A 288358-nucleotide genomic window follows, 5' to 3' on the forward strand; every position below is an offset into this window, starting at 1 on the left:
CCGCCTTGGGTCCTAGACTTGGACGCCTGCGAAATCGAATTCGATGACTTTTCTACAGGAGGGGGAAATCTACTCAGTTCCAGGAATCCATGTCTCCTAGGGCTGTGGTTGCCTCCAAGGCTGTGGAACTATGAGAGCCCAGATCTGCCCTCGGCTCTGCCCTTTGCAGGTGCATGGATTTTCTGGGACCGCCCCCCCACCCCCACCCCATGGAACTGAGCACCTGTCTGTGGGGGAGATTTCCCATGGTTAGTCATTGGGTTTTTGTTTTGTTCCTTTGTAAGTTGCCCAGACCTTTGTAAAGACTGCTTGGGAAATGGCACATTTAGATTGAAGCCAGACCCAACAGGCACTTTTTTTTTAACAGTTGATAAGGTGGGTTCCCCACCCCAATCATTCTGTCCCAAGAATGGCTAAACTGGCTAAAACTGAGCAGCTAACATCTTCCTACCAGTGTCAGCATTAAAGAAGAGCTCTTTGTGGGGGTGAGGGGTGTCAAACTCTGAAATTCTTCTCTCCTGCTATAGACTGATTTTGTCACCTCTCTTGCTCCTTCATTTTATTGGAACTAGTTAACATTCCTCCAGTTCTTCTACAAATACACTTTTCATCTTCATTCCAGCCTGTAGATCTTTCTGGCTCTAACCAGCAGCTCTCCGGCTTCTCCTCCTTTCCCAAATGGCTTGGATATCATGACCAATCATTTCAGTTCTCACTTCAGTGAGTTTTTACTTTGCCCTTTTGGCCAATCTCCATCCCTTGTGAAATCAGACTGTGTCTTTTCTCCAGCCTGGCTGTAGAGATTCTAAATATTGCTAGTGAAAAACAAAGAACTGTGCCATCACTCCTCCATAAATGCATGCTTTCTAGTGGCACTGTGCTCATACTGCAGACTGGAAGTTCTTTTCACCATCCTGTGACCTTGCTGTCATATTAACTACAGCATTTCCCCAAAAACTTCCTAAAGTCAGCCACAAACTTGCCACTCAGTCCCATTCTTCTAGTAAATGATTTCATCTACATCTACTTGCTTTGGATCAAGTGAAGTATGCCAGCTGTCCCTTCGTGGTTGCCAGAAACTGTGGAGGAGGAAAGGGTATTTTTCCCTCTACACTCCTATGTTCTTAGTTAGGGCCCCTGTAACTGAAGACAGATTAACAAGAGAAAAATGTACAACTTTATTTAATTCAGTTTTACATGATGTGGGAATGAGGACCTAAAGAAGCATTTAAACTTGAGTGTTTTTATTATTATTTATTTGAGAGAGAGAGAGAGAGAGAGAGAGAGAGAGAGCATGAGTAGGGGGTGGAGCAGAGGGAAAGGAACAAGTAGACTCTGTGCTGAGCACAGAGCCTGACTCAGAGCTCAATCCCATGACCCTGAGATCATGACCTGATCCTTTTTTTTTCTTTAAAGATTTTTTTAAATTTTTATTTATTTATGATAGTCACACACAGAGAGAGAGTGAGAGAGGCAGAGACACAGGCAGAGGGAGAAGCAGGCATCATACAAAAAGCCTGACATGGGACTCGATCCAGAGTCTCCAGGATCACACCCTGGGCTGCAGGCAGCGCTAAACCGCTGCACCACTGGGGCTGCCCTCATGACCTGATCCTAAACCAAGAATCAGATGCTTAACTGACTGATCCACCCAGGGAACCCAAACCTGAGTGTTTTTATGCTAGGCTTGATGATGAGTGGAGAATTATGGAAAAATGTGACAGGACGAAGAAAAGTGTGAGCTGGGTGCAGTAAACTTGGGGAAACAGTGGGGATGGTCTGTTCAGATTCTTCTGAGCATCTCTCACATGGAGATAAAGATGTTCCTTTTTTCCAGGATAAGAAGGGTACCTCTCACATGACCTGCTTCAGAGGAAGGTTAGAAAGTCCTTCCTGTACATGCCATTTTGCAGTTTCCTTCAGCTTCAAATATTCAATATGCCAAAGTGCTATTGAATATCAGCATGTCCCAATCCCTGTCAAGAGAAGACAGTCCGGATAAAAATGAAATTTCCTTTGTTCCCTGTCTCTGTGGCACCCCCTCCCGCTTCTCCTAGAAGCAACTACAACCATAAATTTTCTTTCTGCATACACCTGGGTATATATGTATCCATAGAATTTAACATTTTGAGTGTTTAGATATCTCATAATTTCCTCCCTGGCTTATAACACCATCTGGCATACCTGTTGCATAGAGACAGAAACAGATTTGAGAGTCTGGGGAGAAGGGTGAGTAGGGCACTAGTGACCGCGAATGAGAGGTTTTCTTTTGGGGAGATGGAAATGTTTGGGAACCAGATGGTGGTGCTGGTTTCATGACAGTGTGAATGTCCAAAATGTACTAAATGGTGAATTTTATGTGAATTTCACCTCAATTTAACAAAAGCCATTGAAAGGTTTTAAGAAGGGAGGGTGGCAAAAGCAGATGTAACTTTAGGAATGTTGGTTACTCTAGCTACAGAATGAGAATGGTTTGGCAGGGGGCAGAGCTGCATAGGTAGGAGATTTGGAAGTCTATTGAGGCTACTTAGATGGGAGATGATAGCTGGTGTCACATCACAGCCCTACTGACAATTCCCACCATAAAGCCTCCAATCCTCCCAATGGCACTCAAGACCTCCTACAATTTGGCACTTTGTCCATGTTCTGTCCACACAGGCATCTGTCATGATCAGTGTTTCAACCACTGTTAGCTTTGCCTGGAGTATTCCCCCCACCCCCGCCACCTTTTATTCTTCATGTTTCAGCTTAAATGTCATTTGTTCACGGGAGTGTTCCCTGACCTCCTTGAATGTACTAGCTCCCTTGCTGTGTCCTCTTTTTCATGTACTTTTGGGTCCTGCATGACACTGGCTCCGTGCCAGCTGCCCCACCAGTTCACAGGCTCCCAGAGGGCAGACCGGTCCCTGGCACCGCATCCCTCGTGCCTTCGACACAGTGGACATTGAATAAGAACTTGTGGGAGGAATGAATAAATTTGCATCTCAAGGAATGTGCTATAGCTTTCCTCCTTTTTTGGCCATACTTCTTTTTTTAAATAATAAATTTATTTTTTATTGGTGTTCAATTTGCCAACATACAGAATAACACCCAGTGCTCATTCCATCAAGCGCCCCCGCCAGTGTCCGTCACCCAGTCACCCCATGCCCCCCCCACCTCCCTTTCCACTTTGCCTTGTTTACTAGAGTTAGGTGTTTTTCATGGTCTGTCTCCCTCACTGATATTTTCACTCATTTTCTCTTCTTTGCCCTTTATTCCCTTTCACTATTTTTTATATTCCCCAAATGAATTAGACCATATAATGTTTGTCCTCCGATTGACTTATTTCACTCAGCATAATACCCTCAAGTTCCATCCACGTCGAAGCAAATGGTGGGTATTTGTCATTTCTAACGGCTGAGTAACACTTCAGTCTCTACCTCCTCTGACTTTGTTTTAGGTTTGAAGCATGCTTCCATCTTCTTAAAAACATTTTTTCTTTAAAGATTTTATTTATTCATGAGAGGCGGAGGGAGAAGCTGGCTCCCGGTGGGGAGCCTGATGTGGAACTCGATCCCAGGACCCCAGGATCATGACCTGGGCCAAAAGCAGATGTTCAACCATTGAGCCACCCAGACACCCTTAAAAACATTTTTCCTGATGCCATTACCTCAAGTTATCGACTCATCCCTCCCTTTCCTTTGACTACCGCTGGATTTCTTGACTGTTTCATCTCTTTCACATTATACTTCAGTTTCTAATGTATGCGTCTATCTTCCTTCCAAGTTTGGAAGGTCCTTGAGAAAGGGACCAGTTCTTGCTTATTTTTCTCCCTCCTACAGTGTCTAGCATGTGATGGGAACTCAGCAGTGCTCGCAGAGGCAACACAATTCGAGAGGACATGCCTTTTGTAATATTAGTTGTTTTTGACCATATAGGAATTGAATACAATTTAGTCTTCAACATTTATTTCAAATGTTGGTCTTGCAGAAAGAAAATATAATTAGAAGAGATGTGGAGATTTCAGGAGAAATTTTGAAGGACAGTCCCAGAGGCTTCCTACTCATTTACTAGAAACTTACCTAGAAACTTACACGTTCTCCAGGAACAGGGCTGCCATGCTAGCAGTCACAGCTAGGCTCAGTTTTGGCTCAGAGAAGATGCTCAGGGCACACATGGAACGAGGTGCCTGTGGGATTGCCTGGTGCAGGCTCACGGAATTGTGAGAGGTGTAAGGCAGAGTGGAAAGGGGACTCAGGAGGAAGTGTCGGGCAGGAGGCACCTGGCTGGCTCAGTCGGAAGAGCACGTGACTCTTGATCTTGTGGTCATGAGTTCAAGTCCCACATTGGGTGTAGAGATTATGTAAAAATAAGTAAACGAGGGAATGTGGACCATGTTATGGAATGTCAAAAAAAGTACTTTCAGTTGGCCAGTCTGACCAGATCAACCCAGAAGGTGAGGATAAGAGATGGGCTCACTAGGGAACAAAATGGAAACTTCTCAGCCTGGGAGTCAAATTTTTCTTTAACTCGGCCACAACTTACCTTTTCAGCTGTATCTCCCATCTCTTTGCTTACACCAAACCAGAGTATAGCTTTGGCTTTAACCAAACCAGAGTATAGCTGTTTTCCTAACCTTGCTTCCTCACATTTATATCTTTTGTGGCATCTTCCTGCACCTGCTATAACCTTGTCCCTAATTTCTACCCATTGATATCTGATCTATCCTTTATGGATTAGTTACAGTCCAAATGTAACCTTTCCCGGTCTTCCCATTTGGGAGTGATCTCAATCAACAGATCCTACAGCATCTGCTTGTAACTTGCACTCAGAACAGCAGTAGTTGGCAGTCTCATGTCACTCCTTGAAACACTGTCCCCCCTTCATTTTCAAGTGTCAATTCATCAGATTTGCCTCCTACCTCTCAAGCTGGTCTTTCAAAGGTCCTTGACCAGCTCCTTGACCAGCTCAGCCTGCTGTACTATTTTGAACATGAAAATGCCTCAATGCTGGACTCTTTTTTCCTCATGCTCTTCTTTGGCCACTTCAGCTATGGTTCCAGTTACCATGAAATTCCCATCTCCTCCGACCTCTCTGAGCTCCAGGGCCCACCCTACATCTTCACCTGGATGCTCAGAGGCATCTCAGCTAAGGACCTAATATCTGCGCCAAGCGTAGCCTCTTTTTGTGTTCTCTCTCTCTTGAGTGGATGGCACCCCACACCAGTTCTACAAGTCAGAAACCTGAGACTCCCTCTCCTGTACCCTCTATGGAAACTAAAGCCCAAATATTTTGCCTTTTACATGTGCTTCTGGCTTGTCACTTCTCCCAGTGTCCAATGCCACTGTCAACCTCCCACCACACTCTGCCTGCACTGCTGCAGGAACTTCCTCACTGAATTTGTGCATCCATTCTTGCTGCCTGCCCTCTGGTCTGTTATCCACTCAGCAATTGGAATGGTCTGTTTGGAATGCATATATGGTTTGAGGCTCTTTTGCCTAAAGCCCATCAACTGCTTTCCATTGTCTGTATGATCTGCTCCTGCTTCTCTGCCCAGACTTCTCTTTTTTAAAAAGATTTTATTGTTTGTTTGTTTGTTTATTTATTTGAGAGAGTATGCACGTGAGTGCATAAGGAGGGCAGGCGGAGGGAGAGGAAGAGGGGAAAGAATCCCAAGCAGATTCCACACTAAGCACAGAGCCCCATGTGGGGCTTGACCCCACAACCCCAAGATCACGACCTTGCTCTGGCTATAATGGTCTTTCAATTCCTTCAATGGCCCACAGCGCCTTTGCATACACAGCTCCTGCTGAGAATGGGCTTTCCCTCCCTTGTTGCCTAGTCAATACCTCCTCATATTCTGTATACCTTTGTTCAGTTTTCATTTTTTCAAGGAAACTTCCCTATAACTGTCCTCCTGTGCTCTCAGAGCATTCTGAGACTGTGCTACTCTAGATGTAGAGTTGACCTTTGAACAATGTGGGGATTTGGGGCACAGACCTCCCACACGGTTGAAAAACCATAGTTAAAAATCCATGTATAACTTTTGACTCTCCCAAAACTTAATAGCCTACTATTGACCAGAAGCATTAAAAATAACATAAGACAGTCGGTGAACACATATTTTGCATATGTGTTACATCCTGTATCCTCACAATAAAGTAGCTAAAGAAAATGTTAAGAGACTCCTAAAACACATTTATAGTACTGTACCGTATTTATATATAAAAAAAACCCCACGTATAAGTGGACTCCCCACAGCTCAAACGTGTTGTTCAAGGTCAAGTGGAGTTATACATTTTTCTGACTATTTGATTATCCTACTTGTTTCCCTGATTATCCTACTTGTTTCCCTGAATAGCCTGTGAGCTCCAGAGGGTGGGTGTGTTTCTGCCCTCTGCTGCATCCCCAGAGCCCCACAGAGCAGACGTGGTAACACATAATGTGTGAGGGTGAAGAACAGAAAATCTTCATCTTTGAAAATTTCAGTGCTCACACAATAAATGGATGCATCACATGTGTGTATAACTAAGAATGCAGTGTAAAAAGAGAAATCATTCATATTCACCCCCAAATGCTGGAAGGCCTACTGTATGTTTGGGAATGCATTAGAGACTGGGGACAACATGGTGGGCAAGATGAACTCACTTCAGACGACAGACAGTACAGAACATCTCAGCTGCATGCCTTCAGCACAGATTTCTGCTGTGCTATCCTCCCTCTTGGCCAGTCCACCCCTTTGTTCCTTTTTACTTTGGCAGGGTCACCCCTAGGCCCCAAACAAATTTCATCTGTCCAAAAAACCCTAACTCCCACCTCTCAATGCCCCTTTTTAATGGCATGTTAGTATCACTCTAGGGGGCTAATCTCATGATTCCTTACAATGCTCTGCTGGCCAGAGTGACCAGCCAGCCAAGTTGCCTTTCTAGAACTGGGGCCCAGCCACAGGATGCTGGGAAGACCCCTTAGGCTGAGTACCAAGAGCCTCTGGGGCATCTGGTCAAGGTCATGTACAGGTTGGGGAGGGCTGAGGGCTGGAGTACACCTGGAAGAGAAGAGACACCCTGCCTGGAGAGCACAGCTGGCCCGGGCCAGATCTGAGCCCTGGAAGACACTTCAGAACTCAAGGAAGTCCTCTGCCTGGCTTTCTGGATGCAACTTCACACTTGAGCCCTGGAACAATCTGTAAGAGAGCTGTGACCAGGGTGCTGGGGTGGCTCAGTTGGTTAAGCGTGTGACTTCAGCTCAGGTCATGATCTCAGTGTCCTGGGATCAAGCCCTGTATTCAGCTTCCCGCTCAGTGGGGAGTCTGCTTGTCCCTCTCCTTCTCCCCCTGCTTGTACTCCATCTCTCTCAAACAAATAAATAAAGTCTTAAAAAGAGAGCTGTGACCAAGGTCTGTCCACTCAATGGTGCTTCAGATGGAACAGGTTCACACTTGCATTCTGCTGCAGGGGGCAGAAAATCCCAGGTGTAGGCAACCATTTCCCATTTCTGTATTCATCCAAATCATCTTACCACTGGGCAGTCCTTCTCTTATTGGAGGAATCATTTGGGCAGTTCTCCTGCTTATCATCCCTGGGCCTTCCCCATCTCCCTCCCTTGGATGTCCCCTTGGGTTAATGCACCAGCAGCATGAGGTTGCAGATAATGAAAAGTCACCATACAACCAGCCCTACCCATTCATCAGCTCCTTCTGCAGGTCCTCTGGCAGACGGACTGGCTTGCTCTGAATCCCCTTGTAACTGGCAGCTTCAGTCCCTGAGCAGCAACCGTCTCATCCAATTTTAAGGTGACAGGTTACTTTTGCATCTTGAGGGTGGAGAAAGGCATATCCATAGCCTGAGATGCCAGACTTTATGCACAGACCTGGCTGTCAAGATCAGTTACAGTACCGATGATTTTGGCATGTTCTGTTTGATCATTCCCAAGGACAGGAGAGTGTATAGGGGATGGAGCATGACTACCTTGTGCAAACCCGTTTCTCTACAGCAGTTGTATTCCTCAGAAGTATTCCTGTCTTTAAGACCTACTCTAAGAGGTGCAGAGGTTAAGTGGGATTCAGTGGACCCCAGGATAGAAGTGTAGGCTTTTCACTGGGACCCCGACCCCAAAACCACTTTGGATGGTCAGTTAACACCACTACTCTCCATTGCCAGGTTGAAATATTTATTTGAAAAATTGAAAACACAGATGCAATGTATTATACAAAGAAAGGTCTTAATACCATAATAAAAGTATTGTTGGAAGGGAACAAAAGCCAGTGGCTACCTGCCCTGGGAAGGTAGGCACTCAGTGAAAGAATGAAATTCATTTATAGGAACTATTCTAATGGAAAATTGGGGGGAAAGGTTAAAAACAAGAAAAACAAACCCAACCTATCCCTGTGAACCTAAATGTGAGAGTTTGTTATAAGTTATCAGCAAGATTTATCTGAACCCCCTCGGTTTGTCCCTAGGAGTAGTAATCAGCTTCGTTTAGGGCCTTCAAACTGAGGTAGTTGAGGGTCACCTGAAAGACATGTCTGGAAATGATCTACTCTCAGAATCGGACCCAACGGCATCTAACCAATTATTTTCCGTTGCTTTGGCTCCTGGGGGTGAGAGGCTGTGCCACCACTGTGGGTTGTGATCGTGCATTTGGTCTGACCCTGGGAGACAAAGGGGACGTGAGCAGCAGAGAGCTGGCTCAGTTTGCTGTGGTGGAGGCTGGCAGGCCCATGGTGGTGGTGGTGGTCGTCTATGCTACAGACAGTGTGGTCTCTGGGGGACCGAGGATGGCAGAGACAGGGCAGAGCCGGTCGAGTTGAAAGGCCAATGCGAGGATCGAAGGCTTTCACTGGCAGGAAGGATTTCCAGAGACTGGCAAAGGTGGTAGAAGGTAGCAAGAACTTTACCGGTTTTAAAGACCCGGGTGAGTAGAACCGGGAGACCCCTCCGGACCAAGGAGCTGGCCACGAAGTGAGCATTTCCCAGGTAGCAGCTCAGAATCAGCTCCTCACCAGTGAGGGGCCGAAGCAAACCAACCTGCCTGAACAAACGACATGCACTGTGACCCCCATGGTACCTGGTAAACCCTGGTGTTGACTTGGCAGCTCAAACACTTCCAAGAAAGGATGCTCTGGACAATGTTTGGTTCTTCCAGCCACTGGATTAGGGACTCAGATTCAGGAAGGATCCTAGGGTTCCTGCTGTAAGCAGCAGAATCAGCCAACAATCTACACTTACAGTCTAATTTCAACTCCTGACTCAGATGTAAAATAACCCCACAAAGGTAGGTCTTTTCTATTTTGTTTCCTTATTATGTACACACATATCCTTATTCTAGAGATATTAGAGCAACCATAATTAAATCAGAGACACTGATTTTTGTTCGACTCAGTGTCGAAATCAGAGGCTATATTTTGACCTCTTTTCAGTCCTAAGCCATTATTTTGTTGTCCTGCCTTACTATGACCTATGTACCCTGGCCCATGGGACTTCAGCCACTAATGATGCTGGGAGACTACCTTAAGAGGCTGTGAGGTTCATTTTTAGCCTCAGTATGTGATTCCTGTTTTAATCAGGTATTTCGCACCAAGTAGAAACACATTCATTTTTAGAAAAGCCAAGATGGGACAATTTGATTTTGGCCAGAGGATGGGCTAGCTTCTAAGGCAAGCGATGACAGACGTAATCACACTACATCTGACAGATACTTCTCGTGCCAGATGGGATTAGCCTGTGTTCCCGTTTAACTGCTTTCCTCACTGTTTCATAACTCATGTGAAGTCCGCAAAGGTTTTTAAAAATGACCGTGGCTTCTTTTTAGAGGGAGTGTCATTCTGAGAATCCCAGTGTGGTCCGATATACTAGATTTTTTTCCACCCCTGGTAATTTGGAGCACAACAGTTTGGCTGAGACTCTGGAAGTGAGAACTAGTCTGCTGCGGAAATGGTAACCAATTCTGAGAACATATCGACTGGCTTAATTGGTGTTAACTGGGCCAGGGTGCCATACACCACTCCTTCTGAGCCTCAGATGGAAAAATGCTGAGCCCAAAGACGTGTTAAACATTAAGACTGCTCATCTTCTACTGCTGAGCCCTCTTTAGCCCAATGTGGAGATTGCGTGTCTGAGTCTTGGAATCTGAGCTAATGGGAGACTGTTTTTTGAGTGCCTTACCTAGAAAATGCACAGAGAAGGAGGGCAATGGTAGGGAGAGGGGGGCTGATTCACAGTGATCAAACAGGAGCCTTGCCACCTGTCATGTAGCAACACTTAGCAACATTCCTTTGGGACAGGTCCTGGAAGTACTTGTTGGCTTCTACCTAGGAGTTGCTACAGATAAGGAAGGAAGACACTGTTTGTCCAAGATCGGAAGGTCACTTAAATGCTGGGGTTCATCTGGAGGTGGACAAGGGGTGTCAGGCTGCCCGCCTCTAGGAAGCTATCAATGAGCCCTCTGTCCTCATCCGGTCCAGGCAGCCAGGGCCTGGAACGTGTGGCTGCAAGGGCTCAGAGCCAATGGTCCCCCTCTCTCAGTCTCCTGACTCAGAGGCTCTGAGGAACCTACTTGTCTCAGCGTCTAGGCTGGTTGTTTGGGAAGCATGTTGGCCGTGTGTCTGATTCTTTAAGACTTATGACCTGGGGCAGCAATGCGGCCCTGCCATCGGCACACCTCAAATCCTGATTGCTCAAAGCATCTTTCTGTAGGCCGCTGCCAAATGGAGGTTAGTGATAAATATTAAAGATACCAAACCAAGCACACAGTTCTTTCCTGCTGGGAGCAAGTTGGCCTGATCTTCTGGGTCTGTCACTTAGGTAGAACATGGAACTATCTTCTTCAGGTTCAAGAGGATGCCAAGGCGGACATTTGGAGAGAGGAATTGGAAAGCCCTCACACACTCCCTCTCAGGGCCCTGCCTGGGTCTGAAGGGAGGTGGCATGGAAAATTCATGCCAGTGGGAAGAAGTGTGGCTATTCTCACCAGCACACTCAAGCATGTGATAAGGTTTCTCAGCCTGGTCACAAGAAGTGCCCAAGTGCTCCTGAGACCTGGGCCGCATGCACCCCTCCTTTCCCGCTTTCTCTGCCCCTGTCACTTGTGAAGGTGGACAGAGGCCTCCGGCCGGGCTCTCACTTTGGGAAGGAAAGGCACTCGCTCTGCTTCTGCCTTTGGAGGGAAGTGTGGCCGAGAAGTGGTGCCTGCCCCTGGGGAGTGGCCTCGGCTGACCCCTACTCGCTCAGCAGGACACTCAGCATGGAGGCTGGCTTGGAGCACCAAGGTGAAGCCTGAGCAGCACCATTGCTGTTAACTGCTGTTTTAGGGGCCCCTGGTGGCTCAGAGCTCCAGGGGTACTCCCTTTGGGAGAGGTGGTTCTATGAGGGAACGCTGAAAGAAGAAAATCGAAAAAAAAACAAAAAACAAAAAACAAAAAAAACAAAACCCAACCAACCACCATAAGAAGCAGTAGGAATCCATGGAACTGCCAAGAGAGGGGAGAGCTGCCTTGGCGTGCTTGGCGAGGACGCTCGTGCTGCTCTGACGGCAAAGATTCAGGCCCTGCGTCCTGGTGTGCAGCCCACCAGCCCTCTGACGCTCACGAGTTGGTGCAGATGGTGAAACAGAAAAGGCTGAGGGGAAAACAGAGAAGAAAAGGTATGAGATGGCCCCTCACCAGGCTCTTGGAAACAGCAAGCCCCTCAGACAAGGTCACTGAGCATCTAGGGGTCAAGCAGCAGGCGGGACTGGGAGGGAGGTCCCCCTCTTCCATGGAAGGCCACTGGGGTCCCCGGCACTGGGGTCCCTGGCACAGTGGGAGTGGTGTGGCTGCTACCGGGGACCCTCCAGGGTTTGGGCTATGGCTGGAAAATAACACACACACAGACGGGCCACAAGATTTACACTCGGAGGTGTGGGGTGTCAGCATGGCTCTATTCTTTCTCGGTGACCACTTCATGCAGCGCAGGTGGAGAGGCTTCTGTTCCTGAAAAGCAACGATGATTTTTGTTTCCTAGCACTTCATGTATGCATGCATTTGTTTCCCCAACAAAAACAGCCACTGCGTTGGGCTCTCAAATACCTCATGCTCATAACCCTCTACCTTCCTGAGTTACACATCCAGGAGTGGCTGGTATGCGTCTGTGGTTGGCTCCCAGAGTTGATCAAGACCATGAGAGTCAGCAGTCCTGGTTGTGATGAAGTTGGCCGCTTTGGGCACATGGGAAAGCAGAAGACTCCAGGCAAGAAAGCCTCTCTGGGCTGGTGGGCCCAACATCCCCCACTCAACTCCATTTCTAGCCCCTGACCCCTTCTATAGCATGGCCATTGCTCCCCATTGCTGGCTCTAGTTAGTCAGGGGCTTGTGGTCCCCTTGCTGGCTCTTCACTGGCTGCCGTTCATTCATTCACTACTCTGCTGTCTGCGTGCCAGGCTCACTGGGAATGGTGGCTAGTGAGTGAGGAGCTCGCTGGTCAGCATTCAGATCTTGAGGGGTGACAACAAAAGCTTTCAATTCACCCCAATTTATGCCAGTTTTGGGCTTTAAGATTATCTACAATTGAAGAGAAAACACGCTCTAGGAGTGAAGAGGGGGGAAGTCGGTGACTTGAAGGGCACCTCGTTCTGTCATGTCTGAGGGGAAAGCCCTCCTCACACGCACCCTGCCCTCATGGTGTCCAAGCGGGGCCCTTAAAGAGGCCTACCTTCTTCCCAGCCCTCAGCAACACCAGCGAGCTCGTAGTGCTTTTTTCGAAGCTCTCCCAGTTTCTGACGTTCCTTCTGCAGGTCATTCTCCAGCTCTAGCACCCGGACCTGCAGGAGGAGCAGAAGGTTTTTGGAGCAGCCATCTGACAATGGTCTCACTTTGACTTAATCCATCTCCTCCTCTGCTGATTTCCTCCATCCTCTCCCATTTACCCATCTACCCTAGTGGCTCCTCTGTTTCCTCCCTGGGAGCCTCTACCGGAGGGGATGCTTTATAGCCCCAATGCCTGAATGGGAGGAGGGCTTATCTCATGCTCCTCTGAAATCTGTCTGAAAACAACTCTAACATCCTGCCTATTTGTGTGGTGTGTTCCAATCCAGTTCCCCTTCTGCTTCAATCCTGCTTTCCTGGAAATCCAGGCAAGAGCCAGCTCAGCTGTTTCTGGTATCTCTGAGGGGCTGGTTCAACTTAGGGTTTTTATCATACAGGCAAAAGCACAATCTTACCAAGGAAAGGCTGGTACCTGGCTATCCCTACTGCTCATTCATTCTAGTTATTTCTGTACTAATTCAAGAAATGTTTGCTGAGGGATGCCTGGGTGGCTCAGTAGTTGAGTGTCTGCCTTCAGCTTGGGGTATGATCCCAGGTTCCTGCGATTGAGTCCCACATCAGGGACTTCCCCACAGGGATCCTGCTTCTCCCTCAGCCTAAGTCTCTGCCTCTCATGAATAAATAAATAAAATCTTAAAAAAAAGAAATGTTTGCTGAGCACCCATCATGAACCTGGGGCTTTGCTGCAGGTGCTGGAGACACAGTGGTGCACAAGGCCCCTGCTTACCCTGCAGGGTGAACACACAAACTCATGAACAAGAACAGATCAGACCGTAATGAAGATGACACAGGGTCATATGATGAAGGCCAAGGGTGATCAGCAAAGGCTACTCAGGCAGGCAGGAACTTGGGGTATCAGAAGAACAGAAAGGAGCCTTGTGTGGTTGACGCATGAGCGAGGGAGAGGGACACGAGAGGAGGATGGAGAAACAGGCCAGGATCATTTCACCCAGGGCCCTGAGCTGGGGCAGGAGTTTGGATATTTTAAGTGTGAAAGGGAAGTGAGTGGAAGATTTTAAGCAGAGATGTGATATGCTGTCATTTATGCTTTTCAAAATACGTAGAACCTGAACAAACTGTAAAGAGGGCAAGAGTGGAAGCAACTAGATGCAGTTAGGTGGTTCCTTTTTTTTTTTTTTTCCAATTTTTTTATTGTAGAAAATGTAAAATGTACCGAAAGATGGAGACAATCTGGTGAATCCCATCGTGTGCCTTTCACAGAGTTCCAACAACTATCAACCTAAGGCTGGATCTGTTCCAGCAATGCTCTTTGCAATTCTCTGCTCCAACTGCCCTGCCACCCTGGCCCTGCCACAGAACTACTTGGAAACAAATACTCACATGTGTTGCAGTTAAGCTGCTTTTGCAGTAGTTTAGGAGTTAAACAACCGTGGCTTAGGCTATGTTAGGGAGATGGAAAAGGGGGAAGGTTCAAGCTTGGAGTGTCAGAATTGACAGGACCTGCTAGGGGACTGGATGTAGAAGAGAAAATGGAAGGAGGACCCAAGGACAACTCCTAGGTCTTAGCACCCAGGTGTGGGTCGGGGGGTTCCAGTTACGGAGGTGGAAAAAACAAGGAGAGGGACAGATCTGGATGGGAAGGAAACCAAGGGCCCTGGTTTGGATCCATTTCGCAGGAGATGTATTTGGTATCAAGTGGAGAGATCAAGTAGGCAGTTGGACAAGCACATAGCTCAAGGAGAAGATGGAGGCTGGGGAGAAGAATTTGGTACTTATCAGCATATAGATGGAATCTGTAGTCAGGAGGAACTGGATGAGACCAGTAAGCAAGACAACGTAGATGACAAGGACTCGAGCCTGACTTCGGGTCTTTCAGTATTTGGCCACGTGATTTTTCCTAAAGATATGAGTGACCCATCTAGGGATTTTAACAGTCTCAATCTGGACTTTACCCCAAGACTGGGACCAGTAACTCTAGAACAAGGATGTCAAGATTTTTCCAGGATCCCACTGAGTCCTAGTTCTCCTCTACATGCCACAACTTTACTAAATAGCTAGGAGAAATGGCATTGTCCTCGATGGGTCCTCAGTGAATCGATTTTTCTTTTTTAAACCAAGGTCATGCACAAATAATTCATATCAGAGTTTTAAAAAATTGCCAAAAAACTGGGGTACCTGGGTGGCTCAGTCAGTTAAGCATCAGACTTGTGATTTCAGCTCAGGTCATGATCTCAGGGTCTTGGGATCGAGTCCTGGCATCAGGCTCCCCACTGAGCAGGGAGTCTGCTTCTCCCTCTCCCTCTGCTCCTTCCCCTGTCATGCTTTCTCTTTCTCTCTCAAATAAATAAAATTTAAAAAAATCCTGAAAAACCAAAACCAAAACCAAAAAACAAAACACCACCCAGAAACAGACTTATAAATACAGCAAACTGGTGGATGCTAGAGGGGAAATGGGTGGAGGAATGGGTGAAATAAGTGAAGGGGATTAAGAGGTATAGGCTTCTGGTTATAAGGTAAGTAAGTCAGGGGGATGAAAAGTACTGCACAGGGAATATAGTCAACAATACTGTCATGATGTTGCATGGTGACAGATGGTGACTATACTTATCATGGTGAGCACCAAGTAATATACAGAATTGTCAAATCACTACGTGTGTACCTGAAAGTAACGTAACGTTGTTTGTCAACTACACTTAAAAAACAAAAACAAAAACAAAAACAAAAACAGGGATCCCTGGGTGGCGCAGCGGTTTGGCGCCTGCCTTTGGCCCAGGGCGCGATCCTGGAGACCCGGGATCGAATCCCACGTCGGACTCCCGGTGCATGGAGCCTGCTTCTCCCTCTGCCTGTGTCTCTGCCTCTCTCTTTCTCTCTGTGTGACTATCATAAAAAAAAAGAAAAAAAAAAAACCCGTCTATCATTAAGATATTTAATGCTAGTTGATGTCGGCTAGGAGACCCATGGTGGTCACGGTGAGGGGGAAACCAGTCCCGAGACTAGTGAGCAAGAGTTAAGATTCTATTTTTAACCTATCTGTCTCCACCTGTCTCCACTCCAGTGTCCCTTCCAGCATCATTTACGTTCATTCCTGGGCTATTGGGTCCATCTCTGTTTGTTTCTTCCCCAAGTCTTTCCCCTACATGCTTCTCTCGATGGGGATAATATTTGGGGTCAGTATCCCTGGCAACAGACAGAGCAGACTGAGAAGTGGGGATCCTACCTGGGAATCCATCTCTTGGCGTTTGATCTGGGTCAGTGTCATGCTGGAGAAATCCATATTATCTGGAAGAGTGGAGGGAAGGTCTTGTCAGGTGACACTCCTGGCTGACTCTCACCTGAGAGGCAGCTGATGCCAGCGCTCTGCTGAAACGCTTGGTTTGCTAGCTTCTAAAATGCGTGTGAACGTCACTGACGGAGAGATGGGGAGGAAGTGCCAACCCCCCATACCCCCACCACCTGCCAGAGACAACCAGGCCTGGAGAGTCATGTCTTTGAATCCAGAGAAATCACTAAATGGAAAATCTACCTTAAGGCCTGTTGCCATGGTGACACAAATAGCATGCTTTCGTGGTGTCCCAGTTTATGAGAAAGTAAGTAGGCATGTAGAAAAGATGACAACAGGGAATGTGGACACAGAGTTGTGGGAAACTGGGATCGTGAGGAAGAATAGCTGAATGGGATGGAAAAGAAAAGCATTGCTTCTGGGAGGCTACCTGTCTCCTCAATCTGTGATTTGCCCGAAATGGTGGAGGCCACAACTGTGGCGGTGGCCTGGTTCACCCCCCGGGAGGCCTGCTGCAGCTGGGCCAGGTTTGGGCTGTCCTTATCAGCTTTTACCTGCCAGGACCAAGCAGAGTTAGGGTCATACAGTGGCAAGAATTGAATCAAATAGTTGGTCCGATGGCTCTTGACAAACATACAGGATCCGCTGTGGTCACTAGTCGACTTCTTAAAGATTGCTGCCTATAGAGGGCACCTGGATAGCTCAGTCGGGTGAGTGTCCACTCTTGATTTTGGCTCAGGTTCTGATCTCAGGATTAAGATCGAGCCTGGTGTTGGGTTCCATGTTCAGTGAGGAGTCTGCTCTGGAGATTCTCTCCTCTCCCTCTGCCCATTCCCTGCTTGTGTGCATGCTCGTGCTCTCTCATTCTCTCAAATAAACAAATCTTTTTAAAAAAATTGCTGCCTACAGGGTCAACTCCCAACATATCTCTAACATCAAAAATGACTCCTGGCTTATTTGTTTGGTAGCCTCAGATTCTAGCTCTACCCTTTCTTGTGATAACTGTTCCAGTTGTAGAAACAAATCTTGAGATAGTAATAAACAAGGATGATAAGAAGGCTCCCTGGGGTACTATAAAACTCACAGTTTTTGGTAACAAGCTTTGTATTACAATTAGTCAGGGCAATAGTTCAAATATGGAGATTCTTAAAAAAAAAAAAAATATGGAGATTCTTAAGAAGCAGCAGCCATTGGCTATGGAACCTTGGAGCCAAGCCAGGGAACCAGCTCACTGCATTGACATATTCCTTATTTGAGTGTTCCTTGAATGCCCTGAGAGTTCATCAGAGATCAGCATGGCTGGAATCCTTAAAGGCCACTTTTCACAAAAGCAATGAGAGCTAAGAGTCCGTGTGGCCAGCCGGGCAGAAGAGCTCCTTGCTGACAGATGACAGGCTCTCAGAAGAGGGTAGTATAGGACCCTGGATAAAGGGTCCTATAGGATATAGGATCTGTTCTTGGGGCAGGCTCCACAGTCCAAGTATTCTCCAACCTAGCCGGACCTTACAGTGCTCTAGGGAGTCCTGCTCAGGTCCTACCTTAGATGCAGCCACAAGCTGGGCTGTGCTAGCAGCAATTTCATGCGAACACACCATTAGTTCCTCAAATTTCCCTCTGCCTTGCACCACCAGATCAGCTGCATCCCTGGTTGTCAGGAAGAGACAAGATAAATTATGTCATGGACAGCTGCAACCCCTGATGAGCCCACCTCCAGACCGCACCCATCACCCTGGCTATTTAGAAAGCACAGCCTGCCTACCTGTGAGGCCCAAGGAGACCCAGGTTCCCTTTTAAACTTTGAGTTAACTTCCCTATCAACAGTTTGTTTCTAAGGGGCAGACTTTTTTCCCCTCAGCTGTTCTCTGAGATGGATCCATGGAATTGGAGGAGTGACAGACACTTACACCATGATAGTGGCTCCCCAGCCAACGGCTTTGGAGGCTGAGATGAGTCCTTCTGTCCATCGAGAATTCTTGGCATAAAACTCTTTAGGTGATGCTGTGCCCTGAGGAAGTGAAAATAATGACTAGCTTTTATTGGGTGCCAGGTGCTTTTATGTCTATTACTCTCATACCTCACACTAACCCCAGGACCTAAGCATTATCACCCCATTTTACAGATGAGAGAATGAAGATTCAGAAAAGCAAAAATCCTTTTCCCAAATTCATGCAGGGAATAGTGGAAGTAAATCCTAGGCTGTTCTGACTCCAAAACTTACATAGCATTTTTATTATATCACATTTCCAAGTTGTAGACAAGAATATATACATATTCACGTGCACATATGAACAACATGATCTGAGAGAAGTCTAACTGCTCGCTCCAATTTTTTTTTTATTTTTTTTTATTTATGATAGTCACACAGAGAGAAAGAGAGAGGCAGAGACATAGGCAGAGGGAGAAGCAGGCTCCATGCACCGGGAGCCCGACGTGGGATTCGATCCCGGGTCTCCAGGATCGCGCCCTGGGCCAAAGGCAGGCGCCAAACCACTGTGCCACCCAGGGATCCCAACTCGCTCCAATTTTGAAAGAGGAGAGTACACAGTGAATAACTGAAACAAATGATTTCTCCTCGGAATTTTAAAATGAGTTCATGCTTTGGAAGTGTCTGATAGTCTCAGAATCCACAGGTGCTCCTTGCTCAGACTCTCTATTTTGGAGATAGAAAACACCCTGTCTTGGACTGAGAAAAAGCACCACCACCAAGACAGAGATGGCTTCCTTCTTTGAAGGAATAGTTTTCAGGCTCAGGAATCCCTCCCTGGGCCTCTGGTCTCCTGAGTGGCGGCTGCATACAGGGTGTGTGAAGAACATGATGATAGTATGGCCAGCAGAGGATGGAGAAAACCCAGTGAGGACATGGACCAGAGACTGGAGCAGGGTTGGCCTGTGAATAACTGCCAGCTGACTCTGCCACAGGAAGGAGACATGGCCACGCCCATGAAAGGTCAGCAGCCAGGCTGGCCCTTCTGTTTGCCCAGTTTCCAAAAGCTCTCCTTTATTCCTCCAAGGGCCCAGACTTGCAATGCACAGGGTCTCCAGAGCAGGTTCTGATGATGTCGCCTAGGTTAATGACCCTGCAGCTGGAGACTCAGGCTGACTGTCCCCCTGGGGACCTGGCAGTTGCCCCCCACTTCTTCCCCAGGGCATCTGCACTCAGCCATGAGTGGTGGATGTGCCCTCAGATGGATACACGGGACAAGATGACAGCCCCTGTGGATTTCGCTGAATGTAGATGAGTGTACTGAGCAGATGTAGCCCTTCTGTGAATGGGGAGTCTGTGAATGATGTCCAGGGGCCCTCATCCATGCTTACCCGGCCACTCTCCACTATTTCTCTCTGGAGATCCTTAGAGGCCACAATCAGGACCTGAATGGCTTGCATTAGGCTCGTACAGGAACCAAGGATCCTGGGTGGGGGAAAAAAAGTCAGGGACCAAGAACAGTGAAGGAGTCTGTTCTCTTTCTCATGTCTAAACACAGGCAAACTTCGGATCAGAAGGGCGGTGGGGGAATACATCTCCATACAAAGGCATGTGAGGAAGGAGACTTGGCTGGGGACAGTTATGTGATGCTTCTTGGGGTTTCTTTTCCCCTAAAATGCAATGGCAATATTACCATCAAGATAATATTGACAACTACACAGACTTAGATGTTGCCTGTGGTTGCTAATGTTCTATTCTAGTTGGTATAATCCACTGCAGGAGAGACTCAACCTAATCACCTAAGTGCCATCATGCTGCTCAGACTAACCTTTCATTCACCTCCAATTTGACTCCTGTGTCTCCAGCTCGGGATTTGCTGAGCATCTCCTGTTAAAAAGAAGCAGGTTTTCTCAGTGCATCATGGCTACTGAGGGCTCACGGGCATCCTGATATACTCTGTGTCCAGCTTCCTGTTGTAGCTGAGAAACCCAAACCCAGAAGGGCCAATCCACAACCTGGTGAGTTGAGAAACGAATCCAGGCTTCTGATCCCTTCAGTGGGAAGCAGCCCCTGCAGACTGGCTCTACTGTCCACTGAGGGTCTGTCTCAACATGCTGGCTCCCAGGCTGATGAGTGCAGAACTGTTAGAGCTATGGCACCCCACTAACAGGGGGCAGCTGCTACCAGTGAGTACCTGATCAGCAGGTACTCATGCCAAGATGGGCAGCCAGAGTCTTCCACCAAAGGAGCCATATGTGACTTTCCCAATGCCACTCCCTCAACTCAGCTTTTCCCTGAGACCATCATGTCTGTTGATTTTACGGGTACCTGGCACTAAGTAAGATAAATGTGCATTATCTCTTACAACATCCCTCTGAGGCAAGTACTATTACTCCTGCCATCATGTAGAAATGGAAACTTGGTGAGCTTAATGGAATGGCCTACCCAAGTCATAGGACCAGCAAGCAGTCAGTCTGGAACTGTGACAGAGGATGGCCTGACACTAAAGGAGGTGAGAGGCTTCTCATCTTCTATTCCTCAGGGACCCTGGTGAGTCTGGGTTTTGGCTGGTCTTACAGGGGGCCTCTGTAGCCTTAATGAACAATTTAGATACATCCAGGGGGGCAATGTCACTATTGACAAAGTCAAGAAGCTATAAGAAGCTATAAGAGCCTTGCCCTAAGAAACATGGCAAATACCTCCATACCTCGATTCTGGCCGTAGCAGTTTCAATGGCAGCCGAAGTGGCAGCCATCTCCTTGTCCACCAGGTCCCCCAGCTCCTCCTGTTTGATGTCTAGGCCTCTGGGCCGGAGCTCCTGTGAACAGCATCATCACAAAGGCTGCAATGACTCTTTGATCTCTTCTCTATTCTCCTGTGGCAGAGGTAGGAGAAGAGGGCCCTGCCACATAACACACTTCTGGAACCCATAGAGGGGTCTCCTGTGCAGGCCTTGTCTAGAACTTGCTACTGCGTGAACCCCAGAACCTCATGCTCCAGCCTCCTCTGACTCTCACTGAGAAACCCTTTCCTTCTAGAAAGCCATCCCTGCCTTCTAGAAAGCCCCCACAAGGCCATTCAGTTGCAGCTGCTTAGACTTTGACCCCACAGCTGCAATATATTGTATTTGTGGCTTAGGAGGTATTTTATTTTATTTTATTATTTTATTTTATTTATTTTATGATGTATTTATTTATTTGAATATTTGAGAGAGAGCAAGAGTGGGAGGGGCATAGGGAGAGGGAGAGAGATCCTGAAGTAGACCCCATGTTGAGTGCAGAGTCTGATGCAGGGCTTGAGGTCATGACCTTGAGATCACGACCTGAGCCAAAACTAAGAGTTAGAAGCTCAACTGACTGTGTCACCCAGGTGACCCTTGGGAGGTTTTTAAAAAAAATCTTCAAATGTGGGTGATGTCTTCCAACTAGACATTCTGCCTCTTACTTAACTTTGCATCCACAGTGATCATATGAGGCAGTTACTGGTCCTGTTCTACAGATGGGAAGCCAAGGTTCAGAGAGGTCAAATGTCTTGACCCTAGACACTCTGCTAATGAATGGCAGAGCAGGGATTTGAACTCAGGGCTGACAGCAAAGCCTGTGAATTCTGAAAATATTATCTGTTATATCTACAAAGTATAAAACAGATTTGATTTAAAGAATAAGAACAATGGCCCATGGATCTACCACCTGACTTCAGGAATAGCTTAAGAAACATTATCAGTACCTTTAAAATCTCCTTTGTATTCCACCCTAATGCCATCTCCTCCCTGCTCCCCACCTCAAGATAAACACAGAATTCAGGAGAATGCTTACTGTGTCTTTTTAAAAAACTCCATACAAATACATCCTTAAACAGTATAACATTATGTACATATGTTTTGACCTTTATTTACTTATTTTAAAGATCTTTTATTTATTTTACCAAAAGAGTCTTAAGCAGACTCCACACTGAGCGCAGAGCCTGATGCAGGACTTGATTTATGACCTGAGCTGAAACCAAGAGTTGGATGCTTAACCCACTGAACCACCCAGGCGCCTGTTTTGATTTTTATTTAAAAGGGAACCTAGGGGCAGCCCCAGTGGCGCAGCGGTTTAGTGCTGCCTGCAGCCCAGGGTGTGATCCTGGAGACCCTGGATTGAGTCCCATGTCAGGCTCTCTGTATGGTGCCTGCTTCTCCCTCTGCCTGTGTCTCTGCCTCTCTCTCTCTCTCTCTCTCTCTCTCTCTCGGTCTCTATGAATAAATAAATAAAATCTTTAAAAAAAAAATAAAAGGGAACCTAGAGCTATGGCACCCCACCAACAGCGGGTGCCTGGGTGGCTCAGTGAGTTGAGCATTTGCCTTTGACTCAGGTCATGATTCTGGGGTCCTGGGATCTCCCCACATTGGGCTCTCTGCTCAGCAGGAGCCTGCTTCTCCCTCTCTTCCCCACTTGTGCTCTCTATCTCTGTCTCTTTCTCTCAAATAAAGAAATAAAATCTTAAAAAAGATAAAAAATAAAAATAAAAGGAGTCCTAACTGTATACACTTTTCCTAGGACTTGCTTGTTTACTCAGCAGTCCATGTGTGAGATTCATCCTGGAACGTGGTTCAGTGGTTGTTTTTCAAATATATCTAGTTACTTTTGGAAATATCTTAGTCCTTTGTCACACTTATAAAATACCTTTTAAAAAGTTCTTTAACATGTCAAATACATTTATGGCGAACTTATGTGTCTTATCTGTGAAAGTTCTTTGGGGTTTAGATACAAAGTATATCCTTTCAGAGACCACTTGGATCTGCTTCTACTAAGGTACCTGGGCCCCTAACAACCTGACTACTGTAATTTTCTGTTTGGGTTTTTTCAGGCCACACAGATAGTAGATATAGATTTTGAACCCATGGACAGGTGGCTTGTAGTTAGAAATTCCCTAGCCAGCCGTGTTTCCTCCTTTCTTCCCCTATAACCAAGGTTGAGACAAGATCTTTCCAACAGAGTAGGCTTTTCCCCCATTCACTAGGGGTGTGACCTTTTGGAATTGTGTTTTGGGGAGGAAATCTCTGTATTCCAAACTTCTATGCTACTTGGGCCTAGGTTTTGTTTCTTAATTCTCTTCTATGTGTACGGCCAATTAAAATCCAAGCTCTAGGCCAAGAGATGAACAAACACTGGCTCCTGCACCCTTTTGGTGTCTGATTCTGAGAATTTCCTTTAGTTTTCTGCCAGTGCAGATTCAATTAACATTTTTTCCCCCAAATTTTATTTGGCATTTTCTATGTCCTGTCTTGGGAAGAGCTTCTAAACATCTGGTCAGTCCTATTGATAGAAAGGAAATGCACCAGGATCTTCCTCTCACACTTTGCTTTTTAAAATTAATTTGATTCTTTTGTTTATTATTATTTAAAGATTTTTATTTATTTATTCATGACAGAGAGAGAGAGAGAGGCAGGGACACAGGCAGAGGGAGAAGCAGGCTCCATGTAGGGAGCCTGACGTGGGACTTGATCCCAGGTCTCCAGGATCATACCCCAGGCTGAAGGCGGCGCCAAACCACTGGGCCATCGGGGCTGCCCAATTAATTTGATTCTTATTTCCTCATCTCATGGCGTCCTACATACTATGTGTGCGTACTGAGACTTGGTTCTGCATGTCCCTGGAGAAGATGCTCTATCTCCAGCAAAAGGCAGACTGTGGTAACACTGCCTAGGCCCCCATCAGCAATTTAATAACACTAAAATATCACCAGGATCATGTCATTCTATTGAAAGAAAGGTTACCAATTCACCATTACCCAAAGTCTTCCTTTATTCAGACATTGACGATTCCCTACCTCATTGCCCTCTTCTCCCCAGTATGAACCTTCCTCCCCTTCTGATTTTTTTTTATCTGCTTTGCTCTCTATGTGCATATTCTATTAATTAAACATCTGCTGGGTGTTAACCACCTGCCAGATACCACACCAGGGACAGAGGGAACAACGTGAATAAGGTATGGGCTCTGTCTTTGAGGACTCACAAGGGAGAGAGACAGGCAGGCAGCTATACTGCAGTGCTAGCCACCAACATCACAAGGTGAAGGTGGTGGGTGGGAGGGATCTAGATGAATAAGGGCCAGACTGTGACGGTCCTTGGCTATCACATTACATAATTTGATTTTTGTTATCAAATGAGAAATCCTAATCAGATCTGTTTTTGGAAGAGATCAGAAGAAAAAGAGGCCAAAGGCAGAAAAACTAATCAGAAAGTTGTTTTAAGAGTTCAGATGAGGGATGATGAAAATCTGAACTATGGCCCTGATCCCTTCCTTCCTTGGACTTAATATTATTTATGACCCATTTTTGGAATTAAGTAAATATTGCCTTGTACTTAACTCTTCAAACAGAGCTGATTACTACTCTCATCCTACTATATAGAAATGAGTGATTTCCTTATTTTCCTTTCCCATAGAGACAATGTCTTGTTGGTCTCTGTCCAACCACATCTGGCACATTGCCCATCATGTACGACATACTCACTGCATCTTTATTAAATCAATAAATACACTGTTACCTCCACATGAGATGTTAACCTGTTCAATCAGATACAAATCCTGGAAAAACAGGGAAACTATGCTTACTCTTCTTTGATACTGCTTAGCCTAGTAACGAACACACAGTAGGTCCTCTATGCATGGCCAATGCATGAGCTACAACTGGAAAGTTGTTCAGGGGATCAGATTTTTCATTGCCAGCTCTCACTTTCTTGAGCCAAGTGGAAAGCGCAGAAAGAACTGGCTTAGGCCATCTAAGAGATCACCAGCACTCATCCCCAAGAACCACTGTAACTTCTACCCCCCCGCCCCCTCCCCCGCTAGTAACATAGCTCCTACCTCGGCAATAGTGGATATCTTGTTAAGGCAGCTCTTCACGGCTGTACTGTCATTCTCCTGCGTTCCTTCTTCCTCCAGGAAAGCCAGATAGAGGAGGATTTCCTTGCCAAACTGCTTGCAGGCCTCGGCCAGTGCTGGAGATGCAAGGTAACCAAGGACTTTTGAAGGCCCTCTGCTCCCCCTACTTTCCAGACCAGTCCCCCAGCCATGGTACTCACAGTCGGCAGGCTCCGGCGGGGCTCGAAGGCAGGTGGTGCTCACGTGAGCCATGGTGTCACTGGTCAAGTGAGCAAGGAGGGTTACCGAGTGGAGAAGCCCACTGACATCTGCCAGGAGTTTAAAGGAGGTTGCTCAGGGCTGTTGAGGGGTGTTCTCTTTCTCTCCCTACCTCCTTCCCTGCTTTACGGATTACACACACCTCTTTTCTTTTTCTTTCTTTCTTTCTTTCTTTCTTTCTTTCTTTCTTTCTTTCTTTCTTTCTTTCTTTCTTTCTTTCTTTCTCTTTCTTTCTTTCTTTTCTTTTCTTTTTTCTTTTTTTTTTAAGATTTTATTTATTTAATCATGAGACAGAGAGAGAGAGAGAGAGAGACAGAGACATAGGCAGAGGGAGAAGCAGTTTCCTTGCAGGGAGCCCGATGCGGGACTTGATCCCAGGACCCCAGGATCATGCCCTGAGCCAAAGGCAGATGCTCAACCACTGAGCCACCCAGGCGTCCCACACATACCCCTTTCTTCGTGCACAGGAACCCGTTGTTACCTCCACATGCAAGCATTTCTGAATGCTGCCCAGCTGTCACTAAGCGAAAGACCCTATCCTGCACCTTTCTTACCTTCTGGGCAGGCCAGATAGCGGCTCCAGCTTTCTTCCAGTTGCTCGATGCAGCTGGAAACAGACTTGACCTTGGAGAGAAGATGATCTGTGAGAGGGGAGATAGGGCAAAGTCAGAGCCAGAGTTGTCAAACTCATTTTATTCCTATGAGGTTAAGCCATGTGATGGATGAGCCTACCTAGTGAGTGGCCTCAGCTCTGCAGGAGCTGCCCTAAGATGGGGGGGTGGAGGAAAGAGGGTTGACTATGCTTGTACAGGACTCTCCTACTGTAGCTTCAAAAGCTGAGCTTCTGAACCCAATAAGTCCCTTAGCCAAGAAATAGGGCAAACCACATCAGCAGCCTTAGAGTCAGCCTCTCCTTTCTCCTGTCTGCTTGCCCAATCAAATCCAGGCCTTCCTGGTAAGACTTTCAAGGACCTTGAAAGTCTCATTAATCTTGAACCCAGACCCTTGGCTCCATGGGCCAATCTGTGCTCATGCTGTGCATACCACATAGCCATTCCCACTCTGTGCCTCTGGATGCAGGTCCACAGAGATTGTTGCATAAGAGTTAAAGTATGAGTGCTCATGTCACACTGCATAGGTGTGGCTCCTGGCTCCCCCCTTACTGGTTATGATCTCAGGCCATCCATGCCTGCTTCCTCATCTGAAAACAGAGGGGCAGTACCACCTCACAGCACTATTGTGAGAATTAGCTGGGTGGAGGTGTGTGGAGCACTTAAAATGGTGGCTGGCACACTGCGAGCCACTCAGTTAGGTGAGCAGTTTGTGTATTATCCCCTGCGGTTCTTTCCCTCCACTGGCTCATGTCCATCATCTTCCTTCAAAGCCCAGCTTTGGGAGAAAGTCTCTCCTCAGAATCCACCCACAGTTGCCCCATTTCCTGGCATTCCCTCAGTAACTGGGTACTTAGTGTACTCCTTCTCTAACTGCTGGGTTTCCTTACAGACGGGTTCCCTCCTGAATAAGATAGAACAGTCCTTGCTGTAGACGTCACCAAATGGAGACATTTCTTTCTTTTCTTTTCTTTTTAAGATTTATTTATTTGAGAGAAAGAGAGAGACAGCGTGCATGAATGTGGAAGGAGCAGTGGGGGAGAGAGAGAGAATATCTCAAGCAGACTCCATGCTGAGTGCAGAGCAGAGCCTGATGCAGGGCTTGATCCCAGGACCCTGAGATCATGACCTGAGCTGAAATCAAGAGTCAGATGCTCAACTGATTGAGCCACCCAGGCATCCCATAGACATTTTTATTTGATTATGAAGACTGACTCTTGGTTGTTTCCTTGCATCTGCCTTGTCCTCAGTGGCCCTCTTGTAGCTACACCCATGATTTCACCAATGCCCTGGGCCTGGATGCTTTGCCACCTCTGAAGTCCCTCCTCATCCACAGGGCTTCTCTGGCTCCAGCCACTGCCCCACCTTAGGCCTCTGGAACATGCAGACTGGGCCCTGTTCATGCCTGAGACTGCATGGGTATTCTCAATGTTTCTGCCCCGCCACATTTCATGATGCTCCCCGTGTGGGCCTGAAGCTCCTGTGCAACCATCTCTTCATTCAGATATTTTCCTGTTCAGAGAGACACAGGGCCGTCTGCTCCTCCTCCCCCTGATGCTTGGAGTTGTTATCAGGGCTCTGCTCCCAGTGAGTTTCATCAGCATAACCTGCTGCATGGAGCAGTGGTATCACATCCACTTCAGAAAGTACTATTGCCCAGCCCCTGGGCCACAGAGCTACCGGCTGAACTGATCTTAGGGTGGAGCCTGGGTATTGCCAGGCAACCCTGACCTGCTCAGGCTGAGGACACCTGAGCTCAGTGTCACTTGGGATTCCATGTCAACACTGAACACTGAATTCGCACCTGTGAGCAGACCGGGGTGGGGAGGGTACCTGCAGATCCGGCACAGCTGATTAGAGTAGGTTCCTCGAGCTTCCGCAGGGCCTCCCGTACCACCTGTTCTGCAGCCTTCCTCGACTCCGCCAAAAGCATTCTTCGTTGGTCTTTGGCAAGCTGGCACTCTGATTCCTAGAAATGGTCCAGGGAGGTGAGAATCTGACACGGACCCCATCAGGAGCCTTTGGGAAGCATCCACTTTGATGTAGCTGGGATTCCTGGCATCTTAACTCAAGCTATTGCTAATGAAGCCTAAGCCGGTCCACCTGACACAGAAAACAACTCCTTTACTTTGTGGATGTGCACAAGTGTGTGACACTGGAAGCTACAGGGACAGATGTGCTGTAACCCGTTCTCTGTGCTCATAGACAATGTCAGGCATAGCTCTTCTCATGTGAAAAAGAGGCAGCTTTGCTCTGTGGCTGACACGGAGCATGCTGGCGTTTGGAGCTATGGTTACAGAATGCCTTCACCATCGGCCAGTGGCCCCACCTGCTTTCACGGACTGTCCCTGCCCCACCCCATCTCCATGAATACATCATTGAGGCCCATGGCTGTGAGCCCAGAACTGGTCATCTGGAGCGGGCATCCGTCACTTACCTTTGCACTGGTCAGTTCCCGCCGGGTGTGTTCTAGCTGTTCCTGAAGAGCTGCTAATTCCTCCTCCCGACGAGCCACGGCATGTGCCAAGCTGCCCCTTTCCTTCTCTAGTTCAGCGATCTGGGCTGCCCACTTTGCCTCTGACTGCAGTGTCAACCATGTTATAGAGGGAGAATTAAACGATCTACTTCCCAGGAGTCTAGACCCACCAGCAGGCCACTTGGACAGAATAGGAGGTGGTACCTCTAAGCTGCCACCTTTATTCCCCCAAGCACACTCTAAGCACAGATAGGACCAGGTTGGGGCTGGATGCCAGGTGATAGCAGGACCAAAAGCTAGAGGGGAAAAAACAAGGACGAGGGGTTATGCTAACCTGGGCAGAAGTTTCCAGGCTGCCTTGGACAATCTGGAGTTCCTGTTTGCTGGTGGCAAGTTCTTGCTTCAAGCTCTCTAGTACTTCCGTCTGTTCTTGAGTCTGAAAAAGAGGAAAAACAGGAGCACTCTGATTTGGGTGGTGGCTGCAATGGATAAGCACATATAAAAATCCCCTGGGTGGCTCAGTGGTTGAGCGTCTGCCTTTGGCTCAGGTCATGATTCCGGGGGTCCTGGGATTGAGTCCTGCAAAGGGAGCCTGCTTCTCCCTCTGCCTATGTCTCTGCCTCTCTGTGTGTGTCTCTTGTGAATAAATGAATTTTAAAAATCTTTAAAAAATCCCCAAGCTATAGGGGGCGCCCAGCTGGCTCAGTCGGTAGGGCATGCAACACTTGATCTTGGGAGTCATGAGTTCGAGCCCCATGTTGGCTGCAAGGATTACTTAAAAATAAAATCTTAAAAAAAAAAAATCCCCAACCTATCAATGGGAGATTTGTGTACTTTCTTGTATGCAAGGTTGGATGCACCCAGCAAAAAGTGGGTGGGAGTAGGTGAGAGCCCAAAGTATTCCAGAAAGTGGCTAAGTGGAATGTCAAGGAGAAAATTTTAGGGACATTTCCTAAATGTCATGTTTCAGCTTATAATACTAACTAAAATAGAACTAAACCTCTTTTCTTATAGAAAATGTTTTTTATTTTTTAAATTAAAGTATAATTAACACAGAACTGGATCTTTTTTTTTTCCTTTTCAGAACTGGATCTTTAATTCAGACACCAAAACCTGGTATATTGCTGAATCTAATCATCTTGAAACAATTCTCTTTCTTGGATTTCTTTAGTATGTGGTATTTTTCAAAAAGCAGGTTGCAATCCACTAAAATTCACAGCTAGGGGGATCCCTGGGTGGCTCGGCGGTTTGGTGCCTGCCTTCGGCCCAGGGCGTGATCCTGGAGTCCCGGGATCGTGTCCCACATCGGGTTCCCTGCATGGAGCCTGCTTCTCCCTCTGCCTGTGTCTCTCCCTCTCTCTCTCTGTGTATCTCTCATGAATAAATAAATAAAATCTTAAAAAAAATAAAATTCACAGCTAATATTTTGAAAAAATGAAATAAACAGGGGTGTGTCAGGGTGGCAAAGTAGGTTGAGCATCCCACTCTTGGTTTGGGCTCAAGTCATGATCTCAGGATTGTGAGAAGGAGCCCTGCGTCGGGTTCCATACTCAGCTCAGAGTCTGCTGAAGACTCTCTCCCTCTGCCCCTGCCCTCACCTCTGTAAAATAAGTAAATCTTTAAAAAATATATAAATATAAAAATTTTTAAAAATGAAATAAAAAGCAAAAAAAAAAAAAAGTATCCAAAAGCATCCACATAGTAGGGATGAGTATTGCTGCTGTGTGAAACTTTTTATTTCCATTAAATAGACTGTATTTCTTCCTCTGAGTCAAAGAAAAGCATGAAAGCCACTATCCTTAAGTGTAATGCATTCAGTTTTCTCCATCTGACTGTCTTACTGCAACAGGACCTGTCTGCCAATCCCACTCCAATTTTGGGGGGTTCTCTTGGCCACAAGTCCTCATAAATGTTAGCATCTCTCTCTGATATCCAGAGCCAAAACTACTTCCCTCAACTGTCCTAGACTCACCCTTGGCAAGCCTCTCCTGATGCACCTGCTCAGCTGGAGCCCCGTTATCACACCATGCCTCTAACCCTTTTTGTATCGGGCACCATGTCCTGTGCCTCATGCTTCACATAGCACGCTCACAGAGCTCTAATCCACAAGGCTGCCCATGGATGAAAGACAAGATCTTTCCACCTGGGCAGTGCCCCAGGCCCACCTCCAACTTGGGCATACCCCTTCCTCATTCCCCACACACTTCTTCCCCTCACCTTCCGCTGTGCCTGGTCACTTATGCGCTGGAAAGAGTCTTCTAGTTCTTTTTTCTCTCGTTCCAAATCCGCCTGGGCTTGCCTGGCCACGGACACCTGTTTGGTCACCTCTGCATTCTATAAGGGAAAAACAGTGTCTTGAACTGGCTTATCTCAGGATTAACAGCTCAGGGACATCTCTCTTCTAGAACAAATGACAGCATTCAGATAGCTGAACACAGAAATCACTTTTATACCCAGAGAGAAGCCAGAATAAAGCTGTCATCCTCAGGTACTCGGCACTCAAGTATTTAGAAAATAGGGGCAATTGGGTGGGGCAGACCATTAAGCATCTGACTCTTGATTTTGACTCAGTTCATGATTTCAACATCGTGGGATCAAGCCCCACATTGGGCTCTGCACTGGGCGTGGCACCTGCCTGGGATTCTATCCCTCTCCCTCTTCCCCTCCCCCCCCCACTCGATGTCTCTCTAAAAATACATAGATAAATACATAAATAAAAGAATAATAAAGACGGGGATAATCCAATCAGGGCTGGCATCGAAAGTAGAGTTCAAGACATGGAAGGCAAGCGAGCCTGAAGAGCAGTGGTTTCTGTGAAGGGATGGTGACCCATGCAGAACTGGTGGGGAACGGAGTAGCTGTCTCACTGGCATGGGGATGGTGCAGGGTGCAGGGCAGGAGGTGGGTGGAGGGGCCTACCTTCCGCAGCAGGTCAGCATGGTTCTGTACCAGCTCACTATACTTTTCCTTTAGCTTGCTGTACCTCTGTTCGTTGGCTTGGGCTCTCCCTGTATTGTCAAGAGCCAAGATGAGCAGTCTACCCTCCACTGGGACCCCATGCCTGCCTTTCCACAAGCCAGAGTCCCTAGAACATCCTTCTTGCTTTTCACAAATGCATACACGTTCTTCTCCCTGGAAAGTCCTACTGAAATAAACTCCTCTGGGAAGCTGTCTTAAAAAAAAAAAAAAAAAAAAGGAAAAAAGAAAAAGAAGGGCACCTGGGTGGCTCAGTGATTGCACGTCTGCCTTTAGCTCAGGGTGTGATCCCAGGGTCTTGGGATCTAGTCCTGCATCGAGCTCCCTGTGAGGAACCTGCTCCTCCTTCTGCCTATGCCTCTGCCTCTCACAAATAAAGAAATAAAATCTTTAAAAAATTTTTAAAAATTTAAAAAATAAAAAGAATCCACTGAATTCAGATCACTGCATTGATTTGCACCTCCTGAGTGTGAGTGTGTGCACGTGGCATTTGCTTCATCAGTGTTTTTGGATTCTATGTCGAGTTTCTCTTAGGCTGTCTCTCCTTCGGACACCCCGTCCCCCAGGCAGGCACCCCACTGCCACCTCCCAGTTCCTGTCCCCATATCCTGAGTAGTGCTGCTCCTGGGGCTCTCCACCTGCTGGGCTCTCACCTCTGGGGCCCAGCTGCATCCTTCGCCCGACTCTAACATTCCCACCCTCAGCCCCAGCCCCACGGACTCACTTTCTATCTCTGTCAGGCTCCGCTGGGCCTTCTCCGTGTCTTCCCGCTTCTTCTTGAGCTCGTCTAGCTCGGCCCGGAGAAACTCGCTGTCATCAGCTGCCTGCTGCCGCAGATGCCTGCTGCTCTGCCAACTCGGCCTCCAGCTCACTGACCCGGCCCTTCAACTGCAGCACAGCCCGCTGGCTCTGTGGGACGGACTCACCAGTGAGCCCCAGTGCTGTGCCTCTGGGCTTGGCTGGGCTGGGCAGGAGAAGCACGTCCTCCCAGGCTTCCAGCCCTGACCTAATAAACACCTGTGCTTGCCTAACAAACCACTCCCACGGCTTATGAGAGTTGAAGCGCCTGGTCATTCTAAGCCACCTGGCTCACAACAGGGTGACAGCAGGGGAATGCTGGTCCTGTTACAGCGGCCTGCAAGCAGTCCTGGGCGAGCTGGCATGAGGGAGGTGACATTCGCCTGTCCTAGTGAGTGAAGCCTCTGGCCAGCTGCAGGCCCGAGGTGCAGGCCTATGTACCACCCCAGACACGGCAAACCGCCTTGAGTTACACATCAAACCTTCCAATCACCATGGGAGGAGGATAGGCCTTTCTCACCATTCATCGGCTTCACGGCCAGCTGGAAATGATGGTTATCTCCAAGTACCACAGGGACACGGGGCTTGGCTTAAAAGTTATTCTCACGGTAGGAACAATGGAAATGCAGACCACAGGAGGACCAGGACTACTAATGAGCCCCCACCTTAAAATGTGGTCCAACAAGTGTTGGGAAGCCAATTTAATATGAATATGTCATATCGTGGCGAAGCCCAGAACCAGATTAGCCCTTGCCTCATACCTCAGTCTTCATGCTCCCCAGCTGTGCCTTCAGCTCAGTGACATCCCTGTACAGTTGACCAATTAAGTGATCCCTGGGGACAGAAGAACAAGGCTGCTTTCACCAGGCTTCCAGCTCTTTCCTTCTAAAGGCGAGCTGGGAGATCAGGGGAGGAAGTTAAAAGCTGGTGTTCATTTGGGGAAAGTTCTTTGAAATTCCATAAATTATATGCTAAGACCCTCCGTGTTACCAGATTATCACATCCCCAGATTATCTTGGCCTCATCTGATCTCCCTCTGGGATTACAGACACCCATATTTGGGGATCAAGACACTTCTCTTCCTCAGGGCCCAAGTGTCACGGAGCATCTCGCCAGGTGAGACCAGCCGGACCCTGGCATCATGTAATTTCTGTACCACCTGCCTGCACCCAGCATAGACTCACTTCTCATCCTTGTTCACACCGTTTTGACTGTTGAAATTGAAGGGGTCACTGCTGAACGAGCTGCCAAAGATGTCATCAAACTTGTTGTCAAATAAATTCTGTGTTGACCAAAAAGGAGTGAGGACAAAGTTAGAGATCCAGAGGCTTCTGTGTGGGGGTCAGAGGAGTGACTTTTAATAAGAGGACCCTCTCTTAACTGGGTACAAGTCCATCTCAGGTCCCTCATAGGGATTGTAGCCCAGGGGTTGCTCAGTCTGGGTTAGAAGGTGGTCAAGCTTGGTTACAACCCAAGGGTGTAGGCCAGATGCTCTCCCATTCTGCGTGTATGGGGCAGCACAACGGGAGGCACGTGGGGCTCGCCACCTGCTGTGACACCTAATCCTCAGGTTCGGGGTTTTCCTCACCTGCTGGGAGGCATCCATGTCCACGAGGTCATCCTTCTCCAATACCGGCTCACTGTCTGGGGATGAGGCCTCAGCTGGGATGACCACCACAGGGCTGATGTGTTCTGATAGCGCAGAGGCCCGTAGGAAGTTGGGTGGGTTCTAAAGACGGAAGGACACACCCTCACACTGTGTCACGCCAGGCTTGCAGATCTCTGAGAGCACCCTGGCCCCAGCAGCTCCTATAGTGGAGCCTGGCACGCTTACCTCTGGCAGCTGTGGGATCTGGATGAGCCGCTTGAAATATTGGAGGTTGCTGGAGCGGTAGAACAGATCTTTCAGCCTGAGGGTGGAAAAGAGCCTGAGGGGTGCTGGGCACCACCCGGCTGTCCTGCTGCCTGCCCAGCCCAAGGCGTGGGCTGTCAAGGAGATGACCTCCATGGTGCTGGGCTTCAATTGTGACACTGCAGGGGAGGTTATCTGTAGCCAGTCCTCACTTACTGCAGCGATCAGGAAGGGAGGATTCAAAGGACAGAATCCTCTAGAAGAGTAGATCACTCCATAACAAATTTCTGTATCACTGTAGAATCTACGCTGTTGCCTGGTGGATGTCTCTTCCCAGGAATGTTTGGGTTAGAAGAACGTGAAAATAAATTTACTATGAGGATAAACCACCTAACCGTAGGAATGGGGAGGGGAACTTCATTATGAAAGTAGATCCCTTTTTAATTAATTCACTTTGTTCTGGAGCTACGTGCTAGCTCCCCAGTTGGACTAGAAGCTTCTAGAAGGCACAGACCAGGCCCTGCTGATCTAGGTTTGCCAGAGTACCATGCACAGAGGAATTAACTCATCAAGACTTTGTTGAAGAAAAGCAATCTATTCATACTATGTCCTAATCTTGGGTGGATATGGGAGTGAGGAAACCAAATTTTTTCCTCTTCTTTGGGTCTCCATTTTGAATCAAAACATGGAAGGCTGAGAAAGCGGAGAGCATCAGACAGATTTCCTGAGAGGAAAGAGGATTGTGTGTCTCAGCACCCACTCCCTGCAACACAAAATCTCCTCCAGCTCAGCCCAACAAACTAAACCCCTGGGGTCTCATGACAACCCTCCGACCCCAACGTTGGGACTACCCCTGTGAGGTCACTGGTGCTCCTCCCAAATTCCACGACACTGAGGCCTCAGGTAACTGCCAGATCTATGCAGACGAAAAGTGAGGCGGCTGCTCACTCATAGGAGAGATTTTTATAAGCTAGAAAAAAATTAAAGGAAATAAAATCACCTGACCACACATCCCCCTCTTTCTGGGCTGGAGCCAACAGTAATAGGCTGCATTGCTTTCATAAGCTACTGGAATTTACCATTCCAGGAAATCAGCCCCAGGGCCTGTCTCCTAGGATTTAATAAGTCATTTATTATGGAATAAACATATAAAGGTTTTCAAATGGAATAAGGAACCCGGGAGGCTGGCACAACCCTAAACCTGTTCTCTGACTGCTGTTCAGGAAACAGCAAGAGAAGACTGGGCTTGGGATTTGGCAGCTATGCTTTTTCTCTGTTGTCAGGGATGAAGAAATTAACAGACAAGAGTCAGAACACCTGGGTTCTCCACATCTGCGTTCTCTCACGCCATTCCTTCCTTTCCTATTTTTAAAGACTTTATTTACTTATTTATTCATTCATTCATTCATTCATGAGACACACAGAGAGAGGCAGAGACATAGGCAGAGGGAGAAGCAAGCTCCCTGTGGGGAGCCTGATGAGGGACTCGATCCCAGGACCCTGGGATTGCAACCTGAGCCGAAGGTCAACCACTGAGCCACCCAGGTGTCCCCTCCTTCCCTTCTTCTTGGGCACAAGTCATGAAAGATGAGGTATACTTCTCTTCTTACCCACGATCTTCTTTCCCAAATGCACAGAGTAATTTGCCCCTTAGTCAGATGAGCACTTCTTCTAGACAAGACAGCTAGCTTACTAGCTTAGTGATTTCTCCAAATATTTATGCATAATTGGCTGCTACATATCAGGGGTTAGGGATGAAATAATGGATAGTTAAGCAGAAATGAAGCTGTTCTAAGAACTATGAAAAAAATAAATGAGGTGCGGGGCTACAGGATATGTGGTGGGAGGAGGCAAAGGTGGGGTTGGAGGAACAGGAAATGAAGAAGACCCAACATTTAAATAATAGATTTAAGACTTAAGGCCAGGGCGCCTGGGCGGCTCAGGGGGTGTGTCTGCCTTTGGCTCAGTGCGTGATCCCGGAGTCCTGGGATCGAGTCCTGCATCGGGCTCCCCATAGGGAGCCTGTTTCTTCCTCTGCCTATGTCTCTGCTTCTCTCTCTCATGAATAAATAAATAAAATCTAAAAAAAAAAAAAAAAAGATGCCTTTGTGAGGAGGGAACCAAAGATGACCTGGAGCTGGCTAGGCTGGGAGAAGAGCATTCCAAGCAGAGGAAACAGCAAGCACTAAAGGCTCTGACAGAGAAATGAGCTGGGTATGTTCTAGGAACTGGAAAAGGACTCAGTGTGGCAGAAACACTGTAAGCCCTAAAGATGAGATCAGAGATGGCAAGCAGGGTCTTGTAGACCACGGAGAAGAGCTTGGATTTGATTCCTGGTGTAATGAGAAGCTGCTGAAAGGCTCTGAGCAAGGGACTGACGTCTTTACGAGGTTGTTCTATCCCCGGGGAGGGATAGGAGTGCAGGGGGTGAGAGTGGAAGCCCGGCACACCCGCCATATTGGAGGGTCCTGGCGCACAACAATAGTAGCCCGAGAGATGGCAGCTACAATCGGAGCCAAGATATATTTGCAGAACATCTGGGGGAGGACAATGGTGAGTTCTAGATCTCTGGCCTAAATGGAGCATTTACAGAGATGGAAAAGGCCAGGGAGGAAAAAAATTGTTTTGTTGTTGTTGTTGTTGTCGTTTGTTTATTTATTTAGAGAGCAAGCTAGCACATGAGTGGGATGGGGAGAGGGAGAGAGAATCTGAAGCAGACTCTGTGTGTGCTCAGCATGGAGCCCAACATGGGTCTCAATCCCACAATGCCATGATTATAATCCAAGTGGAAACCAAGAGTCGGATGCTCGACCAACTGCACCACCCAGGTGCCCTGGGAGAAAACCCTAGAGCTCAGTTTGAGATGTAAGAGACAACTGAGTATGTGAGACTGGTATTCAGAGGCAAGACGTAGCCAGAGGTACAAATCTGGGTGTTCCTTTTTATGCACACAGTATAAGACTATACATGGTGTGAGAATGTAGGGAGAAGAAATGGAGGATGAAGCCCTGGGCATATAGCAGGTGATGAATGAATGCATGGAATCTCCTTCTTCGACATGCTCATGTGGGTTGTTTTTTTTTTTTTAAGATTTTATTTATTTATGAGAGACACAGAGAGAGAGAGGCAGAGACACAGGCAGAGGGAGCTTGCAGGGAGTCCAATGTGGGACCTGATCCTGGGACTCCAGGATCACACCCTCAGCCAAAGGCAGATGCTCAACTGATGAGCCACCTGGGTATCCCACTCATGTGGGTTTTATGAGAGAACTGATAGCTTAGAACTGATAGCTTCACCAGCCAGTGGTAGGTTTGCTGCCGTACTAGTTATTTTCCTTTGTTGTAGTGCTTTATCATGAAGATACTCTCATTCCTTGATTATTTTATTTTTAAGATTTATTTATTTATTAGAGACACAGAAAGAGAGAGAGACACACACACACACACAGGCAGAGGTTAGAGCAGGCTCCAAGCAGGGAGCCCAACGTGGGACTCAATCCCGGGTCTCTAGGATCATGCCCTGGGCTGAAGGCGGCGCTAAACTGCTAAGCCACTAGGGCTGCCCTCGATTATTTTATTTATTTATTTATTTATTTATTTATTTATTTATTTATTTATTTATTTATTTATTTATGAGAGACATAGAGAGAGAGGCAGAGACACAGGTAGAGGGAGAAGCAGACTCCACTCCATGCAGGGAGCCTGACATGGGACTCAATCCCGGGTCTCCAGAATTCCACCCTGGGCTGAAGTTGGTGTTAAACCGCTGAGCCACCAGGGCTGCCCCCTCCTCAATTATTTTAAAGCAAGTGCTCTTGCAAGAATTAATCAAGTTTATACAATTTTTTGGTTTGCCTTCGTTTCTCTCACTTAAGCCACTTACTTCGTGAACTGTTCCATGAAGCGGTCCCGGTGGCCTTGCAAGGTGTCAGCTGGGAGACCTGGGAGAAATTGGGAAAGAGTGAGAGGGAAGAAGATGACCACAGGAGGACCAGGCAAGCCACAGTGGGGCTCCAGAGGGCCAGGACCATCTACCCTGAGGCTTGTGGCCAGCCCAGCCTCAAGCTGCCCCAGAGACAGGTCACCAAGGAGGTCCAGAAAGACCAGCGGTGAGTCTAGGGGCGCTTTCCCTCCAAATCTGTCCTGTTTGTTTCTGGAATGTGAGCCATTCTGGGCACGGTGGGCTGGAAGTTGCATCCCTGACCACAGAAGAAGCCATGGTGACCTGACCAAGCTGCAACACAGACCCCCAGCAGGGGTGGAGGTGTGGCTCTCCCAGAGAGGTATGTTGGATAGGTCCAGCACACATGTTAGTTTGGAAGGGATCCGGAGAGCCTGCCTGAGAGAATGCTTGTCAGAAGGCAAAGACTATAGGGCCACACTCAGGATCTTGGTCCGGGCTCACTCAGTCACGGCCAACGGCATGATGTTGGACAAGCAGCAGCTTCTTAGACCAGCCTCCTCCGCTCTAGAGTAGGTTCCCTGAGGTCCTTTCTCCTCTAAGACTGTATGACTCTGCATACCTCAACAATAGATCACAACTCAGTGATCCTTTTATTTCTTGTTTTATTCCTTAAATGTACATTTTAGTAATTTTTGCATACGTGGTACATTTATTTGGTATACATGGGGAGTATGTATATAACATATGATAATTAAAAATGCCAAGTATACAGTGGATGGCAGTGGCACGTTACCTTGGTGGCCTCTCTCCCAAGAACCCTTAACCCCAGTCCATTCATAAGAAAAGCATCAGACAGACTTATTTGAGGGACACTGTACAAGTGTCCGACCAATTCTTGAAACTGTCAGGGTTGTCAAAAACAAGGAACGTCCAAGAAGCTGTCATAGCCAAGTGGAGCCTAGGGAGACACAATGATGTAATGTGACGCGCCTGTCCTGGATGGGACGTTAGGTAAAAGCCATGGAAATCTGGATAAGGTATGGATTTCAGTTGATAATAACATATCAATACTGGTCCATTCACTGTGACAAGTGTATTGCATTAATGTAAGATATTAATAAAGGGAACAAGGTTCAGGGTATGTGGGCACTTTCTGAATGATCTTTACAACTTTCCTGTAGATTTAAAACTATTCTAAAGTCAAACATTCATTTTTAAACAAGCATATACGGCGTAGGGCAACCACCTTTCTTCTCTTGGGATTCAGTCCTCCCCCTGCTCCTCCCGGTGTGCCCACTTGCTCCAAAAGCCTTCCTAAGGCTTAAACAACCGATCCCCACCTCCCTTCCACCAGATGCTCCTGGATTAACCTGAGTGATGCTGCTTCTTCTTTCCTGCCTAAATAATCAAACCCACTTTTCATCAATGACCACAGTTCTAGAGTATGCCTTTTGCCTCGGTCTCCCAAAATGCATCCTTGTCTCTTTGTCAGGGCCATAAAACCTTGCTAGTATCCATTCATTTATTCATTCATATAATGAATGAATTTATTCATTCATATATTCATTTATAATCCATTCATTATCCATTCTTTGCTCTCCATCATTTGTACGTTCTGCATGTGTATATCCCTCATGGTGAACACCTCTGAGTGTGGCCCAGATACCACCCACATTAGCTTCGCCTGGGGTATAAGGCTTAACAACGCAGACCGGAACCTACCCGACCCACCAACGCAGACTCTGCAGGAGCAGGACCCACACACATTGTTTTAAACAAAGAGGCGCAAAGAAGTCTAAGAACTCTCCAAGATCAGTAGTTTCCAAAATAGAATCTGCAAAAGCATCCCAGGGATTTGAGGCCGGAGAGGGGATGGCCCACTGTGTGCTAAAACAGCTCTGCTTTAGGTTTTCTATTTCCCCAAACCTCCACTTGTACAGAGAAGCTGTGTGGATGAACACTTTGGAAACTACTGCCTTTGTGCCTGGACAGGCCAGGTCTGGTATCATTCGTGTGGGTCCCTAGAACACATGACATGTACGGACAGATATGTGGTGAAGCCAGAAGTAGAGGGAAAGGGCCATCCCAGGACACCACTGTGGCAAGCCAGGTGCTTCCCTGGGCACACCAAAGCTTGTGTTCTGCAGTTCTCTACTCCCAAGAGGGTTGGGAGCTCTAGGGCCTTTGGGAGGTGTGGCAGAAAAGACACTCGAGGCTGCATTTCAGGGACACCCTCAGGCTGTAATCCTTCTGGCAGGAAGCATACTCACAGGAGTGGAGTTTGAAGAGGAGCTTGACGGTGTAATCATACAGATGGCTGCAGTCCAAGATGACCTGGATCAGCGGGGCAAGGCGGCACTGCCCAGCTGTCGTCACTGACACAGAGCGAGACATGTCCAGGGAATTGAACACTAGAGAATAAAAAGGGGATACAGGCAGTAGGGACAGGAAATTGCAGGTGACCTTCTCAGAGGGGCAGGAAGCAGGGGTCTGACCCATGCCAAGGACCTGCACTGTGTCATCTGATGTAGTTACCCCCTTACAACACTCCTGTGGGACAGGGAAACAGGTGAGGAGACAGAGTGAGCCCCTGAAGGCAATCATGTGTGGGGGGAAATAGCAAACATTGATCATAACGCGAAGGAGGGAATAATTCAGCCCTAGCTTCCTGGTGGCTTGCCACAGGGTCTTGGGACACCAGAAGGGGGCATGTGCAGGAGCCCTGGGTGGACAGTGGGGGGACCTATGGGGAGGATGAACCATCAGGATCAAAGGCTGCCTTTGGTCCTTGGGGGGCAGGTCAGCAGAATTACTGCCCTCTGCAGACAGCACATCACTCCCTCAGTGTCTTGTTCTACAGACCCCTCCACATTACCCTCTGCCTCCTACCCCTTGTTCTTTATAAAATTTATTAATTTAAGGAGAAAGAGGGAGAGAGAGAGAGAGAGACAGAGAAAGGACATGAGCAGAAAGGGCAGAGTGAGAGGGAGAGAGAATCTGTAGCAGACTTCATGCAAAATGTGGAGCCTGACGTGGGGCTCGATCCCACGACTCTGAGATCTCAAGCAGAGTGGAAACCGAGAGTTGGATGCTCAGTCAACTGCACCACCCAGGTGCCCCGTAACCCTTGTTCTTTTTTTTTTTTAAATTTTAAAAAAGATTTTATTTATTTATCTGAGAGAGAAAGAGTGAAAGAGAATGAGACAGAGAGAGCACAAGCAGGAGGAAGGGCAGGGGGAGAAGCAGGCTCCTCCATGCGGGGCTCGATCCCAGGACCTCAGGATCATGACCTGAATGGAAGGCAGATGCTTAAGTGACTGAGCCCCACAGGCACCCCATACCCCTTGTTCTTAAACCAAGCAACCAGATGCCTGGCTGTGGACCCTCAGCGCACACCACTGGCCAGGGCTGAACTCCTTCCTGTAGCGGCTGCCCAACACCTGCAGACTCCACTGTGGCCAGCATTGAAAAAAAAAAATCAGTGGGCCGGACTGCCCAGGAGGAGAGCCCAGAGCTGCTGTGCTCAGTCTTTCCTGATTACACTAATCCCTGTTAACTGGCTTACTCTGGCAGTTGAAAGAAAAAAAGAAAAAAAAAAAATCCCAAACAGTTCTAATTAAAAGGCAGCTTTTCTTTTTGACACAAATTAAAAGCAGCTGTCACTGCAAGGCAGCCATCTTCAAGTTTACTGGCTTCCTTGGACTCCACTCTGGCAAGGAATCACAGACTGCTCCATCTTCCAGCCTGCCCGCCGCTTTCCAGGAATGCCCCTTGGCATCCGGTAAGGTCTAGAGCAGTGTGACCTTGGACAAGTTACCCAACCTCTCTGTGCCTCCAGGTGCTTTCATGTAAAATGCAGGTGATTCTAATAGCCCGTACCTCAAAAAGGTCTTGTAGGTACTCAAGGACAATGTCGAGTCAAGTGCAGAGCAAGGCAGTGGTTCTCAGTGTTGGCTTTGTGATTGATTGGAATCCCCTGGGGATATTTAAAATCTAATGTTTGCCTGTAACTCCCCTATCTCCCATTCTGTTTTAATTGGTCTGGGGTAGGCCTGGGACAGCAGTAGGTTTCAAAAGCCCCCCAGGTGATTCTATTAGGCAGCCAGGGTTGAAAACTGGATTTCCTAGCTGAGTGGTTGGTTCTCTTGCCGCAGAATCACCCAGTAGCAATTGTGCAAAAGAATTCTGTGTACCTATGCTTGCCACATGTGGCTACTGGGTGCCTGAAATATGGCTAGTGCACCCGAGGACCTGACCTTTTAATGCCGTTTAATTATAATTAATTTAAATAGGCGCTCATGGCTAGTGGCTACTATATTGGACAGTGTAGACCTGGCTGGGGGCTGGTGGTGGTGGGAGTGCTGTGAAAACACAGATGGCTGGGCCCTACCCTCAGAGATTCAGATTCATTAGGTCTAGGGTGGCACCTGGGGGGTGGCATTTCTAACAAGTTCTCAGGAGCTGCTGCTGGTCCAGGGACCACACTTTAAAAACGGTTGCAAGTGCTGGAAATTTTTTTTTTTTAATTTATTTATGATAGTCACAGAGAGAGAGAGAGAGAGAGAGAGAGAGAGAGAGAGGCAGAGACACAGGCAGAGGGAGAAGCAGGCTCCATGCACTGGGAGCCCGACGTGGGATTCGATCCTGGGTCTCCAGGATCGCGCCCTGGGCCAAAGGCAGGCGCCAAACCGCTGCGCCACCCAGGGATCCCTAGTGCTGGAAATTAATGTTAACTGGAACTGGCCCGTGTTTCCCACAGTTGAAAACCAGAGGGACCTGAGGGTACAGGTCGGAACCTTGCAGGGTCACAGACTAAGACTCAGAAACTGGGGAGGCTTCTTCCAATACCAGTTCCCTTGGTTTTTGTGGCACTCAGTAGGGAACTGGGGATGGGATGGGAAATGGGGGAGATGAGTAGTAGAGGGCTCTTGATTCCAAGTCAGTGCTCATTCACAGGCAAGAAAGCCACCACCATTTAACCATTGAGGGGTTTGTGCCAAGACTTGGGGTAGCTCCCTCCACTAGAAAGCTCTAAGTGGCTGATTTAATCCCAATAACCCCACAGCATTGGGCTAGATATTGACACTGTTTTATGAACACTGTTCCCCTGTCCTTTCCTCATTGCTGTTTATCTGAAGCAATTCTTGAATTTCATGGAGCGCTTGCTATTATATCAGGTACTAGGCTAGAACAGAGGGAGATAATTCAAAGATGAGTTCCTGATTCTGGGAAGGAGCTCAGCATCCAGTGGTAATGATACAAGTGATCAACATATAAAAACAGCCAGGTAGGGGCACCTGGGTGGCTCAGTGGTCGAGCGTCTGTCTGTGGCTCAGGTCATGATCCTGAGGTCCTGGGATCAAGTCCTGCATCAGGCTCCACATAGGGAGCCTGCCTCTCCCTCTGCCTATGTCTCTGCTTCTCTCAATGTGTCTTTCATGAATAAATAAATAAACTCTTAAAACAAAACAAAAACAGCCAGGTAGGAGCACCTGGGTGGCTCAGTTGGTTAAGTATCCAACTCTTGGTTTTGGCTCAGATCATGATCTCATGGTTTGTAGGATCCAGCCCCAAGTTGGGTTCAAAGCTCAGCAGGAAGTCTGCTTGAGATTCTCTCTTTTCCTCTGTCCCTCCTGTTTGTGTGCACTCTCTCTATAAAATAAATAAATAAATCTTTAAAAAATAAAAAAGATTAAAAAAAAATGCATCCATACCATTTCTCCTACTTGGCTGGGGACCATCTCAGGGCAGGGACTCTCTTTTGTGTTTCATTTTTACTTGTCTATTGACTTTTGTAGAAGAAGGTTGCTAGCAAGCCAAGTACCTTCTTATTTCTCCTACAAATCATGGTTTCCAACTGTTCGTGGTGTTCCTCTCATACATCCTGCACTGAACTGATTGGTTCAAGTATAAAGGCATTTGACTCCCTGGCACAGGCCTGGCACAGCACTAGCTGGTAACAGGCCAGTTGTAAGTATTGGTTGCACAGATGAACATGCCAAAGGAAGGTGCAATTCAGGGTGAGAACGTGTCTGTTTTTTCCTGAGAAAATCAGAGCCCCAAGAGTGGGTCCCACATGTCCAAACGCTGAGAAGGTCACCAAGCTTGTGCACGAATATTCCCAGCTTGGAATCCTTTCTTTCATGGAGCTGAACACTTGTCATGGAGCATCTTGAATCTTAGAAAATGGGCTCTTCTGTTCCCCGGGAGAGAAGGGGGAGCCATGCTGACAGGTGTGGGGAAGAGGGGACCCCAGAGAGAAGGGAACGGACTGCTTCCTTCCTGGTTCTTGTCAAGGAAGTGTTAGGGGCTGACAGCTGGAAGGCACCAGAACTCTCAGTGAAGGGAGCCTGAAGTGTGGCCAACTCCCCTTTCTGGTGAAAAGGGGCTTCATGGGCTTCTCACGTGGATTTGGTCAACAACTCAATTCGACCAGCTGGTCAACCCTGGCTGCCAACCAAACAGCACATGACAGCCCCTCCTCCTGCGCAGAAATCCGCCCCCAGTGCCAGCCTAGCTGAGTAGTTGACAAAGCACCAGTCAGCACTGGGGCTGCAGATTGAAGGTTATCAAAGAAGTCAGACCTATCTTTGGGCTCTTGGAGGCCTGGGCTCTCAGAGGAAGGCCGGCAGGATGGGAGGCATGGCCCTTCTGCTCAGAATGTAATCACCAACTCTGAAAACACCCAAGAGCTCCAGCCCCTCCCTGCACCAGGGACAAGAGAGTAGAGATTGGGTGTGGATATTCCCATTTCCTGCACAACGCTATAGGGAGAAGGGGGCTGGAACCGCTGGTCCAAATGGGGAACAAAGCTTGGACTTAGGCAATTCTCCTGAGAGCCTGGGCCAGATGGGAGGGAAAGACTCACCAGTTTGGAAGAGGTTAAGTTCACACTCCAGGTAGTCAAACATCTCCACTGTCAACTGGAAACTTGGACCCAAGAGGAGAGAGAGCTTATATTCTAGAGCCCAAGGCCAGTACTTTACCTGTCCCCTCCCCCTGCTCTGTGTTGCTGTCCCTGTCCTCAGTACACAGATGCAAGCACGCACACATGGGCATATGCTCATGCATGTGCGTGCGCGCGCACACACACACACACACACACACTAGCTCCAATCCTTAGCCCCCACCTATGTGGGTCTTAAGGCCATTTGAAGATCAAGGAGGGTAAACTCCACAGTGATGGTGACAGAGGGGAGGGCAGAGGGTGACACCAAGAAGTGAACCCGGGCAGCCTAGAAGGGTTCTGAATGAGGCACCAGCAGTATGAGGCCTCACCCCAGCCACCGCCCTGGCCATCAGGCCCTGTGTGACCCTAGCTATAGACTGGCAACATCGAGCTTTCTTCCCTGTTGGGTCCACAGCACAAGGATGGCCACTCACAAGTTGTTAACGTCACTCTCTCCAGCCTCATCCAGCTGCCGGTCGCTCATCTGAAGGTTGCCTGGGAACCTGGGATTCTGGAAAGGGAGGCAAAGGAATGAAGTCAGGACAGAGCCCCTCAACTAAGCCAACACCAGGCAAACTATCTACACAGAGCTTGGGCAGCAGCAGGCTTGATTCTGCTTGTGTATCACCCACATGCTTCGAGGGGGTTGGTGTCAGTGCACAAAACCTCCCGTACATACAGACCACTGACAGACTCACAGCAGAGAACATCTACTACCCATCATCAGAGGGGAAGGCTCCATCCCACCCCTGGGAACTGGGACAGGGCTCTGCTCTAACAATTGGTGTCCTGGGACATTCTTCTAGAGATGCTCTCTGGAGGCTTAGCGTGATAGCAGCTGGCTCTCCACCATCCATGAGGCGCAGTCCGTCCCGCATCTGCATAGCCCCAGTACATTCTGAGCCCCACCCACACTTCCCTCTGTTCTTCTGCCCCTTCCAGAGGCTGCAGTGGTGAGTTCAGGGAAGGCAAACCTGTTTTCATATTGGCTTTAGGGAAACATAATAAAATAAACCTGAAGGTAGGAAAACATTACATCATGAGCCCCCAAAGTCAGGAGAAATTATTATGCATCATCAATCTTGTCAAATATCCATATCACGGTCTCTTCCCAGTGTGGCCTGCCTGGAGTGGGTGGAAGGCACTACAAAGGGAAAGGTACAGATGGGCAAGGACAGACGGGTGGCCAGTCGAGAGGATCTCAATTCCACGGAGCACACGTTGGGCTCTGAAGACAGAAACCCTCCACGGCACACCTCCTGGCTATCCCCTCTGCCCTGGAGGCCCCTCCCCCCCTTAGACTCGCCACCCCTGCTCCTTGGTCTCAAGGTGGGCCAGTTCCTTGAGCGCCCCCTTCTGGCCGTATTTAATCTCCTGACTGTCTGGACACTGCAGAAATCTGTCCTCTCATCCCTCACCTTTCTTGCTGCCTGTCCTTCCACCACAGTCCTGTCAGAACCCAGTAAGCCTGGGTCTTTGGGCGAAGATTAGCTGCCAACATCTCTGGAGGAGGACTCACAGCTGGAGTCCCCTTTAATCGTGTTCTCCAGCCTTAGTGCCCCTTCCTGGTCATTGCTACTAGCCCTGACGGGCTCCCCTTTCTGTACGTAACTGTTCCCCCCTCAGACTGGGTGCCTGGCTCCCATGCCACCACCCTTGGTATGTGCCTTCCTCCTCACATCACTGGGACTCCCTTGGCACTCTGCTTCCCACTCCCTTCCCCGTTCTGAACATGTTAGCTGTCCTGATCCGCTGGCTTCAAAAGAAGGACCAGCCTCTCCAGCCTTCCTTGTGTCCTATTTGTTCTGGTTCATTTGGTCCATTGTTCAAGGAGTCCTGACTGAAGCACCTGTTCTGGGCTAGATGCTGGGCAGGACACAGGACACAAGGGGACACTCATACCTGTACTCTGTCCTCCCGGAGCCCAGAGCCCAGAGTGCCAGGGGCCTCACTCTGCCTCCCCAGGCTCCTGCACTTCTTCTGATCACCCAAGTCCTTCCCATGAGCCCCACATCTTCCTAGCTGTTGCCCTCCACCCGTCCTACCAGCCTTCAGAGTCTCCACCACTCTTGCCTGTCCCAGTGACCAGCATCCTAACCCAACTCTCAGTCTTCCACTCTGAGTGGGATGGTCCCACACAGCTGCCCGGCTACCCTTCACTCTCCACCTGCCTGTTCCTCACACTGTGGATCTGCGGCTGTAGCTGACTCTCTGCCTGGAACTGCCACCTTGCCTTCTTCATTGGCTCCTCTCTTCCCGCAATGTGACAGACAAGGACCTGGGGGTCTGGGGAAAGTGTGAGTGTGATCCTTGGGAGAGAGAAAGAGAGGCAGGGGAGTGCACCATGGGGCCAGAGGGTATTGGCAGACTGTATGGCTACCCCTCCGATACAGTCAATGGCTACCCCTCCGATTCAACACACTGTCTTTACAATGTGACTTTGACATTCTGCCTTGGCCAGTGTGGTCCCTGTCCTATCCTCTCCAATCTAGTGACCTCTGTAATGGCCTCAGCCAATATAGGACAGTGGAAGGGTTGCTTTATGACTTGGAGGCTGGCTCATATAAATGCCATGCACTTCTACCTTTTTCTCTTGGGAAACTGGCCAGACTGGAAGGAAGTCCTCACTAGCATTGAGACCTCACGAGGAGAGAGACCCTGGGCCAGCTCCCCGTTATCCCAGCTCCAGCCAAGACCAATGGTGACCACATGGTGGAGCTGCAGCCATAACTGCCCAGCCCTTCTGGAACTCCCAACCAACAGGTGTGAGAGATGATAAAGGGCTGCTGGTGTTTCAGCCACTGAGCTGGAGGTCAGCTCAAGTGTCCTGCCTCTGAGAAGCCTACCTGGGTCGCTGGAGTTTGGGCGCAACGCCCCAGTATAAGCGCTGGTACCACCTGCTGCATCTCTCAGATCTGGTCCTCACTGTACTTGCCTGCCCTGTCTCCCAAGCAAATACGACTCCTGGGGGCAGGGCCAAAGTCTATTTACCTTTCTCTCTTTAGAACCTAACCCAGGTCTGGCCTGCGTGAGCACCCAGAGGTATGTAAGCCAAGGAAAGGGTGGCCACTGAGCAGCACTGGCTTTAGCATCCTACAGGTTAGGGTTCAAATCCCACCTAACCACTGGGGAGCTGTGTGATGAGGCACACACTTAACATGCTCCCAGTTTCATTTCCCTAGGCTATCTGAATACCTCCTCTCTACAGCTGAGGAGAGAATTAAACAGTACAGGAATACAGGAATGCCTAGTATACTAGGGTGGATTCCATGAATCAGAGCCACCCCTCAAGTCCTTAAGAGGTAAATCTCCACTCCTCCCTATTTCCAATGCCAGCTCGCTGATGGAGGCTAGTTCCTCCTCTACTGCCAGGCCATTCCTCCCGACGCCTTGCTCCATCCATGGTCTGCCTCGGGCCCACTTCCTTCATCTTCCCCATCGATGCCACAGCCCTGCATCATTTCAGAATGCCTCTGGCTCGGGTTATAGGCTTGCGGGACCACTTTGCACTGTGACACAAGGCCACAGGTATATAAGCTTCCTCCCCGTGGCTGATCAGGGCACTCTTGACGAGCAGACCCTTACTGAGTATCCTTATGTGCCACTTTGTACCCAGCACAATGGTTTTGCCTGCATTAGGTGCATTAGAAATACTGTCTAAGGCCACAGATGGACGAAAAGAAGGTTCTGTGTGGGAACTCACTACATAAAAGGATTGTTCTTATTAAGTCAAGTCAGTGCTTCTGAAATGTTCTCCTAAGGCAACCTAGTGGATAGGGCTCCTCTCTGCAAAATGGGGAATAAAGAAAGAGTGTGGAAGATGTGAGCCAGAATCTCAGTCCCATGTCCCATTATGGGGGCCTGACTGCAACAGGCTGGTAAAATATTCTCTCACTGGATATGATATAACATTCTTTGAGAGGCTGGAGCTGCCTTATTCCCAGAAAGACCTAAGAGTTTGGCCCACAGGAATACCAGTGGGGTTGTGGGGCAGGAGCTGGGACAACTGTTGGCAAACTCACTTTGGTGTGATATTCCATCTTCGTTCTTAGCAGTCTGAGGTAGATGCTGCAGAGCTGTCCATACCCCTCACTCAGGTGGCCCTTCCGGGAAAAGATAAGAAAGTAGTACATCAATACTAACATTTGGGGAAGAGATTGACAGCCAGGACTTCTGTTTTCAACGATGTATTTTTTTTCTGATTCTGAAAAGAACAAATGGCCATTGTGAAAAATTTTAGAAAATACAGATAAGCACCAATACAAAAAAATCACCCTTAATCTAAACACCAGATAGAATCATGGCTGACATTCTGAAGGACAAAATGTTATTTAAAAATTTTTTTAATTTCCATTTAAATAGATATATTTTTTAAAGTTTTATTATCTAAGTAATCTCTACAACTGATATGGGGCTCAAACTCACAACCCTGAGATTAAGAGTCATATGCTTGGGGTGCCTGGGTGACTCAGTCAGTTGAGTGTCCAACTCTTGATTTTGGCTCGGAACACGATCTCTGGGTTGTGGGATCAGGAATCGCCAATTGATCAATACAGACTGTGCTGGAGATTCTCTCTCTCCCTCTGCCCCTCCTCCTGCTCACACACTCTAAATAAATAAATAAATAAATAAATCTCAAAAAAAAAAAAAAACCCACAAAAAGTCATATGCTCTTCTGACTGAGCCAGCCAGGTGCTCCTAAAATAATGTAGATGTTATTTTTTCGAGCTGTTTTAGGTTCTCAGGAAAATTGAGCAGAAAGTACAGGGATTTCCTACTCCCTACTCCCACATGTACAAAATCTCCCCCACTCTCAACATCAGCACCCAAGTGGGACATTTGTTCCAACTAGTGAACCTTCACCGATACATCCTTATTGTCCAAAGTGAAGTTTACATTAGGAATTGCTCTCGGTGTGGTACATTCTATGGGTTTTGACAAATGTATAATGTCCCATACCTGTCATTATGGTATCATACACAATAGTTTCACTGCCTTAAAAACCTTCTGTGTTCTACTTTTATTTTAAAATATAAAATAGAGGGGCACCTGGGTGGCTCATTGGTTAAGCATCTGCCTTGGGTTCTGGTCATGATCTGCGGATCCAGCCCCACATCAGACTCTCTGCTCAGTGAAGAGGTCTGCTTCTTCCTCTCCCTCTGTCCCTCCCTCTGCTCATGCTCTCTCTCTCTCCCCCACATATATAAATTAAATCTTTAAAAAAATATTATATAAGATGGAATCCATTTTTTAACTTTGTGCGTCAGTTTTTTTCCTATCTTCTCAAATTTGTTTCATTATTTCTAGTGATATTTTTAATGATATTATAAGCGTATGCTGTAACTTATCAAACAAACTCCTTACTGTTGTATGTTTTAGTTGTAGGCATGTTTCTCTACTATAAGCTGTATTCCAATGAACGTTCGTTCTTACGGTATAATCTTATGTACAAACAGGAGAACTTCCTTTGCATAAATTTTAGACAAGGCTTCTGACTTAAGAATTTGAAGTCTCCCATCCTAGGTAATCACAGTCTGGTCATAGGCTGTTTCCTTCCTTCCATCTCTCTTATCTAAGTGCTGGAGAGGAAACACCTCCAGATGGACTCCGGCAGACTAAGAGTGTCTAGAGCATTTTACATGGGATGGGGATTGAAATGGGACAGATCTCAGCTGGGGACAAATAGGCCTTCCCAAAGAGTCTGCCCAGAAGCTGGAATTAGCAGAGTGACACTTCCAACTCCCAGTTGCACACAAAAAAGAAGAGGGGTAGAGGCAAAAAGAACTCTTCCATTGAACAGCTGTGTTTCCCACATGAGTTCTAATTTCTAAATTTTCTTCTGGGTGCATCTACATCCTCTAGAGTACAGGAACCCCACTGAAGTATGCCTTGAAGGTCACCAAAGGGACGGGGGTCATCACAGTAGGTTAAAAATATCAATGCCAAAAATGACACTATTTCCTCATGTATTAGTTTCCTATGAAAAATCATATTTTATGAATTGTATGTTATACTTGTTCATTATGGAAAAATTAGAAACTAGTGGAAAGCAGACAAAGCGAAACTATGCTCATCACTGAAGATAACTATATTTCACATGAAAATGCACCAGGACCAAAAAACAAAAGACGAATGGATTGTAGACTTCAATGTACAACGTAAAACTATAAAAACCATAGGAGGATAACACAGATGACCTTCTGTATGAATATGATTTTTTTTTAAAAGGATTTTTATTTATTTATTATGATAGTCACACAGTGAGAGAGAGAGAGAGAGAGAGAGGCAGAGACACAGGCAGAGGGAGAAGCAGGCTCCATGCACCGGGAGCCCGACGTGGGATTCGATCCCGGGTCTCCAGGATCGCGCCCTGGGCCAAAGGCAGGCGCCAACCCACTGCGCCACCCAGGGATCCCTGATTTTTTAGACAGAACACCAGAATTGTGATCTATGAAGGAGATAATTGATCATCAAGCTGGACTTCATTAAAATTAAAAAACATCTGGAAGAGTCACTGTCATTAGAATGAGTACCCACAGACTGTGACACATCTGGTAAAAGATTGTTATCCAAAACATACAAAATATTCTTAAAACTCAACAATAATGGGCAGCCCAGGTGGCTCAGCAGTTTAGCGCTGCCTTCAGCCCAGGGTGTGATCCCAGAGACCCGGGATCGAGTCCCATGTCAGGCTCCCTGCATGGAGCCTGCTTCTCCCTCTGCCTGTGTCTCTGCCTGTCTCTCTCTGTGTGTCTCTCATTAATAAATAAATAAAAAAACTTTAAAAAAAAAAAAAACCTCAACAATAAGATGACAAGAAACTTGATTTTAAAAAATGGACCAAAGACCTTAACAGACACCTCTCCAAAGAAGATATACAAAGAAGATAGCAAGAGAGATGGAGAGATGCTCCACATCGTCTGTCACCAGAAAACGCAAATTAAAACAACACTGAGATACCAGTACACATTTAGTTAGAAGAACAGCCAAAATCCAGAATGCTGAGAATACCAAATCCAGTGAGGGTGTGGAGCAATAGGAGCTCTCACTCATTGCTTGGTGGCAGTGCAGAGTGGTGTGGCCACTCTTGAAGACAGTTTGGCAGTTTCTTATAAAACTGAACTTACTCTTACCACATAATTCAGCAATAGCACTCCTTGGTTTTTACCCAAAGGAAATGAAAGCTTACGTTCAAACAAAACCTGCACATGGATGTTTATGGACGCCTTATTTATAACTGCAAAACGTGGAAGCAACCAACACCTTAATTGGTGAATGGATAAACTGTGGTACATTCAGACAATGGGGTATTACTGAGCACCAGAAGTGAAATGAACTATCAAGCCCTGAAAAAACATGGAGGAACCTAACTGAATGTTATTAAGGGAAAGAAGCTAATCTGAAAAGGTCACATACTATATGATTCCAATCCTATGACATTCTGGAAAGGGCAAAACTGTGGAGACAGTAAAAAGACAAGTGGTTGGGGGTGCCTGGGTAGCTCAGTCAGTTGAGTGTCTGCCTTCAGCTCACATCATGATCTCAGGGTATGGGATGAGCCATGTGTCGGGCTCCCTGCTCAATGGAGAGGCTGCTTCTCCCTCTCCCTTTGCTCCTCCCCTGCTCATGCTCTCTCTCAAATAAATAAAATAAAAATCTTACAAAAAAAAAAAAAAAAAAGACTAGTGGTTGCCAGGGGCCAGGGGAGGTAGAGGGGGACAAATAGGTGGAGCACGGAGGATTTCGAAGTCAGTAAAAGGATTCTGTATGATACTACAGTAATGGCTACATGTCCTGATACATTTGTCCAAAGTCACAGAATATATGTCACAATACATACCACAGGTGAACTATAGTGTAAACTACAGATTTCAGGTGATGTATCAGTGAAGATGTGTTATTTGTTACAAATATACCACGCTGGCAGGGGATGTTCCTAATGGGAATGCTACACCTGTTTGGGGGCAGGGGGTATAGGGGGAATCTCCATACTTTCTGCTCAATTTTGCTGTGAACCTAAAACTTGCTCTAAAAAAAAAAGTGGGGGGTGGTGCCTCCTGGGTGGCTCAGTTAGTTAAGTGGCCAACTCTTGATTTTAGCTCAGGTCCTGATCTTGGGGTCCTGGGATCAAGCCCCAGGTCAGGCTTCATGCTCAGCAGGGAGTCTGCTTGAGATTCTTTCCCTCTCCCTCGGCCTCTCCCCACACTGGGGTGCGTGCTCTCTCTCAAGTAAATAAACCTTAAAAAATGTCTTAATTGAAAAAAAAAAAAGTAAAAAGGTTCCTAATATCCAGAAACTCTCAGCCAAATGGAAGAGACAACTACATAGGAAAAAAGGCCAAAAGGAATACCAGTTTGGGTAACAAGTCAGGCTAGGTATCTGGGCTGACTTTCCTACTGAAAACTACTAAAATATTGAGTAAAATATTTAAAACTTCTTTTTGAAGGCATTAATGAGCTAACAGGAGTGTAAGGAATCCTCAGGCTAAGGACTGAATCCATATAGGTAGTAGAAGAATAAGTGGAATAAGTGATGGAGTTGGTGGGGAGGGGACAGGGGTTTTGCCACACCAGGTGAACTAAACTTTGGTTCTCTGGATCTCAGGAGCTAGGTGGTGGATAGGAGGCAGGGCTCTGGCCTGCCCATGTTTAAAAGTCTGGTGGAAGAGCAAAGATTGCTTCCCTGATATAGGGGAACTAAGAGTGAACTGGAAATAAAACAGATCCCAGCACTCCAGCACCTAAGGAGTTCTCCCTGAGGGCCTCAAACCACTGTTGTAGATCAGAGGGAGGGAAAAACAACTCCTGGGAATTGGACCTAGGAGCCAGAGCTCAAGGGAATCCGCCTGGAATTCACAAAACCTTAAGCTGAGAATTTAATTTAGAGTGATTTCAATGGAAGCAAATGCCCATTCTCTCTGGAGGAACCTGATGTGAAAGAGTTCCCACAAATAAGATTCTTCTTTTTTTTTTTAAATTTTTATTTATTTATGATAGTCACACGAGAGAGAGAGAGAGGCAGAGACATAGGCAGAGGGAGAAGCAGGCTCCATGCACCGGGAGCCCGACGTGGGATTCGATCCCGGGTCTCCGGGATCGCGCCCTGGGCCAAAGGCAGGCGCTAAACCGCTGTGCAACCCAGGTTTCCCTTTTTTTTTTTTTTTAATTTTTATTTATCACAAATAAGATTCTTAGGAAAATGAGCAACTCACAGTGAAAAATAACTAAGGACAAGAAGATACTCCATAGCATGAACAACATTCATCAAAAACAATGGATGACAGGAATAGATCTTGAAGGACTTTAGATAATGGAAGTATAAGAAGTGATATATGAAATCACTGTTTAATTTGTCTTAATAAATAAAAGGCTGTCTCAAAATATATGCAGGATACAAGAAATCATTAAAAAATGACAAACAGATTTGGGGGGAAAAAAGAACTCCAAGAAATGAAAGCTAGACTAAAATTATATATCTTATGAAGAGGTTTAACAACAGATTAGGCCCAGATGAAACAAATGAACGAAAAGTTGGATTTACTGGAATTATGCAGAATGCAGGAAAGAGGAAAACAGGTAGAAAACCATGAAGCAGGAGTTTAAAGACATGGGGTGGGGGTGGGGGGGCACCTGGCTGGCTTATTTGGTGTAGCATGAAATTCTTGATCTCAGGGTCATGAGCTAAAGCCCCATATTGGGCATAGAGCTTGCTTAAAAAAACAGACACTGGGGGATAGAGTAGGAAAAAAATAACATAACCAAAGTCTCAGAGGTAAATATAGAATGGAGCAAAGGCAATAGCTGAAGAGACAAAGAGAATTTTTCATGACTAATAAAAGATATTACACTGAAGATTTAAGAAATTTAAGGAATTCCAAATAAATCTGTATCTACTCTTAGATCTTTTGTTTTTTAAGATTTTATTTATTTATTCATGAAAGACAGAGAGAGAGAGAGAGAGAGAGGCAGAGACATAGGCAAAAGAAGAAGCAGGCTCCCTTTGGGGAGCCTGACATGGGACTCGATCCCAGGACCCTGGGATCAAGACCTGAGCCAAAGGCAGATGCTCAACCACTGAGCCACCCCTGGTAAGAACTTAAAAATGGCCAGAGGAAAACCAGATTTGCTTCAAAGAAGGGATAATGAGTCTGACAGCCGACTTCATGGAAATGATAGAATCCAGAAGTTAGTGGAAGGATATTCTTGAAAAATATCGTCTATGTGCTGAGAGAAAATAACTGTGCTGAGAGTGCTGAGAGAAAATAACCCCAGAGAATCCTAAACCCAGAGAGAATATTTTGCATGTAGGAGGGTGAAATAAAGACATTCCCAAACAAGTAAAATCGGTTATTTGCCACCATGAGATTCTCACCAAGGAAAATAATTCAGGAAGCAAAAAAGGGATCTCAGATGTTAGAATGGAGATATAAAGAAAGAGCACAGAATAAAACAATTAAATTAAAATATCTTGTATAGAGTCTAAAAAAACCAAAATAAAACCAAAATTAAAATACATGACAACAATAACAGACAAGTTTAGAGGGAGGGCATGGATGAAAATATTCTAAGGTCTTTGTGTCATAGAGGAAATAGTTAAAGATAAGAATTTTAGCTTTTCATAAACTAAATATACATTTTGTAATTACTGGATAACATATAAAAGTAAAAAATCAGAGTTTTAAAAAAAACCTCCTAACTAGTAATAAGGGGAGAATGGAATGAAAAAAAAAAAATACCCAGTCAATCCAAAGAAGACAAGAAATGAATAGAAAGAAAGAAGGGGCAAATAGAAAGCACAAACTAAGATGGAAAATATAAATCTAAAATATTCTCGCATTACAATAAATATAAATGGGGTAAATGTGCAGCTAAAAGACCAAGATTGTCATCTTGAAAAAGCAACAACAAAATCCAACTAAATGCTATTTATAAGGGACTTTTCTAGGACACAGAATATAGAAAAGTCAAAAGTAAAAGAGTGGAAAAATATACAAATTCCAACAAAAAAGAACACCCAAGCTTTCCATGTTTAGAGATATAATAGAAAGCTCTCCAGCATGCACCTGGGAGGTTTGGGGGAGCATGTTTGGTCTCAGCTTTGTTCAGACCAACCAGCCTGTGATGTAGGAAAACCTGCTTCCCTCTCAGGGCCTGTATTCTCATTACCAATGGGTGGACTGGATGACATAATTGCTGACATTCTGTGAGTGCAGACATATACAGGGAAGAATTTGAAGGAAAGGGCCAGAACTCTCAATCAGTAGGGGCAAAGAGACGTATCACAATCAACACAGGATAGTCTTCAAAATGTAAATTATGTGCCATCCATACACATACTCTTTGGACAATAGAATCTAGTGGAGTTCTGGCATGTGTATAAAAACCTTCTTTTCCAGTTTATTCTGAAGCCACCACCTACCTTCTCCCCCCAGCCTAAGGCACTGAGAATCCCTAAATTCTCAGGAAAGAAGGGGAAGAAAAGGTACTGGCATTAAGAATCAGGAATGTTAGTTCTCAAGGTACTGTGACCCACATGGGACTGCAGAAGGAGAGACAGACGCAGGAACTGTGGCAAAGTCACTGCTGAGGGATCCCAATGCCTGGAGAATGTTACAATGTGAGGGTCCATTGGCAGGAGAAATTCCCAGGCCCTAGAACTTCCCTCTAGCTGCAGGGACCCCAGGTAAGACTGTGGATATCATGGTACTACTGGGGAACATCGTTGACCCCTCCCTGATGCTCATGAGATAGAGAAATCCTAAGAAAGTTGAAAGAGATGAATTCATTCCGTTCCACAGTCCTTGTTCTGTGGCTTCTGGAGAAGGAGAAGCAGGTACAGGAGGCCCCCGGGTGCATCTCCAAACTCACCCACATCCTGCTCATGTCACTCAATTCATTTTTGTATCTCAGGGAGTCCTTCAGGACCTGGAGAAGGAAGAGAACAGCTGATGAGAGAAGAGAAGGCAAGGAGACAGAGGATGGTGTGAGATGGGGCTAGGTTTGGCAGACAGGCTAGCCAGAGACAAGCCCGCCTCTAACCAGTAATCAAAAGGACATGAGAAGGAGGCACTTACCCCCCTCTATGTGGGAGTGAGTAGCGCCCCTTTCACCCCAGGCAATTCCACTTTCCCCACATGGATCCCTGGATCCCTGGCTATCCCCAGTAGCCCCAGGAACTCACGTTCGGGTGTCCATCTCGGAGAAGTTTGTGAAACACGTGGCAGAACTTCCAGCAGAGGACAGCGTTGCTAGAGAGGGGCAGCCGGTTGACAACAGACCAAAAGGTCTGTGCCCCTTTCTCATGGTGGGTGCCCAGGATGCATGGTGAGGGAGGGTCATGGAAAACATAGGCACAGGTGTTTTCCAATTTTTTTTTTAAAGATTTTATCCATTTATTCATGAGAGATACAGAGAGAGAGAGAGAGAGAGAGAGAGAGAGAGGCAGGCACAGACACAGGCAGAGGGAGAAGCAGGCTCCATGCAAGGAGTCCGACGTGGGACTCGATCCTGGGTCTCCAGGATCAGGTCCTGGGCCGAAGATGGCACTAAACTGCTGTGCCACCAGAGCTGCCCCGTTTTCCAATTTATACAAGTGTGCTCTGGGCTAGCGGTGGTCCTGGTTTGCCTTTACCGGGGAGATGCTTTGGTTGATACCAGAGCTTTGCTGTGGGAGGCAGACTCTGTCCTACCCCTGGGTTTGCTGCGGGTGTGAGGGGGCCTTCAGGTGAAGAATGACAGCTCACATTTTTAACAACACATAAATGTGTCTCAAAGTTCTTTCTTATCCAATATTAAGAAGTGAGGGCATGCTTTAGCTCCTCATCAGGGGCCCTGACCTTCGTGGGGCACCTTGGCTCCTCTTCCAGGGAGCCTCTGACTCCTCTCCATGTAGGGATTCTGCTCTTTTCCATGATTTATTTTTTTTATTCAAGTATAGTTGGCACCCAATGTACATTCATTTCAGGTGTCCGACAGTGCTTTGACAACCCCACATAGCTATGGTCTGTCACCAGATGACACTATTTCAATACCACTGGCTATATTTCTGATGTTGTACTTTTCACCCCCACGACTAGTCATTCCATAATTGGAAGCATTTTCCCAAAATGTAAAATGACTCTTACACCCCACCCCTTCTATAAGACTTCCTGGTCTCATTCAGGGTGAAGTTCAACTTTCTCCCTACACCTTGCACTGGCTGTATGTGGAATCCTGGGGCCACTTCAACCTGAGATCTGATTCCAAACACACCCACGGACTCTCTGCCATGATCTGCATGTAATAAAACTCCATCTGGTCTCGCGTGATTTTAAGTTAGTGCCTCTGTAATTAGTGAATTCCTTTGGGCTGTGTAGAGGATGTCCACATTTCCTTTGTAACTGTTTGCTTATACCCAGTAACTGGGCATCATCAACTTGAAGGATAGGTCTTTCCCAGAATGACGGGCTTCTTTGTCAAGGCTTAGGTAAGATGCAGGGTGCCATGTAGGACAGAAAGACTTGCCTTGGGTCAGAAACTCTATGACTCATCCAGAACACATGTTGTTTTGCTTCTGAGCTGGAAGGTATCATCAAGTTCCTTCCCAGAGTGATATTTGCATTTCGAGGCGGGTGAGCTAGAATAGAACACAGACTTCTGGGTCTGGAAGCTGATGTCAGCTTTGGTCTTAGAGGGGTTTCTGAAATAACTACAGTCTCCCCTGAAGCACTAGCCTCCTTGGGCTAGATGAAAGCCAAAAGGAGAAATGGACAGCTCCTGACCCATCCCATGGGCTGACCTCGCACGGCAGACTGTGGTTACTCTACTGAGAGCAGTGTACTGAAACAGAAGCTGGAGCAGGTGCAAAGCTAGCCTGGCACCCTGACTTTGAAAGAGGCAAGGGGACCTATCTGTCCTTTGATTTCCTAAGCATTTTAAGGCACCCATTGTGTGTCTGGCACTATAAAAGGTACTCAGGGATATTAAAAATAAATAAATAAATAAATAAATAAATAAATAAATAAATAAGACTCAGTCCCTAGTCCTCTGGGAGTAGACACATGGCGGGGGCGGTGGGGGAAGTTAGACATCCAGGGTAAATGGTTGTGTGAACAGCAATTCTGATGTCAGACTTCCAAACGCTTCAGCTGGCATTGAGGGTAGTTGATGGTCTCCAAAAAAGAAATCAATAAAGAGTAAATGTTTTGGGATATCTTTAGGCTTTAAAACTCTACTTTTGGAGTTAAGCTTTTCAACATTTATCTGCCTCTTCAATTGGTGAGGCAGAGAAACTCACAGTCGGTTAGAACTAGAATTTTCAAATGACAGACAAGGGAATGAAGGCTCATGGAGGCCCTGCTGGACCCACTCGAAGCTCCAGAGCAAGCCAGGCTACTACAGAGGTGGGATTCCAGAATCTCCTTCTGATGCCCCTTCTCACACCCCCAAGTATCCCTGGAAGAGTGTATGGTGGCCCTGCCAGACCTCGTCCAGCGCATAGGCCTCTCACAAACCATATCTCTTATTTTATATCTCAATACCGATCAGTATTCTTAGCAGACAGGGATCAGGACTGGGTAAATCCCCCTGAGGAAGTCAACTGAGCCACTTATAATGAAGGCTTTTCTTGACTTGGTAAAGCAAGGGGACCGTGCCTTTCTGGGGATAAAAGGGCAAGGTCTAACTAGGTTCGCTGTTGGGCCAGGTTTCTGAGGTACCTGGGAGACGTTCTAGAGTCCCCATCCTCTAGCAAAGCCCTAAAATACAACCAAAGTATCTTTGCACCAAAGACAAGCTGCTTTCCCACCAGGAAAGAACAGTACATGCTGTTAGCAACGCTTCCCAACGGCCTGCCATGCGCTAGGCATGATGCTGGCAGTGCGGGACTTATTTGGCCATCTCACCCAGAGGGTCTTCTCCAGGGGCTGAGGTGGGATGGCTTTAACATGAGCTGTTCTGACCTGGCTGTGTCACTGCCACCGTGATGAGCCCAGGCAAGCAGCAGCTGCTCATCCCAGACAGAAGCCCAGCCCCCACTGGCTCTGGGCTGTACCCTGCTCCGCCCCAGCACACATAGAAATAATGGCTTCAACCCCCTGGCAGCCTCGCCTTTGGAACTTTGGGGATTCTATAGCTCAAGGGCAGATCCCAAGGGATCCCAGAGCCAGATGCAGGCTGCACTTCCCTCCAAAGCTGCACCCCCTGAGGGTGGCTGCCCAGAGCCTAACTTGGTGTGGGGGCAGGGTGTGGGGAGGTTGGTGAAAACCTCTAAGCCACCAGTTCCCTAAGCTGCTTTGAGGTTCTTCTTCCCTGTTGACTTTGGGTGAACCAGCTCACAGGTGGATCTCATTTCCATGGCTGAACCCCTGCACCTGGGTAGTAAGGCAGCCAAGGCCTTTGTTTGGTTTTCAAGCTCGGAGACGGGGAAAGGATCATGTTCCCAAGGGGGTGGGCTGTGTGGCCCCTATGCGCCAAGTGCAGGACCTGGTGTACTTTGACCACACTTGTGAAAATCCCTCCTGTGCCCCCGGGAAATCTGTCAAAGAGAGGTACAGATGTGGCAGTTCTGAGAAGGTAAGTCCTAAGAGGATCGGGGTCCTTGGGAAGCAAAAGAACAGAGCGAGAAGGTGGCTTTGGTCCCTTTGCCCTGATGAGCTGTGGTCTCCAAGGCCAGCTGCTACCAGCCAAGGCTGCTCAAACCCCACTGGAGACCTGGCCAATGTGGGGGTTCCCCTTCCTGCAGCTGACTAAGGACACCTCACCCCGACCTCAGTCCCCACAATTTGACCTGCCTTGGGGTTGGTCTTCTCAAGCAACATCCAAAAGGATATTTCTGGCATGTTTTTCCTTTACAGCCACTTCCTGCGTATTAATGGCCTTATTGATGCTGACAGTCTGAAAAACAAGAGGGAGGGGGAAGGGAAAGGAGGCTGAGATGAATAAGCTTCTAGAGTATCTGAGACCCTCTCAGGCACCCCACCCCTGTCTCCCTGTAAGGACTCTTCCCCAGATCCCCGAGGACCCCTCTGTCCCGGAGGTCCTGGTACAGGGCCTCTAGCGGGGGGCAGAGGTGGGCAGAGCTCCCAGGCCAGCTGGCCCAGGCTGTCCTAAGGCAGCGGGCTTTGTTGCCTGGCATTGGCTGTGCCCAGCTGCTGTGCCCGCCTGCCACTCATTCACTTGGCACAACAACATGGCAATTAAAGCCTGCACAAAGGGATGCTTTTCATCCCCCAGGGAAACATTATTTCTCCGGGAGCAGGAGGAAGAGGCACTGAGATCAGGGAGCGGCTGTGGCCCAAAGGCCATCCAGCCACCCCTCTCTCTCACCGCTAGAACCTTCCACAGAGTCTTCCCCAGCTGGCCCAGGTCTGCAGAGGTCACTCTTATCTCTTGTTTTCCCACTCCTGGGCACCTTCCAACTCTACCCAAATCCCCTTTATTTATTTTTTTATTTTTTAAAGATTATATTTGTTTATTCATGAGAGACAGAGAGAGAGAGACAGACAGACAGACACAGGCAGAGGGAGAAGCAGGCCCCATGCAGGAGCCTGATGTGGGACTCGATCCCAGGACTTCAGGATCAGACCATGGGCCAAAGGCAGGCACTAAACTGCTGAGCCACTCACGGATACCCCCCCCCCCCTTTAATTTCCTTACTTGTGTAGCACATTAAAAATATTCACTCCCTTCCAGTTGTGTTAAAAATTATAACTCTCTTTGGAATTTAGCAAAGCACGTGTACATAGGAGTACAACTTAACACAAACGCATAAACAGGATCATAACATGTAGGCTGTTTAAATATAGGTCCTTTCCTTTTTCTGTTTTCCTGTGCTCCTCTTCCAGAGATGGCATTCCACCCAGAGCCATGTTAATGTGCTATGCATCATACACACTCATGCACATGCACCTCTCTGCCTACCGAAGGGGTTAATTCCACCACTGTTCTAGAGAAATGGAATCGTCAAATACAGACTTTTCTACATCCTACTTTTCTCACTTGAAAATACGAAAAATTCTCTAATCAGGATAGCAAAATTCTAGCTCATTCTTTATTTTTAATTAATTATTATTATTATTATTTAAAGATTTTATTTATTTATCCATGAGACACACACACATAGAGAGAGGCAGAGGCACAGGCAGATGGAGAAGCAGGCTCCCCACAGGGAGCCCCATGTGGGACTCATCCCGGACCCCAGGATCACATCCTGAGCAGAAGACAGACGCTCAATCGCTGAGCCACCCAGGTGTCCCGCTAGCTCATTCTTTAAAAAGACAGCATAATATTCCATCGTATGGGTTGGTGTGATTTATATAAACATTCTCATACAGGTAGGCAATTGGTTTTTCATTGTTGTGGGGTTTTTTAAATCACTGTAACCATTTTAGTAAACATCCTTATACATGTATCCTTATTAATTGATGCCTTCATTTCCAACAGGTAGATTTCCTAGAAGCGGGGTACACTAAGTTAAAGTGTTGTGTTGTTTTTTTTTTTTAAACTTCTCATTATGGAAAGATCCAAACACAGACAAACTGAAGACTAATCATCACTCACAGCCCTCAGAGTCAACCATTACAAACATGCAGCCAAACTGCCTTCCTTATGGACAATGGTTCACTAACATTTCTGTAAAGGGTCAGTTAGTAAATATTTTAGGCTTTGCAGGCCACATGGTTCTCCAAGCAAGTCCTCAATTCTGCAGAAGCTGGAACACAAAAGAAGCCTCACAGATACTAAACAAATACGTAGCAGAATGAGCATGGCTACAGTCCAATAAAACTTTATATACAGGGATCCCTGGGTGGTGCAGTGGTTTAGCGCCTGCCTTTGGCCCAGAGCGCAATCCTGGAGACCTGGGATTGAATCCCACATCAGGCTCCCGGTGCATGGAGCCTGCTTCTCCCTCTGCCTATGTCTCTGCCTCCCTTTCTCTCTCTCTCTCTCTCTCTCTCTCTGTGTGACTAACATAAATAAAAAAACTTAAAAAAAATAAAAAAAATAAAAAAATAAAAAAAAAAAAGAAAAACTTTATATACAAAAAACTAGGCAGTGGTCTAGATTTGGCCTATGCCTGTGAGTGTACTGACCCTTCCTTCCTACCATCAGCCACTAACCACCTTGCTTCCTGGATCATCTAAGTAAAATCCCAGGCATTACATCATTTTATGAGGAAATAGTTCAGGAAGAACCTTTTAAGCAGAAAAAAAAAAAGATGATTTACAAATTAACCATAATACCATTATATCACATCTAAAATTTTAAGGATACTTCCTTAACATCATCAAATGATTAATGTACACTTCCACTGGCAATGTACAAAAGCATCCCGGTCACCATCTTTTTTGTTTGTCATGGTGACGTTTCGCTGTGACTTTATTTTGTATTTCCCTGATTGCTAGTGAGTTTTGAGTATTTCCTTACATGCTCTCATGGTTGTCAACTGCCTTACATGGTTACATATGCTCACCTCAGCTTTGATAGCTTCTCCTGCCCCTGGATCATGCTGGTAGACTCCTACATTGTCTTCTAAGTGTTTGTTAGTTTTTTTACGTTTGAGTCTTTATCTGGGAAAAATACATACCTATGTACATGTAAATGTAAACATATTGTACAAAATAGGTTATTTCTAGGCTTTATCAGGATATGTTCTTTCAAATCTGGTTTGAATAACTTTGGGCTGTTTTGGTTTTTTTTTAAGATTTTATTTCATTTATTTGACAGAGAGAGAGAGACAAAGAGAACAGAGAGGGGCAGAGGGAGAAGGAGAGGGACAAGCACAATTACTGCTGAGTGCAAAACCTGATGTAGGGCTTGATCTCATGACCCTGAGATGATGACCTGAGCTGAAATCAAGAGTCAGACGCTTAACCAACTAAGCCACCAGATGCCCCTGCGCTGTGTTCTTTAAGTCTACTTTTTCAAGTGCTTTTTTCTTTCCACTCTCCAACAGCATCAAGCTCTGTTGCGCGTTGAATTGTGTCTCCCCCGAAAAAGATGTGTTTGCATCCAAACCTCCCCAGTACCCAGCAATGTGATCTTAGTCGGAAGTAGGATCTTTGCAGATGTAATTAGTTAAGAGGAGGTCATAATGGATTAGGGTGGGTCCTAAATCTGGTATGACTGCTGCCCTTAGAAGATGACCACGGGAAGACACGGGGACACACAGACACATGGGGTAAGACACAGATGTGAAGACACAGGCAGAGATTAGAGTGAATCACCTATAAACCAAGGAATGTCAAGAAAGCCATCGACCACCAGAAGCTTAGGAAGAGGCAAGGGAGGATTCCCTAGAGCCTTCAGGGGGAGGACAGCCCTGCCGACACCTCGATGTTGGACTTCTAGCCTCTAGAACGGGGAGAATAAACTTCTGTTCTTTATATATATATATATATATATATATATATATATATATATATATATATATATTATTTATTTATTTATTTATTTATTTATTTATTTATGAGAGAGAGAGAGAGAGAGAGAGAGAGAAGCAGGCTCCATGCAGGGAGCCCAACATGGGACTCGATCCCAGATCTCCAGGATTACACCCCAGGCTGAAGGCAGCGCCAAACCACCGGGCTACCGGGGCTGCCCTGTTCTTCTTCTTTTTTTTTTTTTAAAGATTCTATTTATCTATTCATGAGAGACACAGGCAGAGACACAGGCAGAGTGAGAAGCAGGTTCCCAGTGGGAAACCCAATGCAAGACTCAATCCCAGGATCCTGGGATCATGACCTAAGGCCAAAGCAGACGCTCAACCACTGAGTTACCCAGGTGCCCTACTTCTGTTCTTTTTAAGCTACTCTATTTGTGCTGTTTTGTCAAGGCAGCCTCCAGAAAGCCTCTACCTAACACAGGGTCTTCTCCCATCAGAGGTAAGGCCAGTCAAGGCAGAATCTCACATGTGAGATTCTGTGACAAAGAAGTGCAAAGCTTACTCCCCTCCCTCCCAGGGAGGCCCGGTGCCAGCTTCCTCTTCACTAATCCTTGCTTGGACCTCATTTCTCAGCTTCTGTCTCCAGGCCCATCCCAGGTCACTCTCCCCACCCTCACCCCTCATTGACTCCCTCAGGTGGGTTACGGTGGTTTAAGCTATGTTTCTCCCTGGCTCCTGAGCAGTGACAGGATCCTGGCTGTAGACGGCCTCTGGCCAAAGCCACCACATTTACTGGGCCCTTAAAAGGCCGCCTGATTCCATATGGAAGTATAAGGGGCATAAAAATGTAAAATGACAACAGACCCAGGTGTGCTAAGGTGCTGGACTGGATGTAGTCAAGGTCTAGGGGGTTTGGTAGAGGCAGTCAGTAGTATGGGCTACAAGGAAGAGGAGGAATCCTTGTTAGCCAAACATGCTAGAAATCATCTCAGGGCCTTGAGGGGAGTGACGATGGCCGGGGTTTAGATTTATTTTACAAATATTTCTTTACACTGACTAACGACCCCATTGCCCAAGCTTGTGGTCATTAGCAGTCTTATTCACAAAAATAAGAAAACTGGAACGCATGGGTGGCTCAGTGGCTGAGCATCTGCCTTTGGCTCAGGTTGTGATCCCAGGGTCCTGGAATTGAGTTCCGCATCGGGTTCCCTCACATGGAGCCCGCTTCTCCGCCTCTCTCTGTGTGTCTCTCACGAATACATAAATAAAATCTTAAAAAAAAAAAAAAAAAAGAGAAAGAGAGAAAGAAAACTCAACACCTTAAAATTCCCCTAAACTACATAAAATAATACATCATGAGTTTGTAACTACAGATCCTGTATGTGTTTGTGTGTTGGCTGAAAATGCTCTGTGGTCTAGATACTGACAGGAGGGGGAAGCCGCTGGAAACCATGCTACTGCTCCAGGAAGACCCCTTAGGGGAAGAAGGTGGTGGTGACCTGTCCCAGGTGCTGTGATTATCCCTGCAACTTACCTACTTCTCTCACATACACCTCATTCAGACTCAGGGTCATCTAAGATTCTTCCATAGGAAGGCCAAGCAAGCAACCTGGGATGCCTGGGTGCCTCAGAGGTTGAGCGTCTGCCTTTGGTTCAGGTCATGATTCTAGGGTCCTGGGATTGAGTCCTGATTTGGGCTCCCTGCAGGGAGCCTACTTCTCCCCCCTCTGCCTATGTCTCTGCCTCTCTTTGAGTCTCTCAAAAACAAACAAACAAACAAACAAACAAACAAATAAATAAATAAATAAATAAAATCTTAAAAAAAAAAAAAAAAGGAAGGCCAAGCAACCCTCCCAAGGTTATACTATTTGATTCCAAACCTGGTCAGCTGGATCCCTGAAAGCCTGGCCCTGAACCTCCGTGACAGCTCTGGACTGAGGAGGGGCTGGCAGGCTCGGGGGCTTGGGAGCTGGGTCTAGGTTGGAGTCATAGAGGACAAGGCCACCAGGCGTGAGGAATGGCTGGGAACAAGCAGGCTGTGTAGCTGGTGGGCAGAGTGGAGGCAAGAGAGGGATGGGGATGGAGTCAGAGAGGGCGACGAAGGGATGGATATAGAGTCAGAGAGGGCTTCTGAGCTCTGAGCGGGTTGTGGAGGGGAAGCAGGGATGTGTAGGCCAGAGTAGAAGAGGAAGGGGCCTGCAGGAGGAAGCTAGTGACCACAGAGAATGGAGAGTAGAGCCTCAGTCATGATGATGGAGATGAAAATACAGAGTCCAAGAAAAGGTGCGCCTTAAAATGAATTTTTTTTCTTCTTAAGATTTTTATTTATTTCTTTATTTTGAGAGAGAAGGAGGACAAGCAGGGGGAGAGGGACAAACAGACTCCACCCTGAGACTTCCCCAACACAGGGCTCGATCCCATCACCCTGAGATAACAACCTGAGCCAAGATCAAGAGTCGGACATTTAACCAACTGAGCCACGCAGGTGCCCTCTAAAGTGAATTTCAATGGGATTGGCCAATAGGAGCTCCTGGGTACAGAGGACACTGCAAGGGAAGCATCAAAGATGCTGCAGAGGTTTTGAGTATAGAAAGGTGGGGGAACAGAGGCAGCAGGTCTCAGGCGGAGAGGACCCTGTAAGCCGAGGAAGAGGCCAGGATGGTTCTGGGTGAGAAATAGCCCTAATTGGGGGGGGGGGGGGGGTGCTTGGGTGGCTCAGTGGTTGAGCATCTGCCTTTGGCTCAGGGTGTGATCCTAGGTCCGGGGATGGAGTCCCACATCAGGCTCCCTGTGAGGAGCCTCCTTTTCCCTCTGCCTGTGTCTTTGCCTCTCTCTCTCATGAATAAATAAATCTTAATTTTTATTTTTTTTTTTAAAAGGGGAAGTCAATGAGCAGTGGTAATGATCACTAAGAGAATGGCAGGTAATGAGTGCTTGCTGCCAGGCCCTATGCTAATAATAAGCATTTTGTGTGAATTATCTCATTAAAGTCTTCTAATTCTACATTCTCCAAGTAGGTGAGTATTAGTATTAACCACCTCCATTTCACAGACAAGGAAACCATGGCTTACAAAGACTAAGTAAATTGCTCAAGCCTCTCCACCAGCAAGCACTGAGCTGAGACTCAGACCCCACCATGTGGCTCTGTAGCTCAGGCTTTGAGTCGCAATCCCCACACTAGACATGGCCCTCCATGCTGGCGGCACAGAATCAGAATCCAGATGATTTCCACCAATTGGAAAAATGGGTTAAATTTCTCAAGTTAGATCTAACTCTCTGGCACAGGGGAGACAGGACTTAAATCAGCACTTGTGAAATGTGTTAGGTGTTTTATTTTGCTGCTAACTTATTAGAAGCAACATTCTCATGTGGTTGATCAAAATGCAAATCTGAGCTCTGGATGTATTAAAAGGAGCATAGTGTTTAGAATGAGGGAGGGGATGGTTCCAACTCTCAATGTGGGATCAATTCACGCGTAAAACACTATTCGGTTTGAGGCTTTATACATTATGTGAAAAACTGACCACTTCTAGAAGAGAGTAACCTGGATTGGGATGAACCTGGGAACTGAGGAAAATTTAGAGGAATATCAACATTCTGAAGGGTGGTCATGTAGGAAGGAAGAATAACTCCAAGGATCAAACCTAGACCAATGGGTAGAAGTACAGGGTGGACTTAAAGCCATCTGGTGAAGAGAGAATTCCCCATTAGAAGTATACAGGCAGAGGGATGGCAACCTATCCTCAGGGTTACTATGGAAAGGACTCAGGCTGGATTAGATGATTTTTAGGTTCCTTCTTCTTTTTAGATTCTGTAAAGGCCCTTCAGATGATGGAGGGCTTTGCATATCAATGATGGCTTGATGGGTACTAAGGATCCATAGAAGGCTCTTGAGCAGGAAAAAGGCCTGATATAAAGGCCCTTCCATCCTCCTGGGTGTGAGGAGTTACCTCTCCAGTGCCCTGAGGAAAGTATGGAATAATTTCCATGTGCAGATACAGTCACAGCCCCCAGTGGGAGTCCAGGACACTGACAAAGGGCCTAGCCTGGCAACAGGCCGCAGATTGAAGTTTCTGCCCAAACCAACAGCTACGAGACATCTGCACACCCTGCCTGCCCTGTTGAGGACTGCCCCAGACCTTTCTCTGGCAGCTCACAGGAGCTCCCACTTTACTGCAGCGGACATGCTCTAAGTTTCTGACCAATGCTTCTCCACGTACAAGTGCCCCAGAGGAGAGCCCAGCCCATGGCTGTAGGCAGGCCACCCGATTCTGAGCCAGGGATTTATTGGGCTCGTTGGCAGGGCTGAGCCTCCGCATTCTGGGCTCATAAAGGCAGTCTGTGGGTCCTTCAGGGCCCTCGGAATGTCAGACTTGGGGGCATTTCCATGGCAGAAGTTCCTGGCTATGACGAGTTTCCTGTGCTTTTGTCAAACTCTATGCTTCAGATGCTACCCCACGTCACATGCGCTCACTTCCTTCTACATTCCAAATCCCAGTTGTCTTCCCAGGGTAGACCAAACCTTAATCTGTAGACTGGCCAGAAACTCTGGCAATAATTTCTACTTTCCTAGTTTTTGTTTATTTTTGGAAATTTTTTATTTAAGAGAGAGAGAGCACGGGGAGGGGCAGATGAAAGAAATCTCAAGCAGACTCTAAGCTGAGTGGGAAGCCTGATGCTGGGCTCAAGCCCATGACCTCAAGATCACGACCTGAGCCAAAACTAAGAGTCATATGTTCAACTGACTGAGTCACCCAGGGGCCCCTCCTACTTTCTTTTTAATTTCAATTTCTCTTAGTGTTTGACACTTGGTATGTTGCCTCACCTCCCCAGCGAGATTAATTTAATCCCGAGGGCCAAGACCTGTCTTCTTCCAACCAGGGCCCTTAGGCCCACAGCTACTAAGGCAGGTGCAGAGTCTTAATAAATCATTAGATTATTAAGGATTGATTGCTTCCTAGTGCTCCACCCCCCCCTCTAAAAAGCACCAGGTACGTGATGATTCAAGGTTTCCTGAGAAAATACATTTCCACTTCCTCTCCTCCCCAGACTGTCCTTGAAGGAAGTCATCAGGTTCTGAAGTGGGCTATGCCTGCAACCGGGCAGAGGGTGGGAAGTTGGGGCTCGATTGCTTACCTCCGGTCTAGGTTAGAGAACATCCTCTGAGAACAGGCTGTGCTCCAGATTTCCCTGGAGTCACACAGGACCTATGACCACGCAGAGTCCCCCCTGAAAGAGCAGCATTGTCCACGGCTTCCTGGCCCAGCTGGCCCTTGTGTCCCAAGCTGGTTCCGGAGAGCCAATTATCAGCAGGCACTGCGGGAAGGGTGACTTTCTCCCAGTCTCTCCTCCCCCTCCTTCTGCTCCATCCTCCACTCCTTTAGGGCAGCCTCAGCCAGGCTGCAGCCAATGGAAAACCTGTGGGGCCCTGTTTCTGCAGGAAGCAGGCCTGGGCTCGGCCAGCGGGGGTCAGCTAGGCACTGCCTGGTCACACACATAGTGCCTGGCAGGGGCCTCTTGCTCAGGCTGGCTTGCAAAGGTTCCACAGCAGGGCCAGGCGGAAGAGAATGTGTGGGGATCGGGGCGGCAGGTCCTGAAGCAAGAGACTGGAAGGACCCCTGCCCAGGGCCATGCAGAGGGAAATGTGAGACCAGGTGGGGCAGAAGGGAAGAGGAGAAAGTGAGATAGAATGCAGGCAGTGGGGGCAAATGCGTGGCTCAGGGGTTGAGCATCCCCCTTTGGTTCAGGTCATGATCTGAGATCGAGTCCCACATCGGGCTCCCCATGGGGAGTGCTTCTTCCTCTGCCTATGTCTCTGCCTCCCTCTGTGTCTCTCATGAATACATAAGTAAAATCTTTTTTTTTTTTTTTTTTTTTTAAGAAATAATTCAGGTAGAGAAAGTAAACGCAAAGAGCATGCGGGGTGCAGGTGGCTGAGCAAAGTCACAGGTGGCGACCGCCAATGGCCCCAGGAAACTACTGCCCACTCAGAGGGCTGGGAATTGTGGACAGCTTCCAGTGTGCTTCCCTCATCAGGTTTGGAAGTCTGAGGTAAACAGACCAGAGGAATGATCCTTCGAACACCTGCAAGTTGCCCTTGGGCATATTGCCCTTCTCCCAACCAGCCTGCGTCCCTGCCACAGCCTCCACGAGCCCAGTTCAGCCAACATAAGGCTAAGGGGACCTTCTTTCCACATGCCTGATGCTGAGGCAGAGGGCAGAAAGGGATCCTCTGAGCAGCCAGCCCTGTCCAGGGAGGGCTGAGGCTGGCAACAGGGAAGGACAGGGTAAGATTCTAGGGACGCATGGCACATCCTGGTAAAGCTGGGCACAGCTTAAGTTCGTGACTGGGACATTGAGCCTAGACCAGGATGGCAGAGTTCAGAACCAAGTTGAGGTCACAAGAGCCTGAGGGAAGTACAGTTGAGGCACAGACGAGGAAATGTGGCCCTCCACACTGGGAAGAGAATGTGTGGGGATCGGGGCAAGTGCCTTCAGCACTGAGACTGCTCTGGTCTTGGCTGCGGTATTTGGCAGCTGGTGTCCCATAAGTCTTTTTAAATCTTCTCTCTCTCTCTCTCTTTTTTAAGTGGGACACGATCCCAGGACCCTAGGATCATGACCTGAGCTGAAGGCAGACTCACAACCACCCTGGTTACTTCCTGCTAAGGGTTTATCACAACCTGAAATTCCTTTGTTAGTTGATTTGCTTGGTCTTTCCCCACCCAACAATGATCTCCACCAGGGCAGGCGCTGTATTCTCCTCTGGTGCCCCTCAGTGAGTACACACTGCCTGGTGCTCAGAAGGGCTGATGGAAGAAGGCCTGGTCTGCCCAGTCCTCTCCAAGCAGACATCCTTGTCAGTGCTCATTATCATGTGTACTCCCCTCTCCTGTCTAGGATGCCTTATCTCCCTCCTCCAAGTCCCTCACAGCTCTTCAGTTAAAAATCCTGTTGGGTCACCTGTGTAGCTCAGTGGGTTAAGCATCCGAGTCTTGATTACGGCTCAGGTCTTGATACCAGGGTCATGAGACTGAGCTCCCTGTTGGGGCTTAAGATTCTTTTTTCTCTCTCTCTCCCTCTGCTTGCCCCACTGTCCTTTCTCTAAAACAAATAAAATATTTTTTTTTTAATTTGAGAAGTTTAAAAAATGTCAATCACTTCGTTAACTGGCTAGGTGTACAAGCTTGTGTTGGGTGGAAGAGGGTGGCCAGGCTGGTTCAGCACACCTCGATACGGCCAGAAAGTGGTACTCAAAGTGGAGAACACTGGTGAAAGCAACCCAAGTATTCATCCATGGAGCAATGGATAAACAAGACATGGTCTCTTCACTTCAGCCTTTTTAAGGGAAAGAACCCCCACCACACACTATAACATGGATGGACCTGGAGGATATCATCCTCTGTGATGTTAGGCAGGACACAAAAGGATACATATTGTTTGATTCTGTGTATTGGAGACCTAAGAATGGTCAAATCTGAAGAGCCCAAGGAAGAACGAAGGAAGAATGGTGGGTGCCAGGGGCTGGGAAGACGGGGGATAGGGAATGACTAATGGGGATGGGGTTTCCTGTTGGGTGATGAAAACGTTCTGAATTTTGATAGTGATAATGGTTGCACAACACCATGAATGCACTAAATGCTACTCAATTATACACTTTAAATTGGATAAGATGGCAAATTTGAGGTTTTGTGTAAGATGATTTTTTTTTTTTTTTTGATAATGTGGAAGACGCTGAGGAATCATGATTTGGAACACCTGTCAGAGGTAGTGCAGAGCCACTGCCTAGGCTGTAAGACTATGAACTCTGCAAGCCCAGCTGGGCCTTCTGCACAGACTGGCATGGACAATCTGTACAATTGGACCACCTGGTGTGGGTGTGGGGTGCTGACCTAAGTGCTGCTGGACAACACAAGCTGAAAGAAAATGGACCCTGCTATCCAATAGTTAATTGTTTGTAGGGAGATAAGGACCATCCTTCTTCCTCTTCCTGTTCTTTCCTTCCCTCTTTTCTGACTGTGCAATTTCAGCAACGCTTTATGAAAAATGAAACCAGTATGAGTGCATAAACTACTTATCGCCTACATCTAAGGAGTGGCACAGCCTGATGAGTGGTACTCAGAAAGCAAAAGCCAAAATGAGATGAAGCTCCCTGAGAACATGGAGGACCCAAAAGGGCTATCTTATCACATGAAAAGCAAAAAGAACTAGAAGGGATGGGCACACAGTTTTCAGCCAGTGGTGCACCATGGATAATAAACTCCTATTCTACCTCGGTCTTTTCCATCCAGAAGATCTTTGAACTGAAAAAAGGCAGAAAGAGCAATGAAAAGGAAAACCCAAGATGAATCAGGAGACTGTCAGAGAGCCCCCCAGGACTGAGTGAGGTTGAGCTTCTGACTTGGATGAGTAACACAAAAGGGATGAAGGGAGCAAGAGAAGGTGATGCATCCTCTAGAGTCTAGGGCAACATTTCAGAAAAATCAAGTAGACGGGGTGTGTGTCTGAATTTCCAGCATTGAGGCATCTAACAAAGTTTCTTATAACATCTCATAGACAAGGACAAGAAACTAGGACACCAGGGTTGCAAACCACTGACTGCCAATCGAATGTGGCCTGTGAGCTAAGGTTGGTTTTTGCATTTTTAAAGGGGAGTGGAGGCAGGGAGGAGGAGGAAGCATCTGGTCACAAATCCAAAAATGTTTACTATCTGGCCCTTTGCAGAAAAAGCTTGCCAGGCCCTGGGCTAGCTGGAAGAGCTTCGAGGCAGCTGTCCGTGTTGGCAGGTGCTGATTATTGACTATATCACCTTGGAGTAAGGTGTACCCATGTCCCAGACCTGTGTCCACCCCCGTGTTTACCAGTGTGAGAGTATACAGAAGGCACAGTGACAGATTCAAGCAATGTCTGGAGCAACTGCAAATGAGTCTGGGTGATAGCAGAAGGGTGTGACCATGGGTGAGCCCAACTGTACATGATCGGACAGTAAATTCCCAGTACGTTTGCTGAGTTAACAAGACGATGCGGCCACTACCATAACATAAAATTCAATAAACTAATTTCATTTTGAGCTACCTCAACAGAAGTATACGATCAAGAACAAGAGCCAGTCCTTGGTTTCATGGCTTTTCGATTGCACTCGAGAGTACTGATGCAATCTACCACATGCCAGACATCCTCTGGGGCAGCGGATCCGGCATGCTGCTCTCGGTGTCCCATTCAAGAGGAATACTGATAATGTGGGTGGGTGCAAAGCAAACCAACTAGGATGGAGAACCACACAACGTCAGGTGAAAGAAGAGAAATCAGAGCAAGGGGTGGCAGGAAGCAGGGATGAGCAAGAAATGGCACCAAGGTCTTTAAATACCTCAATTCTCAGCACCTGGGAAGTGGAGGACCTCAGGGCTCCAGTGCAACCCAGCAGTGAGAATTAAGAGAAGCAGCATTCTGTGTCCATCATCCTCCAACCTGGAAACAGTACAAATGTCCTTCAACCTGGGGGTGAATGAACAAGATGGGGTACAGCCACGCCACAAGAAGCTACTCGGCAATCAAAAGAAACGAAGGATTGATTCACACTAACAACGTGGGTCAATCTTCAAAGTATGATGTCGAGTGACAGAATTTAGACTCAAAGGGCCACAAACTGCAGGATTCCATTTATAGGACATTCTGGAAAAGTTAGAATTTGAAGAATGAAAAGAAACCCAAAAAACATTAAAAAAAATAGGTCGCTGGTTGCCAGGGGCTGAGAGTAGAGGAGGGGGTGGCTACAAAGGGGCATGAGGGAATGTGGGGGATGATGGACCCATCCTAAATCTCAGTCGTGTGGAGGTTACCTAATTGCATGGGACTATAGGAACTCATCGAACTAGACACCAACAATGGTAAACTTTAATGGCATATAAATTACATTTCAATAGATCTGGCTTTAAAGATAAAGATAAAGCGAGTTCAGCAATAAGTAGACAGGAGACCTTGGCAGGTGGACACTGATGCTTGGTCTGGGTGGCAGGTGTTCAGCTGTCAAAGGAATGCTGACACAAGATGGTCTTCCAGGCCCCCTATGCCTTCTGAGCCCATGATTCTGGCAGGAATAGAGGAACGGGGGAAGGAGACTGAGAAAAAACGGCCAGCGAGGCAGGAGGAGAATCGAGGGGTGGGGGTTACCCCTCTTGATGAAGAGAGTGTGTCAATGCTGCAGGGGCAGGTGGGTGAGGACTCAGGATTAGCCACAGCTGGTGAATGATGGAGGCAACATCTGTGCAGGGAGGAGAGGATGGGAGGCAGAGTGGGAGGCAGTCTAGACAAAATGAACGTCTCCTCACTTCCCAGGGTCCAGGGGTCAGGGATGGGGCTCTGGGCGCAGGCTCCTCATTACCATCCTTCCCTCCAGGCCCTCCCACGGTGTTTCCATTGGAATGGCAGCTCCAAGGCTGGTTCCCCTTCCCCAGACGGGGTCATATGAATGAGAACACACAGGCACAGGATCTTTCCAGAATGAAAAGGTAGGGGGCTGCAACAACCATCTCTTTTGCCAGAGACAGATACAGACGTGCTTCGATTTACTGCACTTTGCTTTACTGTTTCACAAACACTACATTTTTTTCTTTTAGAAATTGAGTAGAAAGAAAGAAAGAAAGAAAGAAAGAAAGAAAGAAAGAAAGAAAGAAAGAAAGAAAGAAAGAAATTGAAGAGTCTGTGGCAACTAAGACTGCATCAAGCAAGTTAAGTATCAGCATCATTTCCCCAAAAGCATTTGCTTACTTTGTGTCTCTGGTCACATGTTGGTGATTGTTGCAATCTTTCAATTTTTTTTTTCTTTCAAATTTTTTTTATCGTTATCATATGTGTTATGGGGATCTGTGATCAGAGATTATGACTTGCTGAAAGCTCAGATGATGGTTAGCATTTTTTAACAATAAAGTATTTTTAATTAAGGTATACACATCTGTTTCTAGACATAATGCTATTGCACCCTCAGCAGACTACAGCACAGCATAAACATAACTTTTATATGTGCTAGGAAATAAAAATTTCATTTGACCCTGCTTTATTGTGATATTCATGTTATTATGGTGGTCTAGAACTGAACGAAGGAACCAGCAGTTCCTCCAAGGTATGCCTGTCCCTATCCTTCCTCCTCTGAAAATGATGCAGGATGCCTGTGAATCCTGAGAAGAGCACTCTCCCTTTCTACACAAGACCCCTCTCCCGTCTGCCCCTGGTTACTAGTCCCAAGGGTCCTCTTACTCCAAGCGGCCAAGTGAGAGCCCAGCCTCTCTGCTAGAACACCTCTCCCCACACTTGCCATCCTCTGGGAGGCCTTCCCAGATCATCCTGTCCCCTTGCTGTCATGCATCCTTCCTACTCTGGTTTCCCTGGCCACCAGGCTAGGAGCCCTCCAGTTCTGCATCCCCGAAGATCCCCAGATCTTCTACCTACAGCCTCCAAATCAGACCATTTATTATGGGCGCTACAGATGACAGAATGGGAGGGCACCCCACTTTGTCCCTGCCGACCTGGAGAAGCCAGCACGCCGTCTTCTGTCACCTCCATGGTTCCAGCTTACCGCCCGGTTTGACAATGACTACTGCCCCAAGAGTCCCCTTGCGCCAGGTCATCCTGTCATATCCTTGGGCAGAGATTGCCATATCACCTGTACTTTCATCCCCTGACCTAAAAGCCCATGCCCACCCTGCCCACAGACTTGAGCAGCCCAGTTTCTGAAGAGGGCCACTCCTTTGCTCCACACCCCAGGCATCTCCTTCCATGACTGCTTATTGTGGGGTGGGGGTGGGGGGCACTTAGACCTTTGGAAGGGCCTGGGAGGCAGGGCAAGAGGGTAGGTACTGAGACCCTCAGTCTCCTTGCCCATGTCCTCTCTGCTCACCTGCCGTGGCTTCGGGCTGGCCGCCCCTCCACTACAGTTCTGCTTCTCTCGTCACAGAGGAAGCATCCGCTCTGTCTCCTAAGCAACCCAAACTGCAATGCCCCGCTCGCAGGTGTCACCCCAGAGAAATGTGTCATGATCACTTTCCAGGCACGTCTGCCTACGGAGTCAAGCCTTGGGTGGTCCCATGAGACGTTTGCTGATCATTCACTGCTCCTTGGCCACGCTTTTTGCAATGCCCCTCGCCTTACAGAGAGACAGCTGCTCAGCAAGAGCGGAAACCCTGAGCTGTGTCTTTCCCTAAACCACCAGCACTGCCAGCTTCCTCTCCTCCCCTCCCCTCTGCCCTCCTCCCCGCCCCCCACCTCTCCGCAGCTTTCTCTGAGGTCGGTTTTGTCTCTTCTCTTTCAGTAACACAGAGCACTGTTTCTCCCACTATCTCAAGACCTAAGGGGGAGGTGGTGCCTGGCTGACAGGGGGTCCCTGGGCATAGGAACCGCCCATTCATTCCCGGCTCTGTGTCTTCCCAGAGCCCTATTCCGTTTGTCCAATGAATGAGCCAGGAAGCACTTGCCGTATCCAGACGTGCCAAGGCCTGCTGTTTCTCCCTCAGATCTCTATTTTTAGATTCAGATTTTTTATTTTTGGTTCAGCTTCTACCATACACAGCCCATCTCATGCCCACTTCACTATATACGTGGCCCCCACCTCTAGGCTCTACCACAAATGGCCAAAAATAAAGCCACAGGAGTAACTCTCCTCATGTGTTATCCCAGCTAAGGAATCTAGGGTGGCTCCTGATCTTCTAGGGTTGGAACTCTTCAATATGACTCCACGGCCCTCCTGCCCCCAATTCTTCAGCTTCATTTCTCACTCCAGAGGGTGATCTTCACAAATGCAGTTTATAAACAAACAGAACCCCACTTTATGCAATGGGGTGGTGATGCAAAGATATCTCTCTTATTTGAGTCTAGCAAGTCATTCCGTAACTTTAAACTTCCCAATTTACCTGTTTGGCTCATTCAAATATGTGAATACCAGGTTTGATTGAATAATGATGACAATAGCATTGCCAGGTTTCATTTTAGTCCTTTCTAGCTTCAAAGAGCTTTCATATCCAGGGGCACCCAAGTGGTTCAGTGGTTGAGCATCTGCATTTGGCTCAGGTCATGATCCCAGGGTCCTAGGATCGAGTCCCACATCAGGTTCCTCACAGGGAGCTTGCTTCTCCCTCTGCTTATGTCTCTGCTTCTCTCTGTGTCTCTCATGAATAAATAAAATCTTAAAAAAAAAAAAAAGACAAAGAGCTTTCATATCCACTATCTTATGGATGCTGAGAAAACTTGGGGAAGGGGAGGTAGGGCATACTTAATCAGTGAGCTCAGAGAGGTCAAGCCACACACACAGCAGGGCTGGCACCTGCCCTTCTGAGTCAGGCACATGTTCCATATCCTGCCAGTTAGCTAGGGATAACTGAAACTCTTAGCCAAAGCCAACTTGTTTTCTAAGCTTCTGCGCTCTCACCTCGACATATTAGCTCAAAGGCAGATCTTTTCTTTTCTTATGAAAAGTTGAACCTGCCCTACTAGCAGGTGTTACGATCTCTTGGTCCAATGAGAACCAAAAGGAGAAATTTCTCAGAAAACCTGAAGTGGAAACCTGACCCAAGGCCAAACAGCCTCTAAACAAGTCAACCTTCCATTGTTTTCAGGAAGCAGGTTCTGGTCTTAGATGCCGCCATACTTTTCCACCAAACCCTTAACACACTGTTGGGTTCTCTCAGAGGGACACATTCTGGTTTGAAGGGAAACAGAGATTGGGTGGTAGGCCCATGAAGCCCAAGTTCATTGTAAACAGACCCTCTGGAGAGCACTGGGACAAAACTCCACCTAGCAGTGCGGCCACAGGACCTTGCCCTCATCTAAGAGATCAGCAGGATGCGTGATGGACTGAGGGGGGATATTCCTGATCCCTGAGCTCCAGCCAGTCCTTTAAGAGTCTACGGTCAGATTCACACTGGCCACCTTTGGCAAAACCCCAAAGGGGATATACATCCACTCGTCAGTCCTGCAGAGGGTAAGCTCAGATGCAAGAAACACAAATAGCACATGGCTGTCTTTTTGTTCAGTGGTTCCCACACTCAGTTGTGCATGGCCACCACCTGAGAACTTAACCCCGAGCCCCCAGTACACGTTCGCTCACTCCTGATGGACAACCCTGCTCTACCCCCAGACTGCATCCATTTGGTCTGAGATAGGGCCACTGTTTAACGTGTCCTTTCATTCTGATCATGCTACAGAAGAACGTTCTATGTCAGAGTCTAAGGGAAAAAAAATCCCAGCCCAATAACTCAGCCAAAGGAAAAGCAGAAATGAAGCTGGGGAAGAATGTGGGCAAAGAGAAAGGGAATAACACAGATAGCAGGGAAAAATGGGACATGTAGGTTTCCTCACCCCAGACTAGCATACTTTGATTTAAGTCCATATAACATTTTGGGGGGAGGGAAAATATGAATTGACACTAAAGACAAATTAGAAGATTATTCATTTTACAAAAGAATCTAGCATTAGATTTCTTTAAATAGCAATCTCTGCTAGTGCATTTAAAATAGGATTCCATTTACAGAAGTGTGATTTACACAAAACCACATCTGTTACATAAGGCTCGGAAAAATAGCTCTCCTCCCATGTAGTCTGGCCAACTATAGAATTGGCCCCATTACAGATGGTCATCTATTTTCTTCTCAAAGATACCCAGCCCAGCTCTCTGGCACCTCTTTCTATATTTCACCTGATTCTTAGGGACCATTCAGATTTCTTCCAGGCTTCCCGAAGCTCAGGAAGCAACTGCTCCAAAATCTTTACACATTCACCAATTCATTCGACACATATTTCCTGAAGGCCTATCATGTGTGGGGCACTATTCCAGGAATACAGCTATGCACCAAAACACCACATCTCTGCCCTGTGGATCTTCTTTCTTAAGATTTTATTTATTCATTTGTTTGAGAGTGAGAGCTTGCGAGCACATGCGTGGCAGTAGGGAGAGGGGAAGAGGGAGAGGGAGAAGGAGAAGCAAACTCCCTGCTGAGCTTGGAGCCCAATGTGGGGACTTGATCCCACAATCCTGAGACCATAACCTGAGCTGAAATCAACAGTTGGACATCCAACTGACTGAGCCACCTGCCTCATGGACCTTACACTGGAATGAGAGAGAGGGGCTGATAGTGAGGAAACAAATAAAATCTATGGTGTCTGAGATGGTAATAGATGCTATAGGGCCAAGAATGGGGCTGGTGTCGTAACTGTATACAGGGTCACCAAAGAAGGTTGCACTAGAAGGCGACAGAGGCTGATGAGGAAGCAAGCCTGAGAGATACTTTGGGGAAGAATTCTAGGCAGAGCCTACCTGGCAGGAGGGGGGTTAACTGTGGCTAGAGCCTTGCAGTCAGAGGTAGGAGAGGCCGAATGGCAAGGGGTCATGCAGGCCACCGCAAGGACCAGCCTTTGTTCTGATGGAAACAGGAGCCCCTGAGAAGTTTTGAACAAAAGGTGCCATGACCAGACTCCTTTTTTAGAGGACCCCTCTGGTGCTGTGCTGGCACTGCAAGGACAAGCAGGGAAGCAGGGGGAACAGCTGAGATGCAGCTGAATTCAGGCCAGAGATTACGGAGGGTGTCCAGGCCAGGCTGGTTGTGGTGGAAGTGCTCAGATGTGGATGGATTTGGATAGATTTTGAAAGAAAAGCTGACACGGTTTGCTGATGATATGGACATAGGGTGTGTGGAAGGAAGAAAGGAGTCAAAGATGGCACCATGATTATATGCCAGACCAGTGTGCAGGACCGAGTTCTCACCAGCAAGATAGAGAACCAAAGGACGAATAGGTAGGTCTGGGGCAGACATGATCTGGTTTGGGCAGGCGAGAGGGGGGTATGAGATGCCCATCAGATAAATCCCGAATGGAACTCTAATTGGTCCAAGGTGGGGTGGCGGGGAGCAATCCTGGAATTTGGAAGAGATTTGTGCTAGATCAGTTGATTTGGTAGCCATCCACACATAGATGGGATTTAAGTCTAAGATTAAGGTAAGATCACCAAGGAGTGAGTACAGATGAGACCTCTGGGGACAGCCTGAGGATACCTGACACTCAAGAAAAAGTTGGGGGGAATGAGGAGTGGAAACAAAAGAAACAGCCCATGAGGCAGAAGGAAAACCAGGAGTGTTGCACTCCAGAAGGCACATGAAGAGCTGTATTTCAACAAGGAGCGATTGGTTGCGAAAGCTACCAAGGGATCAAGCAGATGACAGCTGAAAATTGAACATCATCGTGACCTTGGGCTTTTTGGTAGAGTAGATGGGGGCAGAGTCTGAAGGGGAACTCAGCAAGAAGGGGAGCTGGAGTCAGCAAGGGCCAGCAAGGAGGATGAGACCGGAGGAGGCGGGGTTGCCTAGTTTTAAATGGGAGAAATTATAACACGTTTGTGTAGACGTGAAGGTCAGGAATGGAGTGTCACTGGAAGGGGGAAAGGGTCTAGTGCACAGTAGAAGCCAGCCACCTTGTCACGCACCAGCACACATCACAGAGTATAGACACAGGGGTCAACAGATGGCTGCCAGGGGCTTGTGCAAGGTTTCTCAGGGTTATGTCTCTTTTCACAATTGACACAGGAAGCAAGGTCAGGGGCTGAGAGTGAGGGCAGGGGAGGAGAAGGCAGAAGTGTTGTCTAGGAAAGTGGGTGAGTTGCATCGACCAGGGGAATGCGTGGGCCTGCCAGGGAACAGCACCGGAGGCCCGTTACACAGCAGCCTGAAGAAAAGAAATGAAGCCAGCCCTCTCTGCCTCCTCTTCCCCCTGCCAGTTCTCTCCCATCCCCTCTTTGTTTCTCACGCTAACTCTTCCCCCTCCTTCCCACTGCCTTCCAGCTTTAGAACTGCTTGGACCTCCATGGAATCGATACTGATACACTTGATCACTTCTGTGTGCTTCTTTTTCAACGAGGCCTTTCAGGAAGGAGACACGAAATTGGTGCTTGCTTTGGCAGATGTGTGTGTTGCAGGGAACGGGGCGGGGGCAGGAGTCTGGGCAAAGCAGAGGAAGTATAAGGCAGAAGGTCGAGATTCCCTCTCAATTCTTCTTTCAACTTCCTTCCACTCCCCCTGGCCCCACCCATCACCTTTGGATCTCGAATCTCCTTATCTAAAATGCAGACTGAATAGTCTCTACCTCATTGTGGTTCAAGCTCTGATTCTCCAATTCAATTAACCTTTCCTGGCCTGTAATAGATTCCAGACTCATTTGAACACATTATGTCATTTAACCCTGTGGTCACACCGGGGCTGCCAACTCCACTGATGAGATGGGGAAACTGAGTCTTGGGACAGTGCAGTGATTTGCCAAACTAGCTGGGATGCCTGGCTAGCTAGATGACCTGGCTGGTAAATGGCAGAGCCAGGATTTGAGCCAACATCTTGCTCCAGGTGCAACCCCACTGATCCCAAGCTCTATTCTTCTGGGCCTGGGAAGGAAAAGTCAGCCTCATTTCCACTGAGAGAACACACTGGTCTGTGTCAAGCCCTAGCCCCCAGAAACTGGATTCCTTAGCAACACAAAACCAAAGCACAGCCTCACAGATCTCATGTCAGAGCCAAAGAGAAGGACATGCAGGGACAGCGCAGGGCCTGGTCACCCTGGGGAGGCCATGGAATCTCCCTGCTGGCAGGCAAGGAGCCCTGATGGATACCTCTGGCCCAGAACCCAGGAAGTCATAAGCTGGGGAGGAGCTGCTATGCAGTTTGCAAAAGTGGTGAGGTGGTGGTTGCTAATTCCGGAGGTGAATTTCATCATCATCAGTGGCTCTGATATGACTTCCTCCGAAAGCAGAGTAGCCAAGAATTCTCACTTCTGTTTCTTGAGTGAAGGAGAGCCCCTCCTTAGGGAAGTAGGGGGTAAGAGCCTCGAGGTTCAAGATGGGGAGGGTCACCCAAAGGGCCTCGGGCAGCGTGAACCCCCACCTGGGCATGCAGGCCTGACATCCCACTAGTCTCTGGGCCACTAGCTCCTGGGAGCTCAAATGGCCAGATCCCTCTTTCTAAAGCACAGCTCCAAGCATGCCAGGCATGTTCAGGGGCTCACCACTATACACGGGGAAAATGCTTCAATGCTTCACTGTAAGCTTTCAGGATCTGGTCCCAACTGGCCCCCGTTAGTTTAGTCATCTGAGACTTTATTCACTCTTAAAACTCACCCACCAAACATATATTGAGCACCTATGCGTCAAGTGCTGCACTAAGTTAATTCACGGATGAGTCAGATGTGAGTGCCCTGTGTGCACAGCCAGTTAGAGAGGAGATACTGATGAATGCAATATTCAGGGGCCCTGGGGTGGGTATCTGACCAAGACTGCAGGACTGGCACGGGGGTCTACCCTTGGAGGAAGAACTGCCTAACCAGATCACTGGCCTGAGGAGGGGCCTGCAGGGATGGTGGAATGGAGAGGCCAGCAGCAAGGCACAGAAGTGAGAGCCAGTGCCCAGTGCGGTGACCTGTTGCTGGAGTGTGGAAAAACAAATGGGGAAGGGGCTGGGCCCAGGGAACCCCATTCACAGAATTATACACAACAGTCCAGATACGTTCTCCCATACCCACCACTCAGCTAGAAACACATTAATAAGGATTCTTAAACACTAAAACCTTTATTGGGGAGCCTGGGTGGCTCAGTCGGTTAGACATCTGGCTCTTGATTTCAGCTCAGGTCATGATCTCAGGGTCATGAGATCAAGCCCTGTGTTGGGCTCCATGCTCAGTTTGGAGTCTGCTTGAGATTCTCTTCCTCTTCCTCTGCCCCTCACCCACCCTCCCTCTAAATAAATAAATAAGTAAAATCTTTTAAAAATGCTAAAACTTTTATCAATAGGACAGCAATCATATTCTAATATATAAACAAGAGAAATTAACGTGTTGTAAGTCTTGAATATACACAATCTTATATCTCAAACACATTTCTATAATAAAAAATTGTGTGATAATAATACAGCTAAAACTTTAAAGCCCAAGTACTTTAAAGTGTAAAGTGGTGAACAGATAGTCACTTTTCCATGTGTGTACAAGGATGTCAGCTCCACGGCAGGAAATGGGACATAGCGTAATGTCTACTAATAGGGTACTGATTACAATGAAACGATACAGGTCTTTTCTACTCATCTGGAAACATGATAATATAACACATACACACTAAGTCCTCTGCCTTCGCCGTAACTCTCTAGAAGATACTATGATTATCCTCCCTCCCCACCACCCCACTATAAGGGGGTAAATCCTGAGACAGGGAACCCTAGGAACCTGCCCAGGGGTAACCTGCCCAGGTGAGTAAGTGGTAGATACTGATTTTGAACCCTAGGACCCATGTCCTTGACCATTCTCATACACTGTTTATAAGTTTACAAACCTCTATTATTGTGTGGTCCCATTTTGTTTAAATAAGTGTGTACCTGTTGTGTATGCACATATATTTGGTTGAATCAAGTGATAATTTGGCCATTTTTGATTTCTAAAAGCAGCACTTTTATATGACTCAACCTACCATGTGTGTATATGGGCACTAGTGCACACACATACACACAAAATCTGTATGGATCTATACCAAAGATCCTTGTTAGCAATAGTGTCTGGGATGTTAGAAGGGTACTCGATCTTTCTTTCTTTACACCCTTTCCTATTTTTTCTGAAAAAAAAAAAAAATAGCATAAGTTAAACATTTTTCAGTGGGTGACCCTATTTCCTCACTGTGGCTGCTGAAGACCACCAACAACTTTGTGGTGTTAAAAGTACCCAGGGTGCAGGAGCCCTAGGCTCCCTGAGCCACAGCATCAGAGGCCAATGCACTCATGGCCGGGTCACCTCAGGAGCTGAGAAACCAACACATGGACAAAACCTGCCCCACAGAAAGGGCCCAGGATTCAAAGAGAGGAGTCCAGCAGCAGGAAACCAAGTTGTCACCCCACCCTCATTCTAGCTGCTGTTACTACAGCTGAAAGGGCCACCTTCACTGTTGATGACACCATGACCACCCCCATCACCACTGCTGGAGAGCTGCTCATTTGACACTTGGCTCCGTTCATGGGGGTTTGTTGGAACTAAGAGGCAATGTCTTCAAGTTTGGAAGGAATCAATGAGCCTCCAGCACTCTCAGTAAAGTACGGCTGACTCCTGGATGCCAAGCTGAATGGACTGCAGGGAGGGGAGCTGAGATGTGGGGCAAGTGCCCTGAGGTCAGATTCAGACAATTGTTTAAGAACAAAGAGTCAATAGCCATGCTTGGATGCAGGGTTTCAACTGGACAGTAAGCCCAAGCAGACTGTGACTAGGGATCCCAAGGGCCACTGAGAGCCAAGGAAAACCCTTACTGGGCATGACACTTCTGACTCTGGCATCCTTAGGGCAACTGGCCATGTCTGTATTCCCCATTCCTTGTCTGGCTCATTTACCACCTTCCAACACCCGACACTATTTTGTTTGCACTTACTGTTCCTGCCTACACCCCATCCCCAACACACACACACACAGGAGGTCAATGCCAAAGGCAAGGATCTCTGGTTTGGTTAAGTGTCCCCGGCACCTGGCATATGAAGAGTACTCCGTGAGTATTTTCTTTCTTTTTTTGGAAGATTTCTTTCTTTCTTCTTCTTCTTCTTCTTCTTTTTTTTTTTTTTTGTTTTTGTTTTTAAGATTTTTGTTTATTTATTCCTGAGAGAGAGAGAGAGAGAGAGAGAGAGAGAGAGGCAGAGACACAGGCAGAGGGAGAAGCAGGCTCCCTGTGGGGAGCCCGATGTGGGACTCGATCCTGGGCCTCCAGGATCATGCCCTGGGCCGAAGGCAGGCGCTAAACCGCTGATCCCAATTTATTTATTTCTTAGAGACAGAATGCACATGAGCAGGAGGGAGAGAGACAGAGTCTCAAGCAGAATCCACACTGAGTGTAGAGCCTGACTCAGAGCATGATCTCATGACCCTGAGATCAAGACTTGAGCAGAAACCAAGGGTTGGATGCTGAACCAACTACACCACCCAGGCACCCCTCCATATTTTCTGAATAAATGAACGAATGAATGCCTTCTTCAGCCCACCTCCTGTGCCACTTGGCAGAATTAATTATCCCTACCTCTGAGCTTCTATGGACTTTCCTTAAATCTCTAACAATGCACTTACCATGCTCTATTATAATTGCCTCCACCTCCTTGAAGACAGAAGCCTTCAAACTATCCCATTCCCTTTTATGGTCTCAGTGCCTGGCATAGAGCCTCATGGTGTGCCGACTCAGGGAACAACCTAGACATATGTAGAGGACAAAAGGGACAAGGGCCAGGCCCCCGGTTGACACCGTCTAGCACCAAGACTGCTGACATGCATCTTTGCGCAAGCAGGGTTAGGGAGACCATGATTTGGTAAGACTACTTTCCAAACAATCTAGCCGGAGACACATCAGCAGGAGAACACTATTTTAGGTCCCAGAACACAAGGCTGAACTGAGTGCTCCAAAGAGAAGCCAGGAAAGAAAGTTAATGAAACACTCATTTCCAAAATACCCAGGCTTGTGGCTCCCACGCTTACCCTGGTCCTAGTGTGGGCCACCTCCAGCCCTGAGACCAGAAGTATGTAGGCCTGCTGGCCAGAATTGAACATCCCGAAGTGATCATCACACAGGGACAGCCTCTCTTGCCAGTTCTGCCAGAAGATCTGGTTATTTCGATGTGGGTCTCTCACCTGGCACTGCTCATCCCTCTTTCCTCCTTCCTCTGGCCCTGCTCCTAGCAAACCCACTCAGCGTGCTGCCACGGTTCTTCCTGACGTCACCACCCATTCACTTACCACCTACGGGTGCGCGGTGGCTTTCCATCAATGAGACAGCTGCTCCTCCTTCTTCATCACACAGATGAAATACCACCTCCTCCAGGAAGCACTGACGTATAAAAGGCCTTGGATCTCACCTCCTGGGTACTTTGCTGGTTCCACCGAGACAGAGGCTGCACCTGTTCTTCTAGCCTAAACCGCAGGGAGTTCCTGAACATACCTGGCACTCTCCTGACCTCATGCCTCTGCATGTGTGGCTCTCTCTGCCTGAAATGCCCTCACTTGCCTTCCCCTCTGAAGAATCTTTCCCCTCTTTCTCCAGCTTTCTCCACGAAGCTCCCCCTCTGGTGCCAGGCCATTAATCCCCGCCCCATCCCTACTTTCCCACGTTCCTCAAATGCACTCTATGTGTTTTACCGCGTGTACCATAATTACTTACAACGTGCCTCATGGCCCTACTAGCAGAGTTTTAAGACTTCATTTGGTGCCTAAATGAATAAGCAAAGAAACTAATAATTACAGCATGGCTTACTAAGCCTCTGCATGTGCCAAGAACTTTAAACAGACCACGTCAATACCTCTTAAGTCTGCGGACACCAATTCATCCAAGACAGGTCAACTAATTTGTCCATGGTCCTGGAGAGGAAAGTGTGGCATCAAGATTTAGCCTCTGGCTTATGTGACTCCAAAGCCCCATGATAAACCTCTAGGGCAGCCTCAGGGCACAGAAGCTGCTCCTTGATCTTCCAGACACAGGGGATGGTGCCTCGGACTCCAGCCACCTCCCATTCACATTTATATATGTGCTTCCTACCCTCTGATCCCTTTCTACTTGAGAAATCACCTCCAGATCAAAGATTCATTAGGACTTCAGGGAATCTAAAGATGACATGGGGATTTTTTTTTTTCTTCCTTAAAAGACCTGTGCTTAATTTCTTTAGGGCCCCGGGGCAGCATGCATTTTGTCTGGCTGCTGGAATCCTTTGGTTCAGAGGCAGCTGCCAGACCACGTGCCTGTCTGGTTTAGGATTGGGACCTCTCCAGCAAGAAAGGAGACAAAGGTGGAACGGAAACAGCCCCTGGACGTGCTCTTTGAGAAAATCACCCAGCTGTGGGGGAAGTGGGTGGTGGTGGGGTAGATGGCAGGGATTGGTGGGTCTCTGGGTCACAGAGCACAGTGGGCTGAACTGTCCTAAAACCTATATTTGCTTCTGAACTTAGCCCCTGCCTGGCAGGGAGACCTAGAAGAGCCCCTGAGGACACTGAATTCTGCTTCTCAAGGATGTTTTAAGGGAGAAAAGAATCCAGGTGAGAGTTTTCTGTCACCTACAAGTATCTATGTGTCTTTCCACTCAATGCATTTCAGGGGAGTGTCTATTTCTCCCTACATCCTGGCCATCCACATCTTAATATCTACACCCAGGGGCCTGCACACAATGAGAGCATCCAATACATGTGTGAGTTGAACTGAACCTCATCCTGGTAGATAACAATCTTTGTGATCAGTGACAATAAGACATAGCAATCAGATGAGAGATCAAAACTCTTTTTTTTTCTAAGCATTTTTTTGAAGGAGGCAAATAACAGATTTCCTTTCTGGCTAGCACCTGGCTGAGGCCAAAGTCATCCACAATCCCTGACCTTCTGCAGACTGTCTGAAGAAGGCTGCTGAGCCACGATGCTCTGTTGAACTTTAGGAACCATGGTGGGGAGCACACAAGGTTAGGATCTGTGGACACACATTCCCTGTGATACCAGCCAGGTTAGTCCTCAGCCATCCATGCACAGGTCTCTGAGGCTCCCAAAGCCTGGATGCTGAGCCAGTCTCCAAGGTTGGCAAGGACTTGGAGGCCAGACTCCTCCAGTGGGCAGCTCCAGTGGGCAGACAGGTTCTCTACCCCTCCCCAGAGAACTGATTCTGCCATAGAATGGTTCTGCTATGGGGAGTGCTGGCCAGCCAAAATCTAGTCCCTCTTGAAACAAATCCCACCTTCCAGATACATGTGGAATACATAAATTACTTCTTTGTCTCAACAGTGCTCAGTGAGTCAAAGACAACCATTGGCTCTTCTTGGGTCTTCTTCTACAGGCTAAACTACTTACTCATCTTATGAGGTTGACATCCTCCTTGGACTCCTCTGGACATTTCTCTAGGTCAGAGGCTTCAAACCTTTTTTGCTTCTGACCACAGTCAAAAATGCATTTTACACAGCCAGGCCTTACCTCTGTGCACGTGTGTATACAACCAAAGCATTTTGTGAACGAATGCTTACCTTCTTAGTTAGATGTAATACACCTGGATGGCTTCTAATCTACTTCACTCTTTCAAAGGCAGCTTGTAACCTGTACCGAGTCTGTAACCCAGAGCTGAAAGCATGCTCTAATTTCACCGAGCTGGTCACCCATGTCCAGCCTTAATTCATAATATATTGAGCTCAGACCCTAAGTGGGAGAACACACCCCTTTCCACGAAGCTATCAGCCTATCTGGGTTGCAAGGAGAATCCTTGGCATCATTCTGCACAGGGATTTCCCCCAGCTCAGCACTTCCTTTTCCTACACCGCTCCTCAGCCCAGCAAACACACAAGCACACACCAGCAGTGACAACACGCCGACCAGAAGCTTGTTCCTGCCCCATCACCATTATCATTTACTCTGAACACCTGAAACACCTTTTCTCCACCCCTCTCATTTTCCTGCTGTGTAAGCTGGGGGAACTCAGGGGAGCAGCAGAGATTTAGAAATCCGAGTTTTGAAAATAGCGGTAGGTAACTGACAAGGCGTGTAGTCTCCACATAGACTGGCATGAACCCTTCTTGATGGAACCCAGAGGCCAAAGGCCACCACCACTCCAGTCTATTTAGACCAGCTTGTGTCCATCCTAGAATCAGGTCACTGAATCTTTCCCCTTTATTTACTCTGTCACTATAGCGTACATTTTGGTGATCAGGAGAACTGGCTATAAAACCTGGTTCTACTACTTGTATAGAATCCAGACTTCACTTCCTGAACTCCAGTTTTCTTATCTGTGAAATGTGGCTAGTTATTTCTGCCCTGCCTTCCTCATGGGGTTGTACTAAACATGAGCAGGTGTGAAAATGCTTTGTAAACTGTAGAGCACTATGTAAATATAAATCATTACATAAACTATATGTTCTTCTGTTAAGACTTGATGGCATTGGCTCCTTTCCCCCAATTACAACGCTGCATTCTCTGTGGTTAGTAAAGAAACAGACCCCATTGTCAAGCCCCAAAAAGCATCTGCACTTCACCCAGTGCCATGTTAAACAAGCCCTCCCTTGGGCAGAAATCTGAGGTCATCAAAAATTCATCACTTGCAGCAGCAGTGGAGCCACTGTCCCCATCATTTGTACCTTCATTCAGAAAAAGAAGTAGATTTGGAAGAACTGGCCCCAAGAGCAGTCAACTGTAATATAGCCTATACTCAACTATTCAGGCCAATCAAGAAAACAGAAGGGGGGACATCGAGTGGTTCAGTTGGAGGAGCATGGGACTCTTGATCCTGAGGTCCTGAGTTTGAGCCCTACATTGGACGTATTGATTACTTAAATAAACACATAAACAATAAAAGAAAGAGGGGGAGGGGTTCAGAGTCATCTCAGATGAGACTGTGGAAATCATCATTTCATAATAACCACTATGTAAGGAGGGCTTACTATATACCAGGTCTCATGCCTTGAAAGAATTATTTCCAGCTGTCAAGGCAGGTATTATTATTATTCTCATTTTACAGATAAGGCTAAGAGGTTAAAAAAAACAAACACACTTGCTCAAAAGCATGTAGGGAATCAGGTAAACCATAATCTGCTTTTTCTCATTCAGTGTTAAGCAAGAGAAATTCCCCCAGGCTGATGTCAGGCTCTGCCAAGGATGTGGCTGAAATGCTGGGTTTGAGGTTGACCCTGGAGCCAGTAGCCCCCAGAGTGAGGACTTGAAACCAGGCAGAGGGCTTTTGTGGTCAGAAGAGAAGAGTAACTTTGGCCTTTGGCAGAAACGGGAAGCAGGTGCCAATTCCCTGGGGTGGGTCAGGTTCTTACTCGCAGTCCAGGGTCTGTGGTTTTTACAGAGAGCTGAGGACAATTGTATCTGGACTGGGCATTGAGTGCTCAGCGATTAATGAGAACCTAATATCACTTTTTTTTTTCCTAATATCATTTTTGTTTGGACCCTAAGCTATAAGAGGAAAGAGGCAATCCATGTACCTCTCTTGTGCCCCAAATTCAAGAGGTTACCCAGTGTCTACAGGCTGAGGTTCGAATACCTTGTCTAGCATTCAAGGCCCTTCTGATCTGGCCCCTCAACATTTCCTGATCTAAACCTGCCCCAGCCAAATGCCACCAAGATGGTCTCACCCAATGGCCTTGCCTATTCCTCTTCCCACGGCTTTTCCAACAGGCAGTGCCCCTCACTGCTCTCAGCAGAGCCAACCCTACCCAGCCTCGAAGAGCCAGACTTGGGCTTTGTCCTCCATCTGAACTCCGTATCCAAATTCCTTGGCAGACCCCTACAGCCCTTGGAGCTGTGGCCTTCTGGTCAGGGCCTGATTTGATAGCTAACTGTTGTGTTCCCCTGTCTCTCTCTGGATCCGTCCACCCAGATGCTAAGGACCCAGAGGAGCAGGGAGGCCATAGGTTATATTTTTGTGTCCCTCACACAGCACTTGCTATAGACATGACAGATATTAAATAAATGCTGTTGAGTTAATGAGTAGATGGATGGAGAGGTGGTAGTATTAGAGGTGACAAACCTCTAAAGACACAGGTCCCCGAACTCTGTAAGCTGGTCCTCATAGACCAGGCTTTGGTAGGAATCTTAGCTCAGGGCCAGAGGGAAGCTGCGGGTGACATAATTTGGTGGCCACTGGACTAGAGCTTCAGCTCCACCATGCAGGACAGGTGACTCTGACCCTGCTAAGACATCTCTAGAAAAGAACCTGGCTGCTACTCAATTTTCCACCTCCCCACCCTCAGAGCTGCAAACGGGATTTTTTTTTTTTTTTTTGAAGGGTAGTTCTAATAGTTGCCCAAAGAAAGTAAGCTTTTCATGGTACGCACATAAGGAATGGTGGTCCAGCCTCTCAGCATTGCCCAACCATGGATGGGTATGTGTCCTCACATGAAGATGGGAGCCAGTAAGACCCCGCATCCAGCACCCAGCTCCAGGGCAGCACTCAGAATGAGACTGGTTGGCTGCCAGGAAAGTGACCTCTCTCACCTATCCTCTCTGTTCCCCATCCCACTGTCCCCTACCTGGGACAGAATGCCAAAGGCCTGGTAGGGCCAGGAGCTTACCTGCCTTCTCGATAGAGATGGTTAACTTCAAAATGCTCTCTGGGGGAAAACTAGCCTAATTCTGTACAAGAAGAACTGAAATTCCAGTACCTTCTCTTCCCTAAGGAACAGGCAGACCCAGGCCTCTTTTATCCCCAGATACAAAGACACACCCCAACCCAACACAGACCATCACAGATACTTCTCCAGCTTGACGCAAGGGCCCTCAAATGTTCTAAGGTTGGGGGTAGGGTGAGGACGGGAATGGACCCTCTGGTCAAGGCCAGGGTCAGACTGCCTGACCACCAAGTGATCTCACAGACACCCTTAAATCTGCATTCAGAGTGGGAGCCACTTGGGACCTCTGAGAAAACCTGCCCCAAGTGCTCAGAGACCCCCAAATCACATCTTGTTACCCTCTGATCGCTATTCCCCAATCAATCACTGAACAATGTGTTCAGCTCCTACTGTGTTGCTGGGGGTGGGGTGGGGGGCAGGCGGTGCAGGGCTGCCGTGGCAGATGGATCAGCCCCTCCAGGGACTGCAATGCTTCAGAGGCAAAGGTGTTTGCTGGTCCGGTCCTCAAGCCAAAGCAGCTGGGGTTTACCAGTGGTATATCTAGAGTATCCCCCCATCTATGCCAAGGATTCCATTCCTGCCTCCTCACCTTCTAAGATGGTTAAAGTCCTAGCTCCTCCTCACTGCCCTTCCAGGTCACCCGCCTGTGCCCCCAATTGGCTCAGTCCAAAAATCTTCCCATCAATCTTAAATAGGTATGCAAGCAGGGGACCCTAGAGTGGATAGGACAAGCCCCCTTCTCAGAGCCTCGCCCTCCCTCTACCAGGCTGGTTTCCCAATTTGAGAGGAGAGCTCAACAGCCCTCTGCCTGGGCAGCCCCGGTGGCAGCGCGGCGGGAAACCCGGAGCCCCATCGCTGTCCGCCAGCCGCCTCCACCATCCTGGCCGCGCTCCCTCCTCCAGCACGCCTGGAGTTGGGGCCGACGAACAGGATCAACAACCCAGAAACTTTCAATGGTTCAAGCCGACGGGGAGGGAGAGAGGAAAAGAGGGGGAGTGGGGGTAGGGACCAGGGGAGGCTCCAGGGCAGAGCCCCCGCTCTTCACTTACCATCTTGTTCACATCCATGACCGAGGCTGCAGGGCACCCCCCCAACCCTTGAGATCCCGCGTCCCCCAAACGCTGCTCCCGGCTAATTCCACCCCGGTGGTGCCATGCTGCGGCGAGGGCGGCCGGCAGAGCCCCCGCGCACCGGGGAAGGCGGCGGCGGCGGCGGGACCGAGGCTGGACCGGAGAAAGGAAGGGAAGGGGGAAGGGGGAAGGGAGCGGGGAGGGGGAGGGGGCCGAGCTCGGAGCCGCAGCGCACCCCGGGGCGGGGGCGGGGGCGGGGGCGGGGGCGGCGCGGCCGAGGCCCGGGGGCCGGGGAGTCCGGCGGTAGGCGGGAGGCGCCGGGGAGGGGGCGCGGGGGCGCGGGGGCGCGGGGAGGGCGGAGCGGGCGGCGGACGGATCCCCCCGGCCGGAGCCTGCGGCCGCCGCGCGCGGTGAGGGTGTGATTTGAATAACAAAAGGTCGCTTCTCCCGGAGCCCCGGCGGCCGGGATCGCCGAGCCGGGAGCGAGGCCGCCGGGCCCGCCAGGAAGTGTGCGTCCGAGTGAGTGTTGGGGCGTGAGCGCGCGCGTGTGCGCGTCTGGGCGGTGGGATCGGCGGGGCTCAGGCCGTGAGCGGGGGGCGGGGGGCGGGGGGCGGCACCGCAGGGGCCAGTGGGGGCGCCGCGGGCCGACATTCCAGTGGGGCAGGGGGTCCGCTCGGCCCCTCCCCGCTGGCTTCCCCGCACAAAGGCGGAATTCAGAAACAGTTGTTGGCCTCCTGCGGCTCATCCGGAGGGGACGCCCAGTTGGGTCTGGGGTCTGCAAACAGAAGGAAGTGGAACAGGTATCCCCGGAAGGCTCTGAGCCCCGCGCGAGTGACCAGAGCCAGCCCTTCCGGAAGCAGGGAAATGGGCTTCTCAGGGCGGTCTGCGTGTCTCTCCCTGGCCAGAATCCCGGAACCTTCCACGCCTTGCTCAGTGCTCTGCTGCCCTTAGAGAAATGGGAGGCAGACCCTCCTCTCCGCGGGAGACACAGCTGGTGGCGGAAGAGAGCTGCGGGCGAATGCTCCTCTGCGGTACAGTCTCCAGAAAAACCTGGACATCCAAGCCTACAGTTCAATGCACGCTGCCTCAAATCCTCTGATAGGCGTGCTGGTTTGGGGCACTAGCCAACCCAGCAGGGACCTGAGGCCACTAACACTGCACGTGAGAAACTGGGGCCAGAGCCCCGGAGTGATTTCTGACATGTCACACAGCTGGCAGGGGACAAGGGGCCAGAGAATCCTTAGTTAACTAAGAACAGTGCAGCCCAGGCCAAAAAGAGCTTCCCATGCTACCACGGAGCACCCCGCTTCTAAAACCCTTTCCAGTGAACAAGTGATGGGACCCCTTCACAGCCCTGGCCCTCTGGTCTCAGGGCCCACAGGGCTGAGGAGGACAGCCCCCTCCCCTTCGAATCTGAGTTCTCAATCTATGAAATAGGGCTGTTGCTCTGCCTGCCTCCTTGGGGGATGTGAGAACAGCAGGATATAAAAAACATAAAAATAGAAGTACAGGAATGTATGGGGCTTTCACTGCAGTGGTGATTTCCATTTCCCGGCTCAATTAAGGGGCCCTTAAGCTCTAGGTAAGGGATCTCTGGGCCCAGATCTGTCTGTCTGTCTAACCCTGAGTCCGTCCTGCCCTGTACCAGTGCTGCCTCTGGCAAGCCCAGCTCTTCTGGCACAATACCCCAGCCAGGGGACTCAGGAGGCTGCCCTGGTCTGCTCCAGTGTGCTGGGTTCCCACAGTTCCTTCTATTGATTCATGCCCACAAGAATGAACCCAAATGAGGTAGGAGGCAGGAAGGAAGCATGCCACTCCTTCCTCATCCACCAACCCTGACCCCCAAGGTAAATCAGGGCCAAGTGAATCAGTGGGACTCACCCAATACAGAAATGAATTTGGGGTTATTTGTTGCCTGATTAAATGTACCAAGATCTTCTTTCTTAAAAGGAAGATTTCATATGTTGCAAAAATATTATGAGTGGCGCCTGCGTGGCTCAGTCAGTTAAGTGTCTCTGCCTTTGGCTCAGGTCATGATCCCTGGGTCCTGGGATCCAGCCGCCTCCCCCCAAGTCAGGCTCCCTGCTCAGTGGGGAGTCTGCTTCTCCCTCTCCCTCTGCTCCCCCACCCCAACCCCCACTGTGCTCTTTCAAATAAATCATCTTTAAGAAAAATATTATGAACACTTAGGCCTGTGGCTGATAAATAGATCAAGGTCTCCCAGTAGATCTTGGCACCCTAGCCAGCCAAAGCCCATTTTCTCATTAAAACGGGGATGACACCTCCTTCGCACTGCACAGAGGCAGGAGGGTCAAATGAAAGAACTTTCCCAAACTTCACCTGTAGTAGGCTGAATGACTGCCCCCAAAGATAAGAGGTCCTAATCTCTGGGACCTATAAATACTACTGTATGTGGCAAAGACTATGCACATATGATGAAGTCTAGGATTCTGAGATGGGAAGATGATCCTGGGTTATCTGGGTGGATCCCAGATGTGATCGCGTGTATCCTTCCTTGTAACAGGGAGATTTGACACACAGAGGAGGCAAGGCATCGTTCCAGAGGTCGGGGTGATCTGGCCACAAGCTAAGAAATGCTGGCTGACCCTAGAGGCTTGAATAGGCAAGCAACAGATTTTCCCCTAGAGCCTCTAGAAGGAGTCTGGCCCTGTCAACACTTTGATTTTGGCCAAGGAATACTGGTGTCAGATTTCTGGCCTCCAGTACTAGGAGAAAATAAGCTTCTGTTGTTTTAGTCACCAACTTTATGAGCATTTGTTACAGCAAACACAGGAAATTAATATGCTGCTCAAAGGTCAGCCTTGGGGCTGCCCTCTCTGTGGACTTCCTTGCTGGGGAGCTAGCTGCTCACATGACAGCAGAGGCCAGCCAGAAAGCAGGTGGGCTTTCCTATTCCACTGGGGGGAGGTTGGGTCGGGCTTTGGTAAATATGCAAGTAGCCACATGCAAGCATGTATAGTTATGAATGCACACACACACACACCCCGCATATGTGTGGAGCTCCTTGCTAAAGAAGCAAACAGCATCTTTAAAGAGGTTGAGCTTCTCTGCCTTGGCTAATCCATCACCCTGCCAGGCCCACCCAGCACACAGACACCTTTGGGTGCCTGCCTTTCCTACCACACTCCTCTTGGGCAGACAGATTCAGGCTTGGAGAAGAGGTGAAAAGGAGGAGCCTGCCTGGAGATACCCCTTCCAGAGTGGTTGTATCATGAGGCATCCCATGAGGCTATGGGCCACTGGCTCAGGCTTGGGGAGCCTCCTGTGAGTAAACTGGACAGAAAGAGAAACAGTGGGTTTAGAAGTAAGAATGCCGTGGCCATCAGCTGCTACTCTGTCCCTTCCTCACCAGCTCCAGGCCACTGCATCCAGCTGCCTACTAGGCATCTCTACCCTAGGGGCAGGGGTGGCAGGGTAAGGTCTCAGTCTCCCAGGCATCTCACACTCAAGGAGTCTAAATAAAGTCTTTTCCTTCTGTTTTCACAATCTGTTTCTCCTACGTTTTCTGTCTTATCTGTTGGTTCTGTGTCCATTTAGTTGCTCAAGCTAGAAACTTCGAAGTCAACCTTACTCCTCCTTTGACAACCCTCTGCTCCCCCCCACCCATCTAATTAGATTCCACATCCACATAGTTCTCGCAAATAGCTTCCAATCTCTGTCTTCCCTTCCAATACTGGCTGTTCCTGCGCTGGTCAAGACTTTCAACAGCCTCCTAACTGGCCTCCCTGCCTCCAGTCTCTCTTCCTGTCTGATTCATCTTCTACACATCTAATCGCAGCTCCTCATTAGCCCACCCCAAACCTTTCCATTGGTCATTTGGCACTCATGGTCCCTACTGATCTGACTCCATCTCCATTCTAGTCTCTGTTGTTGTTGTTGTTCTTCTTCTTCTGCTTCTTCCTCTTTTTTTTTTTTTTTTTTAGTCTCTGTTCTTCTATCCCCTTCCCTCCACCCCATCAATGAGATCTTGGTCCTTCAAATGGCTCACATGGCTCAGGATGTTCCTGGAATGCCCTTCCCGTTTTCTCGGCCTAGAAAATTCTTTCTCCTCCTTCAGGACCCATCTCTGATGTCACCTTCTCTGTGAAGCCATTCCCTGACCCATCCAGACATAGCTGATCACTGGAGTCCCTTCCTACCATGAACAGCCCCTGTGTGTACAGCCTGAGTCAGCCCAGGATGGGATGCTCTGTGCCCTGGGCTCTCCGTGTGAGCATCCTAGAGCGCACACTGGGCCTTCCTGGCCTTATATCCTGCCCTGCCTCTGAGCCAGAATTTTATATCCACATCACTGTTTGAGCTTTAACAACTAAAAAGTATGGAATGGCCCCAGGAGACCCATGGAAGGGTGCCGTGGAGGAGGCCTGGTGGAGGGTGACACCTACCGGAGAACCGTGGTTCTGCAGCCTAGCCCTATGGATCCGAACCACGCTGATGGGCTGGAATGCCAGGGTCTGGGCTGGACCTTACAGGGTATATTGATTCCCAGTAAGAAAGTTTCAACCAAACAGTCTTCCCTCCAGAAGGACCTTATAGAATGTATGTTACTGTGCTGCCACTAACAATAAGTTCTGCAGAGAGCTGTGAGGTTCAGAGAATGCCTTTTTGTCCATATTCTCTTTGGATCCTTAAAACCATCGGGTAAGGTAGATAGAACAGGTATTATGAGAACACCTGTTTTGCAGGTAAGGTTGTTGCAAAGGAATGTGCAACTGATACCTGAGGAAGGCGCTGGGGGGGGGGGGTTAGGGGGGGATGTCCAAAGGTTCGTCAGCTTTGCCAACAGCGTTTTAGTATTTTATAAGGGGGATGTCCTGAAATACTATTATTTGCATAATAACTGGCTATTACAGAAGGAAGTGTAGGCTCCTTCTGAGTCAGACAGGCTTCAGGTTGAATTCTGGCTCCATTACTTTCTGGATATGGGCAATTTCCTTAACCTCTCCAAATGTTAGTTTTCTTAACTGAAAAGCAGGGCTTATAGATACCTTCCAGGGTTGGTGTGAGATGAAGCAAACTGATGCATAGAAGGCCCACAGGGCAGTGGGAGGCTGACCCTGACTTATCCACAAACTGTCATCTCCTCCATTTACTTGGTGACTAGTTCCTAGAAAGTTCTAGGTGCTTTTTTTTTTTTTTAACCCTTAAATAAAAAGATAAAAAGCCAAGGCTATCAGTAGTCATCCTGATTAAAATGACAGTAAATAAACAGGTTTAAAGGGAGAAAAAATAAGGAACGACAGCCACTGAGCAACACCAGCAGAGCAGCAGGGGACACGAGTCTCAGCGGCTGTTGAGTGGCCCCTACTCTTCCCAGGGGGAGCTGCAGCAAACGAGCCTTGGTCAGAGCTGGTGACCCAGCATGGCTCCATCTTGAGTGCTCTGATCCAGCACTCCTTGGGCAGAATGTGGCCTTTTCAACGCGTCATCCTGACTCCAGTGAGAAAAGCCTTCTACTGCCTCTCTTTGGGGGGATATGACCACACTTAAAACTTGAAAAAAACTCTCAAGAAACACAAGCATTCCTAGGCATAGAGTGTCTTTGAATACCTGAAGGTACAGAAGTATCTTCAGTAGTGGGCAGCCAGGTCCTGCAAGGGGGCGAGGGGGAGGAGGACAGAGTGCTTATGTCATGTTATGAATAAAAATAACCACCGAGAACACTACTGAGTTCTTAACATGTGCCAGGCATGATGATGACAAGCACTTTACAAGTACGACTTCTTTGAGTCCCCAAACAACCCTGGATACTAAGTGTTGCTATTATTTTCCTTATTTTACAGATAAGAGAGGGAGGCCCAGAGAGGTCAGGTGACTTTCCCAGGGTCCCACAGCTAATGGGTAAGGGAGCCAGGGTTGAAGACAGGCTGTGTATTCCACAGGTAGCTCTTCTTCCTTTGGGTGTCCCCAGCACCTGGCACTGCCCCGCCTATGGGATACCTGCCTTACCAGGGTTGGCAGGCAGTTTAAACTATGTAATCATTAGTATGTATTTTTATTTACAGGCTTTTCTTCATTCTAAAGCATTGTGAATCAGTTGTGAGTACAACAAATTCCCTTGCCTTCCCTGAAGAGACTTGCATAAATTCCCCAGAGCCGGGCACTGAGCACCTGTGATTCAAATGTGGGACCTGCCTGCTGCCTCTTGGCCCCCAGCCCCTGTCCCCTTCCCTGAGACTGCATGCTGCTGTATTCCAAGTGTCTCTTTTGTGAGTATGCCCAGGTGGGCTCTGAAAAATGACTCGTGTCATTCGAACATTTACCCTGGATGGTTTTTGTCATCAACACACAGAACAGGCCTATATATGAGAGACACCTGGCATTGTCCTAGATATCCCAATTTTTGAAACTACAGTTAAAATAAGTATTGACTGTAAAACACCAAGTCCAACAGACATGACTGCAACTTGGGTGGGGAGCTGTAAGAAATTAACGAGATTTGAGGGCCTGACGAGGAAAATTTCAGAGCCACAGGGGGATGGGGCAAAGTCAAAGACCAGGAGAGAATACAGTTCGGGACCCCAGGTTAAGAAAGTGCTGGAAAGGAGAGCAAACCCGCCATGCAGAGACTCAAATACCCACCTCCTCCAGGGATGCTGAAGGTTACAAACAGGTTCAGCTTCCATTTCAACATTTTTCTGCCCAAACCTTTCAGGAGGAACCACCCGTAAGTCTCCATCAAGACCTTTTGGAGCATCCTTCTAATTTAATACAGAATCTTAGCTATTTGTTATCAGTGTGCAAAAGGCATTTTCTAGGAACCCCTCAGTGGTAGCCTGGTACTGGTGCCATGGTAACAATAAAATGTGAAGCTGAGCCATGCTCTTAGGGAAGCCCCAGGCTGGCAGGGGCAGTTGGTGGCAGGTGGGTTTCCCCCTAGAGGGTGTTTCTACAGAGCCCTGGTTCTCGGCTTTCTGACTGGCCATAGCAGCCCCCAGAAGCCTCATCCTTTGCAGTACCGAAGAATCAAGCCATCAGCAGCTTAACTCATCAGAGTCCCGGGCTTATGTCACAGCCAAGTGCTGGGCCTGCAGGAACCCCAGGCTCTCCTGTGGGTGAGCCACCAGCTCTCCTCCTTGCATAGACCAGCCACATTGTGTGTTGGTTTTCACAGGGTGGCCCAAATGGGAGCATGAGCGGTAATCGTAAATCCCCATTAGGAGCATGGAGCAGGCCTGGTGCCACCAGACCCCTGCAGGACTCTGCCCTGGCCTCTGAGCAGCCGCTCAATAAAGACTTAGTAACTGAGTGTGTTGCTGGGACTGCATCAAACCTCATAAACATCTGTGTAGTGCTCTGCCCATCACAGGGTACACAGGACCAAGGAACTCACCTGCTGCATGCCAGCCACCAGCCCAGATGCTCTGCCTGTGTTGTCCTGTCTATTCCTCCCCCACATGGATGCCGAGCTACAAAGAGGCTGGTGACTTCGCAAGGTCCCATAGACGTGACTACTACAGGCCGTCTACTGCTGACTCTTCACTCCCCCCACCCCCCATGCTCTGTATCCAGGGCCCACCTTCCCTGGGCAAACCAGGACAGGGCATCAGCCTCCTAGGAGTACGGCCACAGGAGCCTCTCCATCAGCTGGGACGTGGCTCCCCCAAGGCACTTTCTGCACACCTGCTGGGGATGTCAGAGCTGCCCATGGGGACCTGAGGCATAAATGAGTAATGAGATGAGGTGCGACTTGTCACTTAGCACTGGGAGAAGCCAAGTGCTCTGTAATCATTGAGCCCCCTCCAGGACCAAGGGACACACTCAGAAGCTTGGGAGTGCCCCCTACCACATAAGATGCCTGGAAATGTATCCTCCTGGGCAAGGAAAAGGCCAGGTTCTCCTAGAAGGAGGAGCCAGAGATCTAGGGTTCCCCTCTCTGACACAGAGTGTGCATGAACCCATGTGGCTTAGTCCTGGTTTTATCATCCACGGACTTCAAAATCTAGAATTCTCTTTCTAGTCCTGCCTCCCAGTGGCTCCCTTTAGGGCTTCACCTGCTGCACAGCCTCAACCATCCCAGAAATGTACTTCTCTCCAGAGGATGGGTATATGTCAAGGGCGAACCAGTGGGAAGACAGCAGTTTCAACTGCTGACAAAACCAGAAGGGTGCCCAGAGTTCTCAGAGAATTTAGGGGGAAAAGATGGGTTGGGCAGTGCCAGGCTGCTACTAGGCCTCTGCTGCCTGGCGGACAGGGACTCCCCAGTTTAGGGAGCTGCCATAGGCACTTCCCCAGACTGGAGGTGGTGGTGGGGTGGAGGGTGGTGTCCCAGGAGATCGGTGTGTGGCCAGAGCCATGAAGGAAGCCCGATCAGAGATGATCAGGGATAGCACATGCAGGAAGACAGGGCAGCAGGGTGACCGTACATGGCAGTGTGACCACACATGACAAGGGGAATAAGCCAACTATGTTCTGGATCCATCTGAAGCAGGGCCATCTCCCTGAGCAGATACACAGGGAAGGAGAGGGAGTTCTAGCTAGAACACAGGTTACCTGCAGGCAACAGTAAGGCGGACAGCCTCCATGTAGTTAGAGCCAAGCATGGACTCAGGCTGAGGCCAGCTGGAGTACCCAGTGCAGGTCCAGGGGAGTCAAGCAGCAGAGGCTGGGCAGGAGGATGGCTCTTGGAGTCCCTGTGGATTCTCTCATGCCCAGGCTAGAAGCTCAGGTGCCCTTATAAATATTTCAATATTGAAATATTGAAAGGTCACAGGGTTGCAGCAGGGAGCCGGGAAGACAGGAGCCAAGATGGCAGCCATGGCTTCAGGAAGGGAACAGCAGAGAGATGAGGGATGTAAGGATGATGGAGGGGTGGGAGAAGATCTGACCCTGGGCACCAGGAGGAAGGGGTGCTGTTAAGAGGAATCAGGATGAGGGGCCTGTTTTCTAGGATGGTGGGGGACACCCGTGGTTGTCAGTACCTCAAGTCTGTACTGCTGGCTGGCCATGTGAGGAAGGAGGGCAATGAACACACTGCAGCGGAGTGAACAACTAGGGCCCAGAGACACTGATTCGGGGGTCACCCATATGTGAGTCAAGGGAGCCAGGAGGGCCATTGGGAGTCTGGCTGGATCTCTAGGTCAAGAAACCCGTTCAGGGCAGCCCCAGGTGAAGGCAGTGGGCCTTGCAGCCTACTGCCATTTTCTGGGCAGTAGGCTGAGTGGAACTTGTGTTTTTAATTCCTTTTGGACCTGAAGTACAATTTTCAAACCGATCCTTTCAATATTTATAAGGACACACTCCTTCTTAATGAAGTCATGAAAAGCACTTTCCGCATGCTGCTGACCTTTGCAGAGTGGCTTAGATCATCCTCTTGCTCATCAGCAGCACAGCAGCCCTCCCAACCCCTGCTGTGTGGGACAGTGCCAGGCATGACAGTGCCAGGTATGGCAGTGCCCACCTCTGAATTAGAGAAATGAGAAGTCAAGGAGCAAGGTGGAGAGTGGAGGAGAAGGAGGCTTGCTCTTGCTGGAAGTGGCTCCCCAACCCTGCTGCACATCACAACCACCACCTTAGAGGCCACCGGTCCTGCCCCACGGATGCAGGAAGTAACGGGCCTCGGGTGGCTTGGGCATCAGCATTTGGAACCTTCCCTCAGGAGCCACTGATGTTCATTGAAGAACAGGAACAACTACACAACAGTAGCTAGTGCCCAGGAACCTCCAACCCACTCCTGGCAGAAGCCATGGGGTACAGGAGACAAGGAAGTGAGGCACTTCCCCTAGCACTTCTACACTGGGAATTTCCAAGTTTCTACCTAGAATTTTCCATTCCTTGGTCAAAGGCTCAGTGTAAACCAGAACCTCTGAACCCTATGTCCCCAGGTAGATTTCTTTTCCCTCTTCGCACTGCCATCTCCTTCCTCTACCCTCCCCCCACCATTAAACACGGGTGTCCTTGGGCTCTTTCTGCACATATGACATCATGGGGGAAAGAGGGACTCCAGGCAAAGCTGAGCAAGGCAGAGGTGCCTAGCATGCCCCTGGGAATTGATATCCATCCTACAAGACAGACCCTCTAGGGGAAGAAAAGTGGCCTGGTTTTATGATGCTGCTTTTAGCTGGTGGGTTCCCGGGCAGCAAAGATCTGCTAGATTTTTAAAGCGTCTCCAGGCAGGCTGTGGGTGGCCAGTGGGGGTGACAGGGCCCACTGAAGACATGGAGACAGATGGGAGCCACTCAGCCAAGTCCCTGAGTCAGCAGAGGGCCTGGAAGCCTCTACTCAGGGGGCCCAGGCTGCCAGAATGCTCTGCCCCTGCCTGCCCAGCTCCTTCCTGGAGGCAGCAATTTTGGGCACCCTCAAATGGCCCAGCCCAGAAGCCATCAGCCTCTCTCGACTGCCCCTCCCCAGGACAAGTCCAGGAATCTGTCTCTGCCCAGTGATCTAGTAAGCAAAGACCTGTCCCAGAGGCGTAGACCAGGGCAGGCAGTAGCAACTCAGAGATGTCTGTAGTGACCAAGCACTGGCATTTCTGTGCTGGAGGGGGCGGCAGCCAGGCTAATTCCATGTTATTACAGCCTTACAGGAAGCCAGCCCGGATCAGCTGTCAACCAGCAGCAATTTATGCGCCTTGGGGGCAGAGGGAAGAAGGAGTGGAGGGAAGAGAAAGGAAAACACAGCCCTCCCCCCTCCCCCCACCAAAAATTGATCCTGAGTTATTTTTAGATGCTTATTCATCCCACGTTTCCTTATAAGAGCCAGGACATGAGCTCTGTACAAAAACCATTTGGCAGGAGACAGCTGCTCACATAGGAGGATGGGGCTGGGGGCACCTGTGAGCAGGTGGAAGGGAGAGTGGAAGGGTCTTCAAGGACGCCCCCTGGTGGCAAAAATATCCAAAAGGTATATCCAAAAGGATTCCAAAAGTGGAGTATCCCAGAGGAGAGGCTTTTCCATCAGAATCCCCAAGTTTAATCTCCAGCTTTTTCTTGCTAGATGGCCTAGGGCAGGGCACTGTGGAAGTCAAGTGAGGCTCTCAGCTTGGGACCCTAGCCAGGTGCAGCCCTGGGCAAGTCACTCAAGCTCTCTATGCCTCAGTTTCCCCATCTACAAAATGAAGCACATGAAACACTAGCAAGATCACCTGGCATACCCCGTGTTCCATAAGAGCGATCGTTTCTATGAAAGGGCCATACATATATTCATTGTCACTGTTGGTATTAATGATCACTTAGAATTATGCTGAGGTAGAGCCCCTGGGTGGCTCAGCCAGTTAAGCATCTGACTCCTGATTTCAGCTGAGGTCCTAATCTTAGAGTCCGGAGATCCAGCCCAACGTCTGACTCCGTGCTCAGCATGGAGCATGCTTAAGTTTCTCCCTCTCCCTCTGCCTGTCCCCACTCGTTTTCTCTTTCTCATTCCCTTTCTCTTAAAAAAAAAAAAAAAAAAAAAAATATATATATATATATATATATATATATATATATATATATATATATATATCAAGGTAGGATAGAGAATGGTGATGAAAGCCACAGAAGGCCTGAGGTGGAAAAGAAGCAAACTTTTTTTTTTTTTAAGATTTTATTTATTCATGAGAGAGAGAATAAGAGAGTGAGAGAGCGAGAGTGAGAGAGAGGCAGAGACACAGGCAGAGGGAGAAGCAAGCTCCATGCAGGGAGCCTGATATTCGACTTGATCCCAGGTCTCCAGGATCAGGCAGGCCCTGGGCTAAAGGCAGCACTAAACCGCTGAGCCACCTGGGCTGCCCCGAAAGAAGCAAACTTAGAGAAACTTGTATTTATAGCCCAACGCCTGCCAAGGATGGGTGTCCAAGTAATTTTGCCTCTGTTTAGATATGGATGCTGTGACTTAGTTTCTCCTCCTGCAAACAGGGCAATAAGCACTCCTGGGAGGCCTAGGGATTGATGTAAATGGAAGCCCACAGCACAGCTCCCAGCAGGTGCTCAATACTATTAGCTTTGACTCTGGAATCACTTCTCCTCGTGTGATGGCTAATCTATGTCTCACCTTGACTGGGTCACAGAGTACCCAGAGATCTTACTAACCGTGATTTCTGGGAGATGTCTGTGGATGGAATTAGCATTTGACTTGGTGGACAGAGTAAAGAAGAAGGCCCTCTGCATAGTGGGTGGACACTGTCCAATGTTGAGGGCCTGAACGGAACAAAAAGGTGAAGGAAGGGAGAAATCTGTTCTCTTTTCAGCTTGACTGTTGAGCTGGGCACCAGTCTTCTCCTCCCCTTGGACTGGTGTTTACATCCCTGGCTCCCCTGGTTCTCAGGCCTTTGGTCTCAGATTGAATTACACCACTGCCTTTCCTGGGGTCTCCAGATTGCAGATGGCAGTACGAGCCAATTCCTTATGATAAATCAGTATCTCCCTCTCTCACCCTCCCCCTGCTTCTCCCTCCCACCTTCTCCCTCTCCATATATATATACACATACACACATATTGATATGGATATATCTGTAATATTCCATTTCTCTGGTTACTCACCAAGTCAGATCCAGACCCTTCTAGAATCTGTGTCCGTCAGCTGTTACCCTTCTTTGCATGGGGTGCATGGGGTGCCCTGCCCCTTCCCCAACACCTACATGCCTCCCTAGCTGCTCCTCCTGCCCTCAATATCCCCTTTATATTAACCCAACCCTTAATGACTGCTCCCTTTTGGTTTCTTTTCTTTTTTTCTTTTGAAGACACACACACAGAGAGAGAGGCAGACACAGGCAGAGGGAGAAGCAGGCTCCATGCAGGAAGCCTGACGTGGGACTTGATCCCGGGTCTCCAGGATCACGTGCTGGGCCGAAGGCAGCACTAAACCGCTGAGCCACCCAGGCTGCCCTCCCTTCTAGTTTATTTATTTTTTATATTTTGTAAAGATTATATTTATTTATTCATGATAGACACACAGAAAGAGAGAGAGAGGCACAGGCACAGGCAGAGGGAGAAGCAGGCTCCATGCAAGGGGCCTAATGTGGGACTCGATCCTGTGACTCCAGGATCACACCTGGGCCGAAGGCAGATGCTCAACCACTGAGCCACCCAGGGATCCCCTCTAGTTTCTTTATTGAGTGCCTGCTTTATGCATGACACCAGGCTAAGTGCTGTGACTACTGAGACACATAAAGCCAAGGTCCTATACTTCACATCATTTCAAGACAATGCGGGCATAAGAAGATGGTGCAGGTGTCCAGGGAACACCAAAGACGGGCTGGGGCATGTGGGGGCAGGGGTAGGAGGCTGGGAACGCCTTCCTGCAGGAACTGACAAAGGTCTTCCAAGCAGATTCAGCAGGACCCTTGCAGGGGAAGCACCAGGATAGGAGCTGGAATTCCCACAGCCCTCACTGCCTGCCACCCTTGTGTACCTGGCCTGGTCGGAGTGGTATGCAGGCCACTCTTTCCACCTGTTTGCCTCCCTCAGGGCTGCTCCTTCTCCTCTGAAGTCTTCCTAGACTGAGCACCCGGCAGGCCTCAGCAGGGACTCCATGACCAGGGTCTGCTTCTGTCATGGTATCTCAGTGTTAGGTGGTGAGAGGTTGGAGGCAGCATACTCCTCCATACTCTCCATCAGCCACCTCAGGGAACATTCAGAAACACAGGCAGATTACCCTCTCCTTAAAAATCCAGCTCCCCACCCACAACTTTCAAGGGGGGACCTCAAGGGCCTGCCACCCACTCCAGCTTCGTCCCATGTCACTCCTGCCATAGGGCCTTTGCATGAGCTGGCCCCTCTTGCTACAGGGCCACCTCTGTCCCTTTCTGTTTCTTTCTCCCTAGCAGAGACACACATATACACACTTACCACCTCATCTATGAAGGGTTTAGGGTCCCCACAGCATTTCGTACCCATCTCTAGCTTAGTGGGATTACTTGGGCCGGCTGACTCTGAGGGCAGGAACTTGATCTCATTCAAAGCCCAACTCAGGGCCAGCCAGTAGCTCTTCCAAACTTCAAGTGAGGCTTTTGAAGCATATGCCTGGGGAAAATTCTGCCATTGCTAAATACTAGAGGTGACATCACTGGAGGGGACCACCATCCTTTTAATAAACAGTGATGGTATGGAAGCAAGGCTTATTTCATGTTAGATAATACATATGTCATTTGCATTTGCTAGAATCCATGATTTGAGTAATAAAGGGTTTAGGAAAAACCAGCCATGACCTCATTAGGCTGGGGAATTCCTGCCCCTCCTCTGGGCTGGGGTCAGCTCTGTTCTGAGAACACCACTGGCAATGAAGCACTTGCTAAGGCTGTTGCCCACAGCCTTCAGACCCCCACTCCAACACACACTGATAGTGCAACCTGAGGCATCTCACTCTCTGTGAGCCTCTGTTTCTCTCTTCATAAAATGGGTATAAAAAACACCCCTCTCACAAGATGTTGTTATTAAGGATCAAATGAAAAATAACATTAGACAGTACTTAGTAAGCTATGAATGCCCATGAAATTTTCTGGGCTGCAAAAAGTTCCCTCTATTGCTAAGTTTATTAATAAATAAACCTGTCCTTATAGGTATAACACGTTTTATTTTATAGCCTCATACCAGTTCTTACCACATCAACCTTGCTGTTCCTCCCTTTGCCTGGTTCCTAGGATCTGGGTCAACTAGCATCCTGGTAAGAGCAAGGATTCTGGCTTGACCATGCACAGCTGTGTGACGTAGATGAGGACCTTACCATCTCTGAGCTTGTCTTCCAGAGATGACCAAGGGTTGTGGATAGGATTAAGTGGGATGATTGATATCCAGTGCGTGGGATATGTGCTCAGTGACCATGAGCTCTTGGGCCACTTTGGAGGGCTCCCGGGGCCAAGGCGCAGTGACCATACTGGATAAGCAGACATCTCTCTCCCATTGGAGGCCTAGTGGAGCCAAGGTATCACCCAGCACCATTCGCAGTTAGATCTGGTATTGCAGAGAGCCTGGTGACAGTGTCCCCTGCCCCAAGCTCCTGCAAGAAGAGGCATGGAATCCATAGCCCTCTCATTTTTCCTGGGGGTGGGAGAGACAGTGTATGTGTGTATGTGGGGGAATGTATCTGGAATCTTCTCTCTTCTCCTTGCACACAGAAACCCCCAAGATGGTTCCCCTCATGGAGTTTCAAGCAGTTTGACTTGCCAAGTACGTGGCCCATTCTTCATTCTTCACTTTAAAATCCATTTTTCTCCTGAAAGCTGGAGACACCACCTTAAAATACAAGCTCTCCACCAGCATTTCCTGCTGTATTTTTAAATGTCTACAGTTGGTGCCAAAAAGAATGGGGAGTTAGAGCTCTTGGGACTCGTTCTTGGACCATGATGATTGATTAGGCCATGGCTTTTTGTCTCTTGTTCACAGCTGAATCCCAGTCTCCAGAACAGTGCCTGCCACAGAGCAGGCATTCAAGTACTAGCGGTTGAACGTATGAATAACTGCACATAGGAAATCATTTCACCTGTGTGCCTGGCACTAATCTGAGTGCTGGGGCACACAGGGGGCTGCAATGTCTAATGCAGGTGGGTGCCTTTGGCTCTACCAAAGGGCTTTTGCACTTGTATTTCATGTGTCAACACTCTGAACTAGGAGTGCAATCACCTTTTGCAGATGAGCTGAACAGGACATAGAGAAGCTAAGGGCTCATCTAAGAAACAGAACTTGCATCTCTTGTCAAGAGTTGTTCACCAAATATGGCTGCAGGCTCTTTTACACAGCAACACATTGCTGCTTGCTATCTTGTTACAGAGTTGGGGGAAAGTTTGATCTTTTAGCGGTCTATAGTTCATTTGTCCACCCACCCACCCAACCAAGCCAACTTTCACTACGTGGCACCACAAGGTGCTGGGTTCTGCTGAGCTCCAGGAGAGGGGGAGAATAGGGGAAGGTGAACACGAAACTAGAGCAAGTGTCGGATGGCTGCTCTTTCTAACAGCAGTAGAGGAGATGGAATATCTATCTCCTCTGGGGTCACTGCAGAAGAGTTTAGTGGCCCCTCAAAAAAATTAAACATAAATTGCCCTATGACCCAGCGTCCCATCCCTAGTTTTATACCGAAGAGGAGTGAAAACAGGGACTTGAACAGGTACTTGCAAGCCAATGTTCAGAGCAGAATTATTCACAACAGCCAAAAGTTGGAACCAGGCTAAGTGTCCATCGATGGGCAAGTGGATAAGCAAAGCATGGTCCATACAATAGATTATTATTCAGCTATAATAGGAAATAAAGTTCTGATAATGATTCAGTGTGGATGACTCTTGAATACACTATGGTAAGTGAAATAAGCCAGGCACAAAAAACAACTGTTGTATGGATCCACACATAGGAAATATCTAGAATATGGAAATTCACAAAGACGGAAAGTAGACTAGACGTTACCAGGGGATGGGGCTTAGAGGGTGAGAAAGAACCATTGTGTAATGGGTACAGAGTTTCTGTTTGGGCTGATGGAAAATTGCAGAAACAGCAGTGATTCTTGCACAACATTACAGGAATAATCAACGCCCCTGAATTGTAGGCTTAAAAATGGTTAAAATGGCAGGGTTTATTTATGTCTATGCTACCACGATTTTTAAAAATCACAAACATATGCAAAACCCAATAGCAGTAGCATGGGAGTAGACATACAGATAAGTGAAACAGAACAGCAGGTCTGAAAACAAAGCAGACTCTTCAGGTGGTATCAGCATAATGGGAAAAAGTCTCACCTGGCAGGGGTGGGGGTAGGGGGAGCCCGAAGTTAAAAAGCAAAATGCCAGCTTAGAAAAAAAATGCAGAAAAATCTGTTTCTAACTTTAGCAATGAGAAGCCCTTCTCATGCAAGATGGGCTTGCATCTTGCCATCTAAAATGATGGCACCATAAAGGAAAACATTTTTCCTGTGACAGACTAGTCTTTGGACTGGACAGTCTGGCAGGATCTAATACAATTTCAAGTACACATAAATACACATATCCTCTAGCCACAAGGCACCTATCCTGGAGAAATGCTCTCATGAGCCATGTTCAAGGGCAGTCTCCGGAACATTGTTCCTAAGGAGAAAGTAAAAACAATGCAGATGTTCCCACAGCAGCAGAAAGTGGAAACAAATGAGGGCATTTTAATTCTAAGGAATACTATGCAGTTATTAAAAAGAATGATGTTGATTTTAATATTCTAATAGAAAGATGAAAGAAGGAAGGAAGGAAAGAAAGAAAGAGAGAGAGAGAGAAAGAGGGGCATCTAACTGGCTCAGCCAGAGGAACATCTGACTCTTGATCTCAGTGTTGTGAGTTCAAGCTCCATAAAGATTACTTAAAAATAAAATCATGGGGTGCCTGGTGGCTCAGCTGGTTAAGTGCTTGACTCATGATTTCAGCTCTGGTCTTGATCTCAGCATCATGAGTTCAAGCCCAATGTTGGGGGATCCATGCTGGGTGGGCATGAAGCCTACTTGAAAAGAAAAAAAAAAGGAGAGAGAGAGAGAGAGAGAGAGAGAACAAACAAATGAACCTCACCCCCCCTGGATAATTTCAAATGGATTTGCTCACTGGCTTCATTTTCAAAGGATTCTGCTATGGAATACATGCCTGCCCAGCTCCAGCATTACTTTGCATGATGCCATCTAAAGAGCTGCCAGCCTTGGGATGAGAGCCTAGAATGTCCTACCCCAGCAGTTAACGCCAAGCGAGGAAATGTCAGAAAGAGAACAGTGGGTTTGGGATACTGGTATTCATGCATATAGAGGGGGCCAAGGGAGGGAAGGAGACAGGAAAAAAAACTTATAAAAAGGAACAGGAGCGGTGCTTGGGTAGTTTAGTTGCTTGAGTGTCAGACCCTTGATCTTGGTTCAGGTCTTGACCTCACAGTCATGAGTTCAAGCCCCAGAGTGGGCTCCACACCCAGTGTGGAGCCTACTTTAAAAAAAGGAGCAGGAAAGTAAGCTAAGGCAGCACAGTATGAAGGTCAAAGGGGCCATACCAAGTGTGGTAATATTCTAGTGACTGGCTAGTCATTTACAGGTAGAGGCATATCAAGCATTACCCAGATGTCCTCACACACTGTTTTAGGCCATTCTGGTTCCTCCTGCTTCTGGCCAGTCCCAGATTTACAGCAGTTTTGCAAATGGCTTCCTCGCAAATCCTGAAGCCTGCAAAAATGCCTGGCTTTGGTCTCATGGGGTATCCTAGTGTCCCCACCTGCTGGTGTCCACCCTACTCCACCTCTTCCAGCTCCTTTGCATCTGAGAAGGGGAGGAGACCTGCATCTTCTGAGCATCTAGTATCATATTTCATCCTCACCATTACTGTGATTAGAAAGGTAAGCAAATGTTACTTGGTCACGCACACACAAAAGAATGAAATCTTGCCATTTGCAATAACATGGATGGACCTAGAAGGTATAACGCTAAGTAAAATAAGTCAAACAGAGAAAGACAAATACCATATGATTTCACTTATACGTGGAATCTAAAAACAAAACAAACAACCAGACTCTTTTTAAAGAGAACAAACTGGCAGATGCTAGAGGGGAGGTGGACAGGGGGATGGGAAAAATAAGCAAAGGGGATTAAGAAGTACAAACTTTGAGTTATAAAATAAATAAGTCATGGAGATAAAAAATACAGTATAGGGAATATAGTCAATAACATTGTCTTATAGGTGACTGCACTTGTGGTGAGCATGGAATAATGTACAGAACTATCCAATCACTATCTGAAACTAATGTGACATTACGTGTGATCAATAATAAAAATTTTTTTCAAAGCTATAAGCAATGTCAATACTCATAAAACAAATCATCCAATTAAATGGGCAGAAAACATGAACAGACATTTCTCCAAAGACAACATCCAGATGGTTAACAGACACATGAAAAGATCATGTGGAAATGCAAATCAAAACCACAATAAGTTATCACCTCACACCTGTCAGAATGGCCAAAATCAACAACACAAGAAACAACAGGTGTTGGTGAGACTGTGGAGAAAAAGGAACACTTGTGCACTGTTGGTGGGAATGCAAACTGGTGCAGCCACTGTGGAAGACAGTATTGAGGTTCCTCAAAAACTTAAAAATAGAGCTACCCTACCATCCAGCAATTGCACTACTGGGTATTTACCCAAAAAAATACAAAACACTAATTCAAAGTGATACATGCACCTGTATGTTTATAGCAGCATTATTTACAATAGTCAAATTATGGAAGTAGCCCAAGTGTCTATCGATAGATGAATGGATAAAGAAAATTGATAAATGAAATATTATTCAGTCATAAAAAGGGGTGAAATCTTTCCATTTGTAATGACATGGATAGAGCTAGAGAGTATAATTCTAAGTGAAATAAGTCAGAGAAAGACAAATACAAATATAATTTCACTCATGTGGCATTTCAGAAACAAAACAAGCAAAAGAAAATGGAAGAGAGAGAGAGAGAGAGACAAAGACTAAGAAACAGACTCTTAACTATAGAGATCACACTGATGGTTATTAGAGGAGAGGTGGGTGGGGGGATGGGTGAAGTAGGTGATGGAGATTAAAGAGTACATTTATTAGGATGAGCATTGAATAAAGTACAGAATTGTTGAATCACCATATTGTACATTTGAAACTAATATAACCCTATGTTTGGGCACCAGGGTGATTCAGACGATTAAGCAACTGACTCTTGATTTCAGCTCAGGTCATGATCTCAGGGTTATCAGATCGAGCCCCGTGTCGAGCTCCATTCTGGGTAGGGAGCCTGCTTAAGACTCTCTCTCTCCCTCTTCCTCTGCCTCCAACAAATTGCATGTGCACACACATGTTCTCTTTCTCTCTCTCTAAAAAAGAATAAACAAAAACAAATGAAAAAACGCTGTATGTTAACTACACTGGAATTAAAATAAAAAACTTAATAAGAAAACAAATTTAAAAATTAAAAAATAAGTCAAATCGGGATGCCTGGGTGGCTCAGTGGTTGAGTGTCTGCCTTTGGCTCGGGGCGTGATCCCAGGGTCCTGGGATCAAGTCCTACATCGGGCTTCCTGTGTGGAGCCTGCTTCTCCCTCTGACTATGTCTCTGCCTCTCTCTCTCTGTGTCTCTCATGAATAAATAAATAAAACCTTTAAAAAAATAAATCAAATCAACGCAGAACATTAAGGGGGAAAAAAAGGTAAGCCATGTACCCAAGGTCATGCAACTAGCAAGGACCAAGGCCAGGGCCAGCATCAGAACCATCTAAAAGTCATGCTCATCCCATTATCTTACTCTACTGGGGAAGCTCTTACGGGTACCCACGATAAGCAAAAGTTTCTGTGATGTGCTTCCGGGAAGGTAAAATAAGCCAAGTCCCGATCTCCAGACAGCGTAGGTGGGCTGGGAAAGTACATAAGCCACAGTACTTATGGGTGGTAAAATGACTGCAGTGCCATAGTTGATGGGTAAGAGAAGCAGTACAGAGGACAAGGCAGGAGAGAACCCAACAGGTCAAGATGATAAGCAGAAGACCATGTTTGCATCAAGTTCAGGAAAAGCAAAACCAACATGTGGTTTGTTGCTCTCCTTCCAACTTTCTGTTGTGCCTTGAGGAATCCCTCATGCCATTTACCAACAACAACAAAAGCCAACACAAGGAACTCCCTCATCCTCAGTTTCCTCAGCATCCTCTCCCCACCTCCTTGGTTATTCTAGATAATGGGGAGGAGAGAAGACCAAGGACAGAGCATGGGGAAAGCCTCCATCTAGAATGGGAGGCGCAGCCATGCAGGGACCCAAGAAAACACAGAATTTGGTGGGGGAAGATGGTGACTCTGGACCCCCTACGAGGAGGAGGAGTTGGCTGAATCCTGCAGAGGTCCCTGAGGACGGGAGAGAGACAGGGAAGGCATGGAAGTCTCTGCTAGATCTCTGGTGCCATGTGGGGAGCAGCTGCAGCATGGTAACTCAGGTTTAAGTCAGATTGTGTGACATGGAGCAACAGGTGACAGGAAGCAAGGGGGAGGCAGGGAGGTGGCCCTCGCTCTGGAAGAGGCTGGTTGGTGGCAAAGTCACAGGGAGTTCCTAAGGGGATGGAAAAATCTCCAGAAGGTAGTGCTGTGTTTAAGGATGGGGAAGACTAACACATGTTCCTGGCAGAAAAGAGAGGGATGTTTGTGTGAGGTCTCAGGAGGGGCGGGCTCATGGGGCTCAAGGAAACAGGGGTGAGATGAGCCACAGTCAGGGGAGCAGTGGGTGGATGGAGAGGAAGGGGTGTATCCAATGATATCATAGTAAAGGAAACCAGAAATGCAGAAGCAGCTTGTGTTGGAGGGTCTCCATCTTTTCAATAAGGCTAAGTGGACCTCAGAGAGGAAGGAAGAACAGAAACAGAGTGGTGTTCTAGAAGTGTGTTCTAGAAGGCAGGAAAGGGTTTTTGGAATCTGAGGGTGGATGGTGAGGAAGGGGAAGTGGCGAGTATCAACTCTCCTTTTCAGAGAGTAAAAGGAGGAACACCTGGGTGGCTCAGCTGGTTAAGCAGTTAAGCATCTGCCTTTGGCTCAGGGCATGATTCTGGGATCGAGCCCCAGGGAGCCTGTTTCTCCCTCTCCCCCTCTGCCACTCCCCCTGCTTGTGTTCTCTCTCTGCCACATAAATAAATAAAATCTTAAAAAAAAAAAAAAGAGCATAAAAGACAAGAATAAGGATACACCCCCAGGAAGAGGGTTTTAAGGCTGTGGGACACAAAGGCATGTCTACAGGCTGAGAGGACAAAGGGGAATTACTGAAGGCACGGGAAAGAATGGGAATGACAGGGCCAGGTTTTGGGACACAAGCACATCCTGCAACCTCATCAAGCCGGCCACTCCACACAGAGGCTTCTATAGAGAAAATCTCCACCTCTTTCCACATGAAGTGCTGTGAAGCCTGGCTACCCACCCAACACCTGCATGCCTGTTACTTCTGGATGTAACTCTAGGAATTTATACTTATCCTAATGACATTTCATAAATTGTCTTGATGCCCATCTGTTCTGGTACAATGACCAAGAAAACATTCAAATCAGTCCACGGTGTGCCAAGTTCCTTTTCAGTTCAAATTGCACCAGGTATGTGCCAGGCTATGTGAAGAACAAGATACAGTCTTTGCTCTCAAAACCATAGGCGGATTGTTGTTTTTTTTTTAAAGATTTAAAAAAAAAAAGATTTTATTTATTCATTTGAGAAAAAGAGAGAGAGACCACAAGCAGGGGGAGCTGCAGGCAGAGGGTAAGGGAGAAGCAGACTCCCCACTGAGCAGGGAGCCATCCAGGATTTTGATTCCAGGACCCTAAGATCATGATCTGAGCCAAAGGCAGATGCTTAATCGACTGAACCACCGAGGCACCCTTATAGACGGATCATTTTAATATAGTTTTAATATCATGGCAAGTGCTATGAAGGAAGAGAAGGGGCACCTGGGTGGCTCAGTTTGTTGAACATCTGACTTTTAATCTCAGCTGAGGTCATGATCTCAAGGTCGTGAGTTCAAGCCCCTTCACATTGGTCATGGAGCCTGCTTCGGGGGGCGGGGGAAGGAAGAAAGGGGGACCCTTTTCCATTGCCTCAGAACTAGCTGCGGTGACCCAAAGCTGGGGCCCAAGTGGTGATACATGCTCCACATTCTACAGAGTCAGATAACCCCCAACTAGCTTCCTGGGGGTTGGGGGACAGCCAGACCACCAGACTGCTCAACAAGCCCTCGAGTTGTGCAGGATGCTAGGACTGCCCGGAGGAGGGGATATGACTTACTGGGTGGCACAAGGGCAATAATGCCTGAGCTGAGCTTTGAAAGACTTGGAAAGCAGCCACTGTGGTGAAGCAGGGCAGAAAGCATTATTCATGGAAGAAGTGTAGTAGACAAGTGGCAGGCTGTTGTCACAAGGACATAAGGTCAAACACAGTAAAACTGACAGATGAATCTGGAGAGCTGGGCAATGGGTTTCATGGAGGAGAGGGCCCCACGTGATCAGACTGTCCCACACTGTCCAGTAGATTCCTCACACACTGTTCCTACCCCCCAAACTACAGCAGCAGAGACTGCCTGATGTGGAGGGCAGGTGGTCAGTGCAGGGTGTCTGGCAGGGACACGAGCAGGTCTGAGTTTTAGAAGCACCAATGACCACTGTGCACAGGACAGCCTCAAGGATGGCCAGGGTGAAGGCAGACACAGGGAGGAGGGTGCTGCAGTGGCCCAGGGATGGAATGATGAGCCCTGACCCTGAGCAATGCAGGCAGTAAATGGAGAACACAGGTGGGACACGGTGACACCCGACAGGATATGGATGGACTGGAGGGGCAGGAGCAGAGTAGTGCCAGGGCAGTTAGGCTTCTGGTTTTTTTTTTTTTTTCTTTAGAGAGAGAGAGAGAGAGAGAGAGAGAGAGAGAGAGAGAATGCATGAGCAGGGGAAGGGGGAAAGGGAGAGAGAGAATCTTAAACAGTAGGCTCCATGCCCAGTACAGAACCTGATGTGGGGTTTGATCTCATGACCCTGAGATCATGACCTGAGCCAAAATCAAGAGTTGGACACTTAACTGACTGAGCCACCCAGGTGGCTCTGCTTCTGGTGTTCTGATTCAGTAATTAATAGGGCGGCCATCCCACTAAGGCAAGACAGGATGGGATCTAAGTACAGAGGTGGTGTTAGCTTCAAACAGGAGGAGAGATACCTTCCATTCTAACCGCAAGAGGTGGGGCAGATGGGCTTGAGCTCACATACAGTCAGAGACCAGGTTGGGGGACCAGTATTGCACATGATGACTTTGGTCTTCTGGGTGAAGAAGACGACAACCAAGTAAGGAGGGGTGGAGGTGGAGCTCTAAGGACCGGGAAGGTTTGAAACACAGCAGTTCCCCTTTATCCATGGGGAATACGTTCCAAGACCCCCAGGGGATGCCTGGAACCTCGGAGAATGAGTAGCAAAATCCCATATATATTGTTTTTCCCTACACACATATACTTATAATGAAGTTTAATTTATAAATTAGGCACAGTAAGATGAACAACTAATATATTATTAGTACAACAGAACAATTATAGCAGCATACTGTATGTGATAAAAGTTATGTGACTGTTGTCTCTCTCTCAAACTATCTGATTGTACTGCACTCATCCTCCTTGGGATGATGTGAGATAATAAGATGCCTACATAATAGGACAAAGTGAGATGAAGGATGGAAGCATTGTGACACAGCATTAGGCCACCACCAACCTTCTGATGCTATGTCAGGAGGAGGATTATCTGCTCCTTGACTGCAGCTGACTGGGACCTGGACCCATGGGAAGTGAATTCGTAGTAAGGAGGGAACCACTGTAGTCACTGCTGAGAAAGGTGGGAGGACACAAGAGGACCACCCAGCAGCATTGGAGGCCTCCATGAACACAGACGCCATTTTGTCTTTTGACTTTGTCTATGGCATCTTTTCTTGGATTAACCTTTTAACTCTTATGTAGCCAAATTAATCAACTTTTCCTTTGCAGCTTCCAGGTTTCAGGGCATGCTCTAAAAAGCCTTCCCCCATATGGCAGTTTGAAACAATCAAAGCAAAACCAAAAAGGTGGAGCCATATGTGCCAACATAAACAATACCCGGGAAAAATATAGTAAGTGGAAGAGCACGACAAGTTCATACTGATGATATGTGTGCAGAGCCACAGACTGTCTTGGGGAGACCATGTGGTAAGGGGGCTGCCTCTGGGAAGTTGAGTGGATGTTAAGGAAAAGTCACAGGGCATGGGATCAGAGGATACAGGAAAGAGGGACTGAATACAGGGACCCCATTGGCCAATGGGAGAGAGAGCAGGTAAGTTTCAAACACATAGCATTTCCTGATCCCAAGATCAGAGATCACCTGTGATCAGAGGAAAGTACGCAAGATAGACCATATTTTGTACTAGGTTTGTACTAAGGTACAAAAATGTTAAGTAGCATTCACAAGGGTACATAGCTAACACGGCTCCAGGGCCTAACTAACCTTCACCACTCAATCTCTGCTACTTTTCACAACATCATACTAAGTGGAAAAAAGCAAGGCACAAAGCTATTTATAGTATGAGCACAATTCTGTAAAACAAAAATCAAACAAACTGACCCTTAAACAATGAGGGGTTTGGGATCCCTGGGTGGCTCAGCAGTTTAGCGCCTGCCTTTGGCCCAGGGCACGATCCTGGGGTCCCGGGATCGAGTCCCATGTCAGGCTCCCGGCATGGAGCCTGCTTCTCCCTCCTCCTGTGTCTCTGCCTCTCTCTCTCTCTCTCTCTCTTAAAAAACAAACAAACAAACAAAAAAACAAAAAACAAAACAAAACAAAACAAAACAAAAAAAACAATGAGGGGTTTAAGGGCACCAAGCCCCCTGCACAATTGAAAATCCACATGTAACTTTTGACTCCTCCAAAACGTAACTGTTGATGACCTATTGTTGACCAGAAGCTTTCCCAATAATAAAAACAGTCAATTATTCCATATTTTGTATGTTATGTGTATTATATACTGTATTCTTCCAACAGAGTAACCTAAGAGGAAAGCAAGTGTTATTAAGAAACTCATAAGGGGTGTGCCTGGGTGGCTCAGTTGGTTAAGTGTGGGACTCGGTTTCAGCTCAGGTCATGATCTCAGGGTCCTGGAATCAAGCCCCACGTTGGGCTCCTCACTCAGCACAGAGTCTGCTCAGGATTCTCTCTCCCTCTCTCTGCCCCTCTCCCTGCTTGTGAGCTCTCGCTCTCTCAAATAAATAAAAAAAAAAAAACTCCTGAGGAAGAGAAAATACATTTACAGCACTGGACTGTAAAAAAGCCACATATAAGTAAACCTGCTCCTTTGAAATCTATGTTGTTCAAGGGTTAACTCTGTGTGTGTGTGTGTGTGTGTGTGTGTGTGTGTGTGTAGGTAGTATATTTAATAGGCAGACACTGGAAAGAAATACATTAATATGTTAACAGGAATTATCTGTGTGGTGATGTTAAAAAATACTTTTCTAGATTTTCTATAATTAACATCAGTATTATTAACAGAAAAAAAAAGTCATTCAAAATAACGGAACTGGCAAGTACCAAAGACATTTTATAAAAATAGACTTTCTGGAAAAAGACACCTTGGCAACATACCCTGAGCACTTGAATAAACAAAAAAGTATCCTGCTTGATTCATGGAGTAATAGTGGAAAGAACGTGAGATTACCAAGGCTTGGGTTTAGGCTGTTTGGAGAAGTAACTCCCTAAGCCTCCACTACTTTGTATAAAAATGAATGTGAATAAAAATAGACCTGCCCTACGACCCAGCAATTGCACTGTTGGGGATTTACCCCAATGATTCAGAGGCAATGAAACGCCGAGACACCTGCACCCCGATGTTTCTAGCAGCAATGTCCACAATAGCCAAACTGTGGAAGGAGCCTCGGTGTCCATCGAAAGATGAATGGATAAAGAAGATGTGGTTTATGTATACAATGGAATATTCCTCAGCCATTAGAAACGACAAATACCCACCATTTGCTTCAACGTGGATGGAACTGGAGGGTATTATGCTAAGTGAAGTAAGTCAATCGGAGAAGGACAAACAGTGTATGTTCTCATTCATTTGGGGAATATAGTGAAAGGGAATATAAGGGAAGGGAGAAGAAATGTGTGGAAAGTATCAAAAAGGGAGACAGAAGATAAAGACTCCTAACTCTGGGAAACGAACTAGGGGTGGTGGAAGGGGAGGAGGGCTGGGGGTGGGGGTGAGTGGGAGACAGGCACTGAGGGGGACACTTGACAGATGAGCACTGGGTGTTATTCTGTATGTTGGTAAATTGAACACCAATAAAAATTAATTTATTTTAAAAAAATGAATGTGAAAATAATAAAACCTGCTTCACTTGGTTGCTACAGACACCAAGTAAGACCTGGAGATGAAAAAAATTCTGAAAATCAAGTAAAGCGTGTTCTTTTCATAGAATTAATTGATTCTACCTTTTATCAATGCATTTGCACACATCCTGTTCAAAATTAAACTATGATTAGGGTGGGGGGTTGGGGTGACTGGGTGATGGGCACTGAGGAAGGCACTTGGTGGGATGAACACTGGGTGTTATGCTATATGTTGGCAAATTGAACTCCAATAAAAAAAATTTAAAAAAAACAAACCAAAATTAAACTGTGATTATAAAATATAATGCCAGTTCTTTTTTTTTTATAATGCCAGTTCTTGATTAATCAGTCACTTATATTTCATAAAACAGGCATTCCATTAAAATCAGTCAGTAGCTGGTATTATTTAGCCATAATAACAGAATACATATCTCAAATTTCCCCCATATTCCAACTTGAAACTCAGTATTGGGGACAATTCAAGAGGATCGCTTCCCAGGTAAGCAGCCCTGCATACCCTGTTACAGGGCTCCCTGAGCTTCCCAGAAGCCAACACTGTGCTCCCTGCTTGCCCAAAGCTACTTGAGGCTTCCAGGCATCCTCCGCCCATAATCGCTCATAATCCTTTCTGGACCAAACCCAATGGCAGATCCAGTCTTCTAAAATGCCCACCCTGTGCCCATATCCCTTCTTCCCTCTCTTCTCAATGGTGGGAAGTGTCCCTCTTACTGCAGAGGCCAGCCTCTCCAAAAATTCCTGTCCCAGGGCCTTCCCCAGTTTTAAAGACATCAATCCCCTTGGGCCTTAGAGCAACATCAACTCATTACTGGACTAGACTGCAGCAATTTCCCAAGCCCGCTCTTGGGCAACCATCCTCTTTCCCTATATGCAGTCAGAATGATAATTTTTTTTAAGTAGAGATATAATTCAATACCATAGCATTCAGCATTTTACATACCCATCAGCAAAGTATGAGAGTTCTAATTTCCTTGAGGGCAACATCAGGCCCTTTAAAACACCTTTGTCCCCTCCTAAGAGTTTTATATGATTAGCTCTGACATTTATGTCATTGGTCCTTTTGGAGTTCAATTTTATAAATGGTGTGAGGTAGGGGTTCAACTTCATATTTTGCATATGGATATCCAGTTGTCCAGCACCATTTGTTGACTAGACTCTTCTTTCCCCATTGAATGGTCTTGGCACTCTAGTCAAAAATAAACTGACCACAGATATATGGATTTCTTTCTGGAAGCTCAATTCTATCCCACTGACCTATATGTCTATCCTTATGCTAGGACCACACTATCTTGATTACTGTAGCTTTGCAGAAAGTTTTGAAATTGGGAAAAATGACTCCATTCATTTTATTCTTCTTTTTCAAAATTGTTTTGGTCATTTGGTGTCGTTTGGATTTCCATATAAATTTCATCAGCTTGTCTCTTCCTGTAAAAGGGCAGTTGAAATTTTAATAGGGATTGCACTGAATCTGTAGACCAATTAGGGGAGTGTTGCCTTGTTAACAAAATTAGATCTCTGACTCATGAACATAAGATGTCTCTCCTTTATTTGGGTGTTCTTAATTTCTTTCAACAATGTTTTATAATTTTCAGTGTACACATCTCGCTCATCTTTGGTTAAACCTTTTCTTAAGTATTTTATTATTTTTGATTATATTATAAATGGAATTATATTCTTAATTTCATTCTTGGATTTTTCATAGCTAGCATATAGAACTACAACTGATTTTTAAAATATTGATATTGTACCCTGAAACATTTGTTGGCTCACTTATTAGTTTAATAGTTGTTGTTGGATATATATATCTGATGATCCAACACCCTTTGACATTCAAGCTGAGATAACGCTGAAGACAAACTTTTTTGCCACAAGAAATGTCTGCAATGAATTGCTGCCAATAATAAAACTTCATGGCAGGGTGGTGAATATCAGCAGTTTAGAGGGTTCAAAGGCTCTTGAAAATTGCAGCGCAGATCTACAGAAGAAGTTCCAATGCAAGACGCTCACAGAGGAGGACCTGGTGGACCTCATGTAGAAGTTTGTGGAGAATATAAGCAATGAAGTGCATGAGAGGGAAGGCCGGCCCAACTCAGCTTATGGGATGTTTAAGCTGGGGGTCACGGTCTTATCAAGAATCCTGGCCCAGTGTCTGGATGAGAAGAGGAAAGCTGACAGGATTCTACTGAATGCATGCTGCCCAGGGTGGGTGAAGACGGACATGGGTGGGCCTTATGGCCCCAGGACTGTGGAGGAGGGAGCCAAGACGCCTGTCTACTTGGCTCTCCTGCCTCCAGATGCTACTGAGCCTCATGGCCAGCTAGTCCATGACAAAGTCATCCTAAACTGGTGAATGTCTGCTTTAGTGCTTAATGCTTAATAAATGTTTGTGGGTTCAATGAATGAATGAATGAATGAAAAAAAAACATTCTGCTGGGTGGGGGTAAAAGAAGGTCATTTCTTTCTCATCGACCTCTGAGAGGTGGCAGCTGGTGGCAGTTATATATATATAACTTAAATAAGTATATTGTACTTAAATATATATAGATCTATCTATATAGAGAGATATAGATTAGATAGATAGATAATCATGTCATCAACCAATAGAGTTTTACTTCCTCTTTGCTAATCTGGATGCCTTTTATTTCTTTTTCTTGCCTAACTGCTCTCGAGAATTTCCATCCAGTAAAATCCTATAGAGAAGTAAGAACAGACATCCTTGTTTTGTTCCTGATCTTAGGGAAGAAAACTTTCAATCTTTTCACTATTAAATATGATGTTAACTGTGAGTTGTTTGTTTGTTTGTTTGTTTTGTAGATGCCCTTCATCAGGCTGAGGATTATCTTATTTTCTCTTTCATTTTTGAAGTACACGTTTACCAAACGTAAAATTCTTGGTTGGGCAGGGTTCTTTCCCTCCTTTCATCACTCTGAATATGTCCTCCCTCTGCCTTCTGTTTTATTTTTAATGGGAAATCAGCTGTTAATCTTATTGAAGATCCCCTGTACATGATGAGTCACTTTTGTGGTTATGATGTGTCCAGGTGTGGATCTCTTTGAATTTATCCTCCTTGGAGTTTGCTGAGTTTCTGGGATGTGGAATGAATGGGTTTTTTTCATTAAGTTGGCCTGTTTTCAGTCATTATTTCATCAAATATCTCAACTGAGATATATGTGAGACTCCATTTTCATTTATTTTTAAAAATTTTTCAGTTTAGGGCAGCCCCGGTGGCGCAGCGGTTTAGTGCCGCCTGCAGCCCAGGGCGTGATCCTGGAGACCGGGGATCGAGTCCCACATCAGGCTCCCTGCATGGGGCCTGCTTCTCCCTCTGCCTGTGTCTCTGCCTCTCTCTCTCGCTCTGTGTCTCTCATGAATAAATAAAAAATAAAATCTTTAAAAAAAATTTTTTTTCAGTTTAAATTCAATTAGCCAAAATATAGTACATCATTAGTTTCAGATGTAGTGTTCAATAATTTATCAGTTGCATTAAATAGGGCACATGATGTGATAAGCACTGAGTGTTATACACAACTGATAAATTATCATACTTTCATTTAGATATGGTTTCCTTTAGCTCTTTGTACATATTTAAAACAGCAGACCTAAGGGCGCCTAAGTGGTTCAGTCAGCTAAGCATCTGCCTTTGCTCACGTTGTATCTCAGGTCCTGGCATGGAGCCCCTCCCCCTACCATTGGCTCTGTGCTCAGCAGGGAGTCTACTTCTCTCTCTCTCTCTCTCTGTCCCTCCCCTCACTCATGCTTGCTCTTGCTCTCTCTCAAATAAATAAATAAAACTTAAAAAAATAAAATAGCAGATCTAAAGTATTTGTTTAGCAATTCCAGTGTCTGGGCTTCCTCGGGAACAGTTTTTATCAATTGCTTTCCCCCCCACCACATATACAGATTGTATTTTCTTACAGTTTCTTTGCATGTTTCATAATTTTTGTTGAACACTGCACATTTCAAATAATATAATGTAGCAACTCTGGAAGCCAGCTTTCACCCCTTCATAGGGTTTGTCATTGTTGCTGCTTAATGTGGTGGGTGGTTGTTTGGTGACCTTCCTGAACTAATTCTGCAAAGTCTGTATTCTAGGTCATGTGTGATCACTGAAGCCTTTGCTCAGTTAACTTACCGGTCAGCTAATGATTAGACAGAGATTTCCTTAACCTCCTAGAACCAATAAATCTCCCCCTTTCACTGTGGGGTTCTGTTTGCATGTTGGGGCATGCCTTCAACACAGTGTATACCTTGGTCCACCTTTCACATCCTGCTTGTGCATAACTTCAATGTCAGTTAGAGGTGAGAGATTATTGCCTTCTCAAGTCTTTTCTGAACATGCACATGATGTTTGGCCAACAAATGTACATGTATTACAGAAACATCTGAGCTTTTAAAAGCTCCCATAAATAAATAAATAAATAAATAAATAAATAAATAAATAAACGGCTCAATGGACACCTTACTCCTTAGCCTTTCCTTTTAAGCTCTATATTAGTCTATTGTCCACCCCAACTGTTATCCATTGCCTCATGCAGCTATGATGTTAAAATATTCAACAAACATCACTGGGGAGAGGTTTTAAGCACTGGGGATGATTTAATTAAGGTCAAAAAAGGACAAACCTTCCCAGTAAGGTCTTGAAGGGAACCACTAGGTAAGTTAGATGATGACTATTCTACCTGATCTGGCTACTACCTAGCTCTCCAACCTCACCTCCCACCTCCCACCCCAAGGTAGCTGACATTCTTGGCGTTTCTTGAACAAGACTGTTCCTGCCCCAGGGCCTTTGCACATACTGTTTTCCTCTGCCTGAAAAGCTCTTTCCTATGATCTCTGCTTGGCTGGCTTCATCACTTCATTACGATCTGCGATTAAACAGTACTTCATCAAACAGGTTTTCCGACCACCCTCTCTAATAAAACCTCCTTCTCACCCAACTCCTAGCACCAACACTAGCTATTTCTCTTTTTGTTTTTTCCTGGTAGTACTTATCACAATCTACCATGATATCATATACATACTTGCTATTGCCTGATTCCCCTGTTGGAACCTAAGTTCTGTGAAGATGAACTCTAACTAAATTGTATCCCTAGCTCCTAAGACAGTGCCTGGATCTGCTAAAAATGCTTAAAAATGAAGCAGTCTTCTAAGATGGATCCATATTTGTCACCTTAACTAAGGTGGACTATGCTTCCCAGAATTCCCTTCCTGTGTAGTTCCAAATTATCATGGGGTACTTTGCCCAAGATTTGGAAGGCAACCATGAAGGAGCAGCCATGCTCCTCTACACTCAGGAAGTTCGTGCAAGCACCAGGCACCGTTGTAGAGATATACACTATCACTTGTCTGCTGGGTCAACTGGTTGAGATGGAGCAGCAGCCAGGCCTGCTGCTCCCCAAGCTCTAGCTTCACCAACTCCTGGGCCAGGTGCATACAAAGAACACCCATACTCTGCAGATTTTCATTATCAAAGTTGGAAGAAATGTCAGTGAGAAACCAACACAGTTCCAATCCATCCTTGTGGGTTCTAGTTCAATCTCTACGGTTCCAGCTTTTTCTTGTTCCCCTAACCCCACATCACCTGCCTCTTTCCTTCCCAACTGCCTCCCTATGGACTTCAAGATCTAGCACCAGATACAGAGAAAACAACTTCACATAGACAGGGTAATGAATTCTCACAACTATGCAAAGTCAAATCTTTATAACAGACCTCTTATAATCCAAGTGGTTCTGCTTCTCTGATTGAACCCAGCTGATACACTCCTGCCCCTGGTGTCCCGTAACGTCAATCGTTAATCTGTTTATCTTCAACTGCTTTTATTTTTTATTTTTAAAAAGATTTTATTTATTTGTTTGTTTGTTTGAGAGAGAGAGACCAAAAGCAGGGGGCAAGGGGCAGGGGGGAGGGGCAGAGGGAGAGGGAGAAGTAGACTTCCCACTGAGCAGGAAGCCTGATGCAGGGTTCAATCCCAGGCCACCGAGATCATGATCTGAGCTGATGGCAGGCGCTTAACTCACTGAGCCACCTAAACACCCCCATCTTCTCTTAAACAAAGTTCCCCAACTTAGAAAAAAAACTCTTGTCAACCTGACACACTCCTTCAACTATAGCCCACTTTTCCCTTCCCAAGTCAAACTCTTGAAAGCCCAGCCTTCACTGACAGTCTTCAATTTATGAATTCCTCTAGCTCTTGCTAGATCCACAATACGCTCCATTTGCAAAATCCAAAGAACACTTTTCCAGTTCCCACCTAACGAAAGCTTGTATTTTGTAGTTGTGTTTTCCGTGGCTTGGCACTTTGAACTCCATGCCACGCTCCACCTTTGGCCTCCGTGGCACCAAGTTTTCCTGGTTTCCCTCCATTCTTCATTTTCCTTTCCCTGGCTGGCTTCTTTCTTTTCCACCTATGTGTTAAATGTTGGGGTCTTCCAGACAGACATCTCCCCTTGCCCTTCTGCACTCTCCTTCATTGTTTCCTCAACCTCCATGCCTCCAATTACCACCCAGATGCCAACATAACTTCCATCTCTCCAGCCTCCAGATCTGCTTAGCTATGTCCACAGTGACCTCAGATTCAACATGTCCTAAATCCATCCCTGATCATCCCTGCAATCTGATGACTCCATCATGCTTCCAGTCGTGGCCAAAGCCAGAATCCTATTAACCCTTGGCTGCGTCTTCTCACATCTCTCCAATGACCAGGTGCTGGCAACTCGGTCTCTTAAATGTCCCCATCCACTCACTTCTCTCCATCCCTATGGTCACCACACTCATCCTCCTGACGCCTTGCCCCTGTCCCCATCATCTCATTCTTCACAACGAGGCCTCCCTTTCACCTGTCCTGCTGCCTCATTTAAATAACTTTCGGGATTGCAACAGTATACCAGAAGGATCTTTATAAAGTGCAGGTGCAATCATGATACTTCTCTGCCTCCAACCCTTTGAAGGTTATCCATTGTCCTTAGGATAAAATATAACACTCTCAGGACCTTGCACATCTGCTCTGTCTCCTCAGCCCTACTCTTCTAAGCCCTCTGTCTCTTCCTTGTCCACTCTGCAGGCACTCCACAGCATTCCTGGAATGAAAGCATTTATCCACCTTCTGGCTTTTGCATCCTCTGCCTGGAATGATCTTCTTGACCTCTTTTTTCCAGCTAATTCCTGCTCTTCCTTCAAATGCTGGCTCGAACCTCCTTGCTTGCTATCCCCAGATTAGAGTACAGCACCTCTCTTCTTGATGCCATATCACACCTGTCATGATATATTAAACATCTGTCCACTAGCAGATGCATGAAGATGGCATGTGGTCCTGTCTCATCCGCCCACCATATATACTACTAGGGCTGGCACCATGGCAATGCTTGCTCATGGCAAGTGATTAACAAGTGCTGGTCAAATTAGTAAATTCAAAAGGTTTGAAAACTATCTAGACCAATATTCTCATTTTACAGACAGAAAGGGAAAAAAGAAAAAAAAATCAAAGGTAGCCCACAAGGAATTTCTATTTCTATTTCCCAGGAGGTAAGAGTTTAAGTTGTTTATGCAGGCCTCTTGACCTTGGAAAGCTTAAGGGGGGGCTGATAGATGGAGATATGGCTATGTAGATATTCTCTCTCTCTCTCTCTCTCTCTCTCTCCCTTTCCCTCTCCCTCTCTCCTAAGGACACAAAGGAGCAAACTATTCTGACTATGTCCTCACCTCCTCCTTGCTAAATGGGTCCCCAGCCTGCTGCCTTAGAGGGATTTTCCTGCTAATCCATTCCTGCTCTGCTGGTCACGCAAGGGCATGGTAGATGGGATGGGGTGTTCTAATTCGAGGACTTTGGGAGTGAGGCTGAAGGATTTCAATTAGCTCCAAGAGACAAACATCAGTCTTCATTACTCATTTGAGATTTATGAAGTGGGGCAGCATGGCAAGGGTCCAAGCTGTGTCAAGTGGGGCCACTATCTGGGCCCAACTGTCCTTCCTAGCTTCATTTCCCTTCATATCCCATCCCATATCCCCAAACTCCCGCTGCTCTCCCAAAATTCAACTTTCTTTCATGTCTCTGGGGTTTTCTGTATGATGTTTTCTTCACTATTTTTCTCTTCTGCCCTCGGCTGTAAAACTTCTTCAAGGCAGAGCTCATGGGTTACCTCCTCTGTAAGCTTATCCTCTCCACATAGAAAGAGTCCTGTACTTCCCTCCGAGCACCACTAGAGCATTACTTCATACCTCAGCTAGTACACTCACTCTAGCTGGTGATGGCTCTGTCTTCTCCACGAAATCGCAGGCAAAGCGGGGGTCTTCCTGCACCCTGGACCCACCCTGGTGCCTGCCCACACTACTGGGTGCCCCACTGTGTCACAATCCTGTGAGGTACTGTCTGCAAATGCACCAGGGTTTCCTTCCTTCAGGCAGGGCAGGAGCTTGCAGAACTTTCTGTAACCAGAAAGTGAGATCTGCCCTACCACCACACAAACCAAAGGTCCTCAGCCTCAGCATGACATGAGTCGGCCAAACATGAGGGACCCCAGGGAGTCTAGGCTCCAGAGGGGAGCCCACTGTGATGTATGTGCAGGAGTGGGGGCAGAGGAGCTCTCAGCAGAGACCCTAGAGGAGTGAGTCACTGGAAGGCAGCCAAGTGTGGCCAGATGAGAGGGAGCTGAGTTAAGGAGAGATCTGCTTGGCCACTCCTCTGGATGAGGACACCCATGATACAAAGCTCCACCTGTCAGGCCCTCCACGCAGTTCCTCCGCCTGATGCTCCCAGGCCTGGCCCCATGCCCGCCACCAGCAGCTGCTTCCTTCCCTCCCTTCATGGGCAGCCTTTGGTCCTCTCCCAGGGACAGCTGTATCACACCACGGGTGGGAGGTGGTGCATCATGGGCCTCCCAGCTCTGGCTTCTAATTGCAACCTTCGAATCACTGGAGCCTCCTCAGGAGCCAGCAGCAGAGAGTAGCTCCATGGCATCTGGGTGTCCCCAATTTGAGTGACAAGAAAAAGTGTTTCCAGGTGATCAAGAGCTCTCTTTGAGGCCCCTTTCATTTTCCAAGGTCCCCTGGCTCAGCTCTACACTGTGGCCATGCCCAGGACCCCTGTCCTCCCTCTGCAGAGCCTCCTGGACAGCCTGCAGGCAACTCAGACAGCAAGACAATAAAGCAAACAACCATAGTGAATGCCTAAAGAGAGACACAGAGCATAATTTTATTTTTTAATTTTTAATTTTATTTTTTATAAAAGCAATATCAACTCAGAAAATTATCTATACATGTATATACACATATATGTATAAACAGATATGTATGTATATACATATATATACATACACACACACACACACACACACACACACACACACGAATGTCTAAACAAAGAAATGTTTGGCTGGCCCTGGCACAGGGCGGTAGTCAATCTCCTTGGAATACGTTCAGTAACTGTGGTCTGTTTCCATGAGGAGCCCATGCCACAAACCATGAGAATAGAGTGAGGACTGGTGACAAAATGAGTGCTCAGGTATCCTAGGCCTGGTACAGAGATGTCAAGTGTTTGGGTTGAGACAGGTGCACCAACTGTGGCATCAGGCCACCAGAAAATAGCATTATCCTTTGCTATGCATGTACGGAAGATGGTTTGGAGCCCTGATGGGCATTACGCTTTATTTGACCTTAAATGTAAAGTCCCTGGGGTGAGGGGCTCCTTAAGCTTTGTGTCTTCGGTCTCTCATGAAAAACAGATGCCTGTAAGTGCTTGAGAATAAGTTTTGTACATTTGGCATTTCCCAGCATACCCAGAAAAGAGTACGCTGCACCAGCCCTAATGAAGGCAGAAGGCTTTACTGACCTAATCCAATGGGGACAAGGAGGGCCCAGCAGAAGGCATGGCCTCCACTTTCTGATCATCCCTGTCACCCAAGTGATGAGGTTCTTGGAAAACTATCTGAGCTGAGACAGGATGGATAATTGTGCAGGAGCTAAGGAGATGGTATATATATATATATATATATATATATATATATATATATATATATATATATAATATTTTAAAAACGTATTTGAGAGAAAGAGTGCATGCACAAGCAGGGGGAAGGGAGCAGAGGGAGAGGGAGAAGCAGACTACTTGCTAAGCAGGGAGTCTAATGCAGGGCTGGATCCCAAGACCATAAGATCATGACCTGAGCAGAAAGCAGATGCTTAACCAAACGAGCCACGAAGGTGCCCCAAGGAGATGGTATATTTTTATTATTTAGTATTCCAGATATTGATAATTTATTCCAGATATTTATTATTTAACCCCCCCCCGAAATAACATTTTTATTTCCTTCTTTTTCCAATGCTTTTGTTTGATCTTTATTTTTACCAATAAAAATCTTTAAAATTCCCACAGGTGGTTAGGCCATAATCCTGATAAACTTTTAAATACCATGTTTCCCCTGAAGTTTAAGAATGTTACTTGTTAGGTACACCTGGGTGGCTCGGCAGTTGAGTGTCTTTGAGAGCCTTTGGCTCAGATCATGAACCCAGAGTCCTGGGATCAAGTCCTGCATCAGGCTCCCTGCATGGAGCCTGCTTCTCCCTCTGCCTATGTCTCTGCCTCTCTCTCTGTGTCTCTCATGAATAAATAAATAAAATCTTTTTAAAAAAGGAATGGTACTTGTTAAAAATAATATAAATACAATTTTATATGACTGCTTAATATTCCATCCTATGGATATAGTCATTCATTCAACAACTTTTTATTTTATGCCTGCTGTGTGATAGGCATTAATCAAGCACTGGGTGTATCAAAAATTACTCATCTGCCTCCAGCTGAATGCAGAAGCTATTTACAATTTTTCACTATTAAATAACATTGTGACAAGCATCTTTATTTGTAGAAGGATTTTTGTATTTCAAGTTCTTTTCCTAGGACAGATTCTTAGAAGTTGAATTACTAGGTCAAAGAATAACAAATGAGATTCTGGACATCTTATGCACAACTGCTTTCCAAAAAGTCAGGCCAATTTGTACTTTCTTTATCAGAAGAGTGTCAATTTCATACATCCTGACATTATTCAATTCTGTCACCAGAAAGAAATGTATGAGTACCTTCTTTGATTATTTTGTATTTCTTACTAGTTTTTCTTGTGTTTATGAATTGTTTCCTTCCTTTGCAGGTCAGCTATTCATATCCAGTTATCTACTGAAGCATCTTACTTAGAGGTTTATGTAAGTTCTTTACATAGTGGGGCACTTGGGTGGTTCAGCCTGTTAAGTGCCTTCCTTCTGGTCATGGTCTCAGGGTCCTGGGCTGGAGCCCCATGTTGGGCTCCCTGCTCAGCAGCGAGTCTGTTTCTCCCTTTGCCCTTCCCCCTGCTCATGGTTATGCTCTCTCTCTCAAATAAATAAATAAGATTTTTTTTAAAAAAGTTCTTTATATAGTAAAATATTTACCCTATCACTTTTAAAAACACATCTCCTTTTTGGTAATAGCTATGATTTTTATCCTTTTACTAATTTTAATTTTTTAATAAAAATCATCAAAACCACAGATGAATATAGTTTCAAAACTCAAGTGGTAGCACCATCAAGAAAATGAAAAGACAATCACAGAATGGGAGGAAATATTCACAAATCATATGTCTGATCGCAGTCTAGTATCCAGAGTATATAAAGAACTCTTAACAAGTCAGCAACAAAATGAAAAACAATCCAATTAAGAAATAGGTAAAGGATATGAATAAACATTTCTCTAAAGAAAACAAATTGCTAATATCCACATGAAAAGATACTCAACATCGTTAGTCATTAAGGAAATGACAACCAAGACCACTAGGCTGAGCATATTTTATTTAAAAGAGAGAGAGAGAACGAAGAAGAAAGAGAGAAAAAAAAGAAAAGAGAAAAAGGAAAAGAAAAGAAAAACAACAGGTGTTGGCAAGGATGTGGAGAAATCAAAACTCTTGTACAGGGCAGCTCCGGTGGCTCAGCGGTTTAGCACCACCTTCAACCCAGGGCATGATCCTGGAGACCCAGGATCGAGTCCCACGTCGGGCTCCCTGCATGGAGCCTGCTTCTCCCTCTGCCTGTGTCTCTGCCTCTCTTTCTCTCTCTCTCTCTCTCTGTGTCTCTCTCATGAATAAATAAATAAAATCTTAAAAAAAAAAAAAAAACTCTTGTACATTGCTGGTGAGAATGGAAGATGGTATAGCCACTATGGAAAATAGTTTGAAAATTCCTCAGAAAGTTAAACAGGATTACCATACAACCCAACAATTATACTCCTAGGTATACACACGAATAACTGAAAATATGTATTCAAACAAATACCTGAACACGAACGTTCATAGCATCACTATTCACGATGGCCAAAAAGTGGAAATAACCCAAATGTCCTTTGGTTAATGAATGAGTAAACAAAGGTGGTGTTATCCACCCAACGGAACATGATTCAGCCATAGAGAGGAATGAAGAAGCATTTACACACGCTACAACATGGACATACCTTGATAACACGATGCTAAGTGAAAGAAGCCAACACAAGAGGTCACACAGTGTATGATTCCAATTGTATTAAACTCCCGAAATAGATAAATTTGTGGAGACAGAAAGCGGACTGGTAGTTGCCAAGAGCTGGGGGTTTGGGGCAAGGAGACAGGAATGTGACTGCTTACTAAGTTTCCTTTGTGGGGGAGGAAGAAAATGTCTTAGAACTAAAGACAGGCAGTGGTTGCACAATACTTTTAATGTGCTTAATGCCACTGAAATGTACACTTTAAAATGATTAATGAACAGGGCGCCTGGGTGGCTCAGTTGGTTAAGTGGCCAGACTCTTGATTCTGGCTCAGGTCATGGTCTCAGAGTCGTGGGATTGAGCCCCGTGTTGGGCTCCATGCTCGATGGGGATTCTGCTTGAGGATTTATTCTCTCTCTCTCTCTCTTCCCCCCCTTCTCACCCCACACATGCATTCTCTCTCTGTAAAATAAATAAATCTTTAAAAACTTAAAAAAATAAAATGGGGGATCCCTGGGTGGCGCAGCGGTTTGGCGCGTGCCTTTGGCCCGGGGTGTGATCCTGGAGACCCAGGATCGAGTCCTACGTCGGACTCCCTGCATGGAGCCTGCTTCTCCCTCTGCCTGTGTCTCTGCCTCTCTCTCTCTCTGTGTGTGTGTGACTATCATGAATAAATAAATAAAATCTTAAAAAAATAAAATAAAATGGTTAACAGTTTGTTTTTCAAGTGAAAATTTTAAAAAATTAAATGGTAAGGACACCTTCTTTTTTTTTTTTTTTTTTTAAGTAGGCTCCATGCTGAGCATGGGGCTTGAACTCACAACCCTGAAATCAAGACCTGAATGGAGGTCAAGTGTTGGATGCTCCATGGTGAATAAAACAACCAATAGTTACTTGTTTCCCCTTCCACACTTCCAGTTCTACTTCCCAAAAGCAGTCTTGCGTTTTACCTCTTTCCCCTTGTAGTAGTTAGTAATAAACTTGATATTTCCAATTATTACAGGTACACTATTTCTTCATTTACTAATTTTATTTTATTTTATTTTATTTTTCATTTACTAATTTTAAATGTTACCTGGTGACTTACTATTATGATAGATAAGACACAGTTCCCTTAGATTTCCAACCATCTCTACCTCCTTTTCTTCTCAACACAGACATACAAATATTTCAGTTAAACAATCAGTGCTTGGGATCCCCGGGTGGTGCAGTGGTTTGGCGCCTGCCTTTGGCCCTGGGCACGATCCTGGAGACCCGGGATCGAATCCCATGTCGGGCTCCCGGTGCATGGAGCCTGCTTCTCTCTCTGCCTATGTCTCTGCCTCTCTCTCTGTGTGACTATCATAAATAAATAAAAATTAAAAAAAAACAATCAGTGCTTAAATTATGACTGTATAAATGTCATTCTGCAGAGACAGGTGGGGAATAATGACATTTCCACTCTTGTTCCATTTTTAATTTTTCTTGAAGTTAATAATTCCTTTGTTATTTTATTTGTATAACTTTCTGCATACATGTTCTGAACTTCTCCCAAATAACTCTACTATGGGAGACATTGTGTGGAGTGCTTTGTTTCCAGGAGATACCCCTTGGGGCCCTCTGCTGCTCACCTGCACTCGGTCCTCTTTCCCTGTACCTCATGGTGTCCTCTACCTCTCTTCTACTGAAGTGCACCTCCCATAAAAAGGAATCACCTGAGTGGCTCAGTTGGTTAAGCAACTGTCTCTTGGTTTTGGTTCAGGTCATGGTCTCAGGGTCCTAAGATGGAGCCCCACATCAGCCCCACCAACCCAGCAGGGAGTCTGCTTCCCCCCCGACACTCTCTCCCCTGTCCCTCCCCCTGCACTCATGCACTCTCTCTCATGCTCTCTCAAAATAAAAAATAATAATAATCTTTAAAAAAAAATCACAGAGATATCTTTTTCTGGCATCCTCGGTTATCTAGAAATAATATGTGTTCTGCTTTCACACTTTATTAGTCATGGGTATGAAATAACACATGGAAAATGATTTTCCTCCAGAATGCCAAAGGCATAACAACACCATCGTCCAGAGTCGCTCTAGAAAAGCTCAATACCATCCCATTCCCATTCCTGTGCCTGACATGTGTTGTTCCTCTGGAAAACTGTAGAACCCCCTCATTGACCCTGTTGTCATAACATTTCACAATGCTGCACCTTGGCGTCACTTTTGTCATTTATTGTGCTGGGTGCTTTGGTCTGCAGATGTGTTCCTTCTACAAGTTTTTTAGCTCCCTCACCTCGGTCGTCTCTGTTTCTCTTTCTGGAACTGTTTTTTTATATTGAACCTTCCAGATAGACATTCCATGTCCCTAATCTGCTCTGTGTACTTTTCAACTCTTTGTCCTTCTTTGCTACTTTGTGAGAGATTTCCTTGACTTCATTCTCTACTCTAATGAAATTCTGAGTTCACGGACTTCTTGAACTCTATGTGGATACTATCTGGAAGTTTCTGAAGTTTTCTTCTGAACTTGTATTGTCTTTGTATCTTATAGATAGCTTCCTCCTGGTTGTTTATTTTAGTTCTTTTGTTCATGCAGTCTTTCCTAATATGTCAGATGATCCCTGGTTAGCTGTTTATACTAGCTTCCATGTGGAAGCTCCGATGGTAGAGCTCATCAACTGGCAAATTTCATTTCTGGGAGAGTGGGCAGGGAGTGAGCCCCACACTGGTGCCTCCGGGAGATCTGGCTGTGAAGGGCTTTGTTCTGAGGCCTTGGCTTTCCCCAGAAAACATCTGATCACTGGCCTGGGAGGTAGATATTCTTGGCTCATCTGGATGGAGTGCAAGTTCCAAACTAATCTCCTTGTTTTCAACCCTGGGGTACCCCACCTTCTGCCACATAGAGTCTCTGAGTTGGGACTCAGGACTTCATCTGAGTCCATTTCTCCAATCTGGTTCACAGCTGCAGTATAAATGCCTGTTTGATAGATGCAACAGAGGGGAGTGGAAGGACCAGTTCTTACAGACTGGTACCCTCTCCGCCTGATTTCAGCCCTCCCCTACACCACCCATGATAACTCCAGCTCAAGCTTGCCTGGGCTCAAGAGAGCACATTTGCTCTCTTGTTAGTATCTCTTTAATTCTTTCCAAAATGTGTTGAAACATCTCATTTGATAATGATCCCGCTCCCATTCTTTGTCCTTGTAGGTCTTTGTCCTTCTTCCTTCCTACTATTGTAGCCAATCTTGGGAAATGGGGGTGTATAACCAATCTGCTACTTCAGATGAAGTCCTTTGTTGTACTTTGACATATGAAGCCTGTTAAGGATCAAATTATGTCCCCTCTGAAAGATATGTTGAAGTCCTAAACCCCCAGTATGTGGCCTTACTTGGAAATAGGGTTGTTGCAGATATTTGTTGAGATGTGGTCCCACTGGAGTAGGGTGAGCCTGTAATCCAGTATGACCAGTGTTCTTATAAGAGAGAGACACACGGGGCTCCTGGGGGGCTCAGTCAGTTGAGCAGCCAACTCTTGACTTCAGCTCAGGTCATGATCTTGGGGTCCTGGGATCAAGCCCTACATGGGGCCCCACACTCATTGGGAGTCTATTTAAGATTCCTTCTCTGCCTCTGCCCCTCTCCCCACTCACATGTGCACACACTCTCTCTCAAATAAATAAATAAATAAACCTTTAAGAAAAAGGCGAGATAGAGAAAGATACACAGGAGAACCCTAAGTGAGGACGGAGACAGAGACTGAAATAATGCACCTACAAGCCAAGAACTACCAGCAAACACCAGAAACTAGACGAACCAAGGAAGGATTCTTCCCTACAGGTTTCAGGGGGAGTATGGCCCTGCCAACAGCTTGATTTTGCCATTTTAGCCTCCAGCAAAGTGAGATGATAAATTTTGATTGTTTCAAACCACCCTGTTTATGGTACTTTATTACAAAAGCCCCAGGAAACTAATACAGAGCCCTTAACTTTCTGTGAGCACATAAATCAACGTTTCTTTCACTGTGTTATATTTTACTGCTTTAAAACTCAGTGGCCCTCTTGTTCCCCAAAAGCTTCCTTCTACATTCTTCAAGGGTTGGGTTTTTTTTTTTTTTTTCAATGGTTTGATTTTCCTCCCTCTCAAATTTAACCTTTTAATCCATCTAGAATTTATCTAGGCATGCAGCCTGAGGTGAGACTCTAAAACACCCTCTTCTCCCTATGAATAGCTAACCAGATGCCTAACCTTGCCTAATTTATCAAAAGATCTTTCCATCCCTGTTGACTTGTGAGGTCCCCTCTGCCATACAATTAATTTACATGTACATAAAAGTATGTTTCTAGGCTATTTATTCTCTTCCACTGATTGCTCATTCTTTTTTTTTTTTTTTTTTTTATGATAGTCACAGAGAGAGAGAGAGAGAGGCAGAGACACAGGCAGAGGGAGAAGCAGGCTCCATGCACCGGGAGCCTGATGTGGGATTCGATCCCGGATCTTCAGGATCGCGCCCTGGGCCAAAGGCAGGCGCCAAACCGCTGCGCCACCCAGGGATCCCCTGATTGCTCATTCTTAAGCCATTAATTACATCAGTTTTAGTCCTTAAAATGTGTTTCAATATTTAGCAGGGCAATTTTCTCCTCAACGCAATCTTTTCCAGTTTTTAAGTTACTCTTATTTATTCTTCCAGATAAATCTTAGAAAAAGCTAAGTCCCAAAATAAATCCTCTACCAAGGTTTCAGCTGCAAACAGGAGAAGTATAAATTACACTGGGAAGGGCTGACATTTCTACAAATTCCATAGCTCCCATCCAGAAACAAAGCGGATGTCTCTATTCATTCATCTGCTTTATATCTCTCAATAAACTTTATGATTTTCAACAGGGCCACCCCATCTAAAATACCCTCCAAGCCACTCCTTATCTTCCATTGTTATAATGAGAACAAGAAAAGCAGCTGAGAAACTTCACTAAGACACCCATTTTGGCAACTGTTCTAAACATTTTTATAAGCATCATTTCACCAGGGGTGCCTGGGTGGCTCAGTCGGTTCATCATGTGCCTTCAGAGCCGGTCATAATCCTGGAGTCTCAGGATCCAGCCCCCGCCCCCCCCCACCCAGTGCTGGGCTCCCTGCTTAGCGGGGACTCTGCTTCTCCCTCTCCCTCTGCACCCCCCCACTTGTGTTCTCTCTTGCACATGCTCACTCTCTCTCTCAAATAAATAAAATATTTTATACCACCTCACACCAGTGAGAATGGGGAAAATTAACAAGGCAGGAAGCCACAAATGTTGGAGAGGATGCGGAGAAAAGGGAACCCTCTTACACTGTTGGTGGGAATGTGAACTGGTGCAGCCACTCTGGAAAACTGTGTGGAGGTTCCTCAAAGAGTTAAAAATAGACCTGCCCTACGACCCAGCAATTGCACTGTTGGGGATTTACCCCAAAGATTCAGATGCAATGAAACGCCGGGACACCTGCACCCCGATGTTTCTAGCAGCAATGTCCACAATAGCCAAACTGTGGAAGGAGCCTCGGTGTCCATCGAAAGATGAATGGATAAAGAAGATGTGGTTTATGTATACAATGGAATATTCCTCAGCCATTAGAAACGACAAATACCCACCATTTGCTTCAACGTGGATGGAACTGGAGGGTATTATGCTGAGTGATGTAAGTCAATCGGAGAAGGACAAACAGTGTATGTTCTCATTCATTTGGGGAATATAAATAATAGTGAAAGGGAATATAAGGGAAGGGAGAAGAAATGTGTGGGAAATATCAGAAAGGGAGACAGAACATAAAGACTCCTAACTCTGGGAAACGAACTAGGGGTGGTGGAAGGGGAGGAGGGCGGGGGGTGGGGGTGAATGGATGACGGGCACTGAGGGGGGCACTGGACGGGATGAGCACTGGGTGTTATTCTGTATGTTGGCAAATTGAACACCAATAAAAATAAATTTATTATAAAAAAATTAAAAAATAAAATCTTTAAAAAAAGGCATCATCTCACTAAATCCTTGCAACAGTATGAATGACTCCTATTATTTCCACTTCCACATTAAAAACTAAGGCACACGGGGATCATTAGTTCAAAATCATAGCAGGTTTCCAACCCAGGCAATTTTACTCTGGAGCCCATGGTTTTATCTGAAAATATTTTTACTATCCAGCCATAAAAAGGAATAAGGATGCCTTTTTTTTTTTAAAGATTTTATTTATTTATTCATAGAGACACAGAGAGAGGCAGAGACACAGGCAGAAGGAGAAGCAGGCACCATACAGAGAGCCCGACGTGGGACTTGATCCCTGGTCTTCAGGATCACGCCCCGGGCTGCAGGCGGCGCTAAACCGCTGCGCCACCAGGGCTGCCCAAGGATGCCTTTTATATGCTAGTATAAAAAGACTGCCCAGATAATTGGTTAAGTGAAATACAAGATTCTGAACTATCATTTGTAGAAAAAGTGGGGAAGAGGGTCATATTTCAGGATACTCATGTTTGCCTGCACACGAAAATATTTGGAGAGAGGCAACAAGAAATTAGTAAATGAATGGTTCTCTCTTTGGAGTTGAATAGGAATGTGGCACCAGGGGGACAAGGGTGGGAGGGATCTTTTCACTTTTTTTTCCTTTAAAAAATTCTTTTTTAAATCTTTTTTTTTTTCATTTTACCTATTCAAAACTTACATACATTTAAATTTTTTAATTTAAAATAAAATGCATACCAGGCACTCAGTAAGTATGATTTGAGTGCATGCCTGGAGAGTTCAGATTTTTATAAAGGTGTGTTTATGACCTTGCTGTTCAAGTGAATAAGATCTATTTTCTAAGATCCTTTCAAGCTGGCTGCGGTTATGTAGGAAAATATACAATTGATTTCTAAAAATCTTGCTCCCAGCACTTTTATTCCTGATACTGACCTTGCCTGTTAATTCTCTTTTCCATTGATTCTCCTGGGTTTTCAGTGGCTAGAGCAGGGGTCTGGGCTGGTTCCATTAATGTGTTTTGGTGAGTTGGGGGTGAAAATTCAGAATGGTGAGGACCATGGGGCAGAAGAGTGTGTTCTCCATATAAAGACATTAAGTTCCACTTTTTAAAAAACATTGTGTGAGCCAAACAAAACAAGACCAGAAAAGAATCCAGCCTCCAGGACGCCAGCCTGCAGCCTCGTCTGTGTGCTGTACCCGCTCTGTTCACTAACATTTTCCCTTCCCTTCCCTTCAGCTCTACTCCTTGGTCCCCTAAAGCCCTCCTACCCCTGGAAACCTTCCTGGCTTCTCCAGCCTCCATGGAGTTTCTCCCTTCATCCCCATGGCCGTCAGGTTTAGAATCACTGCAAGCCATAGTATGGCCCTGGCTCTTTCATAAACAGTTTGAGGCCGTTCATCCTGCCTTCCTGGGCTCTTCCCACCCATTTCGGCATCTTCTGCTTCTGTGGTTAGCGGACTGCAGTGACCATTCACCCCACCCATTCTTCCTTGGGTCTAGGAGGAACTTGAACTCGGCAATCAACTCTGATTCATCACGAATTCCTGGCGCCTGGCACTGCAGGCCCTTAGGAAACTTTATGTGCTGAACGATTAACACTCTCAGGGCAGGTCTTTTGTCAGGTAGGCATTTCAACTAGCCCACGTATTCAGAACACTGATGGAACTTTGGAGAACAAGCAAAGAGGACAAAAGGACCCCTACCCTTAAGGGACACGGCAGAGGCTCCGTGAGGGCCAGATCTGGCTTTTACACCTGACACCTAAAGCAAGCCCCCCAAAATACATTTGTTGGTTGGTCAATGTGGAGCTAATCATCCACATAGTCACCCAAAATACAGCCACAGCAGAGATAAAAGAACATATGAAGAAAATCAACAAGGAAGAGCCTAGGACATGAGATGTGAAAGTCTCACAGGGCTCCATGACACTGAACCATGTGGTCCCTCACCGATGCATGAATACTTTTACTCCTGAGAGGGACTGCTACCCTGCTTCTCTCGAGGCTATGAGAATACTCACATCACATTTTCCCAGAAATGCCACCATGCATGGCTGCCCTCATATCAGAGGTGAGGAAATGGAGACTTGGAGTCATGATGTGAATTGCCCAAGATCACACAGGGAATATGTCCTGTGGCCAGAACCAGAATACTGATCTTTGACTCGGCCTCCAGTGGGTTCTTTCCTGACATTCTAGGTAGGAATTCTAGAGAGGTGGCAGGGGTTTGATTGATCTAACCTACAGAGGAGAAGCTTTGGGTTAATTTCTGTCCCACTACATTGGGAAGGAGGCTGAGGGCCAACAATAAATAAGACAGATTCTCATAGTGCTCATGGAACCCCACTCCAGCCTTGGCAGGAGAGGGAGATAGATAATGTGACCCCCTTCCCACAAAAATGACAAGATGATTCTATCCAGTGATAGATGCTGTGAAGAAAACACAATAAAGTAATACAATGGAGAGCTGGGGTATAGCTTAGCTTTTTTGTGTGTGGCAGGGGGAGGTTGTCAGAAGAAGCTCCTTTAAAGAGGCAGCAATTGGGCATAGAGCATATGACAGATGCAAAGTTTCCAAGACAGGAGCAAGACAGGCAAAAAAACCAAGAGGCTGAAGCCCAGTGAGCACAGTGAGAATGGTGACGGTGCAGGGGCAGCATATAGAGAATGTTCCAGTTTACTTAATGAAGGTAGGTTTTATTCTAAGCAATCAGGAAGCTACTGGAAGGTTTTAAGCAGCATGGTGAGATAATCAGATTTATTTATTTGAGACAAAGAGAGAATGTGCATACACGAGCATGGAAGGGGGAACAAGGGAGTCTTAAGCAGATTCCACACTGAGCGTGGATTCCCCACATGGAGCTTGATCTCATGACCCTAAGATCACAACCTGAGTTGAAACCAAGAGTTGGACACTTGACCAACTGTGCCACCAAAGCACCCTTATTTTGTTTATTTTTTTAATATTTTATTCTTTTTAAAGTAATCTCTACACCTAACGTGGGGCTTGAACTCACAGCCCTGAAATTAAGAGTCACATGCTCTAATCACTGAGTCAGCCAGGCACCCCTGATTTATGTTTGGTTTTTCTTCTTTTAAAGATCTTTCTGGCTGCTTTGTAGAAGATGAATAGTAGGGAACTAACACTTGGATAAAGAGAGCAGCCTGAGTTATCATACATAAGATCTCTCCCACATATGTAGACACGCTAGAAAAAAAAATTTTTTTAAGTAGGCTCCACACCCAGCATGGAGCCCAATGCAGGGTTTGAAGTGACAACCCTGAGATCAAAACCTGAGCCAAGGTCAAGTCAGATGCTTAACAAACCAAGCTACTCAGACACTGCACCCCTGGGGGAAAAAATGTAAATATGTTATTAACATGTAGATGAACATGAAGCATCTCCAGGTACCAGAAAGCTACTGTGGCCTATGGGATTTGAACACACATGCTACAGGATAAACAAACCAGATACATGCTATAAGGGACCAAAGTTGAGAACACTGACTGTGGGTGTACCAGGGATCTGGAACTGAATTCCTAGACAAAGCTATAAGCTCCAGACCCTTGGTGTGGAAACCAGAGAGAAGACAGAGTCTCTGGCCTGGGCTACATGAGTGTGGCAAGTTCCCCTGCTACAAGTTCCAGGGCAGCATGAGAGTCCCTGCCCTGGAAAATCACATAAAACTTGAATTTCAGGAACCAATGAGCTCTGAAGGACTTAGCACAGACAAACATATAACTGTCCCAAGGGACACCTCCACAATACAAGGCACATGCAGGACTCTGGAGAATATAATCTCCACCAAAGATTATCTCACAAACAAAAATGGCAAAAGGTACAGGGAAAATTAAATGCTATACAAAAAGCAGATTCAATAAAGAATGAAGTACCCCAAAGCTATAAATAATAGTTCCCCAAAAGGGACTTCAAAATGTTCAACAAGGGTCACCTGGCCAGCTCAGTTGGTGGAGCATGCAACTCTTGATCTTGGAGTTGTGAGTTCAAGCCCCATGCTGGGTATGGAAACCACTTAAAAATAAAATATTAAAAATAAAATAAAACATTCAAAAAGATGAAATAGGAACCATATAGTAAAAATAAGACATTCCAGATAAAAACTAAGTGAGTTTTTAAAAGAATCAAATAGATATTCTAGAAATCAGAGTAGATTAGACACAACCAAAGAGAGAATTCATGAATAGGAAGACGAATCTGAGCAAATCATTCAGAATGAAAACAAAGAAAAATAGACAGGAAATATGAGTCATTAAATAAAATGGAGGGCAAAATGAGAAGTTCCACAATACATTTAAAAGAGAATAAAGAAAAGAGAAAGAAAAGGAAAGGAAAAAAAGAGAGAGAATAAAGAAATCAGAGGCAATAATCAAACAGATAATGGTTGAGAATTTTCCAAAATTAGAGTGAATGCTAAAACAAGTTCCAAAAACAATTAAGTAAAACAGTGCACATGATATACCACCCGAAAAGAAAAGAAATAAACTATCAGAGAGAAAAGTAGATTATCCATAAGGGATTGGAATTAGATGAATTGCCTTCTGCCCCCGGACGCTGCCAAGTAAGCATCATTAAAGTCTCCCCTCCCACTGCCGTCATGTCTAAGTCAGAGTCTCCCAAAAAGCCTGAGCAGCTGCAGAAGCTCTTCATCAGAGGTTTGAGCTTCGAAACAACCGATGAAAGTCTGAGGAGCCATTTTGAGCAACAGGGAACGCTTATGGACTATGTGGTAATGAGAGACCCAAACACCAAGCACTCCAGAGGTTTTGGGTTCCTCATGTATGCCACCATGGAGGCGGTGGATGCAGCCATGAACACAAGGCCACACAAGGTGGATGGAAGAGTTGTGGAACCAAAGAGGGGTGTCTCACGAGAAGATTCTCAAAGACCTGGTGCCTACTTAACTGTGAAAAAGATTTTTGTTGGTGGCACTAAAGAAGACACTGAAGAACATCATCTAAGAGATTATTTTGAACAGTATGGGAAAATTGAAGTGATTGAGATCATGACTGACCGAGGCAGTGGCAAAAAAAGAGGTTTTGCTTTTGTGAAATTTGATGATCATGACTCTATAGACAAGATTGTCTTTCAAAAATACCATACTGTGAATGGCCACAACTGTGAAGTAAGGAAAGCCCTATCAAAGCAAGAGATGGCTAGTGCTTCATCCAGGCAAAGAGGCTGAGTGGTTCTGGAAACTTTGGTGGTGATCGTGGAGGTGGTTTTGGTGGGAATGACAACTTTGGTCATGGAGGGAACTTCAGTGGTCAAGGTGGCTTCAGTGGCAGTTGAGGTGGTGGTGGATACGGTGGCAGTGGGGATGGCTATAACAGATTTGGTAATGATGGAAGCAACTTTGGAGGTGGCGCAAGCTATAATGATTTTGGCAATTACAACAATCAATCCTCAAATTTTGGACCCATGAAAGGAGGAAATTTTGGAGGCAGAAGTTCTGGCCCCTATGGTGGTGGAGGCCAATACTTTGGCAAACCACGAAACCAAGATGGCTATGGCGGTTCTATGGCAGTGGCAGAAGGTTTTAATTACTGCCAGGAAACAAAGTTTAGCACGAGAGGAGAGCCAGAGAAGTGACAGGGAAGCTACAGGTTACAACAGATTTGTGAACTCAGCCAAGCACAGTGGTGGCAGGGCCTAGCTGCTACCAAGAAGACATGTTTTAGACAATACTCATGTGTATGGGGAAAAAACTCGAGGACTGTATTTGTGACTAATTGTATAATAGGCTATTTTAGTTTCTGTTCTGTGGAAAATGTAAAGCATTCCAACAAAGGGTTTTAATGTAGATTTTTTTTTTTTTGCACCCATGCTGTTGATTGCTAAATGTAATAGTCTGATCATGATGCTGAATAAATGCGTCTTTTTTAAAATGTGCTGTGTAAAGTTAGTCTACTCTGAAGCCATCTTGGTAAACTACCCCAACAGTGTGAAGTTAGAATTCCTTCAGGGTGATGCCAGGTTCCATTCGAAATTTATTTGCAACCTGCTTGGGCACAGAAGCCATTGTCTCCACAAACCTTGGTGTGGTTGAACTGACAGTTAATGTGTTGTGACCAGGAGTTCACCATTAAAAGGGTTACCCAAGCAAAGTCCTAGAGTTTATTTGGTTATTATGATTGTTGGCACATCCTATGCAATATATCTAAATTGAATTATGGTATCAGATAAAATTATAGATGGGATTAAAGCTTGTGTAACATCCGTTATCATGTGTAATCAATAAACAATTTAATATTCTCTTGGGGAAAAAAAGGAATTAGATGAATTAAGTGCCTGAAGACAACAGAATAGCTTAAAAGTGCTGAAGAAAAAGAGCCAGGGGGGCCTGGGTGGTTCAATGAAGAGTCCAACTCTTGATCATGATCTGAGGTCGTGGGACCGAGCCCTGCATCAGGCTCTGTGCTGAACATGGAGTCTGCTCATCCCTTTCCCTCTGCTCCTTCTCCCATGCTCTCTCTCTCTCTCTCTCTCTAATAAATAAATAAAATACTTAAAAAAAAAGAAAAAGAAAAAGAGCCAACAGTGTGGTGAGAAGGAAGCAAGATCCTAATTCTGTTCCATCTGCTATTCTCCCTCCAGCTTGTATCCCTTAGTAGCTCAGGTAGCAGGAGGGTGAGTGTCCAGGTTGCTGGCTTCGGGAAAGTTCTCACCATGGTACCATAGGCACATGGCACTGCCCCTGCTCCACTGTGTCCATGGTTACTGCTTGCAGCCAACATGATTAGAAGGAAAATCAATTCTGCTGAATAGGCACTAAAGAAAAACCCCCAAGAAGATCAGCAAACAGTCATCTAATCTGACGTTGAAAAAAATGAAATCTAGGGGCACCTGAGTGGCTCAATCAGTTAAGGGTCTGACTCTTGATCTCAGGGTATTAAGTTCAAGCGCTGCAATGGGCTCTGTGCTGGGCATGGAGCCTGCTTTAAAAAAAAAAAAAAAGAAAGAAAGAAAAATAAAGAAATATTGGGCCAAAAAGGCAATAGGAAAGGATAAATCTTCTGACCAAAAAAGTCTCAATAAAGGGAGAGAGGAAGCAGAAGAAAATGGGCAGAGGAGGATCATTGAGCAGAGACCAAAAGAGATTTAATAGCACGACCAGAATCTAAAATTGAGGATATTTCAGACTCAAATGCAGTGGGAGACAAAGTAGTCTTAGACCAGTCTCAGCGGTGGTTTTTACATACTCTTTCCCCAACAATTCTAAGAAGCAGTTTCATCAACCATTTTGGAAATGCAAGTTTTCCTTTTTTTTTTTTTTTTTTTAAGTTTTCTGTAATTCTGTAAACATATTTTTAAAGAAGCATGGAATCCCACCATATCCCATGTTTTAACACATCTTTAAATAAGTATAAATAACTTTTTAAGAGATAAAATCACATGCTAGTTAATTTTAGTAAAACCACAAGTTAGTGGAATGCTGGATTAAGAAAAGCTTTGTTTGATGTAAACTTAACATTCCATAGACTATGAAGGGCATTATAAAGTTCTCTAAAATACACATAGCCCAAATGACATTGGGTCATTTTAAGTGAGTCCTTCTTTCATATTTGGTTTTTTTTTTTTTTTCTACTTCTTCTATTTGTTCTTCTGTCTCCTTATCAGAATTGCACATTATCTGTGGCAAGATCCTGCTAGGGAAAGAAGATCTAGAATTTCTCCAAACCTGTTAATGGCTCAAGGATATAATTTGCAAGATATTATATCCTGTATTATCAGGACATTCCTCATAAAAGGCTTGAGAATTAAAAATATTTGAAGATTCTGACCTCTGGTGTCCTCTACTTGTGGATAAAATGTCTCCAAATTTTAAGCTGGAACACTGGTTAAGAAACTTTTTTTTTTTTTAAGATTTTATTTATTTTAGTGGGGGAAGGGGCAGAGAGAAGTGGAGAGAGAGAATCTCAAGCAGATTCCTCACTGAGTGCAGTGCCCAACATGGGGCTCAATTCCACAACCCTGAGATCATGACCTGAGCCAAAATCAAGATTTGGACCCTTAACTGACTGAGCCACCTAGGTGCTCCTGGTTAAGTAACTCTTTAGCAAAGCATTGTAGTTACATTGCATAGACTTTTTAATATTAGCATTAACTCATGATGTTTGAATACTGATCAGCAAACAAGTACCAATAAAATCTTGATTGTGACAGAGGGGGAAAAAAAGATGGTGAAAATGTAGACATCTTCAGACAAAGACTAATATAATTCACTGCAGGTTCTTACAGAAAGAGCTACAAAGTTTCCCTATCAAAGAAATAAATGCAGCCCCAAAGAAAGTTCTGAAGAAGTCCTAAAATAGCCCTATTTATATTCTAGAAGGAATATTTGAGAAACAAAAACAGCATCTCCAAAGTTTTATATTCTCTTGACATTATCCTGATCATGCAATGAGCCCAAGATGGAAGCCAGAAGAGGGAGTCGGTGGGAGCGCCATAAGCCCCTGTGAAAGCCATGCCTCCATGCCATGGTGGCCAGTGTGAGTGGAGATTCCAATCCTTTCTCTGAGGCATGAACTGTTTCCTGGCTTCTGCACCCACTGCTCACTTTTCAGTAAAGATCCCTGAACCTTTTTCTGCTTTTGTCACCTGCTGCTTGTTGGCCAGCATTTAAGAGAGGATAATGCAGGGTGGGTCCCCCTCCACCTGCTTCTGGTCCTGGGGCTGGGAGAGGGTAGCTCTCTTGGGCTTGGCGGGGAGGGCACACTCATCCAAGGTCACTCTCCAGGGCAGGAGGTATTTTTAAATATAGATAAGAAGGAATGATCAAAAAATGACTGCCTGGCCATAGAAACCTAAACCCTGAGGCAAAAGCTGGTGATGAATGCCGGTGATTCCATAATGAAGATGCTGACACCATACCATCGCTCTGCTCTCTGCGGACCTACAGAAACACTGATGTAATTTCATCTTCTTTCCAGAAGAAAAAAAAAATTCTTCTTCTCTGTTCAGACATAACATCATCAACACAGCTCTTTAAATATCTGTGCTGGGAGGCTATATTTAGTGACTGTTTGGCCCTTAAAATGAGCCTGATTTCCTGTGGCAAAAAGTTCTCAGCAGCAAGGAGAGAGGCCTAGAGAATTCTGAAGTACTAACAAACAGCTTTAAGGCTTGAGATGTTCAAACAGTGTAAGAAAAGGAGTTAACTGCTTTTACTGGAGAGGTGACTGGCACCTAAGAGAGGGGGAGAAAAATCATAATAAAAGGGTGGGTTTGGCCTGAACACTTCTAAAGTCATCCTGGAGAACAGCCTGACATGGGACAGCTGTGTGAGCCAGTAATCACATGTGGCATGCAGCTCTTCTTCAGGGAGGTGGGAAGGGCCTCCATTTACTCATTCACTCATTCCTTCATTCACTCACTCATTCACTTGCTCATTCCCTCACTCACTCACTTGTTCATTCACCCACTCACCACATTTGTACATTTTCCTACATGCCAAGCCTGGTGGCCTACAGGCTTTCCAAGTCATGGGGCAAATAAGATACACAAACCATGGACCTTCAAAGGCCATTCCCAGAAAGGGCCCTTGGCAGGGCACAGAGTGAGTGCTGCAGGGTGGGGGACACTTCTGCTGGGGCCATCTGGGAAGGCTTTGGTGGGAGAGGAAACAATGGCCAGTACCAGCTACTGCTCTGGACTCTCTCCTTAAATCCACTCATTGAGCCCAGAGGCCAGTATATTATCTCATATCACAGATGAGTAATTTTCCCAAGGTTCCCATAAAATAATAAGTAACAAAACTGGAGCTGAAACGGAGATTGTCTGACTGCAGAGTGCTTAACTACTCTTTTTAGGTCCAGAGCGACAGGTGGAGGCTGGCAGAGCATATCTGCCACACTGCGTACAGAGGTTCGCACTCCAATTCCACCAAAGACCTGGAACAATCAGAGCAGCTCTGCTACGGCTTGAGCACCAGAACTTCTCCCTCCTCGGATGCAGCCTGAATTAGTCCACTTTCCCTCCTTGGAAACCACTGTCTAGTCCCTCTGTGTGTGTGGGTCTCCAGTGTCCCCAGAATGACCCGAGCAAGCAAGGGAACGCACATTTACTCAGCCCCAACTAAGGTTTGCCAAGCAACATGCCATTCTTTTTTTTTTTTTTCTTTTCAACATTTTAGTTTGAGATAATTTTAGACCTTCAGAAGAATTGCAAAAATAGTATAGAGTTTCCGGACATCTTTGCTCAGCTTCTCCTTCTACTAACTAACATCTTACATAAGCATAGGAAAATCATCAAAATGAAGAAATTCACCTTGGTGCGATACTATTAACTATACTACAGAATGAATTTGGAATTCTCCCATTTTCCCGCCATTGTCATCTTTCTATTCCAGGAGCCACTCAGGATCCCACCTGTACTGTCACATTTCCTTAGTTTCTTCCTGTCTGTGACAGCTCCATAGTCTTTCCTGGTCTTTCAAGACCTTGACATTTTTTAAGAATACTGGTCAGTTATTTTGTAGAAAATCCCTCGTTGGCTTTGTGTGATGTTTCTTGTGTTTAGATTGAGGTAATGCACTTTGGGCAAGAAAATCATACAGGTGATGTGCCCTGTTTGGTGTAACTGTCAGGACCCATTCGTTTCCATATATTAGCTTCTTTGGTTTCTCTGGATACTCAGGGAAATCTCATGAGATAAGTATTATTATTTTTTTAAATATTTATTTATTTATTTTAAAGAAAGTAAGAGTGTGAGAGAGAGAGAGAGAGTGAGTGCAGGGGTGAGGGGCAGAGGGAGAGGGAGAGAGAGAATCTCAAGCAGACTCTCCGCTGAGCACGGAGCTCGACACAGGACTCAATCCAATGACCGCGAGATCATGACCTGAGCTAAAATCAAGAATTAGACATTGAATGCACTGAGCCACTCAGGCACCTCTTCAGGTAGGTATTACTATCCCCATTATAAAGATGGGGAAACTAAGGCAAAGAAATTAAGGCACTTCTCCAAGTTCCCTGGGTGGTAAGGTAGCAGAGAGATAATTTGCAGCCATTTCTGTCTCTGGGTCTTTCTACTACATGTCAGTATGTTACTTCCATTCTTTCTGGTTTAAACTCATTCATATGACCTTGACTGATCATAGGAAATTGGACTTAGATGGTTAATCTAATTATTCCTAGGCTTACAAGGGGGATTCTAAAACCAATAGATAATAACAGCTAACATTGACTAAGTGCCTAGTATTTGCCTGGCACAATGCTTCATCCTTTATACATAAGATATCTCATATAACCCCTTTTAGCAACACAATGGAGTAGGTACTGCAGGGGCACGATCCCCTTATTCCAAACTCTTGGGTCAGGTGTGTCTGGGAATTTAGAGCTTTGGGGTATGGGTAACATCCTCTGATCAATATCTTTGCAGCCTATCATATGACCTTTCATTCTAAGATGGGCACATAACAAAGACTATGAATAGGCGCAGACAAGTGCAGGTTGGGTATCACACTTTGAATGAAACTTCTAGGCTTCCAGAACTTCAGGATCTCAGAACTGCAGATGAGGAACTATGAGCCTGCACACAATTCTGTAACAAGAGAAAGTCCTTTGCAAATGAGGAAGCAGAGGTTGGGAGATCTTCAGAGCCAGTCATTACCCAGGACTGTCCCTTACTCTGTGGCTGAGAACCTACATCAGGCAGTTAGGGCTCTTTCCTACTGACTTAGGTTTTACTTCCCATTTCCTGTAACAAAAAACATTCTGAATATGTTCAACTGGCACTAAGAATAAATGGAAATAAACACACCTTCCAAACTCCCAGGCTTTGAGCTGTCCCCAGAGCAGGGTGTGAAGGAGATGACCACACCATCCCCATCATCACTATGATAGTTACTGTCTTTCTCAGGCACTAGAGGAAACTTTTTCTCTTTCCATAAAAATATCATTAGTGGGGCACCTGGGTGGCTCAGTAGTTGAGCATCTGCCTTTGGCTCAGGTCATGATCCCGAAGTCCTCAGATCAAGTCCTGTATCAGGCTCCCTGCAGGGAGCCTGCTTCTCCCTCTGCCTACCTCTCTGCCTCTCTCTGTATGTCCCTCATTTATTTTATAAATAAAATCTTTAAAAATATATATGTCATTAGTGCTGTTGGATCAGTCTAGTCCAAGCCCCAAGTCTGCATGAGGACCCCCAAAAGGGGTGTGTGAGGTTCAGGTCTTTCCCTATGACATAAGGACACCCTGAATTGCTGAGGCTTTCCTTCATGAAAAGTAATCTATGAGCTAAATTATCTATGAGTTGATCTAAACTGCTTAGGCCCTATGAACAGGTTTAGCCGACTTTGTGTCTCGAGTTAGTGTGTCTCACTTCCCACTGTGCACAGAGAAGCATCCCTTCATGTGCCCTATAATTACTTTCCAGTTCCACTGTTTGGAAGAAAGTTCTAGACAGCAATGATCATCTCTTTCATGATCCCTGACTTCCCTTCAGTCACCTGCTCATTTGCCCTCTCACTTGGCCTGGGATGGAGAAACTGAGGCAACCCTTCCTGTAAGTGGAGTACAGTAAGGGAGGGCTGGGGATAAATCAGTGATGAGTCCACAGAATCCCTAGGAGGCGAACGAAGATAATTCATTACTCCAGGAATAGCAAAAATTTAGGCAGGAAAGGAGAAGACTTTGAGTCTGCTAAGGGCTCAGCTGCTCCTGGCATTTCCAGGGTCATGATAAAGTTGACAATGAATAGAGAGTTAAAATGCTAGGGGCACAGAGAAGGGAAAGTGTCCTGGGGATGGGGGAGGGGCACAGGTGTAAATAAAAGCTACATCTTTACCTTCCAGAATGACAGGCTCACAATAATGGCTATCATGAAACCAGTTTCAAGAATTAAAAGTGCTAGTTTCTGGGGGCACCTGGGTGGCTTAGTCAGTTAAGTATCTGACTCTTGATTTTGGCTCAAGTCATGATCTCAGGGTTGTAGGATCAAGCCCTGCATCAGGCTCTGTGCTCAGTATGGAGTCTGCTTGTCCTCTCCTTCTGCTGCTCAGCCTGCTTACACATGCTTGCTCTCTATCTAAAATAAATAAATAGGGGCGCCTGGGTGGCTCAGCAGTTGAGCACCTGCCGTCAGCCCAGGTCACGATCCTGGGGTCCCAGGATCAAGTCCCACATCAGGCTCCCTGCATGGAGCCTGCTTCTCCTTCTGCCTGTGTCTCTGCCTCTCTAGCTCTCTCTCTCTCTCTCTGTCTGTCTCTCATGAATAATTAAAATCTTTTTTAAAAAATAAAAAATAAAAATAAAATAACATATCAAAAAAAAAAAAAAAAGTGGTTGCTTCTAGGAGGAAATGGTTAAGAAGGGCCAGGGAGCTGGGCCAGGACACAGTCCTGGATGGTGGTGACAAGCCTGAGTCACTATCCAACCCATTTAACTGTGTCTGTGCACACCTTTAATGGAAACAAAATCACACAACTGGTCACAGGCAGAACCATGACCCAAACCTCAGTTCTACCCTCTTGTCTGCATCTTCACTTTGGCCCTTGTCTTTCCAGACTAGACAATTCTTTTTGCATGTCCTCTGTCATCTTAGTTGTCATCTGAGCCAGCCCAGTGTCGTGGTGTCTTTCTCGAAGCCATCGAACCAGAAACACAGAAAGTAAGCAACCAAGCATGCAGTCCATCCCAGGCCCAGTGCAAAGGCAGGCCAGTGTGTTCAGGTCACGGTCCAGGCAAACACCTCCTGAGATCTCCCAGTGATTCCTCCTGTGGTTCTGTGCCCATCCTCAGAAACAGCACACCACTAAACACATGGACCTCCTCATATAGATGATCCTCAACTCAGGGATCATCGGGCAGCAGATCAACAAGGAAGCCAATACCCATTCATTTACTCATCCCACAGCTATGAACCTACTCTGTGCCAAGTAATACATACCCCCAAATTTAGATGTTATTAATTAGTAGCATGAGAATCCTAATACGAGCTGAGTGTTCACGACATGGATGGCAATGAGCTAAACACTGTCCTTGTGTTCTATCATTTAATCCTTTCAACCTAGGATCGAGTCTTGGGTCTCCAGGATCAGGCCCTGGGCTGAAGGTAGCGCTAAACCGCTGAGCCACCCAGGCTGCCCAGTTTTGTTTGTTTTTTTCTTTTTACCACAGATGCTCTTTCAATGGCTCTCTACTTAACTGGGTCAGATCAACTTATGCCCACCAGTGTCTCTGTAAAGCAGCTTGCCTGGAACCATTGGCAGGTGACCCAACCAGACCTAAAGCTCATGCTCTTAATCTCTACAGAGTCTTGAGGCACAATGAGGACACAGACACAAGGCTGAGTGTGCCTCAAATCTGGATGAGACTTGCAGAATGGACCCTAAGTAAGTTAATTTTTCTTTTCTAATCCTTACTTTCCTCTAGGAAAGTGGACTGGGTCAAAGGCCACACCTCAGACAAAGAGAGGAACCAGGGAGGTAAGGTCAATGTGTGAAGCAGGCTACTGGAAGACAAAATGGCATCATTTCAGACATCCCGTGTGGCCTGATTTGGTGACAGAAATTAATTTTCTGGAAAATTAATTTTTTTAAAGCTTTGTTTGAGAGACAGCGGGTATACCAGCAGGGAGGGGAAGAGGGAGAGGGAGAGAGAGAATCTCCAGCAGACTCCCTGCTGAGCATGGAGCCTGACATGGGGTTCACTCCCATGACCTTGAGATCATGACCTGAGCTGAAATCAAAAGTTGGAAACTTAACAGACTGAGCCACCCAGGTGCCCCTGGAAAATTATTTTTGTTATGTGCTACAACCTAGGCCTAATGGACTAACCCTGGGAAGGCCAGGATCGGAAGATACTTACAGAGTTTTGCAGTGCTAAGCCTGTGCAGATGTACCTGGCAGTCCTAAATAGAAGGCAGAAGACGATGCCTGTGCAGAAGTGACCAATTACAAAAGAGTTCTCATGAGGTAATTTTCCTGAGTGGCTTTGGAAGGCCAGTTCTTTGAGGCGGGGGAGGGGGGCTTAAGATTCTCTGACCAATACAAAAAACTCACCCATAGAAATTAAGTGCAGCCAGGGTTATCCAGGAGGAAGGGTTTCATAGAGAGGGAAAGCCAATCAGAATTCAAAGTCTGGAGCCGAGAAATGGGACAGCAAAACTGGAACAAGGGCCAGGTGTTGTCAAAAGGCAGTCAACTCTCACAGGACTGCTGCTTCAGTAACTGCATTTTTACAGAGCTACCAACTCGCTAAACCTTTGGGGCGATCTCGGCCAACCCCCTCATTTCACAGACCATGACCAAAGACCTACAGAGAGTAGGGACCACAGCAGAACAAGGAGAACTACAGCCAGGAGAAGAGGGGCTTCCTGATTCTTTTTTTCTTTCCTTTTTTTTATAAGGTTTTATTTTCAGGTAATCTCTATACCCAGCATGGGGCTTGAACTCACAACAACATCAAGAGTCACACGCTCTACTGACTGAGCCAGCCAGGTGCCCCAGGCTTCCCAATTCTTTTTTTTAAGATTGTATTTATTTGAGAGAGAGAGCGTGTGCGCATGAGCAGGGGGGACGGGCAGCAGGAGAGGGAGAAGCAGACTTCCCGCTGTGCAAGGAGCCTGACATGGGGCTTGATGCCAGGACCCTGAAATCATGACTGAGCGGAAGGCAGATGCTCAATCAACCGAGCCACCAGGCACCCCAAATCTTAATTTAGTGCTCTGGGCGCGCGCCCCTGTCTGCCTTGCAGCTAAGCCCAAAAATACGGGCACTCTCCAGAGGACCCTGGAAAGCCTATGTAAGGACCAGCACACAGCAGGCCCACCCCGAGGGAAGCTGTTCATTTATTCCCACCTGTTTTCTGACTGCAAGTCAGCTCTCTCGAGCAAAGACACCATCAGGATCCTAGAGGGAAAAAAGGGATTTCCTACCCACTTTTTTTTTTTAAGATTTTATTTATTTATTCATGAGAGACAGAGAGAGAGAGAGAGGCAGAGACACAGGCAGAGGGAGAAGCAGGCTCCATGCAGGGCGCCCCATATGGGACTCGACCCCAGGTCTCCAGGATCATGCCCCGGGTTGCAAGTGGCACTAAACCACTGGGCCATCCAGGCTCCCCGCCTACCCATCTTTTTTAATAGCATAGAGCTTGATCAAGAGAAAAAAAACCCAAAACATGTACGGTTAAGTAAATTCTATCTGTGATCCTTCACGCTTGGAATCTCACCAAAGAACTCCATGGCCCAGCAGGAAAGAATGTTTTGAACAGGCTGCTGAATTGTTTCTCCAGGATAAGATTTCTGTGAATAAGTGCCAGGTGTGGAAATGTAATGTTTCATCTATGGCCACAGTAAGCATGGATGAAATAACAAATGTCCCTCCAGGTTTAAAAGGGTGGCCTGTCTGTGCCTCGAGGCAAGGGCTGCACTAGCTTTCTCACTGCAGAGTGTGAGTTACCTGTTATCATCCATATTAGTTTTTATCGCCGACCGTAACAAATTACCACCAATTTAGCAGCTTAAAACAACGCCCATTTATCAGCTCAGGGTTCTGCAATCTGAAGGCTAACTTGGTTTCACTGGGCTGAAATCAAGGTGTTGGCAGGGCTGCATTCCTGCCTGGAAGCTCTGGGAAAAATGTAGGCTCCTCTTTCTATCTTGAGGTCCTTAATTATACCTGCAAAGACCTTTTTACTGTGTAACAAAACATACTCGCAGGTGGACATGTTGCAGGGAAACAGAGAGAGAGACAGTGTGTGTGTGTGTATTATTTTGCCTACCCCATCCCATCATCCCCCACCATGGAACATAAATCAGGAATACTGGCTCCCAGTCCACTGGCTCTGGGTGTACCATGACTGCACGCTGAAGCCCCTCTCTGTAAAATGCCCCTCCTACTGAATTCTCCATTCCTAAAGCACACCTACCTCTTTCTACCAGGGGAGCCAAAGCCTCTGCTTCATTCCAATGCGATGGAGATCATGTACGATCACCTCAGCATTGGGCACCCGCCTTGGAATGGGAACTGGGCCTCTTCTGTTTTCTGGTATAGCAACAATCAAATACGATCAGGTCCTTTATCGGTATTGATCTTTTATTACTAGTTCACTCAATAAACATTTACTGAGGGTCTACGGGGTCTTGAGCATCATGCTTGGGGTGAGGCCTACAAAGAAGGTGAAGCTATAGGGAAGCTCACAGTCCAGCGGGGAACAGACATATAGATCAACACATCAACACGGAAACACACAGAAATTTCATCAAATAAATCTGCCCATAAGAGTGGGGTGACTTCCCAGAGGAGGGCCACTGGAGGTAGGACTTCAAGGATGGAGAGTTTAGTGAGTAGAAAAAGTGGGAGGGGCACTCAAGGCTGAGGCAGAAAAGCATGGTATGCCACCTGGAGAAACACAGTGGGGCCTGAGACAGGACAGGGATGGAGGGGTGGTGGGGGCTCCACGGGACATTACAGCCTGCAAAGGTCAGCTCTATGCTATGCCCATGAGCCTGAGTTTCACAGTTTGGAGTAATGCCTAGCAGACAGGGGGAGGGTGGATTTGAGGGGCAAGACTGGATGGCAGGAAAGCCAGTTGGGCAGTGTGATGAGTAGTTCAGGTTCAAGACCTGAATGAAGGCAGGAGCAGCTCAGGTGGGAGAAGTAGGAGCCATTTGGAGCAAACAAGGAATGAAGGAGACAGAACAACTGGACTTGGTGCCTAGCCACAGGGATGCAGAAGAGAGAGCTGTCAAAGATGAGCCGCAGAATGTCAGCTTCAAGGGCCAGGGAGCGTTTATAAACTGGGGTTCTCTAAAACTGGGAACCAAGGACAACGAGTGAGTTTGTGGCAGGAGACAAAGTTCAGGATTAGGTGTGTCAGGTTTTGGGGGGGGGTTAGGGTTTTTTTTTGTTTTTTATCAGCAGTAATGGCCTTAGACTATATAGGGAGGTCCCTTCCTGGACTAAGAATCTCAAGGGAAGCAGAAGATCTCAAGTTACTTCCAAGCACAAGTCAGGGAGCTGACGTTCAGTAGGAAGTCCCTGGGAACCACCCACAGTTATGTCAGAGACCTGGTCTCTTTCAAGGACCCAGTCTCTTGCTGGCTCCAATCATGCTCACATGACCCCAGACTCAGGGTGAACTTGGGAGGGTTCACCCTTCAGCTCTGGGGCCATATATGGCCGACACTCATCAGTCCTTTACTCAAAATATTTCATTCTTCATCCTACAAACCCTTATCAAGAGTCACTCAGTACCAGACACTGTGTCAGGAGCCTGAGGCTGTAAAGACAGATGAATAAGGTACTTGACACAGAGTTTCGGAATGCCTACCTAGTGCCAAGCCTGGAGAGGTAGAGCCCTGGGCTGACCTGGTACTTCAAGGGAAGTTTCCCTGGATCTCGCTCAGAGAAGAAACCACACAGCTCCTGCCTGTCAATCTCTCACTGAAGGATTATGGAAAATAGGAGGAAAGAATATAGTATTGGTTAAGACCCATCCAAAAGAAACCAGAGAAGGCATTTGCTCGCAGCCCAATATGGGAGGGGTCACATGACAGGCAGTAAGACATAATCTCACACACACACACACACACACACACACACAGCAACCATCTGAGCTCAGAACTGTCATTGTGGGCTGGCCCCAGGGACTGTACACAGGACAAGGACCACACAGAATCGCTGTTAGAAGGTGAGCATTTCTGCCATGTTCTCAGGTGACATTCCCCAGGCTCCTCTGTTCTCACAGTAGCTTATCAAGTGAGACTTGATCTAGATCTTTGGAATACAAGCCAATCTTGTGGTCATACATTCTGGAAGTCCACCATACAGATATCTGATATTTTATTCAAGTATGCTTCTTTTTTTTTAAGATTTTATTTATTTATTCATGAGGGACACAAAGAGAGAGGTAGAGACACAGGCAGAGGGAGAAGCAGGCTCCTCTGCAGGAAGCCCGATGCGAGACTCGATCCCAGGACCCAGGGATCACGCCCTGAGCCAAAGGCAGACAGACGTTCAACTGCTGAACTACCAAGGCATCCCTCAAATGTGCTTTTGAGCCTAAAACACACTCTCTTCTTTCATTCTCTCCTTTGAGAACTTACTTTTAAAGATTTTATTTATTTGAGAGAGAGTGATCAAGGGACAGCACGGGCAAGGGGGAGGGGCAGAGGGAGAAGCAGACTCCCCTGCTGAGCAGGGAGCCTGACCTGGGATTTGATCCCAGGACCCCAGAATCATGGCCTGAGCCCAAGGCAGGCGCTTAACAGACTGAGCCACCCAGGTGCCCCCCTTGAGAACTTTTCATCCCCTAATTTATTTTGTATTTCACAGACCTCCTTAGCCCGAGCTGGTGTATTTCCCTGTGCTAGAGGCTGGGGACAACCCGGTAAAAGATGAATGAAGACATGAGGGGCCCATCTGGTGCTGAGGAAGGCAGACACAAGGCACAAACGGATGGAAGCTGAGAGCAACATGCTCAGTGTGGGCTAATGATAAGTCTCAACCTCACAACTACATGTTACTGCAGTACTCAGAATATGCTGCATGGATATACATGATTCATAAATCAAAGGCTTCCCAGGTCCAGGGCATATCAGAAGGGTTTTCACCAGGGAGGCTGTATTTGGGAGAGACCTCAAAAGGTGGGCAGATATGAAAGTGGCAAGTTCCTAGACTCCTCAAGACACCGTCTCTTACTCCCTGGAGGTGGTTTTGGTGTTCATTTGTTTTTTTTTTTTTTTTAGACTTTTGTATTTTGAAATAGAATTTAAATAGAGAAAACTGCACAATACAAAAATATACAGCTTAGTAAATTATCAAAAACTGCTACCTAGGCCAATAAGCCAACTGATGGTGGACCTCAGAATCTCTCCTTGCACACCCTCCCAATTAATCACCCTGCATCCAAGGACAATATTTATCTGGACTTTTATGATAATCATCACTTGCTTGCTTGCTTGCTTGCTTTCTCTCTCTCTCTCTCTTTTTCAGAGAGAGAGCATGAGGGGGGTGTGGTGGGCAGAGGGATAGGGAGAAAGAATTTTAAGCAGGCTCCATGCTAGGGCTTGATCATGACCCCAAGATCATGACCTGAGCTGAAATCAAGAGTAGGATATTCAACCTACTGAGCCACTCAGGCACCTCTATCTCCTTATTTCTTTACAGATTTGCAATCCAAGTAGCACACTTGATACGTTTCACTTTGGTTGTTTTGTGAACCTGATATAAATGGAAGCATACAGGGTGCCTGGGTGGCTCAGTTGGTTAGGCATCTGACTTTGGTTCAGGTCATGATTCCAGGGTCCTGGAATGGAGCCCCATGTTGGGCTCCCTGCTCAGTGGGGACTCTGCTTCTTGCCCTCTCCCTCTGCTCCTCCCTTTCTCACTCATGCTCACTCTTTCTCAAATAAATAAATAAAATCTTAAATAAATAACTAAATGGAAGTATACAGAAGGTGTCCTTTGGGTCTGCCTTTTTTTTCATTCACCATCAGGTGTGTAGGATTCATCTATGTTGTCGAATGTGACCACGGTTTATTTATTCTCCTTGTTGTACAAGTATCCCCACGAGAGACATCACAATCCAGTTATCCATCTACTGTTGATGGACCTGGATTGTCTCCAGTTTGGAGTTATGACAAAAGGTGATGATGAGCATCCCTCCAACATGTTTTGTGCCTTGCTGTTGGGTATAGAGCAGACAGTGGAAGTACGGGCCTATTGAGTCTATACATCTTCAATTTTTGGATAACACTGGACTGTTGTCCAATGTGGTTGCACCAGTGCACAGCCCCAGCATGAGCATTTCCACTACTTCACATCCTTGCTGATGCTTGGTACAGTCAGTTTTTCTTTTTTCTTTTCCATTTTTTAAAATTAAATCCCCCACGACCTCAAGATCATGATCTGAGCCGAATCAAGCCAAGAGTCGACGCTCAACCGAGCCACATGGGCACCACTTTTGTTTTCATTTTAATTTTTATTTCTTTTTTAAAGATTTTATTTATTTATTTTAGAGACATAAAAAGAGAAAATGCAGGCCAGGGGAGGGGCAGAGAGAGAGGGACAAGCACACTCCGCACTGAGCACAGAGCCTGACGTGGGCTCAGGACCCTGAGATCATGACCTGAGCCGAAATCAAGGGTAGGGCATTTAATTGACTGAACCATGCTGGCGCCCCTTTTCATTTTTAATTTCAGCCATGCTGATAGGCATTGAATGGTATCTCATTACAATTTTAATTTGCATTTCCTTGATTACTAATGAAGGTGCACATTTCCATAGGTTTATTTTCTTTTACAAAGTTCCTCCTGCTTATTTTCTATTAGGTGGTCTCTTTTTTCTTTTACTTTTTTTTTCTTTTACTTTTTTTTTATTACATATTCTGGATACAGGCCGTTTGATAGTTATGTGTGGTGCAAAAATATTCTGGGGGGAATTTCAGAAGTCCAAGTAAGTCAATTGGAAAAGACTTGGAAAAAAAAAATCTCCATGACTTTTCTAAGTTACCAGCCCCAGAGCAGCTTTCAGCTTTAAAGAGAGATACTCAAAGGAAAGTACAGTTTGAGGTAAGAGCCACCAGGTTTAAGCCTCTGCTCGGCCACTTCCTGAGTGCTCTTGGGCAAGTGGCTTATGCTCTCTGAGCCTCACTGAGAGGCTGAGAGAGCCTCTCATCCTTGAGAACAGATCACTATTTATCACATGGTTGTTCTGTGGCCAAAAAAGAGGTTATGTGTAAATGTGCTTTATAAACTGCAAATCTGTTAAAATCAGAAGCAATCGGCCATACTGGCTTCCTGAATAGCCTGGCCCAGCTTCCTGAGCTGTCTCATTTGCCCTAACAGAGGCAGCAGTAGTAACCTTTCAGATCTGAAAAAGAAGCCCATCCTCCCTTCCACTGTCTGAGCCAGGGGACACCTTCAATCCCTGTCCCTCTCCCCGCACAGTGTCGGACTGCAGGGCCTGTGAGCCAGGAACAGGGCTCCTCCCTGCCTGCCCAGGCAGGAAAACAGGAAGCAGCCCCCACCCTGCCAGGAGGTGGGTGGGGCTGACAAGCTCCCTTTCCTAGGTGGGCATCTCTCCAGGCCATCAACCCTCTGGATGCAGGAGCACTGGCCACTGGCCCGCCGCACCCCGTCCGGGGCTTCTCCACACTTTGTCCTGAGGTGGCAGACCAAGTGGGCCAGTGGACAGGGAGTGTTAAACAGTCCTCTTTGGTGTCTTGCAGACATGCCAGACAGAGAACCCTTTCAGTGCCCAAGTGGGGCTGGGATTCTGCTCTCCTGAGCCACGTGGGCATTCCTCATGCCGTGCGAAAATACGGTACCACCCATTCATGTGTCCCGTTCTACATACGGGTGGGAGGCATGTGGAAGTTTTTCAAGAGAGCAGTTGAGAACTCAGATGAAATGTGTGTCTTTATTCCACAGTGTGAAACCCCGCTTCGGGAATTTTATTAGCTCAAATGTTTGTGAGCTGGAAATCTTGTCCGGCCTCCCCATCTTGAAATGAGAAATCCAGTAGCAGAGCCAGATTTGCTCACTCCCCAGGGAGTGCTCTCATATTACTCTGCGCTCATCCTCACATCCCTTACACCCTGCTGCAAACTCCAGCAGCAGCACACAGGCCACTGCCATCAGCCACATCCAGGTGCCTGGGACACCAGGCCAGCTTCTCTCCCTTCTAGCTCAGAAAGGCCCACCTGATGCATAAAGAAGCAGAGAGAAGCCCTGGAAGGTCCACGTCTATGTTTTGGGAATGTTTATAAAGTGTTCTGAAATTCATGGAAATTCAAATCATTGACCACAAGCCCTGATTCTATCTCTAGAGGCTCTGCAGGCTCCTTCCTATATGGGGATCCTGGGCACACAGGCCTGGCACACAGTGTAGACACTTAGTAAGAGTTAATCACAGGAGAAATCACAGGAGACAGAGGGAGAATCTCCAAAATGTGCAAAGGGAAAGTACTCTGCAAGCAGAGGCCTGTCTACAGCACTCAGGCTCCGTCTAGATCCTCCGTTTCACATTCATACATTTGGCAAAAAGGTCCAGTACCTGCCTCCTGCAAGGGTTCACTCCACACTGAGAGCCAGACCCTGCCCCCAAGAGCTTACAGTCTGGAAGAGAAGCCACGGCTCGACATGGATGAATGGGACAGACATACAGTAGCTACGGGCCCATGCTTGCTGGAATATCTGATCTGGTTGAGAGCAGCCTGTAGGAGCTGTCTAGTGGAGGGATGCAGTGTAAGTTATGGCCTGGAAAAGAGAGGGACCAGGGACTTTAAGATGCCACGGTCATGCAGGGTATCTCGGGAGCCAGCAAAGGTTCTTGAAAAGAGGGAGTTAAAGAAGCAGTGTTGGGCTTTAGAGATGATCCCTCTGGCCCCAGGGAGGATGGGATTTCAGCAACACAGGCAAGAGGTTTGTGAGGACAGGAATGGTACAAAGCAAAGGAGCAATGGACAAGAGAAGCCTCACAGAACACAAAGTGACTGTGAGGACAGAGGAAAGGGAGGACTCGGGACAGATGCCAAGGAGATGATGGGGACTGATGGGGACCAGACGCTGGTATTCAGAGGCTGGGAAGGCCCGAAGTAGAGTCTGGGGCATGTATGGTTTATTCAAGGGCAAACATCCAATAGAAGTGGTCACATAGGCAGGGAAGTCAAAGACAGACGTGGGCAAGTGACATCATGGACATAAAAACAGAAACTGTCAGATGAGGTGAGCATACAGGAAGTGGACAGAAGGTAAAAGAGAAGTAGGGTGAGGTTAGCACATCAGGGACCCAATTGTTAGGGAAAAGAAGGAGAAAGAGCTGAGGGGGCCAGGCAATGATACAGGGATGGCAAGCATGCACAGCCAGGCTCTGGGGCTAGTTTTCCTGAGCCTGGGTCCAGCTCAGACACCTACTTCAGAACCTAGAGCTGGTTATTAACACGTCTAAGCCTTGATTTCCTGATCTGTAAAACAGGGATCGTAATTCATAAATTCGTTCCAAGAACTGGGAGGTGTGTCTCATATGTGTCTCATACCATGTGCACATAGTAAATGCAGTGAATGTCAGCTGTTCTCACCTTTATCAATGGGAAGAAACCAGAGGAGTAAGTAGAAAACCACAAGCTCAAAGAAAGCTTGCAGCATCCTTTCTACCTTTCCAGTACCAACGAAGGGAGCAAGCAGGGGACAGGAGGGAGGACAGCACCTTTCATGCTAGAAGCCATTCCTGAGCAGCCAGGGTTGAGAAGCACTGATCTCTCTGGTCCAACCCCACAATTTCTCAGCAGGTGAATCAAAGGCTGATCTGAAGATCATGAGCGAAATGGTAGAAATGCCCCCTGACTTAAACACAGAGAAGAGGATGTGGGCTTGGTCATTGGATTTCAGAGCTCTGGCCTGTCTGCTTACTCGCTGTGTGATCTTGGGCAAGTAACTTCGCCTCTGTGAGCCTAAGCTATTAAATAGGATAATAGCCATAAATCACCCAGTATGTTTCTAAGGCTCACCAGGCCATCAATAAATATTTGTTTCTGTCTTTTCTTCTCTAGAATCGAAGTATTCCTGGTTCTTCCCAGCTCAAGGTTGGTTAGGATCCTGTACTCTGTGGTGGGCTCTACCCAAACAGGTTTGGACGAAAGCCTCCATGTTTCCAGCCCCGTCTCTCCTCTGATCTTAGTAATCACCCACAAGAGAACAAATTTCAACATGCACAAGACTACCCAGGGCTCTGGCTGATATGAAAGCTCTCATTCCGTAGGTCCTGCATTGCTAGCAGCTCCCATGATGCCAGGGCTGTAGGTCCTTTGCCCTCTGTGTAGAAGGACCCTGCAGTAGCGGGTCCACCTCCTTGCTGATTCATGAGCTCCTGCAGGCTGGTCTCTTTATCTTACTCATCTCTGTGTCCCCTCCACGCTATGTGCTCACTAAATGGATGGTAAAAAAATAAACAAACCATGGAGAAAACCATTTTCTGGCTAAGTAAATATGGTCAGGGTATTTTTGTGCCTATGTGTGTCAGCTGTCCTGGTTCATTCCAGAATTGCCCTCCTGGCCAACATGAGGACAGTGTGGTGGAAGGGGCTTGGAATCTGGAGTCCTGGATCTGATTGCTTTTCAATCATCAATGGGTGGCCCAGGGCAAGTTACCACACTCTCATCCACAAAATAAGAGTGGTAATGCCCAACCACAGTGTAGCCCCCAAAGATAGCTAAAACATGCTGTGTAAACTGTAAAGTGCTCCAGGCAAGGTATCTTTCTTACAGCAGCTTGTTTGATGGCAAGAACCACTTTTCATTCCCCTAGAGCCTGAAGGTTGTTTGTGATGGGCTGGCAGCAAGGGTCAGGTTGGAGATAGGTGCTGCAGCAGGTGGGTCTGAGGTCCCCACTCTGGCATGAACACAGCCCCTGACCAGAAGGAAGACAGAGAAATCACAGTCCTCTGATAGGCATTGGGCAGGGCTCCTGACTGGAGAGTGTAGGACAGAGTGCTGGACCAGGAGGGAACTTGGGACCATTAGGAAAAACCATCAAGTTTCCCTGGCTTGGGGATCCCTGGGTGGCTCAGTAGTTTAGCACCTGCCTTTGGCCCAGGGCATGATCCTGGAGTCCTGGGATCAAGTCCCACATCAGGCTCCCTACGTGGAGCCTGCTTCTCCCTCTGCATGTGTCTCTGCCTCTCTGTGTGTCTCTCATTAATAAATAACATAAAATCTTTATTTAAAAAAAAAAAGTTTCCCTGGCTGCCCTGAGCCTGAGTTACCCATCCATGCAAGGGCTTCCCTGCTGGAACTAGCCAGTCATTTTGTACCCCACCTACAGCCAGATCACCACTAACACAGGCCTCAGGAATCTGAGGACACAGGGGAGAGAGAGCAAGACACAATCTTGCCCCCATGAAGCTCCTAGTTTACTGAGGACAAAACAGTGACTGTACAAGGTAGCAGGTGTGGGGCGGAGGAGTGGGAGGAGTGCGGCTGAGAGGTGCGAGTGGCCAATTCTGCTCCTGCCTCCACGTGGGCTACTGCACCTCATCTGCACTCACCTCTGGACATCTCCTTTGCCATTCCCCACTTCTGGAATGCTCCCTCCTTCTCTCCACCCAGCAAGCACTATCTCATGCTGGATGGTCGTCAGGTCCCGGTAAGGGCTCCCAATCCCTCCCCACACCCTCAGACAGAACTTTCCGCATGCGGTCTCGGCTGTGATCACATTACCTAGGAACATTTCTGTCCCCCTGCTGAAGAGTTCATCACAGCCTGCATTATTACTTATATTTATGCTTCCTTAGGTCTCCCCAGATTACAGCAAGAGTCACTGAAACCATGCTCTGAAGCTTACAAAACGCCTTCATGCCTATGATTTCATTTAACCCCCACACTAAACCTGCAAGGTATGTATCATCCTTACTTTACAAGAAGGAAGCCTTAGAAAGGCTTGCCTGAGGTCACACAGCCTATCCAAGTGCCTGGCTATAAAATTCAAACCTCTTCCAGCTCCAATGCCAGCATTCCGCCGGGACTCAGAGGTAATGCAAGACAGTTGGGTAAAGGGTGGAACGGCTTCCAGCTGTATGACCTTGGGCAGGTGACTTAACCTCTCTGAACTTCAATTTCCTCATGGAAAACGGGGCTGATACCCACCTCATGGGTCCTTGTGGAGATTAAAGAAAGTAATACAATAAAGTACTTAGAACAGAGCCAAATACGATAATTAGCTACAATTATCACTACACCTTGGCTGATTCTCATGGTCTCTTAAGTCATTAAATTTTTTTTCTAGCTCATTTTTTATATCTCATAATACGCTAGATACATTTGAAGTCATCAAACAAAACGAGCTTTTGCAGATTGACTAGTGCCAAGTTTTAGGACTGTTCTCTTTTCTCCACTCTCCTACCCCCCTTACAGTTTCAATAATAGAAAAATTCTCTTTTCCTGCTCCAGCCTACCTCCTCCTCACTCCCACCCCACCGCCAAACAAGCCACTCGATCAGACGCAGCCAATCACAAGTGTTCCACACGTAAAATACCGGCAAACACTGCCTCAGAGTCTCCTTGTTGGACTGTCCCTGGATGGCAAGGGGACATGCCAGTCCTGGGTGGAAGCTTTCACAAACCTAATTTCTATTGCTATAATGGGTCAAAGTTTTATCCATATTCCTCTAGTGCTCTAGTTTTTACTTATTTGAGACTCCAGATGGACTGGGTTATCAACATCTATTTCTTTTCTTTTTCCATTAAAAGGAAAAAAGAAGAAGACTATTCACACTAGTGAGAGCAAGAAGCCTCAGAACTAGGCAGCTAGTTGCGGCAATTAACACCCACCGTGGACCAGCAGACGGAAAGCTTCTTTCTTTCCAGGGGTCCAGTCCACAAAGGCAGAGATAAGAAGTCTCAAACCCAGCTGGTCCCCAGGAGGCAGAAGTGAACTGCTGTCTTTCCTATCTCTCCCATCCCTTCCTGGGGTAGGATGACCCTGGGACGGGACACTCCCTACTTTACATCACCCAGACACACCTAGAACGGGCCAGAGGCATCTGGAAAGAGGATGAAGTTGCCAGGGTGAAAAGCTGTATTCATTGCAAGATTCCTGCACATTATACTATCAGGTCTTCCCAATCGTTTCTACCTAAAACCCCAAAGCCTTTCCTTCACATTGTACCCTGTTTCGTGGTGGGAGGGAGGGAGCAGAACACAGCAGGGAAGCCAGCCTCTGGCAGTGGAGGCCCAGCTGGATCTTCAAAGGTTCCACCCTCAGCGCAAGAGCAAAGAACAAATCTGCCCATACAACTTTGGCACTGGGATTAAAAGAAGTGCTGTGCCCTTTGAAATGGATTTTGCATACAAACGAGCTGATGAACACCAGAAACATGTCAGCTTTATTCAGTCAAATCAATACAGCAGGCATTCAAACTCTGAGGTAAAAATGGATTGTGGCTTTTTGTTGATGACACTGGGGAATTTTGGCCTCCAGCCCTAGTCAGGCTGGACAAATAGGGCAGGCTGCCTATTAGCTGTCAGGCACATCTTGGGGGATGAAACCCAAACCCCAAACCAGGGCTCTGGGCACCACTCGGGCAGCTCATCCTTACCAGCAGCGGGCTGTCGGACCAAAGGCCTGACCCTGGCCCCTGGCCCCTGGCCCCTGGCCGGGCCCCCTCCTCCAGCCCTCATTTTTCAAGCTCGGCCACACGTCGTCGCATTTCCTACATTCCTTCCCGCCGCCCAGACCCCTTCAGCCCGGCCTTCGGAGGCCAACAGCTGGGGGTGGTGTGAGCCAAGCCAGAGGCACCAGGAAGGGGATGCTAGGGGTGGGGGGAATGTCAATGCAACCCAGAAGCGGTCGAGAGGGGAGGAAAGGAGCCCCCACTTCACATCCCAGTCCGGCGCTCCGCTCCCAGCCACCACACTTGTGTCTCCGAGCGGCCCCCCAGTGCGCTTCCCCTGCCTAGGGGCACCCCTCCCACCCCTCTTCCGTTCCTTCCGCTCACCGCCCCCGTGACCCCTGCCCTGCCCCACCGCACGGATCGTGCCGGCTCCTCGGGGCCGCCCTGCCCTTCTCCCCAGGCCAGCTGGGATGCCCCCGGGTCCCCGACCTCCCCAGGATCGCCTCGACCTGCGCACCAGATGCTCCCTCCCGAGGCCCGCTGTCCCCGTCCAGCCCTGGGCCTGGACACCTCTACTCCCTCCAAAGCCCCTCCCGGACACTGCGTCTCTCGGGATGCCCCAGCCACGCATGCCCCGGGGTCCCCCGGTCCTCACCTGAGTCCGCTCGAAGCTCTCCCGCTCTGCCGCCTCGATCCCCGCGCCCACCCCGCGCCGGCTCAGCACCTTGGGCAGGGGGTTGGGCACCTGCTTCATGGAGCTGGCCATCCGGTCCATGTCGCCGCGCGGAGCCGAGTCAGGGGCCCTCGGCCGCCCCGGGATCCCCACGGCGCCGTCCGCCCCGCCCTACCCGCTGGGATCCGGCGCTAACGGGACGGCTGCGGCCTCCCATTGGCTGGGGGCGCTGCTACTCTCCCGAGGCTCCGCCCCTCTCCGAGGCTTCCCCGCCCGCCCCCGCCCCCTCCGAAGCTCCTGAGCGCGCCCCGCCCCGCCGGGCTCTCGGGACCGCGAGCCGCGCCCTGACCGGCCCGGACGCCTGTCAGTCACCGGGCCCCACCGCCCCGGCGGGGGCGGGGCGGAGGGCGGGGCCGGGGCTGCCCTGACCTGCCCTCGCCCGCCCCTCCCCCGACGCCCGGCGCACCGCCCTCCCCGCCCCTGCCCCGCGAGCCGCGCTCGGCTCAGCTGCGGGCGCTGCCGGGTCCCGGCGTGGTGGGCGGGGGTCACGCTGCCCCCGGCGCCCGGCCTCCCGCGGGGAGTCCCGGCCGCTGGGTAGAAGCGTGTTTACGCGGCTCGGGCCGGGCCCGGGGAGCGCGGGAAGGACCGGCTCGGCGGCCGCAGCCCCGGGAAGCGCTGCCCTCCCGCCCGGCTCCCGCCAGCGGGTCAACGTCCCGCGCCAGCTCCCTCGGCCTCCTCCCGCGCCCTGCCCTGCCCCGCCCCGCCCCGCCCCGCCCCGCCCTGCCCTGCCCTGCCCTGCGCTGCAGCCCTGCGCATCCCCTTTGCGACGATCGCCGACCCGGGCGGGGATGCCGGGCTGGGTCAGCGGGAGCCTCTGACACCTTCTATCCAAACCTCTCCCGGTCTGGAACCGGCCGGAGCGTAGCCTTGGCAGAAACCCGTCTGTGTTTCTGTTTATCCGCGGCTTTCGGCCACCCCTCCCCTCCTGCTCGGATGTCAGCCGAGGTACCGACTGGCGGAGGAAGTGAGATCCTTAGCGGAGACGCTAGAGAAAGTGAGAAGTTTCCCGTTAAATACTAGTGTTGGGGTTTTGGAGATAAATGCCTTGAAACTCAAAGGAAGGCATTAAATTCTTTTTTTAAACTAAGATCTTTTGATTAAAATTCACGCGTTCAATAGAGAAGCGAATGAGGCGGTGGGCCTTTGGAGGCACTGGCGAACTACTGAAGGCTTTCGCTCAGACCTGTGCTTGGCGGGTGGGGTGGGGTTGGCGCTGTGTGGACCAGATTGTGGGAGCGAAGAGGAAGGGAGGGAACCAATCGGGAGAGTGGATGAGAGACCCTGAGAACCCACAGGGAATGAGGAGAAAGTTCTTGTCCTCTGGGAGGTTATGGGAACATGCTTGGATGTAGGGAATGGGAGGGAGGAGGCACTGGTGGGGTCAAATTCTATAGAGGAGGGATGTAAGGGTGGCAAGGTGTTGGAGGGGTGATTGCCTTGAGGCTATATTTGCATAGCTAGCTCACTGGTTTCACTTTTCTCACTTTTCTTAAAAGTGAGAAATTCACTTCCCTCCAAGTGTATTTATATGGGAGGCTTTGTGAGTGGCTTCCCTTGAGTTTCTCTGGGGAAGAGGTGAGTTGTTACCTGGTTTTCAAGGCTTTGTGTCTGAGAAGGTGGAGATGACTTTTTTTTTTTTTTTTATGACTTTAAATGAGTAGGGGTGCTGGCTCCAAAAGAGGAGATGACTTCCATTCTGGACAGAGCGGTGTCAGTGTAGACTTGGCCAAAGAGCAGGCGATGGGTGGAAACAGGAGTTGGAGCGGTGGGGGAAGAATCAGAGAGACAGGGGCAGCCCAGGTGGCTCGGCGGTTTAGCGCCGCCTTCGGCCCAGGGCCCGATCCTGGAGACCCGGGATCGAGTCCCACGTCCGCTCCCTGCAGGAGTCCTGCTTCTCTCTCTGCCTGTGTCTCTGCCTCTCTGTGTTTCTCATGAATAAATAAATAAAATGTTAAAAAAAAAAAAAAAAGAATCAGATTGAGGAGAGCCAAAGCAATGGTGAGTGGATCAGCAAACTGTGGGCTTTGGGGAGATAGACACAGTAGATGAGGACTGTTGAGGGCTATGGAGGTGGATGAGTTGCAGTGGCAGCAGGGAAGGGATTGTCCACTGGAAGGGCTAATTGAATTAAAGAAGGAATGCATACAAAGGTGTGACCTAGAAGAGGAGGATCAACTAGGAAGGAAGAACCCAGCCATTAGAACAATGGGGAGCTGTTATCAGCCCTAGCCCTGAAGGGACAAGGGGAGAGAGCTGTACCCCAACCAGTTGGGTGCTCTAGTCGTGGGAAAGGAGGCATCTGACCAGAGCCCCTGGCCCTAGGTAGGACAACCAGTCAATGGGAGACACCAGTCTCTAACTCTCCTGTCCTCTGATTTCCTACAGCACCTCCCATTGGCCAAGCCTATTGAGGAGAGTTGGGGTAGGGGGGGGCAAGGATGATGCATCAGTACTGCCTCTACCTGTCCTTCCAGGCACAGAACAGAGTGAAGAGTAGAGGCTCCTGGAGGGTATTATGCTGAGTGAAGTAAGTCAGTCGGAGAAGGACAAACATTATATGTTCTCATTCATTTGGGGAATATAAATAATAGTGAAAGGGAATAGAAGGGAAGGGAGAAGAAATGTGTGGGAAATATCAGAAAGGGAGACAGAACGTAAAGACTGCTAACTCTGGGAAACGAACTAGGGGTTGTAGAAGGGGAGAAGGGCGGGGGGTGGGAATGAATGGGTGACGGGCACTGGGGGTTATTCTGTATGTTAGTAAATTGAACACCAATAAAAAATAAATTAAAAAAAAAAAAAAAGAGTAGAGGCTGGATCTGGCCCAGCACAGGGGTTCACAGGAGTATGCCTCCAAGGAAAACACACAAGATTGACATTGACGTCATCTCTGTGTGCCCATTCTTAGCCTGCACCCGCCTCACAATCTGGGTCCAGCTAAAGTGATTTATGACCATGTGCCCAGAGTTCACGGCTTCAATAAACAAGGGTCCTTTAAACAGGGATTAAGGGATCAGCCTACTCCTTTTAGGATAAACCAGAGTAGGAATCAGGAATTTGTGGTTTGGAGGCACCCTGTGGAGAAACACTCAGGCAAGTTAACCTTCCTCCGTGAAACTTAGAGTGAGTTAAAAATAAGGTCTTCCCACTGGCTGCAGCCAGAAAAACCTTTGCCAAGGGTTGAGGGAAGCCCTCTCCCAGGATATAAACCACAGGACTCCGCCAGCTTCCTTCAGCTCTTACCTTCTCTCCCAGCAATATAGGAACCATTTGTACAGTAGTCTTCCCCCTTATCTGCAGATTTGCCTTTCTTCATTTCAGTTCCCATGAAATGTTAAATGGAAAATTCCAGAAATAAACAATCTGTAAGATTTAAATTGTGCACCGTTCTGAGTAGTGTGATGGAATCTTGCGTGTTCCGCTGCTCAGTCTTGCCCAGGATGTGAATCATCACTTTGTCCAGCCAGATGCACACCGTATACGCTACCCACCTTTAGTCACTCTACCACAGTGCCTGTGTTCAAATAACTCTTATTTTACTTAATAATGGCCCCAGAGCACAAGAATAGTGGTGCTGGCAGTTTGGATATGCCAAAGAGTAGCTGTAAAGATGAAAGCTCTCTGCTTAATAAGGAAAGAAAAAAAAGTGTATGCTGAAATTGCTAAGGTCAGTGGTAAGAACATGTCTTGTATCCATGAAACTGAAGAAGGAAAAAAATTCTAGTGGTAGTTTTAGTTTTGTTAATCTTTCACTGTGCCTAATTTATAAACTAAACTTTGTGATAGGTATGTTTGTATAGGAAAAACATGGTATCTATGGGGTTCAAAGCTACTGGTAGTTTCAGGCATCCACTGGGGATCTTGGAACCTATCCTCCATGGAGAAGGGGGAACCACTGTATTATAGCTTTTGGAGATGCCTGGTTTCTGGACATGGAGGCCTAATCTCTGGGAAACCCACAGGAGGTTAGGTATCTTATTACCTTCCCTCCATAATGGGTGAAATTGGTCCCTCCCCACACCTAGTTTGGATCTGATTTAGTATCTGATATGAGGATATATTAGCTGGTCACATTATTCCTATACGTTCCTGGAGCCCAAGTACAAATGTTTTAATAGTTTTGGTAAGATATAATTAATACACATTAAACTCCATATATTTAAACTGTACAATCTAATGAGTTTTGACGTGTGAAACTACCACCACTATCAAGACAGAAACAAACTTATCATCCCCAAAAGTTTCCTCAGGTCCCTTTGTAATTCATCCTTACCGCCTCCTGAAACCTTGTGTCTAAGCAAGTACTGATATGCTTTCTGCCTCTAAGAATCACTGGCGGGGCACCTGGTTGGTGCAGTCAGTTAAGTGTAAGATTCTTGATTTCTGCTCAGGTCATGATGTCAGGGTTGTGGGATCAAGGCCCACATTGGGCTCTTCTGCTGGACACGGAGCCTGCTTAAGATTCTCTCTCTCCAGGGGAGCCTGGGTGGTTCAGATTGAGTGTCTGTCTTTGGCTCAGATCATGATCCCAGAGTTCCGGGTTCAAATCCCTTATTGGGCTCCCTGTAGGGAGCCTGCTTCTCCCTCTGCCTATGTCTCTGCCTCTCTCTATGTGTCTCTCATAAATAAATGGATTTTTTTAAATCTTAAAAAAAGAGATTCTCCCTCTGCCCCCACCCCCTTTAAAGAAGAAATTAAAATTTATTTTTTTAAAGATTTTATTTATTTATTTGAGAGAGAGCAAAGGGAGAGGGAGAAGCAGACTCCCTGCTGATCAGGGAGCTGGATTCAGGGCTTAATCCCAGGACCCTGATATGAACCAAAGGCAGATGCTTAACCCACTGAGCCCCCTTGGCACCCCCAAGAAATTGAAATCTAAAAACAATACTGGATACAATAGTAGCAAAAATAGGTGCAGTTAGTGAGTGAGGGACTCTTGATCTCCAGGTTGTGAGTTTGAGCCCCACACTGGGTATAGAATTTACTTGAAAATAAAATCTTAAAAAAAGAAAAAGAAGTACTTAAGGATAAACTTAACAAAAGTTGTGAAGGACATGTACCCTGAAAACCATAAAACAGTGCAGAGAAAAAGTAAAGACTTAACTAATGGAGTAATATACCATGTTCCTAGATCTAAACCTTATGTTATGAAGATGCCAGTTCTGTAGACTGAATCTGTAGATTCAACTCAGTTCTGATCAAATTTCCAGTAAGCTTTTTGTAAAAACCATTATGATTATTCTAATATTTGTATAGAAAAGTAAAGGAAGTAGGGGCACCTGGGTGGCTCAGTGGTTGAGTGTCTGCCTTTGGCTCTGGTCACAATCATGGAATCCTGGGATCGAGTCCACATCCGGCTCCCAGTAGGGAGCCTGCTTCTCCCTCTGCCTGTGTCTCTGCCTCTGTGTCTCCCATGAAGAAATAAATAAATAATCTTTTTTAAAAGATGATAAAAGAACTAGGACATCCAAAACAACTCTGGAAAAGAAAGAACACATGTTAAGTACTTATGTTACATGATCAAGACCCATTTTGAGGCTACAGTAATCAAAACAGTGTGGTATTGGTGAAAAGGCAGCTGTGTCAATCAAAAGAACAGATTAAAGAGTCTAGAAATAAGCCAACACATATGTGGTCAGTCGATTTTCCACACAGGTGTAAGGCAGTTCAATGGAAGAGAGATCATCTTTTTAGCAAAGGATACTTCAACAATTGAATAGCCACATGCAAAATAATAATAATAATAAAGTAATATTTAAAAAGGAACCTTGGGCACCTGGGTGGCTCAGTGGGTTGGATGTCTGACTCTTAATTTCTGCTCAGGTCACAATCTCATGGGTCATGAGATCAAGCCTCGCATCAAGCTCTGTGCTCAGCACTCAGCACGGAGTCTGCTTGAGATTCTCCCTCTCCCTGCTCCTCCCCACAAATAAATAATTAAATATTTAAATATATATATTTATATTCATATAAATATATATACCTCAATCCTTTCTTCACACCATATATATAAAGTAACTCAAGATGGATCATAGACCTAAGTATAAAAACAAATACAACTCGTAAAGAAAATAAGAGAAAAATCTTAGTGACCTTAGATTTTGCAAAGGTTTCTTAAAAGCATGAAGTATAAAAGAAAAAAAATAAATAGAACTTCATCCAAATTTAAAACTTGTGTTCTTCAAAAGACCATTAGAAAAATGAAAAGGAAGGCACAGAATGGGAAAAGATATTTCCAAAACATTCACTCCATAAAGGGCTGTCCCTAGAATTTGCCAGGTCTTATATTTTTAAAGTTTAACGTGATTTGGGTTTTGAATTTTTCACATAGATCATGATGGCTCAGGCACAAGAGCACGATGCAGAGGACCACTAGGGGATATACAATGACAGGGATCTGAGCCAGAGCCTCTGTTCCATTGCATTTGAATTGTGCCTTTTTGGGCAAGTTACTTAATGTTCCCAAATGTAAAGCAGGAAGAGTAATAAAACAAGCTTTCATTCACCCAGCAGACACGTGTTGAGTTCCTACTCTGGAAGAGGCATAGTACCAATAAGATTAAAAGTTTACTGTTTGACTTTTGATTGACATGTTAAGAAAAAATAAAAGCATAATCTACCCAAGGAGGCAAGTACTAGAATAGAAGTATGAGGGCTTCTCCAGATTTGGGGGATTAAATAAGAAGAGTATCCTATTTATGCAAAATTACTTTTTAATGATTTTATTTATTTATTTGAGGGGGGAGAGAATCCTAAGTAGACTCCACACTAAGTGGGGAGCCCCATATGGGGCTCAATCCCATAACCCTGACATCCCGACCTGAGCCAAAACCAAGAATCAGATGCTCAACTGACTAAGCCACCCAGGTGCCCCTCATTTATGCAAAATTATATCTCTGTGTGTATGTGTGTGCGTGAATACATAAGAAGTACAGAGTTAAGTCTATATTTGCTGAATTGCAGGATGTCTATGATAAATTGTCAAGCGGAAAAGAAGCAATCTGCAAAGTATTGTGTACAGAATGATTGTACTTCAGCCAAAATCAGCAAACAAATTTCTTACAGAAACTGTATATATGCTCTTGTCTGTGAGTTAGCACAGAAAAGTCTATGAAAGGGATATAATCCAGGCAACTAATGCTTGTTATGGGGTGGATATAGGCTTATATATAAAGGGAGATTTTTGCTTTTATGTATTTTTTATTTAAAAAAGTAAAATGAAGACAATTTAAACATAACAGTTGATAAACCCAGAAACAACAAGAACATACCCCCAAGAAGTGCTTTTATATTGGTTAAAACAGACTCTCAGCTTATCACTAGCTGGTGCACAGGATGAGCTACCTTTAGTTATGGAGGGATGACTTACACTTTATTACCTAAAGGCTTTGCCAGATCTTGGAATATTCATGCCAGTGCTCAAAGTATTAAGTGCGTGTGTGTCTTTGTCAGTGTGTCTCTGTGTGTAAAGGATTGCTATTAATTGGAGAAAAGGGTGGTAACCAATAGAAGGCAGCAGAAACCTGACAGGAGTGGTCAGGGGTACCTGACCAGGGCAGGTAAGCTGGAATGGGGTGCCTATCCTGGATGGGTTGGGAACTAAGGCAGGATCTGACACTGGAGCCAGGGGCTGCGGCAAATCAGGAGCCAGATAAGGACGCCTGGGTGGCTCAGCAAGCCTCTGCCTTTGGCTCAGGGTGTGATCCTGGGGTCTGGGATTGAATCCCACATCAGGCTCCCCACAGGGAGCCTGCTTCTGCCTCTGCCTATGTCTCTGCCTCTCTCTCTCTGTCTCTCATGAATGAATGAATGAATGAATGAATGAATGAATAAATAAATAAATAAATAAATAAATAAAATCTTTTAAAAAATCAGGAGCCAGGGAGACTGGAAACAAGCCAAAGCCTGACAGGCAGCGTGCAAACCAGAGTTGGGAGTCAGTGCTAGATGGACCCCAGTGACAGACCAGGGTCAAGTGTCTGCAGGGCAAGCCTATTCCATCCTGCACTAGCAAAATAATGCCATTGACCAAGGTGAGGAATACTTTGAGGGACAATTAATGAGTTCATTCATGGACATCCTGGGGTTCAAATGCTACATGAAGATGTCCATTGGCCTACTGGAACATCAGGAGGACTATTCTGTAGATGTAGTCAGTGCTACAGATGTAAGTGGGGAGTCACCATCTTGAGATGACAGGGAACATGTGTGCCTGGATGAGAGGAGAGAAGGGACTACAGACAGAAACCTGGGGCAAGCCACATGGTGAGACAAAACATTTGCAGAATATTTACCCAACAAAGGATATATATCTAAAACACACCAAGTACACATTTTTTAAAATTTTCATTTATTTATGATAGTTACACAGAGAAAGAGAGAGAGGCAGAGACATAGGCAGAGGGAGAAGCAGGCTTCATGCACCGGGAGCCCGACGTGGGATTCGATCCCGGGTCTCCAGGATCGCACCCTGAGCCAAAGGCAGGCGCTAAACTGCTGCGCCACCCAGGGATCCCCAAGTACACATTTTTAAAGTTTACCTGACTGTAAGTTAGTCACACAGTTCCGATCGCCTAAGGAGCAAGAGAAAACCAAGTCGGGGATTTGCAATGACAAGGATCTGGGCTGAGCTTCAGCTTCACTGTGTTTAGTTGTCACTCAGGCAAGTGACAAGAAACCAGAACCAGAAAGCAGCCACAGGAAATGGTCAGGGACAAGCAACCAGAGCAGACTGAGGAAATGAAGTGGAGACTGGGGAGCAGAAGAAAGGCTGGCAGATTTCAGTGTCATCAGAGCCCAGGCAGGAAAGCATTGCAGAAAGGCAGGGGGTCAATAGAAGTCAAAGGCCAGGGTGCTTGGCTGGCTCCATCCATAGAGAACATGACTCTTGATCTCAGCATTGTAAGTTCAAGCCCCACTGGGTATAGAGATGGACTTAAAAATAAAATCTTTAAAAATCAGTGTCAAAGGCGACAGAGAGGTCAGAGAAGGATAGCTAAGAAGGAACCGGAAGGTGGAAACACGTGCCTCGGAGCCAGGAGCTTGAGTAAATCCGTGGATGCTGCAAAGTTCAGGGGTCCCCAAAGTTTGATAATTCAGTAAAAGAGCTCATGGAATTCTCTGAGAGCTGTTATACTCATGGTTACAGTTTATTATGGCAACAAGAGACAGATTAAAATCTGCCAAGGGAAGAATCCAGGAAGGTTCCACACTCAGAGCTTACAGTTGTCCCTTCCCAGTGAAGTCGTGGAGAGCATGACCTCCCAGTAGTGATGTAGGGTGACAACATGTTCAGAATATTGCCAACCAGAAGAGTTCCCCCAAGCCTTCTGTGCAGAGATTTATAGGAGCTCCATCACATAGACATGGTGGTCACCCATCCCAAGATCAAACTGACATTGTGTGGCCCAAAGCCCTCATGATCGGTCACATTGTTAGAGGGTCCAATGTAGCCAAGCCTCCCAGGAAAACAAAGACAGTCTTACCAGGCATGACACTGCAAGGGCATCCAGATTAACCCTCAGGAGCTGCAGGTGAGGGCCAGAACTCATGACCCTGAGATCAAGACCTGAGCTGAAATCAGGGGTCAGGCGCTTAACCAACTGAACCACCCAGGTGCCAGTTCTTTGCTACATAGATGGTCAATTGCAATGAGTACAGAGGTGACTTAAGTATGAGTCAGGATGGTGCCACTATGACACTATGGCACTGCTCCGAAAGCACATAACGGAAAAATGAAGGTGAAGGGCTTGTGGAGATCTGTGAAGGAGCAGATACGTGGGAAGATAGGAGTGCTGCAGGGCTGCAGGCAGAGTGGAGTTGGAGCCCTGAGGGTGGGGAGGATCTATACCTCCACCTGGAGGTGAGTTTGGGAGAGGACTTCTGCCTGGATGGTGAGTCTCCCCATCTGGTCATGAGATTCTGAGGTGGGAAGGGGTATCTTTTCCTGGAGAGGAGGAAGCCAGGCACTAAGTGGCAGGAGCTGATGGGGTCATCCAAAGTGGATGTGAGGGGTACCTGGGTGGCTCAGTCAGTTAAGTGTCTGCCTTTGGCTCAGGTCATGATCATGATCCCAGGGTCCTGGGATCGAGCCCCAGAGCCCCACGTTGGGCTCCTTGCTCAGCAGGGAGCCTGCTTCTCTCTTCCTCTGCCGTTCCCCCTGCTTGTGGTCTCTCTCTCTCAAATAAATAAATAAAATCTTAAAAACAAACAAGCAAAAAAAGCGATGTGAGATTGCCTAGAGCAAAACCAGAAGCAAGGTTCCCCAAAGGGGAGATCTGTGAATAGGGGTGTGGCAGGATAACATTTTGAGAGATGTCACCCACCCCCATGTTACCCTTTCCCCTTTGCCTCTTACTTGGTGGCATTTACTACCTCAGGGGAGAAGAGATGCCACAGAAAAGCAGAAAGAAACGCTTTGGGGTTACAGAAGCCTAGGGTTTGAGTTTCAAAAGCCTGGGAGGGCACAATTATGCCATAAACAACAGGTTGGGAAGAAGAGAGGAAGGGTCAGGGTATCCCATCCCCAGACCAGAGAAAGTTTTGACCTGGGGTTTGAGGAGAGCCAGGAGGAAAGCAGAGTCTGGTCCCTACAAATGGGCTCTTAATCCTGGCTCCCTGAACTGAGTTCTGGGGATACAGGGGACCCTGACATAAAGCCACAGAGAAGCTTGGAGAGAATCTGGGGCAGAGGGAATCCCCATTCTCCTTTCCTAGATGAGTCCCAGTACAGCATTAAGATCCTGGAGACCCAAAGGACTCATACAGCGATTCTAAGATGTGTTCATAAAATCTCTCATACTCTTTCCTTTAAAGGGTGGAGCCTAATTCCCCTCTCCTTGAATGTGGGTGGGACACAGTGACTGGCTTCTGTGGAATAGAATAAAGCAGAAATGACAGTCTGTGATATCAGAGACCACCATAGGAAAGGCACTGCAGCTGACTGGGGGGCACGGGGCGGGGAGTTAGCTGTCATGTCAGAAGGATACTCAAGCATCCTAGGGACAGCACACATGGCAAGAAACCAAGGACTCCTGCCGACAGCCACAAGTGTGAAAGAGCCACCTGGGAAGTAGGTCCTGCAGCCATACTTAAGCCTTCCTATTGGGAGGAGGTCCTATCAGAAGAGAAGAGGGCCCCAATAGGACAGGTGTCTGCTGCTTCTACATAGGGGAACAGATTCTTAACACCAAAGAAGAACTCACAATAAAAATGACCAGTTAGTGTCAAATGAGAACTACTTGTTTTGCAGAAATGGGGCTGGACGGTTCTGCTCTCTCTTAAAGGAGTTTCAGGCATCAGGAGCAGACAAGGGAGGAGATGTTGGGTCTGGAAGCTTCCCAGAGCCCAGCCACTAGGCAGCGGGCCATTTCTTCCCCGGACAATGAGGCTGTGCAACTAGGGGAAGCATAGACTTTGCAATGAGCTGACCTGCGGCCAAGTGCCAGACCCACTTGCTAACTGAGTACTAATCACTTAACCTCCTTGACCCTCAACTTCCTCAACTGTTAACTAATACCTACCTCAGTAAACTGTATGATTCAAGGAAACAATGCTGTAGTTCTCTTTTTCTTTTTTCCCTATAAATTTTAATTTTTATCAAAGTTGTGATACATAGTTTTAAAATACCAAATAGCTCTCTAAGGCTAATTAACAAAAAACCCAGTCTCCTCCTTCTCCACCTCCTCTCCTTCCCTTCTCTCTTCTCTTCCCCTCCCCCTTCCCCTCCCTGACTTTCCCCCCACCCCTCCCTGACTCTTCTTCCCTCCTCTCTCTGATTCTCCCTTTCCCTTCTTTCCCTGATTATCCCCTCCCAGAGACAGCCACTTGCCTTTTTATTTATTTATTTTTTAAAAGATCTTATTTTATTTATTCATGAGAGAGAGAGAGAGAGAGAGAGAGAGAGGCAGAGACACAGGCAGAGGGAGAAGCAGGCTCCATGCAGGGAGCCTGACATGGGACTGGATCCCTGGTCTCCAGGATCACACCCCGGGCTGAAGCCTGCGCTAAACCGCTGGACCACCGAGGCTGCCCCACTTGCCTTTTTTTAAAAAAAAGTTTCTATTTTTAAAATTTTAAATTTCTAATTTTTATTTATTTTATGTATTATTTCTTTTGAGACAGCCACTTTCAAATCTGGATCCCTTGGAAGCCCCAGGAACTCTAGAAACATCTTCTTTGAATATCATTTAAAATGATACATTCTTAATCCTTTAAGAATCAAAGACCAAAATGTGTTATGGACAGAATTTTGACCTGCATGAGATCATGGGCTGATTATAGAGTAAATTCACTCACACATTTGAAATTGTAATACATAAGTCTCGGTTTTACTTGGTTTTTACATTGTGGCTAGTTCCGTGTAAGATTTTCATTTTGAAAATTGATTTCGAAGAAAGCAAGCAAGCAACAAGAAGATCTGAGGGGGCGGGGCTGTCGGGCGGGGGGGGGGGCGGGGGAGGGGGAAGGGCGGAGAGCGGCCGCGGTCGCAGCCACCTGCAGCCTCGGCGTCCCGCGGCAGGCAGGGGATCGCGAGGGCCCGGCCCGGGGGGCGCTGCTGCTGCGGGAGGGGAAGGGGGGTGGCAGGCGGCGGCCGCACCAACCTTGCGGAATAAAAACAAGAAGGAGAAAGAATCACCTGAAAGCAGCGGAAAGTGGGAAAAGTTCGAGGGAATGACGAGCCTGTAAAGAGTGCTTGCTACTGTCTCCGCGTTGGAGCTGCAGAGCTTGGATTACCCCCGACAAACGCTGACATGGGGGCCCTTCGCTCCTTCCTCCTTGGGGTACCAGAGGCAGCACGGCGCAGTTAGCATGACAGCAGATCGCCGTGTAAGACATTTTGCAGGAATACAAATGAGGCATCTCAGTTCATCTGAACTTTGGGTTGAGCATCACTTTCTTTTTCTTTCTTTTTTTTTTTTTTTCCCTTCTCGGTCTTCATCTCGCTCCTTCACCTCTGTTTCCACCCAGTTACCGAATGGGATTGATGGCTCAGGTGCATTACACCTCCTTTTCCTCTCCCGCGCGTGTTACTGTGAACGTGAATCTTGTGAACAATTCAAAGGGCACTGCTATTCCCCTGCGGGTTTTCAGACCTGCTCGGTATTGCATCACCTTCGGAGGGCGCAATAGCGCGGGGCAGCCTGTGAACTCGCCTCTGTGAGGACAGTTACCGCCCTCAGGGCTTCCCCGCTTGAGGGACAGACAGCACAACAGGTGTCTGTCCAGGGCGGAATAGCCAGCCTTGGGAAATATTCCCAACAGAGAAAACGTAAAAGAACTTGGCCTACGGATGATTGACTTAATGCACCACTTCAAGACTAGGAAAGGTCCTTATGCTAAAATCCTGGCTGACTGTAACCTAGCCTCAAGAAAAACAAAGGAACAAGTGGCTTACTCTGCAGAACTTTTTGGTTAAAATAAGAGAATATTTGGGGCACCTGGGTGGCTCAGTGGTTGAGCATCTGCTTTCAGCTCAGGTTGTGATCCCAGATCAACCCCTGGGGAGCCTGCTTCTCTCTCTGTTTCTGCCTCTCTCTCTCTCTCTCTCTCTCTGTGTGTGTGTGTGTGTGTGTGTGTGTATGTGTGTGTGTTTCATGACTAAATAAATAGAATTTAAAAAAAAAAAAAGAACCAAGGGAATATTTGATGTTGTGGGGTTTTCCTGCAGTAAAGTATAGTAAAGCAGAGAGTATGTCAGCCCTGGAATTAGATAATAAAAGTGCTGACTCTTGATTGCCATAAATGATGTCACTTAACTTCTGTGGACCTTTTCCTCACCTCTAGAGAGAGTTGGTGAGTTTCAGATTTGGCCATTTTGAACTATATGGGCTAGATTGGGCATGGCCCCCCTTGAATGAAGTTTTTCCTGCAAAGATATATGGCAGGATATATCTTCCAACATAAGAAAGTATCATTAAAGGTCGTAACTGCTGCTATGCAGATTTTGCTTTTTCTAGAAATTTCTACTCTGAATGATGTGAATTGGTTCTTCCTTCCTTCCTTCCTTTCTTCCTTTCTTTCTCTCCCTCAAATAGAATGTTCAAATTTGACTTATCTACACATGTCCTAGAAATACAAGTTTCTGCCCGTACTTGCTGCCAGTTTATTTCATGACACACTTCTAAGGAGTGAAGCTGCACGCAAATGGACTCATGAGTAACTGGAAGTTGAAAAACTCAGGAGATTGATGGAGAAAACTCAGCTTGGAGCAGCTATTCTTAGTGCAAATTTCAAAGCTGTGGAAACGTAACTAGGCATATTTTATGACTATTCAGACTCTTAATAAATTGCTCAGACATTCCTAAAGTCCGTTTTTGGAAGATCAGACCATGCCGTAGTGTTTTTTTATAGCAGTTGTTTAAATTTGTATACTGCCTCCAAAGTTATGTTCTAAAAAGTGTGAATGTTCTTTGTAAAGTGATTCATTTAAAGCACATTAAAGATCATCCCAGTGTTTTTAAAAAAATATTTGAAAGCCACTGAGACAGTGGTTTTGAAAATGCTTCACATGCAATTAGATGCTAAGGAGAACATCCCTGACCTTCAGAGAGTGGCAAGCAGCATCCCTCAGAGCAAGGAGAGTGCTCTCCTGGAAAGTAGGGCACAACCCCCCCCTCACCTAAGTGACCCCCTGATGCAGCACACCTGGGAGCCCTGCTGTTGAAGTTTCTCTCTTTCTTTGTTTTTTTAAAGATTCTATTTATTTATTCATGAGAGACATAGGGGGCAGAGACATAGGCAGAGGGAGAAGCAGGCTCCCTGCCGGGAGCCTGATGCTGGACTCTACCCCAGGACCCTGGGACCACAACCTGAGCCAAAGGCAGATGTTCAACCATTGAGCTACCCAGGTGCCCTGTTGAAGTTTCAATCAAACGTCCATCAATCCTAGAATGCAAGACCTCCATCTTCAGACTGCTTCCTTTCCATCAGAAGGGGTCAAGAGGGAGCCCATGGTCTTGGGTTTCCATCTTGGTTTCCCTGGGTCTCCCCAACACTGACAAGAGCCAGGAGAGAGTCCTGCCCTCTAGGAGTAAACCTGGTTCCCCTGATCTGCCTTCATCAAGAGGGGCCCAAAGAGAGCCCACTGGGAGGAGTAGATCAGCTCTCCCTTGGCAGAGGTCAAGAGTAAGACTCACTCAAAGGAACCAAGCCACACCTCCAGGGCTCTTACCCTCCACCCAGAAGTCAGCAGAGGGCCCCAGGTGCTCTAGGTAAGACTGCCACCCTTGTACCCCTTAAGTAGCCTTATCCCACTATCTGCCATGACCACACACCAGGACTGATGTCACTGGGCCTCTTTTCTCTGTTATGTCAGTAGCTCTGAGAAAAAGCTCAGACTCCCAGCTCACACCTGTCCCCACAAACTCTAAGCACAAACTCTAAGCACTCCCCAGCTCCACCCATGTCCATCTGGTGGCTCTACTCAGGCCATCAGCTGTACTGTCCAACACTCCTCACTACTCTCCCCTCCTCCTGCAGTAACTGCCCCTTGTGCCTTACTTCCTGACTGGACTGACCACACCTGTTACATTCTGATGCTTTTTCCATTTTGGGAGCTCACTGACCCTGCAAGATTACCCTTCCCTGGCTTAACTAATTCTAGGGGAATAAAAAACTCAGTTAGGGGTAGTAAAAAATTCAATTGCAACTGTGCCTTTCACATACAAATCAACCACTGCGGAGTCTACACCCCAACCACCTCCTCTATGGGACTGTCATACTTGGGGCCCACTACCTACTCATACCCTTGACTTCATGGGTACCAATCACCCTATTTTGTGCTTGCCTCTCTCTGGGCCACCACTTTTTGTCTTTCTGTCTTCCTCCTTGGGAACCCTGACTCTGGCTCACTGGGGCTTGCAATCCTTTGAGTCTACCACTTTTTTGTTCCCCCACCCCGACCCCATCCAGGCCCCCCATCCTCTCTCAGAGCCAAAGTCCTGACGGTAAGCCACAAGGCCCTACACATTTCGTAGTTCATTAACTCTGATGACACCTGCCACTCCTCATCACCTCATTCCCCTTCCTTGCATTATACTGTCTCCTCTAACAAACCCACACTTCTACCCCAGGCCCTTTGCACTGGCTATTTCTGTGGCCTCAAACATTCTTCCTTAGATACCTGCAGGGCTCATCCCTTTTACTTCCTTCAAATCTTTGCTTGGGTGTCACCTGCTCAATGAGGCTTCTCCTGACCATTCCAAACCACCTATAGCCCCCTTATCTTGTTCTATTTCTTTCAGAGTTCTTACCTTCTAACATACTATCTAGCTTACTTATTTATTATGTTTGTTGCCTACCATCTATCTCTTCCACTAAAACTTGATTTCTGAGGACAGGGATTTTTCTTATTCACTGCTGTCTTCTCAGCATCTTCAAGAGTGTTTTGCATATAATGAGTGCTCCTAAATATTTATATAATGAATGAACAACATATTGGCACCTTGTCCAACTTTCTCATTGCAATGATAATAAAAACAAGAGGGGCACCTGGGTGGCTCAGTCAGTTGAGTGTCCCACTTGACTTTGGCTTAGGTCATGATCTTAGCATCGTGAGATCAAGCCCAGCCTTGGAATCTGTGCTGGGCATGGAGCCTGCTTGGGATTCTCTCTCTTTCTCTCCCTCTGCTCCTCCTCCCCTAAAAAATAATAATAAAAACAAGAGAAACAGTAGCAGCAACTGACTTTGTTACTCGCTTACTACATGTCAGGCACTGTGCCCTCAGCTTATTTATGCATGATCTCATCTAGTCCTCAGAGCAACATCGTTACCTCAGTCTCACTGCAAGCTCCATTTTGCTGGGAAAAAAAAATGGGTTCATGGAGGGTTTGTGTTCAGGAACTTATCTCAGATCTCCAAACTAATGAGTGGTCGCACTAGGATCCAAGCCCCAGCAGCCCGAGTCCCTGCTCTCAGCCACTGCCTGGGGCATGCAGATCATGTGTGCAGAAGGTCTCTTGTATGAGAAACCTGCTTCACATGTGGGAGAAATGTCTGCATGGGACACTGAGGCCAAGGAAACTGCTTGGTGCAGAGATGCCCTCAGTCAAGCACCTTGATTCTGCTGGGGTTGCTGGTTGGGGGTGGGGGGGTAGGTGGTAGATGGAAGTAGCAACCCAGCTCCTCCCAGATGAGCCCAGCCAGCTTCTGGTGCCTCTCTGCTTGTGCTCTAATGCACTCAGCTCTAATGCACTTGGTAGAAGCCTGGCTCCCTCGGGAGAGCTTTAATGGACCCACAGAGTCACAGCTTCAGCTGAAACAGTGGATTAATAATGGAAGAGACAAGGTCATTAACAAGCAGAGCAGGGAGCTAGAGAAAAGAAAAAAGAGAGATTGGTTTCTAAGGCTCCATCTCTACTCTGGCCAATCCTTGGTTCCTGTCTCCTCAACCACAATTTCTTTCTGCTCTGTTCCAGGGTCCCGTGTCTGCTGAGCCCCAAGTCCACCTATAAGCCTGAGTTCTGGGAAACCACCTCACCTGGGTTCCCTGACCCCCAGCTTCCATCCCATCTCAGAGCATGTTGGAATTTGGGTGTGGGGTCGGCGAGGTTTTTTCAAAGAGCAGGAGCAAGTTTATTCAGGAAAAGCTGACCAGGCATTCTCTGATGTGACCCCCTCTCCTTGTCCACCAAGAGTTGCTGCAGATCCCGTCCTTCCTTCTCTAGTTCATTGGTGTTAAGAATTCACTACGTGGGGACGCCTGGGTGGTTCAGCAGTTGAGTGTCTGCCTTCAGCTCAGGTCATGATCCTGGAGTCCCGGGATTGAGTCCCACATTGGGCTCCCTGCATGGAGTCGGCTTCTCTCTCTGCCTATGTCTCTGCCTCTCTCTCTCTCTCTCTCTCTCTGTGAGTCTCATGAAAAAATAATAAAATCTTTAAAAAAAAAAAAAAGAATTGCACATTGACACAAGTGCTATGTTGCAGGTGTATTAGATTATTCATAGGGATGGTATATTAGAAGCAGAGGATTTGAGGATTTTAGAATAGAGTCTAGGCACATGAGCCCCAGAGAGGCTGCTGGACCCTAGCAGCCTCTGGATTTGAACCCTGGTCTCAGTGCTTCCCATCCCTCCTATCCTGCCTGCTTGAGGTTCTTGACATTTCTCTCATGGACCGAGCAGCAGTTTCCCTGCCTTTTAAATTTTTAACTAGCTTTTGTTGTGGCAAAATTTACCATGTTAACCATTTTTAGGTATACAGTTCAGTGCAGTATTGTGGAACCACCACCACAATCCATTTTTAGAACATGTCCTTAGAACCCAACAGAAACTGCGTACCCATAAACAAGGGGTTAAACGATAACCCTTTGCTCCCACCTCCCAGCCACCCTGGTAACCTCTATTCTATTTCCTGTATCTATGCATTTGCCTTTTTTTAGGTCCCTCATATATGTGGAATCATACAGTATTTTTCCTTTGGTCTGGCTTCTTTCCTCTGGCGTAATGTCCTCAAGGTTCATCCATGTGGTAGTGTGTGTTGGCAAGTCCTTCTCAAGGCTTCTCGATAACATTCCATTGTATGTGTACCCCACAGTTTGGTTACTCATTGGTTGATGGACTTTGAGGTTGTTTCCACCTTTTGGCTGTTGTGGATAATGCTGCCCTGAACACGAGGGTAGCCCTCCTTTACATAGTGTCTCCCAACCTGTTATCCATGCAAATATCGGTCATGATTTCCTATAAAACACAGATCTGATCCTTTACTTTCTTGCTTAACATCCACAAAGGGCCCCCGTTGCTCACAGGTGGAGTCCTGACACCCAGGCAAGGGCACTTGAGTCTTCACGATTCCTGTCCACCTTTCGGCCCCTCTGACCTTGCCCGTGCTATGCTGTGTGTTCTTCAGATACACCCTGCCTTTCCTGGCTTCCTGCCTTTCTGTGCATGCTCTTCTCTGCGCATAGAAGCTCCACTCATTTTCTAAGACCCAGCTTAAATACACCCAGCTTGCTTGTACCCTGAAAGTGAATGTACCCTACCCTCTCCCACATCCCAGCATTGCAACTGTGTGGCGAAAGGAGCATGGGCTCTGAGATCATACAGAAGGAATCAGAATTCCCACCTCTGCCACTCCTTAGCTGGGTGACGTTGGGCTTTTTGACTTCTCTGAATCTCTTTCCTCATCCTAAAGTATGTCATTGAAAGACACTTTTCAGAAAAAAGCAAAATCACAGTGTAAAAATGAACATATTAAAGATTTTATTGTACTCAGAATGAAGGAACCAGGCAGATGTTATAACTGGTTCAAAAGAGAATTTGAAAAACAGACACCTTTATAGATCAGAAATATTTAAATGAATATGCAAATAGAGGCAAACTGGGTTTTCCACAAGGAAAGGGAATGTGCTCAATTGAACCTTTATTGACTGGAACAGAATCCAAATGTCTACCAGTTATCTATACCTTACAGAGTTGTAAAATAATTCCTATAGAATCAGAATCTGAAGAAGCAGAATGGTATTCTTTTATATAATGCATCTCTTTTTCTGCTTGACTCTAGTCCCCAGCAATATACTTTTTCTTCTCTTTCTGCATGTAAGGAAGACTGAACTTCCAGTCCACTTTGTAGTACAATGAGTTGTGAGTGGGATTGACAGGTGTCACTATGGAGCTACAGCATTTTGCTGTGGTTCAGAGTTCTGTTTTTCCTGGGGCTGCAATCCTGAAGGCATGGTTGGCCTGGATCTCTGAGTGACTCCATGAACAAGGTTTCCTCCCCATCCATGTTGGACTTGTAGTATGAGTGGGACATAAGCTGAAACTTGGGCTATTTGTCCCACAGCATAACTTAACTTATCCTGACTTATCTCAAAGGATGTTGTGACAGAAGCTTATTATGCAGGCTCTGGCATATAGATGCCATTCCATCACTGTTCTTACCTTACCCAACATTCCACTGTACTTACTACCTTACATGATAACAATGTATTCCTGGGAGGAGCCTTGGGGTCTCAGTCAGTTAAGCATCCAACTCTTGATTTCAGCTCAGGGCATGATCTCAGGGTTGTGAGATCAAACCATGTGTTAAGCTCCACACTTAGCAGAAAGTCTGCTTAAAGAGTCTTTCTCTCCCTCTCCCCCTCCCCCTGCTCACCAGCACTCTCTCTCTTTCTAAAATAAGCAAATAAATCTTAAAAAAAATGTATTCCTGGTTCTATATTTCTTGCTGAAACATGAGTGCCACAAGGCTAGAGACCATGATTGTTCACCTTTGTATTCTCAAATAGCATCTGATCACCCAATGGTTCATAACAAATGTTTACTGGATAAATAAGTCAAGTATTTATTGAATTTGAGCTCTGTGACTTGAGCAAGTTTTACATTTTTGGTGTCTTAGATTTTTTTTTTTTAATTTTGGTCTCTAAATTGGAGACAAAAAATTCCCATTGGATTTTTAAGGAATGAAAAGAATCAAGAGGCTATGGGAGCACTTTATCACTTAAGATAATGTACAAATGAGAGGGATTATTATCAATTAAAGAAGCCAAGGCCTCCAAAGTTGGAGTGCCTGAACTCAAACCAGGACTAAAACATAAGATTTGCAGAGTTGAAGGGACCCCAAGAGGTCCTTCCAGAAGTCTCCTTCAGGGCATCAACCACATGCATCTCTAGGGACCTACATGTGCATTCTCCTTTTTGGTCAAACGGAACTACACAATGATGATTCACTGCTGATGCCAGTAAGTCAGTGGGGAGGGGCAAGTGTCTCATGAGGCTCCCATCAGCTAGGAGCAGCCCGAGAGGCCCTTGGGAGCCAGTAACCAGGGGACAGAGCAGGGATCCCAGCCCCCAAAAGTCACTTTGGGAGCGTATGCCCTCAAGGGACAAAGAGATTTATTTGTTTCCTAATTAGTAAAGCATTTTTCTGATGTTTTGGTCTGAGGTCCAAGATTCTCAATGTCATAGCTGTCCAGTGGAGCCATGCTGTTGTAAGCGGCATGAAGAAGTGGATGAAACCACAGGATGTGGAGTAAGAGAGACTGGGTATAGCCCACATTCCACCACTCACAGTAGTGTGATCTCAGACCCACTGCTTCCTTGAAAATGGGAATCATTCTGTTTTACTCAACTCACCTCACAGGATTGAGGAACATTCTAGATGTGTTTTATGAATGAGATGGTAATATATAATAAATGTCAGTCATTTTGATAACTGTTGTCCCATTGCACTGTACAAACCTCACTGTAATCCCTTACCAAATCCCATCCATCTCTCTGGACCCTCCGCTGGCATCCTTTCATGAAGCCTTATCTGCACATGCTGGTTTTTCTTTCAGATTGCTCCTGAGCACACTTTGGTGCATTGACAGAACTTGGGAGTTCTAAGGAACCCTGAACATCTATTCCAGCCTCCTTGTTTTATGAATGAAGAAACTGAGGCCCAAGCATATGGTGGCTCCAACCAAACTCACACAGATCCCTTTTCTTGCTGGGGATCTTAATTGCATTGCTCCCCCTTCCCACCTTCCAGCACCCCTAACCCCTAAGCTGTACCCTCTGAAGATTGAGCTAAGTCTTCCTTTTCTCATATCTCTCCCCTGCTCTCCTCCTGCAGTGCTCACACATGACCCTGGATCACAGGCAGATTTTCAGTAAAGACTCATAGGTAGAATGAACTTCTTTGTAAATCCACCAGCTGTCAGGGAGTAGTCCTTAAAAGATGGTGGGAGACTGTGGCCATCTGCTGGTAATCCTGTGGAACTACCAATAAAGATTTGTCTTGCTGATAGACCGACCCATCAATGCTGGAGTTTGGCGGTGTAGACTTGCATGCGAAGCCCTCTTCTCCTACATAGATCACTCTGACTCAGAGTTGAGCATGGGCAAAGGGTGTCTGGTAAATTTCATCTTTAGTGGCATAGTCCACAAGTGTTTGTGAGTCCTTCATTTGTGCAAAGATATTTATACTTAACCCCTGAGCTCTGGGTGCCTGCAGTCCTAGAGAGCTAGGACTGTCAACTATATTATAACTGTACACAAGCACTACCTTACTGGGGAACATCGTGGGAGCCCTTCAGAATCAGGAGTGGGCTGCTGTTGTTGGGAGCATGGAGGAAATCACTGAGACCCCGTGGAAAATATGACCTTGACATTCTCATCAAACGGAAGAGACATTTTTACATTTGGGTTCTAGGTTGGGAAGTAGAATTTTCTCAGAAAGAGACTGAGAATGGAGAGGGGATGTTTCAGAGCAGGAAATAATATTTAGGAGCTAGAAAGAAGTGGCTACTTGAAAGCCTGAAGCAAGCGAGGGGTTGCCTCATACAATTCAGGAAAGCAGAGTGGCCCAGTGTGTTTGGTTGGGCGAGTGGTAAGTGATAAGCTGGAAAAGTAGGCTGGGACTTGGTCCAGGGAAAGAGATGTTGTCAGTGCCCCACTCATGCTCTCAGGCCTTACGTTGTATCCCAGCCTATCAGTGTCTACATCTCTTTGAAGGCTCTCTGGTGGCTTCTGCCCTCATACACAGCAGGTAGAATGTGTATCACTTCCTCTGTCCATCAGCCAACGACTGACTGGAGGTGGTGTATAAATACCCTTGCTCCCTTGCTCTTAGAGTTAGGTTAGTTCTGAGACATGTGTTTGACCATCACTTTCCAGAGGTCCCCAACAGGATTAAGTTCAGTTGCCCACAGTGGTAACTTGCCTGATAAAAACACTCTTATTGGCTGCCTTCCCTTACTTCCCTATTTCACTTCCCTATTTCCTGCTGGTGTCTCCTGACATCATCACCAAAATATATTACGTGCACCAAAATTTTTATCTCAAGACCTGTTTCTGGGGAAACTCAAATTAGAACATCGTGGAAGTTAAGAAGATTAGACTTTAAGCAGTAAGTGCTTTCTTAAGGTCAAGTCATAATAGCCATTATTCATGGGTAGTGTCTTATAAACTGGCATCCTGCCCATGTGCTCTCTTGTGGCTGAATCTCCCAGACAATCTTAATAGCTGGATACATATGGCAATGCAGTAACTCAATAATGCATAAATCCTAATCTCTGCCCTCACTTGAAGATCTAGCCCATCCTAGTACAATGCTGGTTTTTGTTTTTGTTTTTTTTTTTTTGCTTCTACCATTGGTCACAAATTTCCAAACTTCCTTCTTTTATAATTTTCTTTGTGTTTAAAGAACTTCTTTCAGCCTTCTTTTAATGCAGGAAGTCAGGACTTTCACCCCTACCCAAAAGTAATAAGGCATCCCTCCCTTACTAATTAAATGAATTAAATATACCAGTTAAAAGACAAAGGTTGGCAGAACAGATTTTTTTAATGACCCAACTATGTTCTGTCTATCTATAAGAAGTTCACTTCATTTTTTTCTTCAAATTTTTATTTAAACTCTAGTTAGTTAACATATACGGCAATATTGGTTTCAGGAGTAGAATTCAGTGATCCATCACTTACATACAACACCTAGTACTCATCATAACAAGTGCTTTCCTTAATACTAATCACCTATCTAAATCATCCCCCCACTCACCTCCCTCCGTTAACCCTTAGTTTGTTCTCTACCATTAAGAGTCTCTTATGGTTTATTTCTTTCTCCCCCTCTCTCTCTTTTCCCTTTCCCATATGTTCATCTGTTTTGTTTCTTAAATACCACATATAAGTTAAATCATATGGTATTTGTCTTTCTCTGACTGACTTATTTCACTTAGCATAATACACTCTAGCTCTATCCACATTGTTGCAAATGGCAAGATTTCATTCTTTTTGATGGCTGAGTAGTCTGCGTGTGTGTGTGTGTCTATATGTATATAGTTATATATGTCTATATATATGTGTGTATATATGTTAGTAATGTAACATTAATTACATGTATATATATATCTTCTTTACTTTTTAAGGTTTTATTTATTTATTCATGAGAGACAGAGAGAGAGAGAGAGGCAGAGATATAGGCAGAGGAAGAAGCAGGCTTCCCACAGGGAGCCCAATATGGGACTCAATCCCAGGATTCCAGAATCACAACTTGAGCCAAAGGCAGACGCTCAACCACTGGGCCATCCAGGTGCTCCAAAAGAGGTCCACTTTCATTCTTCTGCATGTTGCTGTCCAGTTTCACCAACAGCATTTGTTGAAGAGATTGTCTATTTTCTATTGGATATTCTATCCTGCTTTGTCAAAGATAAGTTGACCAAGGAAGCTCACTTCAAATGTAACAACATAGGTAGGTTAAAAATAGAAGGATGATAAAAGATAGCATGCAAATATTAATCAAAAGAAAGCAGAAGTGGCTATATTAATATCAGATAATTAGATTTCAGAGTGAAGAAAATTACCAGGGACACAGAGAAACATATAGTAATGAAAGGGTTAATCCACCAAGAAGACATAGCAGTCCTAAATATGTATGTACCAGACAACAGAGCCGCAAAATATGTAAAGCAAAAATTGAAATAAATAAAAGGAGAAATAGACAAATCTACAATTATACTCAGAGACCTCAAAACTCCTCTTTCAACAACTGATAGAACAACTGCTACATCAAACCTGGGGCTCCTGGCCGGCTCAGTTGGTTGAGCATGTGACTCTTGATCTCGGTTGTAGATTTGAGCCCCACACTGGGTGTAGAGATTCCTTAAAAATAAAATCTTAAAAAAACAAGGAAGATCAGCAAAGATATAGCAGAACTCAACAATATTATCAATGAATATGATCTAACCAATGTTTCACCTCAAAATTGCAAAGTACACATCCTTTTCAAGTACACAAGGAATGCGTGCCAAGGTACATTATATTTTGGGCCATAAAACAAGCCTAAAATTAAAAAGAATTGAAATCATACAGACTGTATTCTCTGACCACACTGGAATAAAACTATACAACAATAACAGAAAGATAAAAGACACTTAGGATAAACACTTGGTAACTAAATAGAATTAAACCAATGCATGAAAAAAAAAAATAAACCAATGCATGGGTCAAAGAGGATATCTCAAGGGAAATAAGTGAAATATACTGAGTTGAGTGAAAATGAAATTACAGTGTATTAAAATGTGTAAGACACAGCTCAGTGCTGAGAGAGAAATTTACCCTTTCAATGCTTACATTAGAAAAAAGGAAAAGTTGCAAATCAGTAACTTAAATTCCTAACACAAAAAATTTTTAAAAAGAAAAACTCACAACAAAGTGGGTTTAAAGGGAATATAGCTCATAATAATAAAAGCCATATATGACAAGCCCAAACTAATATCATACCCAGTGGTGAAAAGCTGAAAGCTTTTCCTCTAAGATCAGGAACAAGGCAGGATGCCCATTCTTGCCACTTTTATTCAATATAATAGTGGAAGTCCTAGCCAGAGCAATTAGGCAAGAAAAAGAAATAAAAGGTATCCAAATTGAAAAGGAAGAAATAAAACTGTCACTATTTGCACATGATGTGATATTATATATGGAAAACCCTAAAGACTCCACAAAAAACTGTTAGAATACATGAATTTAGTGAAGCTACAGGATATAAAATCAATATATAAAAATTGTTTGCATCTCTATACACTAACAACAGAAAGAGGAATTAAGAAAAACAATCCCATTTACAATTGCACCTAAAAGAATAAAATCCTTGGAAATAAATTTAACTAAGGAGGTGAAATTTAACTCTATCCTGAAAACTATGACATTAATGAAAGAAATTGAAGAAGACATAAATAAATAAACGGAAAGATATTTTATGTTCATGGATTGGGGGAAAAAATATTGTTAAAATTTCCATGCTACCCAAAGCAATCTATAAGTCAGTGTAATAATCCCTATCAAAATTCCAATGGCATTTTTCACAGAAATGGAACAAACAATCCTAAAATTTGTATGTTTCTTTTTTTTTAAGATCTTATTTATTTATTCATGACAGACACAGAGAGAGAGAGAGAGAGGCAGAGACACAGGCAGAGTGAGAAGTAGGCTCCATGCAGGACGCCCCATGTGGGACTCAATCCCAGGTCTCCAGGATCACAACCGGGGTTAAGGCGGTGCTAAACCGCTGGGCCACTGGGGCTGCCCCTAAAATTTGTATGGAACTCTCAAAATACCCTAAAAAAGACCCTTTGGTGAAAGCAGTCTTAAGAAAGGAGAATGAAACTGGAGGTATCATACTCCCTGATTTCAAACTACATTACAAAGTTATAATAGTCAAAACAGTATGATAATGGCATAAAAATATACACATAGATCAATGAAACAGAATAGAGGACCAAGAAATAAATCCACACTTATATGGGCAATAAACTTATGGCAAAGGAGCAAAGTATACAATGGAGAAAGGATGATCTCTTCAATAAATAATGGTGTTGGGAAAACTGGACAGATACCTGCAAAAGAATGGAGCTGTCTTTCACCATACGCAAAAATAGACTCAGTGGATTAAAGACTTGAACATAAGATCTGAAAACATAACACTCCTAGAAGAAAACATGGGCAGTAAGCTCCTTGATATCAGTGTTGGTGATGAATTCCTGGATTTGACATCAAAGCGAAGGCAACAAAAGTAAAAATAAGTGATCAGGACTATATAAAACTAAAAGCTTTTGCATAACAAAAGAAACCATCAACAAAATGAGAAGGTAACCTTCAGAATGGGGGGAAGGTATTTGTAAGTGACATATCCTATAGAGGTTGGTATCCAAAATATAAAAGACTTATATAACTTGGGGCATCAGGTTGGCTCAGTCAGAGGAGCATACAACTCTTAATCTCAGAGTCATGAGTTTGAGCCCCCCACTGGGTGTGGAGCCTACTTAAAAAAAAAAAAAAAGAATTTATGCAACTCAACACACAAAAGCGAATAATCTGATTTTTAAATGGGCAGACGACCTGAATAGACACATTTCCAAATAAAATATACAGATGACCAACAGACATGTGAAAAGATGCTCAACATCACTAATCATCAGAGAAATGCAAATCAAAACCACAGTGAGATCTCATCTCACACCAGTAGAATGGCTAGTATCAAAAAGACAAGAAATAACAAATGTTGGTGAGGATGTGGAGAAAAGGAAACCCTCGTGCACTGTTGGTGGAATGTGAATTCGTGCTGCCACTATAAAAATCAGTATGGAATTTCCTCTAAAAACTAAAAATAGAAGTACTATATGATTCAGTAACTCCCTGTGGGTACTTATCCAAGGAAAACAAAAACACTAATTGGAAAAGATATATACATCTCTATGTTTTGCAACATTATCTACAGTAGCCAAGATATGAAAGAAATCTTAAGTGTTCATTGATAGATGAATGGATAATGATGTGGTATATATACATAATGGAATATTACTGAGCCATAAGAAAAGAATGAAACCTTGCCATTTGTACAACATAAATAGACCTGGAGGGTATAATACTAAGTGAAGTAAGTCAGAGAAAGACAAATACTATATGATTTCACCTGTGTGTGGAATCTAAAACAAACAAATCAAACCAAACCAAACCAAACCAAACCAAACCAAACCAGAAACAGACTCATAAGTTACAGAGAGCAAACTTGTGGTTGCCAGAGAGGGTAGGGAAATGGGTGAAATAGATGAAGGGGATTAAGAGGTACAAACTTCCAGTTGTAAAATAAATAAGTTACAGGGATGAAAAGAATAGCAAATGGGATATAGTCAATAATATTGTCATAATGTTGTATGGTGATGAATGGTAGCTTCAATTATTGTGGTATTGACTAATATATACAATTATTGAATTATTATGTTGTATACTTGAAACTAATGTAATGTTGTATGTCAGTTTTACTTCAATAGCTTTAAAAAGATGTACATAGGATAAAATATTTTTAGGTAAACTTTTAAAATAATTTTCTCATATCTTTTTTGGTAATTTGAAACCTTCAAGTTTGGTAAGTTAAGTGAAATGATGAGTTAAGTTAAATTCATTGAATATCCAGATAATTTCTGAATAAGATGGAATAATGAAACACTAATTACTGTACATATTTCTACCCATTTCTTGCTTATTATTACAGAGAAACTATCAGTAAATACATTTCACGCCACATTGAAAACTTGTCTATGAGGAAGTATATGTCTCTGGATATTATGAAATGTATTCATAAAATTGCTGACCCAAAAAATACTGGTGTAATGGATAATTCACAATACTTATTTAGTTTTCACTAAAAAATCAGATTTCAGAGTCAAGAATTCTGATTAACATATGTAATGAAACTACTAGAAATAATAAGGGAAACTGTTCTGTATGCCAGGAAAGTAGGATTTTTTTGGTGTTGTTAGAAAAGGTCTGAGGTATGGGGTACCTGGGTGGCTCATCTGACTCTTGGTTTTGGCTCAGGTCATGATCTCAGGGTCCTGGGATCAACCCTCATCAGGCTCCATGCTCTGCAGGAAGTCTACTTGTCCTTCTCCCTCTGCCCCTCCCCTCACTCGTGCTCTCTCTCTTTCTTTCTCTGTCACAGAAAGAATGAGAATCTTTTTTTATTTTTTTTATTTTTATTTTTTTTATTTTTTTTTAAATTTTTTATTGGTGTTCAATTTACTAACATACAGAATAACCCCCAGTGCCCGTCACCCATTCACTCCCACCCCCCGCCCTCCTCCCCTTCTACCACCCCTAGTTCGTTTCCCAGAGTTAGCAGTCTTTACGTTCTGTCTCCCTTTCTGATATTTCCCACACATTTCTTCTCCCTTCCCTTCTATTCCCTTTCACTATTATTTATATTCCCCAAATGAATGAGAACATATAATGTTTGTCCTTCTCCGACTGACTTACTTCACTCAGCATAATACCCTCCAGTTCCATCCACGTTGAAGCAAATGGTGGGTATTTGTCATTTCTAATAGCTGAGTAATATTCCATTGTATACATAAACCACATCTTCTTATCCATTCATCTTTCGTTGGACACCAAGGCTCCTTCCACAGTTTGGCTATGGTGGCCATTGCTGCTATAAACATCGGGGTGCAGGTGTCCCGGCGTTTCACTGCATCTGTATCTTTGGGGTAAATCCCCAATAGTGCAATTGCTGGGTCGTAGGGCAGGTCTATTTTTAACTCTTTGAGGAACCTCCACACAGTTTTCCAGAGTGGCTGCACCAGTTCACATTCCCACCAACAGTGTAAGAGGGTTCCCTTTTCTCCGCATCCTCTCCAACATTTGTTGTTTCCTGCCTTGTTAATTTGCCCCATTCTCACCGGTGTGAGGTGGTATCTCATTGTGGTTTTGATTTGTATTTCCCTGATGGCAAGTGATGCGGAGCATTTTCTCATATGCATGTTGGCCATGTCTATGTCTTCCTCTGTGAGATTTCTCTTCAATGTCTTTTGCCCATTTCATGATTGGATTGTTTGTTTCTTTGGTGTTGAGTTTAATAAGTTCTTTATAGATCTTGGAAACTAGCCCTTTATCTGATATGTCATTTGCAAATATCTTCTCCCATTCTGTAGGTTGTCTTTGAGTTTTGTTGACTGTATCCTTTGCTGTGCAAAAGCTTCTTATCTTGATGAAGTCCCAATAGTTCATTTTTGCTTTTGTTTCTTTTGCCTTCGTGGATGTATCTTGCAGGAAGTTACTGTGGCCGAGTTCAAAAAGGGTGTTGCCTGTGTTCTCCTCTAGAATTTTGCTGGAATCTTTTCTCACATTTAGATCTTTCATCCATTTTGAGTTTATCTTTGTGTATGGTGAAAGAGAGTGGTCTAGTTTCATTCTTCTGCATGTGGATGTCCAATTTTCCCAGCACCATTTATTGAAGAGACTGTCTTTCTTCCAATGGATAGTCTTTCCTCCTTTATCGAATATTAGTTGACCATAAAGTTCAGGGTCCACTTCTGGGTTCTCTATTCTGTTCCACTGATCTATGTGTCTGTTTTTGTGCCAGTACCACACTGTCTTGATGACCACAGCTTTGTAGTACAACCTGAAATCTGGCATTGTGATGCCCCCAGATATGGTTTTCTTTTTTAAAATTCCCCTGGCTATTCGGGGTCTTTTCTGATTCCACACAAATCTTAAAATAATTTGTTCTAACTCTCTGAAGAAAGTCCATGGTATTTTGATAGGGATTGCATTAAACGTGTATATTGCCCTGGGTAACATTGACATTTTCACAATATTAATTCTGCCAATCCATGAGCATGGAATATTTTTCCATCTCTTTGTGTCTTCCTCAATTTCTTTCAGAAGTGTTCTATAGTTTTGAGGGTATAGATCCTTTACATCTTTGGTTAGGTTTATTCCTAGGTATCTTATGCTTTTGGGTGCAATTGTAAATGGGATTGACTCCTTAATTTCTCTTTCTTCAGTCTCATTGTTAGTGTATAGAAATGCCACTGATTTCTGGGCATTGATTTTGTATCCTGCCACGCTACCGAATTGCTGTATGAGTTCTAGCAATCTTGGGGTGGAGACTTTTGGGTTTTCTATGTAGAGTATCATGTCATCGGCGAAGAGGGAGAGTTTGACTTCTTCTTTGCCAATTTGAATGCCTTTAATGTCTTTTTGTTGTCTGATTGCTGAGGCTAGGACTTCCAGTACTATGTTGAATAGCAGTGGTGAGAGTGGACATCCCTGTCTTGTTCCTGAGAGAATCTTTTTTTAAAAAAGAAAGAAAAATAAATAAAAATAAATAAAAAAAGAAAAGGTATGAGGTATGGAGATGCATTTTTGTTGAAGGAAATAAAAGTGATTTTGTCTTAAAGTATCGCTGATTATATTAAAGGAAAGAGAAAAGGGACAAACTAAAATAAACAGTAAGTTGTAGAAGTTTGTGGAAAAGGAATCTTGGGAAAAGATTTTTATGTATGATCAAGCTAGATAAGATTAAATAAATTTGTAAGAAGGGTTTTAAAAATAAGCTTTAATATCAATACTGGACCTATGTAAAAGTAAATCTTAATTTTCTTTTATTATCTGAAAGGACAAAGTTTTCTTGGATTATTGGTCTGCTTTTAGTAAGATATTATAAAAGCTTTTCTTTACCTTTTGAAGTAATCTGATTTTTAAAAAAGACTGTTTCATCAAAATAATTTCCTGTTTGCTGTCTTTATCATATTCTTATTTCTTAAGTAAACTAAGTTTTCTACATATTAAAAGAGAAGTTTTTGCTCTGAACTCTATGACTTTCTTTTTTTTATGATTAATTTAATTTATTTATTTGAGAGAGAGAAAAAAAGTGCAAGAGTAGGGGAAGGAGCAGAGGGAGAGAATTTTTTTTTAAGATTTTATTTATTCATGAGAGACACACAGAGAGAGAGAGAGGCAGAGGGAGAAGCAGGCTTCATGTAGAGAGCCGGACATGGGACCTGATCCCTGGTCTCCAGGATCACACCCTGGCTGGAAGGTGGCGCTAAACTGCTGAGCCACCCGGGCTGCCCAGAGGGAGAGAATCTTAAGCAAGCTCCACACCCAGCACAGAGTCCAGTGTGAGGCTTGATCTCAAGACCTTGAGATCATGACCTGAGCTGAAATTAAGAGATGGATGCTTAACCAACCAAGCCATCCAGGTGCCCTGAACTATGTGACTTTCTATATTTGCCTTTAACATCTATTGTCACCACAGTTAAATGGTTAACTAAGTATTGTTTTGTAGTGACCTATGATACTATTTGACCTGGTATTTCAAAACCTCTTGATATTTTTGACAAATTTCCCCAAATAAAATCCTAAATATAGTCTTTGGAATTTTTCCAGAGGGCCTCTGAAACACCTCAAAGGATTTGTTCTATTCCTTATAAAAAATGGAGGTATTAAACTAATTGGGTGTATTTGATATGTTAAATTACATGGGAAGCATTGTTACATAGATAATGAAAAACCTTCTTAGGTTATATTGTATATGTGAATGTTATTAATATAAATATTCTAGAAAATATATGAAATTACAGGAAATCTGATATATCCTAGCATAATGTTACCAGTCCTAACTCCTTTATTATTGTAAAAAATTGTATGTTATTGAAATAACCACGTTTCCTTGTCAATTCCATTGCAATGAATTCTTATCAGATCATTAATAATGGACACTTCTAGAGGCACCTGGCTGGCTCAGTCAGAAGAGTATCTGACTCTTGATCTCAGGGTTGTGAGTTCCAGCCCTAAACTGGGTGCAGAGATTACTTAAATAAATAAAATTTAAAAACATTATTAAAAAAATAATGGACATTTCTAAGTCTTTGGTCATTTCCAGTTATCGTTTTACTCTGATGATTTTTGCAAAAGTATACCTACAAATGTGATTCATCTTCAAAGAGATTCATGGAAAGAGCTCTGACAAAGCAGGTTTATCATAACTTTGAGATCATAAAATTGAACCAAATTAGGTAAGAATTTCCAGAACTAATGGGAAACCTGGATTCAAAGAGAGCAAAAATCAATAACATGGGGCTGAATGAACTGACAAGAGTGATTAGAATTTCTATGTCTTTTTGTTTAAAATGTTAGCTATGTTTTATGTCAATTAGTAAAATGTGCCTTTGTAAACCAAGATGAAACATTTGTCTTTCTTGCCCTACCTGATCTCTCCAGAATTTGGAAACTCTTTAGTTTGTTTTCTCGTGGCAATATAATTAGTTATTTGCATAAGATCAATTAAAATCTGTTCTCCTTGAAACTGAACACAATTTAAAATATTGGCTATAGGGGATCCCTGGGTGGCTCAGCGGTTTCGTGCCTGCCTTTGGCCCAGGCGCCATCCTGGAGTCCCGGGATCGAGTCCTGTGTCGGGCTCCCAGCATGGAGCCTGCTTCTCCCTCTGCCTGTGTCTCTGCCTCTCTCTCGATGTCTATCATAAGTAAATAAATAAATCTTAAAAAAATATTGGCTATATTACCAAGACTTTAACAGGATTGTCATATTGAAGAGAGATGTGCATAGATTCAGATATGAACAGACAATTTTAAGGGATTAAAATAGTCTTCTATGTAGCCAATAAAGTCCTGGTGTCAGAGGCTTTTAAAAGCTCAATCTGAGATTCCTTATAAAAGTTTCAGTAAAGCAGTCTTATCAGAGTTTATATGGTCAATCGCTGTTCTTGTTACACTTATGTAAATAACCAGGTCATATTGAATACAAACAAATCCATTTCACTGTGATTATCTTTGAAGAAAATAATGGGGATAATTGCAGAGAGAAAAAATTATATTTGCACCATTGTCAATATTAGATTCTTAATTTTTTTTTTTTTTAATTTATGATAGTCACAGAGAGAGAGAGAGAGAGATCGAGGCAGAGACACAGGCAGAGGGAGAAGCAGGCTCCATGCACCGGGAGCCCGACACGGGACTCAATCCCAGGTCTCCAGGACCGCGCTCTGGGCCAAAGGCAGGCGCCAAACCGCTGCACCACCCAGGGATCCCTCAATATTAGATTCTAATCCGGGCAGCCCGGGTGGCTCAGCCGTTTAGCGCCTGCCTTCAGCCCAGGGCCTGATTCTGAAGACCTGGGATCGAGTCCCACGTCAGGATCCCTGCATGGAGCCTGCTCCTCCCTCTCTCTCTCTTTCTCTCATGAATAAATAAAGTCTTTTAAAAAAAAAAAAGATTCTAATTCTATTGTCTCTGAGGTTTTGTGATAGACTTATAAATTGTACTGGACACCAAATTCTTCTAGTTTCCCCAAATATCTGGCCATGACTCTCCAAAATAAGATTTCTAATTTTAATTGGATTAAACATGAAATCCTTTTTTTCTTCCCTTTCTTTCCCTAACTGGCATTGGCTTGGAAAAAGAACACCATCATCTGTATCTCCCAGGCCATTGCTAAGGGGGAGAACCTCTGGAATTAATTAATTAAGAGTGCAAGCCTGGGGGTGGGAGTGGGGGTGAGGCAGAGGGGGAGAGAGAGAATTGAAGCAAGCTCCATGCCCAGTAGACACAGGGCTTGATCTCAGGATCCTGAGATCATGACCTGAGGTGAAATCAGGGGTCAGGCATGTAACTGAGCTATCCAGGTGCCCCAACCTCTGGAATTTAGAACAGTTTTTTTATTTCAGGCTAGGGGAAAACCTGGCCTAACCGACCCTGGGTCTTCTGATCTATTTAGCTGATTACTTTCAGGTTTGGGCTCCTGGTTTAGGACCATTACATACCTGGGTTTATTATTCTGCTCTTTGTTTTGTATAATCATTTTTTCAAAAATTTATTTATGATAGTCACGGAGAGAGAGAGAGAGAGAGAGAGAGGCAGAGACATAGGCAGAGGGAGAAGCAGGCTCCTTGCACCGGGAGCCCGACGTGGGATTTGATCCCACGTCTCCAGGATCACGCCCTGGGCCAAAGGCAGGCGCCAAACTGCTGCACCACCTGGGGAATCCCTGTATAATCATTTTTAAGCCTTGTACTCATTGCCTGTCAAACCTTTGTAGAAATGACAGACCGAATGGGTGAGCTGGCTCAAGGTCCAAGATGATCTCAAGCACTTACAACCTTGATAAGATAAAGACTTTAAATGGGAAATATCTGAGAGTTCTTTCTCTTACCCTTCCTTGTTACTCAAACATGGTCTTAAATGGCTTCCATTTGCTATACATTTTCTCTTTGACATTCAACATAACAATTGGGAAAGGTCCTTCCTGGCACTGAAGGACAAAACCACTAAATACAGAAAGTCTGACTTTTGAACAGTGATGATTTTGAGGAAAGATCCTGATCAAAAGCAGGGGAATGTGAAAATGAATAAAGGAAGCCTCATTCATCAAAAATGGAGCAGGGGCTGAGACATGGGGCTGGCTTAGTAGCTAGAGTGTGTGACTCTTAATCTCAGGGTCATGAGTTCAAGCCCCACATTGGGCAAGGAGCCTATTTAAATTTTTAAAATGGAGTGGGAAAGCTATGAAGGGAGAGTGCTCATGCATCACCACCACTCACATAGACCAGCAGGAAGAAAAGAGATGTCTTCTCTGTCGGACAAATGCAGCCAATGAGAAGCCACAGCCACTTCTAGCTTTCATTTTCCTCCAATGAACTTTTGTTCCAAACAACCCTTTCCAGCTCCCCGCTTTCCTCCTTTGTTCTCCAGACTCGCTCACCGTTCCCTCTAGTTGGCAGTTTCTCTGCTATTCCAGAATAACCTCAATTGCCTTTCCATAAGCTTTGTTATTTAATTTTTACTTGAAAGTTTAGTAAAAGTTTAGCTGTAGATAGATAACATACTTTTAAGATGTTATTTATTTATTTATTTAGAGGAGGGAGAGGCAGGGGGAGAGGGAAAGAAAGAATCTTGAACAGACTCCCTGTTGAATTGAGAGGCTCAATCTCACGATCCTGAGACCATGTCCTGAGCCAAAATCAAGAGTCAGATGCTTAACCGACTGGCACCCCAATATTTATGTTTATTGATTGACACCTTATAAGAAAACACTGCCAAATATGGAGGCATTTTATTTACCCAGCACCCACAGGTCATGAGGAGTTGCACAGAATTTAATTTTCCAAATAACACAAACTTAACTCTGTAAACAATGTGAAAACATTTGATGGGCATTTACCAAAATAGGTAAACTTTTCCTTGCCTTTTTTTGTTTGTTTGTTTGCACAAAAACATAAGAATCCCAAACCAGTGTTGGTGCAGGGAATCAGCCAAAAATACTGACTCCGTTTCTTTGCTTTGAAGAAGACTCAGATTTTACTGAATAAGAATATTTAGGAACAAGTCAAATCTTAATGGGGAAATCTTTATTAAAACCTCTCCTCTTCCTCAGGCCCAGAGTCTTCTGCTGAAGAAAATCTCCAGGCTCCTCCAAGGACAACAGGGTCAAGTGTCCTTGGGCTTAAAATTCAACATTCACGATTGCTGCTGTTCTCTGAGTAAAGCAATATATCTTTGCACCCATTTTTCCTTTGGCTGTGCACAGACTTTATGGCCTTTTTTAGTAGTGAATCTGTGGAAAAGAGAAGCTGACAGTCAATATTGAGAACTTCTGCTTCCTGAAGAGATGAAAGGGGGGAGGGTCATCAGCCCCTTGCTCACTTTTTCTCATCTTGCTGCACCTGTTAGAGTTTCTGCTTCCTCTTCCAGTCCTTGCTTTTCTCTCTGCCCAGTTTTCCACTGGAGCTCATGCTTCCAGGCCCACCTCCCCCAGGAAATAATTTCTGACAGCTTTAGTACAAAGCATGTAACCTGGATGATGCCTCTAATTCTTTTGTTATAACATAGCAGTTTTATTGAGATATAATTCACATGCCATGCAATTTACTCTTTTATTTATTTATTTATTTATTTATTTATTATTTATTTATTTATTTTTTCAATTCACTCTTTTAAAGTGTATCATTATAATTCAATAGTTTTTAGTAGATCCACGGATGATACAAATATCACCACCATCCATTTTAGAACATTAGCCTCACCCCCAAAAAGTCTTTATTATTTTTAATCATGGAATTATAGCACATCAGATCTTCACGGAAAAACATGAGATAAAAGCCTGCCATGCTGCTCAATTCTTAACCACAATGTCATGGGTCGTTTGCCATGGCTGTTTATATAGGATTCCTGCATTCTTTATAACACTGTGCACCCATGAAGTGTGGGGGCTGTCGTTGATATCATTAAATATCCTCCAGCCTCAGATGTGATGAGAGCCTAGATCTGGGTGCTGTAGCTTAGAGCAGCTTGCAGGGCACAGCAGTATTTACAGGGCTCTCAGGCTGGCCCCATGCTGAGGAGAAAAGCCAAAAGGATGGGAAAATGGAGACGCAGGGCTTTGTGAACATTTGAAAGCATAGCTGCAAGTTTCTCTGACATCACTCCCATTGAAAGATGAGGGTTTGTGTCCCCTCGCCTTGAATCAAGGCCAGTCTTAGGGACTGGTTGACCAGAAGATCATGGCAGAAATGATGCTGTGTGACCTCATAGGCTAAATCATAGAAGGTTATGGAGCTTCTGCGTGGTTCACAGGGGCACTTATCCTGGAGCTTTGAACCACCTTGTAAGGAGGGCCACCACTCTAGGGAACCATACCACGAGGAAGCCCAAGCTGTCCCAACAGACCACACAGAGAGGCCCCGAAGAGAGATGCTGCCAGCTGTTCCAACCCCAGTTCCATCTGACTCTACCCACATGAGAGATGCCAGGCCAGAACCACTTGGCCAACCTCTGCTGAAAGTCCTGTCCCACAGAGATAAGCAAATGATCATTGATGCATTAAGCCACTAAGTTTTGGGGTGGTTTGTTATACAGGGACTGATTACTGATGTTGGCCTCTCTCCTTCCTTTTACAAATGAGGAAACTTGACTTGCCCAAGCTCACATAGCTTGTAAGTGATGGAGCTACTGCTTTGAGCCCAGCTCAGGGCTCTTTGCCAGATGTTAAGTGTTGACATCTTAAAAACTCCAGAAAGCTTTAAATCAAAACATAAAGGAGAAGACCCAGGGCACCCTGAGCCCCAGAGGGTGCCCCTCCATAATTAGGCGCTTATGCATCTCTTCCCTGTTCCTGTCTCAAAACAATGACATTCAAGTCTGCCACTGGAGCACCATCTCCTCCCTTCTGCACCATTCTCTGATGTTCAGGAACCCTGTGTCCTTGGAAGAAGCAACCAAATGCTCTCTGTATTTGCATTTAAAGAGAGCTTTGCTAAATGTGTACGGGCACGGTGCCAAATACTTTGCATGTGATATCTCATTTAGTCCTGTGTTATCTCTCTTGCTACTGACAAGCTCAGCATGACTTGGCTCCTGTCTACCTGTCTGTTTGTCAGTGACATGTTCCTCCCACACACCTGCTGCTCTCTGCCCAGCACATCCTTGTTCCACCCTGACCCTTTCACAAGGGCCACTCTCCCTTATCCTTGGGGGTCTCAGTATAAATGTCACGTCCTCCAGGAGACCTTCCTCGCACCAAAGTATGTCCTTGTGTGACTATGACAAATGGTGGCAAAATATGCCACTTTGGCAGAAGGATTATTTTGAGCTAAAGACACTTAAAAAAAAAAAAAAACCCAGCAGGTGCAAGAAGGGCATTCTGACCTCCTCTTTTTTCCCTTGAAAACAGGAGATAGAATTCCCATGTGAAAAATGTCCTTCCTGTACCAGGAGGAAAGGAATATTCCTATTATCAGAGATGGGAAGTCAAGGCCAAGAAAATTCTTTACAAACAGACCTTATTAGGGTAAGTCTTACTATCCTATACAGTCTATCCTACAGATTTTAGTCACATTTCCACAATCAACTCTTTTTGTTCAAGCTAGCATTAAAGCATTTAGGTTTTGCCACTTCTTTGAGTCTTCATTTTCCTATGGGGGCTCCTTTGTACATGGAAAAATTTGTGTGCTTTTTCTGCTGTTAATCCGTCTTATGTCAATTTCCTCCTCAGGCTCAGCCAGAGCGCCTACAATGACAAATTTCCTCCTGCTCTCTCTCTTCATTACAGTTGTGATTATCTATTTTGTGCAAATGCCTTTAACACCCTATTCTTATGCTAGATGTAAGGTCTATGAGGGCTGTCTGTTTTCTCTTTTATACCCAGCACTTAGCATATTGTTTGGCACATAGTATGGAAGTTAGGAAACTAAGGCTCCAGAGTCACACTCATTAGTGGCCGAGGTAGGGAGACAGCTAAAGTTACCAGAGTCCTATCCTGAGTCTCATCTTGGCACTATGGGGGTCTTCCCAGCACCCAGGCACTTAACATCACTGGTGGGGACCCTGAAAGTTCAAACAAGAAATACTCACATCACAGCCTGCTGGGAGCAGCTGCTCCTGGTGAATTTATAGGACTGTATCCACTTCCAGGGAAGGATCTTGTGGCTATATTGGAAGCAGCAGAACTTGGCCACATCACTGCCACCTAAAAAACAGGGAGAGGAATGAGCTCAGAGGTAGCTCTTTGCTTCTACTCCCAGGCCACCCAGCAAGGGAGTGGGACAGCTCCATACGTGTGGTAACTCCACGATGGACACTCAGGATGAAGATCAGGAGAACAAGAAAGGCAACAGGAAAGCTTTTCATGGTGCTGCAAGCTGGGCCCTTCACAGCCTTCTCCCAAATTCCTCTTGACTCCACCTGACCCCCTTTTATAGGGCTAAGATATTCCTGAAGAGAATTCCAGAGAAGTTTGTGTTTGAGAACAAAAGCAGTTCTTTTGACCCTTTAGTGGAGGTGCAACCTGATACCTATAGAAGAAGATTGGAAAGAAAAAAATGTCATCTGAGATAAGGGGAGGAGCCAGTACTCCATTGGGAGTTTCTGCCCTGGTGTTTTTGTCTGAACCAATGCTTTGTTGTTTGAAAAGCAGTGGAAATGAAATAATGGTTCTCGAGAATTGACTCAAAATACCTTAGAGGACTGATTTCTGGCTTTTGACCAAAACTTTCTTTGCTTTTTAAACATTGCTTATCTGTTGATCAGGCATGGATGGTCTCAGGATGTGAGCATAGAGCAGCCCAATCATGACAATGAATGTTCAACAACAATGCTCTAGTATTGTTCCTATCTTCTCAGTGCCAGAGCTGCTTGGGGGCACTTAGAGCTACCTCATCTGGTTTAGAGAGTCCCAAACCTCACAGAACATCACAAGTGTCCGGAGCCCAATAAACAAAAAACCCCCAAAAAACCCACCCACAACAATAGTCCCCATTCGGGGCACCTGGATGGCTCAGTTGGTTAAGCATCAGCCTTTGGTTCAGATCATGATCCCAAGGTCCTGGGATCAAGCCTTGCATCAGGCTCCCTGCTTGGCGGGGAGCCTGCTTCTCCCTCTCCCCCTGCTTGTGCTCTCTTGCTCTATCTCTCTGTCAAATAAATAAATAAAATCTTTAAAAAAACATTCCCTGTTCCTGCTTCGTACCTCCTGGGTCAAGCTCTTTGGGAGAGGCACCAAGTAATCTATATTTTAGCCAAATTTGACTAAAATGGGGAAAGCATATTCTAGAATGGGGCAGTGAATTTCACCAGGAGAGTCTTAGGGAGGGGTAGAGTGGGACTTTTAGATCTGTGTTTCATAACCCTGTGCTTAGTCATATCCACCCCCTGATAATGCACCCTGGGGCTTTAAAATTTTGAGTTAAGAGCAAAAAAAAAAAAAATCCACTAGCCATCTAGAGCTATAGAATTTTTCAGAGCTAGCTGGGACCCTTTAAAACAGCACCCTCACACCCCCACTTGTAGTCATCCAGACTATTCTGACTATGGTTCTGAACTCACTGTTGACCTTGTCTCAACCTAAGACAGCTCTTTGACAAAATTCTTTTAGGTTCTTTTAAAAATTTGGCTGAAATCTATATTTCCATTGCTTCTACCAATTCACCCATTCTGTTAAAACATGCCTAATTTATCTTCTCTTGGAAGATGAGCAAACTGAGGTTTTGGCAGATTTGAAGATCATTGTTTTAGCCTGGGTTCCCCTAAAACGGGTGCTGAGACAAGGACCCCAGCACAAGCAATTTGTGACAGTGGTAATTCCAGAAGATGCCAGTCGGGGAGAGCGGACAGGAGGTAGGGAAGGAAGGGCGCCAACATGGAGGCAGATGATCAAGCGGGTTACTGCTACTGCTAAAGGCAGCTGAAGCTTGGTAGCTCTGAGGGGCTTGGGGAAACCGTGCAGAACAAACCTGGCCCAGTTGTGGGGTGAGGAAGTGGGAATATTAACCCTTCACCTCTCTACATGTCATTGGGCCCCATCCCCCATCCCTGTCTTGTCCTTGGAACAGGCTGAGCATCCTCTGTGATCAGGATAATAGCCCTCAGGCAGGGCAAGTGTTCTTCAATAAGCAGCCTTTCACTCACAGAAGTGAATAAGGGGACATGGGTGGGGCCCCAATGGCACCTGTTGCCATTAACATGTTTGTCCCAGAACATTCTTTTTTTCAGCCTAAACCCCACCTCCAATGCCTTCAATTTGTCCCACATCATTCTGCTGGTCACCTTCACACACCAGTTCCTGCTTCAACAGCTACAGTGTAAGGGGGACCCAAAGGTTTCATAAACGGGATGCAACTAACACTAACCACAAGGGGCTGATAAAGAGTTGATTAATTGGACTGTAGTTAGAATTTGGAACTTTTATTCATTAAAAGGCACCAATAAGAGAGTGAAAAGGCGGGAGGGTGGGGGGGGGTAGAATTTTACAATACATCTTAGGTCAAAGAGTGTCTCCCCCAAATTCATGTCAACCCAGAACTTTGGAATGTGATCTAATTTGGAAAAGAAGGTCTTTGTAGCTGTAATTAGTTAAGAGGAGGTCATATTGGATTGGGGTGGGCTCTTGCGATATTGTGGTTTAGAATAAGAAATATATATTTGGTCTACAATACTTAGCACACAGCCCCCAAAACCTTGTAATTTTCATTCTTTAAAAAAAATTATTTTAGAGAGAGAGAAAGTGAGGGGCAGAGGGAGAATGAGTCTTAAGCAGGCTCCTCAGAGCACAGAGCCTGACCCAGGGTTCAATCCCACAACCCTGAGATTACAACCTGAGCTGAAACCAAGAGTTGGATGCTCAACCAACTGTGCCACCCAGGACCCCCAAACCTGTGTGATTTTCTAAGCTGGGAGAGCAATGGGAGCATCTTTTGTTTCTAACATTCGGCCCTTTGTCCTTGAAATAGCTCCAGAGCAATAAAGATGAAAAGAACATCTTATTACACATATCCAGCCCCTTCCAACCACATTTGTGTTGATGTTAATATAGCAATTTTTGAAAAGCCGCTAGATAAACTACAGTGAGGGAGCTGGTTACCAGGGGAAATAGCCAAGTGATTGGAGGACCTCAGCCCCACCCACCCAATCTCTGGGGAGAGGAGAGGGTCTGGAGGCTAAATTAATCCCCAGTGGCCAGTGATTTAATTAATTATGCCCACATAATGAAGCCTCCAAAAAAATCCCCAAAGGACAGGGTTCAGGGAGCTTCTGGTTTGGTGAACAGGTATAGGCGCTGGGAGGGTATCGTGCTTACCCCTACCCAGGGGCTTGGAAGCTCAGCACCCTTCTCCATCCTTACTGTCTGCATCTCTTCCATCAGGCTGTTCCTGGGTTGTATCCTTTAGAATAAATTGGTAATCTAGTGAATAAATCTAGTTTTCCTGAGTTCAGTGAGCCGCTCTAGCAAATTATCAATCCTGAGGAGGGAGTCATGGGAACCTCCAATCTACTGCTGGGAGGTCAGAAGCACAGGTGACAACCTGGACTTGCAATTGGCAGCTGAACTGGGGGAGGGGCAGTCTTGTAGGGCTGAGCCCTTAATCTGTGGGATCTGATGCTATCTGCCAAAGAGTAGATAGCATCAAGATTGAGTGAAATTGCAGGATACCCTGCTGGTGTCTGAGAATTGCTTGGGGTGAGGAAAACTCACATCTGGTCTCCAAAGTGAAGTATTGAGAGTAGAGTGTTGTAGTGAGTAGACATGAAACAGAAGAGTTGTTTCCCATTCAGCTCTAAATCCAGTGACCAGTGTCCTTATAAGAAGGCCATGTGAAAGGATACAGAAACATTCAGGGAGAAGGGCTTGTGAGGACAGAGGCAGAGACCAGTGTGATGCAGACACAAGCCAGGAATGCCAAGGAACGCCCGGAGCCGCCACACAGTAGGAAGAGGTGAGCAAGGATTCTTCCCTAGAGCCGTCGGAGGGAGCACAGCCCTGCAACCCCTCGATTTCAGACACCCAGCCTCCAGAACCGTGAGAGGACAAACATCTGTTGTTGTAAGCCACCCAGTTCAGGGTAATTTGTTATGGAGGCTCTAAGAAACTAATATGTGAAAAAAAAAAAAAAAAAGAAACTAATATGTGTATCTCTAAAAAGGCTGGAATTCAGAATGTAAAAAGAAACTAATTTTTTTAAATGATATAATAGAAAAATAACAAACTTGAACACTTCATGAAGGAGAAAACCCAAATGATAAACTAAAGAGGCTTGATTCTATTAGTTCTCAGAGAAATACAAATTTAAACCACCATATGATACCACTCACGTACCTGCCAAAATGGCTAACATGAAAAAGATGGAAAATACCAAGAGCCAGCGAGGATACGGCCCCTGGAAACGTACCATGGTGGGAGTGGCAAACGATGGACAGTATCTACTAACGTTGAATGTACATGTTCTCCATAACCTAGCAATTCCACCCCCAGGAATATACTGATCAGAAATGTGTATATGTGTTTGCCAAGAGACAGTGCTCATAATAATCCCAAACTAGAAACCATGCAAGTATTTGTCAATGGCAGAATGGAAAATAAATTGTGGTTTATTCACATCATCCAGTACCGTATAACAATGAGAATAGACTATAATTACAGGTATCATGCTGAAGAAAAGAAGCCAGATATGAAAGAAAAATATTGTAGGATTCCATGTGCCTAAAGTACTGAACAAGCAGAACTAACCTATACTAATGGAAGTCAAATGGGGATTACCTTTGGGGAGTAGCAAGCAGAAGGGAGCCCCAAGGGGAGCTCTGTGGGAGGCTGATATGCTCTGTTCCTTGATCTGGGTGCACCTTTTTATCTCGTGAAAATTCACTGAGCTGTACTCTATGGATTTATGTACTTTTCTGTATTATGTATATCATATTTCAAGAAATTAGTGGAAGAGAAGGAAATGATATGGTGGATAAATTAGTGAATCCAGGATCCTGCCCTGTTCCCTACAGCCTCTTCCTTAGGTTGAAGTCTATATCTCCTACCCTTCAGCCTGATGGCTGGGCTCCTGCCATGTATATATGGATCTCTCGGAACCCTGAATCCCATAAGGTGTGGACTATAATATTCATTCCCCACTACTCTAGACACTTCCAGAATCAGGCCTACTGTTTTGTTGTCACTCTTCTGGCTTGTCCCTCTAGGTGCATTTTCCTTAGCTGAGTTCCCCTCGTTATAGACTGAATTGTGCCACCTAATCCCCAATGTAATTGTATTTGAAGATAAGACTTTTAAGGACGTAATTAAGGTCGAGGGTGGGGCCCTGATTCAATAGGACTGGTATCCTTATAAGAAGAAGAGATGCCAGGGATGTGTGTGCAAGAGAAGAGGCCACTTGAAGGCCTAATTAAGAAATGGCCACCTGTAAGCCAGGGAGAGAGGCCTCGGGAGAAACCAACCCCGTTGTCACCTTGATCTTGGCCTTCCAGCCTCCGGAACTGTGAGAAATAGTTGCCTGTTGTTTAAAACCCCCATCTGTGGTATTTTGTTATGGCAGCCCAAGCTGACTAGGTTCTCCTAGAAGCAGATCCTGAGGCAAGGATTTGAGGACAAACAGTATATTTTGGAGGAGACCACAGGAATTATCAGAAGAGGTGTAGAGGACTCAGACAGAGAAGGGAAGGCAGCCAATGAAGAAAGGGTGTCTTATAGAGCAGGCTACCCCTGCCGGCAACCAGGGCTCCATCCCTCTGGAGACTGGGATGTGAGCCACAGTCACTGCAACTGATCAAAGGAAGCCGGGCCATTCCCGGGGCCACTGACCTTGGGTACTTGGACCTCGGGTGGAGGACCTCAAGGCACACGTGGTTGGAGGCTGGAGGCCGGACAGAATGGTGGGAACAGAAGGGTAGGTGCTGAGGGGAGATGGAGTGGGCACTGCCAGTATCCACTACATATGGACTTATGGGTTGTAAGAGAAAATCCTTCTGCTGGGGCGGCGGGTGTAGAACTCCCTCTTCTGGGTCTGCAATGCCTCCACCCTCCAGAATGATGACCCATGTCACCTATTCGAGGAAGCCTTCTTCCATCTTTCCTTCTGAGCTAGATCAGTTGGCTGTCCTCTGGCTCCACATTGTACAGAGTTGAATTGCAGATGGCACTTTCCACATACATCAGCTTACCTGTCTGCCTTCCTTCTTGGACGGTGAGCTCTTTCCATTCATTTCTCCATTGAGTCATTCATTCAACAGATGATTTTTGGTTCTCTGCACTGTTCTAGATGCTGAGATCCAGAGGTGACAAGACAGATGTGATCCCTACTATGTATATTCTAGAGGAGAGAATAGGTATCAAGCAGAAAACAATTACCCAATAAATTATGAATTATACCTGGGGCATGTACTCTGATAGAGAAGCATAGGGAGCTTCAAGAATGTACATTGAGGGAATCTGAAAGAAGCTAGGGGGTGAAAGAGTCTTCCTTTAAAGAAAGTGATCTTTGCGCCTTGAAGGACAACATACCAGTTATTCTCCATTTGCACCCTTACCCTGCCCCTGCAATTCATCAGAAAGGAGCCAGGAAGAAGGATTCTTGTTTGTCCTCCTAAGCTTTTGGCACAGAGTCTGGAATCCATTTATGTAACAAATGTTTGCTGGGTTCTCGCCAGGTGCCCAGGTACTGCCCAAGGCTTTGCAGGTACATGGTAGACAAGACCAAAGTTAAGTGACTGGAAATGCACCCTTTGTCTATGGTCCCAGTAGACATCAGAGAGAGGCCGGGGGGGGGGGGGGCATGTGGTAGAAGGTTTCCCCAGAGCTGGGTAGCTCCCTGCAAACTATAGGCACCATCCTAGTTTGGGTCTGATAGAAACAGAGTGGAGTCAAGCAAAGAAAAATATGTTTCCTGAAATCAGAAGAGACAAACCTTATTTCCATTTCTGTCTTACAATTATTCCACTTATCTCCAAAGCATTCCTGTGAGGGAGATTTGATCATGCCAACCCTTTCCATCCAGAAAAACTGAGATTCCAAGAGGGGAGGTAATTTGTCCAAGGTTATTACACAGCTAACAGGGGGCAGAGCCAGGTTTCAAAGGCAGGTCTGTCTCATGCCTGTACCCTCTCCTGCCTCTGAACCTCTTAGGGTCCTGTCCCCCTCCCCTGAGAAAAGGATTCAAGGTTAGCTTGCTCCAGGCTCTGTCGTGGAGCCAAAACAACCCTATAATTAAGTGAGGATATCAAAGCAGAAGGCAAATAATGCCTGGAGAGATAAGGTACAGCACCTGTCAAGGCTGTAAGAGCTGGCATGCTCTCAAAGAGCTGATATAAAGAGAAATGCAATCAGTCCCATGATTCACAATGTCCTAAACATAAAAGCAAACCAAGGGTTACTTGGGAGAAGTAATTCTGAACCCCACCGGAGGTTTGTCCTGGTGATCCTCAGAAAGGGTCACTGGGCGCTATTGTGACCGGGCCATACCCACAGTGTCGGGACAAGAAGCGCATACTCTATAGAGCTCGTCACTGCTCGGAAATTGGAAAGCCAGAAGAATGGTGAGATTTCTGGGGAAAGCCAGTCACAGGATATCTTTTCTTGGAATGGGAAAATGTAGAAGCCAAAAAAAAAGATGGTCTGAAAGCCGCAAAGAAGCAGCAGCAGAACTGCAGATGGGATTGGGTGGGAGCCAAAGAGAGGGAGCTGGCGGCGGGGGAGGGGCGGAGGAGGGGGGATTGGCGGTGGGGGAGGGGATTAGGGAGGCAGGCTGAGCATTTGAGGGGGTCCTATCACCATCCATTTGGGCGAAGCCCATGAGTCTACCCCACAGCTTTAGGAGGAGGAAATCTGCAAGTGTTCTGATGGTGTTTCCTGGAAACTGACAGACCTGTCATTCTGGGAAGTTAGGTAACTCTTAATAGATATAGAGGTAGAGAGGTTCAGCCCAGAGAAACAAAGCCATGGAATTCTGTGGAACAATCACTTTGCAAGATCCAAAAGAGGATTCCAGCACTTTGGGCAGCAAAACATCTCCCTCAGCCAAACCAGTGTCTCCAGGCAGGTCTGTTTCGAAGAAGAAAGTGGGAATAGAGAAGAAGAGAAGTTGCCTCTCTTGAAGAACTGATCTGCTGGCAGGAACAGCCATCAGCACATGGCTGTCCAGAAACACTGTCCTCTCAGCAGATGAGTGGAGCCTTGCTGAGCCCAGAAGGACGACTGGCTGGTTGGGGAGAGAAGAAAAATCAGGGGGAGTGAGAAGAAAGAGGAGGGGAGGGGATGGAAGGAAGGAGTGATACTTGGAAAGTTCAAAGGCTTTGAACAAATATAAGGCTTTATGATGTCCTCATCTTTGTTTTTCCACTCGAGTTGATACCTGAAAGCAGAAGCAACCAAGACCATATAACCTTGTATTAGTCTCAGGTGTACAACGTAATGATCTGATACACGCATGTATTGTGAAATGATCACCCCAATAAGTTAACATCGGTCCCCACCCATAGTTATAATTCTTTTCTTTCACTGAGAACTTTTTAAATCTACTCTTAGCGACTTTCAAATATGTGATATAGTATCATTAACTCCAGTTCCCAGGCTGTACTGGACATCCCTAGGACTTACTCATCTTAAAACCCGGAAGTCTGTACCTTTTGACCACCTGCACTCATTTCACACACCCACCCCATCTCACCTGCGTCTGGCAACCACCCATCTGTTCTCTGTATCTGTGAGTTCATTGTTTTCAAAAAATTCCACATATAAATGAGATCATACAGTATTTGTCTCTTCCCGCCTAACTTACTCCACTCTGCGTGATGCCCTCAAGGTCCATCCATGTTGTCACAAATGGCAGGATTTCTCATGGCTGATTTATTTCCCATTGCATATATTTGATCACCTTTTCTTTATCCATCTGTCCATCGATGGACAGACACTTAGGTTGCTTCTGTATGAATGAATAGTGCTGCAGTGAACATGGGGACGTGCATATCTTTTTGAATTAGTGTGTTTCTTCCCTATGGACAAATAGCCAGAGGTGAAACTGCTGGATCATATGGTAGTTCTGTTTTTAGTTCTTTGAGGGAACTCCATACTGTTTTCCACAGTGGGTACATCGATTTGGGCAACTTTTTTTTTTTTTTTTTTTTTTTTTTTTAGATTCAAACAACCATACATTTTATTTAAATTCAATTTTCCAACATATAGTATAACACCCAGTTTGGGCAACTTTTTAAAAGACTGCAGATTTCTGGGCTGCATCCTGGCAAGAGTCTGAGTCATGTATGAGGTGGGCCCTGGGAATCTGTATGTAAAGTTTCTCAGCTGATTCAAAGCCCAGTCAAGATGGAGAACGGCTGTTAGGTATCTCCTTCTTTCTCCCACCCCTTGGCCTCAAGACCTCAAGGACTCAAGTGTCCCCTTCCTGTTCCACTCTTGGTTTATGATAAAACCTTTTGACATACCAGCTGTGTGGTTAGGAAAGAGCTTTTAACTCACTTTTAATGAGTTGTATGACAGGTTTTACTGAAGGTGGGGAACTCTCCCAAACATAGGTCAACTTTGCCCCAACATGGCTACAAACTGAACCCAGTCCTTCCCTGACCAGCAACTAGGACAGCCTCCATATCCATCTCCAGAATGTCTTTCCCAAGAAAGCTTGAGAAAGAGTGTGAGTGGCTTGGTATCATTATGCTGGCGGCCTGTCCAGAAGCCAAGCAGGAGGGTATCATGTCATCAGGTAAGACTGGCCATCCATTGGAGCTCATGGGTGGCTCAGTTGGTTGAGCATCTGACTCTTGATTTTGGCCTCGGTCATGATCTTATGGGTTGTGGGATCGAGCCCTATATGGGTCTCAGCACTCAGCGGGGAGTCTGCTTAAAGATTCTCTCCTTCTACCTCTCTCCCCACTCTCTCTCTCTCTCTCTCTTTCTCTCTCTCTCAAATAAATAAATAAATCTTAAAAAAGAAAAAGACTGGCCATCCATGTCCATGGTTCACATTCTGGAGCAAGGGCAGATAAAGGCAGGACAAGACTTCTGGTGGACAGTTCAGGTGCTCCAGCGGTCATCATTCCAACTACTGCCTTCTTTCTCCAGATACATTTAAAGGCCACCAGAGAAATAAGACAGGAGGAAGCAGGAGCACAGAGCCTGCTGGAATGGCCACAGAAGTGTCAGCTAGAGGTGAAGGGGTCTAAGAGGTACAGACTTCCAGTTATAAAGTAAATGAGTCTTGAGGATGTAACATACAGCAGTGGGAAATAGTCAAGACTATTGTAATAACTTTGTATGGTGACAGATGGCAACTAGACTTATTGTGGGGACCATATCATAATGTATAAACAGATCACTATGATATACACCTGAAACTAACAAGATATTGAATGTCACTTATGCTGCAATTTAAAAAAAGTGTCAGCCAGTTGCCCTGGCCCCAGCAAGACCAGCTTCAGCTTCTCGCCTCCCATCTGGGCTTGGCCATGCCCCCAGTTAATATTTATTGAGCTTCTACTATGAACCAGGCATTGAGCTGAATGCTTCCCATGCATTAATACCTTACTGAGTCTTCACAATCAACCCATGAGATAAACATTTCTATTATGCCCGTTTTACAGATGTGGAAAGTGAAGGCCAGACTATACAACTTCCTTGTGGAAATAACAAAGATCAGCCAGATGAAGACAAACACAATTTTTATTCAGAGCTTGCTACAGCGAGAGAGTCAGCCATTCTCACCCTTGTTTGTCAGAGACTCCCAGGCAGGCCAGGGACTGGGGGTGCCTCACGGTGGACAAAAGGGAAGGCACAGGTGTTCTTCAGTTGGGGGCGGTTGGCATGGAGAAGCAAGCATCTTATGTGATTGATTTGGGAATGTCTTTGGCCCTCTCTGGTTGGTCCTGAGTTGCAAAGGGGAGAAAATAGGAAGCTGGCAGTATGACCAAGTCATGATGGTCCCGGGCTGGTTGCTTCAGAGACCGTGGGTCAGAGTTCCGATGTCATCTACAGCCTGGCCATTGTCCATTTGCATCTCAGTCCCTCAACCCTGAAGGCTCCAGTTCTCGTCCATCCCTACAAATACGCTCTTCTTGCCAGAGTAAAATCTCGGTCACAATTCCAATGCCAAGTCTGTGCTAAGATTTCTGCAGGCTCCCCTTGGCACACACCAAGATGTCCGCTCCTCTGAACTGCCTAGCACTACTCTTTATTCTGCTTTGTAGTGGAGTTATAAGAACTCGAGAGCAGCTATGTGCTGAATGTGTCCTGCAGACTCTGGAGGCTGCCTGGAGGCTTGTTTGGAGCCTTCCATGTCTCCAAACTGCCTGGAGGCTTGTTTGGAGACATGGAAGGCTGTTCTATCCCCACCTGCAGAATGAGTGCCCCTCCCCACAGCTGGCAATGACCCACGGAGCAGAGTGGGGCTGATACTGAGGGAGTGGGTCTCAAACCACTTTTCAGTGGCTTTGGCTCTCATTGCTCTCTGCCAGGTGACACTCCCTTACTGGCTACCTTCCTTTGCCTTATATCGCCTCTTTGTTCTCTTGGGGATACTCCCTGTACTTCCCACACATAATCTTTGCACTCAAATCTTTGTTTTGGGGTCTGCTTCTGGGGAAAACCCCAAGTAGAAAGGGCTTATTATTACCATTTTATAGATGAATGAAACTGAGGCTCAGGCAATGACATATCTCAAGGTCATACAGCTTACAAACTAGGATTGGTACTAAACTCATTTGGCTCTTGATTTGTGAGCATGTGTGTGTTATTTTCTCCCTAATTCTCTGAAGCCAGAGACCATCTTTTTCATTTCATAGCCTTGTGCAATAATGTTTGGTTGAATTTTTTTTTAAACTGAATCCAGCTGTGCACGAATGTTTTACAAAGCTCATATCAGAACTTCCAAGAGCAGCCCAAGATCTCTCCTAGGATGCCCTGGACTCAGGCTGCCTTTAGACCCTCCGATGGGCCACTCAGGATGTTCTCTGAGGCACATTATTGTTCATACCCAGACCCCTGTCCCTCCAGGAAAAGAATAGGCAAGATACGATCACCTTCAAAGGGAAAATCACATTTTATTTGAATTGTTTTTTGAGCAAGTGTGTCCACACTCTTGACATCTAAATCACATGGTACCTTATACATAGTGGGGGAAAAAACATCCTGGATTCCCTCTCCCTGCCCCAGGGCGCCCCCTCCATCTTCTCATCCTCCAAGTGTAGGGAAAGACCAGCTTTAAAGGCACCACAGGTCCTTCTCCCCCAAAGCAGCACAGAGCAAGCCATGCCACAAAGCAGAACGCCTTCTCCAAACCATATCTTCACAAAGAAATTTAAAAACTACTGAGGCTGGCCCCTCATCTTGATCCGCCACGTCCATTTCTTAAAAGATTTTATTTATTTATTCGTGAGAAGTACAGAGACAAAGGCAGAGGGAGAAGTAGGCTCCTCACAGGAAGCCCGATGTGGGACTTGATCCCAGGACCTTCGGATCACTACCTGAGCCAAAGGCAGATGCTCTACCACTGAGCTACCCAAGCGACCCCCTCCAGGTCCATTTCATTACAGAAACCAACAAGTCCTTCTAAACTTCATTAATCACATTCCATGAGATGCGTGCAAGGAAGGCCAGGATCTGGTAGTGCGTGTGGCAAAAGAGCGCTATATTTTCTCGGATTTTTATTCATCTGGGATTCTTGAACGGGGACAAGCTTGGGGCATCTGCAATGTTATGAAGAGCCGCAGCTGTTAAAGGTCATCCATGCCCAGACAGACAGACAGATAGACAGCCCACAGGTCCCACTGCAAGACCAGAGGACCTACAGAAGCCAGTTGTAGCCTAAGCTTTTAGGTGCAAGCCGAGTTTGTCTGCAGATTGGGCCTTATGTTCCTGGGTTCTGACGGAGCCTGGGAAGCAGAGAACGGCCAGCACTAGCTCAGGAGGAGGACCAACAGCGGCCACCACCTTCCTTCTGGGAGTTTCTCCAGCTCAGGGAAAGCAAGGGGCCCAGGACACTTGGAGTGGTTGCTCAGTCCGCCAGAGCAGGCCTGCCCTACCCTGGGTTTTTTAATAGACTGATGCTAGGGAAAAGGACATTAGCTCTCCCCGCTCTCACTACTGGTTCACAGGCCCCAGGCTGAGGGCTGGGTAGTGCTTAGATGGAGGTGCTGTTGGCAGGGTACCTCTGCACCAGGGCTTTGGTGCTCATTGCCCTGACCCCAGGAGACACCTTCTTCCTCCTGGCCTCTATGTTCTTCATCAACTTCTGGACCCAGTGCAGCTGGGGATCGCCACAGAACTTCTGGTTCTTCTTGGTGGTGAAGCTGTGGGAAGGGTGACAGGGCACACTTGAGAGCTGGCAGGAACCTCAGACCACTTCACTAGATGAGAAGGTAGGTGTTGAAACCCACAGAGGGCAAGCTGCTGCCCGGAGCCTCCTAGCCAGCGCCTGACACATGGCCTTCTCTCTATGTGTCTGCATTTCTGTCCATCAGTTGTTTATGCTCGACAGCCTTCCTGTCAGATGAGGGAGGCCCAGCCTTGCTTTTAAATAATGCTGAATCTATGGGCACCTGGGTGGCTCAGTCAGTGAAACATCTGCCTTCGGCTCAGATCCTGATCTCGGGGTCCTGGGATGGAGCCCCACATTAGGCTCCCCACGGGGAGCCTGCTTCTCCCTCTACCTATGTCTCTGCCTCTCTCTCTGTGTCTCTCATGAATAAATAAATATACTCTATATTAAAAAAAAGATAATGCTAGGTCTGAAGATACAAAATCTCTACCCACAGAGAGAAGAGAGGAGAAAATGCATTGAAAGTCCCCATGAATAAAGGCAGATGCCTCCAGTTCACATGCCATGCGAGGAAACATGACTAATATAGGTGCCAGAGCAGGGAGGAGGCGGTGGGATGCCCTCTGCCAAGCCGGCTCTGAGCTAGGGGGTGCTGGGCTAGGGAACTGGCTTTGGTGCCAGTGGGCAAAATTATTACTAATACCAATGTCACATTTCTACAGTAGGCCACTGTTACCAAGTGAGTTCACACTTGCTGCCTTGTGTGAGAGGCAGCTGTGAAGTTATCTGGAGTCCCAGTGACCTTGAGCAGGTCACCTTTCTGGACCTCAGCTGTTCTCTGTAAAATGGGAATAATCATAGCTAGCTCACAGAATGGTCGAGAGGGTTAGTTAAGACAATGTTATATGCCCCGGGATCCCTGGGTGGCGCAGCGGTTTGGCGCCTGCCTTTGGCCCAGGGCGCGATCCTGGAGACCCGGGATCGAATCCCACATCGGGCTCCCGGTGCATGGAGCCTGCTTCTCCCTCTGACTGTGTCTCTGCCTCTCTCTCTCTCTCTCTCTCTCTCTCTGACTATCATAAATAAATAAAAAAAAAATTTGAAAAAAAAAAAAAAGACAATGTTATATGCCCCAAACAGTGCCTCATATATGTGTGATGCTCAAGAAATGATGGTTGCTTGAGTTCTCTTCCCAATCTCATGGGGGAGGTACCCGAGGCTTGGGGAGGTGGGGTGGCTCCCCCAGGATTAGAGAGCCAGGTCCTCCTGATTTTACCCCTGGGTGACCTTGGAGGCTCACTCCCCCCTCTCCTGCCAGGTGTCCAGGAAGAGGGAGATACTCACACCACTCCTGCCTTAGGACAGACGCTCCCATTGAGCAGCTGGTAGGTAACCACTCGGTTCTCCGGAACTTTCTTGGAAATGAAGAACATGCAGCAGGAAGAGGGGATGGACACAGAGCCTAAAACACGCAGAGAAGAGAGCTATGTTCTTTTCCAGCCTCCCTGAGACTCTGGGCTTTGGAGCCCAAGCACACTCCCTACATTAACACCTCCAGCCCAGGCACTGTGCTGCCACTCCTCAGCATCTCCTTCCAACCCAGCCTGGTTGCTCCTCTCCCCTTTGCTGTGCCGTCTCAGCCATGTTCTTGGCATGACTGACCCACCTGACAGCCCTGGGGTACAGTTGGAGGTCTTACCTGCAGGATCGATGCAGTGGGCACACAAGGTCACAAGCAGGAGGCTAACCACAAAGGTTGCAAGGCCTGCCATTTGCTGGAGAAGGAGTTCAGGACCTAGAGCTGGGGTGTGGGAAGAGAGGGCCACAGTTCCTTTCAGACCACCCCAACCTCCTGCTGCCTTTTATAGGGGCAGTTAGGAGGAAACATGCACTGATGGAACCTCCCCCAACCCCTCCAGGCTGCCTTGAAAGTCCTAGAGGCTTATGAATTCTGCCAAGAGGAAGTTGTTGCCTAGCTGAGTCAGGGGTTATGTGGGTTATGTGGTTTCTAAGAAAGGCTGGAGGAGGAGAGGATTGCCCAGCTTAAGTGAAGCAGAGAATTGGATGAGTAGTTAGAAGGCTGATGAGGATCCCTGGTGTGCTGTTCATTCCCTGTGGGATTCTGGATAAGTCACTCACCTTTCTGAACTTTAGTTTCTTTGGCCAAAAATGGGGAAAGTCACCCTATCTCCTTGCTTTCATTCATTCATTCATTCATTCATTCATTCATTCATTCATTCCCCAAGTCTGTTTTTTGGTGGAGGAGGGGCAAAGGGAGAGGGAAAGAGAGAATCTCAAGCAGGCTCCATGCCCGGAGGGAAGGCTGATGTGGGACTCAATCTCACAACCCTGAGATCATGACCTGAGCTGAAACCAAGAGCCAGACACGAAACTGACTGAGCCACCCAGGTGCATTCACCTGAGTTGACATATACCAACTCTTATTAGGCACGTGCTATGTTCCAGACTTCCAGTGGGGACGTGGATACGTGAGCAAGTGTACGGAATAAACTGTTACAGGTGCTGATTGAGCAGACATGGAGCTTCAACAACATCTCATTGTCCATATGTCCTTGGACCCCTTCACCTTGTTCACACACACTGGCTTTTGATGGCCTTGGGTTTCTAGTGCCAGAGCCACCTATCCAGCAGGCTCCCCACAAAAATGGGAAGTACCTAGAAACTTACATCCTTGGGGCAGACTTTGACATATGTCTGCTGGAGGGATACAAACTCCAGATACAGCATGACCTACACTATTTCCTGAGATCCCGACTGGGTCAAGCCAGTTCCTCTCTGTGCAGCTGACCCTGCTGATCCCTTCCCTTCTTCTCTGCTTCCCCTCTGTCCTGTTGGTTCCCCCTGGAACCATTGCCTAATGAAACACTTGCCCCTGAATCCTCCTTTCAGGGTCTGTTCTGAGGACCCCAACCTGAGACAAGGGGTATAGGTGAGGAGGGGGAACATTGAAGGAATTGGCCAGTGTTTTGCTGGAAGGAAAGTAGGGAATGCACTTGATGTTGATGGCTGTGCTGAGGTTTGGACAGTGAAAGGGACTGGTAGCTCCAGGAGGGCTTTGTAGATCATAATGAGCAGTGCTGCTCATAGAGACTGAAGTGACCTTGTCAGACAGAGAGGAATATGGTACCCACTTCACTCTGTCCTCCTTTCCAGGATCCCAGGCTGGGACCCCCTATTTGAACTTTTATCACTGCTGCTTCAAGTCCCAACCCCTCCTTCCAATGCGCTCCATTCTACTTCTCACGGAAATACTCGGCTTCCTGCCTTCCCTGCTCTGGTCATCCAGGACATGCAGCAACACATGGGCGTAGGAGCACAGTGTCACACGTCACTCAGATGAGGTTGTATGTCTGTGTCTCCCATGTGACCATGAACACCAAGATCAATGTCCCATTTTCATGCCCAAAAATTCCCAAGCAGATCACCTATTGCATGGCCAGTGTTTATAGAATGAATATATGATGGACCAACTCTGAGTTGCTCTCCCCTAGACCAAGGACTCCCATGTGGTCTCTGCCCAGCACCACTGGGATCAGTGTGTACATGGGGGAGTCAGTAGGCAGGTCCTCTGATGGGGGCCAGGCCAGGAGCACCTGATCTTTTCATTGCTCTTCTTCCGGGAGTGAAAAATACTGAGTGCCCCCCTCAACTCCTCACCAGTTTTATACCTTCCCCTCAGCAGCCTTCAGTGATGACCCTCACCTGGCAGAGTATGGAGGACATTGAATGAGATGCCTTTTATACACTCAGGGGCTTTGCATGATTCCATCTGATGATACACGTTCAAAGATTTGCTTCTCAACAATTCAGAGGGAACTTTCTGAGTCAAGGGTACTGGGACAGTGTATGGCAGGAGAAGGAAAACATCCAGCAGAAGCAGCATGCAGGAGAAGAATGAGGACAAGGCTGAACAGGGCGGGAAGCCCATGCTGTCGCATGTTGCAACCCCAGTGAGCAGCATGGCAGAGGTCATTGAGTGGGAGGGTTTTGGGTGGGGTGCTTCACCCCAATTAGGAACATCCTTTACAGGCCAAAGTCCATTCTTTTGCTTCTCTCTCTCTCTCTCTCTTTCTTTCTTTGAGAGAGAACATGCATGTGCTGGTTGGGGAGAGGGGCAGAGGGAAAGGCTCAATTGACTGAGCCTCCCAGGTGCCCCATTTTCCTCCAAGGCCCTTTAAAAAAAATGCCCAGTCAAAAAAAAATGCCCAGTCTTGGGGCACCTAGGGTGGCTCAGTTGGGTGAACATCTGGACTCTGGGTTTCACCTCAGGTCATGATCTCATGAGTCATGGGATCAAGCCCTGGGTAGGGCTTCATGCTCAGCAGGAATCTGCTTGAGGATTTTCTCCCTCTGTTCCTCCCCCTGCTCCAATAAATAAATAAATCTTTAAAAACAAAACACCCCCCAAAACAAAAACAAAAAAAGTAAAACAAAACACCCAGTCTTGATGCTTTATCTGGGGAAGGCAGGGATTATCAACCCCATTTTCCAAAGGGGGAAAAACTGAAATCTACAAGTGCTAAATGACTAGATAACATTGTAGAGTCTCTTATCCTTGCTCCCAAAATGGGAACTTAAACCTTTCCATCTTGAAGAGGTGGAATCCAACAGCCAGAGTGATCTTTACATTTAAAGTAAGAGCAAAAGAGAAGGTGGTTCTATGAAAACAGAATAGAAAGGGAGAACTCAGAAAGAAGGAAGAGGAAAAGGAGGAGGAGGGGAAAGAGGGAAGGGAATGGAGGAGCAGAAGAGGAGGGCCAGAGAGCAGCAGGTACAGACAGAGCAGACTTGAGGAAATGAGCTGGAGAGGAAAGAGGAGAAATAAGAGGGGCCCTGTGAAGTGCCCTGAACCCCACCTGGCTCCAGCTCAGACTCTGCCCCTTGCCCACCATAGTTTCTCCCTCTGAGAAGTGGGATGTGGTTGGATTTGCATTTCCCCAAGTGTGGCAGCCACATTACCATGTGAGACAAAAATGGGCATATTTCACTTTAATTTAAATATATCTTATTATAGCTACCCTCTAAGATAAGGGGTTTTATATTTATGGAATCAATATCAGATTTTCCCAGAAGTAAAAAATATGAGTTTACAAAATAGAATAAAGTAGGTAACAGGACAAATAGTGTGTACATATGACAAAAATTGTGATGATGAAACCTGGGAAACCTGGCCAAGGTGCCCTCTGAGGTCTCTCCCCTCCCTTGTGGATCCAGGGAGCAGGAGGTTGGAGGCTAAGTAGGCATGAGGGAGGAGAGGAGCAGGTGAGGAAACAGAGCCGTGCCTGGCAGTGAGCAGGGAGCAGTGGTCCTGCCCTCATGGGATGGCACCAAGAGCAACTGTCCTGGTTGCCACTCCTGAGTGAGTCACCCAAGAATAATGATGTAGCACCAAACCCAAAAGTGCATGATGCAGGTCAATGGACAGTAACCAAGGGGGTGAGGGGGACTCCAAGACACATCCCAGTGAGAAACGACTGGAAGAAGTGGGCTGTTAGCTTCAACAAGAAATGGCTTCAAACACTTGAAAACATGTCCCAGAAAGACAGAGTTGGCCCTGATGGCCCCAAATAGTCCAAAAGTAGGTGGTTGTGTGGGTAGGGTGTGGTGGATCAGGCAGGAGGGCAGCAGAGGAGCAGAGCACAGCTGCCTATGAAGTTGCTAAGTGCTTCAGATCTCTCCTCTCCATGAATCCACACTCATCCCCAAGGCGACTGAGGCATAGAGGTCAGGAAAAGGCAGAGCTGGCATTTGAACTACATTCTGTGTGAATTCAAGGTTCATATATTGTCTCTCACCTGGGAGCTCAGCCTTGATCCTGTAGGCAGTGGGGCCACCCAAGGTTTGGATGTGCAGAGTTAGGTCAGATCTGTGCTCTAGTGGTATGATTGGATCCACTGGTAGGTGTGGTAGGAAGGGACTGGAGCAGGAAGGCTGGCTGGAGGCTATATTGTAGCTGTCCAGGGGAGGGAGAATGAGAGACTGGGGCAGGCACCAGGAGAGGTTCATTTGGCTCCATTCCACATATGAGATCTACCTGAAGTGCCTGAGGGAGAGGGAGATACAGAATCTGAGGTGCCCCCTGGTGCATTAAAAAATGTGGATGAGAAGCACCTGCAGGTTACCTAAGACCCACTTCTTGGAAATCAGCCCAGAACCCACCATTTTAAGCCTCTCCCTAACCCCAGTAGCCATGGCCTAGAAGCACCACCTTCTGGATTTGAGTGTCATCTGCCAGGATTGAAATCGTTGCTCAGCTCTTTAACTGCATTACTCATATTACTTAATTCCTCTGTGCCTTATTATTGATGTTCTCAGTCATAAAATGGGAAATAACAATATTCATCTCATGGACTATTATGGGTATTAATAATAATCATCTCATGGGTTATTATGAGTATTGAACATAATAATTCATGTCAAGTGCTTAGCTCCCAGTCTGGCATAGATCAAGTGACCCCTGCCAGGTGGCCATTCTTATTTTTATTACAACAATTTGTTTACAAGCCAATGAGATAACTAAATCATCCACAGGATCTTCCGTGAACTTTAATATAGAGTTGCGTTTAATCTAATCTTTACAGTAATGACCCTGTACTGTAGATATTATAATATCATTGTACAGAAAGGTGAAGCAACTTGCTCATGGTCACACAATCACTGATCTCACTGCTGGTTCACAGCTGAAACCTCAACTGCCATATAAGGTGCTAAAAATATGAGAGAAGTAAGGGAATGAAAGGCTAAGAAAGAGAAGGAAATGGACAAGCTTATCCTAAAATTCATACAGAAATGCAAGGAACCTAGAATATCAAAATAATTTTGAAAAAGAAGAATGAAGTTATAGAGCTAACACTTTCCACTTTCACAGGTTACCACAAACTAAAGTAATCAAGATGGTTTGGGTATGGGCATAAGGATAGACATACAGATCAATGGAATTTAGAGTCTAAAAATAAACCCTCACATTTACAGTCAATTGATTTTTTATAAGCATGCCAGAGCCATTTAATGGAAAAAGGATAGTCTTTTCAACAAATGATACTGGGACAACTGGATATCCACATGCAAAAGAATGAAGTTGGACCCACTCCCTCACACCATATATGAAAATTAACTCAGCATAAATGTAAGAGTTAAAACTATAGAACTTTTAGAAGGAAATGTGGGTGTAAATCTTTATGACCTTGGATGAAGTAACAGTTTCTTTGATATGATATCAAGATCCAAGCAAGCACAGAAAAAATAGTTCGACTTTACTAAAATCAAAACTGTGTGAGTTAGAGGATACTACCAAGAAGGTGGAGAGCCCACTCACATGGTGGGGGAAAATATTTGGAAGTCATCTGATAGATAGTCATCAGTATCCAGATAGATTCTTCAGAAAATTCTTAGAACTTCATGATGAAAAGAAAAATAATCCAATTTTAAAAGAAACAAAGAATTTGACTAGATATTTCTCCAAATAAAATATATGGATGTCCAATAAATATATGAAAAGATAACTCAACACCATTACTCATTAGGAAAATTCAAATCAAAACGACTTCACATGGATGGCTATGAAAAAAAAAAGGAAAATAAGTATTGGCAGTGAAATGGGAACTCTCATACATTGTTCCTGGGAATGAAAGATTGTGTAACCACAGTGGAAAAGTTTGAAAGTTCCTCAAAAAGTCAAACACAGGGTTACAATATGATGCAACAACTCAACCCCAAGGTACATACTCTAGAGAACGGAAAACATGTTCACGCAAAAAGTTCCCAATGAACATTCATAGCAGCATTATTCATAGTAGCCAAAAAATGTAAACAATCCAATATTCATCAGAGGATGAATGTTTAAACAAAACTGGCATCTCTACACAGTGGAATTTTACTCAGCTATAAAGAGAAATGAAGTGTACAGACACATTCTTTGTAAGCAAAAGGTGTCAAACACCAAAGGTCATACAGTATAGGATTCCATTTACAAGAAATGTTTAGAATGGGTTAATCCATAGAGATTTACAGTGGATCAGTACGTGCTAGGGGCTGGGAGGAAGAAGATTGAGAGATATGAGATTTCTTTTTGAGGTGATAGAAATGTTCTAGAATTAAGTAGTGTGAGGGTTGTAGCAATTGTGCCACTCAACTGTACACTTTAAAGGCATCGGGACACACCTGGGTGGCTCAGTTGGTTAAGTGTTGACTCTTGGTTTCGGCTCAGGTCATGATTTCAGGGTTGTGAGATCAAGCCCACACGTGGGACTCTGCTCAGCATGGAGTCTGCTTGAGATTCTCTCTCTCCCTCTCTCTCCCCCTCTTCTCTTCACCCCACTTGCATTCTCTCTTAAATAAATAACTAAATAAAATCTTTAAAGGCATTAAAATAATGAATTTTATGTTATGTGGATTTTATCTCAACTAAAAACTAAGGAAATAAGTAGAGAGCAGAAGCTAAGGAAACTTATAAAATATTTGCTCAAATGGTAGGGACTTCGTGGCTTTATTGAGACCACACCCAAAGACTTCACCTGCCTTCTTCCTGTGGCCTGACTTTGATCCAACAGTCTGACTTATCTAATTGAACCTGAGAGGGCAGGGGGAGGTGGGGACAGTGGGTTTTCCCCCAGTCCTTCCCCTACCCTGCACAAACTTCCTGGCAAGCAGGCAGAAAAGGAATCTTTCTTTGATGGGTTTCCTGGCTGTCTTCAGGTCCCACTCACTCTCTTTTTTTTTCTTCCCCAATCCCTCCTCAGGCCTCTGCACCTCCTTTTGCTGCTGGAAAAAGGCATTGAAACTATGGACAGGGGGAAGGAGAGAATGAATTCAAGGATATTGGAATAGAATTAGATGTAGCAGTGATATATGCAACCACTTAGAAACAATGACATGCCAGGAGCAAAGAGCATAGCTCAAAACATTGCTTCTTGGAAAAGCACCTGATTCTAGTCCTGGGGCAGAAAAAATAGAGCCTGGAACATCTTTCTGGGCCAGAAAGTAACAAAGTGCTCCAAGAATCATGGGGATATGTCAAAAGGACAGAGGAGGCAGTTTTCAAGGGCTCACACTGGCCAAACCTGGGACAATCCAATTAGTAATAATGATAGTGATGTACTGAATAAAATAAAAATCCATAAATAAATATGTTTTGGGTTGAATTGTGACCTCCCTCACCCCCACCCACCTTCCACCAAAAAGAATGTGTATTGGAGCCCTAATCACATGCTAGGATGTGATCTTATTTGGAGACAGGGTCTTTGCAGAGATAACCAAGTTAAAATGAGATCAGTAGGGTAGGCCCTAATCCACAATGATGGGTGTCCCAATAAAAAGGAGAAAATTTGGACACAGCTACTGACATGCACTGAGAGGAGATTTTGTGAAGACCCATGGGGAGGAGGTGGCCATTCATAAGCCAAGGAGAGAGACTCAGAGCAGAACCTTCCCTCACAGCCCTGAGGAAGAACCACACTTTGATCTTGGACTTCTAGCCTCCAGACTGTGAGACAGTACATTCCTGTTAAGTTCCTTTCAGCAACTGTAGCAGACCAACACAGGGGAAGCTCCATCCTGCAGTAGGATGCCAACTAATAAGCAGAGAAGAAATGGTAGAGCTAGAAAATCATCCAAGGACGCTAAAGCTCGAAGGTGGAAGTATGATGGGAAATGGGGTATTTCCATTGTCTCAGTGTGTCTCCTCACAAATTCTAGCTAATTATGAACAGAAAATCAGTAACTCAATAGTGAAGAAAACTGGAGGACATTAAAACAAACAAAAAAACTCATGTGAGTTTCCTAATAAGGTTCAAAACCAGACTGAGCATCAAGGAAAGGAACTATGGTATGTTGGAATGTGCTAGTCACAGACCTGCTAAAAACCATCTGGATGAACTCAAGCAAATCAATCACTTCTCTCAAGCTTGAATTTCCTCATCTCTGAAAAGCAGTGGGGTAGGATGTAGACTCACATGGTCATAAGAATCCAAAGAAATTAGGGATGTGAGAGCTTTCAGTAAACTTCAAAGCATGGCAGACCTGCATGTTATTACTATTCAGTGGGAATCAGATAAGCCCATTTCAGGCATTAAACAGTAGAGGAGCAAATATTTGGGGTCAGCAGGGTCTTTCTGTGCCCCTAAAATTGGATTTTCAAAGCAATCTGGCTCTGCTGGCTCTTGAATGGACTTTAATGAAGAAGGAAAATGACTTGAATATATATCCAGCAATACCAGGGTTGTCTTGGGACTCCTGGGTGTCTCAGTAGTTGAGCATCTGCCTTGGGCTCAGATCGTGATCCTGGGGTCCTGGGATCAAGTCCCATTGAATGCTGCTGTACGCCAGGTGCCTTGCTCACCCTAGGCACACGAGGGGAATTCTGTATAGGGGCTTTCCTCAAAGTACTCACCCTGGGCAGTGAGAGACAAACCAATTACGGTACAGGTTGTAGGTACCCACATGGAGGAGGTACACCTGGCCACACTAGATAGCAGAAGAGGTCAGAGAACATGTTTTGGAAGAGATGCCTCCTGAACTTAAGGCTGATTGATGTGGGAGGGTATGGGAGGGTAGCAGTGAATACCTGGTAGGGAGGAGTGTTCCAAACCCTGGAGGCCACAGGTATGAAGTCAAAGAGGAGAGGTATCTTGGTCAAGTCTGGAGTTTTACAGAAATCACTCTGGCGGTAGGCAGCCAGTGTAGGGAGACTGTTGTGAAGACTATGGGAAGGTTGCAGTGAGGGAGAGGTGGAGGCAATGGGGGTGGGAGGAGGGGATGGTATTGAGAACTATTCAGAAAATGGATTTGACAAGATTTAGTACCCTGGTGGTTGAGGAAGGAGAAGGAGGTGGCCAGGATACCACTCAGGTTTCCAACTTGGGTGTGCGGTGGGGATGGGGCCATTCGAGGAAGAGCAGAATCCACCAGGAAAACAAGTCTGGGTGAAAGTTATTTGGGGCTGTGGTGTTCAGAGTCATGGTGTCTCTTGTAGAGACTTCGAGAAGGCGGCAGACCCAAAGAGATTGCACAGGTTAAATGCCTCACCCCAGCCCACCCCAGGCATGGACAGTATAGTGCCATGAAAATGGTGCACCCCTACAGGCAGACATTCCTGGGTTGGTTCCCTGTTCCTACTTGCTTTCTTGGTGGCACCAGGCAAGGCATTGAACTTCTTGGAAGCTCAGCACATTTTCTGTAAAATGGGGATGTGAAAGCCCATCGCCCAGGATGGTGGGGGGGAGGGGGATGGTCCTTGAGCCTCAATAAGGCACTCTATCCCAGGCCAGCCTTCTGGTAACAAGTTGCCACCAGACCAGACCAGAATCCTTTCTGCTATTTCCTTAAAGACTCACTTGGCTCCTTTGAAATCTTACTTGATCCTCTTAAGGTCTCCATTTCACGGGGAAGGAAATGAGCCTCAGAGAGGCTTCATGACTTGCTCAAGACCCTGAAGCCATAATGCAGCCAGGGTAGTCCTATGTCTTGTTGATAAAGAACCTGTACCCTTGCCATGGTGGCAGGTGGACCCAGGATGCTGTGTGGCACTGTTTCCTTAGTAGCTCTCAAATGCATCTTTTCCTGTCCACTCTCCCTGCCACCCCATCTGCTCAGGCTCCATCAGCTGTTCCTGGATTCCTGCCTCAACTTCCTAACCAAAGATGGCTGAAGATGGATAGTGTCTGGGGTTTGAAGCAGTGGAAATGACAAGAGGGTGCCAGGAAGACAGGGAGGCACAGGGGTGGGGAGCAAAGGGGATTCAGGAAGGCAGGCTCAGGGTGTTACTGGTACCTGTGGTACCCTCCTTCCTCACCATCAAACACACACACACACACAGTCACAGAGGACTGGGAACAGAGGGTGGTCCCAGGAGCCGCTTACCTGGAGATGACAAAGGGACAACCTCAGCACCAAATGCAGAAGGGTTTCCCCTCATTTATCAGATCTGGAATGGCAAGGAGAGTGGGAAGAGAGGAGGGGCCTCCCTGCAAGGAAGGGAGCCTGTACATCCTACCTTTGATTGTCTTGGAAATTCAGGAGCCCAAGGTTCACAAAGACTTTTGCACAGTTGGCTTCATGGCAATGAACAGACTTCAACAGGTGCAGATGCAGGAGGTGGGAGGGGGGGCGTCCCCACCTGTGTCACCAGGAAAGCACAAAGAGTCCATTGCCAGGATGGACTTCTCCCCTACACACCCTAAGCCTGGTCTTGGAAGAGGCGTGGCCCTGAGTATTTCAGGAGATGAGTGGCAGCTATGAAGCAACTTGCCCTTTGATCTCCTCATGGTAGGGCTTGAAAGAGCTCAGTTTGGGGGGTGGGGATGGGGTAACTGGGTGATAGGCACTGAGGAGAGCACTTGATGGGATGACCAGTGGGTGTTATACTATATGTTGGCAAATTGAATTTAAATTAAAAAATATAATAAAAAAAAAGAAAGAGCTCAACTTAACAGAACAGTAGGGGACAAACAGCAGCTGAATCCAAGGTTGCTGCTAGCCATCTAGCCTAGTCTGCATGGTGACCTGGAACAGCTATAGACCAGAGGGGGTGTAGGGGTTCCCTTGCATGTCTCACTGTCATTGCTGCCTTCTAGATGTTGGAGATTCAAGGGGAACAGAATCAGAATTAAGAGGTAAAACTCAAGGGGGAAGATATTGGATGAGCAAAGTAATCCAGAAACAGATCTGACCATCTTGGATGATAGTGAGATTCAAGGGGGGGCATGTAAACATCTCTCGACAGAGCTCCGAGTAGGAAATTCAAGCTTCATATAAGGAAGTCCCATCCAGCTATGGGGTTCTGGGATTGAGGGAAAGACTCGTCTTAGACTCAGTGCCATTAGAGCTCAGAGTCCACTGAAATAGAGATACATATACACATAATTACAAAGGTATATGGATCAGAGAAGTTAAGAGTATGGGCTGTAGAGACAATTAGGCCTGAGATCATATTCTGGCTTTTCCAGCTTACATTTTGTCATCTGAAGTGGGGATGAAACCTTCTGCTTCCCAGGGGTACTATGGGGGAGAGAGAGAGGGAACCACTGTTCGTAATGTTCCTGGCATGGTGCCTAACCTGCAATAAAAGTTAACAAGGGTACATCATGTCTAGTGCAAGGCACCTGCCTGCCAAGGACTGTGGGAAGATGGGGCTCTGTGTTGGGGGTCAGGAAAGCTTCAGAGAAGGACAAGCAGGAGCTCCGGGGGACAAGTGGTCTGTGCTAAGTTCTGGAAGATGATGGGAAGAGGTGAGGTTGAGAGGTTGGCTTCAGGGGCTGGATAGCACATGGTACCTCACCTGTCCTGGCCCAAATGCAACTGGCATATCGTTCCTTAATGTCTAGAGAAGGTCCTCCCTTCCCACATCCAATAATGTCCCTATTGTTCTTGAGTCTATTTAATAATTTTTGGACCTGTCCATTCCTCCTCAGACCCATTCTGCTGCCTCCCAGATTGACTCCCTCCAAGCTATTCAACACACAGATGCAAGAAAGCCCATCGAAAGATGCAAACCAGCCCTGGTCACTCCCCTGCCTAAGATGCTTCCCTAGTATCCCATCACCAACTATCCATTCTCATCCATTCTTCATCCATTCTCTCATCTCTGTAATTTTTACCATTTCTGCCCACCAGCCAATCTGCTATACACTTAATGTTTTTTTTTAAAAAATGGATTTTATCCGGGATCCCTGGGTGGCGCAGCGGTTTGGCGCCTGCCTTTGGCCCAGGGCGCGATTCTGGAGATCCGGGATCGAATCCCACATCGGGCTCCCGGTGCATGGAGCCTGCTTCTCCCTCTGCCTGTGTCTCTGCCTCTCTCTCTCTGTGACTATCATAAATACATAAAAATTTTTAAAAATGGATTTTATCAAAAAATATCCATGAAATTGCAGATTTAGTATACTGGTTGTATTTTCTCCAATGCACATTGAAATAAACCCATAAGTATTAAAGTAAACTCTGTATGTGTGTGTGTGTGTGTGTGTGTGTGTGTGTGTGTGTGTGATTTTGTAGCAGAAACAATCTATGTTCTGCCCATATCCCCATGTTCCTGCTAATTCAGGACGTACTGGCTTGACTTCCATCTGCCATAGAGCAGGCAGACCGACTGCCAGGTGGACCTACTGGAGAGGAGAACTCAAGAACTTCACATGGAAGCAGTTGATACCAACACCAGAGATTATCAACAAACACCTTGGAAGAGCTTGATTGACAGGTAAGAGGGGGCCAGTGATGTTCTGGTAAATGTTTAACAACTGGCTCTGTGGGGGAAACTGATTTGAAGCATTTACTGATTTCCATGGTATAAATACTCCTAACATGGCCAATTTCAAGCTTTCAACTTGATGTCACTGAAAGTGGAGCTGGGAAGAGATGCTCTCCCAGGTAGGTGTGAGCCTGCTTTGTGTACCACTGGATGGGGCCTCTAGGACGGCAGGCACATGGTCCTTCAGTTCTGGGAGATGCAAGGAGGGCAAGAGTGGTGTCAAGAGGGAGGTTGGAAGATATTTACTAACCTGAAGTTCACTGAAAGCCAAGTGGGTGCAGGAGGAGGAAAGGCCTCTGAGTGTGTGCACAAGGGTCCTTCAGATGGGCCATAGCTGAAGCCACATCCTAAGAAGGCAAGGAGTCCCAGGGCAGAAGGAGGGAGGAAGCCCTAACTTAATACTCGGTTTTCTTGTCTTGCCTGAGGCTAGGTCCTGTCCTGTAGAAATAGCTCCTACACAGAAGCCAAGGAAGGATCAGATTCTGCTGATCCACAAAATCTGATGGCTACGGACCTCACTAAAAGAAGAAGTGAAAGAGCATTCTTCCTGAAGAACTGGCACAGCTGGATTTCTTCCTTAAGACAGAAAAACCTGAGGCTGGAGCCATAACTCCTTCTCTGGGCTGCCCAAAGATATTGAAGTGCTAGGTCTGGAATCAGACACATGTTTCTCATTTACTTGACCACGAGACTCATGGAGTAGGATGGAATACTTGGAAAACTTTTGCTTTGGGGGTTCTTTTTTTTTTTTTAAAGATTTTATTGATTCATAGACACACTCAGAGAGAGGCAGAGACACAGGCAGAGGGAGAAGCAGGCTCCATGCAGGGAGCCCGACGTGGGACTCGATCCAGGGTCTCCAGGATCACACCCCAGGCTGCAGGGGGCACCAAACCACTGTGCCACCGGGGCTGCCCTGCTTTGGGGGTTCTAAGACACTATGTGTGGCAGGGAAGCCCTATGTGTTAGGAAGCTGGAGCCAGCACCCTGACACTGCCCTGTAGGGGGATGTGGACTTGGACTACAGGCTCTTCCTCCATGTACTCATGCGAGAGTCACAAAAGCACTTTGCAAACTGCAAAGCATTGAGCAGAAATGAGCAATGGGATGATAGTGATGCCCCATCTACCCAAGATTCCTAGGAAATAGCTCCTGTTCATTAGCTCAACACCAATCCTCATGCTGTGACTGTGAACTATCTCTGCCCTCAGGAGACTTATAATCTCAGCGGAGAGACAAGGCACCCAAGAAAACCCACTCTGCTCATCTCCTCCCTGGCTTCTGCCACTATGGACAATAATCCTAAAGAATGGCTCCTTATAAAGAACGATCTCTTTATGGACACAGCCTTCCAGAATATGATAACTCCAACAGGAGGAGCTGCCCATACAATAGAAATGGTTCTATTTTGCAATCTTTGAGAAACTAGAGAAGACACTGGACTGAGATTTGATAGACCTAGATTCAGATTCCAACTCTGCTAACTTACTAGCTGAGTGGCCAAGGTACTAACTCTCCCTGAGCCTCAGTTTTCCTATCCATAAGATGGGCTCAGTGTGCCAGCTCAAAAGTATTGTCAAGAACTTACCTGAGGGGCACCTGGATGTCTGCCTGCAGTTCAGGTCACCGTCCCAGAGTCTCAAGATCAAGCCTCACAATGGGCTCCCTGCTCAGCAGGGATTATGCTTCTCACTCTGCCCCTCAACCCTGCTCATGGTCTCTCTCTCACACACAAATAAATTTAATTTCTTTTAATTCATGTAAAACAGGTATGACTGTTTACAGCAAAAATAAAAAGTTTTATTGTGGGGTTTATGGTAGACAGGTGTAGATGTAATGCATATGATAACTATAACATAAAGAATGAGAAGAAATGGATCTATTGGTTGCAAAGTACTTAGAATTTATGTCAAATGGTACCATATTAGCTCTAAGTAGACGGTGAAAAGTTATTGATTTATACTCTTACTCTTTAAAGTAACCACTGAAAAGGTAATGCAGAGATATAGCAAAAGAGCTAATAAGTAAAATAAAAAGAAATTCTAAAATAAATATGCAATTAACCCAAAAGAAAGCAGGGAAGTGGGAACAGAGGAACGGACAACAAAAGCAAAAACAAAATAAAGGGTAAAACAAGCAGGAGCCAAATAAAGTAGTAGACTTCAACCCTAAATCATTACATCAGTGATTATATTAAATGAAAATGGCCCATTTGGGGGGCCTCCAAAACCATCTCTACTTTCCAAGATTTGCTAGAAGGACCCAGAAATCAGCATATAGTCATATAGTTTTTGCATTGATGTATTAAGTATGCACTGCTGGATTTTAAGGGGAAAAAAAACTCAAGTGGAGTCCAGAGGAATCCATATGCAGGCTTCCTTGTGCTCTCTCTCTCCCATGAGAGATCACACAGAGCACACTCTTCCACCAGCCGTGGAAGGCAGCATCATATGTGTATGTGTTCCTGCACACAGAAGCCCATTAGAGACTCAGTACCCAAGATTTTTACTGGAGGCTGGCCAGGCTGGCTCCTGCTTCACATATATCAAAATTCCAGGCTCCCTAAAGGAAAGCAGATGTTCGGGGTATAATGAATCATCCTTATCAGTTAACCGTTGACTAGAAACACTCCAAGAGTCAAGTTACCAGAAGTCAACCAAAGGCCAACTTGCAAGCAGACCTTTCTAAGGCTAGGCTTCAGTTCTGCCATCTTAACTCTTATCTTCACAGAACTAAACACTCCAGTTAAAAGACAGAGATTGTGGACATCTGGGAGGCTTAGTCAGTAGTAAAGTATCTGCCTTCAGCTCAGGTCATGATGAGGTCCTAGGATTGAGTCCTGCATCAAGCTCCCTGCTCAGTGGGGAGTCTGCTTCTCCCTCTGCCCTTCCCCCCTGCTCGTGATCTCTCTCTCTCTCTCTCTCTCAAATAAGTAAATAAACATCTTTTTAAAAAAAAGACAGAGATTGTCAGACTGGATAAAAGAGCAAGACCCTACTACCTGCTGTCTACAAAAAAACATGCATTTTAAATATAAAGACACAGAGAGACTGAAAATAAATTGATGGGAAAAGGTATACTATACAAATATAAGGATAGGGGATCCCTGAGTGGCTCAGCGGTTTAGCACCCCCCTTCGGCCTCAGGACGTGATCCTGGAGTCCTGGGATGGAGTCCCACATCGGGCTCCCTGCATGGAGCCTGCTTCTCCCTCTGCTTATGTCTCTGCCTCTCTCTCTCTGTGTCTCTCATGAAAAAATAAACAAAATCTTAAAAAAAAAAAACATAAGGATGGACATTTCATAATAATTCACCAGGAAGACAGAACAATTTATATGTGTGTACCTAATAATAGAACATAAAGATACATGAAGCAAAATTTGCCATAATTAAAGGGAGAAATAGATTCATAATCACAGTTAGAGATTCTAACACAGCTTTATCAGTAATTGATAGAACAAGGAAATAAAAATCAACAAGGACATAGAAGGTCTGAATCACCTTGACTTAAATGACATATACAGAACACTACAACCAATAAATGCAGAATACACATTTTCCCCAAACACACATAAAATGGCCACTGAAACACACTATAGACTTGGCCAACGGTTCAATACATTGTAAAGATTGAAATGTTAAAGAAAATGTCTTCCAACCACAATGGAATTAAGTTAAAAACCAGAAGCAATAATGTATCTAGGAAAACATAATTGAAAATGAAATCACACATTTCTAAATAATCCATGGATCAAAGAAGTTACAGAGGAAATTATAAAAAACTTTTAAATTGGATAATAATGAAAATACAATATATCAAAAGTTGTGGGAAGCAGCTAAAGTAGTGCTAGTTGGAGATTTACAGTTTTTAATGCTTATATTATTATTTTAAAGATTTTATTTATTTATTTGAAAGAGAGAGAGCATGCAAGTGGGAAGAGAAGCAGAAGAAGAGGGAGAGAGAATCTGAAGCAGGCTCCACACTGAGCACAGAGCCCAGTGCAGGACCCGATCCCACTACTACAAGATTATGACCTGACCTGAGTCAGGTGCTTAACAGACTGAGCTACCCAGGTTCCCCTAATGCTTATATTTTTAATAAAGAAAAAAGAAAAGAAAGAAAGAAAGAAAGAAAGAAAGAAAGAAAGAAAGAAAGAAAGAAAGAAAGAAAGGTCTAAATCAATGACCCAAGTTTTCATCTTTAGAAGCTAGATACGAAATACCAAGATCAGGGTGCCTGGCTGGCTCAGTCAGTAGAGCATGCAACTCTTGATCTCAGGGTTGTGAATTCAAGCCCCATATTGTGTGTGGAGCCTACTTAAAAAAACAAACAAACAAAACAAAACAAAAACAAAAACAAAAAAACAGACAAGATCAATCCCAAGTAAGCAAAAAGAAGGAAATAAAAATAAGAGCAAAAATCAATCAAATAAATAACAACATAGAGCAAATTAACAAAGCCAAAAGTTGACTGTTTGAAAGATTAACAAAATTGGTAAGATCCTAGCTAGTTGGATAAAGAAAAAAAGGATGAATTGTCACTATGACTTCTTTTTAAAATATATATATATATTATTTATTTACTCATGAGAGCCAGAGAGAGAGGCAGAGTCATAGGCAGAGGGAGAAGCAGGCTCCATACAGGAAGCCCGATGTGGAACTCGATCCCAGGACTCCGGGATCATGACCTGAGCCAAAGGCAGACGCTCAACCGCTAAGCCACCCAAGAGTCCCACTATGAATTCTACAGACATTAAGATAAGAAATAGTCAATGGATCAGAGAAGAAATCACAAGGGAAATTAGACAACATTCTGAGATTAATGAAAATGACGATACAATATACTAAAACTTATGGGATGGAGTTAAAGCAGTACTTCCAGGGACATTTATATCTGTACATGCCTATACATAATGAAAAAGAGAATAGAAAACAATTGATGAAACCAAAAGTTAGTTCTTTGAAAAGATCCACAAAATTGTCCAACTTTTAGCAAGACTGGCCCTGAAAAAAAGATCAGTAAACTTGGGAATGAAAGAGGGGATATTACTACCTAGCTTACAGAAATAAAAAGTATCATGAGAGAACACTGTAAATAACTACATGCCAACAGAACAGATAACTTGGGTGGAATAGACAAATTCCTGGAAGAACACAAACTACCAAAATTACTCAAGAAAAACTTGAAACTCTGAATAGACTTATCATAAGTGAAGAGATTGAATTCATAATAATAAGATAAAAAAAAAACCCAAAGAAAAGCCCAGGCCCAAAAATGGGTTCTCTGGTGAATTCTGCCAAACATTTAAAGAAAAACTAACATCAAACTCTTCACAGACAAACTTTCCCAAAAAAACAAAAGAGACACAACATTTTCAAACTCATTCTATGAGATCAGTATTACCCTGATATCAAAACCAAACAAAAACACCGCAAGAAAACCATATACCAATATCTCTTATAAATATAGCCACAAAAATTCTCAGCAAAATACTAGCAAACTGAATCTAGAAGGATGTAAATGTTGTTATGCCTATGTCTCTGCCTTGCTCTGTGTCTCTTACGAATAAATTTTTAAAATCTTAAAAAAAAATAGTGAAAGACTGAATGCCTTCCTCCTAAGATCAGGAACAAGACAAGGATGTCCACTCTCATCACTTCTACTCAGAATTTTACTGGAAATTCTAGCCAGGACAGTTAGGCAAGAAAAAGAAATAAAAGGCATCCAGATTGGAAAAGAAGAAATAAAACTATCTTTATTTACTGATTACATGATATTATTTATAGAAAATCCTAAATAACACACACACACACACACACACAGGCTAATAACAGTGAGTTCAGCAAGGTTGCAGGATAAAGAACAATATAAAAAATAGTTGTATCTCCACACAATAGAAATAAACAATCTGAAAATAAAATTAAGAAAACAATTCCAGGAACACCTTGGTGGTTCAGAGGTTGAGCGTCTGCCTTCGGCTCAGGGCGTGATTCCGGGATCCGGGATCAAGTTTCACATCTGGCTCCTTAAGGGAAGCCTGCTTCTCCCTCTGCCTAGGTCTCTGCCTCCCTTTCTACATCTCTCACAAATAAATAAATAAAATCTTAATAAATAAATAAATAAATAAATAAATAAATAAATAAATAAATAAATAAAATCATAGTGTCGGTCATACAACTTTGTGAATATACTAAAAACCGTTGAATCATGCCTTTCAAATAGGTGAATTCTATGGTATGGAAATATATCTCAATAAAGCTACTACTAAAAAAATAAGCAATTTTGACAAGAAAATTCAGCAAATTACATGAAATGAACAAATTTCTTGAAAAACAATCCATGCCAAAAATGTGCTAGAAAATCTGATTCTCTTTATATCTATTAAATAGATTGATTTCATTGTTAAAAACCTTTCCATGTCTTTTCAGTAAATGTCCAGTTTTCTGGACAGCTTCATGCAAAAGAATGAAACTTGACCATGAAATCACCCCATATATAAAAAATAAACTCAATACAGACTAAAGACCTAAATGTAAGATCTGAAACCACAGAATTAAAAGAAAACACAGGCAGTAATCTCTTGGACATTGGTCTTAGTGATATATTTTTGGATCTGTATCATCAGGCGAGGACAACAAAAGCAAAAATAAAAATTGGGACCACATCAAACTAAAAAGCTTTTGCACAGTGATGAAAGCCACCAACAAAACAAAAAGGCAACCTACTACATAAAAGATATTTTCAAATGATATATCCTATAAGGAGTTAATATCTAAATATATAAAGAACTTATATAACTCAATACCAAGAAAACCAAATAATTCCCAATTTAAAAAATGAGCAGAGGACTTAAATAGATATTTTTCCAAAGAAGACCTGCAGATGGTCAACAGAACATGAAAAGATGCTCAACATCACTAATCATCAGGGAAATGCAAAACAAAACCTCAATGAGATATCACCTCACACCAGTCAGAATGACTAGTATCAAAAATATTAGAGCAGCTCGTAGGGGGCTCAGTGGTTAAGCGTCTGCCTTCAGCTCAAGTCATGATCTCAGGGTCCTGAGATTGAGCCCCACCTCAGGCTCTCTGCTCAGCGGGGAGTCTGCTTCTCTCTCTCACTCTCCCTCTTTTCTCTCCCTCTCTTATACAAATAAATAAAATATTTTTTAGACAACAAAATAAATAAAAAATAACAAATGTTGGTAAGAATGTGGAGAAAAGGGAACCCTCACACACTGTTAGTGGGAACATAAATTGCTGCATCCACTATAATAAATAGTATGGGGTACCTGGGCAGCTCAGTTAGCTAAGCATCTAACGCTTGGTTTTGGCTCACATCATGATCATGGGTCATGAGACTGAGCCCCCTACTCTGTAGTCAGCAGGGAGTCTGCTTGAAGATTCTCTCCTTTGCCCCTTCCCCCACTTGCTCATGCATGCTCATGTTCTCTCAAATAAATAAATCTTTTTTAAAAAAATTTTTAATAGTATAGGGGCACCTGAGTGGCACAGTCGATTGAGTTTGTCCAACTCTTGTTTAGGCTCAGGTCATGATCTCAGGGTCAAAAGATCAAGCCCCACATGGGCTCAGCCAGGAGTCTACTCAGGATTCTCTCTCTCTCTCTCCCTCTCCCTCTGCCCTTCCTCCTGCTCATGCTCTCTCTCTCTCAAATAAGAAAATAAATCTTTAAAAAAACTAGTATAGAGGTTCCTCAATAATAAAAATAGAAATACCATATGACCCAACAATTCCACTTCTTGTATTTATCCAAAGAAAATAAAAGCACTAGTTCAAAAAGATAGATACACTCCTATGTTCATCATAGCATTATTTATAATAGCCAAGACATTGAAGCAGCCTAAGAGTCCATCAATAGATGAGTGGATAAAGAAGATGTGAGATATAGATATAGATAGACATAGATATAGATATAGATCTTACTCAGCCACAAAAAAAAAAAAAAGATATCTTGCCATTTGCAACAACATGGACAGACCTGGAGGGTATTATGCTAAGTGAAGTAAATCAGACAGAAACAGACAAATACTATATGATTTCACTTATGTATGGAATCTAAAACAAAACAAAAAAATGAACAAACAAAAAACCACACTCATAAGTACAGAGAACAAACTAGTGGTTGCCAGAGGGGAGGGTGTTGGGAGATGGGTGAAATAGGTGAAGGAGATTAAAAGGTACAACCTTCCAGTTGTAAAGTAAGTCACAGGGATGTAAAGTACAGCAGAGGGAATATAGCCAATAATATTGTTATAACTTTGGATGGTGACACCATGCTGAGCATTTCACATTATATATGTGTCAAATCACTGTGTTATACACCTGAAACTAATAATGTATGTCAACTATACTTCAAATAAATAAATAAAATAAAATAAACTTTTCCATGAATAAAACTCCAGGCCTAGATGATTTCACTGAAAAATTCTAGCAAATATTTAAGGAAGGAAAAAATGCTAGACTTGCATAAACTCTTTTAGAAAATAAAAGAGGAAAAAATAGTTTCCAGCTCATTTATGAGGCCGACATAACCCTGGTATGAGATCAATACACCAAAATTAACATATTTTCTATATACTAGCAAAGGACAATTTGGAATTAAAAATTCAATTCTCCAATAGTGTAAAAGTAAAATTGTTAGGAATAAATTTGGCCAAAGATATACAAGATCTGACCTTGAAAATTATAAAACATTGCTAAATGAAATTAAAGAAAACTTAAATCAACAAAAGACCCAATATTTTTAAGTATTCTTCTCAAATTAATCTAAGGATTCAGTGCAATCCCAACAATAAATCCAGGAGAATTTTGGAAGAACTAATAAATTGATTCTAAAATTCATATGGGAAAACAAAAGACTCAGAATAGCAAAACAATCTTGAAAAAGAACAAAATTAAAAGAAGTTATAGGGCAGCCCGGGTGGCTCAGCGGTTTAGCGCCGCTTTTGGCCCAGGGCCTGATCCTGGAGACCTGGGGTGGAGTCCCATGTCGGGCTCCGTGCATGGAGCCTGTTTCTCCCTCTACAGCTCTCTCTCGCTCTCTCTCTCTCTATCTCTCTCTCTGTCTCATTAATAAATAAATAAAATCTTTAAAAAAATAAAAATAAAATAATTTATACTACTTGACTTCAAAGTTTACTATAAAACTACAGTATACAAGGCAGAGTGATATAAGGATAATCACATGTATCAAAGGAACAGAATAGAGTCCCCAGGAACATATATACATTTAAGTGGTCAATTGATTTTGACAAAGGTGTCAAAGCAATTCAATAGGAAAAGGAAAGTTTTTCAACAAGTATGTAGAACAATTGGATATCCATAAGGAAAAAAATGAACCCCTAAACTAATTTACACCATATACAAAAATTAATTCAAAAAGGATCATAAGCCTAAATAAAAGAACTAAAACTACAAAGCTTACAGAAGACACCGTAGTAAAAATATCTTCACAAAAAGAATGCTTTTTCTACCCCCAGGTTGTGAAGATATTTTAAACAGAATACATAAGACAATAACTTTCAAAGAAAAAAAATATACATTAGATTCCATCAAAATAAAAACCTGCTCATCAAAGGACACTATGCAATCTCCAGGATAAGAGAAAATAATCACAAATTTTATAATTGACAAAGGACTTGGGCAGCTCCGGTGGTGCAGCGGTTTAGTGCTGCCTGCAGCCCAGGGTGTGATCCTGGAGACCCAGGATCAAGTCCCACATTGGGCTCCCCACATGGAGCCTGCTTCTCCCTCTGCCTCTCTCTCTCTCTCTCTCTCTCTCTGAATAAATAAAAAATAAATAAAGATTGATTATCAATCAGTATTTTAAAAAATGACAAAGGACTTGCTTGTATACAGAATATATTGAGAACACCTAAAAACTAATATCTAAAGAAACAAATAGAACATTTAAAAATGATTCAGGGGTGCCTGACTGGCTCAGTTGGAAGAGCATGTGGAAGAGTATGTGGCTCTTGATCTCAGAGTTGTGAGTTTGAGCCCCGTGTGAGGTACAGAAATTAAATAAATAAAAAACTTTTTTAAATTCAAAAGATTTGAAACAGACATTGCACAAGGGAAATATATTAATAATGAATAAGCACAAGAAAAAGAAGTCAATGTCATTAGTCATCAAGGAAATGCAAAGTAAAACAATTTTGCAATTCTGCTACGTATATGAGCAGAATATCAATACCAAATTTCAGGAGAAAGGGCAACTGAAACTCTCCTACATTGCTAGTAGGAATGTAAAATGGTACAAAAATATTAGAAAAGAGTCCGGCAGTTTCATTTAAAATAATCATCTAAAAAAATAAAAATAAAATAAAATAATCATCTATTCATCCTATGACCCAGCAATTCCACTTTCTAGGTATTTATCCAAGAGAAATGAAAACATATATTGGCAATACGATGTATACAAGAATCTTTGTATCAGCTTTATTTGATGAAATTAAAAAACTGTAAGCAACCCAAATATTCATCCTCAAGAGAATGGATAAACAAATTGTGCTCTATTCCTATAATGGAATACTACTCAGCCATAAAAAAGGAACAAACTACTGATAAAAACACAACTACACAGATGAATCTCAAAAACATGCTGAATGAAAGAAGCCTTATATAAAGGAGTATTTCATTTGTATGACGTTCTGTAATAGGCTTATGCATACTGGAAAAAAATCAGAATTGTGTTTGCCTTTGGAGGAGGAGATAGGAAGCCATAAACAATGGGATGCATGCTATGATGTCATAGGTGAAGAGTATTGATATCTGAGAATTATTTTTAAATGCATTGAAAATAAGGTGGGCCCTGGGTGGCTCAGTCTGTTAAGCATCCAATTCTTGATTTCAGCTCTGGTCGAGATCTTGGGGTCATAGGATTGAGTCCCATATCAGGCTCTCGGCTCAGCAGGGAGTCTGCCTCCCTCCCTTTTCTGTTCCTCTGCCCCTCCCCCTGCTATATCTCTAAAAATAAAGAAATGAAATCTTTTTAAAAAGTTTTAATAAGGTGAATTGGCAGATGAATAGATGGATGGGTTGACTGCGAGTTACATGAAAAACAAATACAGTAAAATGTTTTTTTTAAATGTGGAATCTAGGTGCTGGGTATTTAGGTGCTCACCATATACCTTTTCAACTTTTCTGTATGTTTGAAGTATTTTATCATAGGAGTACCTGGGTGGCTCAGTCGGTTAAGCATCCAACTGGACTTTGGCTCAGGGTTGTGAGGTCAAGCCCCGAGTCAGCTCTACTCTGGGTTTGGAGCATGTTTAAGATTCTCTCTTTCTCTCTCACTCTGTCTCCCACCCCCGCTCTCTCTCTCTCATTAAAAAAAAAAAAAAGGTTTCATTGCCAACACAAGAAATTCCAAAGAAGTTCTTCAGGCTGACTAAAGCTAATAACAGATATGGGAGACCTTTTTACTGAAACTAATTATAGTCAAACTTCATATTCTGTGATAACTGGTGATGAAGCTCAAGCCATCCTAGCAAAAATCTGAGTGCCTGGACCAATTATTGCTCTTAAATAGACTATCTTTTAGACAGTTTTAGGTTCACAGTAAAACTGAAGAGATAGAGAAATTTCCCACATATCCTCTGCCCTCACACATGCATAGCCTCCCCTATTATCAACACCCCAAAACAGAGGAGAACATTTGTTATAGTTGATGAACTGACGAATGTACAGGAACATGTCATTATCATCCAGAGTCCATAGTTAACATTAGGGTTCACCTTTCCCCCCTCTTTTTTTTTTAAAGATTTTATTTATTTATTTATTCATGAGAGATAGAGAGAGAGAGAGGCAGAGACACAGGCAGAGGGAGAAGCAGGCTTCATGCAGGGAGGCTGACGTGGGACTCGATCCCGGGTCTCCAGAGTCACGCCCTGGGCTGAGGGCGGCACTAAATCGCTGAGCCACCCAGGCTTCCCCCCACCCCCCTTTTTCTAAGTAAACTCTAGGCCCAATGTGAGCTTGAACTCATGACCCGAAATCAAGAGTCACTTGCTGTACCAACTGAGCCAGCCAGGTGCCCCAGCATTAGGGTTCACTTTTGGTGGACCAACTGGTTTTAAGAAACAGTTTTGTTGCTTTCAAGTGCTTACATAGTGTTGATAACAAGGAATAAAGAGGGTATGTGTGTGGCTCCCTGTCAGTTTACCCATTCTCCATGCTTTCAAAGACTCACAGACTTGTAATTGTGGGATTGTATGATTCCTTCATATTCCCCCCTGCACTGAAATGTAAATAAGAAAAATAACTATGTCAGGGCAGCTGGATGGCTCAATCCTTTGAGCACCCGATTCTTGGTTTCAGCTCAGGTCATGATCTCCTGGGTTATGGGGTTGAGCCCTGGAGTCAGCTCCTCGCTCAGCAGGGAGTCTGCTTGAGATTCTTTCTCCCTCTGCCTCTACCCCCCTCAAATAAATTATCTTTTTAAAAATAAAAATAGGGATCCCTGGGTGGCGCAGCGGTTTGGCGCCTGCCTTTGGCCCAGGGCGCGATCCTGGAGACCCGGGATCGAATCCCACATCGGGCTCCCGGTGCATGGAGCCTGCTTCTCCCTCTGCCTGTGTCTCTGCGCCTCTCTCTCTCTCTGTGACTATCATAAATAAATAAAAATTTTAAAAAAAAGAAAATAAGATAAAAATAAAAATAACTATAATTTTTAAAATATTAAGTTTTACATATTTTTAAAATCTTTCATGTTTAAATATAAAATCTAAGCAGTTTTGATTGGAGCCAATGTAAGAGTGTTTTACTGAGATGGAGAAAGGGGGAAAAAACCCAAATTTTTGATACATTGAAAAGAAAATATATAATGTGTAATTTACAACCATTTACAACCATAACAGCTATTCATTTGTATATTTTGAAATATGTATTAGGCCCAAGGAATACCATAGAACAAACTGCCCTGCCAATAAATATTTTATTCTTTAATTTAAAAAAAGGAAAAATAAATATATATTTTCTAGCTCTATCCATTGAAAAGGAAGCAATGGCATTACACACAGTTTCAGAAAGCGCTCTATTTAAAACCTAAGGGGTGCCTGGGTGACTCAGTTGGTTAAACGTCCAACTCTTGATTTCAGCTCAGGTCATGATCTCAAGGTCATGAGATTGAGCCCCTCATGGGGCTCCATGCTGAATGTGGAGTCTGCTTAAGATTCTCTCTCTCCCTCTCCCTCAGCCCCTCCCCTCTTCTCTCTCTCAAAAACAAACAAACAAACAAACAAACAAAAATGAAAATCATCAGTGTTTTTGAGGATGGGGAGAAATTAGAATCCCGATCCCTTGTTCTAATACATCACTGGCAGGAACATAAAATGGTGCATCTGTGAAAAACCTGGTGGCAGTTCCTCAAAATGTTGGAACACGGAACTACCACATGAGTCAGTAGGTTCAGCTTATCTTTTTATCTTCTGTGTTTTGATGCTTTGACATCTTGGGCATTGCTGATACTGGAGAGACTGCCCCCTCCCATGGTTAGCTCATTCTTAGAGATAACAATTCACATGACCTGCAAGTGGACCTTTCACATGCGAACCACCCAACCCAGGGCCCACACCCTTAACCACCTCCTCAACAGGGCTCTCACACTCAGGTTCACTAGTCACCCCTGTCCCAGTCGCCCCCTGGCCAGGTACCACACAACTAGGACAGTCCCCATGACCCAGAGCCTGCTGAAATTATCCAAACTAACCAATCCTAACCTTGTTTATGTTGCCATGCCTGTTCCTTCTCCCAGAAACCAAAGTGAGGCTCTTGGCCACATTTCTGCCACCAATGTCTGCCTCCTGCACGACTCTGGTACTTCTTCCCACAGCCCTGTGTGGTGTGCTATGTCTCCTGCTCCTAGGGATCTGTTAGTATAAACTTCTTCCTTCATGACAGTGATTTCCATGTATGCATGTCTTACCATACTGGATTAGAACAAATTCTGGATACCTTTAAAACAATTTCCTTCTAGGTATATATCCCAAAGAATTAAAAGTACACCCTCAAACTAGTATTTGTACATCAGTGCCCCTAGCAGCATTATTCAAAATAGTCAAAAGGTGGAATCAATCCCAAATGTCCATCAAGGGAGGAAGAAACAAATTGTGGCATATATATATATATATATATATATATATATATATATATATACTCTCCTTCTCCCTCTGTCCCTCCTGCTCATGCTTTCTCTCTTTCTCTTTCTCTTTCTCTCTCTCTCTCATAAATAAATAAATAAATAAATAAATAAATAAATAAATAAATAAATCTTAAGGAAAAAAAAAAGGAAACAAGATTGGCCAGGCATTGACAATTGTTGTAGCTGGTGATGGGTACTTGCGTTTCACTATACTATTCTCTTGAATTGTATATATGTTTAAAATATTCCAGAAAAGAAAGTTATGTGTGTATGTGTGAGAGAGACAGTATTTAAGAGGAGGGTTCCAGTGATAATGAAGACACTGGTATCAAAGATTCAGGGGAAGATTTGGAAAAAAAGAAGTTTCATGAAATTAAAGAATGGAAAGTACAGTATTTGTAAGTTTTTTTAATGTTTTTTTAAGACCTCATTTGTTTATTTGAGAGAGAGAGAGAGAGAGCTAGTGTAAGAGAACACAAGCAGTGGGAGCAGCAGAAGGAGAGAGAGAAGCAGACTCCCTGCTGAACAGGGAGCTCTACCTGGGACTTGATCCCAGGACCCTGAGACCATGACCTGACCTGAAGGCAGAAGCTTAACCGACTGAGCCACCCAGGCGCCTATATAATGTTATTTAAAAATGAATATGTAGGCAGCCCCAGTGGCCCCGTGGTTTAGCATCACCTTCAGCCTGGGGTGTGATCCTGGAGACCCGGGATCGAGTCCCACGTCAGGCTCCCTGCATGGAAACTGCTTCTCCCTCTGCCTGTGTCTCTGCCTCTCTCTCTGTGTGTATCTGTCATGAATAAATAAACAAAATCTTTAGGAAAAAAAGAACATGTAGCTAAATTATTAAAATATTATAACTATTATATTACAAGCATAATATCATAAACAGGCATTTGCTTCCCTAAAAGTTTATATACTTAAGTTTGCAAAAAACCTTTATTTTAGACTTCTTCAGAAGAAATGGCTTTGTCTTTTTGGTCTTCCCATATTTTAGCATTTGAGTATATATCTATAATGAACAGAGGCTCCTGCTGTCAGAAAGCTATTTTCATTCCTGGAGCAGAGGCACGTCCGCACACTTCAGCAGAGCCTGGTGACATTCGGCACCTCCTGAGTCTAACGAACATACAACCTGAGTCCTTGAGCACTTACCACCTTACTTCAACCAGCTCGGTTTCCATGTTCCAATTCTGATCTTCTGTCCACAAAAATGGTAGGTGTAGGCCTTTATTTTTTTTTAAGGTTTAATTTATTTATTCATGAGACACAGAGAGAGAGGCAGAGATACAGGCAGAGGAAGAAGCAGGCTCCCTGCAAGGAGCCCAATGTGGGATTCGAATCTGGGCCCGGGGATCACGACATGAGCCAAAGGTAGACGCTCAAGTGCTGAATCACCCAGGCATTCCAGTCCAGGCCTTTCTAAATGAGGTCACATTATTTTTATTAAACCCCCAGATGAGATTTACTTAGACCCTGCTTTGCCCATCCTGAGACCCAGGTCCCCTCACATTACTCATCTGTTATTTCCACTCGTGACCTGAAGATGCTGCTTCCCATGAGCTCTAGGAGAGTTTTCACAGAGTTTTTTCCCCCTCTGGCCTTCTGACCACACCTGTCTTTTGTGATATGACCATGCCTTCGTGCCCTGGGCACACATCTTCTCTGATGGTAGTTGCCCCTACTCTCTGACTCCTGGAGAAGCCATCAATCCTTTGAACCCTACATCCCTTAATTCCCCATAGCACAGTGGAGATCAGACTTTAACATCTGATAAGAAGGGGCAGCCCTGGTGGCTCAGCGGTTTGGCACCGCCTTCAGCTCAGTGCGTGATCCTGGAGACCCAGGATTGAGTCCTGAGTCAGGCTCCCTGCATGGAGCCTGCTTCTCCCTCTGCCTGTGTCTCTGTCTCTCATGGATAAATAAAATAAAATAAAATAAAATAAAATAAAATAAAATAAAATACATCTGGTAAGAATATTTTGAATAGTAAGAGTTAGTGATAGAGACATGTTGGCAAACTTGCTTCTGTGAAGGGCCAAGTAATAAACATTTTAGATGTTGTGAGCCACATGCAATTTGTCACATAATCTTTGTGTGAACAATCCTTTAAACATACAAAAACCACTCTTAACTCTGAGCTGTACACAGTGGGCTGGAGGTGGTTCTGGCTCTCAGGCTCTCTTGGGCTGAGCCTCATCTGACCGCTGAGTCTTGGAAGGGGCTACCGTCAGAGTCCAATTCATCTGTGACAATGCTGTTCTTGACCAATTCCCGGGCTCAGCCCTTGCTGTAGGAGCCAGTTTCTGGAGAAACTGCTTGTGTTAATCAGAGTTCTCAGAAACACAAACCTAATAAGGTGTAAAGGTAGAGATGTATAGAGATAGATATTTATTTTTAAGAAACTGGCTCATGTGACTATGATTGCCAATGGGCCAGCAGCTGGAAATTCAAGCTGATGTCACAGTGGTTTTTTTGTTTTTGTTTTGTTTTTTTAAGATTTTATTTTTTTATTCATAGACACAGAGAGAGAGGGGCAGAGACACAGAGAGAGGGAGAAACAGGCTCCACCCAGGGAGCCCGATGTGGGACTTGATCCTGGGTCTCCAGGATCACACCCCAGGCTGCAGGTGGCGCCAAACCGCTGCGCCACCGGGGCTGCCCTGATGTCACAGTGTTGAGTCTAAATTCCATAGGACAGCAGGTTGGAAATTCAGGAAGGAGAGTTCTAGTCCTATATTCCATTCTTGAGAGCTCTTTTTTCATCAGAAACCCTCAGTCTTTGCTTGTTGGGCCTTCCATTGATTGGATGGAGCTTACCCACATTATAGTTTTAAAGAGTAATCTGCTTTTTACTCAAGGTACTGGATTAAATGTCCACAGCAATATCGACATTGGTGTTCAACCAAACAAATGACACTCAAGCCTGACCAAGTTAACACAAAACAGACCATCCCATGGCCCATTCCTCAGGTTCAGTAGGCCTAGAGCCAGGAAAGAGAGAAAGCTCTGATTTTCCCTCTACTCCCACGCATATCTTTCTATGCGGACTGTAACCCCTTCCAAGACTCAGCAGCTGGACGGCTACTGGTAAAATTCCCACTCCTTTCTCCTGAAACACATCTCCCATCTCCACTGATAAATGGCACTTCCTTAGTACTGAGTTGGTATGACAGGAATTGAATTCTGGCCTTAGCTCCGCTGCTAACTAACTGAAGGGCCTGATTTTTCGTCAGCTCTAGGCCTCCTGGAGGCCTCTGGACCCCAAAACACAGAAGAACTTTGTAGAAAAAGTAGGTATTCAATGGATGCTTGTTAGGATGAGAAAGCCTTATCTGATCAGAAAACAGCTTTATTTCCCAAAGCCAGCCCTCCCTGTCCTCTTGCTGCCCCTCTCCCAGGTTCTATGTCATAGTGCCCACGTTTTGACACAAAGAGCAGCATCCAGGTATTGGCAATTTGGACCTAGAACTGAAGGTTAGTCTCTCCAGCAAGTAATAAGAACTTACCATGGATGAGTGTCTAGTATAGCCAGATATTGTAGAGTTTTATCTAACCCTCAAAACAGCCCACAGGCAAGAAAGATGCCACAGTCCCCATGTCACCATTCACAGTGGTGTCCCAGGGGCTAGCACAGAGATAGGACTTCCTGAGAGGGAGGTAATTTACATTTCCAAACAGAACAGTAACCCTTATGCCAGAGAGTGGGGAAGTCACCAATTTTCCCCAGAGACCATAGATCGGTAGCGACTTGTCCTGTGTGCAGTCACTTAATGACTCCCCAGTACATGAATAGGCACCCCACAGTGCAAGCAAGGCTACTCTCCTGAGCTCCAGGAAACTGCTTGCAGCTTCAAAAGACTAGTTTTTCTAAACTCAGCTTATTCTAAACCCGCAAAGGAACATTCATTCTTGACCATCCTTTGAATGGTTCAGAAATGCTAGTCTTTGCATCTTTTTCAGCCCTCCAGCCATTCCTCGCATCACCTCTTCTCAAGCCCTGATCTTATTCACCTTGTCAGCTCCTCCCCAAACCCACCCATTTCAGTGGTTCTCAGTTATGGCTACTCACTGGAACCATGCAGGGAGCTTTGATGAATATTGCTTCCTGAGAAAGTTTGAGAAGAATCAGGATATTTGCATGGTCTCCTAGTATCTCCTCTAAGATATTATTAAAAATAAAGGAAAGAGATGCCTGGGTGGTTCATTTGGTTGAGCATGGGACTCTTGGTTTCAGCTCAAGTCCTTATCTCATGGTTTGAGGGATTCAGCTCAAGTTGGGCTCCATGCTCTGTGGGACTCAGCTTAGATATTCTCTCCCTCTACCCCTTCCCCCATACTCTTTCTCTCTCTCTGTCTCAAATAAATAAATAAAACCTTGAAGAAGAAAGAAGAAGAAGAAGAAGAAGAAGAAGAAGAAGAAGAAGAAGAAGAAGAAAGAAAGAAAAAGAAGAAGAAGAAGAAGAAGAAGAAGAAGAAGAAGAAGAAGAAGAAGAAGAAGAAGAAGAAGAAGAAGGAGGAGGAGGAGGAGGAGGAGGAGGAGGAGGAGGGGGAGGAGGAGGAGGAGGAAGAGAGGGAACAGGAGGAGGAGGAGGAGGAGAAGGAGCACTTGGGTAGTAAAGTCAGGTAAGCATTAGACTCTTGGTTTGGGCTCAAGTCATGATCTCAGGGTCATGAGAACCAGCTCCATGTGGGGCTCCCTGATTAGTGGGGAGTCTACTTCTCTCCCTCTCCCCCATCCCTCCCCTAGCTCGTGATCTCTCAAATAAATAATTAAATCTTTAAAAAAAAGAAGAAGAAGAAAGGAAAAAGTAATAATTCTACAGTGGAGAATCCCTGGAGACACCACTCTAACCAAAAGATCAAGATGAATATCCCCAGTAATAAGATTTTGTCAGGAAAAAAAAAGTAGTAAGTCTCCTATATTTTCACTTTTTTTGAATAAAGAAGTAAGCTCTAGGCCCAATGTGTGGCTTGAACTCATCACCCCAAGATCAAGAGCCGCATGTTCCTCTGTCTAAGCCAGCTAGGTGCCCCAGAACACTTCACTTTTGATACTTCTGGTCACCAAATGTATGGCGGTTTATCCCCACCAAGAAATTCTGTGTAATACCAGCTGGGTGTCTTACAATTTAACTCAATTCTACTTGCAACAAGCATCAGGCTTGCCTCCACTTTAGATGCCAATCACCAAGTAGTAGGTCCCCTGGTTACTCACAACCTCTGTCCCACTTGGCTACAAATAGGAGGTTCCCATGACTGACTCCTGCTTTGGATTCAATTAATTTATGAGAGCAGCTCACAGAACTCAGGGAAACGCTTACATTTACCAGTTTATGAAAGGATGATAAAGGATATGATGAAGAGCCAGATGAAGACCTTGAAGGGTGGCGAGCCTAGGAGCTTCTGTCCCCACGGAGTTGGGGTACATCATATCCTGGTACGTGGATGTGTTGACTGACCCAGAAGCTCCCTGAATCCCATATTATTGGGATTTTATGGAGTCTCCATCACCTAGGCACAATCAATTATCAACCCCATGTTCAGTCCCTCTCCCTATTCTGGAAAATAAATGAAAGGTGGGGCTGAAAAATCCCAAGCTTCTAATCATGATTTGGTCTCTTTCTGGTGACCAGCCCCCATCCAGGAGCCCATCTACAGTCACCTCATTAGAACAAGAGATATTTCTCTCACCCAAGAAATTACAGACTTTAGGAATTCTGTGCCAAGAACCAGAGACAGAGACCAATATATATTTTCTATTATTCCACAATGATGTGCTGACATCACTAATCCTCCAATGTGATGCTCTGAGAAGGCCCAAGTCTTCTACGGTATTGTTGGCAAAAATGTGTGACCTCAATCTAATCATGAGAGAACACCAGAAAAGCCCAAATTGACAGACATTTAGTCTGTCTGGTACTCTTCAAAAGTGTCAGAGTTGTAAAAGGCAAGAAAGAACTGTGAGATTGTTATAGATCAGAGGATGCCAAAGGGGCATGACAATTAAATGCAAGGTAGGATCCGGGTTGGATCCTAGAACAGAGAGAAAGGCAATTGTGGAAGGCTGGGTGAAATTTGAATAAAGCCTCTCGTCCACTTAAAAGCAGAGTGCAAGCACTGATTTCTTACTTTTGCTCATTGGGCTGTGGTTATGTCAGATGTTAACATAAGGGGAAACTGGGTGAAGGGTATATGATAATTCTCTGTACTATTTTTGCAACTCTCCTGTAAGCCAAAAAAACATTTTTTTTAAAGTTTAAAAACAACTGATGTGTATGACTTTCTCCTCAAGATTCTGCTTGGTTCAGGGTATTGCCTGGGCATCAAGGGTCTTGAAGGCTCCCAGGTGATTATAAGGTACAGCCAGGGTTAAGAACCATTGTTCTAGTTTGTCTCTGTCTCCCACAGCGTAACTTCCAGGACCAAATACTACAGTCAACGTGTGGTCTGACAAGAGCATAAAAGGACTCACCTCCTCTTGTCCGGACACTAGATCTTTATTAATGCAGCCTCGAGTCCATTAACTTCTTTTAAAAACACAGATTATTAATGCAACCATAGCTTTTTCCTTTCTAAAACCTCCAGGTCTTTCCCCATATGATGTTCTGTTGTACCATGCCTCTCCTTTCCTGGCATTAGGCATGGTTTTACACCCTGAGGTCCAGATATTTCATCTCCTTAGATTTGGTCATTTGTTCCAGCCTGTCAGGATGCTGAATACCTCCTGCCACGTTGTCTCCACACTTATCCCAAGATTTGGGGACACATACTTGACAATGAGGGCTTCTCCATCTCTATTTGAGACACCAGTGACAGCACTTAGACAGGAAGACAGAGCCCACAGTCCTTCCCTAGATGTCCTGGTTATCACCTGTCTGATTGTCTCTGTTGAGGACTGGACTTGTGGTCCCAAGGGACAAAGATGGCCAGTCAGGGAGGTTATCCAAAGTGCCCAGGACTAGGATGAGCCAGAGGGAAAGTATAAACCAGGTCCTTAGAGAACATCGAGGGCTAAGCCAGGGAAACTTCAGATTGTTACCAAGTACACAGGGCAAACCTGGCAAAGAATGAAGAAGATGAGAGGCTGGGATACGCACAGACCCTGAAATAAAGAGGTGAACAAGGGCAGTGATGGGTATAGACTGAGAGCCACCTTGTATTACTTCCAGTTCCCCCAATGTGCCAGCTGCCATGGCTTTGCCCAAGCACTCCCTCTGCCCAGATTCCCTTTTCTCCAGAGACAACCTTGTAAATTCCTTTCCTTCCTCCAAGACACTGCTTTTGCGAAGCGTTCCCCATCTTTCATAGGTAAATCTGCAGAGAATGGGAAGGAAGGAGAAAACTTTTCCTCTCTGTCAGAACAAGACAATCAGTCCAAACATGGAGAAGCCTGGAATGAATGATTCAGCAGGTGGAGGGATAAACCATCCCTGGCCTGGAGGACACAGCCAGACACCGAGCAGGATGTAGCCCAAGAAAAGCACACATTGTTCCAATGCACTACTCGGGCTTCTGACACTGACCCCCTTAGAGGGCCGGAACCTTGTTATGTTCACCTCCAGGGCCAGCGCCAAGGCCAGCGTTGACAGTAGGCCGTCTTGGGTGGACTTTTGAGTGATCCACTGATGAGCCTGAAAAGCACACCACTCTGCCAGGTGAGTGACTCTGCAGGACGTTGGAGTCTGAATCCAGATGTATCTCAGCAGTTAAAACAGCGGAGTGGAAATGCTAAGGTGACTTTTAACAGGGAGGTTTGGGAAGATCCAAATCTAGTAGTTGAAAATTATTCAGTAAACATATATTTTAAAAAATATTTTACTTATTTGAAAGAGAGGAAGCAGGAGTGGGGGGAGGGGCAGAGGTGAGGGAGAAGCAGACTTCCTGCTGAACAAGGAGCCTGGGGCTCATCCCAGGATCCCAGGATCATAACCTGTGCCAAAGGCAGACGCTTAATCAACTGAGCCACCCAGGTGCCTCAGTAAACATATTTTTAATGGCATTATTGAGTTATAATTCACATGCCATACAATTCGTCCCTTTAAAGTGTACAATTCAATGGCCTTAGTATACTTGCAAAGCTTTGGAATCACAACCACGGTCAATTTTAGAACACTTTTATCACCCCAAAAAGAAATCTCATACCCATTAGCAGTCATTCCCCATTCCTCCTTGCCCTCCAATAACCACTAAGCTACTATTGCTTTCTGTGCATCTGCTTATTCTGGACATTTCTTGTAAATGGAATCATACAGTAAGTGGCCTTTAGTGTCTGCCTTCTTTCACTTAGCATCTTTTTTTTTCTTCTCAAGTTTCATCCTTATGAACATAGCACGTATCAGTACATTGTTCCTTTTTATGGCTGAACAATATTCTATAATCAGATAATATTCTGTATGAATATACATAAGTTTATCCATTCATGCATTGATGGCTTGTTTCTACCTTCTACAAATAAAGCTGTGATGAACACCTGGTACAAGTTTTCATGTGGACATATGTTTTCACTTCTCTTGGGTTGATAAACAAAATTTTAAACTGCAGCATAATACTGTATGCAGCTATATCTTCCCGGTGTATAAATACAAAAACATTGGAGATAATTTTTTAATTCTTTCTGCCATTACAAATAATACTATGAAGAATAATTCAAGATGTTAAGCTTTGCTGATATTTGGGGTTATTTTCTCTGTGAAATGGATGTGGAGGTGTTCAGAGCAGAGCGTCCAGGATGGAGATTGAATTTTGAATCCATGCGATATAATAACTTATGTGTACGTGGCACTTTATATTTTATGAAACACTCATCTCTTCCTCTCTTTTAAAGATATATGAAGGGATGCCTGGGTGACATAGTTGGTTAAGTGTCTGACTCTTGGTTTCGGCTCAGATCATGATCTGTGGGTTATGAGATGGAGTGCCGCATGGAGTTCCAATACTGAGGCTCATCACTCAGTATTGGAGTCTGCTTGAGATTCTCTCCATCTCCATCTGCCCCTGCCCCTGCTTCTCCCCCTGCTCATGTTCTCTCTCTTTCTCTCTCTCTCTCTCTCTCTCAAATAAATAAGTAAAATCTTAAAAAATATATAAAGATACATGAAAACCATGGGGTTATTTAAACCAAAGAAAGGAGACTTAGGATGTCTTTATTATCACCTGTAAATACCTGAATGGCCACCCTTTGAAAGGGAAGAAGCCAAATGATATGGTTCCAAAGAACAAGTTGGCCAAGCCTGTTGGGATTGGATGATTTTCTCCCAACCCTCCTGGATAGAGAGGGCAGCCTTGGCACACCTTGGTGATATCTTGCTTTTGACTCAGACTGCGACTTAGTACTTTGAGTGAAATAAAGATGGGTTCTATCTGTGAAAAAAGAATCCTCACATCTTTAGCAAGATAGAGGTTGATCTAAACTTAGGCTGTCAGCAGAGTTGAGGTTTGCCACAGAACCAACCTCTAGCCAGAAGGGAACATTTCGGTTTGGGAAGCTATTAAGGGATTGAGATAGGGGCACGTGTGTGTTTGTATGTGTGTGTTGAGAAATTCAGCTGCAGCTGGGAAGGGGAACAGAGGAAGTTGGGTCAAAATGTGTAGAAGAAGTTGTGGTTGGGAACCAGTCAGAACTGAAGGTTCATTTCTCTGGAAAGCATGGAGACACTGACCCACATGGCAATTGGCAACATCTCAGAAAGTGACCATCAAGGTAGACATGTGCTCACTGTCACTGAAGGCCTTCCATCACTGTGAAATATGGACCTCTGGTCAGCACCAGGCTATGAGAATGCCCTAAAGTGATTAACATTGTTGTTATAATGCTAAAGAAGATGGCTTTTAGTGTAATTATCATACACTTTAATAAGCTCTTCTAAAATCCCCTGGGCATACTTTGCAGAAGTTCCCTACCTGGGATCAGGAGAAATTTCTTGACTTCCAGATCCTCCCCTCCCCAATATTTACCAACAAAGGATAATAGAACATGAAAAGTTAACCATAATAAACAGTTTCAGGTAGGGGAAAGATGGAAGCCTGCCTACCTGGGACTGGAGCAGGTGAGTTGGTTCTGTCCCTGGAAGTGTCCCCGTGTGGCTCAGATAAGGTCCACCAGTGTCCTTATCTGAAGTAGACCTTGGGCCATATGTTCCCCCATGAAGGCTGAGATGCTTTTTCAGCTTGCTTCCTGCCTGTAAAATGTTGGGAGATCCAAAGGTTATTTCAAATACTGAAATAGCGGGGCACCTGGGCAGCTCAGTGGTTGGGCTTCTGCCTTTGGCTCAGGTCGTGATCCCGGGGTCCTGAGATTGAGTTCTGCATCAGGATGCCCATGGGGAATCTGCTTCTCCCTCTTTATTTATTTATTTATTTATTTATTTATTTATTTTGCTTCTCCCTCTGCCTGTGGTGTGTCTCTGCCTCTCTCTCTGCGTCTCTGATGAATAAATAAATAAAATCTTAAAAAAGAACACAAATAATGAAATACTGTTTCTTTTAGTTTAGATTAATGGTTCTTTTGGTGCTATAGCTTCCTAAAAAATTTAGTTGGCTTTATGGCTTTTTTCTCTCAAGTGCAACCAATAGACATTACCTCATGCTACCAAAATTCTGTTTTCTGATTTCTTCACCCCAAGCCAACACCTCATAGCTAAATTATCTTCCTAGCAAGTTATCTCAGAGGATGGTTTTAACAAACATTTTGCCCTTGCATGATATAGGCTGACACCTTCCCAACTTTGAATGACTGCCCTCATGGCCACCAGCTAGACCATGCCAATGACGAAAACCAGTGCCACTTATTTTTAAACTTCCATACTTACTTTCAGGTACCAATTTTTGTATAGGTCAGTATTCACTATTGTGTTACAACAACCACCCCCAGATCTCAGTAGCCTACCAAAAAATGGAAAGGTGTATTTCTTGCTGACTTTATATGTTATCCTAGCATTAGCCCCAGCAATGCTCACATGTCCTGGGGCTGGCAAAACAGCTCATGTCTAGGACAAATGAGCCTCACAGCAGAGAAGAAGGATAAAGAACAATGGTGGAAGAGCCTTAGCTCTTAGAACTTCTTCTGGGAAGTGGCGCTTGTCACTTCTACTCACGTGGCTTGTTAGCCATATGAAATAAATGATCAAGTCTGGCTTTGTTGGAAGTGGAGGGAATAATCTTCCTCACAGGGAAGAATTGAATATTTGGAACAATAACACAATCTACTACAGGGCCAAGAAACAGAACCCTCTTTCCCATCTGAGTTCTGAACTAAGACACAGGACAACGGAGCCAACACATAGACAATCAAAATGACTCTTTTATTACCAATAGGCTACATTGAAGACCACAGCTTGGTGTGAAAGCCAACATGAGATCGCTGATACAGAAGCCCCGAATTTAAAACCTTACTGCCCAGTTGCTGCTTTGCTGAATGAGGCAGACTTGTAGGGGGGATCCTCCTCGTGGAGGAGCAGGGAACCTACTTCAAGGGAAAGAATTGGCTCTCAGGTAAAGGGGAAGGGCACAGGTGGTGGGGGGTGTGGGGACCCCATCTGAACCAAAGCCTGTTTGCCTTCCAAACTTTCCAGGCAAATAAGTTATTCCAGCTTCCCTGAAGCAGAATAAGTAAACAGACTGAGGAAGGTCAAGAGTGAAATGATAAAAAGCTCCCACCATATGAAAAGAAACCTGAGCAGTGAGGAGAAAACCCTCGTGAAGTAGGTAACTTTTGGATGAGGAAACAGAGGTAGGTGAAGACCAACAACTCACTCAAGTCCCAAGTGGGCAGCGGAATGCCACCCAAATTCAGGGGAGAGACGAGGGATATATTTCACTTAAAAGAGTTCATGGCGTGGGGTGCTGGGTGGCTCAGTCAGTTAAGTGTCTGCCTGCGACTCAGGTCACAATCCTGGGGTCCTGGGATCGAGCCCTATGTCCAGCTCCCTGCTCAGTAGGAAACCTGCTTCTCCCTCTCCTCCCAGCTTGTGCTCTCGCTCATTATCTCTGTCTCTCTCTCAAATAAATACACAAAATCTTAAAATAAAAGAAATCAAATAAATAAAATCTTTAAAGAGAGAGGAAATCATAGTATGCTTCATGAAGAGGAATTTGTGATTTGCATGAAAAGGTTAAGATCTGAAGAATATTTTCTCTGTGCCTTTATGTATTCAAATTTATAGTAGCTGATTTCATATAAGGCTTTTCTTTGTGTTTAATAAACACGTTATGGCGGTGGGCCTTTGCCCCTATTCCACTCCCCGGGGGACCACTCAGGAACCATAGAATCAGTGAAAAATATGTTGACAGAGACTTCATATAAATAAAATCAGGCCTATTTTACAGGCTCAGAGCGGCTAAAATGGCACCTGAAACCCAAATCTTGCTGGATGTAAGCCCTGGTCTTCTGGTTCCCATGTACAGTTCTTTTCCTGCCTCACACTTCCTGTCTCCTAGGATAAGGGACTGGAATGCCTCCATGCACCTGTCCTACTCCCTTGTCTTCTTGAGGAGACAGACCCTGGGGCCAATGCCAGGACCCCCTGCTTTTCACCAGGCTGGGATTCCTTCCAACTAGCAAAACGCACAGACAGGGGTACCAGGGTGGCTCAGTCGATTAAGCCTCTGCCTTCACTCAGATCAGGTCTGGGATCTGATCCCAGATCCTAGGACCCAACGGGCTCTCTGCTCAGTGGGGAGCCTGCTTCTCCCTCTCCCTTTGCCTGCTGATGCCCCTGCATGTGCACACTCTCAAATAAATGGATAAAATCTTAAAAAAGAAGAAGAACCTCAAGGATATGCAATTCCAGGATTAATGGTCAGCATTGCAGCACAGCTGGGGACAGGTCCATGCACAAGCCCCTTCCCCAAGTTTCCCCAAACCTGTGGGGAAGAGAGAGTAAAGGAGACCGGGGGTGAGTGCTAATCTCCTAGGGCTGCCCAGGTTTATTTTTGCAGATTGCCTCCACCTGCTCCGCTTTCCTCTAGTTGCCAAAAGAATGCACACTAGGCCATCGTTCTGCTTTCTTTTCTCTCCTCATTTTGCTTTTTTGCTTTTTTTCTCCAAGGTCTGAATCTCTCTATGCAAGATCCTCTATCATTTCCCCAGCTTGCTCACAGCCTTGATTCCTCTGGCCGGTCTTTTTTTTTTTTTTTTTTAAGATTTTATTTATTTATTTATTTATTTATTTATTTATTTATTTATTTATGAGAGAGAGAGCACAAGCAGGGGGAGCAGCATAGGGAGAGGGCGAAGCAGACTCCCCACTAAGCAGGGAGACCTATGCGGGTGGGATCCCAGGACCCTGAGATCATGACCTGAACCCAAGACAGACACTTAACCGACTGAGCCAGGTCCTCTGGCCAGTCTTGATGCCTTAGCCCTCCCCCCTGTGATGGGCAGTCTCTCCGATTACTCCTGGAAATCCATATTTCCCAAGTGAGGAGTTTGTATTTCACATCCAGCCTGTGAGCAGCCACATGTGGGTTTTGAGCCCAATCTGTTTTTTGAAGAGACTGATCTGGCATGAGGGGGTATGTGTCAATAATAGTAGCTCTAATTTACTGATCACTTGTTTTGCCAGGTGCCTGACATACCATTGCTTCTAATGTTTTCAGGGAAGCGTTGCCCATTTTACAACTAAGGACATTAAAGCTAAAAGGATTAAGCCACATCCCCAGACAGCAAGAAGCAGGATTCAACCCCACATGAGTTGGGCTCCAATGTCCTTGTCCTTCTTATTACCTTCCAGGAAAAAGCCAAAGGCAGGGAGGGGACTCAGGAAGCCCCTAGGGATAATAGAGGCCAAAATTAGGACAACACAGTGGGAATTTCGGAGGCAGGGATGCCAGGAAGAGGGAGGTATAAAGTCCTAGGTTGGGGGGGGATCCTAGAGACCCCGGATAGAATCCCACATCGGGCTCCCCGCAGGGAGCCTGCTTCTCCCTCTGCCTATGTCTCTGCCTCTCTCTCTTTCTCTCTCTCTCTCTCTCTCTCTCTGTGTGACTATCATAAAAATAAATAAAAATTTTTTAAAAATTAAAAAAAAAGTCCTGGGGGGATGCGGCGTGAGTCGGCTGGCGATTCTGCAGAGGGACATAGAAAGGAGGGAACTAATTGTAGTAAATTATTGTTGTATAATACTTTATAATACTTCCACAAGTGTTAGCTTGTTTGTTCCTCTTCACAGGTTTGCAAGGTCACTCTTATTATCCCCTTGAATTCAAGTATTCTGATTCAAAAGCTGATGCATCCGGATGCCTGCGTGGCTCGGTGGTTGAGCATCTGCCTTTGGCTCAGGTTGAGATCCTGGGGTCCTGGGATCGAGTCTCGCCCCGCATCGGGCTCCATGCAGGGAGCCTGCTTCTCCCTCTGCCTGTGACTCTGCCTCTCTCTCTGTGTGTCTCATGTGAGTAAATAAGTAAATAAATCTTTGAAAAAAAGAAAGCTGATACATCTCCGCACCAACCCCCTCTCCCTACCCCCTCTCCTCTCCCCTCCACTGCCCCATCACAAACTCAAAAAACAAATTCCACTTGGAGCCTGCTTGCATGCCATCTATTTGCTCCAGGGCCTTCCTGAGAAGGATAAACCTACAAATCTCAGTGACCCAGTGAAAGGTTATATCTTGTATGTATATACCCACCAGTGTAGAAAATCTGGGGAGGAGGTTCAGGAAGTTGAGTCAGAATGTACAGAAGAGAGGTGGTGGGTGGTCCCTCATGTCAGGCTGAGTGTTTCTCTGGAAGGCCAAGGGCACACTGACCTAGCTTGCCAATTAGCAGTAGCTCAGGAAGTGTCTCTCTGGGTCAAGTAGAAATAAAAGCTAGTCAGTTATGGAGAAATGGGAACCACTTGTCAGCATTGGACTATGAGAATGAAGAACAATTGCTAAGTTCTTAACAATTGCTAAGAAAAGTGCTAATGCTTGCTCCCCTGCTCCAAATTATTTCGTTTTAATCACCATCTACTGTAGATGGGGGTTTTTGCTTTGTTTTGTTTTTTGTTTTGCTTTGTTAAGCAGCCCAATATGGGGCTTCAACTCCCGACCCCCTGAGATCAAGACCTGAGCTGCAATCAAGAGTTGGACACTTAACACTGAGCCATCCAGGTGGCCCTAATTATCGTTTACTTTATCCTTTATTTATTTTTAAAGATTTTATTTATTTATTTATTTATTTATTTGAGAGAAACAGAGAGAGAGAGAGAGAAAGCACGTATAAGGAGAAGGAGAAGCAGACTCCCCACTGAGCAGGGAGCCTGACATAGGGCTCGATCCCAGGACCTCAGGATCATGACCTGAGCTGAAGGCAGATTCTTGACAACTGAGCCACCCAGGTGCCCTCATCATTTTCTTTAATACACAACTACTAACCATAAGGCTACATACCAGACTCTCTGAGGAGGTACAAATTTGATTTAGATATAGCCTCTACCCTCAATAAACTTGAAATTTTCTTCATATTTAAACTGTATTTTAAAATCTTACAGGAAAATTCATTCTTTTTTGGCATACAGTTCTATCTGGTTTTCTATTTATTTTTAAATTTATATTTTTCTGCAAACATTTCTTATTGAGATGCAATTCACCTACCATAAAATTCACCATTATTAAGTGTACAGATCAGTAGTTTTTAGTATATTCAAAAAGTTGTGCACTCTAAAAAAAAAGAGGAGGGCACACCTGGGCAGATCAGTCAGTCGATTAAGCGTCCAACTCTTGATTTCAGCTCAGGTCATTTTCTCAGGGTGGTGAGATGGCACTAGGCATGGAGCCTGCTTAGGATTTTCTCCCTCTCCCTCTTTCCTTCTTGTCATGTGCCTGCACACGCACATGCTTGCTCGCACTCTCCCTCAAATAAAAAGTTATGCAACCATCACCACTAATTCTAAAACATTTTATCACCCCAGAAAAGATATGCACTCACTCCCTGTTCCCCTTCCCCAAGCTTTCTCCCCCTCCCCCATGGCTTGGCAACCATGTGTTTTCTGTCTTCTTGGATTTGACTACACTGGACGTGTCATGGAACCATGCAATCTGCACTCCTTTCAAACTTGTTTCTTTCACTTAGCATAATGTTTTCAAGGTTTGTCTGTGTTATAGTACATGTCAGTCTTTCATTCTTTTTTATGGCCAAATACTTCTTTGTATGTATATATTACGTTTTATCTATCCATTCATCCACTGATGGACATTTGGGCTGTTTCCACTTGAAGGCTGATTATGAGTAATGCTGCTTATGCACATTCCTGTGTATGTTTTTGTTTAAATACCTACCTTCAATTTCCTTGGGTATGTGCTTAGGATTCAAATTGCTGAGCCATTTGATAATTCTGTGTAAACTTTTTGGAAAACTACCACTGTATTACAGTAACTTCATCATTTTACGTTTGCCCCAACAGTATATGAGGGTTCTAGCTTCTTCCCTCTCCCTTCCTTCTTCTTTCTTTCTCTCTTTCTTCTTTCCTCCAGTATAGAAATCCTACTGAGTATGAAGAGGTATCTCAATACAGTTGTGATTTGCGTTTCCCAAATGATTAATGAGGTTGAGCTATGTTTATTGGCATTTGTATATCTCCTCTGGAGAAATGTTAATTCAAATCTCTTGCCCAATTTTTTAATTGGATTGCCTTTTTATTGTTGAGTTACTAAAGTTCTTTATATCTTCTGGATACCATGCCCTTATTCAATATGTGATTTACAGACATTTCTCTTATTCTGTGAGTTGTCATTTCATTTTCTCAATGCTGTCCTCTGACATGTGAAAATTCTTAATTTTGGTGATGTCCACCACACATGTATTTTCTTTGGTTGTTTGTACTTTTGGTGTCAAAACCAAGAAACTGTTATCTTATCAAAGGCCACAAAGATTTACACTTATATTTTCTTCACAGAGTTTTCTCTCATTCTGTGGGCTGTCCTTTTTCATTCTCTTGATCGTGTCCTTTGATGCACCAAAGTTTTTAATTTTGGTGAAATTCAATGTATCTTTTTTATTTCGTTGCCTGAATTTCTGACGTCATATCCAAGAAATCATTGTCAGATCCAATGTCATAAAGATCCCCCCTCCTGCCCATTTTTTCTTCTAAGAGTTTTAGGATTTTGATCCATTTCAAGTTAATTTTTGCATATGGTTTTTTGTACAAGATAAGGATCCAACTTCACTCTTTTGCATGTGGATAACAAGCTTTCCTAGCATCGTTTGTTGAAAAGATTATCTTTCCACCACGTGAAAGGCACCCATGGGTCTTGGCATCCTGTTGAAAACTGGTTGGCCATGTATGTGAGGGCTTATTTCTGGGCTCTTTATTCTATTACAGTGGTCTGTATGCCTGTCCTTCCTTAGGCCAGTACCACATCATGTTGGTTACTATAACTTGGTACAGACTCATCCTCCATCCATCCTGCTCCCCTGCCCCCAATGCCTTCCCTGCCCTTTTGGGCTCTCCCAATCCTTCTTCTCCTTCAGAATGATTTCTACCACTCCCCTAAAGTTGTTCTTTCCTTCCTTGTCCCCAGACCTTCAAGGGGCACCTTGAAGGAGTCTCCCCCTTGATTTCTCTGCATACCCACTCCACCAGCCATTTCATAGGCTCTCCGCCTCCAAATTATACTCCAAACCCATTCTCCTCTCTCCTCTCTCCACCTGCACAGCTACCATGTGTGTCCAGACATCATCATCTCTCTCTAGGACCTTGCACTACTTACTGATGGGATCACCTATTTTTACTCTTGCCCCTCCCACACAGCAACCAGAGTTCTCTCTTTTTCTTTTTCATTTTTAATATTTTATTTGTTTTCAGGCTTTTCACAGGATGGCAAACAAGCTCTTGAGAAGGTGCTCACTGAGCACCTTGAGAATTTGCCATCATAGGCAAATTGACAAAAATGAAAAGCAATGGAAAGTCTTATTCACTGCTAGTGGGAGTATGAAATAGCAGAGGCACTTTGGAAAACTGGTAACATCCAGTAAAATTAAATCTGTGCTGTTGCAGGTTGGGTTCTCCAGGAAGCATGCTCTGAGATAGAGGTTAGTATTTGGGAGAGTGCTCTTGGGATCAGCACCTAGGGAAGGGAAAGAAGTAGACCATGGAGGGAAACTAGGGTATCATGCAATCTCAGTGGGGGCCTCCTCCAACCCTGGGGAGTTTGAAACCACAATGATCATTTAGCATCATAAAAATGAATGTTTATCTCCCCACATCTTCATATTTATGGTAGTGCTCTATATCCACTGTTATTAACCTTGCTTCTCCCACTCAGCAAAATATTTTAGATATGATTCCTTATTGATATACAGCTTTCACAAGTTTTTTGTCTGATTTTGTTTTTTTTTTTTATGACTGTAGAGTATTCCTTTGAAGGGACAGACTATATTAATCATTCCTACAATGGTGGAAATCGGGCTATCATTTTATTATTGCAATCAACACTACAATGACTAGCTGTTTACTTAAGACATTTTCCACATATGCAAGTGCCTCTGTAGCTTAAAATCCTAGCGATGGAATCGCTGGCTCAAAGTCATTTTGAAAGACATTGCGAAACTTCCTTCCACGGAAATTGTACCAATTTTCAATCCTCTAAGCAATGTTGACAGTGCTCATTTCCCCATACTTTCTAAAACATGAATGGGCCATGACTCCTCCAGCTTCACCCCTCTGCACATCCGGCTGTCATGAGAGCACCACACCCGGGAGGGCTTCCACTGCTCGGCTCCTGCCTACCTCACTTTCCAGGATGCACTGAGGCCAGGTGCTGCGGAAACCGAGATGCGGTCCAGAAGGGGTGGGGGGAACTGGCGTTCCGTCCTCTGGGGGGATGTGTGTTTAGGCCCTGGGCTTACTGCTGGGCGCCCCCATCCTAGGAGTGTGGAACAAGAGAACTGGAGAGACGTGGTGTGGCAAATGAATGCCACGGAAGGCCGCCGTTATTTTATCGTGGAGTGTTGGCCCCGGGGATTTGGGACCTAAGGGGTCTACTCCGCTGGCCCCTCCCGGATTAAACAGTGCGGCGGGATGTGAGCCGCTTCCCGAGACGGCCAGCAGAGGGCAGTATTCTGGAACGGGGCCTTCTCTCCGTCGTAGGGGACCCTGCACCGAGCTGGCCACCAGGGGGCAGGAAGGACGTGGCTTGGAGGCTCCAGGGCGGCTAAATGAAGCTCCAAGTCGGGGAACTGGCAGCGTTTGTCATTCTGCACTGCTGCCGTCTTCCGAGGCAAGAGAGGCACGTGCGGGCTGACCAGGAGCCGCGCTGCTCAGTGCAATCGGGCCGCGAGACTGGGGCCCCTTGGGGTGCTGTCCCGCACCCCTGGGGCAGTTCCCCACCCCATCCCCATCCCCGTGGAGCCCTGCAGCCATTCTGTGCCTTCTGCAGACGTGCAGGGATCTGGGATGGGGGCAAACCCAGGAGAACCCCAAGCCGCCAAGATGGGTGGTTAGCACTGGTCTCGAGCTGTCTCAGCTGTGCCAAGCGAAGCATCTGGTGCTTGCTTCTCAGCTCCTCCAACAACTTTTTCTTCCCCCACGCAGGGACACCAGCTGTGTAGAGGAGGAATTAACAAGTATTTCTGAGTGCCAACTATGTCCCAGGCTCTACTCCAGGTGCCAGGCGATATAGCAGGTCTGTGCCCTCCGGAAGCTCACAGTCTAGTAAGAGTGACAATCAGATGAGGAAAGACCCAAATAGGTGAGATAATCTGAAACAGCAACAAGTGCACCAAGAGAAGTAACAGGGAGAAAGAATCTGGGAAGACCCGTCTTGAACGAGCATCTGAGCTGCAGACCAGATGGCTAGGAAGGAAAACCACCATACTAAGAGCCAGAAGAAGAACGTTTTAGCAGCGAGAAGAGCAAGTGCAAAGGCCCTGATCTTAGTCCTGTAAAATCCATTTCAAACTCTGAATCCCAGAACTCTTAAGATTACAGATTTGTGTGGAGTTTCCTTCCAATTCAAAAATTGTGGTAAAATACACACAACATTTACCATCTTAACCATTTCTAAGTGTACAGTTCAGTGGTGTTAAGTACATTCACACTGGTTGTGTGTAGCCATCACCACCATTCATCTCCAGGCCTCTTTTCATCCTGTAAAACTGAAACTCATGAAATACTAATTCCCCATTCCCCCTGCCCTTTGCAGTCCCAGTAACTCCTGGTAACCACTATCTACTTTCCATCTCTATCATTGACTCCTCTAGTGACCTCATGTAAATGGAATCATGCAGTATTTGTGTCTTCGTGGGACACCTAGGTGGTTCAGTGGTTGAGCATCTGCCTTCAGCTCAGGTCATGATCCCAAGATCCTGGGACTGAGTCCTGCATCAGGCTTCTTGCAGAAACCTGCTTCTCCCTCTGCCTCTGCCTCTCTCTCTCTCTCTCTCTCTCTGTCTCTCATGAATAAATAAATAAAATCTTTACAAAAAATAAAAAACAAAATAAAAACATCACACTGTTGTGTGTTTTCTGTCCCAAAGCCTCAAAATCTGGCACCTGGAGAATGAAACACTCTCCCAGGAAGAGGATGCCTGGGCGACCATAATCCGAGGCGCCCCTGGGTAGCATATTTGAGGCTTGGAAATCTCTTAGAAGACCAAGGGCAAAATGGATAGAACAAAAATGACTCACAGTCCCTTGGTGCCCTATTCTCAAGCCTGCTTGCTAAAGGCCCTGCTTTGCTCATTCCAGTTCTCTATCCCTTGAGCATAAGAGAACGTATTGGGCTTTTCTGGTGGCATAATTGGAAAGAATGAGAAGGAGATAGAGTTGGAGAGATAGGAGGCTCCCTTGACTGTAGGATATGTGAGATCACTACAACTCTCATCTGCAAGGAGACCAATTATCCTGGACTCCCTGGTAAGTGGCAAATGTATCTGCCCTCCATATGTGTTTGTGTTTGCTTATAGAGATTTAGAACTGGAGTATCCGAAGGGATTTTAAAAGCCATCTACTTCTACCTGCAACCTGATGCTTGAATATCTTCAATGTTCTCGTCCAGTTACCATATGTACTCTGCTTGCACACTACTAGTGACAGGGAGCTCACTCCTGATAGACAGGAGTCTATCGGGTCTATCCGCAGACAGACAACCCTTACTGTCAGAAAGTTCTTCCTTGTGGCTCCTGGCTGGTTCATATGGTTAAGCATCTGCCTTCAGTTCAGGTCATGATCCCAGAGTCCTGGGGTTCACATCCACATGGGACTCCCTGCTCAGCAGGAAGCCTGCTTCTCTCTTTGCCTCTGCCCCTCCCCTGCTTGTGCTCTCTCTCTCTCTCTCTCAAATAAATAAATAAAATATTTTTAAAAAAAGAAAGAGAGAGAAAGAGAAAAAGAAGGAAGGAAGGAAGGAAGGAAGGAAGGAAGGAAGGAAGGAAGGAAGGAAGGAAGGAAGGAAGGGAGAAAGAAGAAAGAAAGAAAGAAAGAAAGAAAGAAAGAAAGAAAGAAAGAAAGAAAGAAAGAAAGAAAGAAAGAAAGATCCTCCTTGTGTCACATGGTCTCTGTCTTTTCCACCTTTCAGTCTCAATGCTCCACTCTGGAGTAACAATAAATCAACTCCCTCACCTTTGGGAAAACCCTTCAGATCACAGCCAGTGGTCAGGACTCCTGAAGCTTTTCCAGAGAAGTCTCTCGGGTTCCTGTAGTTGTTCCTCATCAGATATGATTTGAAGTCCGCCTGCTCCTTCCTTCCTAATCCTGGTTTCTTTTGTTAAACAAACTAACTTTCTACGCCCTTCTTCAGATGTGTCTAGAAGTAGTCCCAGAACTCCTGGAGCTGCCAGATGGGCACAGAGGACCTGGGACCACCACCTCCTTCCTCTTTCCAGAGCCTGGACTGGTTCCCACAACCCAAGTTTCCATTTGCTGATTTTGGCAGCTCTGTCACACTCCTGGTTCACATTTTGCTTTCTGTTGAGTAAGCCTTAATTAATTTCTATACCCAGTGTTCACTTCAATGTGCCCATTGCTTTATATTTATATCCGGAAAATCACATAGTTGTATTTATTAATGGAAACCAGAGGATGAAAAGAATCTCAGGCTCCCTTCCTGAGGTCCATGGGAACACAGACGCTGCCAGAACCACACAGCGGGCAGAGCAGGGCCAGAGAATGGATATGAGTGGTCTGCACAGAGAGTGAAGGATTGTTTATTTTTCAGCAGCGCACAAGGCTTCAGGTCAGATTTACATACAGGTAGCAGTAGATGGGATGGGGAAGGGAAATAGTTAAAAGGGCAGACACTCGGACCCTAGCAAACCGGATTCAAATCCTAATGCTACCACTTCTCACTTATGACCTCTGGAATCAGGGGAAGAATATTCCAGTTGTCCAAATAGCCCACCTCCGGGGAAGCGGCTCGTCGGATGGGAAGGTGCGAAACACACTTTGAGTGTTAACTGGTTCTGTCACATTCTAACGCTTCGACCCTCATCTCCTGCCTCCTCCTCTCTAAACCAGCCACGGGAGGCTGCCTCGGCTGCACTCCCAGACAATTCCAGACCCTAGCAGTTGGAGGATCCGAGTTCGAATTCTGTCTTTGCCATTCAACGGAATTTTTCGGGGACCTCCCCTGACCTCAGCTTCCTCATCGGTGTCATGGGGAAAAGCACAGATAAGGCAGGTGCGTGCGTGTGTGTGCGTGTGTGTGAAAGGGCTCTGTAAACCGCAAGACACAATAATCATTCGCTATCTGGAGCGGAGATGAAATCCAAACCCGCGCAACGCAAGCGGTGCGAGCGCGGCACCTGTGCGCGGTCCTAGCGTTGCACGCCAGAGGGCGCTGCTCCGACTCCCCGCTGCCCGCGCGCGAAGGGGGCGGGGGGGGAGGCTGGCCGGCGCGACCGGATTGGGCAGCTCGGCGCAGGGCGGGGCCTCGAGGAGGCGGGGCTTCCGGCAGCCTCCGCCGCTGTTGCCAAGGGAGACAGCCGCAGGGAAGCGGAAGGAGCCGAGGGCCGGCCGGCGCCGAGGCGGGGCGCGGGAGCGATGGCGGCCATGGCTGCCTCGGAGCCCGCGTGTCGGAGCTGGTCCTTGTGTCCCGAGGTGCCATCCGCCACCTTCTTCACCGCGCTGCTCTCTCTGCTGGTGTCCGGGCCCCGCCTGTTCCTGCTGCAGCCGCCCCTGGCGCCCTCGGGGCTCTCGCTGCGGTCCGAGGCCCTGCGCAACTGGCAAGGTGAGCAGGGGCGGGGCCGGGCCGCGGGGCCAGCCCTCTTCCTCCCACCTCGCCTGGGCCTGGGCTCGGGCCTCGCGTCCAGCCGCTCGGCGCGGAGGACCACCCCCGGCCCTGCGTCTTTGTCGGTCCGGAGCCCATCTTCGTCATCACTGTAGTCCTTCCCTACCCGCCTCCGTCCCTTTCCCGGCGCCACCTGGCCGCATCCATGCGCTAGCAAACCGTCTTCGTTCGCCCGAGCCCGCTCCCCGGGAGGATCCTTCCTCCCGTGTCCCCGCCGAGTACACACCGACGTCAGCTGGAGGGCCTAACCACCACTCCCCACTGGGAAAAAAAATGTTTCTGCCTCATGCAACACTTGAGCATCATCTGTGGCCACCCATAGAAGCGACCTGGCCTCTTTGGGGTTTAGAATTTCCTCTACTTCCTCGTGTGCATCTTAACCCTGACTCCGATTCCCAACTCCCGGGGGGAGGAGGCATCTTATGCCTTGGGAAAGGTGTTTGTGTAATCTAGGTGAGAAATTTTGCAGATCCGTTGTACAAACATCTGCTTATGAGAGACATTTCTAATCTCTTGTCTCTCTTCCCCCTTCTTTTCTGGGGAGGAAAATGGGAAAACTGGATAGCTTTTGTTGTTTTGCAAAGCACCCCTCAAGGAGCGTTAATCTCTATCCCATGACGTGGGCTTTATTATCCTCCATTATTTAGGTGTAACAGGCTTAATGTGGGGGAGTCGCAGAGCTATCAAGTCATGCAATTGAGACAGCAACAGGTTTCTCAATTGTGTGATGTTTTGGAACTGGAGCCTTGGGGGTGTCTAATACCCAAACCCTATAGAGTTGCTTCTAGAATCTTCACATTTATCCTGGGAATTTCAGTTTGTACTTGGAACAGTTTCAACAAATAATCAAGTATTCTTGAGATGATGCCGCCTTACAGAGATGGCCTGAGGTATATGGTTCATAGCCTGCCTCCCTGCTCAAATGGAAAAAAACTATTCCCCCCACCCTAGATACGTAGAGCACATCCTCGATAGACAAATGCAAAATGTCAGCATCAGGTTGAACTCCCCTTTTTTCCCATTTAGTTCACAGCTTCTCTGGATGTGGGGCTCATGGGCATGTGAATATTTGACACATAAGAGACCTTTAAAGGCCTCAGACATGATCCTGCTACTTGACAATGAAGAAAAAACTGAAGCTGGCAGGCCCATGACTGGACTGAACTCAGCCAGCCTGGATGTGGCAGAGCCAAGATTCCACTCCTTCGACCCCAGGGTTCACTATTACTGCCACTTCACCAGCCCCCTCCTTCATTTTAATGTTTTGGCAGGGACATGAGAATACATAAGAGATAACTGCTTTTAGAAAAATAGGAGTGAGGTTCTTTGCTCTGTTGTTGCGCATAAAGCATCGCTCTACCCCTAATATTGTATAAACACTCTCAAGGAAGACTTCTGAATTCTCTATATTATTAGTGATAGTTTTATAATCTTTGTAGGTGCAAAATAATTCATGGTCCCTTTTCTCTTCCTCTGAACAGCCACTATGGAAGGAGAGGTCAGGATTACAGCCGAGGAGACTGGCACACAGAGTGTTAAGTGACACCCATTCAGTCCACCCTGAAGCTGTTACAATTAATTAACCCTCAAACTGCCCGGTGAGATAGGTCAGTATTCAAACCTAAAAAAAAGGGATCATAAAGCACATTACAGATTCGATCATCTCATGCTAAAAAGTGTTTTGTTTTGTTTTGTTTTTTTCCCACATGGAAGCTTGTCACAGACTTGCTCCAGGTCTGGGAAAGAGCAAAGATTGGATGTTCACACCTCTACTTTGAGTCTTGGGTCCTTCAGGGTTGCCTCCCACTGCCTATTGTGGCTCGTGGCTGATTCTCACTGGCACTTGACAGCCAGCTACTCCCCCTTCCTGAGGTGGGTTGTAACCTGGCTTTCTGTCCTTAGAGCCACCAACTGCCAAGCCTCTAACCCTGCTCCCTCTGCAGTTTACAGGCTGGTGACGTACATCTTTGTCTATGAGAATCCAATATCCCTGCTCTGCGGTGCTATCATCATCTGGCGCTTTGCTGGCAATTTCGAGAGAACCGTGGGCACCGTCCGCCACTGCTTCTTCACCGTGATCTTCGCCATCTTCTCTGCTATCATCTTCCTATCATTTGAAGCTGTGTCATCACTGTCAAAGCTAGGGGAGGTGGAGGATGCCAGAGGTTTCACCCCAGTGGCTTTCGCCATGCTGGGAGTCAACTCTGTCCGCTCTCGGATGAGGAGGGCCCTGGTCTTTGGCATGGTTGTACCCTCAATGCTGGTGCCGTGGCTCTTGCTGTGCGCCTCCTGGCTCATTCCCCAGACCTCCTTCCTCAGTAATGTCTGTGGACTTGGAATTGGGCTAGCATGTATCCTTCCTAGAAAGGAACTGTAGGGTGGTGACAGGCGGAAGAGTGAACCAAGTCGGAGGGCCTGGGGTGGGGTCCTAGATAGAGCCATGGCCTCATATGTAAGTAATCTAGATTCTAGTGTCAGCTTTGAAAACCATGTGGTCTTGGATGGGTCACTTCCCTTCTCTAGTCCAGAATATCCCCATCTGGAAAATATCAACATAGTAGCTATCTCCTCATGCCAGCTTAGCACTGCCAGTTTGAAATATTCTGATTTGGGTTTTTTTTTCCCTTGTAAACTGAGGCATAAACCTACATTTGGCTAATTCTGATAAGAGGTTTCACCAGAAGAATCTGAAATACCCATGAGCTAGAGATGTTCCATGAAAGGAATAGGAAACAGGTTTGTTTGGTTTTGGTTTCATTTGGTTTAGTCTTTTTGTCAGAAAAAAACTTTTTTAAGGATGGGCTCTTATGGGTCGCTAAAAACTTAGGATAACCCTCACGTCCCTTGTATAAATATTGTGGCAATGGCTGGGATGGGGAGATTCTAAAATATAATGTGGGTTACTTTATTTTAATTATTAAAAAAAAATTTTTTTTAATTTATCTCTGTGCCCAACATGAGGCTTGTACTCACAAACCCAAGATCAAGAGTAGCATGCTCTACCGAATGAACCAGCCAGGCGCCCCAATGTGGGTTAGTTTTTTTAAGTATCAACATTGGTAGTGTTGGAGGTTGCATAAGGTACATTCCTAAAATCTCTTTCCATCTGTAATTCTGTGAGCTATTAGGTAGGTAGTATGCAAATATGCATTGATTGCATCGTTCATCTTATTTTAAAATTTTAATTTTGCTAATTTTGAACCTTTTTTTCTAATATGAAAATCTAAAGCTATGAACTCCCCTCTATGCACTACTTTAGCTGCATCCTACACATTTTGATGTTGTGTTTTCATTTTCAATTAGTCAAAAGTATTTTCTAATTTTCCTTGGGATTTATTCTCTGATCCAAGAGTTATTTACAAATGAGTTTCTTAATTTCTAAATTTTTGGTGGTTTTTCAGATTTCTTTTTGTTGATGATTTCTAATTTCATGTGGTCAGAGAACATTCTTTTAAAGATTATAGTCCTTTTAATTTGTTTTCTGGCCCAGCATTTGATAGATCTTGGTGAATGTTCTAGTGTACTTATTAAAAAGAATGAGCATTCTGCAGTTGATGGGTATAGTGTTCAGTGTATGTCAATTAGGTCAAGGTGTTGATGTTGTCCTAGATTTCTGTGCAGTTACACTTGTTCTATCAATTACTGAAAAGGGACTATTGAAATCTCCAACTAAAATTGTAGATTTGTCTATTTTTTCATTTCAATTCTTGTCAGTTTTTGCTTCAAGTATTTTGAAGCTCTATTACTGGATGCATCCACATTTAGGATTGTTATGTCATTTTAATGAAGTCACCTTATATCATTGTGAAATGGACCATTTTAATCTTTTGTAATATTCTTTGTTCTAAAGTTTTTGTTGCCTGATATTACTGTATAGTCATTCCTGCTTTCTTTCTTAAAATTAGGATTACATGGTATATATTTTTCTATCTTTATATTTTTAACATGTTTGTGTCCTTATATTTAAAACACATTTATTGTAGATAGTATATAGTTGGTTCTCCGTTATAACCATCTCTGCCTTTTAAGTGGCATGTTTAGCTCATATGCATTTATTTTTATTTTTATTTTTTTTTAAAGAATCAACAGGGCTCTTTTCTTTTTTTTTTTCTTTTTTTTTTAATTTATTTATGATAGTCACAGAGAGAGAGAGAGAGGCAGAGAGACAGGCAGAGGGAGAAGCAGGCTCCATGCACCGGGAGCCCGATGTGGGATTCGATCCCGGGTCTCCAGGATCGCGCCCTGGGCCAAAGGCAGGCGCTAAACCGCTGCGCCACCCAGGGATCCCGCTCATATGCATTTAGTATAATTATTGATATAGTTGAGGTTAAGTCTGCCTGCTTCTCTGTTTCCTCTTTGTCCCAGATGTTCTTCGTTCCCTTTTTCCTCTTTTCCTGACTTCAATTGAGTACTTCAGTATTTTTTAAAGATTTATTTATTTATTTGAGGTGGGGAGGGACAGAATGAAAGGGAGACCACACGACGCTTGATCTCACAATCTGAGCTAAAACCAAGAGTCAGATGTTTAACCGACTGAGCTACCCAGGCGCCTCTTGAGTATTTCATTTTTTAAAGATAGGCTTTTATGTGTTTGCTCTATTTGCTGTTAACTATACCTCTTTGTCTTATTTTTTAGTGGTTGCTCTAGAGTTTACAATATACATTTTTAGTTTATCGTAGACTACTTTTGAATAATATACCACTTAGTATAGGTCTGTGATTGGTAGGTAGTATGCAAATATGCATTGATTGCATAGTTCGTTTAGTATATTGCATAGAGTTTAGTATATAATTTAAGAATCTTACAGAAGTGTATTTCTGTTTTTCTTCTTCCCATCCTTTGTATTATGGTCCTACATTTTATTTGTGCTGCTGTCATACGTGTTATAAACCTCACAATACATTACTGTTACTTTTGTTTTAAACAGTCAATGATCTATTTCTTAATTTAAAAAAGCAATATTTATCCACATATTTACCATTTCTAATTCTCTTCATTCTTTTTTTCTTTTTTAAGATTTTATTTATTTATTTGAGAGAGAGCAAGAAAGTGAGAGAGAACATAAGCAGGGAGAGGGGCAGAGGGAGAAGCAGACTCCCCATTGATCAGGGAGCCCAACACAGGGCTAAATCCCAGAACCCTGAGATCATGACCTGAGCCGAAGGCAGTCACTTAACCAACTGAGCCACCGAGGCATCTCTCTGATTCTCTTCATTCTTTTGTATGGATTCAGGTTTCCATCTGGTATCATATTCCTCTTGCCTGAAGAACCTCCCTTAACATTTCTTTTTTTAATTATTTATTTATTTATTTTTTAAGATTTATTTATTTATTCAGAGAGAGAGAGAGAGAAAGGCAGAGACACAGGCAGAGGGAGAAGCAGGCTCCATGCAGGAAGCCTGACGTGGGACTCGATCCTGGGTCTCCAGGATCACACCCCAGGCTGCAGGAGGCGCCAAACTGCTGCGCCACCGGGGCTGCCCTCCCTTAACATTTCTTGTACAGTAGGTACATGGGTGACAAATTCTCTTGGCTTTTAATTCTCTGAAAATGCCTTTATTTCACTAAATACAGAATGCTGGCCTTTCTGATCTTTCACTTTTAAAGATATCATTGCATTACTTCTGGTTGGTATTGTTTTCTCCGGAGAAATCAGTAACCATTTTTATTGTTTTCCATATATAACTTGTTTTTCTCTGGCTCCTTTTACAGTTCTTTATTGTTGGTTTTGAGCTATTTAATTATGATGTGCCTTTGTGGTGATTTTCTTTGAGTTGACCTTGCTTAGAGTTGATCATTGGATCTTGGATCTGTGAGTTTAGAGTTTTTATCAAGTCTAGAAAAGTTAGCATCACTCAGTCTCCACATATTTTTTTCTATCCAATTTTCTCCTCTCCCTCTAGGGTACCTATTACACATATGTTAGACTACTTAGTATTGCTCAGTGGGTCCCTGAGGCTCCATATATTTTCTGATTGTTTAGTTTTTTTCCACTCCATTTCAGTTTAGATAGCTTCTGTTGCATTGCTTTTAAGTTCAGTGATCTCTTTTTCTTCAATACGAACTGGGCTGTGAAACCCATACACTTAGTTTTTTATTTCTCATGTTGTATATTTCAGCTCAGGAGGTTCTTTTTTTTTTTTTTTTTTTTTTTTTCTTGTAGTTTTCGTTTCTGTATTGGGATTCTTTATCTGTTCCTTCATTGTGTTTGTGTTTTCCTTTAAATCCTTCTTATACTTATGGTAGCTATTTTAAAATTTTTTATGGTAGCTGTTTTAGTATATATGCTGTTGAAGCAAGCACTATAGTAGCTGTTTTAAAATACTTGTCTGTGAATACCATCTTCTCTTTCATTTCTGGATCTGTTTTTAACTGATTTTCCCGCTTAGTATGGACCTGTTTTCTTCTTCACATGTCTTGTAAAATTTTAGTTTACACTAGATACTGCAAATGCTGCGTTATTGAGGGCTGGGTTGGCTGGGTTTTTTTTGTTGTTGTTGTTGTTTTCTTTTAACAAGTGTTGATTTTTTTGTGTGATAGGCAGTTCATTTACTTGTCAAGGCATTACCTTTTTGGAGGTCTCCTCTGAATGCCCTGAGTGTTCAGTGAGGTCTCCACCCTGTCTAGTTAGAACTCGAGCATGGCCCTGCCCTGTGTAGGCTCCAGGAGTTGTTAGACTTACAGATCTCTGATAGTTACTATTCCCTCAGTAGCTTAGTAGCTGCTCTTTGCCAGGCATGAGTAGTCTCAGCCTGATTGTATGCACATGAGTAGTCAATTAAAGACTCGGAGAACCCCAGGTACATTTCTGGAGTCCTTCCCTAACCAGCTCCCACCTCTCCATTACTCTGACCTGCAAATCTCACGCATTTTTTTCCTCTCTCTGTGTTTTCTCTGTCTCGCCAGCTCAGCAAAACATTTCATACTCCACTTGGATTCCCTTTTCAATGTTGTAGTTTGGCAAGTGCCTCCGGGCCAAAAGCCAGCTCTATCTTAAGGCTCACTTCATTTGTTTCCCTTGTCTTAGGTATCACAGCCTGGCAGACAGTGTTTGCTATCCAAAGTCTGAAGACAGTTGTGTAAAATATTGTGTCCTGGCTTACATTTATCTACAGTGGAAGGGCTAGTCTGGTAACTATGACTTTGTCAAAGTCAGAAGCAGACAGATTGTTAAGGTCATTCTGAAGGCATCAGCTGGGACAACTTTTCACTTCCTCACAGCATTCGTTATCATTAGAAATCAGTCTTTGGAAATAATACTGCCCTTCCTGAGAGAATACAGAAACATGCAGGGGTATTTTGGGTTATTACAGTGAGTAGGTGCTACTGCCACTTGGTGGCAGGTGGCTGAAGATGCCAGATGTCCTATAATGAGTGGAACAGCCTAGCCCAGCAAAGAATTTTCTTGCTCAAATTGGCAGTAGAATTCCAGTGAAGAACCTCAAGGAACAGTTCCCTGTGCTTTCTTGCAGCCTTCTCTCCACCACCACCTTCTTCCAGCTGCTGCTCACAATTTAGGGTTCCATGTGCACATCACTTCCTTGGGAAAGCCTTCTTGATCTCTCTTCACTAGGTTAGGGTCCCCAGCCTGGTCTTCCAGAGATAAGCTTTTGCTTATCACCAGTTGTTTTACTTATTCGTTGTCTGGCATTCATTCCTTAGTTCCTGGTGTATAACAAGGGATCAATAAGTATTTGTTGAACGGACGGATAGATGGATGGATGGATGGACAGACAAAAGCTGAATCTTTATGGCTGCCTAGGCAGTAGTGGGTTGACACAGGTCAGATGATCAGCGTGCCATCAAATCACTTAGTGGGGGAAGTGCTGCCAAAGAGGCACACATGAAGCTCACTTGGTCGCATTGAGGCATAATGCCTTCTGTTTGGGGACAAACAGACAAGATGTCAGTCCCTCCAGAGGATATCGAGACAGCCTCCTGCCTCCCCCACTGCAGAGACAGAAGCATGTGCTGGTGTGACAGATTGTAGGAGTTAGGGGCCTCAGGATGGACAGGTTAGCATGGGGCAAGTGAGGTGTCACCTACCCTCAAGGGCTGGGCCCTGTTCCCTCCAAAGTGCAGGGGCTAGGAACCCAACCCTTGGCTCTGCCTGAGCTTCAGCTTATGGTAGAATGAGTGCTAATTCCCCTGTAGAATAAATGCGGGACCCTCTATTCCACGGGGAAGTGTTCGGCCCTCCTGCTTTGAGCTGCCTCCAATTTTACTTAATATGCCAACCTCAGATGGCCTCACCTACTGCTATTCCCTCGACCTCTCAGAGCGAGTAGCACTGAAGCTCGACCAGAAGTTCCCCTTCAGCCTGATGAGGAGGATTTCAGTGTTCAAGTACATCTCAGGCTCTTCCGCGGAAAGAAGAGCAGCCCACGGCCGGAAGTAAGTCACAGAACTCCTAATGCTTATTCTTGAAGCAGTTTCAGGGCCCGTAGACAGTGTGATTGGTCCAGTATGGTGGGAAAAAGGAATCGGGTGTGGATGGTCCTGACCACAGAGGTTCCATGCACAAATGTCTTCCGAGCAATCTAGAGTCTGCCCGGCAGTGGTGTCTAAAGTAAGGACTGAGCCAAAATGGGAAAGGGAAGGCCCCTGAGTGACTTGGGACAAACCATGGGAGGAGGTGGCCCTGTAGATGTCACTGGACCTCGGCACTAAGAACCACCCGGCACGGGTCCCCCTGGGCTTGGGCGTGCACCACTGGTAAGAAGCAGACAGTCCACACAACTGACAAGGTGGCTTGGATGTGAAACAGCCCAGGACCTGAGGGGTAGAGCTTTCTCGGCTGCCCAGCAAGAGTCAGGTAAGTTTTCAGGTCTTCCAGTCCAGGTTCACCTTCCATGGAAGGCGGTAGGCAAGTCTCATGTAGCCTCACTCCATCCTATCAGAGAGGAGGACAGGAGTCTTTCTAGGTAACACAGAGGCAGGGGGCCCTGGGTAGAACTAGGGACTCTTCTTCCAGGTCCTTTTCGCCCCCTTTCTACTCTTCCCCACCGTGGCCTCTTGTGTCCTTCCCTGGGCACATCCATGCCAAGACTTCACCACTTAGGAGATTTTCTCTCCTTCATTGGTCCTCCTAGAAGAAAGGACTCACGTGAAGTTCAGGTGCTTTGCCAGTGGCCCTTTCCTACCTCCAGCTATGGAATCAGTTCTGTGCTCCATGCTGGCCTGGATGCAGGGTTTCAGTTGAATTGGAAGCTGCTGTTTGTATTTATTTCAGGAGGCAGCTGCCCCCAGCCTTCACCGGCTCAGGACCCTTTGACCACATCTTAGGTCTCCTTTGACATTGGGGTGAGGGTGTTGGAAGGGTGCTGGGAAAAACAGAAATGGACACTCATCCAGTTTCATGCAAACAATATGTGGGAGACTTGAACTTTTTAGTTAGGTGTCTTGTGACTTTTAGGCTTTTAATTGTTCTCATAGACTCAACAGGGGCTTAAGGGATCCTGGGGTACAAACTTGCACCTTGTGAATGAGCCCCTTCTTGGACAGCTGGGGGTGGTCACCTGGCCTCAACTTACACCTCCCTCCAGGCTGGGGTCTCATCTCCCAGGCAGCCCCTGACAAGAAAGTTCTTCCACACTGAACGGCAGCTGCCTTGCTGTAACTGGGGACACTTGGTGCCAGGGCTGATTCCGTTTCACCATGACAGATCTGGGTCAGGGAGATGGCGACCCTTCAGGTCCTTCCATGTTCCTCACATGGCGTGGTATATGATCCCTCATTATCTTGGCATGCTTTGGCCTCCCAGAACAGAACATGATGTTTCAGCTGGCCTGACAACGGGGCACAGGCATTACAACACATATGTTTGTTTTGGCAGTTACACAGTGGTCTGGATGCTTCGGCCTCCCAGAAGCTCTTAATGAGCTTCTCATAGTCCAGATCCTCTACATTTTTAAGAATCACAGAAGAAGTGAGATACTAATGTTAAGTGCTTTGTTTTTTACTTAAGCAGCTGATTTAGTGGGGTTTTTTCTTTTTTTAAGATTTATTTATTTGAGAGAAAGAGACAGGGAGAGAATATGAGGGGCAGGACAGGGAGAGAGAATCTCCAGCAGACTCCCCACTGAGTGCAGAGCCCAACATGGAGCTCAATCTCAGCTCTGAGGTCACGACCTGAACCAAAACCAAGAGTCAGACGCTCAACTGACCGAGCCCTCCAGGTGCCCCCTTAAGCTGCTGATTTATAAAGTCAGGTTTTACTTGAAACGTGTATGGATTTGGCCCAGTTGCCTGACACAAACATCAGTGGTATTGGCGGCCATTCTCCATATCTGAAACTCTGCACAAAAGTTCAGAGGATAAAACCCTCAGGCTGTGTCCATTTGTGATCCCAGCCACACGTGTCCATGGTGGTATTTCACCTCCACACGGGCAGCTCCACACATCCGGCTTGTCAGTTCCTGTTGGTCGGCACCCTGAACTATGAGTCTTTGTCCCCAGAACCACAGGTGGAAAACCTCACAACAGACAAGGCCCAGCCCCAAGCCCCATGTCACCCCCTTCAAGCCCTCCCTCCCACAGAAGTTGGTCCCTTCCCTTTGGGTAGAATGACAGAGCCGGCCACGGACACAGTCACAGCTTCCATCGGGTCCCATCTCCATCTGAGTGGCAGACTGCTACAAGTGGTTACACCCCAGGTGGCCTTAGTCACAGACCCCATGGCTCTTCGTCCTACAGGCTTACTGCAGGCCTGTGAGTGGGCCCTTCCCTCTCGGAGCATGTTTTCTGTCGGGTTAAGCTTAACCTCTCTCCTCACTTGGTGCTTAGAGATAGTTACAGAAAATGTCCAAAGCAGGTTGTCCTGCAAAGTGGTACGGTGACCCCAAGCTTTCCTCATGTCCAGTGACGGCTAGGGGCCTGGGCATTACCAGCTGAATGACCATTTTCTCTCTTGTTCTGTTCCAGGCTGAACCCTGTGCCCGGCTCCTACCCCACACAGAGTGGCCACCCTCACCTGTCCCCGAACCACCCTGTCGCCCAGATGCAGCACACCAGCGGCCAGAAACTAGCCTCCTGGCCAGCTTGTGCTCCTGGGCACATGCCAAGCCTGCCTCCATACCAGCCCTGCCTCCGGCCTGTGTTACGTACAGAACCACTTTGGCACAACCCCTAACTCTGGTGTCTACCCAGCTTCCGCGGGTGCCTCCCTCGGGGTCCAGCCTCCCGCCCCCCTCAACTGCCCCGGCACAGTGTATTCTGGGGCCCTGGCCACCCCAGTGGCTGCAGGCTCCAAGGAGTGCTCAAGGGTCCTGATACCCTGATGGAGAATTTCTAGGGAAGTTATCTCACATCTTGGCTTTCTGAAGAAGGTCCTCTCTGAGCTAAGATTTTTCTTGACAGATTATTTATCGAACACCTCTATGTGCCAGGCTCTATGTCAAGTATTTTGATAGAGATCCCTATTTCCATCCCGTCAACCCCCATCACATCTTTGTGAAGTGCAGTTTACTGTCCCTGGTTTACAGACACAGAGGGCAAGCCGCTCTGTGGTGACATTAAGTCATGTAGTTCTGTCTTGGCTTAGCCAGACTTCTTGGCTCAGGCTCAGGGCTGTGCCACCTGCTACCCTGCATCCCGGAGAAGGGCCCACCAGTGGCTGCCAGGAGATTGTTCTAGCCTGGCCTTCCCTTCCCGTCTCTGTGTGTGGTGCCTTGGTTCTGGTGTCCGTGTGTTTGTGTCTGTTTTTCGGGAGCTCTCGGCCTGTGTAATGTCGCTTCCCTATGGTGACCCTCCTCACCCGGCCTTCTGCTGGAGAAGGGTGATGTGGGCCACTGTGAACTGCAGCAGCATGCTGGTGGATCCATAGCGTGGATTACCTTTGTATAAAGAAACAGCCTCCAACCTGACCATGGTGTGTGGTGTCTTTGTGGCCTGGCCGGGGCAGCGACGGTGGGGTGCAATGGCGATGAGTAGATCAGGCTGAACCAGGCAGAGGACCTCTACCCAGTGGAGATCTGACACGGGGCCAGGGGGTGCTGAGTGGCAAAGGTGCTGGAATAGCTGAAGGGGGAAATGGGATGTTTGGACAACCCTGGGATGGGCAACAGCAGGGTGCCGCTGCTACCCCTAGAGAGCACTCCAAGCTGGGAGCACACGAGGAGGCTTCCTGGCACAACCTCATCCCAGGGGTGACGTGGGCACTGTCAGTACTGGCATCCGAAGCTAGAGGTGCTGAGAAGAGGGCTGGCCCCTCTGCCACTTGTCTGATCTACCTTGGGGGCTTCCCATGGACCAGATCATCCAGAACCCACTGGCAAGCGAGCCCAAGAAACAGTCTGCAGGGTCAGCCCCTCCGATGCAGGTCAGGATGAGGATGGGGATGTACCTGAGCCCGCAGGTGCCAGTCGGGCCTGAGAACCATGGTTTCTTTTCTTTTTTTTTTTTTTTTTTTTAGAACCATGGTTTCTGATCAGCCAGCCCTTGGCTGGAGCTCCCTGAAGTAGTCAAGAACATGCCAACTGGCACGTGTTTTCACAGACCTTACAATGTGTGATCATCATTTATTCCAGGAGCTGGATGGCCGACTCTGGGCTGGTTTTCAACAGGTCCTGGGTATCAGAGGTGGATGAGACACCAGAAGCACCAGCCCAGTAGGGGCCGGGCAGTGACTGGCACATGCCTGGGTGGCCTGCCCTGGGTGAGGGGCAGATAGTGAAGCAGGATTCTCTGACCAAGGAATTGGGTGCCCCAACAGCAGCTGAGACAACTGTCTAGTCCCAGCGAGTCTGGCAGAGCCTGGCAGGGCCTCTTTCTCTGGGCACGGGTCCCACAGTGTCACTCGGTGAGTACAGGCTGCTGTGTGTCTCTTCAACGTTTTCCCAGTCCCAGGCCTGTATCCAGAAGCGGATGAGAGGACCACCTGCTCCCCTCATGACAGGGTCACATCCCCTGTGTCTAGCCTTCCTGCGTGGACTGGCTGGCTGGCTGTCACTAGGGAGGCCATGGGCTGTGAGCACAGTCAGGCTGAGGGTCCCATCATGGCTGGGAGGGGCCTCAGAGGTCATTCAGTGCAACCATCTCCACCCCTGCTTTTTTCTTGTGGGGTTCCAGGGAGGCAATGGCTCTGCATCCATAGCTGCTCTGATGCTGGTGCCTCCAAGTCCGCACGCGTTCCCTGGAACTTTCCTTGGTCTGGCTGCAGTGCACAATTAGCAGCCTAGAGCCAAGGCAGAGGAAGGTGTTTCCCCTACAATAAACGATAAGCATGATCAATTTTCAGGGCCTAGGGGAGTATCCCAAGCCCCTGCCCCATGTACCTGTTGAATCTGCCATCAGTGCACCCAGTGTCCACGAACACAGCATGTGCTGAGAGGCTCGGACTGGGACTGAGACTCAAATGAAGGTGAGCCCCGCAGAGTGCATGGGGCTGGTGCTCAATAAATATTTGCTGAATGGATAAATAAGCAGGTGATCCCTACCCTTGGGCAGCTCTGAGGTGGGAGGGATGGCCAAACACAGTCTTGAAATTCAACAGTCTTCAGGCTCTCGTTGGAGGCCCCCAGACCCAGTCTGGAGAGCTGGCAACCAGTTGGATGCCAAGCACACACCCTCCCTTGGAGAGAGAGGGAAGGAATGAGGCACGAACCATGACTCTTAGGAGAAAGCAGTGTAGTTTAAGGGAGAGTCATTATTCCCGGCTCCCTGGAGACCTCTCTCCTATGCCCAGACAACGCAGGGCTCACTCCTGCCGAAGGTTCCAGACTTGTCCAGTTTCCCCACTTGGCCAGCAGGGGGCAGCCTCTACGTCCCCAGGGGCAAGCTGCACTCTGGAGGCTGGGGATCTGGGAGGGAAAGGCTGGCTCCTGTCCTGTGAGGGAATCAGGTCTGCAGATAACACAGGAGATTGTGTGAGGCGCACTTACCCCACCCTGTGAGGCTTCCTTCCCTCCCACACCTGTTCCTTCGTTCTTTTACTGTTCCTGAACCTGAGAGCAACCATTGAGTTCCTGGCCTATGCTAGGCTCTGGGGACCCCAAGGGTGGAAAAGAACAAGTTCAGCCTCTGATGCACTCACTCAGACTTGGTTAAGGGACACATGCTTTACAGAGATGGCGTGAGAGATGGGAGCCCATCTAGAGGAGTCAGAGAAGACCCTCCTGGAAGAAGAGGGTAACCAGGCAAGGGCGAGAATCAGGTGGACAGAGGGTGACAGCCTCAGCAAAGACCAGAAGGTGAGGGTGCAGTAACCAGGTGGGGAAACATGTGAGTATAGATGCTGGGAGGGCAGAGAGAGAGAGATGGTTGCAGGAGCCCGAGTTGGATGTGCTGAGAGCTGGCCTGAGGCCCCAGCAGTGGGGCTGGACAGGCAGAAAGAGCTGAGAATGGAGGGCAAGCTTCTGGTTTCCCACCTGTAGCCCGGTTCTCCTGACCTGCCTGAGGGGGGCCTCCTCACTCTCAGGGAGTGGGGTGGCGGGGCAGGGTGCCTGGAGTAGGGCTGGAAGCAGGACGATCCTGTAGGATGAGGTTCCCCTGAGCTGGAATGTGGGGGCAGGGGAGATCAGGGAGCTGGGCTCTGAGTCAGAAGCTGGACCTTAGGCTGCTGAGACCCACAGGGGCACCTCCCCTGGCCTCCCCCCAGGATGCAATCTGAGTCTGATACATTAGTCCACACCTGGACAACTGCCAGCAGCAGGAGCAGTGCCCCAACCTGGACCTGGAGCTTGGCTCCTCAGGGACCACCGTGCCAGAAAAGATCTCCAAAGGCTTGCCTGCTGAGCCCTGCCCTTGAGCCAAGGAGTTACTGGCACTCCTTCTCCTGGAGGCCTAGCTACAGTCCTGCCAAGGGTCAGTGGCCAGGTGAGCTGCCACTAGAGGTGGCACCAGGACAGAGTTTCCCAATGCACAGGGCAGCTGGAATCACAAAGCCCTACCCGCACAGACACACACCCTACACAGGCATGTGTAAGCACAGACACATTTTGATCTCACATATCTGGGCTCTCACCCACACTGATTCAACTTGAAACAGGTAGGTTTGCAAAATGCACACATATCTATATGTATTGATACCCGTATGTGCACAAGCTGGTCTGTGCCCAAGCACACACTGTATATACAGGCACATATAATGTTGCTTCCCAGGTGGGGACCAGCTAGCCACCCCCCTTCCCCCTGCACCCTCCCTAATCTGATCCTAGGCTACCTGCCCAATCTTCTCTCCCACCACCCTCCCGCCTTTCCCCCATGCACCATGCTAATGGCACTGTGTGAATTGACCAGACAGCTGGGAGGAAGCATCTGAAAATGAGCAGAATCTTCAGAAACAGGCATGGCCTTTTGCAGCTTGTGATGAGCAGGGCAATAGGAAAGTCCTCTGGGCCCAAACCTCCCTTCCCATCGCACACTGCCTGGAGTTCTACCCTCAGAGGCCCATTCCTGTGAATGTGGCTCACAGTCCATCATTGAGGGTGCGCTGGAAAAGACCATGAGTCCAGTGCTCACACGGCACTCGGAAGTGTGAGGCCCAGAGAGGGGAGCTTATTTGGCTAAGGACACACAATGAATCTGTGACGGGACCAGCATAGAGCCCAGGTCCCCTGACTCTTGTCTTTGCTCCACCGTTCTGGTGTCTGGGTGGAGGAGTGGGCTGGTGGACAGTTGGGAGGACAGGCAGGGACTCTCATGTGGCCCAGCTGAGCCTGATTGAGTGGGTTGACTCCAGGAGCCCAAGCACAGAGACCGGTGCCCTGGTGCTCATGGGGCATCCTGAGCCCTCTTCCATCAGGCTTTTGTGTGGAGGGGGGTGGCATTGGTGTGTGGGAGCACTCCAAACCCTTCCAGGATGGTTGGGAACTCCAGGGAGGGACCCCTGCTCCCATCAGGCTGGGCCAGGCCCTGGAGCCAGGACACACCTGGATGTACCTGGTCCAAACTGCAGCCTGGGATCTCCCTGGGGAGCAGCGAGCAGAGAGGGCCCTGCCTCCCTCCCCTTGCAGGGGACCAGTCCGGCCTCCACTCCAGTTCCCGGGGAGAGATTTCAGCAGAGGCCATAAGGGCACAGGGAAAATGTTCTCTCTCCCAGACCCTAGCCCTGTCCTTTGCCCCAGGCAGGGCCACATCCCTTATACCCTCGACAGAGCCCAGGCCACACCCAGGAAGAAGCACATCAGGGTGAGGAGGGGCGCCAGCGACAGCCCCACCACAGCACCTGCCCTTGGAGCCTCAGCAACCTACCCACAGCTGCCAGGGCCAGCCAGGGTCCCCTCCCCAGGGGCCACCCTCTCAGCCCCCACCTATCTGTGTAGCCTCTAGGCCCAGCTGCCATCATCCCCAACACCTAGCACTCCTCAGTCAGTGTTGTGGATTGAACCATGTTCCCCAAAATGATACGTTGAAGTCCTAACCCCGGTTCCTGTGAATGTGATCTTTTTAAAAAGATTTTATTTTATTATTATTTTTAAAGATTGTATTTATTCATGAGAAACAGAGAGGCAGAGACACAGGCAGAGGGAGAAGCAGGCTCCCTGCAGGGCACCTGATGCAGGACTTGATCCCGGGACTTTGGGATCACACCCTGAGCCACCCAGGTGGCCCTGAACATGATCTTATTTGGAAATAAGGTCCTTGCAGATGTCATCCAGTTAAGACGAGGTCATACCAGAGTAGGGTGGATCCTAAATCCAACAACTGGCATCCTTGTAAGAGGGCCATGTAGAGACCCAGGGACACAGAGACCCAGGGAGAGGGCAGCCATGTGATGACAGGCAGAGACTGGGGGATGAGTCTACAAGCCAAGGAACAGCAAGGATTGCTGGGGGTCACCAGAAGCTGAGAAAAGGTAAGGGAAGGATTCCCTTCTAGAACCTTCAGAGGAAGTACAGCCCCGTCAAATGCCTCCATTTGGGACTTCTGGCCTTCAGAATGGTAAGAGAAAAAATGTTGTTGGAAGACACCCAGTTGTGATTTGTCACAGCAGCCCCTGGAGACAATACAGGCAGGCTCGGCTCCCCAGATGCCTGCCCTCAGCACATCACCATCCTACTCAGAACCTCCGGGAGCCCCCCCCACCAAAGGCTGCGAGGAGAACCCAGTGGCAATCTCTACCGACACTCCAGGCCCCCACTGCACGCCACCCCTCACCACCTCCCTGCTTGGCTCCTCAGCATGCTGCGCTTATCTGATTGGGAGGGCAAGGAGAAGAAGTGGAATTTTGACTTTGGGTGGCTGGTGTCCTCTGGACGGAGGAGGGCTGGAAGAGGGTGATGATGCACAGGCAGGGGCGCAGAGAGGGGTTTGCACCATTTAGGGCAGTTTGGCAGTGCGGTTCCCCAGGGGTGTGCAGGTAGAGGTGGCCTGAGGCACTGGGAAGAGATGGTGGTAGGCCCCAGATCCTAGTGAGTATAAACAAGGGACTCCAGCTCCCTCACCCCAGGGATAGGTGCCATTGAGGCCCAAGGGAGGCGCTCTGAGCCAACAGCAGCATGGGGCCTCTGAGCCTCAGGCTTCTCTTACTGGTTACAAGGGCAAGTCACCCGGCTTCTCTGAGCCTCAGAGCCTCACCTGGAAACAGGGGATTGCACCTGCCCCACAGAGGGAGATTATAGATGCAAAAGAGAGGGAGGGGGTAGAAAAATGCTTCCTTCTAGAATTTGACCTGTGGGCAAGGTACTGCTCCTTGCTAACCTTCCGTTCTACCACCTGCAGAGTAGAAATAGGAGCCCCGACCTGTAGGGAGGCTGTCAGCATAAGAGGCCGGGCCCTGATATGCTGTGCATTCAACAAATGTGGCCCCTGAGGGGGGCTGGAAAGGCTTTATCAGCTGTGACAAATTGGGCCATTCACATCCCTGCTGAGACTTGAAGGAATCTGAAGAGCAGCCATGAGAGGACCAGGGTGAAGAATGTTCCAGGTAGAGAGAGGAACAAGAGCAGAGGGCTGGGCGTGTTCTCAGAACAGAACAGAGTGGTTGGGGGTGATGCACGCAGCAGGTGATCTGTACATGGCTTGGGAGGCCATGTTCCCGCTGCCGGCTCTGGGCTCTGAGCCTGCCTAGTCAAGGACCATAGATCCTGGGAGCCTGAGCCCCGGCAATGGCCACCCTCACCCTTTCACCCCTTCATGTATTCATTCCTTCATCAAATAGTGCCTGAGTACCTGCTACCTCTTGGGCCTCATCCCATGGGCTGGGGACACAAAGCAGCAAGGCTTGGTCCCAGTGTGTTCTGGTAAGGGAGGCAGAAGCCACAGCAGCCCCGGGACGCTCGGGGAGTGACATCTGCCCCCTCCCGCGGAGCACAAGAAGGCAGGCGGCCAGCCCCGCAGGCCCCGGGGCGGGGGGGGGGGGGGGGGGGGGCATCCCAGAGGCCGTGATGCCCACGCCTGACCCGGAGGGCTGAGCAGGCCTCTCCAGAATGGAATGAGGAGAAGGGTGTTCCAGGAGGAGAGACGAGTGTGTGTCCAGATGGGTGTGTTCAGCCTGCCTAGACCAGAAAGTGGGGTGAGAAAGGGTCCACGGGGGAGCGTGGTCGTGGAGAAACCACTGGGACCAGGTGGGAAGGGCTCTGAGGCTCAGCTTAAGGGGTCTGGACTTAATCCTGCAGGCAGTAGAGACCACTGGGAGCCTTTCCTGGCTTGTTTCACAGCGCAGGAGTCCAAGGGGAGACGCACCCACTCACCCAGTGATAGAGTCGACTGAAACAGGGCCTTGCCCCTGGGGCCGCCATGTGCACCCATGGAGGATTCTGGGAGCCCGAGAG

The 288358-nt window shown here is 45.9% G+C and overlaps 4 protein-coding genes and 1 pseudogene across 4 annotated transcripts; 2 read left to right on the top strand and 3 right to left on the bottom strand.

Moving 5' to 3' along the window:
- Positions 1-8127: 8127 nt before the first annotated feature.
- Positions 8128-166309, bottom strand: HIP1 (huntingtin interacting protein 1). Its single transcript, XM_038539146.1, is given in 33 exon segments — positions 8128-11594; positions 11866-11947; positions 12666-12774; positions 15960-16021; positions 16453-16576; positions 17561-17666; positions 17927-18027; positions 19338-19431; positions 19775-19833; positions 20654-20764; positions 24795-24928; positions 25013-25120; positions 25625-25711; positions 27515-27650; positions 28119-28262; positions 28492-28593; positions 30375-30491; positions 31077-31165; positions 31858-31972; positions 31974-32042; positions 32693-32765; positions 33116-33213; positions 33520-33660; positions 33766-33841; positions 37666-37723; positions 39957-40097; positions 44555-44616; positions 45070-45146; positions 48658-48738; positions 56503-56559; positions 56816-56958; positions 60444-60507; positions 166121-166309. Coding segments are annotated over 32 exon segments (3111 nt in total). The 5' UTR covers positions 166241-166309; the 3' UTR covers positions 8128-11594; positions 11866-11894.
- Positions 96522-121323, top strand: LOC102157019 (annotated as a pseudogene).
- Positions 166310-201930: 35621 nt separating the features above from the next.
- On the bottom strand, positions 201931-205098 carry CCL26 (C-C motif chemokine ligand 26). Its single transcript, NM_001005253.1, has 3 exons — positions 205026-205098; positions 204823-204937; positions 201931-202027 (listed from the first exon to the last, which is right to left on the bottom strand). The coding sequence occupies exons 1-3, from the start codon at positions 205096-205098 to the stop codon at positions 201931-201933; spliced, it is 285 nt and encodes a 94-aa protein (NP_001005253.1).
- A 12767-nt stretch (positions 205099-217865) lies between these two features.
- Positions 217866-219775, bottom strand: CCL24 (C-C motif chemokine ligand 24). The gene is given in 3 exon segments (NM_001003967.1): positions 217866-218034; positions 219348-219465; positions 219703-219775. Coding segments are annotated over 3 exon segments (360 nt in total).
- Positions 219776-269325: 49550 nt separating this feature from the next.
- On the top strand, positions 269326-281509 carry RHBDD2 (rhomboid domain containing 2). The gene is given in 5 exon segments (XM_038539147.1): positions 269326-269584; positions 271588-271995; positions 277889-278039; positions 280569-280725; positions 280727-281509. Coding segments are annotated over 5 exon segments (1101 nt in total). The 5' UTR covers positions 269326-269397; the 3' UTR covers positions 280925-281509.
- Positions 281510-288358: the final 6849 nt, after the last annotated feature.

The sequence above is a fragment of the Canis lupus genome, chromosome 6, assembly GCF_011100685.1.
Source record: "Canis lupus familiaris isolate Mischka breed German Shepherd chromosome 6, alternate assembly UU_Cfam_GSD_1.0, whole genome shotgun sequence".
NCBI lineage: Eukaryota > Metazoa > Chordata > Mammalia > Carnivora > Canidae > Canis > Canis lupus.

Coding starts and splice junctions, on each gene's coding strand:
- CCL26 (NM_001005253.1), bottom strand. CDS start 205,098: ATGAAAAGCTTTCCTGTTGCCTTTCTTGTTCTCCTGATCTTCATCCTG. Junction 204,938..205,025: donor CCATCGTGGAGTTACCACAC/GTATGGAGCTGT, acceptor CCTGTTTTTTAG/GTGGCAGTGATGTGGCCAAG. Junction 202,028..204,822: donor TGCTCCCAGCAGGCTGTGAT/GTGAGTATTTCT, acceptor TCTTTTCCACAG/ATTCACTACTAAAAAAGGCC.